General features: G+C 38.9%; 3 protein-coding genes across 12 annotated transcripts; all 3 read left to right on the forward strand.

Moving 5' to 3' along the window:
* The first annotated feature begins 38245 nt into the window (after positions 1–38245).
* Positions 38246–103647, forward strand: FREM1 (FRAS1 related extracellular matrix 1). Of its 4 annotated transcripts, none has more exons than XR_014847114.1 (37): positions 38252–38506; positions 43854–44338; positions 49483–49577; positions 50108–50409; positions 50915–51111; positions 51770–52093; positions 53487–53595; positions 55333–55464; positions 57036–57380; positions 58040–58182; positions 58734–58930; positions 60072–60162; positions 61157–61324; positions 61875–62083; positions 62894–62987; positions 63370–63622; positions 65377–65574; positions 66789–66974; positions 67957–68153; positions 68938–69157; positions 70785–70929; positions 73274–73415; positions 74766–74961; positions 75670–75934; positions 81014–81428; positions 82571–82772; positions 83235–83379; positions 85560–85689; positions 87075–87147; positions 88025–88174; positions 89374–89612; positions 90320–90367; positions 90635–90793; positions 90986–91111; positions 91778–91893; positions 98521–98611; positions 99990–100126. XR_014847114.1 is itself a non-coding variant. In XM_085043767.1 (37 exons), exons 2-37 carry the CDS (start codon positions 44108–44110, stop codon positions 100187–100189), a joined length of 6528 nt encoding a protein of 2175 aa, XP_084899893.1. In that variant the 5' UTR covers positions 38255–38506; positions 43854–44107; the 3' UTR covers positions 100190–103647. The 4 variants fall into 4 exon arrangements, 3 of the variants coding, with proteins under 3 accessions (XP_084899895.1, XP_084899893.1, XP_084899894.1); XM_085043767.1 differs by having other exon boundaries at positions 38255–38506; positions 98526–98611; positions 99990–103647; XM_085043768.1 differs by lacking the exon at positions 90320–90367 and having other exon boundaries at positions 38255–38506; positions 98526–98611; positions 99990–103647.
* Positions 103648–110053: 6406 nt separating this feature from the next.
* Positions 110054–111772, forward strand: CER1 (cerberus 1, DAN family BMP antagonist). The gene is made up of 2 exons (XM_085043140.1): positions 110054–110581; positions 111479–111772. The coding sequence occupies exons 1-2, from the start codon at positions 110054–110056 to the stop codon at positions 111770–111772; spliced, it is 822 nt and encodes a 273-aa protein (XP_084899266.1).
* A 9362-nt stretch (positions 111773–121134) lies between these two features.
* ZDHHC21 (zDHHC palmitoyltransferase 21) lies at positions 121135–162707 on the forward strand. 7 transcript variants are annotated; one of them, XM_085041778.1, is made up of 10 exons: positions 121291–121306; positions 122430–122522; positions 124238–124330; positions 127970–128173; positions 128916–129014; positions 131684–131795; positions 132799–132937; positions 142890–143006; positions 156529–156572; positions 157112–162707. In XM_085041778.1, exons 4-10 carry the CDS (start codon positions 128020–128022, stop codon positions 157242–157244), a joined length of 798 nt encoding a protein of 265 aa, XP_084897904.1. In that variant the 5' UTR covers positions 121291–121306; positions 122430–122522; positions 124238–124330; positions 127970–128019; the 3' UTR covers positions 157245–162707. The 7 variants fall into 7 exon arrangements, with proteins under 7 accessions (XP_084897903.1, XP_084897907.1, XP_084897904.1 ...); XM_085041779.1 differs by lacking the exon at positions 121291–121306 and adding an exon at positions 121425–121667; XM_085041777.1 differs by lacking the exon at positions 122430–122522 and having other exon boundaries at positions 121135–121306.
* Positions 162708–202362: the final 39655 nt, after the last annotated feature.

Here is a 202362-nt window from a genome sequence, read left to right on the forward strand (position 1 = left end):
AAAGGGTCTTTTGAATGTAGATAGCAAATATAAAATAAGCTATGGGGGGTTTTGTTTGTTTGGGGTGGCTTTTTGTGCTGCTGGTGGGTTTGTTTGTTTGTTTGGAGTTTTTGGGTTTTTTTTGTTTGGGTTTTTTTTTTTTTTATTTTGGGGGTTTTGTGTGTGTGTGGGTGGTGGTTTTTTTTGTTTGTCTTTTGTTGGGGTTTTTTGTTTTGCTTTGGGTTTTTCTGGGTTTTTTTGATTGGGTTTTGGGTTTTGGTTTTTTCATTAATCTGATAATAAGTTCTATAGGACAGCTTCATAAAGAAATTTAAACAATGCTCTTCGTTTTGCAATTGGTAGAAGAATAGCCTCTGGAAAAAAAGAGTCAAGTCCATGGTTAGCGTAACAAATTTAGTGCTTAGTGATTGCAAAGTAAAATACTCTCCTTTTTGTAGTAGTGTAAGCATGAACTTCCAGTTTACAAAGAAGCACATTAGCTAGTAATCCCAGGTAGGAACACTTTCCTAGATTTAGTCACTTATCTAAAGAGAGAACTTCTTCAAACACATTCGCAGTTGGATATGTCTGTTTTCTGTGTCAGGGCTTTTGTTCCATGAAAATGGTAGTGGGCCAGATTTAATATCTATGCCATTAAAGAATGGGGAATACTCAGAGTTCATGTCATGTGACTGTGGGAAAAGTGAAGGTTTTGCTAAAACCCCACCTGAGAGGTTAATAGTCTTAGCTGCTTGAGCATGTAAATGTGGATCTCAAAACTCAGTTTTCCTACTGTAAAGTGGATATAAGACTATGTAAGGACAATTTTCTTGAGATGCTTAAATTACTTGTTACTTTAGTATCTATAGTCAGGGTGGAGGGACATGTAAAATTAGGTTAATGCTATTTATGTAGCTTATGTTAGGCTTAACTTGTTCCAGAGCATTAGGAGATCTTCAGAATTAAACTTGATTGTAGAAAAGAAGGCGGCATGAATTTAAATATGATTTTATTTTCAGTACAGTTTTGCTCAAGGTGATAAAACTTATGTCCAGGCAAAACACAATGCCTAAATATACTGAGGTACAGATCTAAAACTTTCATTTGTAACACTCAGCCCACCTTGATTATGTTGTTTCTTTTAAGAGAGGTTCTGTATTGCATGCATTGCTAAACTTACTTAAGCAGTATTCTACAAGGAATCAAGCTGTAGTTTGAAATTTCATATGGTGTAGAACATGCATGCTCAAGCTTTGTTTGGAAAAGATGGGTGGCTTAAATCTTACTCCGAGTTCTACTCATGTCAGTGAAGTTGCTTCAAATCCATCTGTGTTAGTTTTTATATACAAACACTGAAAACTTCTTATTGTGGACAATGAATGTTAGATGTTCCTTCACCTGCTATTAATTGGTTTTACACTGTGAAAAAGGTTTAGACTTGTTTTTTTATCATACAGATAGAATTCAAGATCCGTTTCTTTTCACAACCCAAATGGAAAGTACTTTTCGTGTAGTTTGCTTTAATTTTATTAGACTGCTCATATGCTGTGGACGCAACTTATTTCATTTATTGCAACTAATAATATTAATAACACTATAATTATTGTGTCTACTGCATAATGAATCTTTGAAGTGGAAGCTGTTTTAAATCAGATTTTTGTGGCCTGGAAGAAAGGGAAGAAAGGTGAAAGTGGAATGTGTTGTGGGGAGTTCAGAGTATCTGTAGAAGGTAAACAGTTCCATCAGGTCCTTACTTTAAATGCAGTGTATACTCTGGGGGCCAATGAACATACATCTAGTGAATTTCAACTTCAGGCTGTTTTTTCTGCAAGCTAAGATTTTAATAGTTTAAGCAGAAGAAAATAAATAAGCCTTGCCTTATAATACTGTATGCTGTTGAGTATACTGTATAATGCTGTATGCTGTTGAGTAATAGCAGTTCTTCTTACTGAACAAGACAGTCTTTTAAGGAAGTCTAGGAAAGAGCCAGATAAGCTAACTTAACATTTTGGATATGTGCTGTATATGAAAAGTTGCTTGCAGAATGTTAAGGGTTGGAAGGGACCTAAAAGATTATCTGGTCCCAACCCCACCAGACCCCGCCATGGGCAAGGGCACCTTCCTCTAGGCCAGGTTGCTCAAGGCTTTGTCCAAACTGGCCTTCAGCTCTGCCAGGGATGGGACATCCGCAGCTTCTCTGGGCAACCAGTTCCAGTTTCTTGCCGCCTTCACACTAAAAAATTTCGTCCTAATAGCTAACCTAAATTTCCCCTCTTTCAATTTGTACCCATTACCCCTTGTCCTATCATTACAGGTCCTCAATTTCCTCTCTCACCCTGCTGGCCACGCTGCTTTTTTTTGATGTAGCTCAGGGTGTGGTTGGCTTTGTGGGCTGGCAGTGCACATTGCCAGCTCATGCTGAGTTTTTCATCAACCATCCCCTCAAATCTTCTCAGGAAATCTTTCTCTCCGTTGGTACCTTAAAGAATTTGGAGTCAAGCCATCTAATTAAAATAAAATTGTGTATTTTCTTGTCTAAACACTTGGTCTTCAGTGCCACTTGGTAAATTGGTAGACCTTACATTATGAATGTTCTATTTTCTATTTTGTTGTTAATTTATATTAAAAATTCTGTTTATTTGATTTGTGACCCCAGTAGTATGTTGCAATAGAGTTTTGGTACTGGGTTTCACTGCAAAATTGAATTTAAATTTTACTGATTGACAGTGGCAAAACAAAAAATGAAATTCTGGTTTCTGAAACAAGCAAGTTTCCTTAACTTCAGGAATCTTACTTATGCACCTAAATGAGATTAGGTCTACCAATCTGAATACCCTCCAGTGTGTCATCTGGAAATTTTGTCTTGACGGACTTTGGAAACTCTCTACATGCCCTGTGTTTCTGGTGTGTGAAACCCCATTGCAATAGTGAGAATTTGTCAGCAGCTGTTTTCCTTCTGGAGACTTCTGAAGCTAAAAAAAGAGAAAGAGAACCATCCCTTTGCTGTAATCTTTTTTTCCTTAAATTTTTTACTGGTTGTCTAGGAGAGCAGAATTCAATTCCTATTCTTACCCCTCAGCTAGACTGTCGGAAGTTAGTAGGAGAGTCTTCAAAGAAAAATCTTTTGTCTTTTATTAGTGTCTAGCTCTGTGCTTCCCTGGGATAATGTGTGGCTAAGATACTTGCTTGACTTTGCTGGCTGTGGCAGATGCCCCTACTCAGATGGGAAAGAGGATAGCCACTAGGAAAGGGAGAAAAGGCAGGAGAAATTCATGTGTGAGGGATAAGGAGTAAGAATATGTTGGATAATGGTTTCTGTGGCACATGAACAATTGATGTCATCTAAGGCTGTGGGACCAAACAAAATAATGTGAAAGGATAAAATAAGGATTTCTGTCACAAGGATTGTGACAGAAAGGTGTCCAGAAAGAGAAATTGTAGTGCAGAGTACTCACTTGTTAACTAAATGGAGGCATTGTGACGAGAGGTAATGTATAATAGAATACGTTTTTCTGCTTAAGAGAAAAGCTGGTGAGGGTACACCTCCTATCTGGCTGGATTAGGGCTAGGGGTTTTATGGTCCATGGGAATCCCTGCCCTCATAGTGGCTCAATTCAAAGAAACAATGTATTAATTGTAAACCAAAGTTGATACAATGTAGTTATTTTCAAAGTCCTTAAATCCTTGGCTCTCCTGAAGTCCAGACCTTTGCTGATGTCATGTAGTTGGAGTTGGCTGCTGAAAATGACAGATAATGGCTGGGTTGAGTTCCCCTATGAAGGCTTTGTTGCTGTCATCACTACAACCTGGAGATGATTCTCTGCCTCTCTGAAAACCTTGGAGAACCATGGCAATTGGCCTTTTCTTACAATGGCAGGTGTCTAAAAACACATACCAGGTTATGGAAAAAAAACCCACAGAAATTTTCTAATGCCTGATCTTGCACATTTAATGGTTTTAGTTTCAGAATTAAATTGAGAAAGATTGCTTTCATCTTTGTGAACTGCTGATTGACTTGGAAAGACTATTTAAGTTTCCTGGTGTTCAGTCTGGGCTAGAACTAGACATTTGTCTTCACAGAGATGTGAGCATTCACATATTGATCTGAACTTTGAGCATCTATTTTACGTTTCCTCAGATGACCTCTGGAGAGATAAAGGTTAGGGGAGGTGTCTCAAACAAGAATCAATACTGATCTGATTAAATGGCTAAATTAAATCAACTAATACGGGAATGGTTGGTCTTAAATTGTGATTTGTGTTGTCTTCAGTGTAAAATTGATGGGGGGAAGGGGTATGAGGACATATCTATCCACCCTATTGTAGGAGGCTTCATCTTCACTGACATTAACTGTAGTGAGGATCCTAGTATAAGAGAGTTTCTGGCAGCTACAGATAGACTTAACAGCCTGAAACACTGCTCAGCCAAGTCTGCAGCTTTCCCAAGAGGACTGTTGCTTCACAGCAACTATCTGTGCTCCACCGTGGTACAATTTAATACCCTGTGCCCATTTTGAGGGGATAAAATAAGTAAGTCAATCACTTAGTGAATTAATACCAACCAGTTAAGATGCACAGAGCCTGTCATCCTAGTAGAAAAAGCTAGAAATGAGCTGTTGGAGTATAGATTTTTTTTCAGAATGCTAAAAAAATAGTCTTTTCCAAATTTGTAAACATTTGGTATAGTTAACATACTGTCAGTGGTCCTATAAGTTCTTACTATTGAATTTCCGGCAAAATCTGTAATATTTGTTGATATTTGCACTTAATTTTTGAAGCTGCTCTCATGTGAATTGTTGGGTGGGTTTTTTGATGCAATGGCTAATACAACTAGAGCAGTTGTATTTTTCACTAATTATTAAATTGCTTCTATCTAAAAATTGTGCTTTAGTCTATTTGGAGATATTGATGGCACTTTGTGGGGGATCTCTTACCAATACAATCCAATGAAAGAGACTTTCCATTTTCTTTTCTAAGAAGTTTTAATCCTGTGTTGTTTGCTGACAAGGGTAGGTAGTCAGAGTTTTGGGAGACAGGGATGTCTTTCATAAGCCACTAGCAATGACGTTGAGCTCTTTATTAAAAGGTGTGTATATTTCACTTGTTGAATTCATGAGAGGCACTTCATACCAACACACTCTGACCTGAATGATTTTAAAACTAGATTATTTGATTTTAAACCATTGGTGAAGCATTGTAGGGACTAGCCATATCTCCAAGAGTTTCTGACAACCAAATCATGCAAATATAAATGGCATAATGGTTATGTTATATCCCAGCTGCTAGACAAATCTAACTAAATTCTTCACCATTCAAAATCCCAAAATACTTTGTGCTGTTGTGCCAGGGCAGCACCTGGAAGGGATGAGTACATCCAAAGAGAACCTGCTTGTGTTCTGCTTTGCCTAATAAATCTGTGTTTGGCCAACATGTCTGTGCTTGGGGAAGAAGGGAGCTGATGACCTTCCCTTCCAATTATCTCTATTCAATAAGTAATTTATTCTTTATGGGGGTGGTAATGGTGGTGTCCTAAACAAACAAAAAAACGAAACCAAAATACCCCCCAAACCAACTAACCAAACAAAACCCCCCAGAGTGCTCACTTTGCAACAGGAAGAATGTGCAGGGGTATCACAGAGTCTCAGAAATAGCTGACCTCTAGCTCTTTCATCTGAAAATTCTTAGGGTACAAGACTGTTTTTGTAGCACGGATCTGACAGCTCTGCCAACATCTGAAATTTTATAGCAACGGGAGTCCACTGTATTGTTAACCATTATAATAAAAAACATTGCTTTTCAGAAAATAGTTCAGTGAAGCTCCAGGCTCTCTCTCCCAGCCATTTCTTAAGGAACATTTAAAGAACACTTAAACTGTCCTGTTCTAACTAAATATTGGCAGCTGCTCCCCAGATTGCGTGGTAGAAACCTGGGTCAGTAGCCCTGCTGGATCTCACAGAAAAGACTCTGCCTTGTAACTCCTCATTTATAAGTGCCTAACAACCCACCATTATCTACCCAGTGTGTCCATATGGATTCCAGTGTGCTTGGTGCAACTGGACTATCTGATCCTGTTCACTGGTGTCCTGTGGCCAGTTCTACTGTCTCACTGGAGAGTCCTTGTGGTTTATGTTGCTGAAGAGGTTTGGGAGTACCTTGCAATGTCTTGTGAGGAAACCAGGAGCTTCCATTGCAGCAGAGGCATCATATGGAGTTCCTCAGCACCCTGCTGTGCCATTTAGCAGAGTTTCTTGGTGTACGATTTTCTTCTCCTCCCTTGTACCCTAGTGAATCAGGCCCTAGGAAACAATGTACCATCAGGAAAAGCTTGCTTACGTTCCATTAACGCCAACAGTGTTTGTGGAAACAGCTGCTTGTTAGCAGTAATGATACTGTGTCTGAGCCTTTTAAGGGCCAAGTTAGGACTGGTTTAAGGGCCAAAGTCTCTGCTGTATGCATTTCATTCCTTCAAAACCAGTAAATTGGCTCCCATAGCTATGTGAAAACAGTGTATGTTCTAAACAAAGCAAGATAAAGCACTCACCAGTGAAAAAAGTGTTCACTGCTTCTTATTTAGTTACTAAGTGAAGATACCATAGTGATAGCTGATCCTGAATACATGCAACATAAAATCTCTTCTTTAAGACTTGAGGTAGGAGTTTGAGCACTGTGCAATTCAATCCCAATAGGATGAAAATGGGACAGAAGTTTTTTGGCAGGAGAATAATAGTTATAGAACAAATTTTTTTTACTCAGTCTTATTCTGTAGGCACCTTGTGCAGCTTCTGTAGCAGACAACAGGCCCTTCATCGTTTGTACATTTCACACTCTTTTTGTGACTGATGCCTTCTACAGCTGTGGGCCATCCCACCCAGGGTTCAAATCTGGAACAGAAAAGCTGGGAGGGTGGTCTTGCTCAAAGAAAATTTCCTGCTCCCCTGCCCCACAGTCTTTGCCCACCCTTAGTTTATCTTCTCTCTCTTCTCCCAGCTGCACGAAAACTCAAGCCCAAATCAGCTGGTTTCTGCCTAGCCCTTCCCATTTGCCAGGAAAAATGGAGGGAGCAGACAGTGTGATGCAGTCCAGCAGCTCACAGAGCAGGGAAGTAGTGCTCTGTATCGAAGACAGAAGCAACAGGGGTACCATGTACAGCCCGGGCAGCAGCTCATATCCTGAGCACCTGGCTTTGCCTGCTGGCGGCTCCCATTCCATCTGGCTTGGCTATGTGTGGAAGTGACCCTGGTTAATGGCAGGCATATGTGGTGAGCAGGGACAGGTGAGAAAACAAAGAAGATGCCAAACCCTGCAAGGTGTCCTTGTTAAAGAAAAAACCCCAGCAGAGAGCCCTCTGTTATTTATCACAGACCTGCTTTTGACAGCAACACAGGCGCAGGAGACCTGAGGCTCCCCAGGCCTTGGGCTGATCTGTCAGGCAGGTTGCTGCACACAGTAGTACAGAGTGATCCTTTTAGCAGGTGGGGGATCACAGTCACCTCTGCTGGCCACTGCACGCTGGGAACTGGGCTAAGAGGTTTCTTTGGTGAGACTTTCTTCTAAGCAGAGTATCCCAGGCTAGTGGTCTTTCCAGGCTTTGGAAACTGCTGCTTTGGCAGGACATGAGGTGCATCACATAAGCCCTTTCTCACATTCAGAGCATTTAAGCTGAGGCTGGAGTAGCAAAAAATCATAGTCAGTCTGCTCAACTGCAGAGCACGAGATACAGCATGGCCAGAACCAGAGGTCAGCAGAGAAAACCAGCTTCTCTGCTGAATGTGAGGCAAGTCACCACTAATGAGAATAACCTAGTCATGATCCCCCACCTCTGTGTCCATGGAAGTTAGACACAGCAGCAGAGCCTGGGATGTCCTAGTTTCAAAGGGTGATCAATGACAAAATACTCCTCCCTACTGATCCCTGCTCAAGATTGGCAGGTGGAACTGGTTGTAATCAGGACATTTACTGATGTTCATGTGAAAGTAATAAGCACACTTGTGTGTAAAAACAGAGCCTTGAGCTTGAAAGGCTCCAGACGTCTTAACATGCTGCAGGCATTCTTCATGCAGATGGTGTGGATGACACTCTAGACTTGGTGAACAGGGAAACGTGATGTAAAGAAAATTATGGTTTTAAACTTTCCTATGTAAAAAACCTGGACAATGAGTATAATTTTTTATATGTGAGAGGGTATTGTGGGTGACGTGATAATTTTCCAGTGACAGGTGTAGGTGTTAAAATTGGGCTTGTTAGTAACTAGGATTGATGTTAGTCTTGAAACTGCTTTGTCTTCCAAACAGTCACTGAAAAGAAATGGGGGTGATGGAGGTTGATTTGCCTCCTGCCATGCGGATGTGGATGGTTGCATCTTTACTAAAGGTTAGGTCTTGCCTGGGAAGGCAACTTCAGAAAACAGTTAAATTATTTATATCAAAGTACATAAAAGTGTATCACTAGGCAATGAAAAATGTGTAACTGTTGAACAATGTGTTTTTAAAAGTAAGGAATCATTCCAGAGGGGCTTTAGGACAGTTTTATGACCAGTCCAACAAAATCAGAACAAGGTCCTGAAAGAGCTACCAGTGATACTCCTGATGCAGGATGCTGGGGTTTGTGGTGACAGGTAGTACTCACCAGCTGGTCTCCTAAGGGAGCTTGGGCTCCCTCAGCAATACCAAGGAAAACATCCCATTTCCCTGACTGGGGCAGAGGCAGGATCAACATGAGCACAGCAGAAACTGCAGGCTTCTTGTGCTGCCCCAGATGTGCAATGATGGGGCAGGGTCTGTGGAACACCACCTGCCGTGGGATCTTGCAACCTCTTGATTTTCTCTTCTCTCTACTGTCTTTATCTTATTCCAGGAAAGTAACTTAAATTACCAGATCGGCCCTTCTCAGAAGGGAAAGACTCTCTTCCTCAGGGAGAGCACTGGCTGCCAGGAGCTTATCTCACCCTTGACAACACCACCAACAAAGGATTCCGCAATTACAGAGAAAAAAGGGTTTGTTCTTTACAGGAGCTAATTGAAATTGGGAATACAAAATGCTGTGGGAGTTATTTTCCAGGATATGAAAGAAATAGCTATAGCTGTAATAAGATTAGCAGAAACTGAGAAATGTGTGCAGTGTTATTGAGGACAATCTTTTAATTGCTGGAGAATCAGCTGGAGGACTGAATACAGACATCTCCAGGTTATAGAAAAAGGTTACTCACAGAGGAAACAGTAGAAAAGTAGAAAGAAATATTTGGAGAATAAAAAAATCCTATTGCTCTCACCAAAGTAACATATTTTTAAAAACTGGTGTCACGGGTTTGTAGTTCCAGAAGCTGGTAAACTGGTCATTGCCTTTTCGGCTGCATTGCCTGCAGGTGTGTGAGCACATGACAGGGCAGACAGCCAAAATACCATCTGAGAGGACACTTTGGTATGGAGGTCTGTAGGTACAGCACATGACAGATCCAAACCATGGACCTGCTATAGGGGGCTGGACAGCCTCCTTTGGCCATTCAGGGTGTGAAGGGTAAAGAAACTCCTGAAATTACATTGGAGGGGGTGGTCAGGACACATGGATGTTAATTGTTTTCAGACCTCTCTGAGTCTTGTGCATTGCCCATTTGGATCTCATGCAATTCACTCTTGGGGTCTGTTCCCAATTTGGAGAAGAGCAGGAGCACAGTTGTGGCAGACATGTAGAGACTGAGCCTGATGCTATTACTGGACTTAGAATTCCTGATGCACTGATGCTTTGCTCTGACAGAGGAGAAAGCAACCATTGCAAAACTTCAAATATCTGCAATTTTCTATGAGGGGATTGCAGATAGGTGTTGAAAATGAGAAAAGAGGGTAAAGCAGGGACTACTGAGAAAAGAGCTGTGCGTGCTGTGAGCATGGAGGGCAGCATAGCAGAACCCAGAGAGGTGATATCTCCTGACAGATCCTTGCTGCTCTTGCTATGAGAACCAAGAGAGTTAGCCAAACTCTGTGGCTTGGAAGAAATAAAGACCTGCAAGAAATTTTAGATAAAAAAGCACCAGGTCCAGAGTGGTATGCAGCTGATTTCATGGGACATTCTGTGGCAAATTACTTCCAATTGCCAATAAATATTTCAACACACTTAAAACCCAAAATGCTCTCCTTTAACTGGATTTAGCCCATCAGAAAGAAACACAAAAAAGTGGGGAGTGTACAAGTCTGTTTCATTATCTTGCATTGGCTACAATGATTTTAAAATTAGTTGCTTTTAGATTAGGGACCAATGCTATAAGATTTTCTCAGAGCAAGTTTTCCAGAAGCACTGCTCTCTTCGTCACAGCATGAATTGAATATGTCAGATTTGTTGTGGCATTGCAGTTTGATTGACTAGGAACATCTCAGCAGGGGATTCAATTTGTCTCCTGAAAAAGGAAGCCATTCACTCAACCAGTCACTTTCTCAACCTATATACTGGAAGACCAGCAATTACCCTTTTCCTCTGCTGCTCTGGGAAGTGGAGCACTCTTGCCTTGCCTGTGTCAGAGCCCCACGGGCTCTGTGCAGCCTTGATGAGTGCCAGAGTGGGGCTCTGAAAGCTTTGACACAGAAGTTCACAGCATTGGACACCAGCTCAGTGCGTAGTGAATTAAGCCTTTGTGAGGGGCTAGAAGTACACTGAGTGTGCAATAATTGGGGTAGAGTTGTGTATTCCATTCCTGGAGCCTTGCAGTAGTAACTGGGGTTTATTGTCAAGAAGCATTTCTGAGTTTTAGGTTGTACCAGCCAAACACAGATTTTCTATCTGTCTAGGTTGAAATATAGCTGCATACTTATCCATGTGGGTATTAGACTGCGGAACTATTTCTGTCAGAAGTGAAGACTTTGAATGACATTACCCATTTACTAGAGTCTGGGACGTTGTCCAGCAACCTTTTTTGTATTTCCCACACATCTCTATTAAAATGTATTTATTTGATATTGATTGAATGTATACACATTTATGCAGATACAAACATACATATATATATGTGTGTGTGTATGTGCTATTTAAATATCTATTTATAATAAATGAATAATTATTTCAGTTGGGCATAATTTCACAAAGCAGGGTCGGCCCTAGAGTTACGAGTTTCCATGTGCTTGGAGAACACTTCTCCCCTGTTAGTGCTTGCTCTGCAGCTGCAGCACAGGCAGTAGCACAGAGTAGCAGGAGGTGAGTCCAGCTGAGTCCCTTCATTCAGACAGCCATGGGGTCACTGTCATACGCTCAGGCAGAAGAACTCCTTTGCAATTGATGTGGTGTGATTGCTTTTGATGCAAGATGACCCTGGCAGCTCTGCTTTCTAGGTTCCAGTGGGTGCCCACTTGGGGCAGAATGTTTCACCCTGATAAAGCTTATCTGCTTGGCCTGGGATGCAGTCAGAAGATAAAAACAATGCAATTTGTCGTGAGATACTGGAGAAACTGGTGGTAATTTTTGGTGTTGGATATCCTAAAAACCCAACTTGGCTTACCATCTTCAAACACACATCTGTCCCTTTGAAGTCAGGTTTGACAGATCAGGTGCTAAGTTGGCCTGAAAGCATATGACTGGCAGCCAACTTCTTTACACTATAAAAGTCCAGCATACTTTCTTTCACGTATATTCTTCCACACACGTGACATATATGGAGTTTCTCCCACGGATTGGGATGCCTCTTCAAGGTTACCTCCCAGGGATTGATATAAAGAGGGAAAAGTATTCCACAAAAAGACGTGTGGTGAGATACATCAGAACTTCCACTTAATGTTTCTTTTGCTAGCTTTAATATGCAATTGCTTTATTATAGTGCATTTCGCCATTTTATGTCATAAATGACTAGTGGTTTTAGCTTTTATGCTGTAAACAATTCTGATGCAGATCTTATGTCTGCTAAATTTTCTTAATAAATAACTAATTAAAAAAATATCTGATTTGCTATCATTAAAACTTGTGGGACACAGTTCTGAAAACTTCAGCCATTGACAGTCTGAGGCCAAAATGAGATCCAGCTGCCCTGAGACTCCTCTATCTGAGGAGGAGTTTAGAAAACAAGGGGGTTTTCTCAGCACCTCATCACTCAGCAGCAGGGCTTCTTTAATAAATTTTCTCTGAAGCTCTCAGTTCACCCACCTATGAGGAGCCAGGGCCAATGATTTTTGCTCCAGCAGGAGGCAGATGAAATCTGCTGTGGAGCTGCTGCTCTCTGCTGTGTCAGGCAGCAAACTCCTCTGAAAGCGGGGGATACTTTGATGAGGATTTATTTATACCCTCTTGACCACATGCTAAGGAACACCAAAATGGGCTCTGCGTCTTCCACAGTTTTTATGTTCTGATTTTTTTCCCCATGGCTCCATTGAGGTTATTAATAGCAGTTTTGTTTTTATACATATTTTATCCAAGTGAATTTGAAATGAAAGCAACCCTGTCACAGTCAGTGATGTCTCCACATCCTGTGTAAGCAACCCCTGCCTTGGTCCAGGGCTGTGTTATATGCTGTGCTTTTCACACTAAAATATGTTCAGAGATCTTTCCAAACCTCAACAACATCTTTCTGAACTTTAACAGGTGATATTTCTCATTGCCTCCTGCTGTAAAGACAAACTCTTAGTTTCTTAACAGTACGTCTTATAGGCCCATGAGGTAAATAGAAATTATCATTATACTAGAATTATCATTGTACTAGATTATCATATAATTCTAGTAATGGCCACAGCATGACTTTTTATTACTAACCAGTTTGTGACTTAGGGCATCTCAACACCTCAGATCTCTCAGAAATTATACTCCCTGCTGAAGCTGGGAGTAATTCTTTTCAGTCATTTCTAGGTTTGTAAAACAAAATCTAGAACTGATTCAAGGCAAAACTCTGTGTTTACGGCTCTATGTATCGATGAGGAGAAGTATTTCTGTTGTTTATTTGATACATTGTTTATTTGATACATTGATACACAGCTGTGTAGAGGTGTCTAGAAGCCTTTATGACCAGTCTAAAAGAGCAAATACTCCTATAACATCAAATATCTTCAGTGCCATTAAAACTTTCTTTCACCCTTTTTTCCCTGGTATTGTTGTGCTGTGCTTTCCACAGTAGGTGGCAAACTTCACAAGCTGTAGCTGGATGGATTTGTTTTTGCAGGCCTTTTACCTCAGATAAAATAATGTGCTGGGAAAGCTTCGCTTGGACCTCATCCAAATAATATTTGCCTCCTTTCACTTGCCAAAAAGGAGCCATTATTGCTTCTAATTCAAACATTTTCTTTTCTGAGCTGATCTATGAAAAAGCCTATAACTGCTGCAATGGAGTATTTACTTTCTGTGTGTACTGCTCTTTGAGATTACTGAATAAGCAACTGGAAAAATGCCCCCTTTTTCGCTATTTGAAAAGAAAAAGAATGTATCCATGAAACACAGGCCTGGTTCATTGACACCACAGATCAAGCATTAATTAAAATAAGAAAATAGCACTGCCATTTCTTTTGGAATAAAAGGTATCCTCTGGTGCTACCATTTGTTCAGAATCATTATTGAGTGTAAGGAGAGCACATGGCATTCTCCATACAACAGAAACAAAGGTCATCTTCAAAAAAATTAAGAGGTCCCTCCAGCATATAACAATGACTCCTGTGTTTCAGGAACTCTGGAATCCAATTCAAGCAGTGATACAGGGCAAATAGGCAGGTGAAACAGAAAGCAAGATCTGCCTTGGGATGGACCAGTGACATTTCATTCATACGTGGGCTTTGCAGAGGAACCTATGCCTCAGGACCATTTGGAAGGAACAAAGTGGATGTCTGATGCACAGGGGCATTAAGAAAAAAAGAAGCATAAGGGGATGCGGCAGGTTGGCCTGGTTCTTTTCAAAAACCCTGGAAATACTTGTTATCACATTTACAATATAAGATATTTTGCATGCAATGTGCATATTTTTTGAGTGGACGCTTGTTCTGTGGTGTTTCCTCACTAGGGAGAGACAGTGAAGAAAACACTGAAAAGAAACAAGAAGTAATAGAGAGATTTTAACATAAGATTTGAACAGAACCAGGGAGGTTCAGTCGCTGGGATGAATGTTTGGTTGAAACTGTTGTTGCAGCTGTTCAGCTTGTTTTTAACGACAGTGAATTTAGACAAAGAACAAAGGCCCTCTATTCCACTGCAAATAAGACCTCTGTGGGAACGTTTCTGGGTCTGTGAAAAAGAGATTGCTTCCTCATTAGCAAGAATGAAGTGTGTTGGGGGTGAAGATTGAAACCAGCCAGATTGGAAAGGAACTGTGGTCTGAACTGGAATGTGCTCTTCTGAGTAGTAATGATGACAAGCCATGCATCCACTGGCAGATCATTTCATTACCCTATGCCTTTTTATTTGCATTTCCAACCATGAGATCCTGAAACAATAATGAGAGTTGTTTTAAAAATCTAACATCTGCTTTTTGAGCTGGAGGACCCAAACTTGCAGTGCCTAGTTAAACTGAGGAAAGTGTATTGGCTTTCTGTGGGAGAACTCTGTTAATCCTTTTCTCATCCTTGGATCAAATCTTTACTCTCCTTTGCAGCCCTCGCCTGCCCCCCCCCCCCAATTTATTTCTTCATCCGTTAACCAGCATGCTCAGTAGATCTATTAACACAATTGCCTGGTGTGACTATTTTCACAATGCAATGCCCTGTTTTCTGTCTCCTCCTTTGTGCTCTCTCTGTACCCTGTATATTCCCCAAATACCTGTTGATCTGTTTGATTTGTGTTCATCTTAATCATGTTATCTCCCAAAGTTTAAGGTGAGATTCCCTCCCTGTATTCTGGCCCACATTGTTTTCTCCTCTTTTTCCCCCTGTACTTCCTGCATGCAACCAACTCCTCATTTTTTCACTTATGCCCTCAGTTTATGATGTGGCAGCTATATTTCCTGGGGGAAAACTGGTCCCAAAAGAAGCAAAGGAAAACAGTAGTAGGTCATAGCCTTCCTGAGCAGGCACAGGGGTCTTAACACTAGCTCTGTTGGGGCTAAAGTGGGAGACTAAGACGCATTCCAGTAAGGAATAAACAGTACTGTATGTGAAATACAAACACAGCATACAACTGGAAGGAAAATGTTCCTCTCCTAATAAATAAGAGAGTCTCAAAGCACAGAAATGGGGAAATGTTTCACAATCATGGTCCTTAAGGTTTGCCTCTGGCTGTTGTTATAAGAATGAGAAAGCTTGAACTATGTAACTCACCACCTGGGGAAAATGTGGAAAGCAGAGATGGTGCCTGGATGTGTTTGACGGGTTCACAGGCATCTGAGACACTAAGCCAGAAGGGAGACTGTGCCCTTCCAGGGCAATCCCTTGCACCCAGCTGTGGAAGAAGAAAGAAAGAGGGCCATCTGACTCCAACTTACCTTATGAAGTCAGTTTGTCAGGCAAGAAAAAGCAGATACTTAAAGGCATGAGGAAAATGGACATTAAGGCCAAAGAACTGCAAAAATGTTGGGGGTTAGGGTTAGGGTTAGGGTTAGGGTTAGGGTTAGGGTTAGAATTTCAAGGAAGGGTGGAAGAAGATCAAAGTCCACATGTTGAACCGAATGCTGAGAAGATGATGGTGAGGAGGCACATCCATTGTGGAGCTCATGCTGAAGAGGACAATGTCCCTTGGGACACCAGGCTGTGAGTGTTTTGGGAAATACACTATGATTAATAGGGTGGAAGGAGATGGTGGAGACCATGTCAGGGAGAGAGACTGAAGACAAAATATTTTCCTGAGGGTTTAGCTGAAGTGTACTCACCTGCCCACTGATATCCAACCAAAAGTGCTTGGTTTCTTTCCCCCTCTGGTCCTTTCAGAGGGCTGGGCTGAGGGCTGCACTGGCCAGAGATTTGCCCAAGCTCAGCCACTGTCACGGCGTGTGCCTACACTGAGCTGCACACGCTGCAGCTCTGGGGCAGTGGTGGGAGCGAGGGGAGGAGCACAGTGCCGAGGTTCCAATCCCAGCCCCTTGTGGCACAGTCCTGTGCCTACAGGAGTCATCAGCTCACCCAGACTGCACCAGTGCTGGAGTCCCACGTCCCCTGCCATGAGAAGCAGCATCAGGCTCTAAGGGTCTAGCTATATCTCCTCTCACCCTGGCCATGATCTCTGCTGCCTAAGAGAACCAAATCTTCACAAGATGCTGATCCCACTGGGCCTCTCTTCCCCCAGGGGACTTTGGGCTGATTTTAACACTGGCATTGACAGTGTGGCTCCTGCCCATGCAGCCTGTGCCTGCTGTGGAACAAATTGAAGCAACAAGCACTGCTCTCACAGGCTAGATCTCATTCCTTTGGATGCTGTCCTGGCAAAGCCAATAAGTTGACCAAAGGAAAGAAAGTCTGAGAAATACGGATGGGTGTTTACTGACATCCTGTGCAATCTGACGGGCTGGCGAAAGGGAATGCTTAGCTTGGGCTCCATGGGGGTTGAAGACAGAAAACGCAACTAGCAGCACAGTGAAGACTTTTTCTGCCTTATTGTGGCCATGTGATTTGCAGGGTGTAATGTCACACACAGTTGAATGAATGTTGTCTCTGATGCGAATATCCTTTTTATGTGTGTCTCACTGGTATCCCAGGTATCTGAGTCCTCTCTTCCACTCTGTTTTACTGCCTGAGAGAAACTGCTGAAAGTAATACATTGATATACCTGTGACTGCCTTTTACCATCTGTGATGTTTGTTTGAATATATTTCAAAGTAATATTCTTAATTTGGATGACTTTCAGAAGCTCTGATATGTTTTGTTTGACTTACTGTGTTTGGTGTTGTTTGTTTGTTTTTACTGCATAATCCTCATCCTTCAGTTTATCTATTAGCTCTGCTGTCTCTGGAAATTCAGAGTAGCAATCAACTGATTGCCAATTTTCCTTGTGAATATTAAGCATGCCTCCTGTCCTTTGCTGTGGCATTTCTGGGATTTCATGATCCTGTTTCCTCTCTTACTTGGATATCTGATCTGGCTACATTGTTGGAATTTAAAGCATGAAAGCACAATTGCAAGTAACTTATTGCTAGTATGGTTGTAATTTCTCTTGTGATTTGTAGTTATTATTCATGGCTCAATTGACTGCTCTTCATCCATTAGTAATAGAGATGAATCATTGAGGTAATGAAACTATTCACAAGGCACCTGGCTGGTCATTTATAAGATGGAAGGCTCACAAGCAGCATTTTTAGCTGCCTGTGGGATTTCATTATTTCATTCTCTCATGCAGAGACCAGAAAAAGTCACTTTGCAGAAAATCTGTAAAGGAATCTGGAATTACACATAAATTCAGAAGGAATGTCATGAAATGCATTCCCATGCATACCAGTAATTTCTCCACTGGGAAGAGATATTCTAGCAACTGTTTTTAATTTCTCTGGAATGACTTTGTTCAGCACACATTCTGTAAAAAGCCCCCGTTTTCCACTGTGTTGCACTCCTTGCTGTTCACCTTTGTGCAAATTCCCTGCAGCAGTTCTTGTGATCTTTCCTAGGATTATTTAGATAATTTGAAAAAATTATTTTATAATTAGTAATTGTTCAAATCAGTTATTATTCAAAATATATGCAGTTTTTAGTGGAAAGGCCCGAATAATAGAGTCAATGTTACATTTATAACTAGAAGTATATTAGGGGTGAAGTATATTAGGGGTCACTACCTAAAAGACAGATTTGTACTGGTACTTTCTTGCGACAAAATGCAAAACTAGCATTGGTGCATTATGGTATTCATTTGATTGACCTAGCTTTACTTTCAGTTTGGGAAGTTATTGCAAGAAATAAGTTCACTATCTTAGTTTCACAAATTAACTCTCAATATGTTAACTTTTTTTAGGAGCGTCAAACTCGTGCAACTTGGTGAGATGTTTCAGTGTTACTCATCTTTATGACCAGAAAATTTTGACCTGCATATTTTACTTGAAATTTGCTATAAAGAAAAAACATGAACCCACTTGCCATAGCTAAAATGCAGGATAACAACTTTGTAAGGTTTGATGCTTATGATTTTCTGACCTCCTGCCATTGCGTTGCCTTAACACTTCCTGGGATCTGATATGAAAGATAAAATTTATAGCTGACAAGCCTTGCATTTATCTAGGGTCTGGCTTGTTTACCCATCCATCAGTCTTTTGTTTCTTCTTGTCAGAATTCCATTTTCTATTAGCAGTCAAGCTCAGTCACCCAGGAGGACTGGCAACATTATTTTGCAGCTTTTACTCCCTCAACTCTCACTGTCTGGAGGTCTAGCTGATTAGCTAAAAAAATACTTTCTGGTCTGCAGGCTGGAGTATGAGGAAGACGTGTTGGCATTGTTCTTGCATTAAAACACGGAGATGTTACTTTCTTACACATTTTCCCAATTCCAGTGCTAGGTGGGAATCACTGCCCCCTCTGTGGAGTTCTCACTGAGTGTTTCTAGCAAGTGTTGCAGCTGCCCTGTAATCTTGTTTATACTTGATCCATGCTCTATAGTGATCTTAGCCCTTCAACGAGGTACTTTTACAGATGTTGTTATTGGACCTACCAAAATTAAGAGTCTCAAATAAAACCCATTCATTCCAAGGTGTCCCACAGATGGTTACTTTTTTAATATTTCACTGCTCACTAATGACTTCAGAAGATAATGTGATAACTGGAGTTTTCATGCAGAAATTTTCAGGAGAACAAGATTTTCAGTGGCAATTTCTTGGTTGTCTCTAGGCAAGGTTGAGGACTGGAGTTTTCAAGGTGTTTCCACAGTACCTGTTATTCACAGCCTGGCCTATGATACCCATCAGGAAAAGTTCAGAAGTACTTTAGGCAACAATATTGAATCTTATTACATACACTGGGATTGCTTGAATCTACTACAGGAAAAATATTACCCCTAACTTGTACTGAAATCTATTTACCACTGTGTCTGGTTTTGTCCACAAAACAGAGAACAAGAGTGGGATGAGTTGCCATTCCAAGAATCTTCTCTTGCAGTTGCTTCCTGCATCCTTTGTGCTTAGGAGCAGTTTTAGTCAAATGTTGCTGGCTCTGGAAAATGTACATTTCCTCACAGAGGTCAAATAATGGTGGGAGACAAGAAATGGTACTTAGGTTGGCGTATGAAAGTGTATCTTTCTGTAGTTACAGTTTAGCTGTGATTTTCTGTCAGTTTGGTTTTGCTTATGATTACACTCAATAGATATTTTTAGAAAATAAATAGGACTTGGAGAATGAAGTCAAGTAGATTTACAAGAAATGGGAAATAACTTGGTTTTTTTTTTTAAAGCATCTGGAAAATAAGCATAATCAGTTAAACACTGCCATGAGCACCAAAAGCAGTGTTTTAAATAATACAGTTGCAACTTATTTGAGGTTTTCTTTAGAATCTTTTTTTGTTGTTTTGTTTAGTTTTTTTTTAGTTGGGTTTTTTGTTTGGTTGGTTGTTTTTTGGATTTTTTTGGTTTGGTTTTTTTCTTGTTTGGTTGGTTTTATTTTAAATAATATTTTTGTTTCAGAGAGTAGAAAACTTCCAAAGTTCTGTATTGGAAATTTACTGCAACTGGAAAATTTATGTGACTTTTCAGCTACATCTCCAGATGTAAAGTATCTCCATAAAAATCAGAGGACTTATTCAGAAAAGTTACTGATTCAGAAAGTTCTTATTCAGAAAAGTTGTCTGAAGTTCCTCTTTCTACAACAGAACAAATACTGACCCTATTAAAAAAGAAACTGAATACCTGTTATTATTGGGAGATATTTTTATTCTCAGTCTCATCTTAAAAGTCTATTTACCAAAAGACTGCAAAAATAGAATGAATCTGCATTGAATCTGTGAAGGGTTTCCATCCTCAGCTCCACCTCCACAGTGCCAAAAATGAGTGCTGAGGAAAAAAAGGTAGAAAACAAGAAATGACTACACATTTCAGCCTTCTTGTTCCTCTTCTTGCTGCCTGTTTTGTCCAAGCCTTTGCTCTTTCCCATTCACATCTTTCTGACCCAGAAGTGGTTTCTGTGCACTTTGCATCTCAGTGGATTTCTTCTCAATTAACCTGCACAGACTCACCTTCAATGGACACAAAACATTATGGTTCATATTGCCCTGAGCCAGGAAGTTTCACAGCACAGCTAGCTGGGCACATGCCCTGCTACCAGCCAGCTGGGCACATGCCCTGCTACCAGCCAGCTTTGCTTGCTGATCCCTGTTTCTGCTGATCTTTCTTTTCTGACTTACATCTGGAGCAAACTGGTTTTACTAGGAGCTGTGTTGGTTTGTGAGTTATTTTTTGCCATGTACAATGTTATTGGTCAAATTGACATTTGTCTTTTTGTGAGGGAATATGTATGGGAGACAGATTGGCTAGCAATATTTACTGAATGGAAAGCCCAAAAGAGGAACCTGTTATTTTTTGTTGAAATCTTTGACAAGTTTTTGTCACTGAGCTGTCACTTAATTGTTCTTAAGGTGGTGAGCTCCATCCACTACACCTTGAGCCATTTCTGATTATGAGTTTAGGTCAACTGCATTGTTTTAGCACTGCTTCTTGCTTTCAGAAGTGCTGGTTGATCTGCTTCTTTGAGGAAAAGTCATCAAAGAGGGCAATTTCCAGTATGCTGAAACAGTGGTTATGGAGTTGTGTGTTTCAGTGGTGTGTTTTCTTAGGGCTGAGTTTGAGCTAGAGTTCTCTCACTGGCTATGCTACTTCTCTCTAACATCAGATTAGGGGGTGGAGACCAGTTCCTGCCCAAGTCTGTTTGCAGGCTTTCCATGGAGAGTTGACAACTGCAAATTCTGTGTTACATTTAGCAACTCCCAAAGGCAATGTGGCCATGTATCTTTTTTCAACAGACAATGGTACTATGCCTGGGGGTCCTTTCCACCCAGATGCATGGGGTTGGGAAGGTGTGAGAATCCATCATAGGGTAACAGTTTTTTTCTTTCTGCTAGCTCTATGACTCTTGAAAGAATTTCTCTGCAGATGGGAGTGTACAGCCCACTGCAATAACAATTTATTTCCATTAGCTTCAATTTTCAGTTTCCAGATCCAGTAAGAATTTTTGGTGTTGTTTCAGCTCTTCCCAGGTTAGATATTGCCCTTGCATCCCTTTGACCTTCACCAAATGTAGCTGCTTGAGGTTTAATGTTCCCTTCTCTGATATGCTTTTTCAAGAACCTTTTAAGTGTGAAAGCCACATGTTCCTTGTCACACAGAAGACCATTAACCAAGCCAAACCTTTTGCCAAGTGCCCTGGAGGCTGTGAGGTACTGTGTCTCTGGAGATGGTTTCCTTTTTCAACTTTTCAGTATCTCCCTGCCTTTTACAGGGATCTGGCTGTTGATTTACAGCTGGTTTAACTAAGAGAATGTAACACAGCTGGAATTTTATCTTCAGCTGCTCTAGGAATAAATCACATCCTAGGCTTCCTTATCAGCACAATGCCATGAATGCTGTTACTGACACGGAACAAATTGCTTTACCTTTGCACCAGACAAGTTATGGGCAGAGATGTGAACCTGATATGCCCTTGTACAGTCTGTGCTTGAAATATCTCCTGTATGTATGTAGATCCATGTGAAAGGGGATGAAAAGAAAACCAGCTAAGAAAATTTACTACTCTTGGGTTTAGTTCACTCTGTGGTATTCCTAATATTGTTTTTTTTTTTTTTTTAATTATAAATTTGAGCAAAAGAGCAATCAGTTCACAGGATTTATTTAGTGGCCTTCAGAATCATTAAATATAGAATGTGGTAGCGTGCTTACTCAGGATTTTTTGTTATTAATGAGAAGCCTGTTTCAACTTTTTTTTAGCAGTGATGAATGTTAGTATTAGAATGAATAATGTTTGTTATTGTCCATTTTAGAAGAAAGTAATTTTGGGTCAGAATGGACTGGACTACTAAAACTGGTAACATTTCAGCTATTTTCTTTAAAGAAAAGTTGAATTTCTGCACAAGCATAAACTCTGTAAGAAATGTATGTAGTGCTACATAAAACCATTGAATAGGAGATCCAATGAAGACTTTGGGATTCCACATGAACAAGGTAGCTTAGCAGCTTTTGATGGCAGAATATAGCCTTTGTGCTTGCCCCTGTTTGGTGATCTCCTCTGGGCAGGAGCATATCAGCTACTTAAAAACGCAGCTCAGGTATTGTTGTACCCTGATTTTACAAATTTTGAAGTGTCTTCAATACATTTACCAGTGAGGAGTAAGAAGTTTCTGCTGTATTTCTTTTCTCCCTTTTTAAGATTTAATGGACTAAAAATGTCATGCATGGAGGTAAATAGCAAATATTTGCATGTGACTAGATTTGTCTCTTGACATGGAAAGCAGCTGTCTCTTCTGGAACTGATACGAAACTCCCAAGGACAGAAGAGCAGACAATTACTGCTCTTTTCAGCTACCTTTCTGAAGCTCTGCACTGTAAGTCAAAGACTGCTGCAGACCTCTGTAACTTTGTATTTCTCCAGGAACTTTGCTATCTCCAAGACCAGACTTGGACCCAAACTCCATTACTTGGACCTGTCATTTCCAGTAGCCTCTGCCATTTCTATGGCAGCAAAGTCCTAAGATTTCAAAAATAATCCTACACACTAAAAATTCTAATGTTTCAGAGAGAAGACAGCAATGATTTTGTAGAACACCCACTAACCATTGTACCAGACTCATATTTAACCACAAGAAAAGTTTGGAAGGAGAGACAATTGCTTATTTAGGCTGATGAACTGTAAGGATCTTTTTGTTGAGCATGTCTAAGCACTGATTTGGCCACACCATGCATTGAACAGTACTTATATTGACAGCTTTGGCAACTTTAAGGTTGCAGCTTTGTCTCTGTGTTGCCTGTGGATTCCTTTTAATAGACAATTGTTTATATAGGTATGTGTTCTACATTAGCATACAAGTGTCCCTAATTGTCTTCTATAAGTCTGCCAAACATTATAATTATTGTATTCACTCTTGGCTTGTTCTTTCTTTCAGTGTTTCATTAATACAGGATTAAAGTTCAAACTAATGATGCCTGCTTAATGTCTAGAGGAGAACACAGTTTGTGGTTTATTTTAATTCCTGTTGGGTCTTATTTTAACTTTTTTGTATGCACAATTGTCAGAACAAATATTGTTACATCTTAAGAATGTGGAGGTTTTTTGGGGTTTTTTTTGTGTTTGTTTAGTTTTTTTGAGCACTTAAATGCTTGCCTGGAACACAACTTTTATTAATAAAGTGCAATGCACTGAAAATGATTAATGGAGCCTTTACTTGTTATGTTTTCTGGCTATCTTGAGGGTTTTAGTATTTGCCAGAAGAAACAAAGGATTTGAACTTTTTTTACTCCTTTAAGACTCAGTGTGCCGAGTTACCCCAGAGATTGTAACAATTTCTTCATCACTCTTACCAAACGCATGCCTTTGTTCTACCTCTGGTGAATAAGCAGTGTTAGAAACAACAGAGGGAAGACATATGTGCTCAGTCACACTGAGAAAACTGCTACTTTTCACTAAAGCAATTAAAGTGTATCAAGGTATGCTCTAAGGGAGATGAGCCTGATGTTTCATGGTTATCTATCTTTCAAGAAATTGTCTGGGATACACTGAAATCACGCTTGACTGGCTGCCCATTGCAAGAGCAGGTCTTGGTGCAGTTTGTTCAACTGCAGCTGTCTCTGGCTTTGCTAATCACAGAGAAGTTTTAACAGCTCAGGGTACATAATGCAGCTTCACAGTGTCTGGGCAAGGTAAGTCATGTAGGACGTTTAGACTTCTAACACTTTAGAAGATTTTCTATGAAGAGATTTCACTACATGTGGATATTGCAAACAGTGCAATGTCCTGAGACACAGACCACAGTCCTGGGGAGGACTAGGTACATCCATCACACAAATGGGACGTGATTTGAAAGATGGAAGGACTCTTTTTCTTCAACAGGACCTGGAAGTTCCAGTCACAGGAGAACAAATCACGACACAACAATTAATAGCGTTGCTGGAAGTGAAATACACAGGTTTTTCTGCCTACATTCAGGTTTGTCCTCCTGCTTATTATGCTCAGTCTTCCAGGGCTAGTATAGAAATAAAGAATTGAAAATGGTGATTCCTTCAACCTACTGATGATTTTGAAAAGAGGAACATATGTACCATGCAGGTACTTTGTTCAATGCTTATTTAAGGGCAGAATATGGTTGGGATGATTAGTCAACGTAACACTCAAACTGGATATCCTATTAGCAAGTATTTTGTTTTTTTCCCAAGAGGATATACTACACATTTGTGTTGAATTAACAGAACCACCCTTCCTGTTCTACAGGAGAAGAGATCCATCAACTGCTCAGAAACACAAAGGAGGACTGTAGATATGTTTACGTTATCATGCCACATTAACATGTCACTTTATCAACCTACAATCTTCTGGCTCCAAAACTTCTACTCAAGTGACTTTTTGTGTGTTGAAGAGCAACCATGCACTGAAATGAGTTTATATAGTGAAATTGGACAAGTAAACATTTAATTCTTTGAACAGGAAACAAAAGATTTGATACTACAATTATTGTATTATTTTGTGATGGACTGAAAAACAATCCATAATTGAGCTTTTAAATCTACTTTTTCGTCTTTCCTGTCTTTTAGGAAGAGCTGACCTTTTCTACTTCACCTACCCCTCTGATTTTAAGAGGAGTATCTTTGGCTGTTTTCATTTCTAATAAGAATCAGAAATAGTTGCTCTGCTCAGTTCTGGTTCAGGTGAAGGATCCCCTGACCCAGAACAAGGCTCACATATGTCTTGTCAGCATGTATTCTTTGACTGACAGAAAGACATTTCAAAGTACTAGCCAAAATAATATTAAAAATCAGGATAAAAAGCTGTCAACAAAAGCTTTAAAAAACCCCAACCTTAGAAGATCCCCAGTCTCTTTTTATCATACCTATTGCCTGGGTTTTCCATTTCTTGACTCTGGTGAGAAAAAAATTTTCCCAGTTTCCTGTATGTCTTAAAGCAAATTGAAGCAGTCAAGATTTAATATTCTGACCAAAATGTAAAAGAATATCTACTGTAACAGACCTACCCCTCTCTTTCTTGAGCACTTGAATCTCTGCAGTATTAGTTAAAGGATATCTAAAAATTTGAACTTCCTATTTTCTTTTTCCCACATTCTCTTACAGGAAATTGGAGTGAAAGGATGAGAACAAGGACAAAGTGAAATAAGGTTGTAAGCTAGCAAACAAAATACTACTTGGCCTTTCCTACAAAAACATTCTGGATGGGCCCCTGACCCCTGAGCTCCCTCTGCTCACAGCAAAAATTATGGGAGACACTTTTCTCATGGGGAACGGAAAAATTTCTTCCAAAGCAAACAAACACTTCAGCACTGTAACCAGCAGGAGGTTATAAAGCAACATTAGCAAAGAAATGTGTTTATTTGCAGTGAGTAGTGTTACATTTAATTTCCTAAACAAACAATTTCTTTTTCTGTTAAACTGTAAATTATGTAACAGGTGTCAACTATGTTGACTCTTGCCATTATTAACAGTTTGTGATTTTACGGAACATTCCTGTCCAGCTTCTCCCACCTCCCATTTTCAGAAAAATGCTCTTCAGTATACTAGTATCTTGTTGCAGCAAGTCTGAGAATGGCATGCCAATTAGTCATATGGATGTAACACAGATCCCATAATTTTAAGACTCTTTGCTATGGGTAGTGAAGAGAGATTGTTCTCATTATAGAATCAAATTATATTGTGCAAAACCAGTATGAATAGTGCAAAAAGAGTATGAATAGTAACTCTGGCAATTTCTTTGCTAATGAAGGGTTGTGTGCTTGCTCCACATTTCCTGTTGTCTCCAGTATTTGGCAGTGTTCTTAACAAGAACTGGGCTAGTTAATACAGCAGAACACAAGCTTGGGGCCCCTTGGACTGAGGATAGTCAAGAAGTCACGGTCTTGGTTTCAGAGAGGCAAGCTGTAAAAGAGGTGGTCCCTTTAAATACATTTAAAGACATTTCTTACATGGGATTTACTCCTGTTTACATGAGATCTTATCTAGAGGATGCTAAGAATTTAAACATCATTCTTCATTTGTGCTTACCGGGAAAAGCTGATTGTAACCATCTGTTGTAAAACAGACTCAGAAAGGGATGACCTTTCCTGTTTCAAGTTTTTGCCTGGCAAAGCTCAGTCTCACAAAATGAGAGAGCAGGGAATACACTGCTGCATTGCTGGGACCTGGCTGGACGCTAGGTAGGGTAGAGGAGAACCTTCAACATGCTGTGAGAATTAAAGTAGGCATTTCTGTTTTACAGTACTATGTGGTTGAATCTAATTTTTAAATGCAATCAACAATCCATTTGGTAGAGTTTTTGGTACTGGCAGGATTTCTGCTTTGCTTCCTAATAGTCCTTCTACTGAATTGTTGACAAATGATGAAATTTGGATCCCCTGATAAACTCTGAATGGGGTGAACAAGATTTATTTCAGTGAGGTTCCATGAGAGGGAAAAGATCCACCTAGACAATGATGATTCGCTGCAGAGTTACAGATTGGACTCTTGGCCTGCAGGGTAAGCAGCTTTTTGACTAGTGTTTAAAATCAAGATAACAGAAGTTTTCTAGTTTTGAAGCACATTGACAGAATGTCACTAGAATCACTAATATAATTGTTACAAGTCTTACTGATTTTAGTGGGGTTGGTCTTTTATCTCTGACCTGACCAGATCCCTGTGGTTTGCAGCTTTACTGCACCCCTGTTTGTAACAGTCCTGTTAAAGTCAGCTTTGGAAATAAAGACACAGTAGTAGTGACAAGAAAAAGTTTTCTCTCAGACAGACAATTTCTTTTGCCAATTGTTTTGTTGGTCAGTATCATGCGCAGTGCTGGAGAAAAAAAGTGAAAGGCAGGAAAAAGGGAAAGGGATGTGGGCGAAGTAAGGGGTATCTGCTGGTCAACACTAGCTTACTTTGAATACTGAAGCTGATGTATAATTTACATTAAACACTGATGTCTGGTTAAGAACTTACCCTTAAACTTCAGATGTTGCTTATAAATATAATTGACTATACTTCCCTGAAGGCTGGAAAAGCTTGAATAAGCAATTCCCTGCTTCTGCAAGTCCCCTATTAGGAAGGAAGACAACTATATTGGGAAGATGCAGTAGAGAGAGATCAGGGATATAAAGGATGAATTTTTATTAAAAATATTGAAACCCTCTAAAATTTTCTAATGTACAGTAATTACCAGTTTACTATTGCATCCCTCAAATCTACCAATGACCCTCCTCTCCATCCAGTAGTTTTGGTTTTCGGTTTTAAATGCCATGCTGTTTTGCACTATTTTTTTCAGACCAGAGTCACAAGCTAGTTAACAGCATATGTAAGTGATTACCTCCTTCAGCCACAAGCAAAACATTATATTATGGCTTGTACATTTGGCTAAGTGTTTGAAGGATGAGGTTTTGCTGACACCTCAGCTTTCTGCAAAAGTGCTATGGCAGTGTTGTGAATGAAGGGAATAGGCCTGGTGAAAGGAAAGAAACAGGCACTGTTAGCTGTTTCCTCATGCTCCACTCACCCCAATTCGACCTGCCAGCTCACAGGAGACAAGTTTCTTATCACGCTGGGGAGACAGACCAGCCCAGGCTGTGCCTGAGGAAGGAATGCTTTCTGCAGTCATTCACAGGAGATAGGTTTGCAACAGCTGGGATTTCTGCTAAAATCCTGCTCTGCTGCCTTGAGCTCCCCTAGGTCCCACGCAGCTGACACCACTCCTGGATTTACCACCAGGCTTCACCTCTCTCTGTGCCCAAGCTGCTGAACACAAGCTGAGGCCTGGAGCTTCCCTCTTTGATCTGGAGCCAATGCTGCACATGTGGGAAGAGTAGGTCTGTGTGATGCTGGTTTCTGTGAGGGGAGGCTGCCCTAGCAGCCACGATCTGGTCTTTCCCAGGATACAAGCAGTGCACAAAGTGTCTTCCAACAGTGGCACTCAACAGTGCTACTTCCTTCTGAAGTCAACGTTAGAGGACATAGACTACGGATGCACACGTGTTCTAAACAGTCAGTAAGAGAAGGATGCTTGAACATTGTTTGGATGGCTTTTCCTGTAAACTTTATAGCTATGCAGGTGGCTTCAGCTGAGGAATCTCCTCACTTATGTACATACTTCCCCTCTCCCCAGCATGGTAGCCAGGCTCACATTTCTCAAGTTGCATGCATGGAAAAAGAGATAAGACATTGGTTTTTTTTTTTTTTTTGTTTGTTTGTTTTTTTAAATAGGGCAGACTTCCCATGTTGTATGCACGGAAAAAGTGATAAGAAGTTGTTTGTTTGTTTATAATAAAAATAGGGCAGATGTCTTTTGTGTTGCACTTTCAAATTCTTTTATATCAATGTCTTTTAGAAACCATTTTTTCTACTTTTTCTTAGGATGAAAGAGCAATTAGCAGAATACAATGGCCTCAATGTAGTGAAATTCAATATGTTATAAATACTATGAGTCAAGATCATAGCTGTTGCTACAGGTAAGAGGTCTCCGATATTGTCTGGGTAATTCCCTTCTGTGCAATTACAGATGTGACCTGAGTATGTGATTTAAAAGGATCAAACTACTGATTTTGGCTAGGCTCTTAATATAGTTTTTGCTGATGTCTGCACTGACTTGTTTTGATAAAGCTATTCACTGCAAGACTGAATAGCTCAGTAAATCCCACTGGAGGGATTTTGGCTTGTCCTGGTTCAAACTTTGGACATTAGTGGAGTTTGGTACACTTTATAATGGTGACCCTATGATGCACATTTAAGTATGTGCTTTTCCCAGACAATTTTCAGTGCACTCTTTATATTTGTGATATTAAAATATTTTTTTTAAACCAAAGTGTGTTTTAAAAAAAAAGTCTTTTTCAGTTTTTGAAGTCTGCTTAAATATCCCGTGATGTTGCTGCAGGTGGTGATGGGCTAAACTGCTAAGAAGCAGAACCTGTAAATTCTTACGTCTCAGAGGAAGGGATTATCTCTCCTCAAAAGCTATAAAAAATGCAATTTTGCAGAACTTCCATCTCACTGGGGACTGTCTTTGGACTAGATAGTTGAGAAAATCTTTCTGAAAATGAACAAGATTCATTCACTGGAAAACTGTATTTACTCAAAACACCTTTTTTTTTTTTTTGTAGAGGTTAAATACCCGTTTTTACAGATTCAAGTACAGTTACCTGCTTTGAAAAAGCTTAATTCATGTCAGTTTTCCATTCTAAACCCTCAGCAGTTTTGGCTGGTGGCTGCAAACAGCCTGGTGGCTAAGTCAGTTCTAGTGCTGAAGCTGCTGAGGAGCTGTGTGGCCATCTCCTCTGCTGAATCTGCTTCAGGGCCAGTGACCTCTGGACAAAGGCAGTCAAAGGCTACTGGAGCTGGGGACAAACAGAGGCCCCAGAAGCTTCCCTGAGTGTCAGTGTAGTGCATTAACTCACTACTTCTGCTATATTGTCCAGGACAAAGCTTCATGTTGACATGGCTACATGCCAGCGGGTGTCAGGTGAGCCCCTCACACCAGCCAGGCACGGTGTGCCCAGAGTGCTGGTGTCCCACAGGATAAGCTTCCTTTGGGCTTGGGGACACAGATGTCTCCAAAGAATTGAGCATTCTTGAACTTAAGGTAGATGATTTTTTTTGAGGTCATTCGGTGTGGTGTTTAATTCAGTCTGGAAAGTGCCATTTTCCAAATCTGTGAGTGACTGAGATGTGCAATCCAAATTTAGGTGCATGCATCCCTTATTGTCACAGTTGCAGCCCTGCACACAGTACAGCTGTTAAGGCCGAGTAGGTCTCTAATCACTCTGACCAGGTTCTGCTTTCTCTTCTGTTTGTCTGTATTGATAAAGTAATTGTATATTTCAGTCTAATGGCACTTGAGACTTGCCCCAACCCATCCTACAAAGTGAGGTTTGATGAGACTTCGAGCAAGCTGATGTTGTAAAAGACACTGAAGTCTGTGGCACAGGGTTAAGATAGATTGTCTTTAAGGTCCCTTCCAAACCAGAAGATTATGTCATTCGATGATTCCATGGGGTTTTTTGGCAGCCTGGAAATACTGAAGTTGGTTCAATTTATGTGATTTAGTGTTCTCACAGTTTGGATCTAACCTTGATTTCCTTTGGCATGTGAAAGACAGAAAACTGGGCAACTTTCTTTGTCCCTCATTCATATTTCTGTTCTTTCACAACATCCCAGCTCTTTCTGCAAGCATTTGTTTTTCTGGCCAACACACTACACTTCTCAAGAGACTTTTTTTGAGATCTTTTACACAGGCCTGGCCTGGCTAACTCAAAATTCTGTTAGGACAAGCTGCCAAGAGAAAAGACACCCCACATTATCATTCACTCTTACTCTATAAAGAACCTCATCTGGAAAGAGGTTTTAAATGAAGTAAATTTACTTCCTTTCTTTTTTTTTTTTTTCTTTTTTACTGGGCTCATCCTCTGGCCAGGGCAGGTAGGAAACTGAATGACTTCTGGCTCCTTGTCTGGTTGAAATTTTGAAACAGAAGAATGAAAAAAGGAAATTGAATTAGCCTTATTTGTTGAACCAATTCAAGAAGAAAGCATCCAAGCACCTAAATTTTAGTACAGAGCAGAGGTTTAGAAAACCAAGAAAACAGCTTAGCAATTTACAAAGCAAAAATTCAGGAATGGCTCAAGTAAGAAAAAGACTCTGTGAATAAAAACTAGGCACTTCCAGGTGAAACTGAAATGGAGCTATACCTCATTATTTAAAAACTTAGAAAAAGAAAGACTTTTTCTTAAAAAAAGTGAAAGAGGAAGAGAAACAAGATTTGCCTTTTATTAATTTAGAAAAAAGGAGAATCTACCAACTGCAATGACTAAGTGTTGAATTTTTAGAAAAGTCTCTGCTTGTTATAGCCTGTCCAGGCGTTTTGTGATGTGTATTTTACCATTTCCCTTTTCAGATACAGAAGATCATGAAGTTAACACAACTCAAAACATTTATTCAAGATTCTTTCCCAGACATTTAGAGGTTCTTGCTTAAGAATTTTCTCCTTCTCCTAGTATTATCTACTGTAATCTTAAGCATGTTTCTTGAAGAAAAAGGAAAATAAAATTCCTTGCTTCCAGTGAGCAGACTTAATTGGATCACTTGTATAATTTCTTATAAATTCTTGCAGAGTTGTGTCTGTTTGTGCATCTTTATCAGGCCTGGGAAGCATTTCTTTGGTCTCAACAGATCATGTCTTAATGCTAGCACGCTGTTCAATGAGAATACTGAAACAAATCTGTGCCTTGGGCTGTGTGAGATGAAGCTGTTGACCATAGCTGAGGCCTGGGTTTCAGACTCTGCTTTCCGAGGCAGTCTTTGTTCTGCTCTCCTCTTCTTCTCTTTTTGGCTCTATCTCTCAAACTTCTCACATTGCCCATTCTGTCCTACCTTCCTTAGTGGGTACTGCTTGTGCCACAGCTGGGCTTTAATGTTAAAATAGAAAGATGCCAGGAATACCCACATGTACAGTAGGGATTTTCTGCAGAAGTCTTCACTTTTCCAGTTGCTATGCTTCATTCATTATGAGCAAGAATTAGATCTGGTGCTATTAGAATTAAAATAACACATCTTCCTAGAATTTTCTAAGCTGTCCTCAGCAGGTGCAAATAAATGGGTTTGCTTTTTTCTTCTTCCATCTCAGAAGGCTCCTTCAATATTCTTTAATTAACCTCTCATCTTAGTAATACCTTAGCTGAATGCCAAGATATGAAAATTCTTCAGAACTAATCTTTTTAGAGGATTATAGCAGATTAAAGCACTATTCTGCGCTTAAAGACTTCTGCATACCTTCTGAACTGTTAGGGATTGCAATGGTTTCAGGAATATATTGTCACACTTAACTAAAGCACTACTGTAGGTAAAAATGCAGACTTCAGAAGCAAGGGAAGTTCTTGATGAAGATTAGCATTCCTGGTTTTCAGTCTGGATGCTCTGTGTAGCATGTGCAAAGATAAGCACAGGATGATTTCAATATTCTGAAAAATATGGTTTTTCTGCAGCTACTGCTTAAGGCCAGGAGTGGTATCTACTATGTGTTTGTCCTACCAGATTATGCTTCTGAGAAGTATTCTGTCTCTGCAGAATTTACAACCTTCTGCAGAATACAAAATAAAATCAATGACATGGTTTGCAAAACTTTTTCTGCAGATCTTTCATAGTCAATGGCAGTGTGAGCTGAACAAGGGTAGTCAGTGAAACTTTAGAAGCACGAACTGAGATGAAAATATAGTTGTACCAGCTGTGGTCTAAATCCATATGTGGTCTAAAGCCAAAATAAAGGCCCTGACCCACAAAAGACTCAGTTTTCAAAGACTGGATAAAAATCTCCAGGGTCTCATTAAATCCACTTTGACTGATCTCAATTAAAACAGCTAAGGAACCTTTCCTGAGTGCAAATTATTTTAACGGCAATAAGGTAATATTCATAAAAGTCTTTCAGTTTGAAATAAATTGGATAGTAGTTTAATTATGAGAACAATTACCCCTTTGCATTAATGAGGACATGTGGTCAGTGGGTTTTCATGGAGTGATTGAATCTGTGAACAACAGACTTTAAAGAAAGAGAGGGAAAATCTGCGCATTTTGCACATGCATTTTGAAACCTAGTTTTGAGCACTGTTAAAAGAAATGGGCAGACTGCCAGCATGCAACAGTCCTTCATGTTTTTTGGAATTATTTTTAGCCTTTTTTAGCCTACATTTTGAATACATTGGGCTTACCCTTTCTCTCTCATGCTTCTTGATGTGTGAAAAATTGCTTTTTACATACCTTGTTATGTACATTAAAGAATAGGCCAGCCCTTTTCAAGCAGCAATAAAATTATTTCCTCTACTATTGGGACCTTGCCACTCCTCCAAGGTCTGCATTAAGTACTTGTCTCCAACGGTGCCAAATGGATGATTTTCATGGTGATTAACATGTCTAGGATCTCTGTGACCAAGAAGGGGTAGAAAAGGCCTCATCCAGGACCTCATGTGTGACACCTGTGTAACAGACCAGACTGTAGCCACCCTCAAAAGATAGAAATACTCATGGTCATCTTAGCTGCTGCCACCCATTTCATACCATGCCACCTAAAGATTGGAAAAGCCTGATATTTGTCTTTTTACTGGAGATGAGAAGGATACGGCAGCAGCTTGGAAGACAAATGGGAAGAATCAGTACTTTTGTAGGTGTTGGGAGCACAAATACAAGTATTTGTAATTACAACTTCTAGAATTGAAATTCTGTGATGAAGCTCACACACACAAGCAGGTCTTTCAATCCAGCAGAAAGTGTCCTCTGCAGAACTGTGGTAGCAGAGTTCCTCTTCCTACCAAATTGTTATGTATGTCTCTCCTATCCTGGTCCAGTGAGGGACAAACCACCTCTCACAGTCACCTCTCATAGTCCCCAGGAAGGCTGCAGTGAGGCTAGCCTGGAGGGCATAAAGGGAAAACTTTGCTGCTTTGTATCCAGCTGTGCCTAGTTCCTCTCACTTCTCTGAAAAGAACACCATAGCCATGAAGAGGTGTTTTTATTATTTACAGTGTGTATGCTTATCCTTGTGGATGCATAATTTGAAGAAACATTAGTAGTGGTGATGTGCTCTAGATATATTCAGGAAAAGGATTGCAGGGGTTGCAAAGATGCCAAAGTCCTTGAAGATGTCCATTCACTATTCCTCTAAAACAGTTGACAATCTAGCCCAAGACACAAAGAATTCTGGGAAAATATCAAAATAAAAGCCCTAAGTATGGCTTTCTCAAACTACCTATTTTACTGGAAATGCCACTCACATTTGTCTCAAACATTCAGGCAACATTCTGATCTTTTGATCTGCTTGACACAAACCAGATTAATTCAATCAGGCCTCCTGTAATAAACTTAGATGCTGAGAACACAGTTATAGAGAATGTTAGAGAAGAAGGCTTTGAGGTATAAGGCAGATATTGTAGCATTTTTGCCTTTACCCAAAGACTGATTCATCTAGATTTCCTATTTAGACAAAAATTGTACCTTGGCTCTTTGAGTGGCTTTTTGTTGGTTTTTTGTTTGTTTAGGCTTTTTTGGTGGGAGCTTTTTTGTGTTCCTTTTTTTCCTCCAGAAAACTAGTCTATTGTAATCAAAGGACTACATTATTTTAGAAAGCAGTCTTAGACAACATAAATAAACATTTTCCATGACATGTGACATAAATAGCATTGTTATTCTCTATAATATCTTCTAGTTGAGAACCTCAGTGGTTTACAAGTATGTACCTTGACTCCTTAAGACCAAACATGACTTCAAATAGCTTTGATTCAAATTGGGCATCAACAGATCAGGTAATTTAATATTAATTGAAGTCAGTGGAATTTTATAGGAAAACTGAAACACAAAATGCTTTCCAGGAACCTGGACTACAGCTTTTGAGTTGAAGCCAATATCCAGAATTTTTAACTTCAGATGTTGAGCTCAGTCTGATGAGCATCTTCACACGTCTCTGCCAAGTTCTTTACCTGTTAAAAACTGAAGGACACATGTGCTTGTGGAAAGATTCCCCATGCTACTTAACCTAAACTAAACCTCTAAATGCAATCTGTATAAAGAGTGGCATTTTTTCTGCTAGTTTGAGGCTTTGCAGTAGGGTAAATGCAGGCTTCCTTGTCTTTAGTGAGTGTTGTCAGTAGATTGGATCTGGGTAATGTCCCTCATTCCCTGAAGTTTAATAGCTTGCCTATCACTTTATTGGAGGTGTATGCAGTTTAAAACTCCCTTCAGATCACAGCTTCTTTTTTCAGACAACACAATAATGTCATGGTTCATAAATTAAGGCATCAAGTTTTTTTCAAGCTGAAAATACCTCCATAAAGATTATGTCTCTGAGAGATTCTTTAAATGCTGGCAAGCTTATTTGACAATAATCTTTTGAAAAGAATGTTTTCTGATACTTTTAAGGAGAGAAAATCAACAGTGTTATGCCTTATCATTTTGAATTTATTAGCATGGAACCCTCTGCCGCATTTGGAGGGTCACTTGACACTGCTGTTGTTGATTACAAGAAGAGTTAAACTTACAAGAGTCATGCAAAACTCAGTAGCAATGATTAAATATAATTTCCAGTCTTTTTCTTTCCCAAGGACAAGAATGATTGTGTGGAACACAGCCAGAACTAAGGCTCTTCCCTCATGCAGTTGTACTACCAGATTGCAATGGCTGATTTGTTGCATGTCCATGCTTATAAGACTGTAGCTGTCATTTGAATCCAGGGCTCCTGACTGCTGTGCCCCATTGGGGTCTTCCTCACAGTCACCAAAACCGTCCAGGACCATATTCTGAACTATGATGATATGCAGGACATGTTAGAGAGTCTGCAGGTGGTAATGTTTCTGTGTAGGCATCTCTCTATTCAGTTTGCTACTGCAGCAACTTTTCCAGAGCATCACTGTCACTTGGTGACTGTGAGTGAGTGAGGGTTTGACTAAGCAGAGAAGCTCTTTCTGGTATCTTGGTCTTGCATGAAGCTTTTCAGTGCCTCTGAACTGGAAGAGAAAATGGATATACTCCCTGCAGCAAGGACTATCTCCTTTCTTGTGTTATATTGCATTAATTGCATTCCACTGGAAAAACTAATCATGTTTCTTCCTGGCTGTACCTGATAACCAACAGATCCTGAGTCTCCTAGGAGAAAACTCAATGGTTGTAACTCGTATAGTGCTTCCTTGGTAATGCTCCAGAAAATGCTTTTGGATAAACAGGGAAAATAACGAGCAGTCTCTTTGGTTGTGGATTTTGTTATTAGCTGTGTTTGTGAATCCTGGGTTATTGTGGATGAAGGTGACAGCTTGGAGCGGCAGAGTAACCTTCCTGATTGTGGTGGAGATGCACAGCTGCGCAAAGAAACGCAGCTGGTGACTCTATCCACAAGCATGCAGTAGTCCCAGGTTATCCTTTTATCTTCTATGGAAGTGTGCTGGTTTCCTTTGACTTTTGTGTTTTTATAAATTTGATCTTGGGAACCAATAGAAAAGTCCCCAAGGAAGCTGAGCAGATTGACAGCAACTTGCAGGATCAACTCTCTGTCAACAAATCTACCCTGCTTTAGTGTTCACTGTCAGAGCTTGTGCTGTTAATCTTGCTTTTTTGTCTTTAGGAAGTACATGGTGCAATCAATGGCCTTCCCACAGTGAATTTTTATGGAAAGAGTGCATATGGGCTGTAGAGGTAGAAGAAGAAGGTAGATGTAACACTTTCCCTTTTAAATAAGATCTTTCACTCTGTTCTTATGTTGTGTTAGGGGCTGAAGAGTGGAATTCTGCAGCCACATATTGTTTCTCACACAATAAAATTTATATCATGTAGTAAATACCTGGAAAATAATTTTAACTTTTTCCCCTCACAATACAGCAGATCTTCCTCTTGTACAGCCTCCAGGTATAGGACAGGGACAAGTGTTTTGCTCCTTTGAGAACCTCATCTTCCTTACAGGAGTGTTGAGTGAATGTGCAGATATCAGACCATGTGGGTTTAGGCCATTGCTTATCAATGTATGTCAAAATGAAAGAGAAGAGATGGGGCTGTGTTTCAGGTGTGTGTGTGTGTGTGTGTGTGCGCGCTCTTGCCGGGTTTGCCCCTCAAGTACAGTATTTTTTTTTCCAAATAGAAGCCTGTAGAAAAAGAAGTTGATTTTTACTATGTCTGATTAAAGAAACGTTGCAGAAAACTTTTAACTTATTACCTTCATATCAACAGTCTGAACTGCATGATTTTACTAGTAACTGATAAAAAATACATACAGTGCTCAAGTTTCATCCATGGGAAACAGAACTACTCTCTTTCCTCTGTGGGCAAATACTGAAGTGGAAAGACTGAGTGTTGTACAAAACACTTGTCTTCTCTTCAGTGCTCTGGCATTTCTCAAGAAAAGCTTTGGTAGTTTTGCTCTGTCCTTTAGGTATTGTGACCTTGAGAAATTGCAAAAATGAAATGCAGTTAAGAATTACAATTAGAAGTACAATAAGAAATGAGATACTAAGTTCATTGCCGCGGTAATAAAACTGATTTGAAGACAGCTTCCCCAATGATGTTATTGATTAAAGTGTCACAGACTTTAAAATAAGCTGCCACAATTTTAATCAGCCTGTAAGGACAGTTGTGCTGATGATCCTAATCAGGCCACTGTACAATGCAGACAGGCCATTCATCACAGTGAATTAGAAGGCACGTTTCAGCAAGCAAAACCACAAACACACAGACTAACCCACAGCCATCTACACAACTCAGAGGAAACAAATATTCATGGCAAATATTCTGAAACCTGATAAAATGTGTGGTCTGAAATCTAGGACAGTACACCACTCTAATACTAGTAATGTACTTCAAGGAAATATTTTTTTGCCTGGTGTTTTTTCTTAAGGAAATATAGGCCAGACTGTATCATATTACACTTTGTGTAGCTTTGAGTTCATTTTAATTTTTAACAGTCATGTGTTTTCTTCATCTACATGTAAGTCATGTCACAGGAACATCTGCTGGTTCTTTATTCTATTGGCTTTCATTTTGTGTTTTTATATTGTGGTTTTGTTTCCATATGAGGGTCAAAGTCAGCTTGCTTGCTCAAAGAAGGGCAAGGGGAGAGAACATGTTACAGCATTAGGGTTGTGCTGGATTTGGCTCCTGTTTACACAAGAAACCTTGAAGTCAGTAGCTCTTCCCGTGCTGTGCTGTCCCGGTTGCCCTTGTCACAATGTCCTGTGGCTGGGCTGAAAAATTTTCTGTCCCCTATGCTTAAAAGCTCTTTTGGTCCCTATGCTGAGGCAGACGCAAGACAATCTATCCCTTTATTGCAACACAGTCTCTACTCTGAAAATCTGGACTGTCAGGTTTACTCCTCAGGGTGCATCCATAAGACTCTGTGCAGTAGCAAATTTTACTTAGAATCTCAGCAGCCAGTCAAATGTGTAAACCTGATGTGAATCTCATGACAGAAGGCTGGAGAGATGTCTTGAATCCTATGAGATATTAAATAATTGGTAGGATTTTGTCTATATTCTTTTTTTTTTCCTTGCGGTTCTGAATGGGAAAAAAAGAAAATTAAAATTTGAATACTACTGTGGTGAGAAAAGAAAAAAAAAAAAAAGAAAGAGCAAACCTTAATAAAAGCAGCCCAATTTTTAGTCTGAACAGACTTAACTAGCAGAAGGGGAAAAGAAGATCTGGGGCTGATTGCCAGAGAAGCATTGCTGAATGTAAACACTACAAGGCGTCTTTGAGTGTTGTTATCTTGTGGAGCCTGAACATATTTGTAATTTGTGACTTTACAGTCAGGAGCAGTCTTGCAAGCAAGACGTGTTTATTGTGGATTTTTCATTACGGAGAAAAACTACAGCCAGGCTGACCAGAAAGACTGGAATTTCATCTATCTCTCTCCCCTCCCCCTCTCTGCTTTCTCCCTGTCGCTCACTCATTGGATTTCTTTCTCTGCCAGCCTTTTAAAACAGAAATTACTGGGTCAGTGACATACATTTTTCCTCTTTTTCTAGTATGATCTCTTGCTCAGCCTCCAGCAGGAGCACTGCTACCTGTAAGTATCTTATTCAAGTTTGTTGTACACAATGAATGCTGTTGTGTCTGTGGTTGTAATAGTGCTTAGCAGCTTGCAGAGTTCAGTTTGTTGCTGAATGTTGCAGCAGAGCAGCCAGACAGTAATTTTTAAGCTTGAGAGGGATGAAAGCTCAGTTCTAATTTTGAGGAAAGCAGGCACTGGGTTTTGCGAGCAGTTTAGCAGAAGTTAACTTGAAAGTTAGGATTCCAAAGAACTTACTTTATCCTAATATTCAAGTTGGTATAGATTTCTTGACTATGCTGGCTTTCTTCCATCAGATCTAAGAAAACTTTGTTTCTTTAGCCGCAGAAAGAAAGCTTGAAAGAACAAAATAAGATTTCTTTGCTTAGAATTGTTTTATTAATGAGACATACTAGAAAAAATGTGGTAAAAGCACTGAAACACATGACAAAAACTTGGTATTAGTAAGTCTTTAAAAAGCATATATTTCATTTAGCTGGGATAACTTGTTTTTTTAAATGTATGTTTTAAAATTGTACATTTATTTTGTGGTAGGGATCTGTCAGCATTTTTACATATTCATGCACATTCAGACAGCTTACATATGTATGCATAAAAGTTTCCATGTGTTCCTTAATGCATATGTGCTTACAAAGGTTTTACATTTCCTGCTGATTTGTATGTATTTATCTGAAACCATCACCTTTTAGAGATAAGTTGCTGTTACTGTGTTTTGCTGAGACATTCCAACAAATTCTGCAGATAATTATACACAGTTTCTTCAAATGGTTATTAAAAGGGGATTTTGCAAGTTACATTTTTGCTAGTTAGAGGATTCTACTAGTCATAATCTCAGCTAACTCAGGATTATTCTTTACCTTAGGCAAAATGCATCTCTGCTGTTGACCTGTGTCCAGGGTGTCACTACCTACAGGGTGCAATCTACCCTTCCTTAACTCAGCAAATACCATGCCAAATACTTGGTTTCTTGGTGACCTGTAATCCTTGTTTGTAGTGCATGGAACAAAAACATTTAGTAACAAACAGTCCAAGGGGTGCATGTGTTAAGTGCGCATTCTGAAGTGACAACCCCCTAATGTAATAGCTCATGATCCTTCCATTGCCCTGGACTAGATTTTAATTACTGTGATAATATTCATCTTGTTTCCTAGAAATCACAGAAAGCTCTTACTTGTTTTCTTTAAACTCACCCTAAGAAAAATTAATATGTTCTTTCTGTTTCTTGCAAACTTCTTCTGGTATTCATTAAAACAAATCAATCCAACTTCCAAACCACAACAATCATTCTCTATTATCCCCTTCCAGCTTTGCAAAAGAATAGGGCAATTTTGATCCATCTGTTCAGGGAAATATCCCAGGCAACCAGAGATTTTTCTTACATACAGAGAAACTCTTGAAGTCTCATCCAAATCTCACTGAAGGCTTTGGGTGTCATTGCGACTTAGCTCAAGGTCACTTGTGATTAAAGGTTTTTTAGTAATGTTTTAGGTATTAGAGCTGAGAGTTACTGGTGTTGTTTCAGATTTTATTTTCAGTTGTTTTATATTCATAGATAGCTATCTAAATAATTTGGATTAATCTTTTACTCACATCAATTTAGCTCTCCTCAGAGTCAGACTCACCAGTTATGTGTTTGTAATTAGCCATTGCATCATTTCTCACATGTGCACCAGCAGCCCTGAGGGAAAACTAGTTATGGCATTCAGAGGAAATTTTTAACAAACCACATCTAAAATTCACAGAAACCCTCCTCTGCATTGCCCCCAGTTTGATATGTCCCTCTGCCAACTCTGCAGAGTCGCATTCCCTGCCTCTTCTGAGGCCCCTTCTCCCTCTGCCTTCCCCCCACGCTCATCTGCAGAGCAGACAGGACTTGCCACCACATGAGCAGCTCCTTAGAGCTCCTCTTGCCAAGTGTCCCTTGTTCAATGCCTTGGGTACATCTCCAGGTCTTATTTTCCAACCATCCAAATCTCAGGGTCAGCTTGGCCAAAATTCTAGCTACAGGAAAGGAGATCTCTTTACTTACCACATTTTTTATACCAGTATGGGTTTATATTGGATCTCAGGGGAATTACTGGACAGTTGGCATGGTATAATGGAGTATTTTGGAAAAATGCACAAGGTTATTAACTTGGATCCTGGCAGTCAGATGGCTCCATCTTTTCAGCTTGGAGTCAGCACATGATTTAGGGTGAAAAGGACCTCTGCAGGTAACTGCTCCCACTTCTTTCCCCAAGAAAAGCCAGTTTTACAACAAGTCCGGCTTCAAAGTTACATCAAGCAACTCAGGCCCTGATTAGCTGTTTATCAAATATATCTGAGAGGACTCCATGAAACCTGTTCCATTGCCTGTGTTCTATGTGCCTATGTTACTTTTTTCTTCTTTTCTAATATCGAATGTGAATTTTACTCGTTGCTGTTTTAGTGGGTTTGTATGTCTCTTCCCTGGGCTCCAGGCACTCTTCTGTTAGAAGTCTAAAATAAGCAATAAGGCCTCTCTTATTCAGGCTGAAAAAATCCAACTGTCTTGGCCTCTCCTCATAAATCATGTGCTCCATCCCCACTGAGGGATATCAACTAGTATATGATATGTCACCGAACTGACATAACTGTTTTACTTCTGGGACCAAAGCTGTTAGCCTTCTGTGAGTTTATGCTCACAAAGTGCACCTGAAGTTTTTCAGGCATTTTGTCATATGACAGACTCTGAGAAAGCTGATGAGAAAACAACCTAATTTCAAAATACTGATTCTCCTTCTGTGCTGTTCATTAACACCATTATTTTATTAGGCCACTAAGTATATCTGAAATATTGTGGTGCATTTGAAATTATACAGTGCCTCAGTTGTATGTCTATTCTGGATGCACAGGTGACATGCCAAGGAACAGCAGGGGCGAATCAGTTTCAGCTGTAATATCAAGGGCAGGGAAGTAAGGAGACTGTAAGGAAGTCCAAAGCAGGCATAAAATGTGACAGCAACATCACCAGCAGCCGTGTATCTGCTGGAGAGCAGCACACTGTCACTGTCAATCTGCATAAGTACCATGCAGCACAAATATGACTTCACTAAAGCAATGACCTTCTTCACAGATAGAGAGGCTATTAATATGGCATTCACCCCAAAACCTTCTCGTTTCTATTGTCATAATGTGCTGGAAGGATCTCTCATAATTTCATTTTGCTATGATTGGATAAGTGATTAGGAAAGTGAGGTTATACTTCCCAAGATCTTCACCTGGCCACCTAAGGAGACAGTCCTACAGCAACCAAGCAGAGGCCAGTGGCTGGAGCACATGGTACAAACATGTATATAATGACACAGGAGCTCTCTGTCTGCAAGTTAAAGTAGTCAAAGCAAGACTGTAAAGTAGTCAAAGCAAGTCAAACAGGACCAATTTGTGAGCATGTGTCACACATCATGAAATTGATCAAAATGCATCTGATTTCTCCAGCAGACTTTCTGTTCTGTCTTTGATGCAGGGTAAGAAAGGGTAGCATAGAAACCACTGTCTGTGCCTGAGTCTATAGCTGCACTCCATGCTGGGTTTATGGGGTAGACACCAGAAACAGATGGGCTGTAGCAGAGTCCAGGTGAATATATCTCTGCATAAGTGCCATTACTGAACTGGTGATGAGCCTGTCTCTGAACTACAACATGGTTTTGTGGTAGCTATCTGTGTGGGAGTGAAGAAAGTCAAAACTACCCAGGCCTTAATTTTGTAATTTCTGATGAGGTGCTCTGTAAATAAACCTCTGTGAATAAAGTTATTTCGCACCATAAATCAATGCCTCAGCCTGCTGTTCTGGAGAAAGTTACTGGAATTGTCATGAGATGTAAACCACTGGGTCTATGTGTCAGAGGATTTAGCTGTCTGTTAGCACTTTGCCATATCCTAGTCTGAATCTAAAATTCCTGTTTTCTTATCTGAATTTCATTACTTTTCCACGGGCTAAAATTCTACATTTTCTCTCACATATTCTTCATACTGGTATGGCGGCAATGTTATAAACCAAAACGGAAAGACTTTCAGATAAATACCTAGAAAACTAGAGTTAAGATTTGTATCCCTGACTACATAGTCAACATACATCTAACTTTACACATATGTTAGTCGGAACATCTTCAGTCTTAAATCTGTGGTGAAATGAGTGGATCTGTCGTATTTAACTTTAGGAAGTGAATAAGCTTACAGAATTTCTGAACTGCTGATTGTTTTTCAGTGAAATTCAAAACTGGGTGTATATGTGCATTCAATTATAGGCTGCTCAGAATGTCATTCTGCCGGAAACAATGGAGTGAACATTTACTTGTTAACAACAGCAACAACATTGAAAATAAAGAGATGCAAGGATTTGCTTTTTAGTTCCCTTTCAGGGAAGTTCTCTGTTGGTCATAAGGTTGTGGCAAATAAGTAGTCAGGACATTAAGAATTTACAAAAACTAAAGGAATGTTGACACTTTACTGTCTTGGAATTCTTATGATCTTCTCAAATTTAATTAAATCAAATCAGTATCACTTCCTATTCTTTGGACTATAGATTCAGTTACTTTGGAGGATTGTAGCAATGAGGCTCTTAGAAGGTTTTCAATAGTGCTTGTTTATTGTTAGAAGATGAATTATTTTCTTATCAGTTTATAAACATGAAAGATGAAGATAAACTGTAACTAGGAGCATGGGAAAATTGTGTAATTTTTTTCCTTATTATCTTTTCTACTTTATTTCCATTGACTTTTCCTCAGATTTTTTTTCCTTTTTTAAAGAAAAGTTACAGATTTGTTATGCCATATCACATGTTTCTATGGTGCCATCCTGGCTCAATTACTTGTTGTAGCAGGAAGGGTAGAGAGACAATGGAAAGGTGTTTTCAACTAGAGGTTGATTTTTTTTTCTCACACCTCCAGACACAGAGAGAAAACAGATTTAACAGGAGGCCACCTTCCTTTTATCTCACTTTCTGGCATATTTAATCTGAATGAGCGCCTTTGCACTTCCAAATTATTTGGAGCTCATACTGTTTTATTAATATCTACTCAGTCCTGCAGTTAAAAAGGTCACTAACAAAGGATCCTACACAATGAGGGTTTGTATGTGAATACAGCCTAAATGTGCTTGGAATTCACATGGAGAGCTGATGCATTGAGGGAAAACTGTCATTGGTAGATAGCTAATTTTCTGAGCATGAGTGCACCAAATGGTATTCAAAGGTGAAGTCAAGCTGCTGCTTGAAATGAACTGCAAGTGTAAGAAATGGTGGAAGGTCTGTGTGTGCGTTTGTGTTTTGTTTTTATGCCAATAGTTGCTCAATGACTTTTAGTAATTTTCTTTTTTTTTTTTTCAGGATTAACAAACCTTGAAGAGACTCTGAGAACACATTCATCATTTTGTCAGGCTTGACCAATGGATTTTATAAAAACCTAAGGATATTTTGAAAGGGTCCTGCCAACGTTTCAGTCAAGGAGGGCCTATTCAGAGAAAACATGCCATATATTTTCACCTGTGACTAATAATACTTTCATAATTTGGTGGAGAAAGAAGACTCCTTTTCTCAAGAAATTTTTTCACTGGTGAAAAAGGCTGGAACCCCCTTATAACATGAAGCCTTTTGAGAAAAGCTGGTTGTTTCTACTGCTGTCTGTTGTGTTAAGAGTTGTGCGCTGCTCCTTTATTAGTGTGAACCTTGGGATGAAAGTGATGAAAGGACAGTCTGTCTTCCTGTCAGAAGATGACCTCAAGTTTTCCATCCCCAGAGAGAAGGATGTCTGCAAAGTAGAAGTTGTGATTAATGAGCCAATAACACAGAGGGTTGGGAAACTAACTCCACAGGTATTTCAGCCCCATTTTGCTGCTTTGAGTGTTGGTGTGTGTGCAGGTCTGGGAGAAACTACAAAAAACTGGTTTATTGATTTTTTTTTCCTTTAGTGACAAAAAGGCACGAAACTGAATGCTCTGTGAGATTCAGCCTTTTGCTTAAGTACACAGCTGGCAGAGAACTGCAACCTTGAAATCCAAAAGCTGAGCTCAGTAACATTAGTGCACAGAAGTAGGGCTCGTCAAAGTCTGCTTTCACAAGCAAAGAATAGGTATTTCAAAACTTTCAGTTACGGGATATCCTCCAGTCTCTCAGATGCTTATTTTTCCCCCTTGAGGGTAACTAGTGCCCCTTGGGTAATGCATAGCCCACTACAGCATTTTGCATTTCAGTCACGCAGCCACTACTTAGGAAGCAATTAAGAAAAAAATAATCACATACAATAAGCACATTGTGTACACTATTGTTTGTTCTGCTCTGCAACAGCCAAATTGCTAGCAGATGGCAAATACATTAAAACTCCTCTGTTTTCTGTATAAATGTCAAGCTTGTAGGAACAATGAAATGTATTTCATATATTATCATTCTGGTACTCATCTGCTTAACAAATCGCACCACCTGAGTCATAGCAGAAAGGAGTTGAAAGTAATTGTCATGAAGATGTAATATTATAGACAGAAGATGAATGGTTTTAATGAACTGTAACCAAGCAGGTTTGGCTTTTTGAAAAATTCTGGTTTGTGCCACAGAGCATACACATTTGTGTGTTTTTATATGTATACAGTGTTAAACACCTTTTCCAGGATTTTTGGTGGCTTCTGTGAAGATAGGTGAAGAAGCACCAGTCTCAACAGATTTTTCAAAACTTCTGTCTTGGTCATCACTATTATTTTTCCAGACCACTGACAAACAGAACTTGTCAGCAGAACTTGTCAGCACTCCTAAGGAGCAGAGGCATGCCAGGGAAAACAGGTGATGGACAGGACAATGTGTGATCATCTCTAGAGACTGGCCCCAAAAAGTGCAGTGTATCTGCTGAAACAACCCTAGGGCTTGTTCTCTGCCAGCACAGGGACACGGACCATAGTACCCCACCTCTACTTCCCCAGTATGGGCTGGTCCCTTATTAATATAAAAATAGAACCACTAGGGTTGGAAAAGGCCTTGAAGGTCACTGAGTCTAACCATTAACCCAGCAATGCTAGGTCCACTACTAAACCATGTCCCTAAGCCCTACATCTACACAATTTTTAATGTTTCCACTTGTGGTGATTCCACCACTCTCTTGGGGTACCTGTTACAATGCCTGACTAACCTTTCAGTAAAGAAATTATTCATCATATCCAATCTTCAGGAGAGGAGAGAAAGTAGGACTTACATATGAAGTCTATGGCAAACCTCTTCTCTAGTTAGTCTTTCTGGCTGAGGAGTGACTTTGTTTTCAATTTCAATTTCCGCTTCAGACTCCATGTGCAGTAGGACCCAGGTTTCTTATTTTGAAATAGCCACTTTGTCCTGTGTAACCCAACATCTTTCAAGCACATAGTTAGGGGCCCTTTTCAAGATATCCCAGGAGATGTGCATTCACTACACCTTATTTTCTAAATAGCGTCCTTCACTTCCCCTTTTCCAGCTCCACTTCTGTAAAGTGACTGTTGTTGCATGGCCCCCAGTGTGTGCCCAGGCAGTTGAGTGTGGCTCTTGGAGCTGCAGGCAGTCATGTAGAGGGAAGAGCTCTGCTGGGCAGGTGGCCCTGGAGCACCAGGCTGCAGAGAGGCTGTGCCTGTTGGTGATGCCTGAGCTTTCACTACTCCTGAACAAAGGTGCCAGAGTCCGGATCTCCTGGTGCCACTCATGATCTTTCCACAGGAAACCCTGCAGCCAGAAAATGTCTCTGGTATGATCTGGTTTACTACCATTGAAGTGAGTAATGTTCTAGGAATGTATGACAGTTTAATTATAAATTGTAATTGAAAAGCAGTTGAAGTGGAAAAACCAATGCTCAACAGTAATTAGAAAAATATTTAGATTTCCTTTGTCTTACCCAGTGAATTTATAGACAATTAGAGTTGCCTGTTCATACAAAAGGAAAACATATCAGGAAACATAAACCAGACGCTTCTTTTTGCAAAGCTAATTGTGTCTTAATACACATATAAACTGACTGACAGTCAGTGGTAACAAACCTTTCTGGGAAGGTTCTTCATTTTCCATCCCCTTGTTACCAATTAAGATGCAGAACTCATGATGTCTTAAACATAAAGAAATTAATTCTCTGATATGATTGGACCTGATGAGATGCATCCCAGAGTCTTAAGGGAATTGGCTGATGTATTTGCCAAGCCATATTCCATGCTATTATAAAAGTCATGGCAATCAGGTGAAGTCCCAGTTTCCAGACTGGAAAAAGGGAAATACAGTGACCATCTTTAAAAAGGATAGATCTTTCCTGGAAATTATTGACCTGTCAGCCTCCCCTCTGTGCCAAGCAGGATCACAGAACAGATCCTCCCAGGAGCTGTGCTAAGGCACAGGGAGGACAAGGAGGTGACTTGAGACACCAGCACTGCTTCACCAAGGGCAAATCCGGCCTGACCAACCCAGTCGCTTTCTGTGGTGGAGTGATTACATCACTGGACAAGGAAAGCTCTACAGATGTAATTTATCTGGACTTCTGTAAAGCCTTTGGCATTGTCCCCCACACATCCTTCTGTCACCAAAATCCTATTGACTTTGAGGGCTCTACAGCGATTTACATCAATGAAGAATCTAGCCTTCAGTGTACAACAGCAAGTTTCTGAAACTATAGTGTGAGTGGGTTTTATATATACTTTTTTTTTTAATATAACATACCACATAGATACTTCTTAATTTTATTTTCCGTTTTTGTAGAATATCAGCTAAGACTATTCAACTGATTACTTAACTTTCATGTTCCGTTATGTTAGTCTGTACTAAGAAAGGACATTAAGTAAGAAAAAGACATACTTGTTTTTGTTTGAAAAATAGCAGAGTACATATTTCTGTGGCATTTGAAAATAATACACAACAGAACAGTCACAACATAGTCAAAACCTTCATCATATGAGAGTAATTTTGTTTTCCACAAATTATTCTTGTCCTTCCTTTCTAAGCAGTCCTAACAAATAAAATCAAGCATACTTTCCATAACACCATGTATTATAGATTATTCCAAGCGGTTGATCCATGTATATATTTTTAGTTGAAAAAAAAGAGAAAAAGGAAAGGCTTTGTACAATGCACTCCTTGATGAAAATTAAAAGCAGGCAATAAATTTTAAAATTGCTAGGAATAATTGCTATAGAATAATTATCACATAGCTTGGGCATCTGAGAATAACTTCAGTGGAATTGGACCCTTTCAGTAATAATGAAAGCTGAGAAACTGTAACTATTTTACAATTACAGAAGGATGTAAGTTTTATTCTGTGTAATGGCTAGAAAGAAACTAAGGTCGCTAGTTCTTATACCCTTTAGCATAAATCCACAAAGTGGTCATGGGATGTTTCAGTTAACTATGTATTAACAATTTATTTAGAATTAAATTATTACACCATTTTTTCTCTGAAAGTCAGAGGATCCAAAGATTTTCTTTATGAGCTGCACTTTCAGTCAATATTTTAGAACCTCACTAAAGTCCCTCAGCCATTTCACCATCTTCTAAAGTAGTTAGGGAAATGAAGCCAATTCAAGCTGGTCACTTAATTTTCTTGGTTCTTTTGTCATTTAAAAAATGACTGTCATTAAGAAATGACCTCTTCTTTTTTGATAAAAAAGTGGCTTTTCAGTCAGCCATAAACATATATTAATCACTATTAGTTGTGGCCTCATTAGGTCTATTAGAGAATGTTTAACAGAGTTCACTTTAAAGTGAAATCAATATAACCATCAATATAATATGTGGAAGTCAAGATAACTATTTGTGAATACTGACTGAAAAAATGCAATCAAAACTTCGTTTAGATTCATAGTGAGATGCTTATGAAATGCAATTATTAGGTTTTGGTTTCTTTCTGGCTAGAATATGCCTTGTCTCTCGGTAGATATGAAACATGAGTATTCACCATCCTCCATGGGCTGTGTAGGGATTCCCTGTTATCACAAGGGTAACATAGACATAGTCTAATCAATGCTAGGAGCTTTCAGCTGGTGTTTCTTTACAGAAACACCACTGCATGGGAAATGTAATTTGCAAGTCTTGCAAACTGCAGTAATTGAGAACATGAAAATTGCATACCCCAGAATCCAAATCCCTTTTTCAAAGAATGGGTGTGTCAGAGTTCTACAAAGCAATCTTCTTTCTATTTGTGTCAGGCATGTTTCCTCATTGCTTTGCTTTCACAAGTCAACCACCCATTAAAATAATCAATCTGCCTGAAATAACTGTCTGGCTTAGATGCTTAAACTGTGGCCAGAGAGATTCACTAATTTTGCCTGTATCAGGTACGCTGTAAGAATTAGGCTAGTTTGCATTAGCTGGTAGGGACAATATAGATTAATCTGCTTGCTTTTGTGCTGTGGATTACACTGATTTTGGGGCTGGATGTTGGTATGGCACAGATAATACATCTGATCCAGAAAAGAGCTACTGGCACAAAGTCAGGATCACAAAAACAGGGAACAAGTCTAAGTTTCTAACAGAGAAATTTCACTGGGTTGTACTTTTGTAGTCCAGTTGTATTTGCCATAAACCAAAATTTACTAGATAACCAAGCTATTGCCATAAGCAACTTTAAAAGTCAATAAATCGTCATGAAGCTGGAACTGCTGGCTTTTCAGCACCACTGCAGATGTGTGTGCCACTGGATACACCTGCATCCTTAAATTCACAGGATGTAGTGGAAAAGAAGTTTGAGGTCAAACTATTTTTTGTACTGGGAAGAGACTTAGCAGCCTGAAACAATCACATATGACCATTTGCCCTTCCAATTGTGGAGTGCTGGCAGCCCCATGTTTAAGTGGTTGCTCTGATTCTCACTGAGAGATTATGGAACAGAAGAATACCTATTCCTAGAAATTAACTACATATTAAAATTCTTCTCAGTCTGAGGTATTCCAGGTGCTGAGAGAAGTGAACAGATGTTGCAAAGTTAACATCCTTGACAGTGCTGAACCAGTCAATTCTTTCTGCTTCACAGGTTTTTGACTGTCACTTCCTTCCTAATGAAGTCAAATATACCCACAACGGATGTCCGATTTTAGATGAAGACATGGTCATGCTTAGGCTGTACAGGTAAGCAGCAGCAGGAGATGACACTTCACTGTTACCCAGAGCTCAGCAGACCTCAGAAAAAGGAAAGTCCATTTTTACAGTTAAAGCATGTTCTGCTGTACATATTGTAACTACTGAGATCCAGTAGCTGGATCATTAGTTAAAAAGTGACCAAATGTTTACAGAAATATTTCTCACCATGCATTGTAGATATGTTCATTTAATGTTTATTATGTATTGCTTGCTTCTTACAGAAAACCAGTGATTTTTCATTTTCACTTTATGAAAAGTGACAACAGTACTTTCTGCTGTCCTGCTGATTGGGGCAGATGCTCTCACACAATACACAGCTAACTCTTCCTTCACACAGACATGTAAGACCCTGCTTACAGGTGTGGGGATTTGGGTCTGGATTATGGCAATTCGAGGCTGAGGGCAAAAGAGAGAAAAGGGGTTCAAGTAATTCAGTTAAAAAGATGAGGACACTGGTGAATTCACAAAGTATCAGAAATTGGGATGAAGCACAACTAATTTTCCTCTGTCACTTTCAGGTTTACAGAAACTGAAACATTTGTAGAAATATTCACCCTTCATGTGCAGTTACTTGAGCCAGACTGTAACATCATAAAAATGCGCTCCCATGCTTTGGAGGTCCCTGAATACTATGGTCTGTCCAGGGTGATTGACAAGAACGTCCTCACCTTTGATTATGACAGGAAGATAAACTTGGATTGCACCATTTCCATAATCTCTTCGGAAACCCACCTGCCTGCTCACGGCCAGCTTATCACCAGGAAAGTGCAGCAAGAGCAGCTTCGTCGAGATCAGCCAAGGAGCTTCTTCCCTGGCACTGGTATGACATGCTTTAGTTGTTTGCATTAATGTGTTCAAAGAGACCTAGCAGGTTAAGTCTGAAGCAGTGGGTTGTTTCAGACGTGCTGGGTAAGAGTGGGTCATGTGAAGTTTAATGAACAGCTTGAGCTATCATGGACATGAAAGGGACACGAAATTTTTGTGAGGCTCAATGCAGATCACAGATCTGGGTCAATAATTGCTTGATTGGATTCTGTTTCTGGTTCCTAGGTGTGGACTAGTGTGACAGCCAAGACTGTGAATGCCAAGACTCAGTAGAAAAAGCGCAGGTAGTGGTTGGAGGCAGCAACTAACCAAGACAACAAGGGAGGATGGAGTTGGAATATGTCAGCTGAAAATCCTGTAGGAGAAATTAAGTCAGGAAAGGGGCTGTAATTTCTCATCACACTGTCTCTCTCTCAGGGTTACTTTAGCTACATGGGCAGGTTCTCCACGTTGATTTCTGCTCTGGTATCTGTTTCACTATTGCTGTTGTTGGGTTACAGAGCGCAGCCTGGGCCAACAGTGCAGCAATGGGAGCTGTACACTGGGACTAGGAGTCATTCACAACAAAAAAATGAGCTGTGAAGAATTTCTGAGGATGGGGATTCAGTATCGACATCTTGACCCCCCCTCACCGGACACTGACTATATTCCTGTGAGGTTGGATCTCTCAGACAGCAGAAGCAAAACTCTGCACAAGGTAGACTTATATGCAAGTCTATAATGTCTGATCGTCATCCTGTTGTTTTTTATTTATTAATAAATGTTTTGCTCCTTTTCACAGTTAAATAGAGGTAGGGAGCCCTAAAGTTTGTTCAGTTCTTAGAACTTTGCCAGATAAGCAAAAAAAAGATATTCTCTCCATGCCTCTATGATTAAACAATTATGGTTACAGAAAAACAGCCCTGGTTGATTACTGTCAGATATAAGTAGTTTATCCTGACAGAAAAATTAATTCTGGCATAATTCCACAATTTTTATACAGCATGATCTACACTGACATCAACATATACAGTAATTAATACGTTAAGAGCTCTATAAACATATCCAGTTAATAATAATTAATGGCTTGTGCATATTTCTGTCAGATAAAGTTATTCATTAAGTTCACATCAAATTAAGTAAGTGGTTTCAGCCCCAAATTAAGGACACAAATAAGACTAGTGAACCTGAAAGTCAGATTCATGATGTCTCAATATTTACTTTAGGCATTTTCTAATTAAAATGTTTTAATTTTTCTTTTCAAAATAATTATTTCTTCAACATGTACCCCAATTTGCTATATGAAGCTAAAAGAAACTGAATATCTTTTTTTGCTTTACTCAGCCTTTTCAGTTGTCTCATTTTTTCTGTCGTAGACGGAGTATGCATGGCTCCCAGTTCAGATTAAAGGTGCTGTTCCCAACCAAATACCCAAAGCCGCCCCAGTGGCAAAGTTCATCCTGGAAGTAGATCAATTTATTTTAACCCCTATTACAACTGCAACCATTGATGCTGAAGACAATGAAACTCCAAAGTCCCTGCTTATATTCAACATTACCAAGCCACCTCCACAGGGCTTTATCACTCACCTATCTGACCACACAAAACCTGTTGGCTCCTTCACATGGAAAGATCTCAATGACATGCTCATTGCTTATCAGCCTCCAAATAACAGCCACACAGAGAGAAGGAATTATGAGGTAACAGTGGGATATGTGAATATTTGCTGTTTTTCATCTCTTTAAGATTAAGTAAGCTGGAAATGAATTTAATCGTATGTAATGGATATTTTTCAAGAACAAATGTTTCTAAAACTATATGTAGTGCAGGAGCAGAGGTAAAATATTTTACCTTTTTCTCCTATGACATATCACCCTAAGTATTTAACACAAAATAGATATTTATTGCTCACTATACAACAATTTCTTTGCACTGAAAACTTTTTAGTGCCTCTGACTGAGAAATTTCTAAACTGGACCGATTTTTTAATATGAGGAACACTGAAATAACAGTACTTGTAGATCTACCCAAGACCCTTTGGAAAGATCAATGGTGTTTTTTCCACACAGCTTTTATCCCTGTGTGATGTTACTGATCCCTGTGACCTGTGCAGAGGTCACACATTTAAAGTCATGAAAGATGGACCAGTTAAAGGTCAGGATTGCTATCTGGCCTTACAGCCTACCTACTGTGATAATGGTGATTTAGGGATAACAAAAAGGCACTCCCCACAGTTCCTGCTGAGAGTAATAGAAGCATGTCACTAACACAGGGAGCATGATGCAAATGATGAATGAGATCATGTTGCTGTCTGCAGGTTCATGAGTAAGTTATGAAATAACTGTGGGATAAGATACTTAAGGAATTATCCATCAAAGCAAAAAGGTTAGTACTAAAGTAATAAAACTGAAGAAACAGAAAAACAGAACCAGGTAAGCTGAGGAAAGGGTTGCCTGGAAAGCAGAACAGCACTAACAGAAACTGGTGCCTGATGCTGACAAGGCTTGTCTCCTTTTTCCCTTAGCTATCACATGAACCTCCTTTCCTTGTTTCTTTAGTGTGAGAACCAGACATCCTACCAAAATATCTGCTCCTTAAGTGCCTCGTCTCTGTCCTGCTTTCAGCATTGTTTGATTGCAGGTTCAAGAATTCCACAGTTCTGGAATTTCACAACTCAAGTGTTTGATAATTTCTTTTTAAAATTTTTTTTCCTATACTAGTGCATATACTTTCTATCATATTTGTTACTGGTCCTACAACTGTTAAAGGAGCAGGAAATGTCTCCTTCACTTTTTAATATTATTAATTAAAAAAAACTATATATTAATTGCTGAGTTAACTACCCCAAACAAAAAATGAAAATTCCTCACCCTACAAATTAAGTTTCACAGAATTCGCTGCTAAGAGAAAAGAAGGCAGATACTCAATTTAGTGCAGAACCTCCATGGCTCTTTTTAGAAGCTAAATCAAGCTTTGTTTTCTGACATATTTTCAGAAGCATGTAAGATCTCTCAGGAGAGAACGCACTATATGTGTTTCGAAGTACATTTGGTTTCCAGTTTTCAATAAGCAATTTATCTGTTTTTGCAACAGGTGGAGTTTGAGGTTCATGACTTCTACTTTGAAAGGAGTTTGCCAATCACTGTGCATCTTTCTATCAGAACAACAGATACAAATGCCCCTCGGGTTTCATGGAATACAGGTGAGATCTCGTATTCTAACTTAATTTTGCTACAGAATAAATAACATTTTCACACATGTATTTGACTAAGCTCTAAAATTCAGATTTACAGCTGGAGTCTAAGGATCATTAAACTGAAGGAACATAAATATATTTTTTCCCCTTTATCTATTTTGGAGCAAACGTTCCAACATCCTGAAAAAGATCTAATGTCTTAACTGGAATGAAAAATAAAGAAAAAATGGAGTTACAGGAAAACCAGGATTTATTTATACAGCATTGTCTTGAAAAATTAACTGTACATAAAAACATATAAATAATAAGGGCAAATATATGGTAGAACAGGAATAGTGGGGTAGCATGTGGGAAAGACCAAGGCTTGTTGGTATTGTTTAAAGTGGAACTGTCCAAAAAAGAGCAACTAGGAAAAGAGGGTGTGACATACCACCTGCCATTTAAAGCCTGAAAACCTTGCAGGGTTATGGCTAATTCAAGCAAATATATAATGTCTGCACTGGAAAGGCAACAGAGTCTCTCATCTAGAATGCATTGATATTTAATCATCAAAAGGAAAAGATATAAGATCAAGCATGCCTAGAAGATAACACCAGGGAAAGTGCAGTTTTCCTACAGTAGAAAAGGGAAGGATATGTACCTCATGTCTTCTAGAGAAACCCCACCTGAAGTGACTGTCTAAGTAAAATGAAGGAACACTGTCCTCTGTCATGAAGGCCAACATGTGTTTTTGAATGCAGACTCACTAAGGTAGCTAAATGCCCAGTTTCAGACAATGTGAGGTTTCAAGTGCAATGCTCCTGTTGGTGCAAATGTCCAGAAATGTGATTTATTAGATTATTAGATTATTAGATTATTGGATAACAGGGAATCAGATGTCAAGGCAACTTTCCTGCCTGACCTTCCAGATGCCCATCCCCGTTAGCCACACTTGCAGCACCCAAGAGTTTCACTGCTGGGATGGAAGTCCCTTCACAACAGGCAGCTCCAGTGACCCAGTGGATGTCCTGCTTGACTTCCTACACACATCACATGCACACTAGCAGACAAGTTTTCATTACTGGCTCGGTTTGGTTTTACTATATTGGCATTTGCTCCAATGATGGTACTTGTTCTTGCTGCTCATTGGGTCCTGCAGAGTCTCTGGGTGACCAGCTGCTCTCTGTGCCCTTTGTTAGACAAAGGGTCCATGCCCATCCATGGTTCTTTGCCTGGGTCTCCAGGTGTTTCCCCCCCACCCAAGGCACAATGTGCTCTAACACAGAGATATCTGCACTAGGTGTATTCTGCAACAACAAAATTGGTTATTTCTCTGAAAAAATTCCTTAAAGACAGCGAACTAATTCAGGTACGTAAGAAGCTGATGTCAGAATTTTAGGTGGCCTTAAAATCACAGCATCATAGAAGTATTAAGTTTGTAAAAGACCTCCAAAATTATCAAGTCCAACCTTCATCTGAATACCACCACGCCCACTAAACTATATCGTGAAGTGCCATATCTAAGTGTTTTTTGAACAGTTCCAGTAATGGTAATTCCATCACTGCTCTGAGGAGCGTGTATCAAAGATAAACTACTCTTTCAGTGAAGAAATTTTTCTCAAGATTCAATCTGAACCTTCACTGGAATGCCTTTTACATGTACATCTGTAGATAGAACTAAACAATTTTGGGGTTTTTTCCTGCCTGGAAACATCTTTAGAAGCATTAGATGCTGACAGTGACGTAACTCTCTGCTCTTTGCAGGTCTCAACCTCCTAGAGGGGCAGTCCCGACCCATCACGTGGCAACACTTCCAAATTGTAGACAATGATGATATCCAAAATGTTCGCTTGGTCACAGCTGACGGCTTACAGCATGGGCGGCTATCAGTGAGAGGTGGGTAGTTTCAACTCCAGAGGCTGGAAAAATCTCCTCCATAGTAACAAAACAGTTCTGCTCTCTCTGTTGACTGCCTTCCCCTGCTACAACCGTGCTAGGCTAGGGTATTAAAACAGAAAACTTCAAAAATTCAGTACTTATACCATTAATTTTCTAGCATATGTTTACATTCCAGAGGTTAAATTTTTACAAAATCAGCTATTCTTTCATTGAGAAGCACATTAGGAGAAACACAGTCAATACATTTTCAGTTCTTACATTTTTGCTTGCAGATGTTAAAGAATAATAATAAGTGATTTTGATTTGTTGGCAAACACATACAACATTTGGATATGGTCATTACTTACTGGCAGCTTTAAGGTTTATTTCAAATAGGGGCAATTAAATTAGACTTCTAACTCATTAACTTTCTGCATTATCAATATAGTTTTGATGTTTTGCTCTTCAGCCCGTGAGTTGCCACTGTGCTTGGGGAAAAGGTTACGTAATGGAAGTCACTCTGCTCGTGGCAGGGTGGGAATGTGCTGCCACTAGGAATGCTGGATTTTTTGACAGTTGAATGTGTTCATGTAAAATGCATAACCAAAAGACATAAAGCAACTATTTAAAGAAAAGGGAAAGGTGGTGTTTCAAATTTGGCAAACGTAGAAACTATTCAGAAGTAAATTTAAATTCAGGAAACTCCTGCCAAGTAGTGCAGTGTCTGCAAGATCATCCTCCTGCAAAGATACAGACAGGAACTGTGTGGTGTCAGCAGTGCTAGGTGGGCTCAGCCCCTGAGACAGTGCTAGGAACACTGTGCAGTCAGTCAGGACCCATCTCCTGGTGGCAGTCCTGTCCTTGAATACTGAGTTTGAGGGTTTCTGACTACCATGCCCCAGCCAGAGGTGGACTTTTCTTCTCCAGTGACTGTGCCTTATTCTATTTTATCTGTCCTCATAGGTGCATGTGAAGGAAAACATCATGCACAGTTTTTGGCAATTGCCTTTGTTTTGTAAAACCTTAGAGGAATGCGTTCCTTGGAGGCCCTGGGGAGATCATATCTTTTAACACCAGCTTGCAGTCCTTGAATCCTTTGACTTGCCTGAACATTTGTCCATATGCCTAACATTTCTAGTGAAGGAGAGGTATAAAATTGTCTTATTACAGACAATAACCTCAATATACCAAAACTCTCACAATCATTATATTTTACTTGCAATGAAACACTGATCTTTAATTATAAGGCCTATTTTCTTTGATGCTTAAAATGCATGTAAAATGTTCTCATAAGAAAGCAGGGGTTGAAATTAAAGTGGAAACAATAACAGTTAAAATTCTTGCTGTCTCCAGTTACCTGTAGTGATATTTGAAGGATTTTCTCTTTTGTCACAGTTGCAGATTCTGCATTCTTATTAACTCTTCCAACTCCTAGAAACATGGTTTTGGTAGGTGAAATTACATTTGATTTTTCTAGTTAGAAATACATTGTTTGTCTCTCTTCTTTAATAACCTTCATATTGGTGAAAAGATTCTCCTCTGGGCCAAACCACACATTTTTGATGTGTTTTCTTCCCTTTTTTTGACAGGAGGGAAAGGATTCATATTCACAGTCCCTGACATTCAGGCTGGAGTTGTTCACTACCACCACGATGACAGTGATTCTACTAAGGACTTTGTGGTATTTAGAATTTTTGATGGCACCCACAGTATTCGCCATAAGTTTCCAATAAATATCCTCCCTAAAGATGACAGCCCTCCATTTCTGATCACCAATGTGGTCATTGAAGTTCACGAGGGACAGACAATCCTGATTCAGGGCTCCATGCTTCATGCTTCCGACATGGATTCCAGTGATGATTACATACTCTTCAACATTACCAAGCCATCACAGGCTGGAGAAATCATGAAGAAACCAGGACCAAACTTGATAGGTAATGAAACATATCCACAAAAGAACACTTTTCTTTGTCCCCTCCTTTAAAAAATATGTTAAATGTTACAGTCAGACATCTTATTTTGGCTCAAGACAAATAATGGCAAATTTGGACTGGTTTCATTATAGTGTAAAACTGCATCACTAATTAATGTGATAGGATTACTGTACCTGTGCATACAATTAATCCCATCATTGTTCCATTCTGAGTCTATTTCCCTGCAGTACTTTTATCTGGAAAAAAAGTTGGGCTAGTTAGGGGTTAGTTTACATGCAAGGATCTGTGACAACTTCAGTGCTAATAGATGATGCTAACTATGCTAAAGGATAAGAAAACTCTCCTTCCATGTCACTACTCAGATATATCTGTGCTAGGCTGCAGAGACTGCTAGTCCTGCAAATTCTCTTCTGACTTCTCAACAGGGCTTTGCTGTGTTGCTTCATTTTTTGAATGATCTTTCAGTGACACGGAAAAGACGTCATTGGTGATATTCAGACAATGTGGAAGACGAGAGATCATTTCAAAGGACTTGCTCCAGTTAGGGTGAAAAAGAGGACATTATACTTCCCCAGTTACTTGCACAGCTAATGCATAGTTGTAATGTAGTATTAAAATCATGGAATGTTCAACAGAAGATGTATTTTTCAATTCAACAGGGTATTCTGTCAACAGTTTTCTTCAGAGGGATCTATTTAATGGAATAATTTATTATCATCATTTGGGAGGAGAAGTATTTGAAGATTCCCTTGAGTTTGTGCTATGTGATAGCCATGACCCTCCAAATCTCTCAGATCCACAGGTATGAAACTGAAACATCTTTGGCTATCTCCTGTATTTTTTCTTCTAATGGCTGACATCTTACATGTTCTGGCAGGCTTTCAAATAAAAGTGATATACATTTTTTCTGATGACAGTCATCACCACAGTGTTCTTCAGGGTTATTGCTTGTTCTTGCTTTCAATGGGGTAGTTCTCCCCTTGGCTGCAGAGAGATAAGTCCATTGAAAACACTTTTTCCTACACTATAAAATGAAATGTTGAAAACAAATTGTATTTGGAGACAATACAAACAACCCTCCTGAAGTCAACTGAGAATAGACTATTTTTCTCATGCAAGAGTCTAACATACTCTATTTAATTTGCACTTAAATTAAAGGGAAACTGCTAAGATTCAAAAGCTTTGAATTTAACTGTTATATATGTCCATTACGCATGTGTTGATGATATGGCATGATGGCCACATCCTGTATCTCATATTCCAGTGATCCACTTGTTTCTGTGTGCATGTTGGTAAACAGCTACTCTCTTAATGAGAGAAATGGCTGCTGATTCTCTGTCTCCCCACTTTCAGGTGCTGATGGTGCACATTATCCCTGTGGATGACCAGCTACCCAGAGAAGCTCCGGGAGTGACCCGTCACCTGGTGGTTAAGGAGACTGAGATTTCTCACCTAACTAAGAAACATCTCCACTTCATAGATGTGGAAGAGCAAGACAGGGAGCTCACATACACCATAACCACTTCCCCATTTTTCCCTTGCACCCATGGGTAGGTGCAGCCTGACATACCTGCAACCTTTCAGGTGGGAGAGAGGAGCAGCCTCAGTGGCATTTACATGCTTGTTCTTCAAGTTCTTCTTCTGTTTGCTGAAAGTGCAGGTGACAATAGCTGGATGCAGCTCTCCTGCCGATGATTAAGGGTGAGCTAGAGCCTAAAGAAACAGAGTAATACCCAGAGTAATAAAAAAGAAATATGTTATAGTTTAACAAGAACAAAGAAGCAGGAAATAATGTGAAATATTTTCCTTCCTTTTGTTTGATATGCATTTTACACTGACTTGTGGGATCCTGTAGAGCCTCGAGCACAAGTCACAGGAGCTCTCCCAACAGTTAGAATGGGGCTGACCTCTGCTTGCCCCAGACTGAGAAGATGAGGTCCTACAGCTTTTTCAAGGATATGTATCAAGCACTCCTGATGTGGACTGGGCAGCTGCAGGGCAGAAAACAGGCAGAACAGGCTGTGGGGGCAATAAGGGTGTGGCATGAATGGGTGTAGTATCAGTTTACATCACTGGTGCTGTAATCTCATTAGAGCAACAATCTGCTAAATGAAAAGTTTAAAATCCAGACATTGTATGGTTTAACCTGAAGATAAACACTTTCAATTTTGACCTCATGCAGCAGAGGACCATTACATAGCTGGGGAAGGAGGACACAGGAGGTTTCCCTGTTCAGTCAAACAGCCACCTGGTTATCCAGTTTGCTGGTTACTGCTGCTGGAAAGATGGGTTGCTGGAAGTTGTTTAATGTCAGAGTTTGTAAGAAGCATGAAACCAGAAATAATTAATTTTTTTTACTTAAATGCAGATGTGCAGGTAGTAAGCATATGATGGACAAGACTTGCAGGTGGTCTGCTATCTGGGGTGTGTAGAGACACAATTGCAGCAATTCCAGAGCTTGCTTATAAGTTATAACATGGTTTTTCATGATCATCCTGAAAAGTATTTCTTGTGGTCAGTTTACTGTGATAATGTTTAAATGGATAACAACAACGGAAGAAAGGAAAATGTTTTTCCTTTCAATGCAGTTAGAATCTGAAGGTAATTTGAAATGCAAGATTGAGCTAAGTGACTGTTTTTCTTGTTCTTTGGTATTGCTAGCCAAGATATGACATATGTATTTTTGCGTAGCTACTCAGATGCTGGGAAGCTGTTTATGGTGGACACAATCCCCAAATTGGTCAAGGATCCTGCTGCTCTTGCACTGCGGTCATTTACTCAGGTTTGTTATGTTACCTGATACCATAATGAGTTCTAAACAATTTTCAAAAGTTGTAAGTGTACAGCTTTTTTTTTGACAGGAAAACAAGATGAGAAAACTGAGGAGTAGTACTATCACAAGCTCTGCTTAAGAAGCTCAAAATTCTATTATTCCAATATCAGGTTTTAAAACAATTTTCTATTATGGTTCAGTTTTGCAATATGTAAACATAACTGTCCTAAAACCAGAAGGGGTGACAGTTGCTTGGGTAGGCTGAATTTGGCTTCACATGATGTAAGAGGAAGGGAAAAGTACACAAAATGTGGAAATGAGACCTTGAACAGTGTCTCCACCTGTAGATGTGGAACAGGATGGACCAGTCTGGAACACATTTTTTTCATGATTTTGTAGTTCAGTTTTCTTGCTTTTGTGGTTTGACAAATATTACTAAAGTGCCCTGTCTCATATCCTGCTGTATGTTTAAAGTTCCATAATGATCATTGCGGTACTGTAATGGGAGCTCTGAGCCCACAGATTCTAAACCATGTGCTTAATATGGGTATCTGGATGCAGGATTTTGGTGGTTCTATCACCAGCCTGTCCTCGCCTTGGAACACAGGACTTGCAGTTAGTATTAACATTGATGAGTGCAAATTCAGCTGCTATGGGAGATGTTAGATTTATGAATTGTTTCTTTTAAAGTCGCAGTTAGAAAAGGTCCTCAGACCAACATTTTTAAAGAAGCTCAGGTCATCACCTCTGCTATGACTTATAAACCATATCTGTAGGTTTTGCTACAGGTTTGAGTATTTGAACCCATACTCGCCTAATTTGTAGCTCAAGATGAATTTAATCAAGGTTTGGCTAGTAGCTAAAGAGTACATGCAAAATTTCTGGAATTATTTTTTGTGGCTGGCATAACACCGAACCAGGGGATGATAGAGGTCTCTAATATAATGGATTATAGGTACCCCCATTATCTCCTCATACATGCACCCCTCTTCTCTTTTTGTAGCATGCTGTGAACTATATGAAAGTTGCTTACATGCCACCACTGCAGGACATTGGACCTGAACCTCAGCAAGTCCAGTTTATTTTTTCCGTCACCAATCAACATGGAGGCACTTTGTATGGGATCTGCTTCAATATTACAATTCTTCCTGTGGACAATCAAGCTCCAGAGGTAGGGTGGTGGTGAAAGTGAGAAAGAAGGACTTGGAAATTACTTTGGGTAGAAACAGAAATGCAGAGCAATATTCTGATTTTACTGAAATAAAAAATAAATATTCCATGGGATCAAGGTTTCAGTGTACATAGCTTGTACATTGCACATAGCTTGTATTAGGATGAAAGTGGAAGGTAAAGTCTGGTGAGTGTGCAGTGTGATTTTTTTGTGCTAAGTAAGCTGAGGACTACCTTTGGCATCTGTGTATCTGTTCAAAACATGTATGTCGCATCTTGGTTAGCAAAACTGCATCTCTATACTTCGAGTTGCTTATCGTCTTAGAGGTCAGAAGCCTCCATGAATAGGATGAGAACTGGGATGTATATATTATGGCCCACAGTTGGTAATTTCCTTAGGTTTTTCTAACAAAGCAGAAAGGAAAATCCGTTGGCATTTTGGTTTTTAAGGTGTTACACATCCTGATATCAGAGCAAATGGGAATTAGCCTGTTTGGGGTGTGTTTGGAGGTGCGACAGAAAAGAGAGCTCAGCATTTCTCCTCCCTGCAGGTTTTTACAAGCCCTTTGAGAGTGGAAGAGGGTGGCATGACCCATGTTACAGAGGGACACATTCGCATTTCTGACTTGGACACAAAACGAGAGCATCTCTTCCTGCTCCTGCGGAGGCAGCCGCAGCATGGGGTGGTGGAGCTGGATGGCATTCCCATGAATGGAGGTGACAGGCTCTCCTGTGGGGACCTGCATGCCCTGGCAGTCAGGTTAGAAGAGTGGTGGCTGTCTTTTTTGGTGATCACAGCTCTCAGTTGAATGAGCTAAAGTCAGTAGCAAGTGGTGCAAGGTGCAGAGGCTAGCAGTGTTCACCTTAGCTCTGCCAGTGCTGCCACAGGCCAAGATTGCTGGCTGAGCTTTGGGATTGCAATGTTATCATGAAATGAGCTGTTGCGTGGCCAGGAAATGGAAGTTAGCAGCTGTGCCTGCTGCAGATAGGTTTTTCTACAAAGCACTGCCCCATGCAGGTAAGGAGACAAATTCTGTGTTCAGCCATGCAGTTCCTGTGAAGAAGGCACTGGCTGCCAGCTTTTTTCTTTTAATGAAGTTGTGTGTTTATTAAACTTGGCTAGTTTTCAAGAAAACTTGTGTTCACACTGATTAATATAGAGATGAAAATTTTCCTTCTTTATTTGTGGCAAGAACAAAACACGACACATGCATGCAGAGTTAGAGCTCCCTGGCTCTATTTCCATCTGTTGGAAAGTAGGTATCTTCCACAGCGATGATGTACATGTTTAGTAAACACCTCACAAGCAGCTAGGACACAGATGACAAAGCCTTAGGGAAACCTTATTCCTGACTGAGATATGTTTTACTATCAGGGTTTTCTTCTTGTAGAAGACCCCAAAAGCCCTTTGGAGACACTCTGATCCAGAATCAGCAGTCTTAGGTGGACACCCTTACATAGGGAGCAGCTTTTTTTACTGGGTGAGATACACATTGTAGAGCAGGACCAAAAAGCACGGGTTCTTTTTTTCTGTCAGAAATCTATGTAGCTCTATAATCTTTTTTCACAGATACCATCATGATGGCTCTGAGACTCTCACTGATGATGTTTTCTTTGCAGCCACAGATGGCATCCACTTTGTAGAGTTCATCCTGCAGGTCAAGGTCAGTGTGTTGCATGTTTCTGAGAGCAACTGTCTGTGTAGAGGCAAAGGGTTCAAAGCCTGACTTATGAAAGTGTTTGCATTACCTTGGAAACTGGAAGATGATGTATGTGTTAGGCTTCCTTTTCAACCCTAGGTTTCAGGTTCATGTGGCAAATTTAAGAGGAGCTTTGACATGCAGTTGGTACTTAATAATTATCTAGTTCGGCTTAGTTATGTCTTTTTATTTTTAATTCAGCTGGTTTCTTTTTGCTCACAGTGAAACTCAATGTGTTCTGACACTGACACCATGCTGTTAGTCTGGGCTGCAAAGCAGTGTATTGAAACAACTGGCTTCCACTGAAATAGACAATAAAAAAATCTTAAATTATTTTTCTGATTAGGTGTTGCCTGTGAATGATGAGCTACCTGTTATGCAAACAGGCCTTGTTCCTGTGCTTCACTGCCTGGAGGGTGAAGAAGTGGTCCTCTCCTCGGAGTATATTTATGCCACAGATGCAGACAGCGATGACATGAAACTGATGTTCATGCTGGCCCACCAGCCCTACCATGGGGTAGTGAGGAAAGCTGGCATTGCTGTGGACCGTTTCTCCCAAGCTGATGTCATCGCTGGATTAGTCACATACAAGCACACTAGTAAGTGAGCTAAGGACAGAGTTAGACTGGAAGGTGGTCAGAGATTTATTAGTAAAAAATCTTAACCTGGATCGATGCCTTTGCAGGAGTCCAGCAGGAACTTCTGAGAAACCATGTGTTATGACTAGGGAAAAAAAGAAACTGCCTCTAAAAAGAAGGGCTGATGATAGACAACTACCATGTGTTTTAATATGTTCTCCAAATCCCTACTTGAATTGAAAAATGTATTTGAACAACTACATGAAAGCATCATAATCCTGGAGGAACTCTTTCACTATTGCTGACAAAATATCTTGGGCTTTTTGGACAAAATTATTATTTAGTTAGGTACAAACCAGAGTATTTTTATGGGTTTCAGGACAGTAAGAAAACCCTTTGGTACTTCTTGCTTGCCTCTCCAATCTAGAAGGATATCTACTTTTGGACAGTTCATAGTCTTTTCATAGCACAAGATAAATGATGTTCTGATCTTCATGAGAAACACAATGCTAAAAAGATGTTATCTTTTTATTGTTAGTACCTTCCCCATTAATGGCAGGAATCGAGGGCTGGTTAACTCTCTTTCTTAAGGAATTTTATCTTTCCTTAGGATTAAAGGGGTTTTCTTTCTACGTCTCTGAACGACAGCTTTAGTCTTATTTTTTTTTCTATGATTCTGGTTTTCCATAATTTTGTGTTAGCATGAAGAATAGATGCAATATTTTCAAGCTTGACACTGCCTAAATGAACAGCTGGTATTTGAAAAGGAAGTACTTAATTGTGGCTACCAACAAAATCTTCTGCATCTTAAAGATATCATGAACTGTATTTCAATGATAATATTTTGCAGGGTCAATGAAGTTTTACGTTCAAGGGTGTAGTATTTCTGTTTTTAATCCCCAAATTTCTATACATTAAATGTGCAGCCAGTAGGTATCGCAAGAGAGTCTGGGAGTCACTCAAAGCCTTTCCTTTGCAGGCAGCTTATTAATAATACCTTGCAGCAGTGTAGGACACAGGCTGCTAGAGGTTCTCACAGCTGGAGTACTCTGAGTCACAGATGCTTCTTGCAAGTGGTGTAAGTTCTCAGTCCTGTATCAGCCCACATTTTAAATGTAATTGTATATAGGCATAATATACAGTACAGTAATAAAGTACAGCAATAAAATGCAGCCCTTGTTATGGTCCAGTGTGTCAGGATAAGAAGCATACAGGGACACATGCATTACTTGGTATATAAAAGAGATTTCTTTTGGAAGAGCATGGATATTACCATTTGTCATAGAGAAATGTATACATAAAATAAAGATTTTCTTACATTCCTTGAAGAGTGCAGAAAAGGCCACTTTTTCTACACAATACACATTTTGTACATACCTCAGTGCACAAAGAACAGAATAATGAGGACTATTAGCCATTGTATTACAATGTAACATGATATAACAAATAATAGTAACAACAAATAATAATTTAAATAATAACATTTATAACAATTATAGCATTATATTAGTTAGTATTGTAGCAATACTAACACTTTTTTCTATACCTTCTTATTATAGCAGAGAAATGAGTTGGTTAAAATTGATTACAAACAAAAAACCAAATCTCTAACCAAACAGCACCCCCACCAGCCAGAAGTAAGAATTCCAGTAATTTTGCTGCTGCTTTCTTTTCCTTCTGACTTTGGATACTGAAAACTGTCCTTGCAGGATAAAGACTAGTCTTCGTGAAGTTTTGGTAAAACATTTCTTCTAAACTGCAATATTTTTTCCCAGGTGGGGAGATTGGCATGACTCCTTCCATTGAGATCTTAACCTTAATTGTCTCTGATGGTGAGGCTAGCCCAGATGTGAAGGACTGCTGTTATGATGTACCTCCTCCTCCTCCAGTTTCACGCCATGATCCATTTCCTGTTTATGACCTTAACATCACTGTACTTCCAGTGGACAACCAGCCTCCATCAATTGCAACTGGTGAAACCTTCCTCTCTCTATGGCATCATAAAGTGGGGTACACAGTACTGTAATGGCTAAAGATTCAGGGTGGCTTTCTTGTTGTTTGATTTTTAGCATTAGAAACAGTAAGTTAAGATCAGCATACAAAAGTTTTGGATCAGAATTTCCATCAATTTTATTTTATTTTGCTAGTACAGTGTAAACATCCAATCCAGCTGCCACTGCAAGTATGAGTTTGTTGCTCTTTGGCTGCATATTTAAAGCATGTGATTAGAGATGAGAGTGCTCATATCTGCTCTCCTCCATGTCTACATGCCTATTGCTACATATGTAAGCTAGGTCTAGGTAAAAGTGATCAATATCTTGTCTCTGAACTGAACTCAGGGCCCAAAAGATGTCAGGTCTATGCAGAGCAAAAGCATAAACATAAATGTAAATATTCATATACCTTTGCTTGTAGAGTACAAACCAGAAATTTGGGCATTTCATGGAGGGAGAGAATCATTACTACCTATATTACCTATATTTAATTCCTCAAACAAGTAAAGAAAAAGGCTATACATTAATAAATATGAATCCACATTTTCACAAATACTCTTCAGAATTAAAAAACTCATGTATAATGGAAATAGAGTTGTTAAGTACGTCTGGTCCAACAACAGCCCATTGTGTGAAATCTCTGTTGATTTCCTGGGCTTTGGATGTGGTCTGTGGTATACATATTAAAAGTATGTTTCCCATATGCTCGTGTCTTTCAATGTCATTTGTTTGTAAGTATCAGGTATATGTTATGTATCTCAGAGAATATTTAAGCATATGTATGAGTAGTTTTGTAATTTGCAGGCGCTCACCCAAGTAATGTTCTGGAAATGAAGCATTGTCCCAGCAGGGAAATTAGGCGGTGATGCATGCAAAATTGCTCATTATGGGCAATTCTTAACAGCTCTCATGTAATTAATGCTCTGACAAACAGAGGTAACAACTGTTTTTGGGCACTATATAAACTTTACATCATAACCTACCAGCAAAATAATTTCATGATCCCTTTCTTCTCTACTTTGATGACAAAAGCAGAGATCTCGGTGAAAGCAGAGAAGAAAACATTGAAACAAAATCCCTCAGTAATTCAGTATTTGCTGTATTTTCCCCCTTAAGTTAGTATTTCCATTCTTGTTAACAAAAACAACAGTAAAATGAGCTCAAGACCAATAATGCTTGTTTTTTGTGTGCAGGTGCAAGACTTGTGGTGGAGGAGGGCTCCTCAGTAGCCCTTACCTCCAACCATTTGTTTGCCACTGACCCTGACACCTCTGCAGAGGGCTTAGAGTTTGTGTTGGTTTCTCCTCCCCAGTTTGGTTACATAGAAAACATACTGCCTTCTCCTGGGTTTGAGAAAAGCAACATTGGAATAAGTACAGGTAAGTCTTAACAATTTACGATAATGAAGCAGATTAAATACAGAGGGCTTGTGGAGGGCTCTGCAGTGGGCTCTGGAGGTGCAGATGCAGGTGTGGGCATTAATACGGGCTTATTGAGGAGGCAGGAGCTGGCAAATGAAGAGCAGTGGGACTTTGTGAGAGGAGTTTAAAGGGAGACTGAAGCCCGCAAATGTGAAGAATTGGCACTTGAAGTAAACAAGGCAATCCATTTTTTAAACATTCCAGCTGCGATCTATTAGAAGTCATGATATGAGACATTAATCTGCTCTCCCTGCCTTCCTCTTCACTCCCTCATGACAGGCTCCAGCGTCCCTTCACATGCAGTAAAATGCAATAGTCTGGGTGCAACATTAGTTCCCAAGGCAAGGTTACAAAAGTGATATAGATAGTGCTTGACTTTGACAGTGACTTCCCTTGTCCACTTTCAAACCATGTAAGGCAGATTCACCCCCAGCAGAACACATTATGACATGCTTTGTAATTCTACCAGCTTTTACCAGCTAGAAACCTGCAATCACTGCATGTTTAAGTTCTCATTTCCGTGGACTGTCAGTCAAATAACAGTGTAATTAAAATAATATAATCATAAAATCATTTAGCTTGTGAAAAACCATCAAGTCCAACCATTAACCTAGCATTATGAAGGAATCTTGGACCTCAGGTCTTTTTCTATCTGTTTTTTGAGTTGGTTTTATTGGGCTCAGTTTTGCAGAATGAACTGAAAAGTGTGAAGCGTCACAGTCCCACTAGTACCAGACTGATGCATTTTTATTTCAGGGGAAAGGCTTTTGTCCTGCAGTAATACGTGCAGTATAACTCTCACAGCCAAAAAATGACAGAAAACTTAAAAATTTCAAGTTAATTATTCTTTGAAAAGAAACATAGTTTTTTTCTAAATGATGTGTTAGACTAGAAGGCACAAAAATATTGTCCTAACTAATTTTCTCTTTAAAATCTGTAGGTTCATTTCAGCTGAAGCACCTGAAAGCCATGAATATAAACTATGTTCAAGCTAGGCACATGCAAATGGAGCCAACAGCAGACAAGTTTGTACTTTACGTCACTGATGGATTGCATCGTTCAGCAGAGACTCCATTTTTTGTACTAATCAGCCCAACCAATGATGAAATTCCAGAATTCATAGCCAGGAATATTACTGTAAGGAAACAAGCAAAATGCCTGTCATGAAATTACTTTAACCAGAAAACAATCTTCAGTATAAATAAGAATGTAAATAAGAACATAGTCCTGATACCTGCTCCTATGCACCTTTTCCTTACTTTGTGTAGTTCAACCTAGTTCAGGAAACAGCCCAGTGAAATGTCATGTAAACATGTGAGACAGTGGGATAGGAGCAGTGCATAGCTTTTCTTAGGAATTTGCAGTTAAGTAAGAAGAAAGGCTAAAATCTTTAAACAAATAAGTAATCTAGAAAGCAGAGAGATCTTTAGCTTTCTGCTTTCTCAAGAGCTTTCACAATTTTTTATAAGGTATTTTTTATATTTCTGGCGTAGCTTCTCCCCTCTCCACAGACTGTTTTTAATATAAATAACTCTTTGAGCACAGAGGGTAAACTTATTGTAAAAGTTAAAAGTGCATATATAAATTTATATGCATCCTTATTTTTAGATACCATTATGTATTTAAAGACTTTCTCCTTTGTGCATTTCTGAGCACCAGATTTGTTGTTGACTTACCTATTTTCTATTAATTTGGGCAAATATGAACTCCTTACCTCAACTTTTCATCACTGTAACTATTTACTTTCTCTATGTCTCTTAAACTGGTTGAAATCAGTAGCTGGTTAACAAGCTACTGGGGAAAAGGTGGAGGAATCAAGAGATGCACTTGTACACAAAAATATCCTACTCATGAAATCTTGCTAAAATTCTATTATTTCTTTTTGTGTAAAAGAATTGGATGTTTTTTCTTTCATGTTCAGGTTCAGGAAGGGGAGATGAAAGAGCTGGACCTGTCTGCAGTTGATTTGGATGTGCCTCAAGACCCTCTGGTATTTGGGGTTGTGCAGAGGCCCTTGTACGGGTTCCTTATTAATGGTGTTCACGGCACTGATAGTCTACACTATAGAGAGTTAATTAATCATGATCACCACAGCCATGGGTTGCTCGTTCATAACTTTTCCATGGAGCTACTGAAGAATGGTAGGTGCAGCATTCTTCTGACATTGCTCTTTTATTCCCTTAATGAGTCAAGCGGCACACGAAAGAAATCTTCAGCATTTATTTATTCACTTGCTTTATGTTTATTTTCAAGACAATGTTGAGGAATGGAAGTTGTCCTGTTTAATGCTGTTCTTGTCTATTGATTTTAAGAACTGTCAGTAAAATCATCCTGAGAGACCTCTGTGTCAAAAAGGGCAGTAAGCTGAGTAAGAAAATCATCTGGCCCCAAAAAAATAAAGGGAATAACGTAACATAATGTAACACAATCATACAGATTTGTAAATGTTTTCCAGCACATAGAATAGAGAGACAACAAGACTGATTTAAAAACACATTAACTGATCATGGGCTTAAGTATTTCCTCAAATGGTCACAGAATCATAAAACATTTTGGGTTAGAAGTGAACTGTAGGGGTCACATTGTGCATCTCCCCTGCCATGGGAAGGGACAACTTCCACTAGGCCAAGTTGCCCAAAGCCCTATTCAACCTGAGCTTGAGCATTTCCAGGGCTCCACAACAACTCTGGATGAGTTGTTCCAGAGTCTCACCACTCCTACTATAAAATCTTTTGTCCTTATGTCATACCTAAACCTACTCCTGCCCCTTTTTATGTCACTACAGGCATTGGTAAAGATTCTCTTTCTATAAGATTTCTATAAGCCTCTTTTCAAAATGGAAAGGCTGCAGTATACCTTCACATGTCTAGCAATAAAGGTATGAATTGGGACCCTACAGCTTAGCATGATCAGTCAACCTGCTTTGAAGTAGCAAATCTATTTCAAGCACATGTAAACAAAAAGTGTATCTAATACATGAGTTTGGTGGATTCGCCCAGACTGTGGCTATTCAGTAAAACATGGAATTTATCAGTAAAAAGAGGGACATGAATTCAATAATGTCACTCAAATTTCAGTTCAGCCCTTAAAACCCAAGGGAAGACTTTTTGTCTCTCTTTGTAATACAAAGACAACCCAGAAATATCAGGTATCCACCCCAAATTCATCTACCTTCCCAAGTCTTGTGTTTGACTCTCTTTCTTGGCTTTTCCCTTTTGTTATCCTCAACAGTGTACAAACCACCTTCAGCCCAGAACTTCTGATTGTCCATGGTCATAGATAAATGGCCAGCTTTCCTTCCCAAAGCTTCTTTAAAGTTCCTGAGGATTAATTAAATCACAGAAAAGGCCAGCTTTCCTTCCCAAGGCTTCTTTAAAGTTCCCTGAGGATGAATTAAAGCACAGAATAGTGGTGCCTTACAGATCTCACCCTCTCTATGCTCCCCATCAAAGCAATTTGGAATGAGGAGAGGAGAAGAGATGTATCTTTTCCAGATTGACAGAGACTCCTTTTTTGAAGGGAGTCACTCCTTACTTAGGTCAGGCTGGTGGCTTTGAGTCAATAGCATGTAGCTCACCAAACTCATCTTCTGGTAACTAAGGCAAATTTACTCTTACTAGGGCATACGGGGAGGGGAGATGGAAGAATGGCGATTGAAGCAGATGCAAGAGATTTTGCAGGAGTCATATTAAGTTCTTCTTTCCATTTTTCTCTCCCATTTTCTCTCTATCTCTCTCTTATTTTTCTCCCCCCTCCTGCCTCACATAGGAATGAAGCTGATGTACATGCATGACAACTCTGAAAACCTCATGGACAGCTTTAAAATTCAGCTCTCCGATGGAAAACATAAAGTCCTCAGAACCATTTCAGTAAAGGTCATTCCAGTTAATGATGAGAAACCAGTGCTGAGCAAGTAAGTCACATATTCCCGTTTCTGACAGTGGGATGTGTTCAGACAAAACAAAGGAAAGTGAACAAAACAGCAAATCATAGAACCATAGAATTGTTAAAGTTAGAAAAGGCATTTAAGGTCATCAAGTCCAACCCTCAACCTAGTATCCCACTATGTTCACCTTTAAACCATGTCATTGGTGACTGGTGGAAACAGGAACCCATAACTAGTAACAGACTAATGTCAATACAGATGTCTCTATGTAGGTCTCTATCAGCTGGTTTCAAAATTTTACTGAAAGAAGAGCATGCTCAGTGATGCTCTATATTAAAGAACATAATAAAAATAAATGTGTGTGGGGAAACATGCTTGTAGCATCTTTCACAAGTTGCTTCATGATGTTTGCGAGATAGTCCTGACCTTTGTGCACATCTGCTGAACACTGACCACCATGGTACTGTTTTCCCCTTCCCTGAGACAAACACCTGCCCAAAACACCTCTCTTAAAGCAGCTCAGGATTTGGCATGAGAGAATCCACAAGGCTGATGCAGGGGAAAGGCTTTCAGATTAATAATTCTCTTCTTTTTTTTTTCTAAAATGCTTTTTCTCAGGCACAATTCAACTTCTGAAAAGTACACACTAACTTCCCTTACATTTCAAAGCTAGGAGTTGTAAATGCATTAGGCATGATCAGCAATTGCCTGGCAGACCATTTATAGACAGGCAGCTGGCTGCAAGAGAGTCAAACCTCCTGGACATTTTAAAAAGGAGCTCATCCCTTGGGATCTCCAACTGATGACTTGTCACGGATCATCAGGACTTCCATACTTGTGACTGTTTTCCAGTCCCAGGCAGGCAGATGGGGAGCTAACACCCCAAAGGTTTTGGGGGTATAGCTCTGAACCTCTCAAGTTTGCATTTCAGCGATGTCTCCCAACCCTTTAAGCAGACTGCCACTAAAGAAGGAATTTCTGATACCTTCATGGTATTTGGCCTACTTTCAGATCAGACTTATATTTTCTGTTGCAAAGAATTTTTAATGTTGTTTTACTGGGTAGAGCTTCCTGCAATAACAAATATTAGTTTCTTAGTTAAAAGATTCTCAATGACCACATAAAGCTAACATGAAAGAATGCCAATTTTTAGTTAGAATAAAGAGTATAATTTATGTATGCATGTATCATGCACTGCTAATTACTGATAATAGCCTATTTGTTCCTCACATGCTATACCTTGATCTGCCATTTTCCACTCTCTCTCTCTGAAAGAAGATGAAGTGCAATAAGTCAAGTGTTTTTAGCTTTGCCCAGCTAGATCCAGAAACTGTTGCTGCCTTGTCTGGCAACGTTAGGTCTCACTCTGTGGTGAAAAATAGCATAGAGTGAGACATCTACTCCAAAATAGCTATTTCTTTATAAGAAATGACTGCCTCTTACCTGTTACTCTTCCACTGAGATGAGGTGTGCTGCTAGTATTTAAGCAGCGGTGCTTTAAGAAAATGTTCAGTTTGGCACTGAAGTGATTTCGCTGCCACATTCAGTCACTACATCTTTGCTGTAAGGTACAAACTCCCTTATGCCAGCGCAGTGTTTTACAGGTGAATATTGGACAATACCTGTAAGTTTTTCCTTACCTTTTGGTCTGGGGGCACCTTCCACCTCAGGGATTTTCAGCTCTCATCTCCATTAGTTATGGTCAACAGACTGAAGAAAACCAGGGATGGGATGTTTTTGACTGGCAAACAGTGTCTCTGATACACAGTGATTGCCAAAACCTCAATCTGTCACCTCTTGGATCGCATCCTGTAGCAGAGAGTGCCCTTGGGGAATGTAAGGCCTTCACATATTCCCCCAAGAGCTTCTTCCCAAGATGAGATGTGCATCCTAGAAGGAGCATAGAGAAGAAGCCAGTTAGACTTTGTTGTGTCTCTTACAGATAAAGGTGAACCATGAAGACTAGCCATTTGAAAGACAGTCTTTTCCTAAATGAACAAACAGCTCCTTAGAGCCAGTATTGCTGTGGTCTACAGTAGCAATAATATATAATGCAGTCTATTTGTTTACACTGTCTTCTTCCTATAAATTGTATGAAGGTAAGCAGAATAGGGACCAGGGAAATAAAACAGATGTGTTAAATCACATTTTGTTTTAAGTATCTGTGTTGTTTCTCACCATCGTAAGAAGAAGCTTGTGTGTACAGCTTGCTTTTTTTTTTCTCTTTTGAACTGAAATGGGCACCCTCCTTCTATTCTTTCTGCAGTTGTCATTTCTGTCAGCATTTGAGTCATCCATATTTCTGACAGAGAAATTACATGTTGAAAAGGTTCCTTTTATTGCATCAATACATGACTTTTAATTTTTTCAGGAAGAATGATATAGAGGTGAACATAGGTGAAACTCAAATAATTTCTAGCGCTGTTCTGTCAGCAGAAGATAAAGATACACCCAGGGAGAGAATTTGCTACTTATTTGAAAGACTTCCAGAAAATGGTCAGCTTCAACTCAAGGTTAGTCTTTGTACTTCAACAAAAAGCAGGCATGCAAAGAACTCTCTCATTTCAGGGCAAATGAAGTTCATCTTCCCTTTCACTGAAATGTCTGTCATATTTTGAAGTAGACAGCTTGGCCAGTTTGATTGTTGAAGTGTTTGAATCAGATGATGATGCTATCCCAGGGGCTTTGGCACTAAAACCTATATCCTAAACTGGAGAAGATGGAAAGTAAAACACATGGCAGATCATCTGAGGTGGAAATGGAGAGAGATGCTGGGATAATCATTCCACAAATGTAGAAAACTGAGCATCAAAGCTGGGAGGGAATGGGAGGGAAAGTCATTGATTAAAAGAAAAATCTTTACTTCAGTTACTTCAGGGTTCAGAAAGCATAGGAAGAGCTCGTGTGAAAGAGTAAGTAATACCTCATCAATTCGAAGAAAAGAAGCATGGGGAGAAGGAAGGGAAAAGGAAGATGATGGAAAAAATATACAAGGAAGAAAGGCAAAAAGTAAGATTAGGAGTGGAAGGAGAGATGATAATCTGTTGACCTAAAATAAGACAAAGGAACAAATATAGTAAAAAATGCCTCTTTTATACTGAGGGCATATGTAATAGAAAAAAATTTCCATTTCTAATATTTGTGAGCTTGGAAAGTATTTTGATGATCGATTACAACATCAATCACATGAGACTTGTGAATTAAGTCTGAGTCAAAAGACAGCTGCTGACTAGAGTCTGTCAGTTTGAACATGTAGGGTGCACATATACACCTTAGCTCTCTGTCCTTGATAACCTTTGCTCCAAATCTAGTAATGCTGTTACTGCAGCTGAATGTCAACTACATGGATCAGTCCAATTTAGGGTACTAGGCCATCTTCAGAAAAGAAAGAAATTTCATGGTATAATTCATTTGTTTTTGCAGCTGAGGACCTCTGAGGCTCTAAATTTCTGTGCTTTCCTGAACTTATTTCTGATACCCTTTTAGCTATGATTTCAGATAGAACCAAGAGCAGCTTAATGAAATTAAGAAATAGAAAACATAAGCTGGATCAGGGAACATTGAATTTTTGTCTTGGTGTCTGATTGAGAAGTGTGCAGAGAAATTTATTTCCTAGAGTAAAAGTGGCTAAACTCCATATTACTCTACCTTATTAATAACCACGGTATCTTCTCCAGCCTTATATTTGCTGGAATACACGTCCAGCTATTTTCTGCCCTTCAAAACACACTATGAGGAAAGAGCCTATAGAAGGGAAGCCAGGCAGCTGCCACAGCAGTCCAAGTAACTACAAAGAAACACAATTAACTGGGGAGGATGCATGGGTGATTATCAGTTTAATGAAGGATGTTCATTCTTTCTAGGTAGGACAAGACTGGGTGACTCTCCAAGCTGGAATGAAGTGCACTCAGGAAGAGCTGGATATGAACTTTGTGAGATATGTCCATACAGGAGCTGTGGGGTCCAATAAACAAGACAGCTTCACATTTTACCTCTGGGATGGGTACAACAGATCACCAGCTGTGGACTTCTACATAAATATCAAGGACCTGGAAAAGGGTAAAGATCCACTAAACTTGATGTTTTACAGTGCCTGTTTCTGAAGCAAAGATATTTGAGTACATTTCCTGATCCTTTCCTGAGCACTATATAGGCCCTGGCAAGTCTCCCCAGATCCTGCAAGTTTAACTGCTTGGATTTCACTGCTGGCCAGGTCCTGGGGTTTGAAAAGGACCAAATGCAACGTGTGGCACCTTGCCTCCCAGGACTCCCAGCTACTTTACAAATTGAGCTGAAAATATCTTTCTGAAACTAGCTTTATGTCTGAGTAAATCAAAGCGCAGAGAAATGGCAAGAATGTGAAAGTAGGCAAAAGACTGTTCAGAAACAGCTCTGTCTCCCAGGTTATTCCATAGTCTCAAAGCCTCTTCTTTTATTACATCTCTATCAGAAACCTGCAGGTTAACCTGACACTGCTAAGATTGGAAGAGGCATCAAAAGAGGTTGTGCTCTCTTCATCTTTGGCAGTTTTCAGGTTCCAGTAGAAGAAAGCCTTAAGTGATGTGGCTATGGTTGATCTCACAGCTGACCCTGCTTTGAGCCGAAGGTTGGATTAAAGATATCCTGAAGTCCCTTCCACACTGAATTTCCTACAAGGCTACAGTCTTACAGTTTTTCTACCAGTAATGGCTTCCCTGTGACTAAACAATGCAGAAGAGACATCGAGTTCAATATTACTATTTTAGTGTTGTTTTGTCTGTTCTGCAGGAGATATTACTGTTTTTATGAAACACCTTAATGTGCCAAAAGGAGATCGCAGCTACATTACAACCGATGTCCTCCTTGCGCTGGATGGTACTGACAAGCCAGAGGAGCTCCTTTATGTGATAACCTCCCCACCCCAGTATGGACAAATAGAATATGTCAGCTGTCCTGGCATCCCCATCACGAGCTTCAGTCAAATGGATGTAGCACGACAGATTGTTTGCTATGTTCACAAAGCCAAGGCAGTTGTTCGTGAGGATATGTTCAGGTAAGGCATAATACTCCACCCCCTAGACCCTTCCCCTTGAATTTTTGGGGTATTAAAAAGACCTGCACTACAAAACACAAAACACCCAAAAACCCCCAAAAGAAGATATTAAAAAGAGCTGGAGGCTCTCTGTGTATTCCCAATATTTATATAGCACATATATTTCTACTACAATAAATATAGTTGGAACTGCTTTGGTAATCAATGTATTTTCTCATTGATCCTGAAAACATAGCGACAGACATATTTACCAAATGATACTAGCTTCAACATTATTACAGCACCCAGGCATACACAACTGTTAAGATTTAAGTGGGAGAGAAGGACTAAGAACATACTTGGTAGAATTTTCCTTTGATTTCTTGCTACAGCTGGATGTGGTTAAGTGGATCCACTCAGGTGTTAAATAATGGCTTTCTTATCTATTATAATTTATCATATTCATTTGATTGTGGGTTTTTTGAGTCCCTAAGCATTCTGAAATATAATGAAAACCAGTCCACTTAATCTATTTTGAAACTATCAGAGCCCAGAAATTCTTGGGATAAATCCATAGGTTTACCTACAGGCCCAGTTCAGCAGCCTAATGATAATTATTTTCACCTGTTTCTGAAATTTTCCCCTTAGAACAGTTTATATTAGGTGCATCCCTAAAGTGAGTATATCCTTATTTTGTTCTTAAATGAACCTCCCTAGTCATAAAGTAGGAAAATGTAATGAGTTATAATCACATAAAGAGCAGATGCATTACTCAAAGTCTTGTGGACAGTTTTGTAAAAGAGATCATACTCAGGGAAAAGAGAAAGCCTAAAAATAAAGAAAACTTTTCTAAAGGAAGAATGGTTACTTTTTGCTAAAGTTTGTAATTTTCTCTGAAAACAGGACGGAATATGGACTTACTGTAAAATTCAGAATTAAGAGCTTATTGTTTTTCATTTGTGACTAGGAAAAATAAAGGATTTAGCTCCTAAGAGATGCAATTCAGAGATGCAATTCTCTCCTAGAATAGAGTCCTGATCTGAATGGCTTTTTCCATGAGGCATTTTGAAGTTCAAGAGCACATTGCATCATCCAGTTTGAGAGCATTTTTGCAGGCAAGTCAAGCAAGTGGGGCAAGGAGACATCAAATAAACCTCCCAATGATACTGAGTCAGGTAGCATTGTCCACAGTTAACCCAAAAGTAATTTTGAAACTTTTCTCAGATAAAATATTTTAAACTATCCCTTCCATTACAATGTGGTGGAAATTCTAGTTAGGAGATTTGCCTGATTCACTTGTACTCACAACAGAAAAAGCGAACAAATACTCTCTGGTTTTGTGTTTCTTGATAGTGAAACACTTTCACTAAAACTAAAATTAGCTTATACAAGTAAGGTTGCAGTCATGCTAGCCCTAGTTTGGGCAGGGTAGTAGTGGCTTGTGACAGTACGACTTGCATATCCCACTAATGAAATCAGATCAAACAATTCTAGGGAAATTGCAAATGTGGATAAACCCAATGTTTTCTGTTTAGGCCAATAACTAAGAACCAAACTAGAAAGTCAGCCTTATAAAAGTAAGGTTGTGATGCTTTTATAAATATTGATATTTGATAACTATTTTGATCACAATAATTGTGTTTCTTGATGTTGTCATTTGGAAAATAACGTGGTTTTGTGTAGACATATAAGTATTCTGGCAGAATAGCATTATTATTTCAACAAGGAATTAATTATATGGGTAATTACGGGAGGAGGTGGAATTAACTGACCAGATTTTTACTTCCCACTAAAGTACTTCCTTCAGACATAAATTTACCTGTATTGTTTAGTGCTGTTGGCCTGGAAGAAAGATTTGGCAGTGCTTGTTTGGACAGACGACTTCAAGTGATTAGCAACTTGACATCAGATGCTGGCAGCAGGATGCTAAAAGAACATGCTAATGTCCTTCATTTTGACATGCTGGCTTGATTTTGTAATGAGTTGGCACTATTTATGATTCCATTTTTATCTTTTAAATGCCATGACAGATGGTAGGTTCTACAGCCAACTCCATTGCCATCAAACTGCAGAAAGCATGAAATGTTGGTAGCTGTGAAATCAAACCATGCAACATGTCTTCCAAATTTTGCCTGGGAATTGTACCCTAAATTTCATCAGAGTGAGAATACTGGCTGGTCTCCATTCCTGAGGAAATTACAGAGCAGACATTAACTGGAAATAAACAACCAAAATCTCCTGAAGTGCAGAAGAGGGACATCTTTGACACAGACCATTCCATCAGCTGTGAAACTGAGCGGTGAATGAAATTCATTGTAAATATCAGTCTGACATATACAAGCAGGACCTTTGCTCCTATCTCCTATTTGGAGAAGACTGGTTGAATATTCAGTTTCATGAACTGAATTATCTAAGTCCTTCACTTAAATAGTGTTTGAGACATCATCCAAATGTTTTTATAGCAATCAAAAGGATGAAAGGAAATTCTCTTCTGCTGCAATCCTCTAGGCATTTTGAGAGAGGGTTAAGTAAGGTCTTGACTGAAGATGCTTTACCCTTTTTCCTCTTAAGCATAGTATTTATCATCATTATTCTAGTTCTCTATTTCATTTCAGATTACAAATAACACAACCCTTTTACCATTGGCACAATAGCATTAGGTCAGTGCAGACAGATGTCTCTAGGTTCCCAGCTGGGAATACCATCTTCAGTAAACGTATTTCTAACTGCTACATAGTCCCTGGTCTGCCTGTGCTCATTCCCATCTGTTTTGTGGCACACTGCCAGCTTACAAGTGATCAAGCTCTAATCATCCAATGTTGGTGAAGGCAATGAGGAGTTTTAGATGGACAGTCTGTGTGACACAGTAAGCTGCTCCATGACCTACTGAAAGTCACCCACATTTGAGTCACGTAACAATATTCTAGGTGTTGAACCTGTAGTTTTTTAAATACTTCTTCAAGGTCTGCAGTCAAGAGACCAAGAGGAAACAGATAATCTTTGAAATGTCAGTGAGTACCCATTTAACTGAAGTATGGTAAAAGAGTGTTAGGTGGAAAGCAGCCAGCCAGGTTGGCCCTCATACTGTCTGAAACAACTGTCCCAGTCTACTAGAGACAAATTTCTTTGAAAAGCAGACTCTGTTCTGCCTCAGACAGAGCAAACCTGCATGAAAACCACTTACCAAAATGCTTCTGGATATACTACGCAGTATAATCACTGAAATTTATGTAGAAAGACAAGTAAGTCATATATACTATACGTTGATGGAAAATGAAGGATTGTGATGAATTTTCAAAGCAATTTTAATTCAAAGCTCCAAAGTTTCTGTTACAGGCATGGCAATGTTCCATGTAATTCTTTTCAGAAGAAAATACATAATTAATTATCTTGACAATGAAATCTAGGATAAATTTTAAAGGCTAAAAGATTGTTTTTCTCCTTATTTTTCTCCCCAACTAAATTTAATAATAAATTTCCGCAGAGCAGGCTGTCACTTGTATGGCAAAAGCCCATACTCAGCTGGTAGGCTTTTGTCATGCTTTAACTGCAGTCAGCAGCTAAGCACCAGGCAGCTGCCTGCTCACTCCCCACCTGGTAGGACTGGGGAGAGAATTGGAAAGGTAGAAGTGAGATAACTCATGGGTTGAAATAAAGACAGTTTAATAGGTAAAGCAAAAGCTGTGCACACAAGCAAAGCAAAACAAAGAATTCATTCACTGCTTCCTGTGGGCAGGCAGGTGTTCAGCCATCCCCAGGAAAGCAGAGTTCCATCACGCATAACAGTGACTCGGGAAGACAAATGCCAACAATCCAAACATCTCCCACTTCCTCTTTCTTCTTCCCTCAGCTCCATAAGCTGGGCATGACACCAGATGATCTGGGATATCCTTTGGGTCAGTTGGGGTCAGCTGTCCTGGCTGTGTCCCCACACAACTCCTTATGCACTCTCAGGCCAATCAGTGGCAGTGCAGTGTGAGGGGCAGAAAAAGCCTTGATGCTGTGTAAGCACAGCTCAGCAGTAACAAAACCAAAGCATCCTTATGTTATTGACACTATTTCCAGCACAAATAAAAATCACAGCCCCATAAAAATGACTATGAAAAAAAATTAACTCTACCCCAGTCAACAACAGAAGAGCTTCCAACAGATTTTCTCTACAACCTTGGGCACATTTATCATCCTTTTTGTCTTGAAAGGAAAACTAACTGTAGTGAATAATCAAATCTTTGGCATATCTAAAGAAACATCACTACTTGAGAGAGAACTACAAGGAACTATCTGCTACTGATAGAAATTCCCAGCATGGAAGAACTGTGCAGATATAACCCTTTGATGAAGTCATGCTATGGATATCTATGTTTTTAACATTACCCTATACAATTTGTACAGTTCTGCCCAATACCTTAGTATTTCAGTGAAATCTGACTTGAATTTTGTAAAAAAACCATAAATCAGTTCCTCTGAATAGAAGAAATTTACAGATACACCAAAACAAACCCATAAAGTGAGATAACAATGAATCTTTCTCCAGTTTGGTTTTTCAGATAGTTTTGGGGGCATTGGGTAAAAAAGACTTGTGACGGTGAACAAAAAAAACCCCAAAACTAAACCAAACCAAACTGAAAATAGACTCTTGTCCAGGCAGGCACTTCCCATACCTCTTTCTGTAAGTTGTAGGTGCCACTGCCAGGTAACTAAGTGAAGATTAACTTAAGAATGAGTAAGATATATATGCATGCCAGAAGCTACAATAAGCCCCCCAGCCAGCCCATGATTTTAGATTTGCTCCAACTGTATCACAGCTAGAAGATTAGATCAGCTCTGCTATGACTACTGATCCTCAAGGCCGTTCCTCTGGCATCTGCCCAATCCCTGCAGGTGCACTGTAACTCTTGTCATATACCTTGCTGTTTGCTTTCCTGTTTTTAAGTATACATGCACTCCACCCAGTGTCTGGGTTTGTGCTCCACCCAGCTCTTCTATATGTGCATTGTCAGTGCAGGCAAGTCCTGTAGTAAAGGTTTGCATTATCATTTCATTTCAGTACATGGTGAATCAAGAACAGATGCTGAAGACTGCCTTGCCTCTCTTTGCCAGATTCATCATCAGCAATGGACTGAGGACTAAGCATGGGACATTCAAGATCTCCTTGGAGGCAGTTGACCAGACTTTGCCCACACTATCTAAGAACATGGGGTTACGATTAATGGAAGGCACTATGGCATTTCTTACTCCTGATGTCCTGCAGCTTTCAGACCCAGATACTCCAAAAGAAAACCTTACTTTGCTCTTGGCTCAGCTCCCCCACTACGGTAATCTCTATTATCGTGGGTCTGTGCTACTGCAGTACAATTTTACACAGCAAGATGTGGACAACAGGGATGTCGCATACAAGCACCGAGGTGGGAATTCCCAGATTGACAGATTTACATTTGTTGCCACAGATAGGACTAATCAAGGCTTCATCGTGAATGGGAGAGTGCAGAACGAGCCAGTGGCATTCACTATTCAGGCAAGTGTGACCACAGGCCTACTTTAAAGAGATAAATGGCATGATAAGATCAAAATTTTACTTTTGATAAGAGCTGGTATTTGCCGCAGTCTCTGATTTAACTGTGCAGCTAAAATGTTTCCTTTCTGTGTTCCATGAATAATTAACCTGGGGAATTAATGACTTGCCAAAATACATAAATATAAGCAAGTAAATAATTATATACTTAGTATTTACAAGCTTAAAATTTTGCATAGGAATCTCAACCATAAAGTTGAGCCCAGCAATGGGAAGGATTGAACTTCCTCCTGCTCTGCTTTTCCACTTGGTTCCTGACCCTGTGAGGCACACATGGGGATGTGAGGATGACTGTTGATCTTTATGTCACAATCTTGAATTATAACCACTTTGCTCCCACAACTGGACATCCTGTCTTCTCTCTGAGACTGTCTGTAAGATGCCTGCTCTGATTCTTCCTTTCTTTACTAGAATCTTTCTGTTCACTTCCCATTTACCCTGTTTTCAAGCTCTTCACACTTTGTCATAGGCTCAGATATGTTTGCAATGATTTCTTGTATGTACCTATGTGGCATGTTTCAGTACACAAAGTACATCTGGTTGCATTGCATGTCAAAATTCTGTATGTTTCAAAATGCATATTAATGAAGATGCTGTTAATATTTCCTGATGACAAAATTTTAAGTTATATGATGAGAGAGGAATGCTATTTCAGCAGAGGTTGAGATATGGGAACAGCAACACCATTGTTGAATTCTAGAAGATTCATCAGCAGTTGTGAAAGGTGGCATTGTTATTGTAAAACAGAGGTGACAAAACATTGCCGGAGCTATCCTTTGCTGTGAAGAAAATTACATCAAGAATCCTCATTCTTGGGGATTGTGGGGAGCGTGGGACATCAGGGTAGAGGTACACAGAATTTGTGTTACACTCCACAGAGTGTACTATACCCTGCTGCAAGTGGCAAGTGATGGCAAATCTGGGCCTGGAAACTTCTCAGGTGAAGTACAACTTAACTGGAACTCAGGTATCTGCAGCAGACTGAGCCAAAGTGGGTATTGCCACCCTGAGCCGGCTTCTGTGGTTTTAGCAAAAGCAAGACAAAAATCCTGATGCTGTAAAATGAATGTCTGACTTTGATTTAGGTGGATCCTTTGGACAAAATGGCACCAAAAATTACTCATCTTCATTGCTTTTCTGATGTGGAACTGCTGAAGAATGGCAATTATGGGATCTATATTACTGCCAGGTCCCTGAGGGCATCTGACCCCAATACAGAAGATGATAAAATAATTTTTAAGATTTTGCGAGGTCCTCATTATGGCTACCTGGAAAATATAACAACAGGTGATTTCTTCTATAATCTCTTTAATTTGGGACATACAGGCCCAGATTCCAAACCCTAAGCTGTTAATATTTGCTTGATAGAGAGAATCAAAATTTCTTAGCAAACTTTGGGCGAAGTTTGACTATAGTAACAAAACTTTTACAATGAAACCTGAGTCTTATGTTTGTTGTCAGTCTTTAAAGAGTTTGAGATAATTTTTAATAGCTGATGTTGAGAAACAATTTTTTGTTTGTGTCAAGGAAAGAAAGGATTAATATTGAACTTGGCCTTTTGATAAACATGTTACACATGAAGAAATTGGTGGGGGCTAATAATGGATGGATGTTGCTGTTTAGCAATAAACCCACATTTCTCTAAATTCAGATTCTCAACAAAAAGAATAGCTTAAAAGAGTCTGTATGAGCTGCAAGGTTCTTATTACCAGGCTTTTGGTTCACCTGCATATTACTCATCTTTCCTAGGTAGATTCATTCAGGAAGGATTTAGCCAAAAGGATTTAAACAGCAAAATCATACTTTATGTCATCAACCAATCACGAGAAGTGAATTCAGACAGTCTGGAGTTTCAAGTGACAGATGCCAGTGGAAACTCTGCAGTGCCCCAAAGGTAGCTCTGCTCCTCGGTGAAACGTGCTGTGCTGCACTGGGCTTGCCCCTGTGGCAAATGAACTGGTGCTAGGCTTGAAGCCATGCAGATGTGCACATAGCTACAACTCAAACTACCATTGCTTTTGTTAGAGTAGGGAAGGTTTCTTCCCCTCAAGAAGCTGAAATACAAGGGGTTAGCTCCAGGTTAGACTGGATCACAGTTCTCAAGGGCCTTCAGGGCCTCATAGGGAAACATAATGGAATTACTGGCAGTTGGGCATTTGTAGATCTGAGATGCTGGGTGCTGAGGGATGGGACTACTGCTTCATGGACAAGGTCCTGCAGCTGCAGGTCACTCTTGCCCTTAGCTGATGGCAATGCATTTTTCACAATCCTGAGATTACAACAGAGGGGATGCTCTCAAATGATAAAAGCTATGAAAGCCATACATCTGCAAAAGAGCGCTGAAAGAAGGTTGAGAGCACACAGCATCTTCTTTGTCATCCACTGCATATTATCCAAATTTCCTTGTGACATATGATCTCATGTAAAAAAATTAGAATAACTTTGATGCACTTTGATGATAAAAGCTGAAAGTGCAAGTAGCTCTTCAGCAGAGGTATTGTTTCTTTATTTCTGAAAGTAGGGCTAAATGATCAAACAATTTATTTAATCAGAAATAACTGAGAAAAAAAAAAACCAAAACAATATGCTTTTCCTGGGCTAAATTGGCTAGTCACAAACCAGGACTTATGGCAAAGAAACAGAAGCAGAGAGTTGGCTCCAGGGGCACAGCACTTTCCTGCACGCTGGAGAGGACGTGGACTGAGCTGAGTTGAGCTGGAGGCAGTGTTTAGGCAGTTATGTGCTGTGCCAAAAGATGTCCCCATACACAAACACATCTGAGTATGGACAGCCTGAGTACTACCCAGCTGCTCTGTGCTGGCTCACAGATGAACCAATATTAAAACCACCATTATGTGATGCCACTTCTCATGGGAAAGTGTGACTTCCTGTAAATGAATGGCGATGTATGACACAGCTTTAGGAAAGGCAAAGAAAAAGCACTTTTTTACAGAAAATAGGAGTATCAGTGAACTTTTCTGCTAGCAGACCAAATGTGAATTTGACTTCTAGTAAAGAAAAAGAAAATTTTTATATTGGATTCAAATGCTTATGAGAATTTTTTTTTAATTTCAACTATTTATCACCTATCAACTATTTTAAGCCTAACTGGCTTAAAATACACGATTTATTGTTGATGACTCAGCTTTTATCTGAATGCTGCTGGACTACATCTGGCACATCCATCTTCTTTAGCAAAAACAAAGCAAAGCAACTTCTAAATGGGTTTCCCACGAAATTAACATCAGAGGATAAAGGAGGACAGGAGGTAACTTCCTCTGGTGGAAGACCTAGTCAACTGTGAAAGGCCTAGAAGTTTGTTTTAGAAAGGTTCAAATTGTAAATATTTCAGCTTATTTTCCTTTTTGCAGTCTTTCATTCCTCTCAGACTCTCACAATTTTTTATCACAGCTTTTAAAAAGACAAGGTCTTTATTGACTACCCTGTGCAGCATGCAATCTTCCAAGGTTCATACACCTCCTCCCCCACCATCCCCCTTAAAAAATTCTAAAATTCAATGCATAAGACACCTAGAATCAGACTTGGGAAGGGCTGAAGAATGAATGTGAAGAGTACTAAAGTAAGCAGAGGAGGGCAGGCCCTTGCACAGAAGCAGAAATATCCTGTAGTATAGTCTGTATGCTACAGGAGGAGAGTTAGAGGATAGGTGAAGGCAGATGGGCAGGAAGGAGGATAGTGCAGAGAAAAGACTGGGGAGTGAGAGTGTAATAAAACTACAAGGTTAAAGGGAATTGGGAAAAACAGTGATAACTTGTCTACTGTTGTTATGGACAAACTGCTCATCTCAAAGTTACTGCAGAACCCCTCTGGCTGTGAAACAAGGTTCAGGGTGGTCTAGGGTAGATCAGGGCTGGTCTGGAAAATTTACTACTGCCTCTTCCTAATCAGTTAAATCACACAAGTGTGTTGATTTGGAGACAAAGGCTCAGTATGTGTATTGGCTAAATTAGCAGTCGGGAGGGAAGGCTCCTCACACAGCCTCCAAGCAGCAAGGGCTGAGGGTGGCTGGTATGGTGGCTTTGCTTTACACTCACATTCCTTCCTCTCCCACAGGCTGGAGCTACGGTGGTCTCGGATTGAAATGCTACAGACTGAATATGAGGTGTGTGAAAACATGGGAGTGGTGTCTCTGACAATCACCAGGGCAGGACACTCAGTGGAGTCTGCCTTTATAACCGTGAAGGTAAAGCCAAAAGCCAACATCATAACTTAATAATAAAAATTGCAACCTGTCATTCCTCAGACATAAAGGTAATTTGGTAATCATCAAAGAGGCCATGTGATTCAGCCCAGACTTTCTGGGACATTGACCTGCTGTTATAGGTGGCAGAAACATTTCTGACAATATTTCTTGAGTTTTAAGTAGGAACAGTGATCAACCAAACCTGGAAGGTTTTGGAGGAGTGTTTCAATTGCGATGAAAAAACAGAGCAGGCAGTTTCCTCTGGCACTGTGCTCAGAAGCTTGCTTTCCAGGATCTGTGCCTTTAAAATCCAGGCTTTGGGCAATCTGGGGCCTTGGGACTTCTGTTGTGCCCTCTCAGGCTGGAGGAACCCAGGTGCTGTAGGGGCTTCAACTACACAGCCATGGCAGCCTTCCCCATTTCTCCCATTACTGCCCACAGCCTGGGAAAACCCCTTATATCTTCAGAGACGGCCTCTATCTTATGTCAAAAATATTAGACTGAAAGGTTATAATTTTGTAATACTGCGGGTTATAATTTTGTAAAACAGATTTTGTGCAACTTGGCTTCACTTGGAAAGATTTTATCTTCCCTCATAAAATAGAAAGTCCAGTATTTTATCAGCTCCCCTTGCTAGAGAAATATTTTTTCCCCTCACAGTTTCTGAGGATTATAGCCCTAATTAGAAACATAATTTTGATTTTTTTTCTACTGAAGTCAGTGGGAATTTTGATATTGACACTGTCAGGGGCCATCCTGCCCTATCCTTCACAGACTCCAGTGACTCTATTCTAGAAGTCACTTGCATAAACAGACCAGGAAAATTGATTCCAGCATCAAGAGGCCAATGAGGAAACTGGTGTCCTCTGGTGGTCTCCTATGAAAATTCAGGGATTTGCTGGAATCCCTGTATTTACACATGTAGGGTCCTAATGTCTATTCTAATGAGTCTTTGGGGATAACAGCTGTGTGTGCAAATGCTTTTTCACTAAATCACAAAGGACCAAATAGGAAAATGTGGCCAGGTTGTTGCTGCTCTTCTGAGATGACAGGATGTGCCTGTCCAGGAGCCAGGTATGGTAGGGTCCCCAGGCATGGTGAACAGAAGTGTTACGTGGTGTTAATCTGAGAGGGAAACAGCAAAATTATAAGATAAGCAAAATTTTTTTGATTATGTATTTTTTTTAAGCCATGAGCAAGGACAGAATGACAGCTGCACATAACAAAGTTTATTCTTCAGGTATTTACGTTTTTTTCCATCCTGAGCATATGTATGGGCTGGCCTGTCTATTTGAGACATGCACAGTACTTTCGGTATGCAGCAGAATACAGTGGTTAGGTAAAATCGATCGCAGCATAGCATTTACTGTTTGATTTCTTCTCAGGTCAATGAAATATCTGCTAGGCTGGGAAAGGACTTTACAGTGTCGCCCTCCAAGCTTGTTCAGTTTGATCCAGGTAGGAAATAGTGCACTGACTAACTAAAATTAATTCACTGGTTTTGAAAGAGTAAACTCTTGCTCTGGAGAGTGCAATCTATTACACATCTGTAGCAAGAGAAGCTGAATAGTATTTAAGACTTGGGCTCATTCTCTGGAAGTGCTTCCTTAGTGAATTGATATCATTATTACTTAGCATGAGATGGCCTACCGTCCTTTTAAATCAGTTAAAATATCAAAAGTGCTGAAATGATGTCTAATAATATCCCAACAGCTAGGTTGAATAGGACTCACCCTGAGCTGAGATGTGAGATGATTTAAAGACTTCAGTGATGATAGGTACAGCCCAGGACACAGGTCAAATTTAGACAAAACTGAGTACAATTTAAGTTATTCAAGGTGTCCAAGACCCATTTCATTCATATAATGCAAGCCTGCAGTTACCCAGTAGAGACAAGGAACTAAGAAAAAACAATTGTAAAATTTGCTTTAAAGGTTGCACTTCAATCTTACACAGTTTTTGATGCATTTGCAGGTATTTTAAATAACTGTTCCATCTCTAAAATTAGGCTTTTTGGATAAAAACTCTATGATACATTTTCTCTTGAAAATCACACTGGAAGTCCTAAATCTATGTACTATAGTGCAATTTTGCACATCTACAGCAGCTTTTTGTTACAGTGTATGCACTTCAACGGAATTGTCATTGCCCAGGAACAAATTTAAACTTAATGTTATTTGGAAGAACAGCAGGAGTCCAGTCAGTCAGTCGGAGCACAACAGCATACACAATCTACACCATTCTAGCTGCAGACATGTTAATTAATATATTTCTTTGACATCCTGATTGATTGAAATAGCACTTACAGAGTAATTAAAATGTTTATTTCTGTTAGGAGTGTCAACCAAGATGTGGAATATAGCAATTACCTATGACAGATTAGAGGAAGATGATGAAGTCTTTGAAGTAGTTCTGAACTCCCCGGTGAATGCTGTTCTTGGCACACGGACAAAAGCTGTAGTGAAAATTTTGGACTCAAAAGGAGGTATTCTCTTTTGATCTTCATGATTAAGAAGGTGGGACAATCTTGGCTGAGTAGCTACCTATTTTCAACCACAAGTTGTTCCTAACAGTGTTAGATCAAACTGCATGATCCTTTTTAGAGAAAACTGACTCGACAGTTGCAGGCCCTTTATTTTCTCACACAATAATATGCATCCTCAGGAAACACAGCATGGAGAAAGCAACGAGTACAATATGAGAAAAGTGCCAGGAAAGAAACCACTTTTCATAACAACATGAGTTCAATTCTCATTTATTAAAGTGGGAAGCCTTGGTTTTAGATCCATTAGGTTTTTTTTCCAGTTATTATTTAGCAGTGGTTACACACACTCTAAAAGAGATTTCTTTTCCTCTCAAAAAAGAAACCTAACAAATTACCCATCTCTTAGCAATATATTTTCTACTGCTTAAAAACCACAGTCCACAACTTTAGAGCAAACAGCAATGATCATTACAGTTTAGATTTTTAAGACTGCACTGTTATTGCATTTTTCAGTGATCAAATGTCGTGTGCCTAAAATCACACCAAAAAGGAGGCAACTGTAGAAACAGGAACACAGAAAAACTATAGAAAAATAGAAATAACTAGCAAAGAAACTGAGTCCTCTGACAGCTGAAGAGTGTTTTTCCTTCTGGTGTTTAATGAAAAAATATTTTAAATATCCATGTTGCAATGAATTAGGCTTCATGTTATATAAAGTCCTTTTAAAATTTCAGATTTGTTTTCTCCTAAACATTCCTAGTTTAAATCAGGAGTTAATTCACAACAAGTTTATCAAAACAACAGCGTCCTGGATTTCCAAGAAGAAACTTTTCTGGGCATGATGGAAGTATCACCAACAGTAGTTAAAGATACCTGTATATGCGTGACCAAAAACCCAGTGCTTCAAACCCCAGTATAAGCACAAAACCAGGTATTTTCAGCAGATGCTTGGTTGAAATTCTGACCGGTGGGTAGACAGATGCATCACATATAAAAACATACTTATACAGGTAGTAGCTGCAGTTATAGTCATAGATAACCCCAGAAACGAGGGTGACTGAACAAACAGCAAATCAACTATTTCAAGTGAAAGAATCATCTGACTTTTAAGGACAATCTGTTTCTGTGCCCATGTCAACATGACCAGTTATCTGCTCATGCAGTTAGAACTGACCATCTGCCATTTTTTATGCTTTCAGGTCAATGCAGCTATTCCCATTCTTCTGGCCAAAGCAAGCATGACTTCTGGGGGAGAGGCACGCTCTTTCCAGTTTCCTCAGGCTCCCCATCACCTTCCAGGCCTGGCAATGTTTCCTTGGAAGGGATCCCACTGCCTCCTTCCAAAAGGCTGAGAGAGCATACAGGGAACCTGAGGCAGGAGCACAGCTTGGTGAATCGGTCAAGGACCAGGCTCAGAGTAACTGGAAATGGCAGAATAGTAAGACATTTCGGTAGCTCAGTGATGGACTGATTTGTGATGTGATATCCTCATTTAACTGTCATATTTTTTAGCAATCCTATCTGACCATACAATAACTATAAACAACATGAGTTTGCTCTGAGTCAGACCTGAAGGTTAGTTAAAAAAACTGTAAGGAAAAAGCCAAAACCAACATGATTTTGAGGATCCATATATGCAAGGGGGGAATAAAAATGAGACTTCAGGGAGGAAACAGGCATTAAGCAACTTCAGCAATTATGAAGCTTCTAATCTTGTAAAAATTATGGGTAAGTTAGAAGAAAGAAGTTGGGGGAGTGAGGCAAATATTTAGAAGCTGTGCATCTGGTATTGAAGTTCAAAAGCTGAAAATACTATCAGCTTAAACACTGAACGGTTATTTAAACTTGCCTACTGATTTTCCTGCTTAAGCTATATGGGTTAAACTAGGGGTTTAGTAACTCTGTGCTATTGTGACCTTAAAATCTGAAGGAACCTGTTTTTATGAACACTGAACATTACACTTGTAATTTGTGCTTTTTAATGGCTCCTTTCAGAAGTAATATGTTTCTACTATGGAAGAGAAAAACTAAAACCAAGACATGCTCTGCATCATTTATAACCTAGTTGTAAATCTTACATAAAATCTTTTTGTTTCTATAATGCAAGAATATATCCATCTCATTCTGCTGTTCTACCTTTTCCAGGTTCCTCCTTCATCTGTATTTAGAAATGAAACAGATGTGGTTTTCAAAGTAAGAGTATTATGGGTATTGGTTGGACATTTCTATTCTTTTTTCTGTTTCTGTTCTTTTCAGGCTCTATCACCAAATATTTTGTTATGACCAATCCTTTATTTTTCTATGTATCTTCCTTTTCCTTGGTGTAATTTCCCTTGATTTACAATAATTTGTATTATAATTAATTTTCATTATATATTTAGTGTATTTAAGAGTTGCCTGTATGTACTAACCCTGTCTTTTCCTCTCCTGTTCTTGTGTGTGTGATACTGTAAAATGAAGTATCACGGGATTGTATCACTCAAAATAGAGCACAACATCTCCTCAGCTGAAATCGACAAGAAGGCACAACCACAGATGAATGTCATCTCCTCTAGGAAGGCAGAAATCCCACAGGCTGATAAGGCAGAACTTGCATCTGAACCAAGACCAAGATATAAGGTATGAAACAATTTTTTCCATGGGCATTTTCACCATCTGTTTTCAGTTGTGCTGTTTTCCAAAATGATTGAACACCTAGAAGAGTTTTTATGGCATAAAATTTTAACAAAAGACCTAGTTAATCTGCTTCATTTCACTTGCTTTGTGTAATTACTTTCCTTCAAATATTCAAATGACATTTTCTCTTTCCAGGACTTTTACTCTTTTCAAAAGGCCTGTACACCAGATTTAAAGGGTCTCTTGCATTATGAAGAAAGCACTCAAAAGTTGTTTCAGTGTGATGGGATAACATGGAAATTCTGGAACTACCAAAGCAAGGTAAAAATGTAGCCATGTACATGTATCTAAGTCAGAGCACGAGTCTATGACCGGTGATACCCTGAAGCAAAGGATCTTTCTGTAACCATTATTTACTTGAACGAAGCGTTATCCGGAGTCTGTTTCAGCAGAAACAAAAGTCTCCCAGAAATATGATGAGGACTTGACTGCTGGGGTTCCCTTTCCTCTCTGTTATACACAGGTGCTCCTGGACAAACCTCATGAGCACAAGGGTCTTGGTGCTTGTGACAATGTGGGCATAACACAGTCAGTGAATGAAGCCAGTGAGAATGGGTAGAAGTTAGTAAAACAAGCTTACTTATGTATTCATTCTGTAAACACACATTCTCTCCACCCCTTAAGATATCAAGCTGAATTTTGTTGCACTGCATTCCCTGCACAGACTGCAGGAGACAGAAAATTGTGTCCAAACTAATATAAAATCTTCTGAGGAGTTTTGGAACTGAAGCCTACTGTCACTATTAAAGCTACTAATTATAAGTTCTAGGCTCCTCTGTCAGGCATTATTTATTTAAATCTTTTAAGCAATGTTGTAGCTTTATGGGTACAAACCAATGTTCATGCTCAGTTTAAATCTGGGCACAAGTGCACAGACTATCTGTGCGCAGACAGAAGTCTGTTTTGCCTTTTCCTCTTTTATTTTAGGAGGTATCCATGAAGAAATGTCCCTCTGGATGGAGTTATCATGAGGGCAGCTGCTACTTCCTGGTAGTGAATCACAAGGTCACCTGGAACACTGCTGCTCAGGCTTGCAGAGAACAGTAAGAGACCTGCATGCATTTGCTATGTACTGCTGTTGCCCTGAGCTGAATGCTGCCCTTGAGGCCAAATTTATTTGGATAAACCCAGCTTTGGCTGCTCTGCACAGTTCCCCAAAAAAAACTGCACAAGTCCTGGGATTCAGACCTGGTGGATCATGGAAATATTAGTCTCATAATGTTTCAGGTGTTGATGCTATCTTAATCACAGCATGAATTCCCAAAGCTGTCCATCTGCAGTAATGATACTTTCCTAATGGGAGAGTTAATTTGGGAGATGAGATATACAGCAAAGACTCAGAATTTCATCCTCTCTTATACACCTCTTCCTTGGCTCTACCTCCACTTGATATAGCAATGGTAAAATGTTACCAGCGCCCGTGTACCTCACTGTATTCTTCTGAAAATGCAGCTTTGAAGATTCTGTAACTACTTGAAAACGTTAACATTCAACTTAACAGTACATTTCTGATTTTTTAAAGATACAATAATAACAACAACAACAATGATAATGACAGTTGTCTCAAAGTAGGAGACAAATAAAAAACCTTCCAGTCTTACTTTTCAGACACTTGCTTTTGGTTTTAGGAGTATTAGGATAGCACTGGAAGAAATGTTAGCCATGGTAACATGAAGCTTACCCTAGGATAGGCAGGCTCTGTACTTTGTCCTGAATTGTGATCACCAGGTTAAAAACCAATCTGAAAAATAGGAGGGACTTGAACAGACCTCTCCATTACTCCATGAAAGGAAAATTAAAACAGTGAAGAGTTGGAAATGATAGAAACAGATTATGTTCCATGAGTACTGGAAGACCATGTTGGAAACATGAATCATGGCCAAGCATGCATAACAAACATTTATTCATTCCACTCAGTTATGCCAGATAATGTTGTCTTGGTAGCATGCAAAAGAAAAGTCTTGATTCTAATATCTCCCAGCTGATGGAAGACATTTACTAAAAAGTGAATGTTATGTGCTCTTGTGACCCCACTCCAAATTTTACATTATTCATTTACTTAAAATTTCAGCTCCTGAAATGGTCTGTTATTACCTGCTTTTATTATGCTACTTGTTAGCAAACAAACTATAAATTGTGAATATTTTAATATTTTCTTTTTTCTGAAGGCCTCAACATTCAATTGAACCCTTGGGACCACATGTCATTTTGCTGGGAGGTGTTTTCTATCTCCTAAAAGAGTGTGCTCTTGGTGACCCATAATTTTTGCAGGCGATAACTTCTTGATGAAGGCTATGCTGTGCAATGAATATTATAAACTGAATAAGAATAAATAAATGTAAACAACAGTAACTAAAAGACAGTGTCAAAAAAATTACACAAAAAATCAAGGCATTCCACTGAATCTACAAGGAAATGAATCCTAGGGTGGTGATAATTCAGTTAATGTCATACTAGCATAGACTAAGGAAGACTTATCCTGGTAAATGAAGTACTCCTGGCCTCTATCTGGAACTGATTTACAAAAGCACAACTCCAGGAATATGCTGAAATGTGGTACAGGAACATAACTTATTAAATTTTATTTTGTGCTTTTTTCCAGCTCCTCCAGCAATCAACACCACCACTAATTGCAGTGTTTCAGTTATTAATACTAACTCTATTGACATTTAAGTGTTTCCAGCAGGGAAATAAACCTAGTATGGAGGCCAGGCCTCAATTTTTAATAGAGCAAACAAACATCAGATATTAAATGAAAATATTAGAATTGACTTTCAGTAAATCAGCCAACTTTCCTGAAAAAAAGAATAATTTTTTAGTTCTAAAAATGGCATCATTTTAAGCTCCTATTCATTTGTCTTGTTACAATTTTTCTATTATAGAGAACAGGGAACAGAGCACAAACATTGTTAAAGTTGAGTCACTAACAGTCTCCACATAAACAACTTCCTACCCTTTTTGAGACAACCTTGCTATCCTGAGATGGTGGACTTGGGGACAGGCTATACAAAAAATATACAAAAGTGGGCAGGCATGACAGTGTATGGAGAAGGGCCACAATGAAGATCAAAGGACCATGAAGCCTGCTATGTGAAGAAAGAAGGCTTAGGGGAGCCCTTATCACCATGTTCCAGTATTTAAAGAGTGACTATAAAGAGGATGGAGACTCTCTTTTTACGAGGAGTCACATAGAAAGGATGAACAGCTATGGGAACAAGTTACTACTAGGAAGATTCCAATAAGACACAAGGGAAATGTTTTTCATAATGAGATCAGCCGTTAGAATAATCTCCCGAGGGATGTGGTGGATTCCCCAGCACTATACACTTTTATGGTTCAGCTGGACAGGGTGCTGGCCCATCTTGTCTGGACTGTGCTTTTGCCAAGAAAGTTTGGACCACATGATCCTTGAGGTTCCTTCCAACCTGATATTCTATGATTCTATTCCAGAAAAGCAATGCTATCAATTCATTGTGGAAGCTGGTGTTGTCTTGACATAACTGTATGTACATGGGCTAATACAAACCTATTTGAGTTTCTATTGACATACAAATTCTGTTGACATCTATTACAGTTTCTATTGACATACAAATTCTATGGTCATCTATTACATACATGTGTTGCAGGTGGTATATGACCCTTTTCTTTAGTTTCCACATTCAGGGGCAGAAGCAGACACAAACATGTTCTTGTCTTGATGCAAGTTTATATATGTCAGTGTCATACTGTGGTGAGGGGGCAGGGAAATCTCAGTTAATTGCTGTGAAAATCTTGCACTATTTCTAACCCTTCTCCAGCACATTGGAGAGAAAGGTGGTTTAAGAACTCATTTCTCTAGCTTTGTTTGTATGCATGAAGAGACTCTTGGCAACGTGAGAGAAGCATCTGGGGGATATTACGGCTGAGTGATCCCACAGCAGCCTGATTTAGAAGCAATTTTGATGATTTATGCCACAGCTCTTGTTTATCCAATATGAATATGTCCTCCCCAAGGGTCAGTACAGCAGGACTCACTCGCATGTGAGATGGTTTCACTGCTGCCACTGAAGGGATGGAAACACTGGACAGACAGTGCTTTTGCCTTATTAGTGCTTTTTGCCTTATTAGTCCTATTTTACCTTTATTTTTTTGAAGTTGAACTTGTAATTAAAGCTCAAATATGATTTTCTCAGGTCCTTTACTGCTAGCTAAGGCAGGACATGTTATTTTGTTTGGTGGTATTATATTAGGTACATGTGGCCTGAGTCCTTGGGAATCACAGGCAGAACCACATCTAAAACAACAGATTAGATTCTTCATGATGGCTTAGTGTTCCCTAGTGCAAAGCAGAACAGTAGCCCTTCTCCCCTAATACTGGCTCTCTAAGTGACTGATTTAACTCATATTATTGTGTGTGACTCCAGCATAGGGATCCAGGTATGCAGAGCTGTTTTAAAGGCTGCATCTGTGCTGTCTGACTTTCAAGTCCCAGTCTGGAAGTGCAGGGCTCCTGCAAGCTCTGCATCATGTCTGCCACTCTCATCTGAATGTTCTGAATACCACGAGGTGCTGTAATCAACACTAGACACCTATTTCAAGGCATCAAGATAACCCCCTAGGCGGCCAAACAAAAGATAAGCATGAGATAAGCATGGCCTTTCAGTTGCCCCCCACTCCCTTCAACATCAGTATAGGACATGGATTTACTACAGCAGCTCAAAATAAAATGTTCTGTCCTGTGGACACCTTCACACTTAGTCAAATATGCTTTTGCTGATGTTAAATTTAACAAAGTGGTACAAGACTATTTTAAATGAATTGGATAATTTAATGGAAAATCAGTAAAGTTTTTGTGCTAAGTGTTTTCCCTATAATACTTAAAGGTCAACAGTTATCCAAAATGTTTCCTTAATTTGTGCAATTGCTCTTAGGGAAAGGATACTCTTGACTCAATAACAAAAATTCTAAGGCATGCAGGAACAATTTCAAATGGATGTTTTAGCACAGAAAAAGTGAAGTGGATTTGTTGTGGCTGCTTTTAGTTGGGTTTTGTTTGTTCATTTGTTTTTGTTTGGTTTTTTTCCCCCTAATAAGGCATTATAACCCCTTATCTTGAATAATTTACATTAGGAAGTGTTAGATGTACACAACTCCATAAATAACATTATTTTGTAATTTCCGGCGACTGACACTACACCTTGAGGTTCAGTGAGTAATATTGGAAGTGATATGTTGTTTCAGGATGGTTCTCATTTCCCTACAATACATAAACCCCCTAACTAGGTGTACCAATTAGGACAGTTGTTCTCTCTTCAGGAATGTGTTTCTCAAGCTGTATTTAGAAAGCACTCCTATGGAGAAAAGATTATCTAATTTTATAATTATTGCAGTGCTTTCCTTCCAAAGTGTGCAAGTCTCTCCCTGGTACATGGATTGAAGTAAAAGTCTGAAACTGTTATTGCTGAGACTGCCCCTGCATGTCATAAATGACAGAGCAGTTACTGACACACATTGATGCTTTTTGGTTTCACATTTTCTAAGACAATCAAAACAACAGGAGTAAGATATGTTCACCTAAAGTAAATGACTTAGTTTCTGGGTTTTGAGTGTCCTTAAACAGAAGCCAGATAAAATTCTCTATTTTTGTTCTTGCTCACCTGGTAGTGATACCACAGAGACTGCTGCCCAAACCTCTTCTCAGGCCCAGGTTTGGTCAGTGCAACCACAGTCGCTGTGAAGGGGAATGGAATCCTGATGCTGAAGTAGTTAGCCTGGGAGGACACCCTGAATTAACTGTGCCTGCTTTTCTGGACTCTGTCTGTAGAAGAAGATGGAGTACTAAACTTTCCAACAGCATTTGTCAGTGTAACAGCTTTGCTCCTAGCTCACCAGAGATTCTGTGCCTGGTAGATAGGCCCAGAAAGGTGGAAGCATGTCACCCTTGGGACAGACAGGCACCTCTCACCATTGATGGGAGGCACAGCTGAAGCCCTGCTGACACCTTCACTGGGTGCAGTTTTGGGAGGCTCTGCGACACTGGGTGCACAATCCTGACCCCTAGCAGACAGTTCTGAGGCCGTTCTGCCACACCGCTAGGTAAGGAGAGTGTGCACAGGTGTCAGTGAGATTTTACGAGAATTTTTGGGTTTTTTGGCCCTATCAACTGTCACCCAGGGTAGGGAGGTTGAAGGGGTTGGCATCAGTTTTAAACTGAGTGGCAGTCAGAAATATGGGACAAGAGAAATGTCAGCACCAGAGGCTCAGCATCAGAGGGATGGCAACATCAGGTGTGACATGTAAAATTGTAGTATGGTGTCAGCACAGACACAAAGATGGATAAATAAGAAACTGGAGCCACTGATGGCTGACAATTACTAGCAAATGTGAAGAATGCCACTTGCCTCTTAATACCTAAAGATTCAACCTGGTCTCTAAATGTCTTAAGAGCAGCCTCCTGGTGCTTGTATATTTGGTACTGGTTGGAAGACTTGCCAGTGGCAAGGCCACTCTGTGGCTAGGGTTTGCAAATCCTCCTTTGGAACTGGCATACTAAAAGTACAAACACAGAGCAGAGCTTATGCTTATTTCTGAATCAACTTAATTAAGAAATAGTCTGCTTAATACACACAACTGCTCTCAGTCTGAACTAAATGTGTAATTGCAGACAGCCCTCTGAAGAATTTGTAAAGTTTGTGAAGAACGCGCTGCTTTTCAGAGCCTTTTCAGATACCAAATTTCTTGTGATGAGAAACTGGAGAAACTCATGGTGTATCTGCTTGTACTGAAAGCAGGTTCACAGAACGATCGAAAACCAGAATGTCTCGACTGGAAACTAAAACTGAAAAGCATGAAAACACAAAAAAATAAAGGGGGTAGGATAGAGGAGGAGGAAAAAATGGAGGGAAATGATGTAATAGCACAAATGTTGATTTTAGAGGATGCATATGTAATTGTGACAGGGTAGACTTAGATTAGATAATATGAGAAGGTTCTTCACCCAGAGGGTGGTTGGGCACTGTAATAGCTTCCCCAGGGAAGTGGTCACAGCACCAGCCTGACAGAGTTCAAGAAGTGTTTGAACAATGCTCTCAGGCAAATATCTTTGGGATGGTGATGTGCTGTGCAGGGGCAGGAGTTAGATTTTGATGATTCTTGTGGGTCCCTTCCAACTCAGGACATTCTATGATTTTGTGATTTTATGATTACTTCTCAGAACCACATTACCACTTAAATGTATTATTCAAAGCTCCAGTCTTGTCAAAACATGATTTAAAAAAGATATCTCCTGCTCTACTACCAAATAGGTGAAGATGTATCTTTCAGTGGCTTGGATTTCAGTGTAGAAAGTTCATTATTTTATGGAGAATAAGGTATCAATAATTGTGTCAACAGTTTAAAACAGAGTTTGTGAGTATGAGACATATATTTTCTGTATACATTTCCTTCAGCTGCCCAGCTGATTTAATTTTTCTGTTACAAAAATCAGACTAGGACTTTGGTTCCTTTCCAAGTAATCAACAATTTTAAGATTTCATCTTCATGTAATTATTCCTTCATGGCAGTAAGTTGTGGTTTTCCTGCGACTTGTTATTTATATGCTTTATACTAGAATCAACACCCATTGTTGATAAGTTGATGGGAGCTGTCTGTCACTCTGTGGAATGCTAATTACTTTGTCCTCTCTCGTTGAGCCTAGATACCTGGGGAGTCTAACAAGTGTGGCTAATGAACAACACATGCAGTGGCTGTGGGACTTCAGTGGGAGAATGCCCTTTTGGATAGGCAAGTATATTGGCTGCAGACTGCAGTTCCTGTGCACTTTGAAAAGCAGAAAACTTCTGCAGCAGTTCAAGACCAGTTTTCAAACACAGTATTGTCCTCAAATTTCTGCTGCTATTATTTCAGAGCAAGGCATAAACCAAAAGCTGTAATTTACCTGACCACTTCCGTAAGTCTTTATCAAAAAGATGAGTTTATCATGATACCTATTGCTGGACTTGAAACCTTTCCTACACAAGCTCATGAAAAGCTTCCATGCAAACTGATGAAAATAGTTCTGGTGCAGCTCCTGTACTTTTGATTATCTCATCTTTCCTTTGACTGTTACTTTATTTATTACTAACTTAGCTTTGTCTTTTGTTTTCTTTTAATTATTTATGTTACTGTTAATTTAATGGTGTCATCTTGTGTTAGAAATCTTACAAATTAATTAGATGATAAGCTAAAGAACATTTCACCCTACCATTTCAGATTTAGCTATTTCTTATTAGGCACTCTACATTTAATGATAAATGAATATATTTTGACTGGTTTTCTTAGTACTATCTTTCTATGAATGACTGCTTTAGCTCATATACTAGTGCTACTGCTGTCTTCTAACCCTTCTTGTTTCTGCTATATTGTCCTCAGTTTGGTCCTTATTCTCTGATTCTGAACTGAAATTATCAGCTCTTAGTAATTTTATGAGGTGGATTTACTACCTAAACTAAATTAACTTTAAAAATATTGTTACTTTTGGATCATGTTTAACGGTATCATAATTCTGTTAACCTGAAAGAAATAAACTTCACTGACAAAGACAAAGACTACAAGAGTGTTATACTAATTTTCTTATCTTGGTGTCTCCTAAGAAAATAGATCAATTCTGAAATTATGCCACACATATTGGTCTTAGCAACTCAGAGGCTATGGGAAAAGATATGTTTTATATTGTACTACTTAACACAAGCTATTTTTATAACTATTAAACAGTGTAAACAAGGTCCACAAAGATCTGCAGAATTTTATATTCAGAAGAACTCTGAAGGCACTTGATACTGCCCAGACCACAATCTAATATCTTCCTTGCTATTTCAATTAGCCAAAGAGAAACCTATGAGGTGATAGACATGCAAGAGATGTAAGGAGAAAAAAACCTTTTAGATATGTACTACTGCAGAAAAGTGTATTTTCCTTTATTCATATGGCACTCACTGTGATTAAAGCGGCCTAGTTGAATACTAAATTTTGTTTTGCTTGTGTTCTACCAGATTTTTTTTTCTCCCAGCATGAAACAGTATGCATTTTTTAATGAAGAACAACATATATAACAACATGACTCTCTTGGCACCTGGCTCGTGACAACAAACATCTCTGATCTGGTGTTACTGATTTCACACAGGTTTGAATGACCAAGTCAATCCTGGACATTGGGAGTGGAATGGAGGAGAACCTGTAACCTACATAAACTGGAGAAGAGGCTCCTACCACTTTCCAATGAGAGGAAGAAATTGCGTATTTGTGCAGAAGCGAGGAAAATGGCAAGCAACTGACTGCAATAAGGTCAAACCAAACAGCTATGTATGTTCAAGAAAGTTGTAACGGATGGAGAATGCCTCTGAAAGCATATGGACATTTATGGTATTTCAGTATGTTACCTGCAGTTAGAAAACTGTCCTAATTATCAGCAAGGCTTATTTTATATGCTGCCAGACGTGCAGATGCACTGGCCTCTAACCAAGGTATACAGATAGGTTGCAAAATTAAGCCCAGGTTAAGGTTTTGAACTCTCCATTAAGACTTTGATCTGTCACTTGTATGTATTGCTATACCAAAGAGCTGGGTGTCAAGGCTTTCATCACATTTCTGTGGTAAATGTATTTTTCTTTTAAAGAAAGTATATCAGTTGGTTTGCTTTGTTCTTAAGGAGAGGTTGTGAACTGCACTTTTACTCTGCATCCACAAAAAGAGGAAGACTGCTGGGGCTGGAAATGAGGGCAGACAGTTGGCTAAAAGCAGATCCTTTTGGGTCATGAGGGGAGTGACATCATGTAAATCCTCGGGTTTCTTTGGTGGATGGCCTAGTACAATGTCTTACAAAAGTACAAATGGCTGGACTTTGGCTGGTGACAGAGCACCAACAGGAGTAAAGCCTTGTATTTCTTCTACCTCCCAAGGCCAGCTTCAGAACCTAATGGATCTGCCCACACAGAGTTGCATCTGTTTCATATTCCTAAGCAAAAAAAATTGGGTTTTTTTTTTCAATTGTAGGATGGTGCTGTATTTTTCAGTGTAATTAAATAATGGAACATCTCTAAATCTAATGTTACAGCAAATGATGATTTGTTTTAAAAAAAATATGGAAACTTAATCCTAGAATATTATCTTGGGATATTCACTGATACATGAACATCAATAGGATTTATATGTATGTATAAACCAGTGTAATCATGAGACATATTTTGTAGTAAAGCAGCTACGGCTTTTGAAAAGTATTAATCTAAGTCTTTATTAGGGATTTGAGGTTTTTAAAAATAATATTTAAAAATCCAGATTTATTTCTGAGAAAGGCTTAAAACCCAGCAATTAATAAGAAAAAAATCAGCTGGCCAGAACTTATTATTTTAGATATACACAGCTGCAGTATAACCATTTTGTAACATTACAGTAAATTTATATTTGACCTGTCTAAAGCTTGCTTTTGGACCTTTTCATTTCCAGCCTCCAAAAATTATTAAAAAAAAAGAAAAAAGGATCCAGGCATAGGCTTCCCCCCCAAAAAAAAAAAAAAAATTAAAGCTCCTCTCAAGAGGAGCCAGTGTGTGTGACAGTTGGTTTGGTACTGAGTAGGGTGAATTTGCCCTGTACCTATGAACTCATCCTTCCCATCTGCCTGCCTGCTGCGAGCAGTTGATTCTGCCCTTGCTCGTCTATTCAGCCTGCCTCTGGCTCAATTTTGCACCAGAGCTGCAAAACCTCCTTCTGGGCTTCCTCATAGCAACATCTCAGTCCTGCAAGGACTGCAAGACAGACCAGAATTACCTCTCCTCTTTGGGCCAAAGGACAATATTTCAGGGTTTATATATTCCTCCTCCTTGCCTCTGGCATGCATGAGTTACTCATCCTTCCTCCTTGCCTGTGACAAGTTGAATCAAAATGTGAGTAGCTGAACAGTCTTTGTAGATAGGAAAGAACATCCCTGAGAGGACTGAAGCTAATAAACATGAGTGCATCACAAAATCAGAGAAAAATGCATTGGGGCAGAACCTCCTCACCTTTATTGTTGCTATCAACAGATGCAGACAAAAATATTTCCAGGATTTCTCTCTTTTTATTTTCATAGTAATATTTATGGCAAGCTTCTAGGCACTTTTGCTAGACACTAACCTTTTGGTTTAGGGAGTTTTTTTGGTCAACATAGATATGCTACTTGTCTCCAAATGAAGTACTCCTGAATATGTGGTTTTAGACCCAATTTTATTTCTGATGGTTTTCACTATAGAAAGAATTAGCATCTAAAAAAGCACTCTTGATATCTCTTGGTATGTTCTGGAATTTCAGGGAAAACTGACTGAGACATAAACTTTTATTTTTCTAGGGCTTTTTTAAAATAAAAGCTGTAGAATTTATTGGTGCTAATTTGATAAAGCCTATTGAGATTATTCAAATACCTCTCCCAGTTATTTGATAAATGAATGATTCATCATTCTCAGAGTGGGGATATAATTATCAGAGTGGGGATTTTGACTTGTTATTTGATGTGGGTGCTTGCTATTTGATCAGTAACTAATTAATGACACATGCTGTCTGACACAACAGTGACCTCAGGTTTGCTTTTGCGAGAGTAGGGGAAATTTGCCCTTTTCTGTACTTCATTTGAACTACTTTTAATTGATTGCAGAGTATGAAGATTTCACTATACACCAGACTGTTAGCTGTGCAAACTGTATGGTTTACTGGTTTAATTATAACTAACACAATACACTAATGAAACAAAAATTCTTATATTGCAGAGCTATATATTTCTGCCCTGAAAGGCTGCTGACTTTTTTTCCAATGCAATTAACTATTCCATACATTTCCTAATAAATTTTAATTTTTCTGTCCTTAAAAAAGTATTTTTTCACAGATTTTTATATCTTTTGTTTTTATTATTAGGATACTGGAGTTCAAAGAACAAAACATACTTAAATCAGGGAAAGCATAAATAATTTTTTTTCTGTTGACATAGGAAATTATTGTTTCAAAGAAGTTTAGTAAAGGATAGGCCTACAGTCCTGAGGAGCTTTGGGGATTTTTTAATCTTCGGTATTTTTGAATTAGAATCTGAGTAAACTCCAGGAAAAATCAGTATTTAGAGGATCAGCATCACCGGAAGTATTTCAAAAGGCTGAAAGTAAGAAAAAGGAGCATGCAAATTCTGGTGTTCACATATGGAAGCCACACTTTCTGGGTAAACAAAGGATTTATTTCACTAGAAATAAACATGGAACTATACGTACATCCATATCCAAGAGCAACAGAACTAAGATGCTCAGTGAAAAGAACCCAGTAGTTATCTTAGATTTCTATAGAGGGATGGGCTGTGTGAGTGCTGTGTGTGCTTGTCACTTTTAGCCACCTCTACTGCCTGTCAAATATCTTATAAATATGTCAATATTTGACAGGCAAGTAGTTAACTCAAACACAATGGTTATGAAACAAAATGGATAGGAAACAGGTCACAGGAGCACTCCTGAGCCAAAATATTCTAAAACATTTGAGTTGTTATGAACTTTATATATATATCAAGTATATAGTCTGAAAAATATCAGAAAAGTTTTCCATATATTCTTTCTACAATGGATACTTATTGAATATCTTCAAGTCTTTATTCATTCAAATCATAAAAATAACTTTGAGAAAATTATGCCTAAGATTCAGTGAATGTTGTGATTCTACACAATTTACATCACAAGACTGGTGCTACTATAATTTTTCTATTCAGAACACCATGTATATTGTTATGTTTAACTCTGTAATGTGTGTTAGTAAAATAAACCAAAATATACTTCAGTGAATATGGATTTCTTTATTTCAAAATCTCACATACGCTTGTTTTGTAGTGATAAAAATAATAGTGTTTAGCATAGCAGAAATGCACTTACAGTTAAGCACAATACACCTGCTGTTTACTCTATGCAGTTTCTGAATTCATTTTTTTCTTCTGTTTGGGCCTATTCTTGAGTTAATACTATAAGAATATTTGTACCATGTGTCAACTCAATTTAAGAGAAAATGTATTTATATTAAAAGAGATAATGCTGTTTATTTTGAGAAACAAATCTAAGACAAGTCACAGGTCTGCAAGCAGATATACAAGAAGAATGAATTCAAGAAAGACTGTCAGGCTAAAAAAATGAATTTTAATATGATTCTTGATTTAAAAAAGAATGTGAAAAAGTCATTGTCCCTCAGAAACCTCAGTCATCTTCAGCAGAGAGGTGCAGTTTTCCTCCCTTATTATCCTTTAAGAAGCTATGCTGACTGTAATATGGATAACTGCAATTCTAACTACACTAAAATACTTTTCTCTACATCACTACAGTTAAATGACAAGAACTCAATAGGTTTTGGTTTTTTAGGGTTTTTCTGGCATTGAGGGTTCCAGGAGAGCTGGTCAAAATTCAGCATTCGTCCCAACTCAGGACCAGTGTATCCTCATGAGCAAGAAATCAAAGCTGGCAGGAGATCTGCAGGGATGAGCAGGGAGCTTCTAGCAAATCTCAAATGGAAGAAAGAAATTTATGGAATGTGGAAAAAGATATGGGAGGACTATAGGAATATCATGGGTATGCTGGTGGTGAAAGACACAGAGAAGGCAGAGTGACTGAATTCCTTCTTTGCCTCAGACTTTACTGCTGAGGCTGTCCTTCAGGATTCCCAGACCTTGGAGGCAAGAGGGGAAGGCTGGAGAAAGGAAGATTTACCTTTGGCTGTTAAGGGTTTGGTTAAAGATTGGCTAGGCAGACTTAACATCCATAAATCCATGGGCCCTGATGGGATCCACCCATGGGTACCAAGGGAGCTGGCAGATGTTGTTGCTAAGCCCACTGTGAATCTTCTTTGAAAAATACAGGAGGAGAGGTGCCTGATGACTGGAGAAAAGCTAACGTCGCTCCCCTCTTCAGAAAGGGCATCAAGGAGAAGCCAGGAAACTACTGGCCAGTCAGCCTCACCTCCATCCCTGGAAAGGTGATGGAGCAGATCACTTGGGAGGTCATGACCAAGCACGTGAAAGAAATGAAGGCCATTAGGAGTAGTCAGGATGGATTTACCAAGGGAAAATCCTGGCTGACCAATCCAATGGCCTTCCATGATAGCAGGATAGGCTGGGTCAATGAGGGGAGAGCAGTGGATGTTGTCTGCCTCAGCTTCAGCAAGGCTTTTGACATTGTCTCCCATAACACCCTCATAGGTGAGCTCAGGAAATGGGGGGTAGATGAAAGGACAGTCAGGTGGATCAAGAAATGGCTGAAGGCAGAGCTCAGAGGGTCATGATCAGTGGAGCAGAGTCCAGCTGGAAGCCTGCAGTCAGTGGTGTTCCCAAGGGATCACTACCGGGTCCAGTCTCATTCAACTTGTTTGTCACGACCTGGAGGAAGGGATCAAACACACTCTCAGCAAGTTTGCTGGTGACACTAAACTGGGGGAGTGGCTGATCCACCTGAAGGCTGTGCTGCCATTCTGTGGGACTTTGATCAGTTGGAGGGTTGGGTAGAGAGAAACCTAATGAGGTTCAGCAAGGGCAAGTGTTGGGTCTGCAGCTGGGGAGGAACAGCCCCAAGTGCCAGCACAGAGCAGCTCTGTGAAGGACCTGGGACTTGGTGGATCACAAGTTGTCCAAGAGCTGTCAGTGCCCTTGAGGCCAGGAGGGCCAGTGGTGTCCTGGGGTGCATCAGGAAAAGTGTGGCCAGCAGGTCAAGATGAGTGATCTTACCCCTCTACTCGGCCCTGGTGAGGCCACCTCTGGAGTGCTGTGTCCAGTTCTGGGCTCCTCAGCACAAGAGAGACCAGGAGCTGCTGGAGAGGGCCCAGTGGAGGACCACAAGGATGATCAGGGGCCTGGAGCATCTCTCTCATGAGGAGAGGCTCTGGGAGCTGGGCCTGGTTAGACTGGAGAAGAGATGACTGAGAGGGGATCTCCTCAATACATAGAAATATCTCCAAGGTGGGTGTCAGGAGGATGGGGCCAGACTCTTCGCAGTGCTGCCCAATGGTAGGATGAGGAGTGATGGCCACAAACTCAAGCACAAAAAGTTCCACCTCAACATGAGGAAGAACTTCTTTGCATTGAGGATGGCAGAGCACTGGAACAGGCTGTCTGGGGAGGTTGTGGAGTCTCCTTCTCTAGAGATGCTCAAACCTGGGCACATTCTTGTTTCACCTGCTCTAGGTGATCCTGCTTTGGCAGGGGGTTTGGACTGGATGATTTCCTGAGGTCCCTTACAACCCTAATGATTTTGTGATTCTGTGATTAAGAATCTGGTATCTGAATTATTGCATATAAGCACAGAGAGCAAAAGAATATAATTTTATTCAGACAGAAGAATTTTAAGACATGTCTATATACATTTTTATTTTAATAAAAGAAATCTTACCTGCACCTTCTTCCTTGGATTATGTTACAGACATTTTGTTGGTGGTGTCACCTTCTGCAGTGAATAATCTCTGTCTCTCAAATTATTCATAACAATCTAGGAAGATGCATTTTCTGTAAGGCTGAAATGTGTCTTTGCCCAGCCTCCTCTGTCTCACAGGTCTTCCCAATCTCTTTCTTCCTGTCCCACACCTTAGCAAGCTGCAGCAATCAACCACACACCCCAGAGAACCCCTCAGGCTGGGACTGGAATTGGATACACTGTCAATTAGGCAGTACATATGTGGCAGTACCATTCAGGAAACGCCTCAGGAAGTGGACACCTGTACAAAACCTAGCAGTCTAAACAATTGTAACAGAGATAGAACCACCCATTGCATCCTGTGCATGTACCTACAGCCAGGAGAACATGGGCCAATACATGTGAAAGGATGCTCATCTGAGCCCCACTGAAGCCATAAACAAACATTTAAAAGTGTGAGCACCTTCATTTTGGCTGCAGTATGAAACTTAATGTTGTTCTTGGTTCTGTTACCAGAACACAGAAAAGAAACAGAGAGATGCGAACAGGAAAATATAAATGAAGATAGAAACAGTACGACAGAGGACTTGAAATGGAGGCAAGTTCATGATGTAGAATATCTAAGATTGGAGGTACAAAACTAAACAAACCTATTGTCTGTTTCTTTCATCTCATACCTTGTTAAAAGACTTAGTTTCATAATTAAAAATTTCCCATGAGGTGTGTATGTGATCTGTTTCCCTGAAACTCAGTAAAACAAAGACCACAGATGGCCTTCTTTGATAAGTATAATTATTGGAGAATAAACTGCATAGTGATAGTTCATTAGTTCCGAGGTCTTCATATGGGATCTGTAAAAGATATATCTGGATACAAGTTTGTCTACATACGATGTGTTTTGAAAATTATAAGATATTGAATTGCACTGTATATATAAAATCCATTTTAATGATTTTATCATCAATCATGGTATGATGAGACTATTTAGCTCAACAGAAGGCAAGTAATTCAAGCACTGCCCAAGAATTATTTTTAGGCATCAACTGGCAGCATAGATAATTACTCAGTTTATGTCCCTAATGACGGAATAAACTCCAGCTTTGAAACAAACGAATAACACCACTTTGCATTTGCATAGCACTTGTCATCTATGGACCTGACAATTTTAAAAGGATGGGCAAACGTTCACAGTGACTATTTCTAGTGAAAACAGAATGTCCTGAATAAATTGGTACTATGAAGCCAAATCAATGCCTGCTTGAAAGACACTGCTGTATATAGCCACAAGATTTAAAAACCAAAATACAGTGAAAACATGCTCATGCTTACATGAAAGGGTAATCAGGCAGGAAAACAAGTTTTTTAGAAAAGAAACAGCATTACTTTATTCGTAGAAATCTGAGAATAGGCCTATTTGGAACATAATGATTATGTGCCCAGTCCAATCCCTGTAGTCAATTATTAGTCTATGCAGTTGATGTCACCACAAAGAGACTTGAAAATGCTTATTATATTTAACTTCAGAATGACTCTCTGAGCTTGCTGTCTGTGCTGGGATGCCTTCCTGAAACTCAGGCAGGCTCTTCCCTAAGCTGAGACACTGAGGAGAGACCTGCTGCCTCTGCACAGTTACATAGGCAGCCAGCTCCAAAACACATTAAGACAGTATTCATACATTGGACAAACCATGCTCAGATGTACCAGGTCCCATATCTTACCAACTTTTTCTCTTGGAAAACAGCCATAGAGTACTATTGGCACACATGAAGGAACAGTGTTAGACTGACTTGGCAGAACCAGAGCTGGCATGCTGCATCATCAGATCTTAGGTAAAACCATCCAAAAAACCCCAAGAACTAGAACTCGCTTGACGTAGAAGTGAAGAGAGCTCTTTTATCAGCCTTTGGTATACAGAGCAGCTTGCACAGTGACTTGCTGGCACTGCTTTGCTTCAGTCTTCTTCCCTGCCCTTTTGTAAATAATAATTTGAGCATTTATATCTGAAGCCCTCAAAGGCCTTTCTTCTTACTATATGTTACAGGACAGAATGGTATGTACCAGTAATGGATTCTGATCTTGAAAAGTTTTTTCATTGCTACTGCACTGCAATGTAACATTAGCAGCAAAACATCTATACATATATATCACTGCTATGATTTTATACAGTCCTTGTCAACATTTACACTGCAACAATAACCCAGGCCAATTTAGTTTAGATATTCTGGACATCACAATCATTCCAGTTCTACCATTTACTTAATTTTCAGAGACATACTTAGATAACCTGCAAATACACGTCTTGCTTCAAACAGCCAAATTTCATGTTTGAAAGGTATTGGCGAACGTGTCAGATCCTGTGCATCAGTATAATACAATATTTTTCTGAGTATCAGCCCTGTGTTGGGGCTCTTCAGCAACTAACACAAAGAGGAAAAAAAAGGAAAACTCAAAATTTAATGTTCTTGTCATTGTTGAATAGTTTTGAGTGACTGTTACCAGTACACATCAGATACAAGGAATTTTAGTTACAAAAGTCAACTGCGTCAGTTCAAATTGTTGGCCAACACAGATGTGATGTGAGGATTCAAACTGCAGTTCTAGGCAATAAATTAATTCCCTGGAAATGAAAGTCAAATAACTTCATACATCTAGTACACACCACTTCATTTTTCAAGAATAATACAAACTTTAGAGTCTACTGATAGACTTTGGTAGAAACGGGAGTGTGTAGAGATTAGAGTACCTAAATGGCAAATTATCTGAAGCAGAATTTCCTTTAAGTATTTTATTATCAGGATCACCGCAGTATTTATTAAAAATAACCTTTCCTTCTCCCAAAACTCTTCTCTATATGCTATACTAGCAGATTTTCTTTTCTTACATGTTGCATAACATGGTAATTTTGCAAAAGATGCCTCTATTTTAGGGTCTAGTAGTCTTTAAGTATTTCTGTTGAGACATTGATAGCTAAAATGATAAAATACGTCTTCTCTAACATGATTTATTTAAATGTTCATTTTGTTTACTGACTTTATAGGATGCCTAGAGTGGTTTTTATTCCTGAAAAGGATGTGGCATTGTTAGTTAATCTTTGAGAACATAGGAAGCAGTTTCTTCACCCTGAGACCTTTTGCTCTGTGCCAGTGACATGTCTGCACTCCAGCAGCTGCAAACCTTCTGAGGAAGATGAAGCAAGCTCTAGTGCCCCCTGACTGATTGCTCCCATTGTCTGAGCATCAGTCTGTCAGCGACGCAGACCTGGGTCATATCCCTAAATCTGAAAGACCAAAGTTAGACTTAACTTTTGAAAACATGGTCTCCAACTCTACCTTACTGTTTTAGCCAACTTTAATCAACTCGCCTTTTCCTATTGTAATGAAATAACACTCCCTGTTTTGACAGTCTCTGGCTCTACGGAATGGAAAGTCAAAATAAACAATGAAGACCACATTGAACATTCTAATACACAACCCCAAATGTTTCCTTAATTCCTCAGCCTAAACTAGACACCTTATCCAAACATTTCCTCCTGTTGACTCCTTCTGTCCTCCACAACATCCTGGGTTACTAGATTTTAGATAGGAGCTTCTAATACACATAACTCAGATTGAAAGCAGAGTTTCATTAGCACAAACTTCCCTATCATAATTGTAATCTATAGTAAATGAATGCAATTAGCCACACCAGGGTCTCCCCTGAGCCCTCCTCTCCTCTGCCATAATCTGACACTAGGGTCTAATATAAAGCTAGCATACTACATTCACTGCAACAGCAGCAGGACTACAAGGTTGCACTTTCCAGGATCATGTCACTGCTTCTCCTTCAGATGTTAGTGCTCTCATGTCTTGGAGCCACAGAACCACAGAGAAATTCACACCAAAGGAAAAACCGAAGGCCACTTCAACACTTTTTCTACTTGGACAAAAATCTGTTTGAAAGTCAGAGCTCTTCTGAGCTGGTAAGCAAGAATCCAGTAGGTGCTGCTGAGACCCTGGGAGTACCAAGCTTTTTTGTATCAATTCCACAGACAGCATCTGGAAGTGAGAAGAAAGAGGAGAAAAAAATGTCCAGATTTATTCTTCCCAATGCAGGACTCCATGCAGACCAAGACCTAAGAATGTGGGCAGCACCCAGAGAGATCTCTGCTGTGGAAAACTTCTCTCCACCTGATTATTCGAGCAAGAGAGAGTCTGAATTTCCCTACAAAAAAGATGCCAAGAAATTTTGGGACCACTTCATGTTAAAGAAAAATTCAGCATCTGAGGAGGTTGTCCTGCCAATCAAGACCAATGAAATGCACCTAGAAAACTGCAGAACCCTGCCTTTTGCCCAGGTAAGAACAGGTATCCAAGATCAACAAGCATGCCTTTCCCCCTCTCTCTTCTAATCAGCAGCTAAAGGGTCATAGCTTAGGTTAATGGCTACGTCACAGGGCTTCAGAACACTTGCTCATGATAAGTGGCTGAAAGACACTGATGAAAAAGCTTTAGTCTGATGAGGCAAACCACTAAATTGCAGCACTGGAAAGCCGCACACTCAATATTCATAGAGTTATTGATTATTTATATGCTGATATGCTGATATATATATATGCTGATATTTATACAGATATTCTGACACAGCCTAAGCAAGTAGGGAAGTGAGGAGTAATTATCCACTCAATGATTATACATATCAACTGTTTGTAGATCTGAATTATAATCTCTCTCTCAATAGACAGATATAGATATATGTATGTGTGTGTGTGTGTGTGTTTGTGTGTGTGTGTGCGTGTGGGTGTACACAGAGTCTCAAGACAAGTATTTACAGGAGAAGCTGGCTGTTTTCTTACAGCTAAGCAAGGATTCTTTTGTCCTGTATTAATTGGAAAACTGATGCTTATGTCTAGTTCTGTGCTAAGCATTTTGGAGGACTGGTAAATTACATGCATAGATGAAGCCATTCTGTTATATTGCAATGTCACGACAAGCAAACGGTATAGGTAAAAGTGCTCTATTCCTTGTAAGTCACCATCTATTCTCAGTGTTTCTGTAATCACAATCTGTCAAGGACCACATCTTTTCATATCCAGAACTAAACTTATTTCATACAGATGTATTTACATACAGATGTGGCCTGTTTACTATTTGTTCTGAGAAGAAAAAGTGTAGTGGGTTTTCTTCATTCACGCCTTCTAGTGAGTCCATGGGCCATTTCTGTATCAGAAACCTTAAACTGCTTTCTGTTTCAGGGTGTTACACATAGCAGCTGTGAGAAGGTGACAGTACAGAACAATCTGTGTTATGGAAAATGTAGTTCCCTTCACGTTCCTGGTTCAGAGGATCATCCTTACACCTTCTGTTCTCATTGCTTGCCCAGCAAGTTCTCTATGAAGCGCCTGGATCTCAACTGCACTGATTCTGTTCCAGTGGTCAAAGAAATCATGATTGTAGAAGAGTGCAAATGTGAAACTCGGAAGATTAAAGACCCTGTGATTGGATCTCTACTGTCAGACTTATATGCAAATGCACATGAACACAATTAACTTCTTAAAGTACCTCTTGATCATAAGAATTTTCCAATTAAAAAATCCAAACAAATTTTCATTACTCTGGTATTCAAAAATCAAAATGTAGACTTTCTACACGATCTTTGTTTCAACAATAACTTTACCTAAAATGTAACAGATATTTCCTTGCAGCTGTTAAGGAAATGAAATTACTAGGCTTATGTGTAAAGGTCTTACTTTAACAAAGGAAAACTTTAAAAATTTTTCCACCCTTCCTATTACTGTTTCTAGGATGCTAGTAAACAAAGGCTGAAGAACTGACATGATTTATCTGTGCATAAACCAAATGTTGACTTGTTTTCATTGCCTTTGCTTGCAGGGAGTGCCAATATAGACGTATTGGCAACAAAGATGAGATTTAGTCTGTTCCCTGCAAAAACAGGTTTACTTTTACATCAAGATAATGGCTGGAGAGTGTAAAACATAAATGGACATGAGGTACCTAGAAAGCTGTGACTAGTTAATGTCATACTGATTGCTCCCAGTTGGAGTTCCGTTCTCACTGGAAACTAATATACCACACAATTTACACCAACAGATAATGGCTGCAAAGTATATTTTGCCATAGAAACTACTTGCTCTTTTCCACATGCCTGCATTCGCTCTGTACCTTTATTTTTACTCAGTGTTCAATTACAGAAGAAGAAAAAAAAATGCTATACTCCTACACAAAACATCACAGATGAATGCATTGTTGTTATTATTTAAATTCACCATGCAAAGAAAATGCACATTTTACAGTCTGATACATTTTAACATTGTCAGTGAATCTAATATAAAGTTTAAATTATGTTCTCAACACTTAAACTAAAGCAGAAAAGGCATTTGTGTGACAGAAAATCTGAGAAGGACTTTATCATCATAGCAATACCTTGACAGCTTAACAGGAACAGCTGAGAGAACTCTGCTAGGAAGGGTCAGAGTCGTCTGCTAGGCAACACAGCACCAGTGGCTGTTAGCCAAACTGCTGGCTTTCCTGCTCTCTCCAGCTGCTTCTCCCTGGATTTCTCTTGCAGACCTGGCACACCAGACAGATCAGCTTCCAGCAACTAGAGTTCAGCATTTTTCTAAGCCAGTTTTTTCAGCCCTCTGAGAATCTGCTCTCAGACCAGGGCCACTGTTGTTAAACTGCCACAGGTCTTTTAGAGTACTGGAAATCACTATTGACTTAGCTGGTCAAATTCAAGGGCTGCATAGATAATCCCTCATATTTGAACTGCAATGGGATTAGAAGTATCTTAATATTCTGTCAGAAAATATGTGTGGCATGGCTTTGGAGTGCAAGATGTATGTTGAATATTTACTAAAAATTGCATCTGAATTATGTTCTGATACTGAATCTGAAGCTGTTTGCTTCTGCAATTCACTCACAGTGAATGAATTAACGATTAGTATATAGTTATCATTCATACAGTACCCTTTCATATAAAGGTAACTGTATGAAAGATAACTATATGCTAATCTGTATGAAAGATAACCATATACTATATACAAACCTATACAAACCTGGTTTTAAATAATAAAAACGGCATACTAAAACTGAAGAAAGCCTTCTCTCTATTCTTTTACATGAAGGTCTGATGTGCAAACTCTGTATGGCTGTTTATATGCTATGGCATGATATATGATGTAATTCCAAGTAACTAGGTATCAAGGTCTTATAATCCCTGTATTGTATGTGAAAATTGGTGCTCATTTTTAATCAAGCCTAAGGTAGAAAAGCACACAAAGCATTAAAGTTCTCAATTTTTTTTCTCTTTACTGGTGATTTTTTTTTTACATCTGAAAAAGCCAAGTGTTCTGAGATGTTTTACTCAGAATGTTTGTCCCATGTTTTAAAGCTGTCTGAATAAATTAGAATGTTTGTCCACATTTTTTTTTTTGGTAGTCTGAAATGCAAGTATGTTTTTAGGTCTGATACTTACAGAGAGAACCACTTGAAGGTATGACCTACATATGCTTCCAATAAGACCAAGTCAATTAAAAAGAAAAATCTTCCAGTGTTGTAATTTTGACAAAACTGACTGATATGCTACGAGTTTATCATGAGGATGGCTGAACCAAAATTATATTGTGGACTGCAAAGTGTTCAGCCTAATTTTTAAAGCTCCTTCTCTGTGCTGAAGCATTATTGCAGTCAGAGAAAGCTATTCATGTAAGGAGTTTGCAGGATGAGATTCTTAGTGTGAATTTGCACAGCTTAAAAGTAGGTGAAAAGAGGTAATGACAGCTGTAGTAATTGCTAATTAGATTAGTGCTGTAGGTTTTTTGGATGCATGTTAATTAACCCAGCAATGACTGGCTGCATGTAATTAGCACAGTATTCTGCAAAATCAATCAATGTGTTAATTGGATCAGATTTCTCAGCCTTTAAAAAATCCATATTAGGAATATGTTGGATCAAGGGGCTAACAGGATTTTGCTCTCTCAGCATAATGATGACCCCTACAAGCAGAACACTGTGGATCAGAAAGGTGAGAGGTGTGATCCGTATCACTACACGGATGCTTTCAGTAGTAACATTATATTAACAAAACCTAGTTTTCTCCACTCAGAGTCTGCATGCTTTCTGTAATGAAAGCTCTTCCAGTGCAGCTATGCTTACAAGGTAAGTGCTGTTAACGGGATCTATTTTAGAGCACTCCTTGTGCAAACCTATCTTACAGAACAAGACGAAGCTATAGTTGCAGAGCTCTCTGAAAATTCAGATCAATTCCAAGCAGAGTTTCTACGCTTCTGCCATTTCACTTGTCCTACTGTCTCCTTTTCAAGTGGGAGTGCTGTATGGAGAAAATAATTGAAGAGCAGGGCTGTTTTTTTGTATTGTCTTAGCAAAATATATCTTCAGTCCAGGCTCTTCTTTTAAGTACAGGTTTAATGCAACCAGCTTTAATGCCTGTAAATACATCAAACACCAGGATTACATCAAACTCCTACTGAATTCTGCACAACCACGTATTCCAGGGGAAGTCTCTGAAGCTGCACTTCATGCTGTGCTAGGTACTTTGTTCACCATTTATGAAACACTCAGGACTAACCCCATGGCTCTCAGCTGACTAGTGTTTACTGGCAAGGGGTGAAATCTCTTGCAGTGCTTTCTCCTAAATGTATTCACTCACTCCTTGCTGCAAGAGCAAAACAAAACTCCTTACTCAAATAGAAGCTTTCTGCCAGTCTACAGAGGCATAATCATGTCTGGGATCACAAAAACACAGAACATGATGAGTTGGAAGGGACACACAAGAATCATTGAGTCCAGCTCCTGGCCGTGCAGAGCACCATCCTCAAGAGTCACGACCTGTGCTTAATAGCATTGTTCAAAAGCTTGAACTGTCAGGCTAGTGCTGGGATCACTTCCCTGGGGAGCCTGTTCCAGTGCACAACCACCCTCTGGAGGAAGAACCGTTTCCAAATATCCAACCCAAACCTCGTCTCACACAGCTTCAGGCCATTTGCTTGGGTTCTCTCACTCATCACCACAGAAAAGAGTGTCTGCCCCTCCCCTTTCTTTCCTTGACAAAGGAAGTTAACCCAAATGAGGTCTCCCCTCAGTCTCCTCCAGACTGAACAGATCAAGTAACCTCAGCTGCTCCTTATAAGGGTTCCCATCAAGGCCCTTCACCATCTTCAATGCCCTCCTTGGGATACTCTCTAGTAATACCTTTCTCATATTAAGGTGACCAAAAATGTACACAATACTCAAGGTGAGGCTACCCCAGTGCAGAGCAGAGCAGGACAATCCCCTCCCTTGCCCAGCTGGCCATGCTGTGCCTGATGCCCCCCAGGACACACTTGGCCCTCCTGGCTGCCAGGGCACTGCTGACTCCTATTCAGCTTTGCACTGACCAGGACCCCCAGGTCCCTTTCCGTGGCACTGCTTTCCAGCATCTCATTCCCCAGTCTCTCTGTACATCCAGGGTTGCCCATCCCAGGTGCAGAATCCAGCACTTTCCCTTACTGAACATCATATGGTTGGTGATTGCCCAGCCCTCCCACTTTATGAAGGTCTCTCTGCAGGGTCTCTCTGTCCTCCAGGGAGTCAACAGCTTTGCTCAATTTTGTATCATCTGCAAACTTGCTGAGTATCCCTTCCAGTCCTGCATCCAAGGAATTTATGAAGCTGTTGAAGAGCACAGGGCCGAGGATGGAGTCCTGTGGAGTCCCACCAGTGACAGGTCCCCAGGCTGATGTCACTCCATTCCCTGTAACCCCTTGTGTCCAATCCATGAGCCAGTTGCTCACCCATCACATGTTGTGTTTATCTAGCTGTGGGCTGGACATTTGTCCAGAAGGATCCTGTGAGGGACAGTATCAAAACTTCACTGAAATCAAAAAGATTACATCAACCAGGTCCCCTTGACCAACAGGGTGTGTTACCTTGTCATAAAAGGAAATCAGGTTTGATAAGCAGGACATTCTCCTCATGAAGATATGCTGGCTCTGACCAATGACTGTGTTGTCCTTCAGGTGTTTTCAATAACTCCCAGAATAATCTTCTCCATAACTTTACTACACACTGAAGTAAGACTGACATGTCTGCAGTTTCTGGGGTCCTGTGTCTTGTCCCTCTTAATAATTGGACAATATTCTCCAGCCTCCAGTCAGCTGGGACTGCTCTGGGTTTCCAAGACTACTCTAAAATTATTGAGAGAGGCTTTGCAATGAATCTTTGAGGATTCTTGGATGAATCCCATCAGTCCCCATAGATTTGACCATAATCCATCTGGAGCAACAAATCTTGCACAATGCACCCAGAAGTATGTGCTGTGCCAGATGGTGCATTTTTAAGAGGTGTGGAGTGGGGGCTACTTTGGGTCCTCCATCAGACAGTTTACCAGCAGAAACAGGAAACATTGGTAACAAATTACAAATATTGCATTTTCTGTTGTGCTAAACCAAACTCCTTGAATGTCTGGCACGTAACCGCCAACTTCATCTCACCTGAAATCATTCCCTGACAGCTGTGCACACTCCCTCTGCTCAGGTGAGAAAAAATGGGAATTCTAAACAGTAGCTATTCTATTAGTATTCTAAACTCTACTACAAGAATTGTAGCAATGTGGGGTTTCAGGATTCCATGTGCTCTTTTGTCCTTCTGCTTTGTATACCATTGGTTCATTTTGAAATACGCTCTGCTGTACCCCGAAATCTATTGGTGGGTTCCCTATGCCTGTCTTCCCTTCAGACTCCCCGAGACTGGCTCTAGGGGAGACAGTCCCTCCCCTTCCTTTCCCTTTATAAGGCGATGTCCGGATCAGCTCGAGGTCTCTGCATCTCTGGGCTGGCAGCCCTTATCCTGTCCCTGCTCTTCCTCCCCTCTTCTCCTCCCCTGCAACTCCCTTTTCCCTGTTACCCCAAATAAACCTCTCTGCCAGAACAGAGATGGAGTCCAGTTCTTCTTTCGCCTCACTATATTCCTGCTGAATTGACGTGGTTTGGAGACTCAGACCATGCCGTGGAACCTCGGGGGCCGCTCGCCCCGAATCCGGTGGGATTACATGAACCAGGGACCTCGGACCGGGGGGGAGCTGGCCTGTGCAGCCCTCCAGGATCGTGATACATCAAAGAATATTGATAAAACGTTAACTATCCTCACTGAGAACAAAATTGTCCTGTTTTCTGTGGCTCAGGCTCCAGGGCATTAGCGAAATGCTTTTTAACTTGTAAAGTAAAAAATCAGCCAGAAGCTAACTAATAATAATAATAATAATAATAATAATAATAATAATAACAATAACAATAATAAATAAAAAAAATCAGGGCTAGCCTGATGTTTCTCTAAGGGCTTTTCTGAGGCATTTTCACTTTCCTGCTTTTACCAGTCATTTAACCTGACATTTTGCTGGTGGCTGCAGCCCACAGCCAGGGTGTTCAAACCAAGCAGGCATGTACCTAAGCTGTCTTCTGAACAATGGAGTATCTGCTGAAGCTTGTCCAAACTCACCTGCAGTAGATGTGCAACATTTAAGCAGTCTGTTGTCCTGTCTGGTCTTTAGACAGCAACTCTTGGAGGAAGAGAGGCATTAGAAGAGCTAATACTAGGACATCTGCAGCTGGACACTATTTGAGCAGAACTCCTCACACCACTGAAGTGCCTAAAATGAAAATTAATTCCCTAAATGAGACTACTGCCTGGTCTACCTTAGTATGCCATGTAATCTACCTGGATTGCAGGATCAGTAGGTTTCACCATGTCTTCTGTTGAGACAAAGAGATTGGAGAACATACCTTGCCTTTGATTTTTCTGGCTTTTAAGTCAGAGAGAAAAGGGAGCCTGAGACACATTTTCCTTTAACATCTACAGACTCATCCTCAATATGTCACATTGTGACTGACAAAACTTCTGGGCCACAACAGGTTTTGCTTCAGTGTGCTGTTTCATCGACAGACTTTTGTCTTCATGACACAGATCTTCACAACATCAAGAATTCTTCTCCCATTCAGGAATTTACAGGTGTCTTCTATGTATGCCACCAAGGTTTACAAGAGAGTGAGCAATGCAGCAATGCTGCAGAAAAGTGGTAGTAACAAACTGCACATTTTAGAAGGACCCAAGAAGCTGAATATTGCTGAGAAGGCTGATTTCTCAGCTCAGAATGTATCTGTGCACAGAGAATTCCCCTTCTGCATGTAGGATAAGGGGCACAATTGGGCTCAAAATGAATCCAGGAAAACAGTCTCAAGAAGCAAGGGGCTTGTAAGCTGTAAAAATCGTGGGAGTCACAGCGCACACCTCTTTTCTGCATGTGCTCTCTATAACAGAGCCTCAGCTGTTACTGCACATGGCTTGATTTTAGCAGGCTGATTTAATATTTACAGAGTGCCAATAAAATTTATAGGACGACAGCTGGTGGCTCCTGTGGTAATTTATAAACAGCAACAACAACACAACACAGACATCAGAAACTCCAAGAGGAATTCTATGCCATTGTGCAATATTCAGCACTGAAGACGGTGAATAATTTTGCAGACTTCTAATAATCTTGCTGTAATACACCCATATTGGATTTTATGTAAAGTTCATATTATGCAAAGTTAGTATTTCCCATAGGTATGTTTTTTCACTCAGAATGGAGTTCACCACAAAAACTCATTTTATCTCTCTAGATTTGATATTCTGGCAAAAGAGTCAGGTAATATCTACAGGCCAAGACTTTTCAATCGGGAAGTCCAGCACACAACTGCCTGCTTTTCCTCCTGCAATGTGCTTCCTCAAAAAAAGCATTAACAAAAGGGGACTGCTGTGCTGATGACTAAGCCAGGAAAGACCACTGCCCTTGTTCCACAAGCTGTGTTTACCCTGCACATCCCTGAGTAGAAAAAATACAGTCTGACAGGACTACAGGCCATTATCACCATACCACTACAGAAATGTAAACACTTGCTATTCAAATGGAAGATACTGACTGATCCTTTTTCATTCTACATGAAGCTTTCTTTGACCATGCTATTTTTCTTTGCTTATATTTCCATTATACTTCCCAAGTCCATGGTTTTCTTTAAACTTCCTGACTGTTTTGGGTTGATTTTATCCCCCCTCAGAATTTATTCTTCAAATCAGTGGAAAGTTTTTCACAGCTCATTAGCTCTTTTACATACAGACATAAATACATACATGCAATTTTTCATGGAATAGAGCCAGAGGCTGTTTTGTGATATCTATAAAAATATTTATAAAACAATAACTTTTTAGTTATTCTTTTCCCCTTGTATATAACAATCCAATTAATATTTCTATTATTTTCAGTCTTATCTGCTCCTAGGGACATATATAGGTTGTTCTGGAGAACTGCTCTCATCTGATTTACCTGGAACATGCTTCCTTGCCTTTCCAGAAAACCTCCAGTTTCTGCTACAAATACTTATATTCAGGTCAGAGCAACTTTAGGTTGAAATGTTAAAAATTGTCCTGTGTAACAGAAGACCGTGGACATACAAACCAGGACAAGGTTCAAAATTCTTGACAAAAGCTTGAAAACTACATAAACACTAACCTATTTGGACTCTGGTTTTTTTTTTTTTTTCAGAATAATCATGTTATAATTAAGTTTTAGGAAGAATATGATTGGAAAGAAAGAAGAGTTTTCTGCAGTGGTGGTGTTCACAACATTACTCTTCATCCATTTCATCCATTTCATCCATCATTGTGAAGGAAAAATGCTCCAGGGTGAGAGCCCATCAATTTACAGTGGGAACTATGCCACTCAGACAGATGGGATACCTTTAGGTAGCCAAAAGATCATATATGTTCATCAGCAGTGGGTGCTCAAGGCATGATTCCCAGCTGGGAACACTGAAAATTTTGTCTATTACAAGCTGTCTGTGGCTCTTAGCCACAGCAAATCCCTTGCGGGTCTTTTTAAAACCAGGATTGGCTTTTGTGGCCATGTAGGGGCCCTACCTGAGCAATGGGCACAGCACAGCAGGGGACCTGAATATCATGAGAATGTTTCAACTGGTCTGTGTTGATGGAGAAGAGAAGCCAGGATGAAAAGTACAGAAATACAAGAATAATTCTTTATGCATGAGCATGAAGTGTCCCATTCAAATCAGGGCACAGTGAATACGTTTTAACAAATGGTTCTCATACCTTTCATGCAATCATATACAACACAATTTGGCCACTCACTGCATAATACACATTCATGGTCCTGTGCTGGAAAACATCAATAAATCTACGGTGTCACCACATAGCTCATTCTTTCTTCAATGTCCCTGGAGTTGGTCTTGCTACAGCTACGTATGATGTCAGATAACAGCAGGTTTTGTCAGAGGTGTTGAAAGGACAGGGATCCTGGCATTATCATCATCGTCCAGGGGCATCTTTCTTCTTCATGGATGGCTTTAATATTCTGAGAGACAAAAGGTCCTCACCTACAAGAGGGGATTCCTCATCCTTGCCTTTCAGTTATCAGTAATGCAGTTACGCATTACACAAGGAAAAGTAAGTATCTCTTAAGAAAGCTAGCAAGAGTTTATACTGTTGAGTTCACACAACTTCATACCATGAGGCCTAGCTGGTGCAAGTGCCAGATTATCCTAGCAGCAGCCTGGAGACTGAGGCAGAGGCCTTGCCTGCAGCGCTCATGTTTTGCCAGAGATTGCAAAAGGATGCTGCAGAAATGAAAGACGGAGAAGGGCTCATGCTGACTAAAGTCTGTGCTCGGGAATGGGCCCGTGACAGCGACCTCCATCCCTGGGGAAAAGCGGCTGCCCGGCCGCGGGCGGTAGGTCACACGGGATCCGCACCGGGCAGGGCAGACCACCCCGACAGAGCGGCTCCTCGCCCGCGCAGGGGGCGAGGCGCAGACCCCTGCCGCGCCCGCCGCATGAGTGCCTCCAGCCTACGAGACGTGACGCCCAGGTGGCCCGGCGGCCAGGAGCACCCGGGTCGGCTCGGGCGGGCTCGAAGGGCGGCTCTGCCTCCGCCGCTCCCTCCCTGCCGGGCGCGGTCCCGCCCGCCGGGGCGCCGGGAGCGCGCACGCGCGGCCGGAGCGGCGGAAGCCCACGGTTGGTTCCGCCGCGTGCCCGGGCGGGGGGCGGCGCGCGCGACCCCCAGCCCCGGAGCGGCGGCGCGGGCGGGCCGGGCCGGCGGGAGGGAGGGAGGGAAGGAGGGAGGGGCGGCGGAGCGGCGGCGGCCCTCGGGCTCGGCCCCGCCACGGCGGGCGGGCTCCTGCGGGGCTTCCTCCATCCCTGCGCCTCCGCTCCAGCACTGCTGCTGTCCGTGCAGGGAGCTGCGGAGGGAAGCCCTGGGCAGACCTGGCGGGTATGCCCCCAGCTATGAAATAAGGAAATGCTGCTGTCGCTGTCACGCAGCTCCAGGGCGCTGGTTGTCCTGTAAAGGAAGAGGAAGGCGTTTGCTGCTATTGAGGTGGTAATAGGAGAGGCACGTGGGATTAATTGGCTGTGTTCTCCAGCAGCACTGCACAAGGAAATGCAATTGCCTTGGCCTCCCTTGGTTTCACACTTTCATTTTCCAGCTCCAGGAGTTAGTTAAACGAAATTGTAGATTTTCTTTTCCCTCAGACTGACGATCCAAAGAGTAATGTTCTTAAGTAACACATATTATCTGTCTCCAAATGGCTGTTTGGTCAGTGGCAGGTAATATAGTTTTCATGGACAAGTGACAGGAGGGTATGGCGTGCATACACTGTAGCAAGCCACATCACTGTCCAAGCCCAAAGGACTTTATTTATGAGTGCAGTAGATGTTTGCAGGTATGCTTTGCTAGATCCTATCAATGAAAAATAACTGGGTGGGAATGTCTTGCCTACCTTAACAACGCTTTCAACAGCCGCCTAACAACTGCGTGGTGCCAAGGTCTCTGCTACAGCCATCCATTGTATAAACATGAGAAATGCCAGGTGCGTGGGGTTTTGTCATAGCAAAAATATGCTGTTGCTTATGTTAACTGGCTATTCAGATACCATTCTGTTTTGTTAAGCAGAAGAGTTGCAAAAAGCTTGATGAGAGTTCTGTTAAGATACTTGGTAATATAACCCGACTTCTTTAAAATCTAGTTTGTATAAGTAATTTGGTTGATTGGTTCAAGTACACCTTTTTATTTATCCTTTTGAAGTGTGTTTTTAGTTTTAGTATCAGTAATCTTTAGCAAAAATTCTTCGTATTTCAGGAAGGTCACTGGTCTAAAACTGCAGCTGGATCCAGAAACTGGGGAGGCTGTTTGATTGTTACTGTCTTGCCTTAGCTATCACAAATATGAGAAGTGCATCTTTTATGTTTCTACTCTCTGTTCCTTTTCTGACTTGTTTAGGAAACAGCCTTTTTAGAAAGTGGTTTTTTTTCCACTCTGGAAGTGTGTATTATAGAGCATAGTATTGTTCAGTTTATGTGGGGTCTTCAAACTGTATTTCACAGTGAACAGTTCAATAAATTAGCAATCTGTGTTGCAATTAGTGTTGTTCTGGACTTGTTCAAGGATTTTGAAAAAAAGTTCAGCAAGTCAGATTTCAGAAGTCTTGCTTTTCTAAGTGAGCAGGGCTAAAGTGAGGCATGGTTTCTAGTTATGTATCAGTGCATCACCCATGAACATGCAAGGAGTAGGCTGTCCCCAGAGCTGTCATGCTTCTTAGGGTGAGAAATTGAGTACTGCTCATGTTGGGTGTATTCATGTAGTACAATTTTCTGAGTATGTTTTGGGGCAGTCTTGGTGAAAATTGTATATACTTTTTATTTTTTTAAGTTTGCATTCAAATAAGTCTATTAAAGCAATTTATACTTTATTTTAACGTTTCTGGTTAGCACAAAGCTTTCTCATTTCTCGGAATTGACTTTCTGCTTGCCTGACTCATTCTGTGGTTTCGTTATTCAGTGGATGTCACATGAAGAGTCATATTGCAGGTGATTGTAGTGAACAAAATACTGAGTTTATTATACGATTGATGAAATTGGCCAGAAACAAAAAGGCTAGGAAAAGAGGCTGTTCAGGCATCCTGTAATAAAAGTGTTTTTTGAAAAGGCAAGAACAATTCCTGATCATGTAGGAAAGACTCAGTCATGTTTTGGTGAAGCTTAAGCTTTTCTTAGGCACAGCTATTGTTGGCTTTCAAATGATTTGTGTTCGTGTTGTTTATAGAGGAAAAAAATGGCTATAAATTAGGGTAGAAGGGAAGAAAACCACAAAACCTCTGACATTAGTGCTGTGTATTTTCTCCTAAATTATTTCACTGGAAAATTGCTTTGCTTGGAAAATTTCATTGCTTGTATGAAAACTGAGTGTATACAGATATAAATCACTTAATTATTTCTCTCAGTTTATTTGTTGTAAACCTTCTCATAGAGTTTTTTCTTTGCATATTGTAGTTTTTCTGATCAGAAATTACAAATTTTAAAGAACAAAATCATTTGAAATCAGTCATCTTTTTTGACATTGTATTTGAAAGAGTAATCAACTCACTTTGTTTGTGGCTTAAATTTTACTCTAGTACTTCCAACCTAGTTATCAGATTTTGTACCTCTTAGTTTTACTTTATTCCTCCCCCATTATATATTTATGCATGGTACATAAACCAAGAGGAAGAGGGGCAAAAAACCTCACTTTCCTGGAGTAAGTCAGCATATTAACATTGTTTATTCACTGTTGCTGATAAAGTATGATGAAAAATATAAAACCTAATTTATCATTATAAGTAGGCCTACAAGAAATAAATGTGTCTAATTGAAATACACTGGCAGTAGTGCAGTTTTACATAGACCTTTCTCTGAACACTTACATCCTTTTAAAAATCTATATTAAAATTTTGAAATGCTCTAGAACTGAGATTTGGGGAATGCTAGTTAGAACCAACATGTCAGTTTGGAGAGAGCTCTATCAGTAAGGTGAGGTGTGAAAAACAGAATAGAAGGTAACCTGTTATATGCTGCCTTTCAAACAAGTGACTGTGGTTGTTTGTGTATCACACTATTTTCTGTTTCTCTCAGAAGATACAGAAGACTGATAAGAAATCACCCTATCTTGAGAGTGGGGCCTGTGTTTGCATAGTTTGGACTTAATTGTGGAATTTGCCATCCAAGGTATGGTTTTAAGGTTGGGTGATGTTTGTTTTGGCTTTTTACTTGCGAAAGTGAATGTGGTCATGCAGGCAAAAATAACTGACTGAGTGATAAAAATTTGGGATATATTTCTTTGTTAGGCATTCTTACTGTTTTCTCCTGAATCTCTCTCTCGCTGCTTATTGCTCACATATAGTACTAGTAGGTCACTCAGAAGCAAGTGTTTCTCAGTAATTACATCTCTCTGTTTTGTTTGTTGAGCTGTTATTTCCCATTCTGAGGAAGTACTGTGAAATCATGGAATCTGCTGTTCTGGTAAGATGGAAAACAGATGGGCTCCTCAGTGGTCAGCAGTGTTTCTAGCTACATTTGTTTTATTTGGCCTCTGTGTTTCTTTCAGTCTGAGTGATTTTCCATTTGTAAATTCATGGTGGTTACTGCCAGTCACCTTCTTGTCCTTCATGTGTTTGAAAGTAGTTTCCAGAAGCATTTCCTTCAACTTCCCAGAGAACAGGGTGTGGCTGTTAGGCCTGCAGTTGCCTGGTTTCTCCTTCTTGTCCTCGAAAACAGAGTTGACACTTGTTTTCTTGAGCCCTCTGGAACGTCAGCCATCAGCACAAAACTTTTAGACATAATTGAGAATGACCTCACAATGACAAGGTGAGCTCTTTCAGCACTCAGGCTGGCATCTCAGCAGGTCCCATGGAAGTGTTAGGTCCAGTTTACTCAAAAATTTCTTAATTTGATTCTCCTCGACTCAGACTAAATCTTTTGTTCTCTAGACTGTCCCGCTGTTCTCAGGGAACTGGGATCCTTGAAGGCAGGTCTTACTCATAAAGAGCAAGGCAAACAAGGTGCTTTGACATTTTTGTATAATTTTGGTACTTTCAGCAGCAGGCTGATGTTTCCTCTAGCCTTCTTTATGCTGCTCATGTACCTGTACAAAAATTTCTGTTGGAACTTCAAATAATTCACCAGATTGAGCTCCACAAGGACTATGGTTTTCCGAACCTCATCCTAGAGCACCTAAGTAGTGTTCCTGTGTCAGTTGTGTGCACACACTTGGTGCAGCCCCATTTTATCTTGGTTTGGTTGATTATAGGATCTCTGTTGTCCACATCATCCTGCATCCTTTGTTTGCAAACCCTGACCGCTACTTCCTCGCTCATTGAGAGGTCAGCAGCTTCCTCTATCATGATGCCTAATTTAAGCCTTCTCTGAGTAGATTAACCAGCCTCTTGGCAAAGATGCTTTTACCTCATGTAATTTCAGGTGGATCCTGCTCCCCTTAGCCCTCAGTTCTTGATCGTCACAGAAGGTTCTGTGGATATAAAAGCTGCACAAGCGCTCATTCTTCTGCAGGATCTGTCTGCTCCTCCTCAAGTCCTTCCCCTTCACCAGCAGGATGAACAAGGCACTGCTGGGCTACCAGGCCTTGGCCAGCACCCTGTGAGCTATATAGTCATGCTTAGTATGCTGGTCTCCCCTGGCTATGTCCATGGTGCCTGAATGGAAGAGCCAATGAGGGTAGTAGTCTAAGGGCCAGACTACTGCCAGTCTCAATAACAGCCTGTCCATGGTATCCAGGACCCAGGCAAGCAGCATACTTTGCCAGGTGACAGGTTGGTCCTGTAGAGTCCCTGAAGCAGGGAGTTTCCCACCAGTGTTCCTTACCCCATCCTTGCCATACTGCCACAGGACTCAGACACAAATGACTCAGAGGCTTTCTTGGACACAGCTTCCTGTCCGTGTCTGCTGCTAGGGCTCAGAACCTGCTCTGTAGATCAGAGCTGCAGGCAGAGCAGGAACCATCCTGGTGCTGGAGCTCCCAGGCTCCCAGACTTTGCTGCACTCTGCATCTCCATGTCCAGCTTGACAAGCTGAGGCACTGTCTGCCTCTTCTTGGCACAGTGTGGGTTCCTGTAGCTGGAGGAACGTGGTGGGAAAAGGTCTTTCTCCTTTTCAGCATCCCTGATGTTGTACCGTCTGCTTACCTTCTCCCACAGCTTGTCAGCTTGATGAGACAGATCCTTCATCAGTGCACACTTAAAAGGATGTAAAATGGTTTTTTATTCTCAACATGCTGGTTGCCAGAGCTAGCTTACAACAGAGGCACATTAAGAGCAGGCAGATTCAGGAGTAAAAGACCACAACATTTTACATCTAGAGACTAGATGTGCGTAGAGTATTAATACCATGTATGTAACAGCCGGTGGTGCATGCGTGCTGCATATTAAGAGAGATTATTGGCCCAAATAGGTTTTATGATTATCATGAATTTAAAAACAGTTTTAACAGCACAGCGGCTTTATTCAATATACAACATGGTTCTAAAAGCAGATGTTAGGAAATCTGGTGTATTTTTAGGATTAGAATAAACATTTATTACTCTGCTATACTTGAATGGGAACACTGTCACATTACAAGGTAGTGAACGAAGTATTATGATAAATAATGCAAAGGAGAAATGTGGAAAAATGACAGCTTGTTTGGGTCTGATTTTGATTAAAGATCTAGAAAAAGAAGAAAAGACATTAATGAAATTTATGAATAATATTAAGTAAAGAAATTGTGAATGCAATTGAGGACTGTCAAACACAAAACAAGTAAGCCAAACCCCTAGAAACAGAGTTGTCTGACTGATACACAAAATTTCCATGCAACAAGTAGAAGCTGAAAGGAATAGAATGAAATCCGTTTGAAGTGGGCTAGATTTTTGAAACCCAGAAATCAGGGAAACAAATTGGTAGGAGAGTAGATTGGAATTTATGTGTGCATTAAATATAAATATTAATTGAAATACTAAATTGCAATATTAAAATACATGTATAAAGATGGTCTGATAAAAAAACAACAGTAGTAATCCCTCCCTTGTGTGGTGTGCTGAGCAGTGGTTACGACTTAATGCTGTGTTGTTATGGAGATCAGTTTATGAAGCTCAGAAGTTCACATTGTAGGACTTGGTGGGGTTTCTTCAATCTAAAACAAAAAAGAACCCAGCACATTAAAATACAAGAATGGAAACCTTGATGGTTAATAGAAAATGTTTTACTGTGATATTTATGGTAATGTACATAAAAGATGTTAGGGTAGTGATTCCTTTCTCTCTTGGCTTGCTATAAATGTCATGAAAGAGGTTTTTTAAGCAAAGGAAAATCAAATTCTCAGTGAAGCTTTTGACTATTTTAGCATAAAAGCTTTAAGAAAACAATCATGAAATAGATGGGGAGACTATAATAGATGGGTGGAGTGAATCTTTGTATAACATAAATCATTCCCTATATTCCTTATTTGCTTTGCAACCTTTTTACTTTGATGGAAGGCTTTTCTTTAATATTTGTATCCTTTGCTGCTGCTACCTGACTGACAGTTGCTTGCTTTACCTATAACTTAACAATTTTCCCTGGTAATGGTTTTACTTGCATCATGGTGATATATGTTACTTTTTAGTCATATGTAACTAATTAATAAAATCAGAAAATTATCTGCTACCTGGTACCCAAAAAATGTATGTGAAATGTTTGTAAGTTTTTATGTGATTCCTTAAATCAATAGCTGACAAGTTTTTTCTTTCTTATTTGGATGTATGAGTTGCACTATAGTTTGCACTATACTAATTTACCCTTTTTTTTTAAAACAAATTTTTATTTATCTCTTTAGGATTATCTTTTCTTCCTGGGTCGTGACAATTTATTACTTGTTTGTGTTCAATGGGGCAACGAATTCACTTTGTGGTTGACCCTCAGGGTTGGTGCTGCATGGGCCTACTTATCTTTGTCTGGCTATACAACACAATCTTCATTCCAAAGGTCATCCTATTTCCTCATTATGAAGAGGGGAATATTTCAGTTGTGGCAGTTTTGTGTAAGTCATTTTAACATTTTTCTGCTAATAAAATAGTATCTGAACATACATGAAAAAAGTCAGAAAATAAAAACTAAGGGGAAAGATAAAGAATAAGAGTAGTGGGTCGCATCCTATATTCTGAGAAGCTGAGACACTTCATTTCAAAGGTCTTATGGTAGAACTTGTATTTGTGGAAACTAGTGAAAAACTTGAATGTGGGTTTCAGGTTCTGTACTTAGAATTTGTTGACAGAATCTCAGGTCCACATCTCTCAGTGCCTGTCAGAATTTGGGGTGATAGTACTGATAACTGGCAACAAACTAAATTTTGCTAATTTTGTCATACATTTCTAGGTACGTCAGCTCATATGAGTTATGCTGTTAGGTTTGCTGGGGAAAAGGCTTGAATTATGCCTGGAACAAACTTCAAAATGAAGATGCACTATTGGGAATGTATTTCATACGGAGGCTTTGAAGTGTGGAATGATGGCTGCTTATTTGATAAGATAATGGAGGAATATCTTAAAAACAGTAGTACGGTCATATCCTCTGCTGGTGCTATCAGAACTGTTTACTACTTTATTCTCTCAATTTATAAGACTGGGGAGTACTTAATATTGTATACTTAATGTCAAAAATCTATCTGGAATTGAGTAAGAAGGCTGAGTATTTTCCAACTCTGTGCTGGAACATTTATATTTTTGATGTAGTGTACTTTGTATATCTGAAAAAGATTAACAAATGCTTTTTTTTTTTTTTAGGTTATTACTTCTGCTCATTGTTTTGTATAGCTTCATTATTTAGAGCCTCAGTGGCGGATCCAGGAAAGTTACCTGAAAATCCAAAAATACCAATCACAGGTACATTAAGTTGTTTCTATATAATTGAATAAAAGTTATTTTAATACCCTCAAAATAATTAGGAATAAATTTGACTTTGTGAGATTTAATGGAAACCATGAAACTGTCCCTGCTGAATAAAGTTAGTATGTCACTGTTTTTAAGTTGTAAATATCTAGCACTTTTCCTTGTGTAGTCCCAAAACTTCTTTTTCTAAAATGTATATTCTACCAGAATGCTTGGTTATGTATGACCTTCTGCTAGGAAATTTTTCCATGGGAAGAATTTTTTTGCATTCTAGACTTTCAAACATATTGCATATACTACCAGTTCGATAATATTTAATGAAAAATGTTTAGAGATGGCTAGTTATTTTAATTCTATAGCTTTTTTCTAATTAAATTTATATAATGTTGAAAATGGTGGTGGAAGATAGTCCTATGCTAGATTTTACCTCTGTGTTTTTTATGCTTTTTTTTTCTAGTGTCTTAATGTTTATATGGGCTGTTACCAAAAAAAAACCTTCAGGGTGCTAATTACCTTGCTTTTTTATAAAGTAGCAACTTAATGTTGCAATTCCTTTCTATCCTTGTAAATTTATGCCACAATTCCTGTATGGTATCCAGTGCTCCAGAAGCTGGAGGAAATTTAAAACCTTAATGATTCTCCACAGAGAAAGCATTTTTGTGAACTGTTGGGTGCTATTTTCTAATACATGGAGATTTTATGTAGCAGTTTCAAATGGAGAAGGGCTGTTAAACAGCATGAGCTTTGTCACATTAACAGATAACACTTCTTGATTGAAGAAAATGTATCTGATGCAGTGAGGGTGAATACTTCCATCTTGTCTTGAGATGTGGTGGATGCCGAGAATGAGGTTTTGCTCTCTCTTCCTGATGTTAGTGAAAATCTATGATGATGTGGAAACACGATCTTTTTAGCCTTAGTGCTGATGTTATTATGTGCACAGAGTAGGCAGCTGATAGTAGAAAGGGGTGTATCTCCCTGGGATTCAGCTAACATTAATTGCAGAAACATGGCAGCATTCTTTCTGCTCCTGGCAGTTGATCCTTTGATCCCATAAAAGGGAAGTTGTCTCAGACTTGGGTTCCTGAGTCAGAGTTTCTGCTGCAAGAACAACATAGATTTAACCTTAGTTGGAGAACAGTTAGACTGTTACATTTATATTGGAATGTTTATTTACCTTCAAAATACAGGACCAGTGCAAATTCCCCTTGTATACAAATGTTTCTTTCTAATTTAAGGTATCTCTTTGAATGGCTCTCCAACCTTTGCATGCTTCATTTGGTCCATAGGGCAGTGATACTTTATGGATACTGCTGAAGGTGAAACATTTATGCTAAATCATGACCTTGATATTTTGATTTGGTGTGTGCTATATCAAAGATTTTTTACTTTTGTAATTAATACTTCAGTTCTGTGGTATTCTCTAGGTTGACAGGAGGATACATTTTTGCATAGTATAAATTGTCTGAAAAAATGAGTTGGGGTGTTTCTGAACTCTGCTGGTAGCTACCCTATTAGTGAGTGACACCTTTGTGACACTGGATTTATGGGAACAGATTGTAAATCAGTTTCCATCTGTCGTTGTTACCAGTTTAATGATCTTAGATATTGGGCTTCTTTATTTCCAGTGTCCAATGGTTATTTTACAGGAAGAAAGACCAGATTAGAGCTGCCTGCAGGTGGCTCAGAAGTGCTAAATATAATTTGATTTTGTTTACATAGGGACAGTGTTTTACAGTATAAAATTTCACAATGCCCTACTGTAAATCTTAAGCTTTTTTTCCTTTTTTTTTCCTCTGCCCCTGAAATCTGAGAAATTTCTGTGCATCGGGAAAAGCTTATTTAGGTAGAAACAAAGTTTCTCAGTTGTCCACCTGTTTTCCTTAAAGACAAAAAATACATGATTTTGTGACTGGAATTATTTCAGTGTTAATCTTATTTGTTTCCCATGTTAAGATGAAATTTTAGAACATATTTATGTGAATTTTCATTTTCAAAGAATTCCTCTAATTTGGATGGTGCAATTTTGCACTAAATAATAGCTAAGCTGAGCAGTAGTAGCTCCTGGTACTTTCAGCTATTCAGTATCTCTGAAGATTAGCTTTTAAAGAATCTCATATTAGTCACTTAAAAATAGTGTATAGTTGTAAGTACAAGCCTATCCTCTGCCTTTGATATAATTGCCTTGTGTGTAAAACTGCATGTCTTAAAATACTTTGAGATGGAAGATGGTCCTGAAGTGTTCATTGTGTGTCATATTTTAGTTAGCTAGCAGTAGGAGTATTTCCTCTGGAGGTTCTTGTTTGGCGGGAAGATTATATCATGATTTGGTGTAGCAGATAATTTATTTCACAGTGGAAGTGTAAGAAAATAATTGAGTTACAGTCCTCCTTGTTTGAGTGACAGCTTTTGTACTGTAATAATTACTTTGTAGAAATTTATAGTAAGAGAGAGCATTTTGGAGAAGGAAACTGGCACAGAGTAGCGGTAATATCTTTCAGTTTAATTAAGGTCACAGTGGGAAAAAGTTTTTTATGTGGTGCTTATTCTTCTCAGATCAGGGTAAGATAATTTTTTAATTAGAATCACAAACATACAAATGTATTATGAGCATACATTACTGAGTTTTAAATCTCTCTAATGTGTCTTTATATTTTACCTAGAACGAGAATATTGGGAGTTATGTAACAAATGCAATATGATGAGACCAAAGCGTTCACACCATTGCAGTCGCTGTGGACATTGTGTGAGGAGGATGGATCACCACTGTCCATGGTAAAACCAGGACATTTCTTTGAATAATCTACTGTTGTTTTAGTGAATCATTTTGAACTTTGTGGTCTCAACTGCTGCTCATTTGTCTTATGTCTTTCCCAGTAATGCTTAATCATGTAGGCATTTAGAGCAGGGAACCAACAAATTTGGGCTTTCATATGTCTACCCATAAAACTCAGAATAAGTGAAAATAAACATTTCTGAAAGTATTTCTGAGGTATCATTTCCAGCAAGACAAACTGCAGAGGACAGAATGGACATCAGGATCCCCTTACATTGATTTAGCCATTTTTCAAATTACCTTTTTTGTCAAGTTTTTGCTACTTCAGAAAACAGTACTAGTATAGTGCTTCTGTCATTTTGGCTTAGCTTGATACTGATGTCTGTGCTAATGCTTGTATGAAATTGCATCCACGTAACTTCTGTGAAGCAGACTATACCTTAATTTCAAAGGTTTTTGATCTTGTATTTAATATAGCTAGAATGCTTGTATTTTCTTTACTCCTTCATGTTGTAATATGCAGAAGGAGTTTCTGGATAGGGATACCTTTTTTGTCTTCTGTGCCTTTGGTTTATTTCAAAGTCATATTTCATTGTTATAGGGGTAGCCTGTGATTGTGTTTATTTTAGACCATTTATTTGCATTTCCAGTTTTTGGACGCTTCATAGTTCACAACCTGTGGAATGTGTAGAGTAGCAGAAGATAATAGATATTACTGTGAAATTTTGCAGACTTAAAAAAAAAATTATTACTAGAGTTTTAATTAAAGTTGTAGGAGTATCTTTGCTATATGACAATACAGAGAAATGTGTCTGGCTTCTGTTCTAAGCAGTGATCTCAGTTGTGAAACCTACACTTTATGTGGCGGTGCATGGGATCCAGTAGTTCTTATGTTTGTTCTTTAAGTAGTCATAAAATCTTCTATTCACAGTGTCATAACTTCGGCGTTAAAAGTATTTGTATTTTTGTTTTTATATATACATACACTTTGTTTCTCTGCAGGATTAATAATTGTGTCGGTGAAGACAATCACTGGCTGTTTTTACAACTGTGTTTCTACACCCAGATCCTTAGCTCCTATACGCTGATACTTGATTTCTGCCATTACTACTACTTTTTGCCTCTGAAAAAAGAAAACTGGGTAAGAACCTGTTTTCTCTGTGAAGCAAAAGTTAATATGGCAATGTAATTTGTTTCAGCATCTAGTTACTGTGCATTTCTGGTGGCTCAGTTGTTGACAGTGAAGAGAGTTCAACTAAATATGTGTTATTAAGTAAACAGACTGATTTATGGTGAGTAACAAAATATGTTTCTGAAAGGGCATATGGTTTCTGTGCGTTACAAATACAGCACTAGTTTTCTTAGAAATCCAGGAAAGGAGGACAGAACCAGTTAGGTGTCTTTGGAAGTGATTGTGAGTACTGGGAAGAAGTAAGGTAACTGCTTTTGATGTATTCAAATTTCCTTTTACTTTCTCTGAAGTAAATTTATTCAGAGTGTATATCTATCCTAGTACCCTGTTTACAAAAGCTGGTATTGCCAGAGAGAAATGAGAAAAACATGCAGTCATTCTGCAAGAGGAAAAATATGCATTGGTTTTGAAGCAGTATTTTGTGTTGCTTTGCAAAGTTTATGTGGGCTAAGAGTTAATTAAGTTTGACTTGCTTTATGTAGACTATATAAAAACAGTTCCATAACTGTTTTTCTACGTCTTACCACCAGTAAAAGGCAGCTGAACACACAAAAAAATGGACTTACAGATTGGAGTAGAGTAAAAACTTAAGGAATTTCTTCCATTATGAAACTTAAATTATAAAGTCGCTGTGTATGGTGCTCATTTATAGCTATTATCTGTAGTATTCAGAATATTGAAGAGGTTTGCTTGAAAGTTGCTCAGTGCTTGAAAGTGCCAGAACAGCAAAGCTAGAACCCTTTAAGAAAATTGTTATGCCATCTTGCTCGTGAAGAACCATAAAAACTTGTATCCAAAATCTGAAATGAACTTTGTGTTTGTATTGGACTATAATGAATACAAGTGCACTAAGGAGAAAAATCTAGAAAAAGTGTAAAACATTTTCAAAATTAGGTAACATTCCAAATGTCATTAGTGAAATTAAGATCATCTCAGATATTGGTAGTGTGCTCTAAATTTTGTTGAGATTTTTCCCAAGTACTGAGGTGAGGCAGATGTTTTAATTCTGTGTTCATGTGACACCCCAGCATACTCTGCTGATGATGTGATACTCATTTTTCAAGGCTGCTGGAGCCTGCCATTCCATTATGGGTAAGGCAAGTCCCATTTTCCATTTTTTTGAATAACTGAAATTTGTCATATGATTTTGTATCCTACATTATATAAGAATTTCACTTTGTGAAAAATTCTACTTCTGAAAAAGGATGGGGCATAGTCTTCCAACCTTCTTGTTTGCTCATGTATCAGTCTGAAGTGGATGTGATGTTCCCTTAAAACTGTATGTGAAGATGATGTGGTAAAGGAGAGCTGAAAATACAGGAAGACTGTATTCCTTGGATAATCCAAAACTGGTAACAGTGCCATATTCAAATTCATAGACACCAACTTTTTATTATATGGAATGCACCAAAGATTTTTGTAAATCTTTCTTTTAAAAAGTTATGTTCTAAAGGAATTTAATTTTTTTCCATATGTATCAATACTTCCATTTAAATAATATAGGGCTTCTAGAAATATGGAACAGAAAAGAATTTGCTGTCTGCTTGGAGCATCTTTCTATAGGCACTGAAACAGACTTGTAAGCTTCTAATAGTATCATGTCATGGCAGAGCATTTCCTTTTTATTGTGAGAGTTCCCTGAATGCTCTGATTACTGTGTGTAATTACACTGTGTTAGGTAATGAACCAAAGTTCTGTCTGTTAGCCTTGCTTTTTAAAAGGAGTATGAAAGATAACCAAATTATTTGCTTGGAGGTGCTCTGTGCAAGAGAGGGAAAGGGAAATCATATTTACCTCAGATGTTTTACAATATCTAAAGAGGTAATAATAAATAGTTGTTAATGATGACAGTTCAAAAAACAAAAAGAACAAGTATAAAACTTGTTCTTGGTTGTATAACTGCATTAATTTGAAGTCATTTGGAGAAAGGACTACTTTTAATATCTACGCTTTGACAGGTGACAGGTTGATATGCAGAATACATGTGCAACAATTATTTTAACCCGTTTTAATGTGTTTGCCTGAAGAATGGATCGGGTTCTCGTGTTTGGCTGCCTAAGTTTACAGAGAGTTGTGAAAGTAATTTGAGTACTTTATTCTGTTTAGTTTTGTTTAGTTTTACCTATTTTTTTTGCTTTATCAATTTGCATATGTGGACATTTCAGATGACACTCTTCCTTTTAAAAAGTGGATCTGTGTTAGAGTATACAGTATGCTATGCCTCAGAGAGAAAAATATGTTTATATGATATAGAAAAACAGTAGACCGAGCAGGTCTGTTCAGACCTTTGTCAAGTATAGTGTAACACTGAATAGTATTTAGCTTTCTCAGTTTTTCAGCTGCAGAATTGGAGGGCACAAACTGAAGTAGAGAAAAGTAAAAATAGTTTGTTGGCATGCCTAGTCAATATATGTGCTTGGAAGATGGCACCAGGGTCCCATGAAGCTGATTTTTTGAAGTGTTGCTACGGATGTGGTGCCATAGAGCTTTGTGCCACAGAATAATTTGTCAGAACTGTGTATTTTTGACACCAAATGAACAGGACCAGTGAAAAGATTGTCTTAGTACTAGTTAGGGTTTTAGGCAAGCATCCTGCAAGATTCTTTTTATCTTTGTATATCAATTGAAGCTGAAGTACCACAGCATTCTGGAGAGAACAGTACCTTCAGTCTTTCACAAAAGCACTGTTCTTTGTTGAAATTTTGTCATAACTGAGAGCTTACACTTTCTGAATTGAAAGGAACTAGTGTTTAGCACAGATTCAAAGAACTGGATTTTTTTTTTCTAAACAGCCATCTGGAATAAGCTTATTCTTGCTCATTAAAAATACTCGTGAATTTTTTGGCAATGTGCCTTCATCTAAATTTTCATTCTTTGGATATAAAGTAGTACATAACACAGAAGCTGTAGAATTAAAATTGCTGTTAGTGCTGTTGTGAAATAATAATTTTATTACAGTACTGATTAATACATTGTGACAATTTGATCAACATGTTAGTGTTTCTTTCTGAATTAAAACTTGTGTTTTTCTTTTTAGAGGGTCAAAAAAGAAAACCCCAAAATTTGAAATTAAGTATACCGAGTTAAGGGTAATAGCTTTAAAGGTAAAAGAGACAGCCATTTCCATAGAGATGCAGTCTTACTGCAGAAAATTGCTTCATAGTATTCTTGGTTCTTGTAATTGTGAACCTGCTAGAAGGATGGATTTTTCTTGTTGCCTCTGTTTGTCCAGCAGGAGGAGTGCAATTACTGCTAGAAATTAAGGAGATGATAATTAGACTGTGTGGGATGATAGCACAAGAAAAATGTATAGTTTGAATAAAAACAGCATATTCACTTCTTCTGAAAGCTTTGGCAATTTTCAGAGGCTAACACAGGAATATTCTCAATTTTACATCTTCAGTAAAAAATATCAGTGTCAGGAAGCCTGTATCTTTTAGGAAGTAGTCAATCTTGTGAATAGTAAGATGAGAAGAATAAATGCTAGACTTCTCATCACTACAGAATTGCTCTCTCCATGGCTGTGCTGGCACAGACTCTAGATACAGCTGGTCAAATTGCAAAAGTAAATGCTTTGGCAGTATATTTTACCCTATTTATAGAAGTCTTTTAATCCTTTAAGCAAAAGAAATTCTGCTGATGCATTCTGTTTGCTAGAAATATTGCTACAATAATTGTCATAGCAAAACCCCCTGACATACAGAAGCCTAGGTTGCTCTGGTTTAGTTTTATTTTGTTCCTGTTTTTGCCATTACAAATCATTGTATTTGACTTTGGGAAAAGATTTTTTGCAGTAATATTTATGTCAATATTATGCATTGGTTAATAGTAATTAAAATCTGAAAATATGTGTCATCCAAGGTCCATTTGTATCGTGAAAAGAATCTAAAGGAAACCTTTCCTCTTAGAATCACAAAATTATGCACAGGATGGGAGAGTTTTTTAAAAAATGAAAACATAAAAATTATCCTTCTCAGTGTTCTGCAAAACCAACCCAACCCTGCTCTCCTGGAGTGTAATTATAAGGAAAGTACATGAATATTGAATTAAGTCCTTCCTCTTTCTTCCTACAAGACCTGCAGTCTGTATTTTTTTAGTCTGCTTTCTGGTAAGCCTGACTTGCTTTTGTATTTTTCACTGGTTTTGTGATAGCCAAGTGGATAGACTGGCTTCATCACCAGGTTGGGACAGGCATCCCAGACATTTACAACTGATCACAGACAAGCAGGTTAGCATGTGTTACATAAAATACCACTCTCCGAGAGAAAGATGAGGAATCTCAATATATTTTCTTGTATGGTAATATCTCTGTGTGTCATACTTCAGTAATGAATAAACATTGAATAAATTAATTTTCCATTGTAAATGAAAAATTATGAAGATGGTCTCTTCTGGAACAGATACAACAGTCCTGTTTCCTGCTGAAAGCTCTGTCCTCAGTACAGTGTACTGCTTTAAAGGAACACTATAAATCTTTGAAAATAATAACAAAATAATGCACATGGCAGGGACCTGTTACATGTTTTTGTGCTTTTTTTGTTGTTAGTAGGGTAAAAAGAAAATTGAATTTGGGAGCAGTGATCTTATAATGGGCTATGATCTAGAACTGTACCCATTGTTGTTTTTGACATCTCTCCCATATGATGGCGTGAAGCTGTGGTAGCTATTGTCCTTGTCAGTGGTAGCATTCATCATAGGGGTCATTCATAACAATGCTCACAAATGAAGACATGGCATGTGTTCTGCTGTGGGGTTGAGGAAGTCTCTTGTTTATCTGTCACAGAGACTTCTTTCTGTTTTAGTATTGCCTATTAAGATAAAGATGCCAGATTTCATGGTTAGTTTATTTTTTTTTCAACATAATCATACAGACCAACATGTATTTTGTGGCAAGTTTTTATTGTACACATTTCCATGAATATTTATGGGTAGCTCAGAATCTTTACTGTTTGACTGGATGGATAGAAGTAGCAGCTAAATGGATCTTAGAAACGTTTAGAACAGGCAGCAGCCAAGCAGTGCACATCTGAGTGTTGTAGGAAATGCTAAGTAGAAAGGCATTGTTAGCAACCCATGTGAAGTGAAGTTTTGACGGAGCAGTTAGGCTGTGGAATTGACATAAAGAAGAGTAGAAAGGGGCTACGTGAAGGGAAGCTCTCATGTTGTTAAAAGTGTGCATTTAACATCTGTGCCAAGGCCTTACATGACAGCCTGGCACAATGTAGGCTCTGTATGGCCAGCTGCTGTGGCTCAAAACCCTGCTGTGGCATGAGAGCTGAGTTCATGCATTGGTGATGTTGGCTAATCTGCGTGTATGCTTTGTGGCTCAGTCTGTGTAGTTCTTTCTGTTAGCAAAAATAGTCTGCACCCCAAACTCCAAAATCCCTCTCTGTCAGTACTGACACTGCACTGAGACTGGTGAATCCTAAATGGTGTTTGAAGAAGAGGATCTGTTCAAAATACATCAAAAGAGTGATTGGTTAATTATTGACTAGTTTTGAATGATTATAGTTTTTAGTGGTTTTCTTAGGTTAAAAAAATGGTTTTGTCAGTTCTAAGAAGGAATAATAAAACCAAATTGTGTTGAGCTTCTATGTAAAGCTGAAATATCCTAAATACATAATTATTACTATTATTGACATTTAAATTTATTTTTTGAAAGATCTTTTCTTCAGTTTTTGTGGAGTATAATATTTCTATAACAATGCAAAATTGTGAAAGTAGTTCTACCAAAACACTTAGTTACTGCATATACTTTGGTTTTATATAGAAAAATGCTGTTCTGTCTGTACAGATCTGAGGGGACAGTATTGACCTTCAGTTCATAATTGCATAGCTACATTGACAATTGGATGTGGAAAGAGATACAGGCCATACTGGAAGAATGTAGGAATATTAACAGGGAATAAAGGCATGCGACAGGGAAGGTCAAGGCTGCTTGGAATTGAGTCTGTCAAGGAATATCAAGGACAACAAGAAGGGCATCTATAAGTACATCAGCAGCAAAAGAAAGATTAGGGAAAATGTTGCTGAATCAGATAGGTAATCTGGTGATGGAAGACACAGAGAAGGCAGAGAGTTCCCTCTTTGCCTCAGACTTTATTGCTGAGGCAGACCTTCAGGATTCCCAGACCTTGGAGGCAAGAGGGGAAGGCTGGAGAAAGGAAGATTTACCTTTGGCTGTTAAGGGTTTGGTTAAAGATTGGCTAGGCATGCTGCAGACTTAACATCCATAAATCCATGGGCCCTGATGGGATCCACCCATGGGTACCAAGGGAGCTGGCAGATGTTGCTAAGCCCACTGTGAATCTTCTTTGAAAAATACAGGAGGAGAGGTGCCTGATGACTGGAGAAAAGCTAACGTCGCTCCCCTCTTCAGAAAGGGCATCAAGGAGAAGCCAGGAAACTACTGGCCAGTCAGCCTCACCTCCATCCCTGGAAAGGTGATGGAGCAGATCACTTGGGAGGTCATGACCAAGCACGTGAAAGAAATGAAGGCCATTAGGAGTAGTCAGGATGGATTTACCAAGGGAAAACCCTGGCTGACCAATCCAATGGCCTTCCATGATAGCAGGGTAGGCTGGGTCAATGAGGGGAGAGCAGTGGATGTTGTCTGCCTCAGCTTCAGCAAGGCTTTTGACATTGTCTCCCATAACACCCTCATAGGTGAGCTCAGGAAATGGGGGATAGATGAAAGGACAGTCAGGTGGATCAAGAACTGGCTGAAGGCAGAGCTCAGAGGGTCATGATCAGTGGAGCAGAGTCCAGCTGGAAGCCTGCAGTCAGTGGTGTTCCCAAGGGATCACTACTGGGTCCAGTCTCATTCAACTTGTTTGTCACGACCTGGAGGAAGGGATCAAACACACTCTCAGCAAGTTTGCTGGTGACACTAAACTGGGGGAGTGGCTGATCCACCTGAAGGCTGTGCTGCCATTCTGTGGGACTTTGATCAGTTGGAGGGTTGGGTAGAGAGAAACCTAATGAGGTTCAGCAAGGGCAAGTGTTGGGTCTGCAGCTGGGGAGGAACAGCCCCAAGTGCCAGCACAGAGCAGCTCTGTGGAGAAGGACCTGGGGCTTGGTGGATCACAAGCTGTCCAAGAGCTGTCAGTGCCCTTGAGGCCAGGAGGGCCAGTGGTGTCCTGGGGTGCATCAGGAAAAGTGTGGCCAGCAGGTCAAGATGAGTGATCTTACCCCTCTATTTGGCCCTGGTGAGGCCACCTCTGGAGTGCTGTGTCCAGTTCTGGGCTCCTCAGCACAAGAGAGACCAGGAGCTGCTGGAGAGGCTCCAGTGGAGGACCACAAGGATGATCAGGGGCCTGGAGCATCTCTCTCATGAGGAGAGGCTCTGGGAGCTGGGCCTGGTTAGTGTGGAGAAGAGATGACTGAGAGGGGATCTCCTCAATACATAGAAATATCTCAAAGGCAGGTGTCAGGAGGATGGGGCCAGACTCTTCGCAGTGCTGCCCAGTGGTAGGATGAGGAGTGATGGCCATAAACTAAAGCTCAAGAAATTACACCTCAATGTGAGGAAGAACTTCTTTACACTGAGGTTGGCAGAGCACTGGAACAGGCTGTCTGGGGAGGTTGTGGAGTCTCCTTCTCTAGAGATGCTCAAACCTGGGCACATTCTTATGTCACCTGCTCTAGGTGAGTCCAGCAGGGGATTTGGACTGGATGGTCTCCAGAGGTCCCTTTCACAACCGTAGCAATTCTGTGATTCTGTGAATTGGGTTTGTTCAGGCTGGAAAAGAGAAGGCTCCCATTACCTGAGGGGAACCTGCAAGGCAGATAGCATCTATTTACAGGAGTAAGTAATGGCAACACAAGGGGGAGTGACTTCCAACTGAAAGAGAGTAGGTTTAGATTTAGGAAGAAAGTTTTTACTCAGGGCCTAGGGAGGCACTGGAAGAAGTTGCCCAGAGAATTTATTTATGCCCTATCCCTGGAAGTGTTTAAGGCCAGATTTGATGGAGTTCTGAGCATCATGTTCAGTGAAAGGTGTCCCTGTCAACAGACTGGGTGGTTTTTAAAGTCCTTTCCGAGCTGGGCCATTCTGTGGTCTTTAGTGTGAAAGTTCTATCCTTTTTTGTACCTCTAATGTAGGTTAAAAGAGTCAGATGAAAATGCAACCTCTCTGTATGCTAGGATTTTCTTTAGTCATGTGTTGGGTGATGTATTTTTTTCATGCTGAATGTGATGTTCAAGAGAAGGAACTCTCGTAAATTAATGTTGCAGGGGGTGCTAATGGGGGAGTGTGATGCTAGATTCAGAATGTAACTTTGCTGTTGGTACTCTTTTCTTAAATTTAACTGTGTTTTGTGAAGTTGAGCTTGAATACATCAAAACATTTCTAATATAATAGAACATACCTATGAAAGTAGGAAGAGAAAATATTTTACAAGTAGTAGCAGTTGTGTCTTACCTTGCTTTAAAGCTTTCATTAGCTATTGGAAAGGGAAATAAAGAATAATATGACTGCTTTTATTTTATTTATCTTTGAACTAGCTCATTAAGTGATTAGAAGAGTTTAAAAAAAAGGACATTAAGGTATTTTCTACAGCAGCAAGGAAGGAAAATATTAGCAAGGGAGGGGAAGAGGGGATGCACCATTGGAGTAGTTCAGAAAAGACTCGAAGATTTTTTTTTTGTTGTAGCTGCTTAACTAGTGGTTTCTACTTGTTCATTAGATACTGACTTTATTCACAGCTTTAGTAGGCAGTCTAAACTTTTTTTCCTGGGTGTATATTTTGAACCTTCATGGAAATAATTTAAATGAAAAATCAAGGTTTTGGGGTTTTTTTCTAAGCACAATTTGTTTTAACTATTCTCTGTTTAATTAAAACCCAATATCTGAGAATCCCTCTTCCTCAAGTCCTAGTGGTTTAACATACACAGTGTTAAGTTTTCTTAGGCTTTTTTTCTTTTGTTTTTCAGTTCTCGTCTATATTCTGGTTGTAATTTAAAGTGTACTTGAAAGATTTTAATACTTTCCTGCCACAATCTAGCTTTTGTAAGTGGAAAAACAGAGGTGCATATTTAAAAGACAGCATTGAGAACATAATTGTAACTTAAAAATAAGAGAATGGGGTCTGAACTTGCAGTACACTTAATGTAACTGTCATGTAAAAATGTTCTCCTGTGATAAAAATAAGGTGCTCTGTCCTTTGAAGACATTATATAACACTCTCTAACAGTTTTAATATTTTCTGCTGGGTGAGAACAGGCTTTCCAATGCAGCTGATCAAATGTATCCATATTCTCCTGTAACCTGAAGCATGTTTACTGTGCACTCTTATCCAAAGTTACAGTAAACCACTCAAGGCCAATATTTAAAAGGTGGAGATTAGTTTATGTTGGATAATAGACAGCACTACAGTGAGAATAATCCACAGATAGTACAAATACTTTGACTTTGTAAGTACAATCTTCAAGACTCAAGTTTGGAATGTTATTTTTTTTCAGAACAGGTGTTGTAAAAATGAAATGGGCTGTGCCTGGTAGCTGAGGCATGAGTGTTAATAAATCAGACCGTTTAATGAAGTAGTTTTCCTATCTTATATAGCTTGCAAGTAGCACAGTTTGAGATGGAAGATTCAGAAATAACCCATTTGAGCTTGATCTATTCCCAAAGTCTTAAATACTTCAAGGAGTTTTTTTTAATAGTCTGGCAAAATAAAACCCTGACTGTTAATGTGTATGAATAAAAGATTATTGGTTTCTACTTCTAATACATAAATAAATATATCAATGATGTGTAATGAAGCTCAAAACCCAATATTTGTCTTCAGTTTTAAGTCTTTCAGAACACCTCTTACTCCTCTTATCTAGTATTTCCTCTTGGTTCAGATTTCAATTAATTTGTAACTGCTAAAGTCTCTCTCTTCTTTCTGTCTTGTTCTAGGATGTGTTTGTATTTAGACATGAACTTGCTCTCCTAAGAATATCTGCCTTCATGGGTCTAATAATATTAGGTGGAATAAGTCGACTCTTTTACACTCAGCTAATGGGTATTTTCACTGTAAGTATCTAATTTTAGAAGTATATATTAGTTTAATTTTCAGTACAATTAGTCAAAGCAGAAAAAAAGATTGAACTTAAGGCAAAACCAGAAAAACCCTTGCACTGTGAGGCACTTGTTTGATATGTGGTCTGTCAGGCCTCTTGACACCAGTGACATCTTAAGAAGCATTCTAACAAACAAGTGTCTAATAATTCCATCTATGAAGTATGTTTCCTGATTTGTATTAGTAAAATAAACTCATACCTTGTCCTGGAATTGTGCAGTGTATAAGGTATGTAGTTTTGTGTTTTGATTTTTATTTTAAACTCTTTTTATTTTAAAACTACGTGACAGCAAGGCCCACTGATAAATCACACGTTCTGAGAACATAGCCTCCTTGTTGAGTATTTTGATCAATATGCTTATGTTCATCTCTTTAGTTGCTAAACTGTGGAATGTAATCATGTGCAGTTTACAGTCCAGATGCATATTCTGTATTTTGTGATACAGAAAAAAAAATCCTCTGCATGGAAAAGTTTTCCAGTTAAATCAGTTTGGTAATGTAATAAATATGTACAAGAAACAAGCTTCTTTTGGTATAACATACTTTTCTGTACAGTAGAAGTTAATAGGTGCTAGCAAATTCTTTAAAGTTACCTTGAGAATTCATACAAATGTTTAAGATGCTGTTCAACAGTACAGAGAGAGTGCATTAGTTGGATCTGTACATGCTGAAAGTGTCTGTGATCTTGCTTGGTGAACTTTTTTTAAAGACAATAATGTACAGGATAGGAGCATCTTTGTGACTACAACTGTTTGAGATCTGCCTGAGGTATCATTTTGGAATTATTAAGGTTTGCACAGTATTAACCTTTGCCAGTACATAATGGAAAACCTCCGAACTGTATTGTGTAATTCTTTTGTATGGAATAAAGGAAAAAAAAGTACCGTGTAAATTTTACTTCTTTTAGATTAAGCAAGAATACTGATTTTTGTTTTACTGTATTACCTTTATATAAATTTACTACCTTTTGCTTTTTCTGTGGTGGGTAACTATGCTGTCCATTATTACTGCCATTCTCCAGCTGCTCTACCAGACTGCTTTCTGCACTTATTCTCAGCTCCCAGTCAAATCAATAGATTTACCTTTGTGCACCTTTGCTGTGTGCCTGATTTCTCTGTTCCAGGGTCTTGCTGACAGGTAGGTTTTCTCTTCCCTGCTCAAATGCTGGCACACCATCTTTATGCCTGCATCATCTGGAGGTGGGATGTTTTTTCTAAACCACCACTGTGAAGTGGTGAATTCTGCTCACCAGTAACAGGAGAGACAAAGACAGAAACACAGTGAGGCTAATTGTTCAGCTGCTGAAATATGGACATCATTTTAGTTTCTGTTAAAAAGATATATATGAGAAGGATCCAAAAATCCATGTGATCAGTACTGCACTAAACCACAGATACGATACATAAGAAAACAAGGAATAGACCCTAAGTCTATCATTCTGTTCTGTGTGCTGCCAGAAGATGGACTAAATTTTAGCAGTGACCATCAGAATCCATTCAGGTACTATTACTGTATGTGAAATAAAACCTCTCACACTGAACGTGTTTCTGTCAGACACACCTGAAACCTGGGATGTTTCTGTACTGACACAAGATACCAACTGCGCTGCCACTGCAATGGACATGAATGCACAGTTGTAACTTCATTGTCCTGAGCCTTAACACTTTCAGGCTGCTGCCACCACTGCACTCTATTTATAACCTACTGTAAAGTCTTTTCTTTGTCTGTGGGTTGTATAATATACTGTGAACTACATCCTATTCACTTACAGAGCTGGAAACTACACTGGAACAGGTGTGGGCTAATAGCATTTTCAAGCCTAGTTTTTCTGCTGAATCATAATCGCTGAGCTGCAGTATGGCTGGACACTCTTTTGTTGTCCACACTTTTTGTCTTTGCCAAACTTTGTGAAAACAAACGTGCTACAGTAATTGTGGATATGGATGGTCTGTGAGAGGCAGATGCTGAAAAGTACAGATCTTCATTAAGGCCTCTCAATGCACCCTGCCTATCCCCTCAACAGCAGAGGGGCTATAGTGGTATGGACAAGTTTTTAGGCTTGATGGGATTGCTGCTGAAGTAGAAATCTGTTACTGGTGTGTCTCCAAACATTAATTTATTCACACCATGTGGATATTGTTGCTTTAACTCATTGAGGAATGTAGGTCACAGAGTCCATCCCCAGCTCAGAGCATTGCATACCAGCAGCACAATTGTTTTCTCCCTTGTAATTCCTTTCTTCATAAATACAGAGTTGGAAATAATACACAATACAGTCATTTTGCGGAAACCTGCTTGGCAACAACCAGTCAGACTTCAAACAAACAAAGCAAGTCTGTTTGGTGCTGTTGTGCTTAGTCTACAAGTGGTGTCAGAAACTCTTTCTGTATAAACGATTTTTGATTGCCAGCATTGTAATGTGGGGACTTGCATCCTGCATGAGCGCTGAGAGCTTTGGCTAGCCACTGGAAAAGGCAGAGGAGAGGGCAGCAGGTGAGTTAGTAGTTTCTCTGCAGGCTCCCCAAAGACATGCCTGGGATGATAGAATAGGGAAACAAACTGGTATACCCACCCAGAAGCTGAGCACATTGAGTGTGCAAGACATTCCAGTCCTGTAGAAGCAATGAACCATGAACAGTAAGCAGTGATGTTTCCACTGTGTACTGGGCTGGAGTTACAGTTCAGCATCCAACCTTCCTATGTAAATGAAGTAAATCGCATATGAAATGAGCTGTATATTGAATTCTGATGAGTTAATGATGAAATTAACCTAGTGTAAGGTATGGATCAAAAATGAATAGCAGAACACAATCCTTAAAGTGTAATAGTGCAGACAAGATTATTTTGAAAGAAATTCAAAACACTTGGAGGCATGGACATGCACAGTTAAAGCATTCATGACATAATAATTGCTCCACAGCTGTTCTTGAAAGTGTTAATTACAGTGATTGCTGAAGCTGCCTAGAGATATGTGCAAGGCACAAGAGCATAGCCCTTTTGAAAAAGGCAAAGCAACTCTTGTGCTTGTATGGGAGAAGAGGTAATATGCATTTTCATAGTTCATGCTCTGTGCCTTTCATTGCAGTTTAACATAAACCAAGATTAATTCTACAGCTCCTGGTGGAAAGCTATTTTTAAATAGTATAGGAATCAACTCTGTGATGTAGCTCTATGATCTAAACTTCAGTGGATACAAATTATTGCTTAATCAGTCCAGCAGGCTCAGGTGTATTGGTGTTTAACGTTGCTATTTACCTGTATTTCAAATGCAAAAATTTTTGGAAAGGAAGAGAAATCTAAGATTTATCAAACTTTGACCCTTTTGTAACAAGACTTCCTGATTCTCCGTAAGGTAAACTTGCTTGACCATCATTACATAATTTTCCAGAAATGAAGCCAATAGTTTTTGTTTCATCTTAGTAATATAAAGTTAAGGCCTGTTTTTTCCAGGTATATAAGACATGCTTATTAAAAAAATCCAGATTCTTGGTCTTTATATTTACAGAGGTTTATCCCTTTGCCACAGCTCCAAGGTAGATAATGCACAGAATAAATTTGCATTAGTGATCTTTGTGTACATTTTTATAAGCAGTTATGCTTAGCTAGATTTCAGCTAAGTGGTAGACTGACAAACCATAAGAATGAGCAGAAATTTTTCATTGGTTTTCATAGGATTGGCATTTTCTCCTCTTTGATATGTTTTTTTTGGAAGTCATAAAATATCTAGCTGAATGCATAATGGAAAGAATGTATCTGATATAATCCAACGTGTTTTTCTGGAACAGGGCAGTGGCTAAAAACAGAAAAGCAAAGGAGCACATGATGAAGTGTAGGTCAAGTATTCTGCCATGTGTGCTGGCACTTTGCAAAATTTAGGTTTGTTGCACAGTTGACTGATCTGTACTTATCATTGCATAACTGTCATTGGTTATAGCAGTAGATAAATTTTTTAAAAGGTCTTTAAGAAAATTAGGCATGTATTCTGCATAAGCCTGTATTCTACTGTTACCCTGCTTCACATGGGTTCAACAAATACCACAGTGCTTGGAAAAAATGTGCTCTTGTAAAAATGAAAACTCTGTAGCTTGTGTACTAAAATTCGGCTCTTGCAGAGAGAATGCTCTTGAGCCTGTACTGTTTGATAAGGTGATTAATTGACCAAGTAACCTACCGCTCAGTAATTTCTCTGAGTATGTTTAGCACCCCTATTATTGTGGTGTCACTCTTAGGATATCATTAGCACAAGGCTATTCATAACTCATTTGGAGGTCCAGGAAGCCAAAGAGCAAAGAAGGTGACTTCCTACAATGAGAGGAGAACAGCTGGTTGGCAAAAACTGTCCTTAGAGGAACTTTTGACGTGAATTGTTCCGATGAAGAGGAGAGCAGCTGAGGTAGCCTCTGTATACAGGATTAGTGCTTTCTCCCTAGAAACTGGCATATGTGAAACACACTTCTATCAGAAGGGGCACATGGCTCTTTTCATCCTCCTTCTCCAGTTGCTTTCCCTGAGCTCTATTTGCCTCTAATTTTGTCATTATCCTGAATTTTAATGCTTCTGCTAGCAAATACGTCACATTTCTCTTGGGGAAGTGTTACTTGGATACTTTGGAATTACAAGCATCTAGATTCTCTCCAATTCATTAGCCTGTGAAATAGGGAGAAATTTAAAATCCTAATTTAGGAACTCTAAGACTCTAAGAAGATACTCCTCTTAAAAGCTCATAATATCAATTACTCTCATTACTTACAATTTTCAAGTTTTCAGAGAACTGTGTGGAAAAAATTGTTTTCACCATGAATTAAACACTGTCTGATGTAATTTCCAAAATTATCATGCATTCTATTGAAGGCCTGCTTGTCTCCTGTTCTTGTTACTTTACCACTCCTCTGTTCCTGTCACTTCTTGTAGTGCAGTTTTGAATTTTATATTCCTTAATTGCAAATGAGCCTGTGTTCTTACATTCTCAGGAAGCATGATTTTTAAATGACATTATTGAAAAGTAGAAGCAAACTTTCAAGTAAAACAAACAAAAAGATATCAAAAAGAATTTTTGCAGGTGCACCTTAGAAGAGTGCAACTCTTCTTCTCTCCTACTGACAGTGACAATTTTAAGGATTTTTGTTACTCTTTACTTCAGACCACCTCTAGCTGCTTGTACTTCACAAGCAGTTGTTGGTCTTTGGCCAATCACCACAGGATAAGATAGTTCCAGCATAGACACTTTAAAACTGCATGAAGGTAGAGATAGGGTTTTTTGTTGGTGTAGTAAGTAGTAAAAGTATGACTTATGGGTAAATTACCACTTTGTCCATTTCAGAAATTTTTAAAATTTTTCTGCAAAAAAATAGTCTGTCTTTTGCAACAACTGCCTACATCTATTAATGACACTGTATTGCAGTGACAAATGCAAGGTTTATCTAGAATATTTTGCACTTAAGCTAGAAGAGACTTTTGAGAAGGATATGTCTGTGTTACTAATTTTTATTTCCACTTGCCTTTTTTCATGTAATTATATGAAACAATAAAATTTATTGACAAGATAAATCAAATAGTACCCAGAAACTTTCTTGCTTTCTCTAGACATATTTTCTTGATGTGTGTTTTTATGGAATTTTTCTCTCATTTTTGCATGTAACAGATGTTTGTTTTCCTTAAAAAAACCCCAAAAAAACCAACCAAACAAAAACAAAACAACAAAAAACCCCAACCCCCAAAGACCTAGCATATTTATTCATAGGAAAAGTCATACATTTGCCTAGGAAAAAAGTCTGTTTTATCCACCCCAGATTGTTTCTGATGTATGATTGTTGGAGGTACAGAGCTCTTTTAAAAAGAGCTCTTTTTTTAGGCTTTTTAAAAAAGGTGGAATTGTCAGGATGCTCATGTGTATATTAGTAGAAGACTAGCCCTGGCATTTGCATTTCTCTCACTCAAATGCCATTTTAGTTTTAAGAAATTACTTCTGTGTGTCTTTCACATTAAAAGTTAAATGATGATAAAGCCCAGTTTTCCCATTTATACTGTAAGATTCTTATATTGGTTATGTTTGATCTGCAAGGCATTACTGTAGAACATGGAATAAATAATATGGCATTCTGTTTTATAAACAATGGCCTGTCTGATAACTTTGATATTTTTTTCATAGCTAGTGAGTTTTTAAATTGCACCAGACACTAGTAAGAAGTATTCAGTTTGTTGACCATTTTTTAAAAGCTGGTACCTTTTGCATATGTGAGATTTTCTTCCTCTCAAGATCTGTGGTGTTCTTTATTTGTTGGCTGCCACCTGTCTGAAGCAATCAGCCACTTCTTTCTCTTACTCTGTACAAAAGGAAAATCTGGTCTTCCCATGGATGGTGGAAGGTAACAGGATAATCAGTTCAACAGTGATCCTCTGATGTCATTGTGGGAGCCCTGTAAAAGCGGATTATCTGTGACCCAGATAAAATAATTAGAAATTACTTGGACACTTACAAATAACTGATCTACTAATCTCATTTCCAAAGTTAAAAAAGGCCTGTCTCTCAACGTAACACTACCAGATGTTTCAGTTAAACAGCATCCTTTGCAGAGACTAATCTGAACCCTAATTTTAAAGGATTACCTTTGATTGTTTTTATTTCAAACACTAAAGCAGTGTTTTCATTTTTCCGTATGTTCTAACTATTTCTGTGGAAGAAATTTTCTTAGTTTTTCCACTACAATGCATTAAATATGATTTAATGTTACTTATGCTAGTATTGCAGAGAAAAGCTTTTCATTGAAATTATTTAGTAATTAACTTGTTTCTCTGGGGCAGAACTATTTAATGGATAGGCTTTTATAAATTTAATAGATACCATGTGGCCTTTGTGTAAGGTAGTGGATGTATTATCATAAACTAAGTGGACAGTGACTTTATTAATTTAATTAATGCTACCAGGGTTTCCTGTTAATTAACTGTTTGAATGGTGTGTAGAGTGATATGCCAATATCCTGTTGCATCAGTACTTTCTGGATGTGGAAAAGAGAAATTTCCTTTTATTTGCTTTAGGAAGGCTAGAAGGGAGAATAGCATTCAACAGCCTGTCTGGTGCTCAATATGGTGCCTACCACATACATTTTTCCCCCTAGAAGCATTTTAAAGTGTTGATACTTACCTTCTATTATTGCAGTGTTTCTCTTTTTCACCCTAAAGTAGCAAGTGTATTTTACTAGGTAGTTTTTCAACCTTTTTACAAAGATTAAGTTTCAAAATAATGAAAATGTAGCTGCAGTTAATCTGTTGGTAAAATCAAAGGCTTTTTATTTCTTTGCATATTTTATAGTATTGATCCATTGCTGATTTAATATGCAGAGTGATAAGTGATCTAGTTCTGCTAAAATGCTTTTGGTCTTTAAAAATAAGTATCTTGTAATTAAAAATATTTGTAATCATATCTTTAATCAGATAATCTATTAAATACTATTTTGATTAGTGAATACTAAGGGCTTTTCCTGTTTTTTCAAACATGGCAGAAGTGTAATCAAGGAACTATTAATCCTCATAATTAAGTTTAGCATATTAAAAAACAGGATTGGTAGGGGAAATTAGGATTTTCAGGCAATTGTATTCTTTATGTGGCTATAATATAGTGTAAGATATAAAGTAATTGTACAGGGAGAGCAAAGGACATATAAACTATAACCCCAAATAGTAATTGGAAATGACTAACAGAAAATAACTTAATGTTAACATTATCTGTCTTCCTCATAATTATTATCCCTTCCCCTTTTCCTGTCTCTACCTTTAATCCACCTATAGGTAGATTTCCTGTTAGAAGACTGCATGAAGTCCTATAAATTTAATTGCCTGGAATCAGCAATGTCCTGGTCTTTGAATACAATTTTGTTAACTGTATAAATTCTTTTGTATCTTTACCTTATTTTTCTAAAATAAACTTACAATTTGTTTAGCATTTTAAATGAATGTATACTGACAGCTTTAAATAAATATATAATAACACTAAAGAAGAATTATAAAATACTAGTTTATTAAAGAAAACCCCTCTTTTATGAGCTACTTGAAATGTAGGAATAAATACAAGTGTAAGACATTCTAGGTAAAAAAGGATCTCATCTCTTTTATTTAAGTCACTGCATGGTCTTATGTAAATATGAGCACTTCTATTGAAATTAATAATTTACAATATTATAAGGAAAAAGTGCAAGTAAAAAAATGTAATCAAAGAGATTTTATATTGTGCAAGGAGTATAAAATATCATCAGATATCATGCCACAATTATCCCCAGTTCATCGCTCAGGAAGGAAGTCCTTGTACTAATCTGTTTTTCTTATAGTAAAGGTAGTAGCTTTAACCACTTAAGTAACTCTAAAAACAGTGGGTGTTCCAGGGGTTGAGGACATTTTGTTTACATGCTGCTTGTCAGATTTAGACAGCAGACCATTAAAATGGCTTCTGTTTGAAGATCAACAGCTAGCTTTCTTAAATACTTTTTCCCTGATATTTTTGTCTTAAGGTATTTGTGAGTACCAATAAATGTAATATGTTTTGTCATGTCTCTTGTCGTGCAGCTGTCTGCACCAAACACACCATGGATTTGAAATACCCTGGAGTTAGGAGATGTGCTTTTATTGCCTCCATTGTAGATGTATCCCTCATTTGTTATTAGAAGTCTTCTTTTCATTGAATCATTTCTGATAAATAAATTGGAAATGTATTTAACTAAATCAGAGCATAGAGGAGTTCACGACTATTCCCTAGATGTAACATAGTGTAGCTTCATTTTTTATTCAGCACATGAGTCTGATACAGGGATTAAGAGTTACAACTAATACTTTTCAGGCTGAACATAATTATAATTGATAAAATTACTCATATAATCTTATATGAGAAGTCTAGATTAAGAAAACGGTGCAAAAAAGCGGCCAGAAGTAAACTCAAAGTGTATTTAATTGAAAAAAGAGAAAATTTCAGAAATACGATGTGTACTTTCTATATTTAGTATTTTATGTTCTTGAGTTGCTCACCTGTCACTCACATGCACAGCATGAAAAGATGTTAGATAGAAGAAAAAAAAAAACATTTATATAAAAGATGTTGTCTTGAATTTTCAGATAAAAGCAAAGGCTGCAAATTCAGGAAGGCTTGCAAGTTTCATTTTTTCTTTTTCTGCTTCATCATACTTTTCTGATTCATCTATACTGATCATTCTATACTGAAATCCTATACTGAAAATACTAAAAGCATAGCATAATGCTTACATTCTTCTACTGCGAGTATTTAATAGAGCTGTAATGATTGCATGTCACTTTAAGCAAACACAAAAGAAAAATTGAACTAGGGATTGTGGCTGCATGCTTTGGAGTTGGAGCTGTAAGTTACAAATTACAGTTTGTCCTTTGGAAAACATGAATCAGTAAGCACAATATGTATATCCTTTGCATGTGCTTTTTTCATCATGTATTAGTTCATGATGAAACCCATCCTATAGCATAGTTTGTTAAACAGTGTGTGTGATCTTTTAAATTTTTTTTGGCAGTTGGTTATGCTAAATAAAAATGTAGATGTGAAAGATACAGTTCTCTTAGGAGCTAATGTGGATGCATTCATTTGCTAGTGAGTGTGAAGTTGGCTTGCAGAACTCTTGGTACTTTTATATATTTCTTTCTCTCCATTCCTCTCCTTCCTCTTACAGCAGGCTTAGCTGTAGCAGTAGCTTACTTCACTTAAGAGAAGCAAGCTGCTCTTACAGACTTGTAGTATATCCTCAAAGTGAAAAACCCACATTTCCCCTCCCCTCAGCAGAATCTGAACATTTTGTCCTTTTTATGTTGTTTTACACTGATAATGTTTTTAACGATCCCTCTGATTTCTTCTGCTTATCTCACAAAGGTGTGATTTTTTTTCTGTAGTTGCTTTAAGAGGCGTATCATTGGGTACGTATCTGTGAATAACCAGGTGCAGGAACAATTTTTATTTCCAATCTGGATGATGACTTTGGGAATCCAGATGATCCATCGTGTCAAATTAATCAGTTGTGTGTTTGTCAATTTCATCTTGTATTCAGTTGTAAATTTTAAGGGATTTTTAGAGTTGGAGATTGCTAGGACTCCATAGTATGCAATGTTTGCTCTTATCAAGTTATTTTAAACTTTTGGATGAGTGCCAGTGTTCCAAAAGGTTTTAACATTAGCATTAGCTTTGAGTCTCGGAAAAAAAAATCTTAGCAGAGTTCTATTTGTATTAATAGTAATCCAAGCTGATAGTAGATGCAGACAGCCAAAGCCTCTTAGGCTGAACACAGTAATTCTGATGTTGTAGCAAAACCTTGGTTTACATCAAATGCATAATTAAGAGAGATGATATTCTGGTTGAAAACCATTTTTGAGATGTGTTAAGGAGCAGAACACCTTGTCATTCAGAAGAATAGTGGTTTTTCTGGTCCTCTGTCTCCAAAAGAAGAAAAATTCATGTCTGAGAAGGAAGCCTCAAATAACAGGTCAAAACTCAACTGTGGTACTCTCCTTTTCCTTCATCTCCTGTCTCCAGAGGGGCTACTGATTTCCTTTGGGTGCTGTGAAGTTTCACTTGGTAAAAGGTAAATTGGTTCACTCTGAAATGAAAGTACATTTCAAATGAGCCTGTTTGGCAGCAGTGTTGGGGGAGGCGGAAGGTATGAGGGGCCTTTTAAGTTCAGTCACTAGCACTTGTTAAGCAGCTAAACTTCAGAGCAATGTTTCTTCACTAGTTTGAAGTTTTTAAAATGTGGCTCTAATTTTTTTTAAATTCTGAAAATGTATCTCAGAAGCAAAGGACTTGTTGCTCAGTCCCAATTTCTTTACTGTAAAGCAAAAGAAATCTAAACTATATGTTGCCATTTTAAGGGAAGGAAGGAAGGAAGGAAAGAAGGAAGGGAAGGACGGGAAGGAAAGGAAGGGAGGGAGGGAGGGAGGGAGGAAGGAAGGAAGGAAGGAAGGAAGGAAGGAAGGAAGGAAGGAAGGAAGGAAGGAAGGAAGGAAGGAAGGAAGGAAGGAAGGAAGGAAGGAAGGAAGGAAGGAAGGAAGGAAGGAAGGAAGGAAGGAAGGAAGGAAGGAACTTAGTAAATTAGTTCTGCAGGTCCTTTTTTGTTGCTGTAACTTAATTTAATGGGTTACGTTTTTGAGAAGAGCAGACCCTGAAGAGAATCTTTCAGGTCTTGATAACATGCCATGACAACACTTAAAATACGACCTCCAGTTTCCAACCTGTGATTTCCCCCAAAAAGTCCCAAACACAGCATTTTTAGGGAGCAGTACAAGTGTATTAATGAGGAAGCAATGTGCAGAAACACTGCAAAAAGACGTATTTAAGGCTTTGTTACTTCTGCACCCAAAGCGTGTTTAAAAACCCCTTTTTTGAAAGGATAGCATGAATCTTCCATAGCAACAAATCAATTTAGCATCTGGACTAGCATGTTACTGTTTTACCATGACCATTTGCAATTATTGCTTTCAAACATGCCAATATTATTTTGTACTACTGGATGGAAAACTTTGAGTTGATCAGAAAATAATTCCTAGAACTGAGATATTTTTGCAGTTACAGAAGGAGCTATAGCATCTCATGAAAAGGCTGTTAGCATCTTGCTGAAATGCCATGGAAGGAATCTCTTGTTCACTTAGTCCTTTTCATTAAAACAGCTGTGTATGAATTTCTGTGGTCAGTAAAGGTGGTATTTGTTCTGACAAAAGCTGAACAAAAAGCCAGTCCAAGGAAGCAAAGCATTCCTTTGCTGTGCAGCCAGGTCCTGCCCTAACAAGGAGAGTGATTTGTGTCTTGTAATGCTTTCCTGCCACTTGTGGCAGGTGAGGGAAGACAAGCTTGGAAGGTGACAAAAAAGGTGAGAGGAGCGGCCGTTTATCTGTGGGAATCAAAGCAACATGCAGCATTTACAGTTTGCTGCCTCCAGTCCTTTCCTCCCTCACTGCTGAGTGGGTGTTAAAACCCACCTAATGATGGGGCCGGAATGGTTTTGCGTAATCTGCTCTGGGCATACCTTTTCTACATAAACTTCTGGGCAAGAACTTGTGCATTGTGGTGGATTGTCATGAGAAAAGGGGACTTCTCTCCTTTGCCGTAGTGGGTCTGGAATTCAGCTGGGTAGGTCATGGACAGAATTCAGATTTTTGCCATTTACCATGTAGTAAGGGATCCTGTTCCAAGAATCACCAGAGCTGGGAAGTGGAAGGACAAAAATCAGCAAGGAAGTTGAGGCCACCCAGGTCCGGTGGAGCAGGGAATCAGCTTCCTGTTCATTATTCCCACTCACATTTCATCCTTCCCCCTTAAAACTTTATGAAAGATAGAGGCAGAGTCCCAGCAGTGATGCAGTTGCATGCACTGATGGCAGGAACAATTAGTATGGTTTTTATTGCTAGGAAGTGTTTCCAGATGACAGTGAAGTTGCAGCCTAATTAAACCTCAGTCCTTTTGTCTGTATGTTCTTGGGACAATTGAAAGTAGGTTTTGGTCTTCAAATGCTATTGTAATTTGACAGGTACATTATGTGCATGCCTGAATCAATGAAAATTAATGGGAAATATCAAACTACCAATGAAAAGGAGTTGAAACCATGACGAATATTTCAATTGATTGTGTTTTGAACTTCATGAATGATTTTGGAATGTAATGAACTATAAATGTGTATTGAAAACCGTATGTGATACTCACAAAGGAAGCTTTTTTTGTGAAATACGTAAGTGAAAAGTGACAAAAAAGTACTATTGGTAGCTTTAAAAGTTTTATTTGGGGATAATCTAAGCTAAAATTGATCTGTTAATTATAAAACGTTAAGTAAAGTATGAATTTAAGTTGTTAGGAGGATTGCCTTCACCCTGCACATTATTTAACGTTTATATTTTAAGAGAACAATTTTTATATTTAGCATTTAACTGTAGGAACTGTAGAAACTCATGGTATATTTTCAGTAGTGCTATTTGCACTATAAAACTCAAGAAGATAATGGTTTTAAAACTTCTGAGTAGCTTTTCAAAGTACAACATCTGTTAATGGTTGCGTTTTACTAACTTTGTGTTTCTCTCAGTGGAATACTCCATGTCTGGAATGAGTGCTTGTGGAAAGTATGGGAAGAGTGTACCTTATAGAAATTGCTTCTAAATATCCCATGAATTAATTGTAATATCTGAATTAATTTTAGCTGTAATAATACTGTAAGGTTTTGTTGACATTCTTTGATATTGTAGTCACACTACACAGTATGATTTCATGTCATGCTTGTAAGAATCATTTAACAGTCTGAGTAAAATTTACATGTGTAATCTCACATTCATAGAAAACTAATATGGCACATGTGTAATATGCAACCTACTGAACTAATGCCAAAGCAGTGTACACTACTAATTCATTCCCTACTTTATTTACTTGTTTTCCTAATGACATTTTAAAAGTTAGGAATGTAAATAAATTCTTTTTAATTGTGTTTTCTTCAACAGGATACTACAAGTATAGAAAAAATGTCAAACTGTTGTGAAGACATGTAAGTCCTGTAAAATTCCTACATTTCTGAAATGCTAGGGGAGTAGCTAGTTTTGTTTTTTTTTTAACTGGCTGAGACAACAAAATACTAAAGGCACTTTGTTAAGATGATTTTGCATGGTACTGTGCTCTGTACCTCCTATCTCTAGGAGCACCTCACTAATCTTTTAAAATTGGTTGTACACAAAGTAGCCTCATGTTGTTCCCTTTCTTTCCCTCCCCAAAGCCAGTGGAACTATATCTTCTTTCAAAAGTACAGATCAAAAGATACTTTCTGCTGTGTTTTGACATACATTTCATTGATTCTGAGGTCTCCTCTGCTTCAAAAGGTGCTTTTGTTTGATTGATGACACAGATAGTTTCTGTTCTCCAAAGTTAAGTCTCAGCTGCATGTCGTAATGAAATAAAAGTTGTATTTGTGGTGCTTGGACACAATTCATCAGAGTGCAGTAATGGATCCCCAGCCAACCTACATTGTTGTAGCTGACTGAAGTGCACTGTGGGCATGCTGTCTTTCACTAATAATGCTGTCTTCTGTAGATCAAGACCCCGAAAGCCATGGCAGCAGACCTTCTCAGAAGTTTTTGGCACTCACTGGAAGATCCTGTGGTTTATTCCTTTCAGGCAGAGGCAACCACTGCGCGTTCCCTACCACTTTGCCAATCATGTCTAAACAGATGGATGGTGGGCACAGATGGGTCCTCCATGCTGGAAGTGCATTACAGGTTTTATGATAATAGGACTATGACAGTCTTCAAGTCAATTCAAATCCAGTCATAGGCATCACAGTGTGCCCCAGGCATTATTTTAGTTATGGTCTTGGTTCTGTTCTGAGATTAATGCAAGTTAAACAATCAACTTTGTGCATATTTACTGTCAAATTAGGTTTCCAAAGAGATTCCTTTTGTCTTTGAGGTTAATACCAAAAGCAAACAACTGGAATGTAGTCTTCCATTCCAGTTTGATACTGGTTCTTTTTTCCTTTTTTTTCCTTTTTTTTTTTTTTTGTGTAGGAAGCACTGAAGTTTACATTGATGGTTTGATTTCTCACTAAGTGTCTTATTCTGCCTTGGATTTCTTTTTAGGTTTTTTATCGGTAGGTTTGTTTGGATAATAATAATGTCTTTTTTTCCTGCTACATGTGTTTAAAATTCTCTGATTCTGCCAGTTATTTATGACATTCAAAAGTAATCCTGCAGCACCTCACTATATAAAAGGTAATATTTAAAACTGAAGCAGACTACTTCCTAAACCTTTCTGAGAGAGGTTTTGTAAATGCAGGCAAATGTGTGTGTTTACATAGAGAAATCTAACATCTTAACAGTTATCTTTCAGCCTAGATATGATGTTAGTGAAAAGTGTTAATGTCTTTATGTGAAAGGGAGGGATTAGATATTTCAGGGTAAACTATGCAGATACAAAGCATGTTTTCCCTATATCCCAAGGATTTGAATCAGCAATAATCAACAAATAAGTTGCATGGTGCAAATACTAGGATGATTACTTTTTTAAAATGTGGATGTAGTTAGTTAGCATAATGTACCATAAAGAAGAGTACATTGTCAATAAATTAAAAAATTTTATATTTACTTTTCTTCAGTTTTGATTAGCTGGAATTGGTCTGAGTGTTTGTATATTTAAAATAAAAATAATTAAAAATATTTATACATAAACATAGATTTGCTACTAACATGTACAGTGAAGTATATTAACTCATTTAATAGGGTACTGTGTGATGTAGGTAGTTTGTTGTTCCTTTAAGTATGGAAGTAGTTAACCAAAGAAAGCATCCTTCAAATCTGGTAAAATGATAATTATTGCCAAAGTCCCCGCTCAGTCTTCCTGTATCTGGAAAAATTATGTACTTACTTTAGCCCTCTGTATCTATACAAGTATCAGCTTGCGATGATTGTGAAAACTACTGTGAATTTCTAGGAGAAAGTCACAGCTCAATGTTTTCACTTATGCTGCTTACTGTGTTTGTTGCATAGTCTAACAGGACTAGGACCCACCTTAAATAGCAGCCATGCAGCAGGACACAATAAAAAACACAAAGTCAGGATTTAATATATGTAGATTGTGCAGAAAGTAATACTTCATTTGTAAACAGTCAATTCAAAAAAGAAGGGTCAGATTTGTCATGAGTGGTGTTCGCAATGGATTTTTAGATTGACTCTTTTAAAGTCTTAATACTGTTACTGCCAATGTTAGGTGTCTCTTTACTGAACTAATAGATTTTGATGATCCATTGAAAGTTCCAAAAAGTGTGTCTTAAAAATCACTTGGACTTTTAGCTTTTGTAAACATCTAACATTTGATCTAACTTTACTTCCCCTGACCTTTTAAAAATAGATGCAGTGTTTCATTAATTTAAATCTCAAGCCTAATGTTCAATCATTTTCCTTTTTATCCCCATGCCATTTATAGTGAGCTTAGACTTTCTTTCAAGTGGTATTGGTAGCGGTGTTTGAACAAAAAGAAGCTTGAGGAAATTAATAAAAAGACTGGAGCAGTACTTGAAATTGAAAAGAACGTGGATATACCTAATAATAGGTCGAATTTTTTTCCTCCCACCACCCCTTAGTCTCTGGGATATACAAGGAAATAATATTTCATTTTCTGTGCCAATATTTAAATGTTCCATGAGCAAAACAGTTTAAAGTTTTTAATGCTAATCAGTTATCATAGTAGATTGTACAGTTATGAACCTTACTCGGAAAGAGATCTAAGAATTTAACTATTTTTGGTATATTTACCGTGGGGCGTATAACTGTGTGCTCAGCTTCCTAGTATTGCTGCTTCAGTGAATGTCACCGTGCCTGGAGCACCAAACCACGGCAGAAACCTCAGTGACAAAGGGCTCAGGTGGCTCTCAAGGCCGGCGGGCGGCTGGGGAATGGTGCGCTGGGGTGGAGCGGCCCCGGGACGAGCGCGGCCCCGAGCGCGGCCCCGAGCGCGGCCCCGAGCGCGGCCCCGAGCGCGGCCCCGGGAGCAGCCGTGTCCCCGCGCCTCCGCGCGCCCCCTGCCGCCCGCCGTGCGCGCCGCCGCCTCCCGGGCCCCGCGCAGCCGCCAGAGCCGTTCCGCCTCCCTCCCCCGCAGCTGCCAGCGGGAAGTTGGAAAACCTCTAAATTCCGAGGCGCTTACTTAAATGACCGAAAGACGAGCCTGCAGGCTGGAGTATCAGTCATACGTCCCAACAAGTGACGCCCGTGAAAATCTTTCCTGATTCTGAAACAAAATCTGTGCTAATTTCACAAATTCGTGTTCTCAGGTGTTTCCATATTGCTGTATTTCCTTTTAAACCTTCTTTTTCTCAGTCTCCTATGCGTCATAACATTAGGAATCAGTATGTAACGTGGTTAAGACTGCTAGTTCATTTCTGTCCCTTTTCTCAGTATTTGGTGGACGGAAGGGAGAGTTTGGAGAGGCTTGTTATTTTAGGAGATACTGAACTTTATTCTTTGAATTAGAGGCCTCTAAAAGGGTAAAAGTAGTAACTTTGTTTTAAATTTAGCCAAATGACCCTACTGTGTTATTAGTTTCTCTGAGTAACGTTTCTGAAACTAATTCTCAGAAAGAGTTGTTCTGTCAGGAAAAATCAGATAGACTTCTATGATCCACTTTGAAATCCTTCAAACCTTGAAATTCTTGAATCCTTTGAACTGTTCCTTTCTTTTTCTCCAGGTCTTTCTTGTGATTCTTTGTTTTAGTAGAAACTGCATTCTTAATTGCATTAAGAATTGATCAGGGGTTTTAATTGATTGATTGATTAGGGTTTGTAATTTTTATGCATTTAAAAACCTTGCAGACAGTGTTACTGAATTTCATCTCAATATAATATCAGAGCAACACATGCTTTATTGAGAAAAGTGAATATTATCTTCTAGCTTAACAATATTTGATTTCCTGAGAGGCACAAAGAGAATTTAAAGAACCAATGAACTCCCCCCTGCAAATACTTGAAAGTAGCTGGGATAACTCTTGGTAGAACCAAAGTTGCTAACTTGCTATCTTCTCATAATCAGAGATGTGAGATTTCATTTGAAAAATCTTGATGTCTAAAATAAAAGATAATGCACTAAATAATGTCTGTGAATCTGTGTTCCTGATCTCTTGCTTTGAAGGAGGGGTCCTGTCACCCAGCTGGTGTAGTAGTTCAGGTACACAACCTTTTTCAGTCTTGAGGAGTTACGAGTCTTGAATTCTCATATACCTGGAATTTTAAGAATATATTTGCTCTGCATCAGACTTTATCAATATACATAACTTTAAAAATATTTTCTGAGCTGTTCTACAGATATTCCTGGTAGTTATTTTGATCCATTACTTTATAAATACGTGGTTAATAAAACACCAAATGGAATGTCCTGTGTCCTGGTTTAACCCCAGCCAGCAACTTAAGTGCCCTGCAGCCTCTCAGTCATTTCTCCCACAATAGGATGAGAGAGAGAATTGGAGGAGTGAAAATATGAAAACTCTTGGGTTGAGATAAAGACAATCAATAGGTCTGATAGATAAAACAAAAGCCACGCACACAAGCAAAGCAAAATAAAGAATTAATTCACTCCTTCCCATAGTTAGACAAGTGTTCAGCCAGCTGTAGGAAAGCAGGGCTGCGGCGAGTGTGACAGTGACTGAGGAAGACAAACACCATCACTCCAAACATTCATGCATTCCTCCTTCCTGAGGCTCTACTTGCTGAGCATGACACCATGTGATATGGAATATCCCTGTAGTCAGTTGGGGTCAGCTGTCCCAGCTGTGTCCCCTCCCAGCCTGCTTGGTGGGAGGGTAAGGAGTAAAAAATGCCTTGGCACTGTGTTTCCTTGTGGCTCAGCCATAAGGAAAACATTCCTGTGTTATCAATACTCTTCCCAGCACAAATCCAAAACACAGCTCCTAACTAGCTACTCTGAAGGAAATTAATTCTACCCCAGCCAAGACTTGCACATCATGACAAATCACACTGTCATTCACATTCAGAATTCAGCATATTTCATTGTTCATATTATCATGTTTGGTTGATGAGAAGCTCAACACTATCTGATAATGTGCACTCTCAGCACGGGAAACCACCTGTTCCCTGAGCTGCATCATTAGTGTGGCCAGCAAGTTGAGGGATGTGATTTTCTCCCACTACTGAATTGAATCTAATTCTAAAATAGTTGAAGTATTAGAACCTCAGAACTAACTATGTGATGCTGAGTGATGCTATTAACTGCTTTTGGGAAGAATAGGTACTTCTAAATACTGTGTCCATACTTAGGTGACATACTATGTGGCTGGATACTTCAGAAAACATTCTTCAGAAGATTTTTGTACTACTTTCTCAGTGGCTGAGCATTTGAACTTGGAAGGCATTGAAATACTTATATCTGTGGATTGCATTAGGCCTAGGATTTCAGTTCTGCTGAAATTATCCAGTGGCATCTTGTGTCTTGGCCAGAGTATGCCAGAGTGATTAAAGCCAGTTGTTGCAACAAGGACCATCTAAGTAACACATGTATAACTGTAAGAATAACTTATATTTACAGTGGTTTTCAAGTTAGAAAATATGAAATTTACCTTCAGTTTCAATTTCTGGGTATTTCTATGTACATTCCCAGGACTGATAGCTGTATATCGCTGTGTAGTCTACAGATAGAAAATTATCACTCTGTCGCTTTAAAAGGCAGAAAAAAATATTGATTTTTGTAAATTAGCATTCTGAATTTTGTAGCTCACACATGGGCATGTGATTTAATTTTATTCATTTTTTCTTAGTTTGATCTTGACTGTGTTCAAATAATGCTGAATAATGTTCATATTGGAGTTGTTGTACATTATGAGGTCTAAAACTCATTAGGCCTGAATGGGTAATGTACGAGATGAATGACTGAATAATATCAAAACAGGAAAGTATACTCTGGTATTCTTTTAATCAAGTCTGAAAATGCAAGAATATGTTCAACTGATAAGCAGTGTATTGTTTGTATTATCTTTGTTTATTTCATTCATGCAATATTTCTGCAGGGCTTTTTAAAATTGATTTAAGTTATGGTTTATTTTTTTTCATTCCTACTGAGAATTCTCTCATCCGGTATTTTTATGAAATTTTATTTTTAAATAAAAAAATTAAAAGTTTCTTTCTCTCCACTGAATTTGATTTACATTGATTTAAAGTTGTGTAAATAATTTGCTAATTATCTTTCAAACCTGTTTGTAGATTTTCCTAATTCTGTTATAAATTATTCTTATTGCTATATATGTTTTATTTTGACAAGTAAAAATGGTACAGTCCCAAATGATTGTTTTGAAAATATGAACTGTGAAAATTTACTCATTAGTGAGGTATTTATTATCTGAGCTTTGTTGTTTGCTTTTAATAGAAGAGCTGAATGTTGGTGGGCATATTGAAAACTTCCTCTGTTAGGAGTAGTATACCAACTAATGCTGGTATAACAACTCTAGTTATAGCATTGGTTAAACTTCTTGCCTAAGTAATCACAGTTCCAACCAGAGAAGGAACCTCTGATGTAGGTATAAACTAAAATTTATGTAAGTTGCCATTTTTCAAATTGCAAAAGTAGAGTTTGTGGGTTTTTTAATCTTTCGCTTGTTTTTTTTTTGTTTGGTTTTTTTTTTTCCCCAGTATGTTAGATCATTCATCCTTGGAGCAGTTTTTGAGAGAGCTAAATGAATCTAACTCAACAGCTCTTCTGTTTTGTATACATGGGGACTTATGTCAGATTCTGATACAGAAATGTTTCATTTGATCTATTTCCAATGAGATACTCGCCATAAAGATGTGGAAAGAAGTGCAGCAGTGGCCACAGGAAAAAAATTTAGAGAGCAATAAAACAAAAGCTGCTGGGTGTGGTGTGAGCGGTAGTCTCAGCTTTAGAAGTGCAGAGAGAATTTTAGACATCTGAGAAGATCCACTGCAAGACTAGTGAACCCCAGAAAAGACAATGCTTATGCTGCAAGGAAATGATTAAAATAGCTAAACTGTGTCACTTCATGAATCAGGAAGCGTAACTACATGGTGATGGTTTGTGGTATAGGCATTGGATCTTCTGTTTCAGCCCAAGAACCGGATTCTGCTAATAATAAAAATCACTTCCATAGTGATCTTTCCACAATAGCATAAAACCAGCCTGTAAAATTCCGTGGTCTGTGTGTATTCCAGAAAAAGCTGTTCTTACCTCCTGCCAAAACATCACTTTCTCTTGCCTGAAATTTCAATGGGCCTCTTTCCCCACATAATAGTTTCTTACCTGGTTATTGTTATCTCTGAAATGAAATTTAGTTAGTGTTTACAAATTAGACACAACTGACTTGCATGAATGCATGCTATCTTTTCAATGTGTGGAAACAGGGATCTATTCCCAGTTGCCCATAAAAATAATTTTAATATGTAGACCAGTATTTTTAGTGCCTAAAGCTTGTGAAAGTATTTCTTGATGTGCTTTGTCCCTTTATAAACTGAATGAAACAGTGCTTTGAGTATATAAATTCATTTTAAGAGGGCAACCAGGTAGTACAGATGAACAAATACATGCAAACAGTCCTGTAGTCTCATTAATTACCCATATAAACTGAAATAATACTAGTGTGAAAGGGCAATTGGAGGGAAAATTGCACCCTGTGTACTTCCAGCTGAGTAAACAGGCTTGAGGAAGGATGGAGGATGTTTGAGTCTGAATAAAATAAAGCTAAAATAATCTGAAAAAAACCAGGCCATAATTTATATGTTACAGCACATTCTTTGTATGTCCTCTAGTTTCACAATATTTTTCCATTTGCTGAAGTATTAGTGTGAGAACAGACATGTGCAGCAAAGCCTTTGTATGCAGTAAGCCAAAAAGCCCTATTTCTGTTGCACAGAGATGAACGTAAAGTGGATGGGTGCTGCTGAGGACTAACAACTCTTTCAAGCCCAAGTAATAATTTATTCCCAAATACAACATGATTTTGCTGTTTAGGATATGCTTCCCAGCATCACTTTTATTCCATGAATCTTGGACTTTCCTGTAGCAGGGGGGGAAATTCCCCAAAATCCAGTGCCTGTTGGCTGCCATGTGGATAATAAGCTCCTCTTTTTGGGTGAGTATAAAGTGTAAGATGCATAAGTGTGGACAGTGCAGTAATTTGAGCCCCATAGAGGTGGAATTTGATAATTTGTTTTGATAGCTAGTGGATGCTTAGTCGCTGGGTCAGACCATAAGTCTGGGATTAAGAATACTTGCCTTCAGCTCCTTGTGTGACCTCTGGTTCTCTTGATGAAGACACCTGGGTTTCTGAAGCAGGAGCTGTGCAAAGCTGCAGTGCTGAATGTGTACTGTCCAGGTAACAGAAACCTGGATAATCCACTGCAGAAAAAACAGCCATATCACACAGGTCAGATAAGGAATCTGGGCTGCCAAACATCCAGCTGTGCATAGGTGATTAGCATTTGAAGTATATGTGTTCTTCAGCTCATTCTGACAAACTGTTTGGATACACCAATGATGAAGGAGAAAGATCATGTGAGAAACTGTATTTCATTTTCTCCCTTTGAATTTGGATTAAATTAAAGGATAGCATGTCATAGGTAATCATTTGAGATAAATTTATTTTGCTTTCAAATATTGAAGTTTTGTATATTTGTCTTTATTACAGAAAATACTTGTAGGGAAATTGAAAATATCTTTCTGCATCCAAGTTGGCTCTTTTCTATACAGTTACATATTCGGGGTGTATTTCTACAAAAATGCATAAAATGTGCAGCATGTGTATGGGTGAGGATTAGTTCTGGTTATTTGTCACTAACAGCCAGGACTGGAAATTTGTATTTTAAATCTCTTTTTCACCAATAGTGTATCTTCAGCATCATCACCTGTTCAGCTTTATGTCAAGGTTTTTTAATCTGGCACTGAAAAATCAGAATATGGTTTCCTGGTTCTGCCTTAGTACTCTCAGAACAAAAGAAGCCAAGAGGGTTTTTTCCCTTAGACTAGTCAAATGATGTCATAGCCTCATAACTCTGAAAAAATATTCCTACAGAGGCAAGTGCAACGGGTACTACCCTTCGTATCCTTGGTAGTGAGAAGCCACAGCAACGTGTATGAACTAGGAAAGGAGATGCACTTCTTTTTCCACTGGTTCAAATGTGTTCTTGCTTGTTTTTTCATATGAGCAGAGAGATCTAGCACTATCCTCCATGTCTCAGAGCAGTAGCTCCCTGTAGGTGGGAGAGGAGGGCTTTATGAAGTCAGGGAAATAAATTTTTTTACCAATACAGAGGAAGCATTTTGCAATTACTTTCCCTGTAGGAAGCTTGGGCACTGGTCTGCTTCCCCAGGTGAGATACCTGAACAGGAGTTTCTCTTTTCTCTGACAGACTCTGTAAGCTTCCTTCATCAGGTCAAAGGACTCAAGTATTGTCACTTGAAACAAATGCTTGATGTCTGGTGAAACTCAAGCACTCCATTTTTTATCATCTTCCAATTAGACAGTGGCTTGGCCCATACCAAAAGACAAACAAACTGAAGGATGGACAATCTCTTCTAAAAGAGCTGCTTTGTGGAAAATTCACATAAAATCTAAACTATAAAATCCAAACATATATTTCCTGATGTTCTAATGAGCACCAAAATGGAGAATTCCTACATAGTGAACTCAACAACCTCTATAACTTCTTTAAAAAAAGATAAGGGAGAAGGACTGTGATCATCTTACACCTTTTCAATGAGAACTCAAAATTATTTGGGCATCTCAGCAGCATGGTGTCTAAGTACCTGCTGCATAAACACAGCTTTACTTGCAGCCTTCCAGAGTAAAGGTATGCGTGGACCTCATTAAGCGAATACAAGGCAAAACACACTCAAATAAATAAATAATTCTTCAGGACTTGATTTATGACTCTTCAATGAAACCAGAATACTTTTAAACATCTAATTTTGTCCTAATTATCTCAATCAATAGATTTTTTCAATAGAAAAGGACAACTTAAATTGGAATTTTCTTACAATAAAACACTTGGGTCTGAAGAATGCTTCAACAGAATGTTTTTCACATTTTCAAATCAATGCCATTTCACTTTACTTTCTCTCTCAAAGTGACTTTCTTTATTTTTGAAATCTCTATTTAGGCACACAAGACCTGCTTTTGTCAAAGTGGTCCTAAAAAGACATTTTGCAGCTTGTAGACCTCAAATTTCCAAGAGCAATTATTTTCAAAATGTGCAATCATGCTTGTGTTATTTCAGTAGACATTTATCTTCTCTATCACTAATAGTCCCTGTCTATTAGTCTGTTTTTGGTGATATTGCACGTGGCATGAAGGTCAATTCTTAGTGCCTCAGGGAAGGTTTGTCATTTTAACAGCAGGCCACAATTAAATATATTGAAACTGTTTATATGTTAAAGCTATTTATCGGTCAAAGCAGTGGTGTTTTTGTCATTAAGTTCATATTAATTTTCAAGTAACAGCAGTTTTCATGGAAAAAAAGAAGTCTTATTAGTTGTCTTTATCCTTCCTGTTGCCATCAGTTCAGCTGCTTCTTTCCTGTTAACTCCTTGGAGATTTCCCATGGAATAGCTGAGTTATGAATGGATACATTTAGATGGGACATACAGTGCACCCTTCCTGAGTCTTCCTGCAAATTCCCTAGAGAACTCATTTTTCAAAAACTAGACATTTCAAGTTTGTCAAAACTGCAGGTACTTAGAAGATTTAACACTGATGGAACTGTTGAACTTCAGCCACAGTCATGTCAAATTGATCAGATTTCTCACCTGTAAAATATTTTTTAAAGCAGCAAAATTATTCCTTTGCTGAGTCTACTAACCAGCGAAATGGATATCCATGTACCTCAGAGAGTCTTCTCATTAAAGTGTAGGTGCTGTTTTCTGAAAAATTAATTCAAAGGCAATTGAAAAGTCAGAGGTTAATTTCACACCTAAGATGTTTCACTCTCTACATATCCTACTCTAACTGCCTAGAAAAAAAGAAAAAATAACTGTCACAGTTGAAATAAGAGTATGTGTATGGATTCATATGAACAGTTTTGGAGAAGGCTGAATGAAGCCTTTATTCTTACTAATAGATCTTGAATTTATCTGAAGGGAAGATGATACAGAATAGCATTTAGTTGAAACAATTATCTCAGTTGCATCTCTTTTGTTTGAGAAAGTCAACAATGGCAAATTTTCTGATAGTGATTTGCAGCTGATTCTGGTAAAAGATTAAACTATTTTTTTTAAAGCACATTGTTTCTGTTTATTAAATTTTGGGAAAAAAATGTGAATGGGTAAAAGAGCAGTTTATTCTCATAAAAGATAGGCAGTAAATAACATTAATGTACTGCTTAAAAGGGGGTGGAGAGATGGGAATTATGTCTCCATCTAGGAGAATACTGATGAGGGTCCACATGCTCACTTATCATTACTAGGTCTAATAAAGCTTTTGCCAAACATACCTTGAATGAACTTTCGGTTGTAATTCCTAAAGTTTTTGAATGTGAAAATCTGTATTGTATTACAGAGGTAGTTGTGTAGAAAACCAATGCTATGTATTGTGAGCTGTATTTATTTATCATGCAAAATGGATGGCAAATATGCATTATGTAATTAGCTTGTGAGGAGGATGGCAACTGCAGGTTTCATGAGCTCTTTGCAGGATATGCTATCTCAATCCATACATTTTGTGCAGTTATTTTACAAAGGCCAACAGGCATCTGAAGGTAAGAATCTGTATCATTAACTAAATATGTTTTGACTCCTATCACCCAGAGGAGCTGGCTAGGTGGTTAGAATGATTCATTCAATTTGTCTAATATGTCCCTAGAATTTTAAGTTGCTTAGATGAACTGCACTACATTTTTAATATGTATATATTTTTAGGAACAAGCTTTAAGAAATAGGCACTGCTGAGACCCTGGAGCAGTTTTCAGACAGTAATTTTCCCGGATGTGAACTGAGTTAAATTTTGTATTCTTTCTATTTACACATGGCTTGCTCTTCTCTCTTGTAACTTGCTGTTCTCTGCTTCATTGGGGTATGGAAAGATGATGAACTGAAAGAAATGGGACTGGCTTCTTTTAGTGTTGCACCACTGAACTCGCTGTGGACTCCTAATTCACTGTGTTTGCTCTTTCCTGCAGGTTTGTGGTACCTAAGGTGGCAGCAGAGGATTTGTCAGTTTGTTGAGTTACTTCATGCTCTGCCCACAGTGTGCTAACCTTTATCTGGTAGAACTGGACAAAAGGAAGATGGAGAAATTCATGAATATGAAAAAAACCCCTAAACAACAAGGCAGCCAAGACCAGTATCAAGTCACAACAGTAGCAGGCACTGATAAATATTAGCATGTATGGCTGGGTAGCTAAATCACATGCCTGTAGTCACAGGGATACTGAAAACTATTCAGTCCAACTAGTGCTTTTGTTGGGAAAACTCAATTCTCCCCTCTGGCATTAGACAGATACCTGTTTGAGGTCCAGTGATCTGGCACCAAAACTCAATGCAAGATACATCTGCATTGACCCTTGACACATCTGGCTTGCCTACGATGAGCTACAGCCTGAGGAATAACCTGAAATGCTGGGACAGCACCAGTCTAGCAGAACTGAGCAGTACAGAATGTTGATGGTATCATGGCAGATGCAGTCCTTTTAACAACTGAACAGGCACTCCAGCAGAAAAAGTCTTGCTAAGAAATTGCAGGTCTTACATGAACATCTTAAATCTAGTGATTGCTTCCATCCACCCTGTGTGGGACTCATCATGGTGATCTGTTGGAGAACCAAAGAGAAAGTGACCTTATGCCAAGGGAAGCATGTGCTCAGTTCCAGAACAGCACAACCTCTGTGACTGTCTGCAGTAGTAAAGACTCTCACAGTGTTGAGCATGCAGCTGAACACTGTTTAAAAGCCTCCTGTGCTTCCTGCCTTTCTGCAGATAAGAACTCAAACAGTTAATGCATTAGCATTCACCACAGAATGGTGCTGGGCCTGACCCAGCCTGGTGCTGAGTGAAGTCAGAATTTTTGCCTAGCATCTGCAGGGGATTATGATTATTATTAACATGAAATATGGGAGTTTCCTTTTGCTGGCAGATGTGGTCAAATACATTGATTAGTTAACAGGAAATAGAATTCCTAGATCTTTCACGCAGGAGCTATTTTTTTAGTCCTGGCCTGTTCTCCCCTTTTTCTCACTTCAGTTGTGTAATATAATCAGGTGAAATCAATCCCAGCTATGCCACAATGCCTAACCCTGCATAAATTTTAACCCTGTCTCTCTAGTTTTCTCTTTACAAGCAAAATGGGCTTTCAGGCTGTGAACTGTGAAAAAGCATGAAAAGGCTCATCATGGGGAAATCATTAACCAGTACTACCTGGGCAGCCAAGTGGAATGAGAATAACCATAAGCCTTACTCAGAGCTAAGATAGTAGCCACACTGATACCAGTGGATCATTCTCAGCAACACAGATACGTGGTGCCCGCCAAGCCAAGGCGACTCCACTATCTGTGCCTCATGTCTAATAACAAACCCCTTTTATGTAATTCCACAAAAACATTGAAATGCAATACGGAAACTAAATATAAATATTCTTGGAAGAAATGAGCTGGAACAGTATCTTCCCCTTTGCTCTTTACTTTCCCAGGAATTTTGTTGTATCAAGTAAAATGGGTGGAGACCACATTTTCTGCCCCAGCTATGCCATCTCTGGTTTGACTAGCACTCAAACCATGGCACCTGCCATGTCCAGTCCTTCTGCCGTGGGAGAACTTGTTGTAAGGGCCTGGAGCTGGTATTCAACCACATGGAGAAATCCCTGTCCCTTAGCCAGCTATCCATCACATTCTTCCCATCCCAAGTGTGGTCTGCCATACCAAGAGCTTACTTGGACCATTTCTAGCTAAGGAGCAATGATTGATAGTCACAATCAATTTCCACATGGCCTCACCCAAGAGTAAGTAGTACTCAAACCTAACCAGCTGTTAGAAGAAAGGCAGACTACTCAACGTATGTGATGACTATGGATTCAGTGTCAGACCTGCTTGCTTTAGGCAAAGTGGCCCCACAAGCCCTGCTGTGGCTTGACCCCTGGCTGGATGCCAGATGCCCACCAAAGCTGCCCTGTCACTCCCCTCTTCAGCTGGAGAGAAAATATAATGAGAAGCTCCTAGCTGAGATAAGGACAGGGAGAAATCACTCACTGATTACTGTCATGGGCAAAACAGACCCAACTTAGGAAAACTAGCTGAATTTTTACCAATCAAAATCAGAGCAGGATAGTAAGAAGTAAAACAAATCCTAAAAACATCTTCTCCCCACTCGTCCCTCCTTCCCAGGCTCAATTTTATTACTGAGTCTGTACCTCCTCCCCACCAGCAGTGCAGAGAGTTGGGGAATGGGGATTGTGGTCAGTTCATCACATGTTGCTTCTGCTGCTGCTCAGGGAAAGGAGTCCCTCCCCAGTGTAGGATCCCTCCCACAGGAGACACTCCTCCATAAAATTCTCCACTCTCAGTCCTACCTTTGGGCTGTGGTTCTTCATAAACTTCTCCAGCGTGAGTCACTTTCCACAGGGTGCAGTCCTTGAGGAACAGGCTGCTCCAGCGTGGGTCCCACATGAGGTCACAAGTCCTGTCAGCAAACCTGAGCTGGGCTCCTTTTACCATGGGCTCGTCTCTCCACATGGCCACAAATCCTGCACAGAGCAGGCTTTCTATGGGATCACAGCCATCTTTTGGGCATCTGCCTGTGTTGCTGTGGCCCTGGCTCAGCCGAGTGTCCCTAGCCCATTACACAGTGGCAGGGCCCCACGGGATGAGTCGTGGGAGTAACTAAAAAGAGTGCTCCTGGGGAGCCTTGAAGTGAGATGCTATTGGCCCAGCTCGTCTCCCCTCCCACATTACATATAAAGATTAATTCCAGAAAGTTTGTCTTTGTTTGCCGATGCCGTGTTCTCTGATTGGAAAATTCAAAGTTCTGTACCTTCCCCCCTTGTTCCCTCATAAGATTAAGTTATTGTCAATCCAGGGTTTTGTGTACCCCATTGACCCTTTCGGTCTCCCCCGTCCCTTTTCTCCCCACTTTATAAGCCCTGTCACAACGCAGAGCCCGCGCTTTCGGGCTGCTGATCCAGTCCCGTCCCGTCTCTCCTCCATCTCCCCTTACCCTTTCAATAAACTCCTGGACCGCTGACTCGACTGCCTGCATCTTTTGCCTCTGCTCCTGATCTCCGGGTCGTGCTGCTCCCCCGAGAGCTCTGCCTTTTCCCAAACACCTCGCCTCCCTCCGAGAGCGAGCTGCCCTGCCGGGGCTCCGAAACGGCGGCCAACCCGATCCCAAACTGAGTCAGGGGGTTGCGAACCCCATCATGCCTGCTCCTGCCACCTCCACGGGCTGTAGGTGGATCTCTGCTCCAACATGGTCCTCCATGGTCTGCACGGGCACAGCTGCTTCACATCTGCAGGGAAATCTCACCTCTGGTGCCTGGAGCACCTCCTTCCCCTCCTTCTGCACCAGCCTTGGTGTCTGCAGGGGTGATTCTCTCTTCTCTGGCTGCAATTACTTCTGTGCAGTAGCAGTTTTTTCCTTCTTTAACATGTTATCATGAGGTGTTACTGCCATTGCTGCTGGGCTCAGCCTTGGCCAGCAGCTCATCTATCTTGGAGCCAGCTGGCATTGGCTCTGCTGGACATGGTGGAATCTCCTGACATTTTCTCACAGCAGCCACCTCTGTAGCTACCTGCTACTAGAATGTTGCCACACAAACCCAATACAAGCCGACATACAGAACTGCAAAATCAATAGCAAAGATTTTAAGCCCATCAAATTAGGAGCAAAAGTTTGTCACTTCTGACAGTTAACAAGCAAAGGAAACACCTGAGTTAAAACAGAAGACAAGGCAGCAAAGGTCTTGGAGCTAGCATCCCCTCACACCAAACCAACATTAATGCTAAACATAGACAGATATATTGGGAACAGCTAAAGTTGTGAAAATTAATGTAAAAAGGAACTAAAATACAGTAGGAATGTCTCAAAGCAAGAAAATATGCCAACCTACTCTTTTTTTTGGAGATAACTTATTTCCATGGCATATTAAATAAAGGAAATCCATCTAGACTTTTTTATAGCATTTAATATGTCCAGTGATAAGTTGACTTAGCCTGGAGAAGTCAAGAACTGATTAGAAATGTGTGAAAGAAATGGGATAGATCTAGGTGAGAGAAGAGCAGCAGTTGTGAACATGAATATGTGACATTCATGGCTTCTCAATAGCACAAGTGACATGCTTGATCCAGAGGCAGGTGCTGGTTTTGAGGCTATCCCCACCACCCCTGCCCACTTTGAGTGCAGTCATCATGGCTGTGAGAGCACAGCCTGGCACTGCGGTCTTCAGGCACAGTTGTCCAGCATTCCAAGGCAGTGAATTGGCAAGGAGCTGCTGCTGAGGGGTGGATTTGGCTGCCAAACCTTTACTGCTCATGGTGCCTTAGGATGGGGGACCAATCAGCTCTAGGATTTTTTATTGCCCCTCAGATTTGCAGTACAGTCTGGGGTAAGGGCACTGCTTTCCCTAGAGCCCTCTGCTTTGTAAGTTGTCCATGCCAGCACACAGTGAGCATCATGTAGGTGTTTTGGTCTTGGCCCTAAGAGCTGTTTTGGCAGCCACTGAACTGACGATGGACTGTAAGCAAAGTGCTTGCTCCACATCCAGTTACAAAAGTGCACTGTATTTGATAAAGCCTATATGTATGCCCCTCTCTTCAAAGAGAAAGTGAAAAGAATCCATCCCTTCTTCTAAGGAGACTGTGAACAGGCAGCATAATGACATCCATTTATTACTGGGTTTCTTACCACTGAATCTCAAGGGATACAATTCAGATTTGTATGTTTCTCACATTGCTCATAGGGATGAAATCCAATCCACAAATGAGATGGATGGAGTATTATCCTGTACTGAACATTAAAGGCTACCCTCCTCATGAAACAGGGCACTTTTTGAATAAAGAACATTTGTGTGAGACACACTATTCTTTAATATCAAACTTTTTTTTTTTTAAATGGCAAGTGTAACTCTACCTTCATCTTTAAATAATTGTTTTCCTTTTGAGAAAGTCTTTTTAGACATGAAAAAGTTAGGTACTGCATTTTATAAACTTTTTAAAAGAAATAAATATAAAAGAATGGTAGAAATTTAGCATTTTGATTTATTGTGCATTGGCTTAATTACTGTACATGGATTGTTTTGAGGGAAATAATGCAATGAATAATTTTCTTGGGCTGGTTTAGAATGTGCAATTGAACCCTTGAGTTCTGGGCACATCTCCATGATTGGCTATCTGACTGTCTCCTGCCCAGTTTGCAAGATATCACGTAGCCCACAAGCATATATACATATATACACATATACACAAGCTGCACCTGTTCTTTGGACATAGTGAAGTTATATCATTACTCATTTTTCAAGTTAAACCATCACATTTGCCTCTCAGTTTGACTGATGTGTACTTTTGAATAAAACAGCAGTTTTCACTTAACTTCTTTGTCTTCCTACTCAGCACTTGTCACCTATTACTTCAAAAGGCTATTTGCAAACAATACTTTAGCATTATTTTTGCTCCTGAAGGTCATCAGACTGGGAACTGAGTCTCTAGCCTTTTGTAAGCCAGCTTGTCCAGCCCAAGTGACACCTGCCACCCTCTGTTTTCTGCCTGTCCCACGAAAATGCTGTGCTAGGCCTGGAAGACTAGCAGGCACTTGTGACAGAAGAAAGGGTGTTGGAAGGACAAAGCTAGTCAACCTCTGTGTCAGCCTTCTCTTTCACTTTCCATGAAACTGTTGTGGCTTCTTCTGGATCCTCTGCCAGGACTCTTTGTGACTTAACTATGGAGATCTCTACATTCCGGGAAGTTTCCTGCCACTTCTTGGCCACCCTAGAGCTTTAAAAGAAAGGAAGTATTTCTACCCACAAGAAAGAGAGTGCGTAGGTGGAAGTGTCTGGTTGTAAGATGCCCGGTAAAAGGCTTCATAGGCATGATGGCTTTCATCACTCTGGCAGTCAGCAAAGATGTTTCTTGGGCAAATACTCCCATGGTTTAATTATTTTTAATTTTTAAGAGCTTTATTTGTCTCTTCACTAATGCCAAATGAGGAAAAATGGGAAGGCTAAGCAAAGTTAATAGTAGCTATTCCCCACCCCCATTACTATCACATTATAAGGGAATAATCCAATTTATATTTTCCAGAGGACATAACTCAGTCAAAGGCAGAGGATTGTCAGGCTTCCGCTGTTGCAATGTACTGTTCTGTTAATAGAAATGAAAGGGCCTGGTGCCATTAAGGATGTTTATGTGTGAATTGGTTTCAATGGATTTTGCAGCTGCCAATAAGGATGAATTAAAATATTTATCAGAAAACAGCAGGAGAAACAGGAAAAGTACATGCTGAAGAGCATTGTGGGGAAGTCTCCCAAGAACTGCTGTGTTCTGGAGACCCGCAGTCCTTCTGGATTCTTATGAAGATCTGAGGCAGGGCTGTATGTGCACATGGTGAAGGAAGGGAACACCAAAGGGGCTATCCAAACAGCTACCTAAAACCTGTAAAATCCGTCATTTAAATAGCTGGGACTGCTCTCTCAGCTTCAGCCCAGCACCAGCGAGTGTGTACAAGTGTGGATGGGTGTATTCTCTGTAATTACTTAAATCTACAATACTTGTTTGGGTCTCTCTGTCCCAGCAATGCCTATCCTCCAGAGGAGCATTCTGTGAATTTTTTGTTTGACCCTCTATATTCATAGCTGTTGGGACCTTATAGAAATAAATTAAAGCATTCCTGAAGGCTCCTTCTGGATGTGAAATAGAACTGTTCCCTTGAGTAGAATCAAAAGCTGAGCCAGCCTAGAGAAAACAACCCTTACAAAAATCTAAACCTGTGGGGAAAATCCAGATCAGCAATTATTTCTCATTGTATTAGGAAGACAGGTATTAGGAGTGGGTGAACTTGTTTGCATTTTATTTATTTTAAATATGAAGCAGATTTTAGTTCTGCCAAATTTTATTTTTTCATATATGTCTTCTTTTGCTCCTTTGAAAATGTTTTAAAAAATGCTTAGCCAAAAGAAATTTGGGTCAAATGCACTTGAAAAATCAATTTGAATAATCCACCTCACTTGAAAATTCAAGTAATTCCATTAAAAAACCCCCAAACTTCTGTCAATATGGAAGCCTGAATAACCTTGAAATTCATTCCTATTATGTAACAAGCCCATTGTACCATATACTTTCTTCATGCAGCTGTCTTTTTCTGAAAAGAAAAATTTTGTCCTAATTTCAGCTGAAAAATTTTGTCCAATAATATATTTGTGTCTGTGTTGGTTATGACTGTATCTTCAAGCTGCATTGGAAATGTGGTATCTTCTGTATATTGGAGCATTTTAAAAAATCCCATCTGCAAAACAGACGTGGCTGTGAGAAAGACAGACCTCCCAGCAGGCAGGAGAAGGCATGGGAGCAGCATGTGCGGGAGAAGCACGCGCTGACCAGTGCTGCAGGCATTGTTTTTCTGGGTGCCAGAAATCCCCGCTCTGCCTTCAGCTAATGCCAGAAGGCAACATGCAGCAACAGAAGGGAGGCTCATCATTAACTCTATCTTTTCTGGGTGTGCAAAAGCAAGTATCCATGTAGCGCTTGTGCCTATAGGAGGTGCACAGCCTTCTCAAAATTTCAGGAGCTCTGGGATGGAGTAGCTTCAGTGTTCACTGAAGACTTGGTAGAAGAGGTTGCTCTGCAAGACTGGATCTGCTGTAGGCTGGGCATCTGAGAGCAGCTTGAGACCTCTCAGCTAGCTACAGTGTGATAAAACTTTTATCCTCTTTTAAGCACAGTGAACTGGCTCATGATTACCTAAAGTGTGGGCTCACACTCCCAGCCGTCACAGTGCTGCTGGGGATTTGTGAATTGCCCTAGTAAGGCAGATTAGTGGCTGAAGCAACTGGTCTCTTCACCTGCAATCAGACTTCAGTCTGATCACAAGGTGGGAAATGGCAGAGAATCCCCCTCTTCATGTTAGTCCCATTTTTCCTTGTGCTGGCAAATATGCTTGCTAGCATGTGTGAGGTTAGGGCTTACATGTGAAATCACATGTCCAGGGTTTATCTCTCACCCATAGTTGACTGCTATCTGCAGTCCCACCATGATGAGCCTCTTAATGAAGGCCACATGAAAGATTCAGCCTCAGGACATCTGCCTGTGCACTGCTTGCCAAAAACTGGATGAAACTCTGCTGCTGGTGCTCTCCATACCTTATAATGTTTATCACAAAGCCAGGTTGTTTGAGCAGGATGTAGGGTATGGAGCCAGAGTTAATCCCTCCTGTGCACTCTAATTGTGCCGAGCCACCCCACGGCAAGTGATCATAGGCAGATTTTCCAGTGTTCAAAAATTTTGTCATGTCCCAGTTGATCACTGTGACTTAACTGAGATGAAAAAGCAAACATCCTCATCTATTTCACAAGGCTCTTCTAGAAAAATAATTATGTGAATTTAGGGGTCTGGGATGTCCAAAGTCCCTGTTGATTTTTTGTCTGACTTTTTTGATGCTGGCCTCATCAGTGTATTTTAAACAGCTGAGAAACTGAGGCTGCAGGCCAACGTCAATAGAACACATGAAGAAGGGAAAATGGCTCTAATCTTTTGAAGTACTGGGTGTTGCTACGGAGCTGTTCTGTTGTCAGCATTCTGGACTGGCTCAGGGAGTCATTTCATTAGGTGCTGTCTGTGTTTCTGGACCTAAATAAATGGGCCCTCACTCAGGAGTTGACCTTTGTGGAAGGGCAAAACAAAAACAAGTAAAAAAAAGAGAAAGAAAAAAAAAGCAAAAAAAAAGGAAAGCAAAACCAAAAAGTTGCTGCTGCTGCTTTGTTGTTATTACTGCTATTGTTACTGTTGTTATTATTTTAATGTGTTAATTTTAAAGATAAAATTTTGGAAACGTGGAGAGGGGGATTGTTTTGTTTTGGTTTTTCCTAAAGAGGGCCTTATCTGAAAAGCATAAGCAGAATCTACAATATATCAGTAAAAGTGATGTTGATCACTTCAGCCAGGACTGCCAAACTCTGGTCTTTCTGTATATCCCTTTTAAATGTAAGCCAGGGTTTATTGATTTCCTCTGTGTGCTTATGCATGTACTTTTTCTTTTCTGCACCTTAAAACAAAGTTAGAATTATTGGTTCTTCTAAACTAGTCCTTCCTTCAAGGAATTACAAATTTTCCTTTAGGGGAAAAGCCCTGCATGGAAAACTTTGCAGAAAGAATGCCTTCTCACCCTGGTGGGGGTATGTAGAAGAGGCAAATAACCAGAAGCTGTGGGGCAGGAGGAAGCCGTGATTAAAACAGTCCCCTGCCCACTCACCTCCCCCTTCCCAGATAGATCATCCAGCGCAGAGAGATCAAGAGCATCCATGGGAAGGGAGGGGGAAAAGTCTGTGTCCCTGAAATCCTAGCTGCACCCGCTCCCGTCTCCCCCTGAGGACTTACAGCCTTCCTATTTCTTGTTGAAGTCTGATTGCAAAGAGTTAAACTGTTTCCATATGTCCAGTTCCAGAGTTTGTAGCCTTTGGCAGCCCCTGCTGCACCCAGCTGCAGCTGCTACCTGTGTGTTCCTGGGGCGCGGCCATGCACGCGTGTGCGAGTGCCCGGCTCCGCGTGTGCACACACGTGTGCTCTGACCTCTGAGCCAGGCCCCCGCTGTGACGCCGAACACGCCTGTCCTTCTTGGGGAAGATACTAATTCAGAATAGTTTCTTCCCCCTCCTTTCTTACACTCAGAGCTGACCATGGACCATGTCAAACAATATACAACTGAGAAGAATGCAAATAAACTTAAGTCTGTGTAGCCCAGAAATGCAGCTAGCCGCCCACTTGCGAGATATTAAACTGGTGTACACATGATACACAAAGAACGCTGGCTGGTTTCACCAATCCCTTCAGACAAAAAGAGGAAAAAAAAAAGAAGAAAAGACCTGATCCTTGTCTTTATATTAGTGAGGTTGGAGTTCTTGCTAATAAAGGAGCTTTTCCCATGATGCAGTGTGATAAGGATTGGCCTACATGTAGCCCAGCAAGCCACTGCTGATGTTTTCTTGATTAGGTGTCTTATCTTCCATTGAGCTGCATCTGATGAAGGTTGCTGACAGCGTAATGGCAGGGAAAGCATCGGACAGCTCCATAAAATGGCAGCTTTGCTATGACATGTCAGCCAGGACCTGGTGGATGGTAAGTTGGTGTGATAACTTTTTTTCCTCTCCCTGGAAGCTTTTTTTTTCTTTTCTGAACTCCTCCTTCACTGTTGCAATGCACGTGCTGCAAAGTTCAGAGCGCACAGTTTCCAGCTCCAGCTCAGTGACTCTTCAGAGCTCCTAACACCACAGTGAGAGTTTCTCTGCTGCTGTAGGAGCAGGGGCCTTCTTATTAAAACAGCAACAAGTACAGCACAGGATTTTTCTTTATTTCTTTCTCCATTTTATTTATTCTCCTCAGCTCTCTCTCCTCTTTTCTTTTTTTTTTTTCTTTTTTTAAATTTCCCCCCCACCCTTCCATTCTGTGAAATGCAAATTTTTCGGTGTTTGTCAAGCAAGTTGGTATGAGAATGTGGAGGTGGAAGCAGTCACGGAAAAAAAGAAAGCAGGCTTGTCATCATGCTCTTGGCTAATTGTTCTTGAGTTGGTCTTAAAAATAGAGCAATCTGCCTCTTTATTCTGTTTCCTCTGAATAATTATTTAGAAAGTGTATTGTATCATGTTGTGAGCAGCCTCCTAATCACTATGTGATTGTCCCCCACGCTTCTCTTTAATTTGGAGTCCTCCTCCCTACCAATGAATGCAGTAACTGGAGCAACTACTGATTAATATGCCGCTTGTCATAATTAAATTTAGTTAATGAGGATATGCATATTCAGTCCATTTTTTCTTTGTTTGGATGAGCATAGCTTTTTTGTTCATATTTATACAGCTGCAAATGAAAGCGGAGAGCTGGAAAAAAAGCAAACCTTACAGACCTCAGGGAAGGGTGGACCCTGAGAGACAACTTTTTTTAATGTGACCAGGCAAAGGAGCCCAAAACTTTACTTAATGAAAACAGTAGGGCCAGGAGAAGGTATTTTGGGAATGAAAAGCTTTTCTTCTCTGCAGAGCTACATGAAATTTTCTCCATATACTGATTTTGTCGCATGTGGACAATGGTCTCTTGTATGAAGCCATGCCATGAAAGGGACATTTGGCTGGCTTGCATTCCATTATGAATATTAATTTCATTCTTGGGTTGCTTTGTCTGGTGGCGTATTTTTATTCTTTTTATTCCTTCATTGATTGCCTTTGCTTGTTTGTCTGGATAATTATTATGCTTACTGCATGTGCTGCGTTTTTACAATTAGTACAGTGCTGAGACAATAGGCACTTTATTCTTGGACAGTGGGTCTGGGGAGCACCAGTGGAGAGCACATCCCAGTGCCTGGACAGAAGGCAGGTTCTGATTATAACTGCCTTCCTACACTGCTTTGCAAGGACTTTGTTATCTTTCCAAAGGTGGATGTTGATACGTGCCTTCAGTGAGGGTATCAAACCTGAAGGGAGTATTTAATTTAAATTATGTTTATTACTTGTGATTGTTTCTGTACTTTCTTAATATGGGGAAGGAGAGTTTTTCTGTCTTTGCTTCTTGTTGAACTACTGTGGTAACTTTAAAAAGAGCAGTAGAATGTAGATTATAAAAAGTTTTTTTTGAATCTACTATATTGCTGGGGGTTGTGCCATTTAGTATCATGTTTAGATTCATGTTTACATCTTTAATCAGACTTTCTTCTTGTAAGTTTGTACATTATTAAGAAGAGCTGTTAAAGTGACTGACAGATGTTTAGATATAGACACGGTTAAATGTTTGCATAGTGTATTTCCTTAATACTGCATGTATAAAGACTTGCTTTTATTAAGGATCACATCTTAAATTTAATGTAGTGTTCACTAAGGATAGCTTTCAGTGAGATCGCATTGCTTCCAAAGGGAAAAGAAAATCAATACTTTCACTGCAGTATTTTATCCTGAACGGTAATCTGTAAAGTTCATGTAATATAAATGCTTATTGTCATGAGTGTGTATTTCATGCACACTTTGGAAAGAGAGTTTAAGAATGCTTGAGTGTTAAGTATGGCTAAAAATGCAATGACATTTTAACTGTGCATTCTAATTTACATCGTATTTCTAACTTATAAATTTGCAGCTTTAAAATCTAAAGCAAACCCATGTACAATACAAATTTTTTTGTCTCAGAAAAGAAAAACATCATGCTTCAATGTCCTAGTGTACAAAATTTATTACAGAGGTTATTATGTAATTATTTGCAGTAAATTCCTATCAAAAATATGCAGTGTAAGTAAAACATTTCTGAGTGAAAAAGCAAGAAAGACATACTTCTTCATCTTTCTGCTTCTGATTTTCTTTAATGATTTTAATCACTGAATTATAAATGCCTTGTGGGGAACAGGGAATATTGTATAAAATGGTTACTCATAGTTGTAAAAATGTTAATTAAGAAATGCTATTATGACAGGCATCATTATAAACTTGCGGGGGGTGTTATTATACCTAAGTTGTCTCTAACTATTTTGCAGCATGTAAATACTAGTACTAAATTTTGTTTGAATAAACCAAAATATTGGCTTTTGATATTTCTAAAGTAATTACATTGAACTATTCTCATCAAGAAAGACAACATTCTGTCTTTCTCCTTACATTAGGTGGAATGCCTGTTAAGTTTTTAGACTGTTTACTGTCTCCTATCTTACCGGTTTTTCTTTCATATTCTTTTATTTGGCTACAATAACCACAAATAATTTATTAGGGAAAAAACAAACAAACAGAAATTACACACTCTCCATATGTGTTCTTCCGAATAAAGACATATTTACTAAAACACAGGAGGGCACAAGTTTTAATAAAAATCTAAATACAAAGAAAAGTAAATTTTTAATATATTAAATAAGTGAATATATGGAAAATTGTTAACTGATTATATCTTTCTTTTAGATGGTGTAAATATGACCATCTGAGCTATGTATCATATTATTTTTACATTAAATTTTGTGCTGAGGGAGAGAACATGAGGTGAAGAGACAGAACCTATTTATCAAAGACTGTTCAGTATAGCTGGGAAATAATCTAAACTTTTTTCTTTGCAGTAAAATATCCATTTACAAAGTGAGGAGGAATGCTGATAAGGATGATTGAGAGAATGATAGCCATAGAAACACTAGATATTTTTTTATTGTCCCTTCATTAATGACAAATGTTTAGACTGGAATTACAGTCATGATTATGTTTTGTGATTAACGTCACAAATTTAATAATTCACTCTACAGATCTCAAAATTAAAATCTAGGTAGCTATTTATGAAAATTTGTGGCATTCCTAACAAGTTGTTTTTCTTGTGGTAAAAATTCCAAATATTTACATTGGAGGTTTCTATTGAAAGCTATTTTATTAAAGCTGTGCCTTAGTCTGAATCAATGTCTCAGGTTTTCAGATAATTTTCATGCAATTCTATAGAGGGAAAATACATATTCTAAAGAAAATCTCTTCTTCCTAATCTCAAAATCCTATTTTCGTACACTAATTTACATGTATTTGCGGTAGAAATAATGAGAAACTGTCTATTCAAACTCTGGGGAAAAAAGTATTGAAATCACAGGTTTTGTTAAGAACAATCCAGAGACAATGAAAAACTTCTGATCTATTGTAAATATTGCGCATTTTGTTATGCTTAATATCTTGATCTGATGATCAAAGCCTTCATAACAAAATCTTTGAATAAAATGTCTGTCAGTACAAAGTTTATCACATAGTATTAAAGCTGTATTAATAGGGCATATAATCCCAAATGGAGGTTAAAATAATAACAATTTAGATGCTATATTTCAGCATTAAAAATAATTATTCCAATCCTAAATTTATTAGTAAATCCAGGTTTTAATGTACTTTTTGGTTTAACACAAATGTTAATCACATTCCAGGGGAGTTGCAGTATGTCAATATTTTGCAGCCACACATCTGTGCAGTTTTCTAATTTGGATTAAAATGATATTCATAACACAACAACTCCATCAGTTGTTCAGATGTACAGCTTGTTAATGAATCCTTTGTTCTCAATAATGACTTTTAATTAAATGATTTAGAAACAAATGTCAGTATGACTGTGGACATATTGAACATGCTGTGCTTATTCATGGACCTAGAACACCATATCTTAATTCTATAAATTTCAGGGGGAGGAGTGAGTAAAAGGATATAAGGTTATATCCATAAGCTGCTGTTCAGTTTTTCTTACATGAAAGTGCCAACAGCATTCATAACATACTGCAAAATCCTTTACTGACTATGTAATGCTTATTCTGAATGATGACCCACAAGACATCTTTTGGGAAATATATTTGTTTGGCTTATGAGACACTATAACTATATAGTTTTTAGTGCTTGTTCTGAACCATTGTATTTCTGTCTATGGAAAATATTTGGCTCAGATACTATGTATAATTGGACAACCCGGAATAAGTTTGTTTAAAATCAGAAAGATCTGTATGGAGAGCTTTAAATATTGAATGCATGTTCATTTCTAATGTTTGATATTTTTTATTTTGGAATACGGGAATAATCTTCCTTCATCAAAGAAAAATGCAGCAGCAGTGCACATACTAACATTACGCACACACTAAGAGTATGCACTAGTGTAGAATTAAGGTGTTGTTATCACTTTTAATACTCATTCATTGCTGATTTTTTTTAAAAATGTGTCCTTTTAACCAAGAAAAATATATTTGTGCTTATTGACAAACAAATATTTTTTTAATTCTTCTCTGACTTTAGGCACGTTATCCATGTATTTCCAGTTAGAGTAGCTACTGTGGGTTGTTTAGCAGTTACAGCACCTTCTCAGCAAAGTAACATTTTCTGCTTGTTCTTCATACTTTTATCCTGGAGGCACTCCACCCTTTTGTCTTCTCACTCTGGCAATGTAACAGTTTTCTTGTGGTGAAAACTGTACATTAACAGTACTATCAGCACTTCGTGTGTAGGTGTACTTGAGATTGTGTGTTTAAATTTGTGTGCACTGTGTTGGCTTAAGGCATGATCCAAAGTTCCCTAAAATCAGGAGAAAGCAAATATGTAATTCTGAGGCATCTCTCTAGAGCAAGTAAAATGCAACAGTACTTTCTATAATGTGTTTGTGATCTACACAACTGTAGAATTCAAGATGTAATTAACATTGGTGTTTTGTGTATTTATTCAATTATAGTTTTCCTCTGTAATTTATCTGAACATGTATTATGGCTGGAGAAATGTGTGTTCCAAGCAGGCTGTGGCACCTTGCTGTACTCAAATCTTCTGTAGGACCTACAGATATTCTGTGCAACTCATAATAAAGCTGCTTTTTCTGTTCTGAAGTTATTACTCGGTTCTTTCCCTTCCTTTATTTTTTTTTTCTTCTTCCCAGATATTTGATTTCTTTACTCCATTTTTTTTAACTTATTATGTGAAAAAAAGGTTGTTTCATAGCTGGAATTTATGGTCCCCAATGTTACTTGATGATGATTGAAACAAAGTCATGAAGAAATAAAGCTGATTTTTCTACACTCCAATATTAATAGACTGAAAATTCAGTCAAAATGGGAAACACATTTCTCTTTCAGGTGTATTTTCAGGATCCTAGTGTAAGACAATAGAATTACCGTCTTGAATGAAGCAAGACCAGGAAAGCTCAGGAAGAGCTAAATTAAAGACAGGTGAAGCTTTCTGCAATTTCTTCTTGCAATTTAATTTAGAAACAGAAGTTACTCATAGAAAAACAACTGAATAGGTCACTGCTTTATTAATTGAAAATAAGAGATGGCTAGGTTTTAGCTACAACTGGCACTCAGATTATAGCATCAAGGCAAAGATAGTTTGAAGAAGAAAAAGTTTCACTGAGAACAAATCAAATCAGTTCTTTCGAACCTGTAAGATCAACAGGGTTAGAAAGTAGCTTAGATTTTCTTTACGAACTGCTACTAGCAACTTTGCCACTTAGTCTGTTATGCAGTGATGCAAATCAATTGTCTTAAAAATTTTACTACTGCTGTTTTTAGAATTAAAAAAACCCCACACAATCAATATTTTAACAGATCCTGTACCTTGCAACGTCATATAAATATTCCTCTGATTGACCAATGTAATCTAAAAGTTTTTCTGTCCTTGCAGTAATGTATAGTGATAGATCTATATTGTTAAACAAAGATTCAATGTCAAATGTCACATCTCAGATCACCACTGTGGAATGTCAGTTTCTCAAAGATATTCAGCAGTCATGGGGAGATTTTCTATGTAGCATCATTTTAAATGATGACTCACTTCTTAGGGAATATTGAATAATATTACCTTCCAGTGGAAGTGAACTTAACTCTTTGCAAGTCAAGGAAAGATTGTGATTAGTCAGGTTAGACTAGATGTAAATTTTCCCAGTGCTCAAGCAAATGAGACAGAAGGGTTTTAATTTCTTCCATCCATATAATAAAGTCTTCTGATTTACTCCAAGTAATAAATTTGAAACAATAGAACTATGTGATCTTTCATTTAGGGCAAGCAATCTGTAAGCTATTGGTCTTGAGAACTGAGGATACAGTATAGCAGCTAAGTTCCCCTAACAAACAAATAGTGGATCAAATTGAAATCTTAAGTACTGTGTCTTTAAACTAAACCATTTAAGTATTTGAAATGTTTCATCTTCCTATTGTGGCACTGCCAAGTTGTCTCATTTAACTAGTCATATTCCACTTGCTCTGGCAGACTTGTGTTTGCTCTAACTACACTTCTCATGTTTTGAGAAACTCTGCTTTTATAACACCTTTAAAAATCACCAGTTAAAAATATTAAACAAGACTCTTTCACCAGAAAAAAAAGACTCATTCCATGCATGAGGGTGTCACTGTGCTACCCCACAGTAAAAGGTCATATAATTTCAGAAACAAATGAGATTTGTCACATCACCCTGGAAGTCTGATGGGGTTTTCATCTCCCAGAACATCTTTGCAGACACACTGATGTTTCTTGAGCAGAACTTGCTGCCTCAGCATCCCAGCCATAGTACCATTCTTGCACGAGTGTTTGTAAATCAAGGCTTTCTCAGGGGAATCCTTGAGGATACTGGGTGGAAATTTGGTCGTGGTTTGTCTGCTTGCCACAATATTGCTGTGGTCTGCCATTATAGTAGCCATTGCTTTCAGTCATCTCCCTGGCTAGAGCAGCAATCTAGAGCCCTGTCATGCTAAGAAAGGAGAATACAATCCACATGTCTGTATAAACATATTGTCACACTGTATAAAATATTCTATAAACAGCCTACCGATCAAATTTATTTTGGAGTGCACTTTCACAGGCCCAACCTTAGTAGAAGGTATTAAATGGATATGACCTGAAGGTTGCTGTCTATCCACCCAACAACCACAGCAGAGGCAGCATCAGCACTGCCTTTCACTCTACACCTGGGCTGGAATCTCAGCTCTCCAACGGCAGAATGCAGTCCTAAAACCCAAGAGTTTCCTATCCTTGGTACTGATAATTAGCAAGTTTGAGAGACAGGTTAGGACTTGTGGGGCAGAATCTGAACTCAGTTAGCCATTTGCTTAATTTGAGTAACTATTGAAGTCTTCAGTAGGGATTTCAGTTCATTCTCACCAACATGCTTTTCACTTTAATCCTATTAATGGTGTGTCTTGCTCCAACTTCATGCTGTGACTTGTCATAAAAATCTATTCTTTTCATTGAAATTAGTTATGAACCCAGAAATTATTCCAGAGGGGAAAACATTACGAGTTTCTTTTAAGCCGGCAACTACCTTACATGAGATTTGTCAGTGAGAGGAATTCTTTTATTCTTTCTCAGGTAAAATTAAATTACGGTTAATGCTGCTGCACAAACAATTGGTGTAAAATCTTACTTTAGTGCAATGTGAATGTGTTAATGACATTGACAGATAAGTCCTGAATAACTAGAAAGTCTTACCTGAAGTTAATGTAGTACTGTGATCTTCAGAGCACTTCATCCAGATGTGTTTTTCCATAGTGCTACTAGAATTTTCTCAAGTTGTCTCCCTGAAAAGTGACAGGGAAGACTATCATTAATTGTTAGAGTTCTTTCACAACTTAATAAGCAAACTGATGTGTCATTAACTGACAGAATGTCTACGCTTAATAGTATATTAATTATGCAGGTGTTCAGTCCACCTAAACTGGCCATCTGAAAGGCCTTATCAATACCTTTCATGACAGCAGAAATTGTAGAGAACTTCAACTCTGAAACATGTTTTTAATTCTTGGAGTGAATGATTTTATTTACATGCTACGCTCCCTGGTATTTTTGATACAGTGTTTGTCAATCTCTACATCACAAATGATACTGATGTGTAATTAGAAGTTTCCTGGTATCTGGTGTGAAGAGTTTCCCCTCCTTGACTAATTTTAGGGACTATTTTAATTTTCTGTATACATTGTCAACAGCAAAATAATATCCATACAGAAACAGAAAATGTGGCAAGCATGGAGGAGAAAACACCTGAATTGGCTCTTAGGCAATTTCTCAAGTAAAAGGCCTGATTTTGTCTTGCTCCGATTTAAACTGCTGCATCTAATAAAATCCAAGGAAGACAGAATTGCAGTTCACCTGTTTCAGACAAGGTATCAATAAATAATTCTTCCAAAGTATTTTGGATATAACTAAGATTTTTCCATAAGCTTTCAAATGAGTTTTATAACATGATAATACTAGTAATATTTGTTGTGGACTTTATATGCAGATATCCTTAGGTTTTTTTCCTTTTGACAGTATGTAACATCACATTTAAAGTGAGGTTTTTTTCTGCAGTAGTTTGCGATAAGAAACTTGAAAGAGTACAGAAGAAAATCTGAAACATGCATTTTTTATTATAAGTAGAAAAGATTATTGTCAGTTTAATTTACTTTTTTACTTCACATGTTGTTGCTAAACTTAATTAAAGCTGACTAAACTGACCATTTGAAGGAACTGAAAAGAAGGTTGTGATCTGGAGGATGTTCAGGTAAGGTTTATCAGTAAATTCCACAACAGTGGCAGTGCCCTTTGGTGCACATTATTATACATCTGATGCTCCGTATAGGCCAAAAGTGACCCGTAATAAAAAAATAGGTTTTGACATGAGGAAAGAAACTGTGCAGAATTATTTTGCTGCCGCTTTTTGTCGTCGTTCAAGATGCAGATGGTGATTTACCCATCCTTTACTGCCCTGCCTTCTACAGATTGATTCACAATTAACTTTTTACTTGTATCTTGTAATCAGGAGGTCTTGATACACAATGACAAATGTATCAGAGCCTTTCTTTTCCTATCAGCGCCCTACATTTTTGCCAACAATAATGAGCTGTCACAGTGTGAGTTCTGGAGACGAGATTAGTGCACGGAAGAACGAGTAAACCTGTACGCTCGGAGCATAATTGAATCAAGTGGAACATAACAACGAGCATGTTACGGGATTTTGACATGAAACAGGGACAAACTTGAACAGGCTGCTAAATTGTGTATGTACACAGAGCTGTGCTTCATTGTTACGCTTTAAAGATTAGCAGTCTTGGTTGTACCACGTTCATTATCACACAGCTTTGCTTGGTTTCCCTGTGCACACTGTTAACTCAGACAGAGGCAGGAGCCCAATGCTCTGTTTTCCACACGTGATGCTTTTTGGGGCACATTGTTTGTATATCAGAGCAGCAGGAATTGCAGCAGCAGGGTTTGGGGAAAAGGCTTGAAGTGTAACAAAAAGCAGGTATGACTATAAAGTGGATAATCTGCTTCTGTAGGAAGAGAGGAGAAACTGGGTGACTGATGGCTCTCTAACAAAAAAGCCACTCAGGTTTCTCCTGCATTCCAGGCTGGAGTGCAAGAGAGAAATCAAGGTTAGCAGTGAGCCCCAGAGTGCTGATTGCTTTGTAATGGAAAAAATTCAATTACATGAAATATTAGACTCATCTCTCTGTCTTAGCTCTCCTCAATCTATTTAGTCAGGAAAAAAAATGAAACTTCTCAACAGATGCCTAGCTGCCTGGGTACAGAGAGGAAAATCATAATTTGTCTGTAATCCCTAATGCAAACAGTTGTTCATTAAGAAACAAAACTAATGTAATCTTGATGATTTGCTTGGATTTCTACTCTATCATGGTGTTTTGTACAGCTGGCAGGCTAATGTAATTTTACTTAGGAACCCAAAGCAATCTGGTACTCAGACAACACCATGTAGATTTAGGGAAATTTGGGGCTCAGATTAGCATAATACTAACTAATCATGAATATCATTTGCATTAATTAGAGTATTGGGGAAAGATGTTTTTTAAATGGAAGAAAATTGAAAGAAAGATTAAGGGCAAGGGCTTAAAAACCTAGTTTTGCTTTATGCAAGAATATAACAGATGATTTCTGCTATAATGCCTAATATTTTAATGTGTATGTATTAATTAGAGTATCAGCGAAAGATTGTTTCTAATTGGAAGAAAACTGAAAGAGAGATTAAGGGCAGAGTTTATGAATCTGCTTTTGCTTGATGCCAGTATGCAGCAGATGATTTCTCCTATAATGCCAAAGAGCTTAATCTGTAAAAGATAGGGTGACTAATACACTACACAGTAGAGACACTCCAAGGATTTTTTTTTTTAAATTAGGCTCATTTCAAGCTAAAAGAGAACTAGATGGTGTATGCTTACATCCATAATATTGCTAATGAACATAAAGTAGTTAGGTAGGAAAAAAACTTTAAAGGCCTATGCTGTAAGTTAAAATGTTATTGACCCTCAGAGTTTAGCATTTGGTGTAGCTATTTTCTTAATAATTAATGTATAACTACGTTATATGAGTGTTTTCTTTGAAAGAAAAAGGAAGAAGCTTACAATGTCTATCCTTTAGACTATGTTAAAAATATACTCTAAGATGCTTTCTATTTTAAAGCTATGATCCAGATACGTAACACTTCTCTTCTGTACTTTGTGGTGGTTACTCAAAGCTTTGAGAGCAGATTTTATAGCTATTTTAAATACCAGATTAGGAAAAGTATTACCAGGTATGTCTTTGCATACAATTTTTACTTCAAGAATTCTCCTTCTCCTTCTCCTTCTCCTTCTCCTTCTCCTTCTCCTTCTCCTTCTCCTTCTCCTTCTCCTTCTCCTTCTCCTTCTCCTTCTCCTTCTCCTTCTCCTTCTCCTTCTCCTTCTCCTTCTCCTTCTCCTTCTCCTTCTCCTTCTCCTCCTCCTTCTTCTTCTCCTTCTTCTCCTTCTTCTTCTTCTTATTAATTGCTGCAATACAGTGCTGTAGTATTGGTGTGGCATACAATTTCTTCAGTAGCACCAAAGAATTCTTGGTTAGATGGTGTAATTTGAAAGTAAAACCTAGTTAATCAATGAAATTAAAGTATGGAAGATATTATGGTGTGGAGTGGCAGATCTAATTCGAAAAAGTGTAGGGATATTACACAATGGGGAAGTGTTTGTTGTGTATACCTCACATACATTGCTTACAGGACCTATAATTATGATATCTATTCATGTGGAGACCTAATCCAAAAATTATATCAGTCTTGCCACTGGCAGATTTCTGAACTTCTGTTTCATTTGAGACCTTTTATGTCATCAGGCATTGAAAAACTTTTATTCATACATTCTCATACATCTCTCTCTTTCTCAGGGGAAAATGTGTTTGCATACACACTGTGTGTACAAAGAGGGAAGGATGAAAAGCAGGCAAAAGGCATTGCATTGTGTAGGTAGGACAAAAATATTTGTGGTCTTTCTCAAAGCAGTCTGTGAGGCTTTTCAGTGTTTTTATAGTAGGGGCTGAAAAGACTCTCTGCATCTGTCAGTGATTTTAACTTTTGCATGGAAGTGCCTTGTAAGATAAAAACAAGGTCAACATCAACCCAGCAGCTTAAGAGACCTATTTGTCTTCCTAGGTGTCAGACCATGAGACAGCATTGATGCAGAACTACGTTCAGGGGGATGGACTACTATACGAAAAGCAGTGAAATGAGTTCAGTCAGGCTCCATGTTGCTAAGAAAGAGTTCAGGCTACATTCAGAAAACATTTTAATTTCATCAAGGCCGCTGCTTCTCAAGATTAAATAGCAGGTGCTTTTGTAGGTTAATTTTTCCTTCCAAGCAATACCTTGTGAGAAGTTCATCACACCAGGCTACTTAACCATTTGTAGAAGTGTTCATGAACGCTGCAGCATGCTCAGACATTTAGTGGTTGGACACATTTTAATTTCATTTTCACACAAAACCTATCTTGATATTGCTAGCATTTTAACTTTAATCTTCTTTTGCATGATGATCTACCAAACTAGAGAAACTGAATTATGTCTGCTGAAACTCAACACAGAAATATTTCCCAAAAGCTTAACTGAGTGAAGAAAGGACAATTATGTTTAACAATGTCATATAGCAATAGGGACTGTTTTTGACAATCTCCCTGTTCCTGAAGACAGCCCAAACTGGTTTTCAAAAGACTATAATGATGAAGACAAATATTCAAGGAAATATCCTCCAAGAATGGAGGATGAGACACTCATTTAAGGGAAGGCATGATTGAGTGTGTTTCCTAAGGTGTCTGATCAAAAAGAGAAAACATAATTGTCATCAGAGAAAACAGAACAGGAATCCACAGTTTTAAGCACACCTTTGGAATATTGACCTAAGTAGCCTTTGTGGGAATGTCCATAATATGCATGGAAACATCATATAAAAGTCTTCAAAAATAATCAAGTTCCTTCTGAAAAAGAATCAGGTTAATTCCTTCTGTTGATGCCTAAGCTTTTTGTATATTTATCATATATTTTTAGCTTTGTAGATTTCTGGTACATGGCTGTAGCTCTCAGTACTTTTTCCCACCCCTTTCCCCCAAAGTTTTAGAATGAGAAATTAACCTTCTAACATGTATTATGCTACATTTCTGAAATATTATTTAGTTGGCTCTCCTCTTTGGCTGAGGATTTCTTATTATCTTTTACCATGTATCCTAGACATAATAAATATGGGGCTAGAACCTTGGGAGCGGGGTGGGGGAGGTATGCTCCAAATGGGGCAGAACCAAAAGGGGGAATTACTTAACTAACTTCTCTTCTTATTGGACAGTATTGTTAAATAAGTTTGTTAAATTTATAAAATTGTAGAAGTCCTGTATCACATGTGCATTTTGCCATATTTGCACCTGGAGGCCTCAACTTAGAGACCTGCCTTTCTTTATATTGCTTCCTATATTAATATAATCTTGGAAATGTGTTGTTTTGTTTCTAGATTTTGAAGGCATTGGTGTTATGAACTCTATCTCTCATACTAATATTTCTTAAAATAACTTATGTGGAGCATATCCCTCTGCCCAGTGTTGCAGTATGTGGCACAGATGCACTCTCTGGCTGAAGCACAAGAACATGCCCTTTAGCCAAGAAATCTGGGCACTATCACTGAATCTAAATTCATTAACACTTCTGCTTTGTGCTGAATCCTCCTGCCAGGCAGGAAAAGTGTCATAAAACATCTTTCCTTAACTGTTAATAAATGCACACAGAACAGCACCTATGAAAGCTTCCCTTCCTGATTAAAAATAAATGATATATATGGATATATGTATGTATACACAAGTATATATAAAAAAAGCAGCTGAGGAAGGAGACACAAAGGAACTCTTGAGTTCCTAAAGTACCCCAAAAAGTAGAAGATAAGAATTTTGATTTAAGTCAAATTTAATGTCAATTAAGTGTCAAAGTGCAGATGAATCTCCATAGTAAGAGCCAGACCCCTTATGCCAAGCCTTACACTGAGCAGGAAGGTAATTTGTTCTGAAAAAGGGAAGGCTCCAAAAGTCTTCTGAGGTGGTGGTCTTACCATGTCCATACCTCTATCTTTGGCTTTGGCTTTGTCTAAGCTGAGTAGGTAGGAGACACTGGAAAATACAGTGGCTAAAATTCATGAAATGCTTACTTTACAAAAAATAGTAGTATGTAGATTTTGGGAGTATTTTTACACACATTGTGGATTGTAATTTGGTTTTCCTCTCTAAATTTCCTAAGCTTCATTCATTTTCTAATTCAGATCAGTGAGAAATGTTTCTGTTTTTGTTTATTACTCCTTAGAACTGAAAAGAGGGGCAGTAGGAGGGTGGGAGGCAGAGAGAGATGGTGGCTCTCAGATGGACAGACAATAACTTAAGTTGTGACACTAGCAGCATGTTATGCTCATATCCAGGGGAATACAAAACAAGATTAAATTCCCTGCTCTTCCATACTTGAAATAAACTGATACATAGTCAGTGAATGCAGTATCATTCTTTTACTGCAAACATACAAAGTGGAATCAGAACCTCATTCCAAGATATTTAACAACTGGAAAAAAAAAGAAATTTAGAGGACAAATTTCATCTGAAGGACAGTAAAGGTGGTAAATTGGGTTTCCCACACTGATTATATACCCTAGACTAAACTGCTGCTTTTCTTGCCCACCCTTTCCCCCTTTTTTGTATTTAATAAAAAGGTATATTTAGCCTCTATTTCTCGTTAAGATTTTATTTAAACTGTTACTTTTCAATTGAAATTTTTGATTGAGATTATTTGGCTTTTTTGAGAAAAATGCTTTTTCAACAAGAATCCATGCCTGGATGAGAAGTGTGTGAAGACTTTCATCACTGATTTAATGTTTAAATGAAAAGTATTTACAGTATTAGGTTGCACAGCATTCATACCTTTAGAAGTGTCTCAGTTGGTCGTAGTCAGGTCTAAAAACCTGTTTGAAGACATAGCACATCTTTTAAGAAGTTGAATTCTTTCTATCCCAGTGTCTAAGAATAGTGGGTACACAGAAAAGAGATGTGATCAGACAACCACAAACAACTTTTAAAAAGCATTTTAGGAAATTACAGTTCCTCACCTGGAAACTACATCTTCACTTTTGGGGCAGTACTTGTTTTGATGTATGTGCTTTTTTGGCAGTAAAGTACATTTTGTTGCTTTACTCAAAGCCACTGTTGGAATTAAGCAATAACACATAGCATTTTAAAACTAGGAGTTAATTCACTTAGCTGAACACTCTGTTATATTCTGTCCTCTTTGGAATGGTAATGGGCTTGGCTGTCTTTGAGTGCAAGTTTAATATAACCACTGCTTGAAACAGAGATAACAATTCTTGTTTGAAACAACTGAGGTGAAGGAACATTTCCACAAAGCAATAGTATTTATGATTTATTTTCCAGGATCTCTCAGGTTTGCTCATTTTATTCTTGAGATAGAACTGAGAATAGTCTATGTCCATAAATCAACATGCCATGGTGAATCCCATGGTGAAAGTCTAAAAAGAGCAATCATGAAAGCCCCTGCAACTTTTCCTGATGATTTTTCTTGGAGACAGACCACATGCAAAGTTGCACAAAAGTGTTGCTCTGGCTCATTCACAGCAGTGCACAGGGAGAGATCTATCTGGTGGAGACAGTTTGCTAGAGTGTTTGTGTCTATGTCAGAGCAAGTGGCCATAGCCTCCCTGTATAGTTAAAAGCTGCTCAAAAAGTGGAGTTTAGGGAGGCAATAGCTAAATAGGTATGTTGTCTCATACGTAGTGTAACTGCTTAAAGGGTTGTCCTTTTGCTCTGTTGAGTTACCGTCATTTTAGCTATCAATTCATATAATTTTTAATGCTATCTATAAAGAAATTGCATGGTTACTTCAGGGAAATTTCCTCAGAAATCTCTCTGTTTTTCTCTCACTGTTAATATATACTTAAGAAATTGAATTACTGATCTTTCTGCTGTAATTTGTATGGACACTGCACTGAGGAATATTTCCATAGGAACAAAATGATTTTGACTTCAGGAATGTTTTGGTAAGGAACAATGGAGTTTTTGTCTGCATTACTTTTCTTAAAGATTCATAAATATTCCGCATATTTCTATATATCAACATATATTTCTACATATATTTAAATCTGACTGATCTCTTCAGTCACGTCCTGTGTTTGGCTGCAGCTGTTTCACTGCCTGACTGTGCTGTACATGGTCCCATGCTGAGCTGAGGTATATGTGAGAAAGGGTACTTTGAAACTGTGTTAGTGCACTAGACAACAGACTTCAGGAATTCAGTTTTGCAAGAAACTTGAGACCTGAATGTAGTACAAGACTTTGAACTGCCTACAAGGCAGTTCATGCTCACCAAACAGGGTCTGAAAGGATTCCTGTAGGGAAGACTGTTTTTCAGGAGTACTTCAGGCATGAATTTCTCTAATTAATCTGAAATTTGAACTAACAACCAGGTGAGTAGCAGCATATGTTTCAAAGGCAAAGTCAGTTTGCTCTCCATTTCCACCAAGTAGCTAATCATAATGGCCCAGTTTATCCCTGCTTTAAAATCTTGGTATTGAAGCCTATGTACTTATTTGTGCTTAGAATAAGATTAGAAGCTCTCCTTCTTTCGACTACTTATGACTGAGGATCGGCAGTTGAATACACGGAATCACGCACTGATCCAGAGAAGTGATTGTTTTCTGAAAGACACTTCCACTTGGCAACTTTTTGTGTGTGTCTTCTTATTTTTTTTTCTGAGTGAAAACTGGTGCTCTTGCGTTCTGTGCACCCAGAGTCCCTATCAGTCCAGTTGGTATTATCTGTTGTTATTTTTAGCGCAGACTCACAGTCAGAACTATTCATAATCACCTCATGACTGGCACTAAGAAGGATTCTTACCCCCACTCCCTGCCCTTTATTTTTTCTCCTAGCCCTCTAAGTCTGTTGGGAGAAAAGCAAGGGCTGCCTTGGTCAGAAAAGCACTGGCTGCTCCTCTCCCTCTGTTCCCATGGCACAAATTACACAGCCACAGGAAACTATGTCAGTTTAGAGAAGAGATTAAAAGGACTAGGATTACTTAGGTTGGCAGACAGGTGAGTGAGAGGATATATAACAGAAATATAAATCTTCCAAGTTGTAAAGAAGGTGACTGACTCATGCCACTGGCAGTTAGATTAGATGATCAGGTATTAGATCCCTTCCAGCTGAAACCTTCTACTCTATTATATTATACATAACAAAAGCGGCACTCAGTGAGATGGGATACATTCATGACAGATGCACACAATGTTAGATATACTATGTGTTTAATTAATAGAAGTCATTGTTAAAGGATATTATTTGACAAATATTCACTGCTTACTGAGTTATCTGGGTTTAGTAGTGAAATTAGCAGTAGGATCAAGAATGACCAGTGAGTCTTCAGTTCAGAGAAGTTTTTTGTATTATTATCACACAGTTTAGTTACATCATAATGCTGTGAAACTATATTTATAAGAAGAGAGAGGTTCACCTTGCAAATGGATATTATGTTTATGCTTTTATTTGTCTGATTTGCTCTTACAATTATTTTCGAAATTTTGCATCGTACTTAGCAAGTGACCATGTCCCACTTTTTTCCTGCCTCTATTGTTACCTAGATTTACCCTAACAGTTTTTTTGTCTTCCAAGCAATTAATGAAAGAAACCTTTCTCTGAAGCATAAAGAAGAAAACAAACAAAAATAATTAAAAATTTGAAAAGTAGAATAATCTTTGAGGTCTTATGTTAAAGGCTGTAAAAATATCAGGCTTTTAGATGGTGGCTAATCAAATCTAAATGACATCCTAGGTCAAACAGGTGACATGCTGATGTTTTAGTGATATAATGCAGAAATAAATCTGATTAAACTGTAGTGCCAATATTGGTGCCAATGTCTTAAAGACAATGAAGCCCTCCTCCTGTGATGACATGAAAAGATTTGTACATCAGAGATGCAGAGTTTCCAGATGCTGTGCTCTTAAGAAAAATGGTCCTGTAACTCTGAGACAGCAGAATGGAATTCAGAAGCTAAAAGTTTCAAGTTATTTTTTGCTGCAAACCTTCTCTGCAACAACAACATTTTAGTTTGTCCATGTCTTGTTTCCTCCAAGTAAGAAATTTGGTTTTTGAGGAGGGACAGGTGGATGGTGTGGCTGGGCAGATGTAGAGGCTCGAAGAACTGATGAATAAACCACTGAAACTATGAAAAACCTAGTCCTCACTATGTGAACATACTCAGAGTCTTCTAATGCATGCTTTTCTCTGCAAGCCTAGTACAATGTATATAAATGAAGTAACTTTTGGGCCTTGCTGCCATTCTCAAACATGCTGATGAGACCATTCCTTCAGCAAGGAGAGAAGAGCAGGCCAGACACCCCACCAGTGTTACCATTCAGTTTCTTCTCTTTTCATGAAGAGCAGAGGCTGTTTCTTTGCTCTGTGTGTAGCCTGTGTGACTTCAGATGGAAAGAAAGCAATTTCTTTCAAGAAAAGTTTGGTACAGGCAGGGTATCTTGGTCTTAGTACTGCAAGAGGTGTATGTGAGGTGCTATTCCAGATGTCTCTCTGGGCTGGCACCAAAATTAGGCTGGGCTGTGGTACCAGCTGCTTAGTGTAGGACTGGTCAGATTTGTTGTCAGAGTACCTCTGCATTTCATTTGTATTACCCTTATTTGTCTAGAGTTCTCCTCTCTGAGAAATTGCTCCTTCCTTGATAAATGTTAATGAAGAAATTTACTGAAACTGAGTTTTGGGCTACGTTGTGAAATTTCAAAGTGACATTTTCTTATGCACAGAGAAAGAAGGGAATTTTGCCTTAAATCTTGTTTATTTCTTCTCCTACTTTACATGTACACTGTGTAATTTTTTGTCTAATATTTTAGACAGATAATTAATAAGGGTCCTATTATTTTAATACCTGTTTGCCTGTGAAAAAGGGAAGAATAATTACTCTCATCTTTAAGGAGGGGCTTGACATTCACAGAGAAATTCCGGGTTTATAACTTCTTCCTCAAAATTGAAAATTATAAAGGAATTCCTTTCTTAAATACAAAGAAAGAGATCTCAGAGAATTCAACTATGACTGCCATTGCTACCCCTTTATAGAAAAGACTTCTCTTCATATAGATAGCAAAATGAAAGTTAAAAGCAGCAAAGACAGTGTTGACTCAGTTGTATCGAGTGTCCTCTGTTCAGGTCTCTGATGGCTTGTTCTGGGCCCCTTCTGATTTTATCGCACAAATTACCTTTTTTTTTTTTTTTTTTTTACTAATGTATTTTTATCAGCATGCTAGACAGGATGTAATTATCTTGTCCTTTTTCTCTGCACAACAGCCAAAGCAGGTTGTTATTGTGTACATACATGTGAATGAATTGCATATTGTTTTCTTAAATACTTTTATTGGCTCCACATGTATCTTTTTGCTTAGGAGATGGCAAAGGGACAACCTAAGGCATTCACAGATAAGAAAAACCTTTGTCTTTTAATAAAAAATGTTGAGGGCATAGCAGAGCTTTCGGAACACAACAGACTGTGACAGGAAAGAAGCTCTCATATACTATTGGCAGCAACTCCTTTGATGAAAGAAAAAGGTATTTTTGCACAGCTGACATCACATGTATTTTTCTTGATACGTTAGGTAACAGTAAAAAGATCTTGATCATGTCTGTTTGTCAAAACTTTCTCAACTCTGACTTCCCAGAACTCCTGCCTAATCAGAAAGCATATTTGCACCAGTTCAATCCTTTACAGTAGAACTGCCAAAAAATTTCTGATGTAACGTTATGCTAAGACTAGTAGTGAGGTTTCAAAGTCTGCTTTAAACAAGCAACAGCCATAGGTGATGGCAGCTTACAATTGTTTCCTGCTCACTCATTTTGAACATCTTTTGTGCATCTGGGCAATTGAAGTATTTGGTCTCAACTTCACTGTGACTCTGAAGCCATCATAACCTAGAGCATCAACAGTCAGAAGAGGTGGGTAAAAGTCACTTGCTCCTGCTGCACATCTAGAAAACTGCCAGGACTACAGAGAATGGACTTAAGTCCTCCAAGGCTAAGGCAAATAAAAACCTGCTGCAGTGCCTATAGGAATACCAAAAGGAATATGTATAGCTTGAGGATGAAAGAGGATCCATAGCAAGAGAAGGTCAAGTTCAATAACTCAACAAGTCTCTCTCAGCTGTGCTTTCCTAGCAATTTTCCTGCATTTGACCACCTTTATAACCCAAATGAATGGATGTGTAAACAGTATTGACAGAGTTTCAGGGAGATGGCCATTTGTTCCTCACTCATCTTCTTGTTTGTTTCTCTGCTGATTAGATTATGGTCAGTAATCTACCTGGGTCCAAGGACCGGATAAATGTACACTGTTTAACACTAAGCTTGTTTGCTTGCCATAAGTGAAACACAAGGAAGTCCTCATCTAGTAGTGAGAGCTAAGTGATATAAGGCTACTAGCTCAAAAGTGGAGATGAGACTATACACAGCAAGCACAAAATTTCATGTTTAGAGCTATAAAGCTGAAATGCAGAAGGAACATTTTTCACCTTTTTGCAGTCAAAATAAAAGTGCAAGGTAAATTATATGTGTTAAACTAAAGAATCAGTGGGCTCCTTTGGACTGATTCAAGACAGTGTCAAGACATTAAGGAATGCTTAGTGTCCAAAAGCCTTTAGAAAATGTATGAAAAAGGTTTGGTCAGGAAGTTAAAGGAAACAATTGTGAAGGGTAAATTAATTAAGCTTGAGAGGGAAGGAGAATAGGACAAATAGGTCTTTTGGCTATTTTGCTGTGGAAGCTCATTGTGGTCACAAACATACTTTTGGTTTTTTGCTCATAGTCTTTGTTCCATAGATGTGGTAGATGAATTGCTAAATTATTTTTCCACTGAGAAGTAATCAGAAGTAAAAGTTTCATTTTTCAATATGTAAGAACAAATGCTTTTTTGTTTTGGCTGACACAGAGAGGAAGATACTAAACTAAGCTCCTGCCAACTTAATCAGACATGGAAAGCACATTGTTTGCCTGCTGTAAAAGAAAAGATGTTAAATAACACTATAGATTCTGAAAGAAGATGTGATAAAGCTGTCTGCTATTTACTTTGGTTTCCCATTATTCTGTTTCTCAGAGGAACGCTTTGCTGGAATGGCTGTATCCAACCTTCCTGGGCTAGCTATAGAATAGTTGCTATTTCCAACCATAATTGTCAGGCACTTATAATAGAGCTTTAAAAACTCTGCTATGGTTGAACTGCAGGAAAGTAAGTAACTGAGGAAAGCAAAAATGTTTCTATTTTAAACTGAAAAGCCTCTTTTTGTGGTTAGTCAGTTCTGCCTAGGTGTTAAAAATATTCTTTTACCCAAAAATGAAAGGATTTTAAAAAATATATGTAGCATAACTTCTCAAGTCACCAGCTTAATCCATTTTAGAAGCTCTGTGTGTATAACGTCTTCTGTAAAATTCCAAGATGGCTGCAAAATATGGGCTGCATCTGGAAATTGCATTTAAGTCCTAATTTGTAAATTATCTAATTTGTGAATTATCTAATTTGTGTTTATGTTAATAGTCATACTTTTGTGTCTCATCCAAAAGGCCAGAGAGTTAGCAACAGTAGAGTGCCATGGGATTTGTTTGAGTGAAAAACCTCAATATGACTTTGTTATCTGCAGGCTACATCCTTCATAGAGCATTTGAACAAAATCACCATTTAAAAAACCAGACAAGCAGGTTTTTACAAGTAGTGAAGTGTTTGCTTAGTGTTGTCATAGTTACCTTAGTTGTCTGCTTCTTAAAGATTTACTCCTATGAACTGATCTGAACATACAGTGTGCAAAGAAATAATCTTATTCAAGAGAAGGCTCTGCGTGTTTTGTATCAAACCCCCCCCAACTCCCCAGCTAGTTCGTAAATTACTAAACACTAATAGATAAAAGTAATGCTTGTGAATAGTAGGTGAATGAGTCACTGAGTCATCTCAATACAGTTCTTTGAAGTAAATGGCATTCCTTGACATGAGATGGTGGCATCTCTAAAAACTACAACGATGATTTGTGTTTTATTAGGCCTTTTTTGTCCCCTCTTTCACAAAAGGTATTTTTTACCTGTCTACATATATGCAATTCTGAAGGTTCAGGCATTTGAACACAGTTGTGTGCTGAGCTGGAAATGAATAATAATCTTTGGACTAAATATGTTTTTAATTTTATGCCCTCTCGCCATTGGTCAGTCATTTTTGCCTGGAAATCTCTTTGCTATTCCACATTGCTGAGAACTGTTTTGGACCTTTCTGAAATCACTCTGCTGGCAATTCTTTTTGTTTGTCTCATTGGTATAATCTTGGCATGTCAGCAGATTACATTAACAATCACTATCTTTCTTACAACCAATGTGACAAACTAGATGAAAATACTGCCATGGCTGAGACATTTCTGTGTTTGTGGCTGCAACAGACTGTTGTTCCCAGAGCTGGTGCACAGGTTCTGTGGGCACTGGGCAGGCTGTCAGGAGAAGAGGCACATGTGCCTGTGGGTGCAAAAGGCCCTTCTGCATTCCACCACATGATACTCACCAGGACTCGGATCTCTGCAGGTTGTGGGCTCACATATCCTTCTAAATATAGGTTGTCTGGGTTGTCTGAAGGTACATGTGCACGTACAAATGCACAGAAGTGAGCACACATGTATGAGCAGGGTAAAAACCATATGACCTGGCTAGCAACCGTGACTCTGAAAAAAAAAAAAAAAAAGAAAATTATATAAAAGATATCTGTGTGTAACTGTCTGTAAAATAATATTAAACAGCTAGGGTTTGTTCTTCATTCTTTTGGGGTAGGAGTGCAGAGCATCATTAACATCTGTGTACAACAAGATATCTACTAAATATGAGTTAAGACTTAGCACAGGTTTTAGTCTGCCTGTTTTATTTATAGTTAAATGCCAACTAAATTCAAAGGGAACTGTTGCTTCTCTGTGATGTTTTATAGCACCTGAATCATCTAAGAGCTATCTTTAAGGAGGTGTCTTATATACATCTGCCTGGAAAGAATAATGTGTATATGTGTATGAATATACATATATATACATGTACACACATGTATGTAAAGATACATGTTTATGTCTATGTCTTTATATGTGTGTCAACATGTGAGACAGAGGAAGATTTTCTAAAATGACATATTTATAACTAAATGTACAATGTCTGTGCTGATCCTTGAAGTTCTCTTCATAAAGATGTACAACCCAGAATGAATGAAGAAAGAGACCTTGTCTTTGTGCATTATGTTTTGTTTGGGAAAACATTTGTCTATTGGTTTTTATACTCAGCTGCCCAGACTCTTCATATGCCATAAAATGAAGACTTCAGATTCTTGCCACACAACTTGTGAAAGGTTTTTTTTACTAAATTAGTTATTTCAGAGGAGGATAATTAAATATTCTTGCAAGTTTGCCACCTAGTTTACTTAAACAAGTAATGCTTTGCTTAAACAAGTCCAGGTGATTTGTTTCTTGCCATCCAGGTCTCATTAGGAAAGGATAATTACTTGGAGCCTCCTGTTTCTTTCATTCAGTTTTTGCTTTCAGAACTTGTGTAAAGGGGTGAGGGTAAGGGAAGTAACCTAGGGTTGAGGGAGATCTAAGTGCCACCTGTGTTTTCCAGTAATAAATCACACAATGGCAAACTGGGGAATGAAGGCTCCTCCCAGACAGGCTGAGCCATAGGGTCAGCCATAGGGTCAGACTGGGCTGCCCAGGACTGCTCCCAGACAGGGTGTGAACCTCCTTTCACTGACAGCTTGTGCTTCTGCCTCTCACCCTCCCACCAGGCACCACTGTGAAGAGTCCAGCTGCGTCTTCTCTTTACATTCCTCCCAATGCCAGGCA

This window comes from Lichenostomus cassidix, chromosome Z (assembly GCF_008360975.1).
Source record: "Lichenostomus cassidix isolate B80296 chromosome Z, HeHo_3.0, whole genome shotgun sequence".
Lineage (NCBI taxonomy): Eukaryota > Metazoa > Chordata > Aves > Passeriformes > Meliphagidae > Lichenostomus > Lichenostomus cassidix.

What these genes read in the sequence shown, in the direction of transcription:
- FREM1 (XM_085043767.1), top strand. Translation starts at nt 44,108, where the DNA reads ATGAAGCCTTTTGAGAAAAGCTGGTTGTTTCTACTGCTGTCTGTTGTG. An exon ending in AACTCTGCAGTGCCCCAAAG is followed by an intron (nt 83,380 to 85,559) that starts GTAGCTCTGCTC and finishes CCTCTCCCACAG; the next exon opens with GCTGGAGCTACGGTGGTCTC. An exon ending in GAGAATGCCCTTTTGGATAG is followed by an intron (nt 98,612 to 99,989) that starts GCAAGTATATTG and finishes GATTTCACACAG; the next exon opens with GTTTGAATGACCAAGTCAAT.
- CER1 (XM_085043140.1), top strand. Translation starts at nt 110,054, where the DNA reads ATGTCACTGCTTCTCCTTCAGATGTTAGTGCTCTCATGTCTTGGAGCC. An exon ending in GAACCCTGCCTTTTGCCCAG is followed by an intron (nt 110,582 to 111,478) that starts GTAAGAACAGGT and finishes TTTCTGTTTCAG; the next exon opens with GGTGTTACACATAGCAGCTG.
- ZDHHC21 (XM_085041777.1), top strand. Translation starts at nt 128,020, where the DNA reads ATGGGGCAACGAATTCACTTTGTGGTTGACCCTCAGGGTTGGTGCTGC. An exon ending in AGCTAATGGGTATTTTCACT is followed by an intron (nt 143,007 to 156,528) that starts GTAAGTATCTAA and finishes TTTCTTCAACAG; the next exon opens with GATACTACAAGTATAGAAAA. An exon ending in TCAAACTGTTGTGAAGACAT is followed by an intron (nt 156,573 to 157,111) that starts GTAAGTCCTGTA and finishes TGTCTTCTGTAG; the next exon opens with ATCAAGACCCCGAAAGCCAT.